Source organism: Mustela putorius, unplaced genomic scaffold (genome assembly GCF_011764305.1).
Source record: "Mustela putorius furo isolate JIRA1106 unplaced genomic scaffold, ASM1176430v1.1 tig00000224_pilon_pilon_pilon, whole genome shotgun sequence".
Lineage (NCBI taxonomy): Eukaryota > Metazoa > Chordata > Mammalia > Carnivora > Mustelidae > Mustela > Mustela putorius.
The window spans coordinates 15,773,752-16,011,504 of record NW_025421321.1 but is presented as its reverse complement, the minus strand read 5'-3'; the positions used below and the strand labels follow the sequence as shown (position 1 = coordinate 16,011,504).

The 237,753-nt window shown below is 50.0% G+C and overlaps 7 protein-coding genes across 21 annotated transcripts; 4 read left to right on the top strand and 3 right to left on the bottom strand.

Annotated features, from left to right (window-relative positions):
• Positions 1 to 6,282: 6,282 nt before the first annotated feature.
• Positions 6,283 to 8,089, bottom strand: LOC101684324 (cytochrome c oxidase subunit 5B, mitochondrial). Its single transcript, XM_004752919.3, has 4 exons — positions 7,919 to 8,089; positions 7,319 to 7,392; positions 7,055 to 7,154; positions 6,283 to 6,481 (listed from the first exon to the last, which is right to left on the bottom strand). The coding sequence occupies exons 1-4, from the start codon at positions 8,019 to 8,021 to the stop codon at positions 6,369 to 6,371; spliced, it is 390 nt and encodes a 129-aa protein (XP_004752976.1). The 5' UTR covers positions 8,022 to 8,089; the 3' UTR covers positions 6,283 to 6,368.
• Positions 8,090 to 18,663: 10,574 nt separating this feature from the next.
• Positions 18,664 to 129,322, top strand: FAM178B (family with sequence similarity 178 member B). Of its 5 annotated transcripts, XM_045077764.1 has the most exons (18): positions 18,665 to 18,795; positions 38,351 to 38,511; positions 40,138 to 40,207; positions 40,408 to 40,838; positions 42,224 to 42,285; positions 43,999 to 44,106; positions 48,491 to 48,643; positions 55,242 to 55,347; positions 59,137 to 59,221; positions 82,099 to 82,204; positions 88,438 to 88,531; positions 88,821 to 88,997; positions 89,268 to 89,365; positions 103,416 to 103,503; positions 111,644 to 111,769; positions 125,785 to 125,862; positions 126,193 to 126,345; positions 128,021 to 129,322. In XM_045077764.1, the coding sequence occupies exons 3-18, from the start codon at positions 40,162 to 40,164 to the stop codon at positions 128,048 to 128,050; spliced, it is 1,941 nt and encodes a 646-aa protein (XP_044933699.1). In that variant the 5' UTR covers positions 18,665 to 18,795; positions 38,351 to 38,511; positions 40,138 to 40,161; the 3' UTR covers positions 128,051 to 129,322. The 5 variants fall into 5 exon arrangements, with proteins under 5 accessions (XP_012911772.1, XP_044933699.1, XP_004752978.1 ...); XM_004752921.3 differs by lacking the exon at positions 38,351 to 38,511; XM_045077765.1 differs by lacking the exons at positions 38,351 to 38,511; positions 111,644 to 111,769.
• Positions 129,323 to 131,496: 2,174 nt separating this feature from the next.
• On the top strand, positions 131,497 to 143,282 carry SEMA4C (semaphorin 4C). 6 transcript variants are annotated; one of them, XM_004752932.3, is made up of 15 exons: positions 131,497 to 133,077; positions 135,611 to 135,754; positions 137,280 to 137,428; positions 137,777 to 137,839; positions 138,005 to 138,103; positions 138,204 to 138,300; positions 138,448 to 138,564; positions 138,659 to 138,810; positions 138,897 to 139,072; positions 139,402 to 139,546; positions 139,659 to 139,881; positions 140,017 to 140,129; positions 141,104 to 141,261; positions 141,349 to 141,416; positions 141,501 to 143,282. In XM_004752932.3, the coding sequence occupies exons 2-15, from the start codon at positions 135,646 to 135,648 to the stop codon at positions 142,328 to 142,330; spliced, it is 2,499 nt and encodes an 832-aa protein (XP_004752989.1). In that variant the 5' UTR covers positions 131,497 to 133,077; positions 135,611 to 135,645; the 3' UTR covers positions 142,331 to 143,282. The 6 variants fall into 6 exon arrangements, with proteins under 6 accessions (XP_004752989.1, XP_004752988.1, XP_004752994.1 ...); XM_004752931.3 differs by having other exon boundaries at positions 131,498 to 133,077; positions 135,614 to 135,754; XM_004752937.3 differs by lacking the exon at positions 131,497 to 133,077 and adding an exon at positions 133,282 to 133,568 and having other exon boundaries at positions 135,614 to 135,754.
• Positions 143,283 to 144,669: 1,387 nt separating this feature from the next.
• On the top strand, positions 144,670 to 160,014 carry ANKRD39 (ankyrin repeat domain 39). Of its 2 annotated transcripts, XR_001179476.2 has the most exons (5): positions 144,670 to 144,825; positions 150,077 to 150,180; positions 150,588 to 150,791; positions 155,895 to 156,100; positions 159,877 to 160,014. XR_001179476.2 is itself a non-coding variant. In XM_004752938.3 (4 exons), exons 1-4 carry the CDS (start codon positions 144,726 to 144,728, stop codon positions 156,036 to 156,038), a joined length of 552 nt encoding a protein of 183 aa, XP_004752995.1. In that variant the 5' UTR covers positions 144,670 to 144,725; the 3' UTR covers positions 156,039 to 156,335. The 2 variants fall into 2 exon arrangements, 1 of the variants encoding a protein (XP_004752995.1); XM_004752938.3 differs by lacking the exon at positions 159,877 to 160,014 and having other exon boundaries at positions 155,895 to 156,335.
• Positions 158,459 to 163,893, top strand: ANKRD23 (ankyrin repeat domain 23). Its single transcript, XM_004752939.3, has 9 exons — positions 158,459 to 158,594; positions 159,877 to 160,023; positions 160,209 to 160,337; positions 161,139 to 161,264; positions 161,527 to 161,625; positions 161,712 to 161,810; positions 161,904 to 162,002; positions 162,133 to 162,231; positions 162,317 to 163,893. Exons 1-9 carry the CDS (start codon positions 158,568 to 158,570, stop codon positions 162,410 to 162,412), a joined length of 921 nt encoding a protein of 306 aa, XP_004752996.1. The 5' UTR covers positions 158,459 to 158,567; the 3' UTR covers positions 162,413 to 163,893.
• A 2,619-nt stretch (positions 163,894 to 166,512) lies between these two features.
• CNNM3 (cyclin and CBS domain divalent metal cation transport mediator 3) lies at positions 166,513 to 181,303 on the bottom strand. Of its 3 annotated transcripts, XR_001179477.2 has the most exons (9): positions 179,892 to 181,302; positions 175,371 to 175,514; positions 174,233 to 174,382; positions 173,709 to 173,878; positions 173,411 to 173,507; positions 173,046 to 173,179; positions 172,460 to 172,598; positions 169,523 to 169,623; positions 166,513 to 168,953 (listed from the first exon to the last, which is right to left on the bottom strand). XR_001179477.2 is itself a non-coding variant. In XM_004753064.3 (8 exons), exons 1-8 carry the CDS (start codon positions 181,255 to 181,257, stop codon positions 168,889 to 168,891), a joined length of 2,265 nt encoding a protein of 754 aa, XP_004753121.3. In that variant the 5' UTR covers positions 181,258 to 181,301; the 3' UTR covers positions 166,513 to 168,888. The 3 variants fall into 3 exon arrangements, 2 of the variants coding, with proteins under 2 accessions (XP_004753121.3, XP_044933698.1); XM_004753064.3 differs by lacking the exon at positions 169,523 to 169,623 and having other exon boundaries at positions 179,892 to 181,301; XM_045077763.1 differs by lacking the exons at positions 166,513 to 168,953; positions 169,523 to 169,623; positions 172,460 to 172,598; positions 173,046 to 173,179 and having other exon boundaries at positions 173,445 to 173,575; positions 179,892 to 181,303.
• Positions 181,304 to 184,759: 3,456 nt separating this feature from the next.
• On the bottom strand, positions 184,760 to 222,559 carry CNNM4 (cyclin and CBS domain divalent metal cation transport mediator 4). 3 transcript variants are annotated; one of them, XR_001179478.2, is made up of 9 exons: positions 221,143 to 222,559; positions 196,533 to 196,676; positions 196,035 to 196,169; positions 194,249 to 194,418; positions 193,854 to 193,950; positions 192,153 to 192,215; positions 187,659 to 187,840; positions 186,379 to 187,367; positions 184,760 to 185,381 (listed from the first exon to the last, which is right to left on the bottom strand). XR_001179478.2 is itself a non-coding variant. In XM_013056320.2 (8 exons), exons 1-8 carry the CDS (start codon positions 222,542 to 222,544, stop codon positions 187,170 to 187,172), a joined length of 2,391 nt encoding a protein of 796 aa, XP_012911774.2. In that variant the 5' UTR covers positions 222,545 to 222,559; the 3' UTR covers positions 184,760 to 187,169. The 3 variants fall into 3 exon arrangements, 2 of the variants coding, with proteins under 2 accessions (XP_012911774.2, XP_004753122.3); XM_013056320.2 differs by having other exon boundaries at positions 184,760 to 187,367; XM_004753065.3 differs by lacking the exon at positions 192,153 to 192,215 and having other exon boundaries at positions 184,760 to 187,367.
• Between the last annotated feature and the right edge of the window lie 15,194 nt (positions 222,560 to 237,753).

Below are 237,753 nucleotides of genomic sequence, written 5' to 3'. Positions count from 1 at the left end.
CTGCATCTACCCATTCTGTTTGGGCAGCTCTGCTGGCCTGCTCAGACATGGCCGAGGCTGACAGACCCAACAGTGACAAGGGCTCAGGGCTGAGCCAGCTGGAAGGGGACTGCTGGGGGAGGTGAGAAGGCTGTGTTGATGAGCTAATAAGCTCAGAAGGAAGAAACTAAGTGGCAGGGGGTGGGAAGGTACAGACAGGCATGAGTTTGGTGACTGCCTGCCCTTTCTTTCCTTCGTCAGGAATTTGGACATCTGGAGTATGTCCAGGAAGGTATCACAAGTTCGGGGCCAGTGGTAAACAAGTCTTTGCCCCCAAAAATGTATGGGTCAGGGGAAAATGATGAACTGGCCATTTTGGTAGCACTGTGGGGCCAGGAAGAGGGGCATCTCGCCCAGCAGGTGGCAGATTGACTTGCATGGGTTCACACAGGGGTCAGTGTTCCAGGTTGAGGTGAGAGCTCAAAGGACCAGCGGGGCTTGAGTGAAGGGCATGGACCCAAGTGATGTCAGCAGGGAAGAGTAAGTGGCCGTCTCTGTTTATAATGCAAGATAAACCTTAAAGGAAGGTTGGAGCCAGCACATGGAAGGCCTTGAGAGGGTTTTTAGCTGTGTCCTCAGTGACAGGTAGCCAGCCATGGGAGGATGGTTGTCATAGCTGTGTGTTGAAGGCATCCGGAGCTGGGGCTGAAGGAGGGCCAAGAGCTGAGATCAGGTCGTAGGTAAGAGCTGACTGAGGCCTATTGTCACAGGGCATTTTATGAGGCTTTGTGGTCACAGAGTAGTTAAACTATACATGCCCTCAAGGGGAAAACAATTTACAGAGAACTTTTTTGGTTTGGGTTCATGTACCACTTTCTCCAAATTTACACAGGTTTGGAGCATTATTTCTTTGACTCCTCCCTTTTCGTTACCTTCTCTACTTTATGCCATTTACCAAGTTCTGTTGGTTCTTCTATAATGCCTTTACTACCTGCCATTCCTTTACTGTGACGGCCTCTACCATCGGTCTTAGAACGCAAGCTTCATTCTACCCCCCCACCCAGTCCATTTGCTCTTGGATCTTAAGTCCACATAGCCTTGGTTCCACCACTTCCTAATCCAAAATGTCAGGCAGTTCTCCTGTGCCTGGCAGAATAAAATGAAACTGACATGACACAGGTGAAATCCCCTTCATGAACTACATGCTGCATTAAGTGTAGGCCCATTGGGATCTGTTCCCTTCCTGTTTGGGTTCACACATCATCATGCTTCACCCACCAGCTTCTACTCTCTGCCGGGAATGACTTTCCTTCATGTCTGTCAAAATCCCATCATTTAAGGCCAAGCACAATGCAGCATCCCCCCAGTTCCCTCTTCCAATAGGGACAATACATTATAGACCACTGGTCATGCCAGGTTTCCCACTGTTGGAGAAAAACAAAACAAAAAGGTGGTAAAGCTAGAACTAACTTGGTGGTGGTGCTAGATTGGGATTGGATGTATGGACTCATGAGTGTTTTGTTTTTTTTTAAGATTTTATTTATTTATTTGACAGACAGAGATCACAAGTAGGCAGAGAGGCAGAGAGAGAGAGAGGAGGAAGCAGGCTCCCCGCTGAGCAGAGAGCCCGACGCAGGACTCAATCCCGGGACCCCGAGATCATGACCCGAGCCGAAGGCAGCGGCTTAACCCACTGAGCCACCCACGTGCCCCTGGACTCATGATTTTTAATACACATACAGATAGATGCTGAAATAAATAGGCCTCAGTGTGTGAGTGCTAGGGTTAGAATATATGTGTGGATTTCCCAGCCCTGTCTGCTCAGCAGGCCTAGGCACAGTGGCACCCCAGGTGCAAAGGCACTAAAGTGTCCAGATCGGGCTTCTAAACACCACCATTCAGGGGTGCCTGGGTGGCTCAGTGGGTTAAAGCCTCTGCCTTCGGCTCAGGTCATGATCCCAGGGTCCTGGGATCGAGCCCCACATTGGGCTCTCTGCTCAGCAGGGAGCCTGCTTCCTCCTCTCTCTGCCTGCTTCTCTGCCTGCTTGTGATCTCTGTCTGTCAAATAAATAAATAAAATATTTTAAATAAATAAATAAATAAACACCACCATTCAATAAAAGGAATCAGAGCTCCGTGGAGGAATTCCAGATCTAGAGCAGAGAAAGTAATGTGGTACCACAGAGTAAGGAAGTGCCCCAGAAAGGAGGGGGGTTTGTCTTAAGGACACAGAAACCAACATGAAGGAGCACCCAGTGATCAAATCTGTGGTGGATTATAAGCCATAGAATAAAATATTTATGAGCCCACTCTGATATAAATTGAATAGATGTATACATAGGGGCCCAGAAACAGTTCTTCCTTACATTAGTTCAGTTCCTTTAGAAGGAATAATAATGGAAATCACCACAGGCAGGGAAACACTACAGTACTAACTGATCTAGACAAAAATGGATGCAAACGTTAGTAAGCAAAAGCAAGGACATTTGCATTGTTTCAGAGTACCTCCCCACAAGGTAACTAGTAACTGCAAAAAGGAAAAATAGTAACTTTACAGCCGAGAAACCTAGTGGACAGCACCTTAAACCAATGACCAAAATGTGCATCCCCAGTCTTTAGTCACTGTCTCTTGGGGTGACGCACTAAGGGTGCTGTGCCACCTGTGCTACACCCATCACTTCAGTCTGGCCAGGAACAAACAGGCAAACCCAAACTCAGGGCATCCTACAAATTAATGGACCAGTTCTCTTATTCAAAAGTGACAGGTTATGAAGGTAAAGATAGCAACTGTCACAGTCTGAAGAAGACTGAAGAATGACAGTGAAATGCAATGATTAGTTTGTTTAGGGAGGTCTGGGACTGGACGGGGACCTTACTGGGAAAGCTGGCAAAATTAGTGAACAGCACGGTGTCAGTATGAATTTCTTAGTTTCAATCATTGTGCTGTTAACATTAGGGGAGACTGGGTGAAGGGTAAATAGGAACTCTGTGCAGTCTCTGCAATCTAAAACTACCTCAAAGTGAGGGTGTGCAGGGGTGGGGAAGAGCTCAGGCCCAAGCTAAGTGTTCTGCATTCACTGTCCTATCACCACAACTAGCTAGCTGCATAATCCTGAGCTTTCCTAGGATTCCCCATCTCTACTATGGGGGTGATGATAATACTACCTACGTCATGGGTTTATAAACAGCCTAGAAGGTTGAGCCTGGAACATTTTATGTGCTAAATTTAAAAAGTGCTCAAAGATTGATAGGTACATGTCAAAAGGCCGTAGGCACCAACCTGAAGAAGCTCCTACCAGCCAAATTTGGAACAAACTAAACATCAGAAGCTAAATACCAGTTATGAATTATAATCCACTGACTATATAAAGCATTTTAGTCCATACGGACATAAATTTATCCAAGTTCTGGTGAGCGAGTTACATCTCAGTGCTGCCCCCATAAGATACTTACTAAGGAGCAACTGCACAGTGAGGAAGTCTGGCAGACATTAATCAGGCGACCAGAGTGAACCCTATCAGCAGTGCGACAAGGCAACATCAGATGCCTAGCAAGAAGAGTGTGGAATCACCTCTGCAGTGCTCATGCCCAGGACACATAATCCTGAACCCAGTCATCGGGGAACATCAGACCAAACCGAGCTGTTGGTGTAATTTTCAGAAGTGTCAAGGTCACAGGAGTCAGGGAAAGACAGGAACTGTTCCAGAGTGGAGACAACTAAACGGACAGGACAACTAAAGGCAACATACGATTCTGAACTGGCTCTATAAAGGGCATTACAGGCACAGTTAGCAACCTTGAATAGGGTCTGAGCATTAAATGGCAGAAATGTATAAACTATAACTTCCTGATTTTGATGGTCATCTTGTAGGTATATAAAAGAATGTCTTTGTAAAACACATACACTGAAGTGTGATGGGGCATCGGATCAGCAGCTCACACTCAAACTGTTCCAGCAAACAAGTTTTTTATTCTGTACTTGCAGACTGTTTCATACCATCAGACTGAGGCTCATCTTCTTCCCTCGCTTCTACAGGCTGCATTCCTTGCCCTGCATTCCTTCGCTTATAACCCCTTCTTCCACCTTCAGAACAGCACTGCATCTCTCTGACCATTCTCCCATAGTGACATCTCCCTCAGGCTCTCCTGCTGCTGCCCTTCATTACTGAGCCCACCTGGATAATCCAGGATAATTGCCCTATGTTAAGGTCAGTTGATTTGCAACCTTGGTAACTTTTTACTACATGACCTAACATATTCACCAGTCTGGGACTAGGATATGGACATATTTGGGAGGCTCTTATCCTGCCTACCACAGTCTGGACATGTACTGAGGACTTTTCTTTCTTTAAAGAAGAACTGTATGATTTTTTCTTAAGATTTTATTTTTTAAACAATCTCAACATCCAATGTGGGGCTTGAACTTAACAACCCTGAGATCAAATCACATGTTCCACCAACTGAGCCAGCCAGGTGCCGTGAGAATTGGGTACGGTTTTAAAAAGCAGAGAAGAGGGTCTTGACATTGAGGGAGAGAAAAGACAAATCCAATTAATGACATGGAGAGTCAAAAGTTAAGTTGTGTGGAAAGGAAGACAGTGGGAAAGGAAGAGGGAATGCAGGAGACAGGCCAGACAAAAGGGCTTAGTGGCAGTACCAGAGCAATCTTCATGATAAAGTTACTGGTAAACTCTTGTCAAGAACAGCATTTGAGGCAGGAGTGTTAAGGGAAGATTTAAGAGATGACTAAGTATTCCCGTTCTGAAAGAGAAGAAGGACCCTGAATGGCAGACGAATGCTCCAGCATTTCCTAGCAACAAAAGACAATGACAGCAAAGAATGGAAGCAGCAGCTCTGACTATACCTTTAAGAGGAAGTAAGGCAAGCCTGGGGGAAAGGACTTTTCTCCCTAAAGCTCCCCACCGTCATCAGCTCAGCTCAGAGACCTAGTATGAACCAATTTTGTGGAGAAAGTAACTAAAGCCACCTCTGTGGCTAATCCCAACAATAAGGCAAAGGTCCCAATTCCATTTTACAAACAGCATTTGATAACTTCATTGTCCAGCATGTCACAAATATCAAGTAGCTGAAATGGACTTTTTAAAATTTCTTTCAGCTCTTATTTTTTTATTATTATGATAAAGTTCAAACATACACAAGAGTAGAACAATGACTCTTCCTGCACCTGGCTACAATAGATCAGTCCTACCCCAAACTCCTCTTCCTTTTCTTCCTCCGGCTTTAAAGCTAATCCCAGACAGATTTCACCCCAAGTACCTCACCAAGAATCTCTAATGCATAAAGTTAATTCCATTAACACATCTAAAAGTTAATAAATCCATATATGTCAAATATCCAGCTCAAATTGTTTTTACAGTTGCATTTCTTTAAATAAAACAAGCTCCATGCTTTGCCCTTAGTTGTTCTCTCCCTCATATCGATTTCACGTGATACGTTCGCCCCACTTCTGTTTCCTCATTGCAATTTTTAAACTTTTAACTATTTTAATTTTTTTTTAATAGGCCCCATGCCCACTGTGCAGCTTTAACTCATGACCCTGAGTTCAAGAGTAGCATAATCCACCGACTGAGCCAGTCAGGCGCCCCTCCTCATTGCAATTTATTTGAAGAAACTAGTCATCGGTTTCTGGAATTGTCTCATATTCTGGATTTTGCTGACGGTATCCCCATGAACTATGCTTCAAACCCCAAGACTTCAAAGCCCCCAAAACTCTGTCACAAGGTCACTCTATTTTATAACAATACTGCGAGCCATCCTCCAGGCTCTTTATATATGTTATTATTACTTCTAACATCTCACAAGGTCTTTCTTTTTAAGATGTAACCTACTCTCAAGAGGGCATGCTCCCAGTGACAAGCTAAATGATGGAGCCAATATTACAAGTTGAGTCAGCCTGATGCCATAGCCCATGCTTTCCCCATAGCAGATGGTCCCAATCATTGTATATGGGATTGTCAAACTCAGCATACACAAGCACATAGATGGCAAAATAATATTAATAGATAGCTATTCCCAATGTAAGAATCCATGCCCCCCAAGAAATAAAGGATAGGGGGCGCCTGGGTGGCTCAGTGGGTTAAAGCCTCTGCCTTCAGCTCAGGTCATGATCCCAGGGTCCTGGGATAGAGCCCCGCATCGGGCTCTCTCCTCAGTAGGGAGCTGGCTTCCCTTCTTCTCTCTCTCTGCCTGCCCTTCTGCCTGCTTGTGACCCCTGTCTGTCAAATAAATAAATAAAATCTTAAAAAATAATAATAATTAAGGACAGAAATAAGACCAGCCAACTATGGGAGAAGGAGCCAATGCAATGGCTTGTCTTTATTGGAAAGAGGAAACTTCACAGCACATTCTGAGTAAGTTAGTGCAAAGGCTCAGTGGGCCAGCTGGTGGGGCACCAGCTTATAATGGGTTCCACAGCTAGGGCATCGCTGGGCCTCGCCTTTGTGGAGCCAGAACCAGATGACGGTACTATTGTCCTCTTCACCTGAAAGGGAAAAGGAGTTGAAGGCCAGCCAACCTAGAAGTGGAGACTTTCAATATTAACCTCATCCTCAGACACCTCTAAGACCCAAAGTTATGACTTAACTCTTAAGAGATCAATTCAAGCTCTCTCCTTCCCCACTCTTCAGATGAAGAAATGAGGCCCCAAGTCCACTTACAAGTAAACTGAGCTCACATCAGTCACCATTAGGTTCCAACAGTTCCTCTACCTACATAGATAGAATCCCAAAGCATAGTCCATTCTGATACATATTCCTAGTGCCTAAAATAGTGTGTGGCAAAGAGGAAGTACAATAAATATTCTCTGGATGAATACTCTTTCACGCTGCATCTCCAACGAGCTGGTATTACTGATGTTCTATGCTCTTAAGGACAACCTTCTTAATGAAGGTTAATGAAGCTTGAAAGGGCCAGCGGACCCTTAGGATAACTCATTTATAGACAAATCCCTTTTACACACACACACCTCGTACACACTAAAGATCTGGATATCTTACTGAAATCCTGCACAGAACATATTAAACAATGGACAAAAAGATAGTGGTGAGGTACTTACAGATGCAGCCCACTATTCGCTTGTTGGTGATAGACGGGACTAAATTAGGGTCTTCCTTGGTGCCTGCAGCTGCCTTTGGGGCTAGCAAATTGTATGGGTCCTGAAAAAGAATTAAGCCATTATGCCAAATGATCCCTACCTTCCAAAGGCTAGTGACACTGTTCCCACAAGTCAGCTTCCCTATCTCAAATGCTCCCAGAGAGAGGGCTCTGATCCCTTCGAAGACCGTGAACTCCAGAGAAGACACAAAAAGAAGTTTCTCACCAGTCCTTTCCGTGCAGCCATCATGACCTCCCTCTCCAGCCCAGTCGCCTGGTCATCATCAGTAGGAATACCACCTAAAGAAAAAAACGTGAATTATGATGTCTTAATTAACAAGATGAAAAACTCATACACATGAACGTTTGCATACAGTTTACATGCTCCTAAAGGCTACTCATACACATTGTCTCCTAAGAACCACTGTCATAATCCCCAAAAGTGGCAACACAGGGTAATCTTTTCTTCCTTCAACCAAGGAGGCCAATATTTTACACGTTTTTTCTACAGGCAAGTCAGAGTCCTAGTGAGGTGAGCGCGGGTCTGAAGGGCGGCTTAGCCTCTCCGCATCCCAGCTGCAACCCGTTCCCCAAGGTCACCCGGAACCTCAGTTTAGGATTGTTCCGCAGCCGGGGTCAGTTCTGTGGCCGGCAGCACAAGCGGCCAGGAATGACAGGAAGACGCCTGCGGAGCGTGAAGCACTCAAGGCACCGGAGCGGTCACTGGGGCCCCGAAGAGCTGAACGGACCGCCCCGCTTAGCTGCCTTGGCACCACCCCGGGAGGGCAACGGCGCCGGTCCCTGACGCGCCGGGCGGGCCCAGTACCTCGAGATGCCATGGTGCGCACCGCGGCGACTCCATTGGGACCGCGGGCCCTGAAGGCCTGCGCGGCCAACGCTCCAGCTCCCCGAAGTAACCTTGAAGCCATCACGCCCGCTACAAACAGCAGCACTTCCGGGAGCAAGCTCCGGAAAGAGACGTGACTTCCGGGGAAGGGCTTTCCACCACCACCCGCCCCCTCAACCGAGTGTCAGACTTCCGCTTTCTTCAGGCCGCGAGCCCGCCCCACTCACGTGACTCAGGCTGCCGTCTGGAGAGTTAGCGCCTGCCTGGTTCTCCCTCCCAGCCCTGGCTGTTCAGTCCGGAAGGTTCGGGGCTGCTCTTGTTATGAAACGTAGGCTCCTGGGGCTTTGCTCTTTACTAACGCAGGGCTAGCTCGCTTTGCGCCTTTGGGACTCTGTGGCGTCGTCCATAGAATGAGGAGACCAAAGTGGAGTTCCTGTGCGTCTTTCCTGCTGGTTTTGCTCAGTCAATGAGGAAGCTTCTTGATGGAACTCGCTAAGCCCAAGTCTGTCAAGAGACTTACTGGACGCCCAAATGATTTAAATTTATTTTAGGGTTTTCCCCCCCAAATGACCTAAATTTAGGAGCGGGCTCCTGAAGGCCACTGTGCTGTTAGGCCTGTTCGCTGGGCAGTGTAAGGCATCGCAAACTTGTTGCATTGGCCCAGTCTGTAGGAACTTGGGCAGAACCCACCCGCAGTCAGTCTCCGGTTCCAGGGGTGCTGAGATGACGGAGTCGTTATGGGTGATGAAGTCCTGGCCTGATGTGGGACCGGGGAGGAGGAGGAGGATTGAGCCAGATTTAGGGCCCCTCCCAGGATCAAGACATTTGGTGATGTGGAGTGAGGGGGTAGGCTACTCCCAGAGGTTATTACCCAAGGAACAGTTTAAGGGAGGCTGTTGGGTTATGATTGTTATGTTGATTTTTTTATGATTTCAGATCCTTGTTTTGGACAGAGCTGTTTGTGGTTTGAACTTGTTTTGAAGTTGGGTATTAACACTTAATGAACTCTCGCCCCTGCCCCTGCCGTGGAAAGGACTCTAATGTCTTTAACACCATAGTAATAGCCATGGGTCATTCATGTAACAAAGGCTTTTAAAATTTTAAAAACCAAGAGGTTTGACCAACAACTCCAGAGTGTTCAGACTGGGCATGGCTACTCTTTCTTGATCTAAATAGTTCTCTGAAGATCTTGAGGCACTCTCTCCTGCCCTAGGGAGGCTGCTTTTGGTTGGAAGAGGTGTTAAACCCTTCACAGTCTTAGAGAAGGGGCATGTGGTCCAGCCTTGAGACGCCTAGGCAGTGGCGCAGTCCGGTTGGTGATCCCCCAGAAGCAGCACACCTTCCTGCCAGTACTGGTGCCCCTGCAGTGAGAAACCTAAGCTGGAAGCTGATATCCAGCTTTTAGTTGGAAGGACTGACTCTACCCAATATGGAAAGGTACACCTCAATTAAATTTGGACTCTATTTCATCTCCCCTTTGCCTGGAACAAAAGTGTAATTAAGCTATCACTGGTTTGAAGTACGTTATTTCTTTATTGGCTTATAAAGAGATGTCCTGTGCGCTACTGGCTTGTGAAGTATTACGAATTTTAATTGCCTCAATGAACCTATGTTAAATAAATTATTGGTAAAGACGGTTTCGGCCTCTGAGCATAATTTGCCCTGAAGAAAATAGGGGGAAGTTGATAATGGGAAATGGAGTCACTGAAGGTATCTGGGCCAGAGTTCTCTGGTTAAAACTGGAAACCTCTCCATAGTTACCGTTGCCCACAAGCTGAGGTGTGCAAGCTTCTTAGAAGGTGGGCATTCAAAAGTGTAAACACTGCCCCTCATTTGTCCACATTGTCAGTATAGCCCTTTCTCAGTCTGACTCCATGGAATATGTTTCCCTATCGGATGAAGATTCCCTTCATAGCAAGAATTGTGCACTATTCACCTTTGAATCCTCTAAAACTTTAGTCAATTTACTTCTTGGAGAGATTATGCAGAATGAATTTTCTAGGGCTTCTCCTGGCCCAGTGAGGTCAGTTTGAGGTACAGTGGGGAAGGTTGAAGTCCCAGGTACTTCTATCTGTCCCATGTGGGTTGTATTTTCAAAAGGACCTAGTGAAGTATTCCTTCACAGGAGCGCATTTGGTCTTCATGGGTGCTCCCTCCACCAAGCAAAGAATGTCTTAACTCTTTAAAGGTGGATGGTTTGCTTTTAATGGTTTCCAGTGGGGGCACCGGGGTGGCCCAGTGGGTTAAAGCCTCTGCCTTCGGCTCCGGTCACGATCCCAGGGTCCTGGGATCGATCCCCACATAGGGCTTTCTGCTCAGCAGGGAGCCTGCTTCTCTCTCTTTCTCTGCCTGCCTCTCTGCCTACTTGTGATCTCTGTCTGTCAAATAAAATCTTAAAAAAAAAAAAAGAATGGTTTCCGGTGTTACTCCCTTCTCTCTTACCTCCAGTGCAACCACTCCAAATTAAATAGGAAAAAAATTTTTTCCGTAAATCTTAGGAATGTTCCCCAAAAACCCAGAGTTGATTTGTACCTATGGTCAGATGTTTAATGCTAGGGAAAAAGCATTGGTCTGAAATACAGGTGTTCTGGGATGGAACCCCACCAGTTAACCAAGCCAGTCACTTTTCTTTTGGCCAACCATTTCCACATGAGTAAAACTGATTAGACTAGATTAGTATTTCCCAGAGAGAACTGCACAGAATCCTAGTCTCAGGAGATGCTTTCAGTAAAAAGGACTTGGGAAGTTCTGCATTTACTGAATTCCCTCTTGGAGATGGACATTCTAGCATATTAAAGGCTCTGATTAGGCCTGCAGCAAAGAATCCTATTTAATTCACCTGCAGTTTAAGCCAGAGTTTTTCTATCTTCATTGACCACTCTTTGCCAAGAAGCACCTAACCCAACTCTCAGCAGACCAGTGAGAAATGCAGTTGGGAGGTGTTATGATTCCTTGCTGCCTGACCATAAGATGGCTTGCTCCAGTCTATGAAATGGAAATAAGGCTTATGCCTAATCATAGGACATTTTTGCAGGTCCTTATTCAGCTCACAAAAGACCTGGGATTCTTCAGACTTTGCCGGTGAGCTCCTATGTCAGGACCAGTCTCTAAGCATCCCCACCCAGGCCCTGCTGCCTCCAGCTCCCACCACCCTCTGCTCACACCCCTGCTCTCAGTATCTCCTTGGGACAATCTCCCCCACTTTTGCTCCATCCTTGTCTTTGCCAAAATAAGAAACTTTCACTGAGTATTATATTTTACTTTTATAGGATAATTTTAAGTAGTCTAAATAACTACATTTTTTTAAAAGATTTTATTTATTTATTTGACAGAGAGATCACAAGTAGGCAGAGAGGCAGGCATAGCGAGAGGGGGAAGCAGGCTCCCCGCCGAGCAGAGAGCCCAATGCGGGGCTCGATCCCAGGGCCCTGAGATCATGATCTGAGCCAAAGGCAGAGGCTTTAACCCACTGAGCCACCCAGGTGCCCCAATAACTACATATTTTAATAAATCAAACATATATGATGAGTAAGGAAAAGGTTCAATGTTAACAGTTTTGTGTTTTTCCATATTTTTCCTTTCTCTGTGCCAGGGTTTCTCAACTTCAACACCCTTGATAATTTGGATTAGATAATTCTTTGCAGGGTAGAGTGCAGTCTTGTGTGCATTGTAGGATTTTTAGCATTTCTGCCATTAGCATTCCCCAGTGGTGACAACCAAAAATGTCTTCAGCCATTGCCATGTATCCCCTGGAGGGCAAAATCACCCTGATTGAGAATCACTGCTCCATGCTCACATAGACATATTCAAACAAATGCACACATAAGGGAAGTTTCTTAAAATATACAGATCTATAAGTGAATATCAATTATAAAAATATATATTACCATAAAACTTATTAGCAAGTTGTTTTTTAAAAAAATATTTTGTAGACATCAGATCAATACTTGTAGATCCCACTCATTTGATGTAATTGCCACTAGTGTTTCCTACTATAAATATACTGTCATCTACCCATTTCCCCCTTGATGAATATTTAGAACATTTTCCCTCTCAAACAATGCTGCAGTGCATGTCTGTGTACACCTGGCCTTCTATTTTGGAGGGTGTGTACATCAAACACCAATAAATTCTGCCAAATTGTGTTTCCCAAAAGTTTGCAACAGTTCCTGTTCCCACCAGCAGGGCATGTGAGTGCCAGAACCCCCCTCCGCATGCTGAGAGTTCCCCACCTTTTGCAAAGTTTACCCTGTGGGTGGGTAAAAAATGAGATGCTGTTGGTATTTGCATTTTCGGTTCCCTGACCTCCAGCGCAGCTGAGCATCTCTTCACATGGCCATTTGCATTTCCTCCGCTGTGAACTGCCAGGCTCAGCCACTCAGACAAGCTCCTTAATCTCTTTTTGCCTGTTTTATTTTCTTTCTGTTGGGCGTAAGACCTACCTCTGGAGCTGTTGTGAGGACCAAATGAGTTAACACTTGTAAAGCGTTCATAACTGTGCCTAACATGCTATCAGTGCTGAGTTAATGCTGGCTTTAAATGGGCCATCCCTGGAATGCCTGGGGGACTCAGTCGGTTAAGTGTCTATCTTGGGCTCAGGCCATGATCCCAGGGTCCTGGGATCAAGCCCCACCTCAGGCTCCCTTCTCAGTGGGGAGTCTGCTTCTCCCTGTCCCTCTACTCTCTCTCTCTCACTCTTTCTTTCTCCAATACTTAAGTAAAATCTTTAAAAATAAAATGGCCTATTCGCTATATTCATAGTTGCTTGGATTTACCCAGATCTCCAGAAGGATACAAAGGAAGCTAATACAAGGAGCTACCTCTGTGTATTTGTGGCGGCGAGAGAGTGGTGGTGGTTGGTGGGGGAACAGGCCACGGAGGCAGGGCGGGACTGAGACCCCCTGCAGACCTCTTAACACTATTTTGGGTTTTGTTTTAACTATGTGAATGTATTACCTATCCAGAAATGAAGAAAACATTTTTTATTTTTTTTTAAAGATTTTATTAATTTATTTGACAGAGAGAAAGATCACAAGTAGGCGGAGAGTCAGGCAGAGAGAGAGGAGGAAGCAGGCTCCCGCTGAGCAAAGAGCCCGATGCGGGGCTCGATCCCAGGACACTGAGATCATGACCTGAGCCGAAGGCAGCGGCTTAATCCACTGAGCCACCCAGGCGCCCCCCTTTTTTTTTTTTAAAGATTTTATTAATTAAGAAAACATTTTTTAATTGATTATATTCATATTCTTATTAGGGGGTTCTTTATCTTATTGACTTGCAGAGACTCTTGAATGTTAAGGAGGTTTCTTGAGTCCTTTCCATGGCTCAAGGCTGGTGCCTATTCAAAGGGAGTTAAGGGAGGCTTCTTCCTTGAACTGATCACAAGAAATTGGTAGGGGTGAGTTGTTGTTCTTGGTTTGGGCAGAGTGCTCACAAGCTTGAAAGAATGAGGTCATAAAAGAGATCTAATATGCACTTCTGTTGCTCTGGCTGGGCCACAGAGGCCCTGACCACTTACAGAGGTGTGTGTTTGGCTGATTTTTTATTATAACAAGTTAGGTGGGGGTGGGGGGAGGGATGGTAGAGAGTGTTGCTGTGTGCAGGCCTGCTGGGATCCTGCTTCAGCCAGGGTCAACCGAGACCTCAAGGGCCACCTAGGGAGGCCTAAGGAAGGTATGATAAAGTGGCTGAAACTCCAGCAGCCTGCTGGAAGCTAGGACCTTTTGTGCAGCAAAGCCAGGTCAGAACAAATCAGAAATTTTTTGCAGATGCCACAAGTCCAAAATGGGTTACCTGGACCTGCTGCTAGAATGGGGTCTGGCGGTGGCTGGGGCTCACAGAGATCAGAGGAGGATTGTGTGTGTGTGTGTGTGTGTGTGTGTGTGTGTGTAAGAAACAAAAGCACTGGTCATAGTCAACCAGTAGAGCAGCACAGGACCAATGTGAATTGTCACCCTTCCCCTCCCAGAACCATTTTCTCATCCAGTGACCCTCTTCCCCATCCCACAGAGCCCCCTTTATTCTTCCAGAGAGGAAAGTATCCTCCACCTGGGAAATCCTAATTTTCCTTTCTTTCCCCATTCCACGTCTTCCTTTCACCTCTTTCCTCCATCTCCCTCCATCCCAATCCTGCTGGGCAGGCCCCTGGGACCTGTTCTTCCTGACTCAATCAGGACACACTGACTCCCACAGCAGAGGTGAGTAAAGGACTGTTTGAAAAAGGGTAGCAGGGTTGAGGCAGCCCCAGGGGTCTTGAGGACCAGGGATGGCCACCCTGGACCCGATGGTCTTCACACCTGGAGAGTGCTGAGCAGCAGGAGGAATTGTGCCACTGCCAGAGCCTTGGCAGACAGGGCAGGGCCGGGGTGAAGAGCAAAGTGACCCTAACCAGCAACTAGAGGGCAAGGAGTCCATTGGTGCAGCCCATGGAGAACAGCCCCCCAGGCGAAGAGCAGGGGTGGAGAGGTGCCTACACCCTTCCCACCTAAGATGATGTCTGCTTAGTGGTTCAGCTGTACTGTCATTCTCGGGTCCTTGCTCCATGGTCCATGGTACCCAATGCTAAATATGCCTGACCATCTGTTTTCTGGGTTCCTTCTCCCACGTTGGCAAGCACTGCCAGAGAAAGTCATGTCCAAGAAGCTTGTGACTGTCACTCTTGGCTGAGCCCTCATGTTGGGACCTTGGCAGTTCTTTCCTTCACGGTCCTGAAGCCCCAGCTCCGCCCATCTTGTATTTCACTGAGGAGCAGACCAGAACTCACCCAGCCTCCTTTCCCTCTGTTTCCTATTTCACCCTCCTCTTCCCTTTCCTTCATCCCCTCCTGCTGGTCTTGGAGAAACTGGGTCTCTCCTCCCCAAGGTTGCTCCTTCACCTGATGGGCTCTTCCCCCTCACCCTGCATCAGGCACCTTCCCTTGACCTTCAAGGGTGCTGAGACCCAAGTCTTTCCTCAGGTCAGTGCCTCTTCCATCCAGTTCTAGAATTCTCGAAGAATGGCTCCATCCCTGTGTCTGCCTCTTCAGTGGCCACTTACAGTGCCACCCAACCTACAGTTTGACCCCATGGTGCCCTGAAATTCTGTTGCTAAGTTCACCCTTGGCCCCCTATTTGCCAGACTCTGTTTATAACCTCATTCTCTCAGATATCTTCTGGTAGTCAGCTGCCTCCTCCTTGCCTTCATTCAAACTAAGCTTCCTTTTGGCCTCTTGGCTCTTCTTCCTCCACTGGAGGCTGATCTCCACAGGGGCGATTTCTGTCATTCAGGCCTTACCGGAGCCCTCATTCCACTTCCAGCCCACCCTCCCCAGCTAAGCTGCCTACCCACTTCCCACCTCCCTCTGCTCTTTTAGTACTCGGTCAGATATCCTGCCAAGGAAACCCTTTGCATGGCCCTCAAGGTTCTCCTTAGGCGGACTATGCCCTATGAGTTCTGTCCTTCCCCACCTGGCATTCCAGGCCTCAAACACACTATTTACATCCATGCCTTCGCACATTCTAGTCTCTTTTCCTTGAAAGCTTTTCCTTCTTCTGGAAATGAGTTGCAATTCCAACTCCAACTCCAAGACAGTGGGCAAACATATCTCACCTGTGAGGTCATCAGACTTCGACCCGCAGGGCTGTTATCCCACTCATGTGGGCTCCTAGAGTACTGGGCCTGTTTCCATTAGGGGATTGATTACACCACAGGGTGATTATCTTTTTGCTTGGTTTTGGATCTAGGCGACCAATGCATGATAGCTGCTCAGTGCTGAATGACTACTGAAAGGATGAATTCATTACACAGGACAATTGTTTATGTCTTTTGCTGTACATGGACTGGTTATTAAAAATTTTCTTAATTTTGTTAGTAATGTCCTTGTATAAGATCCTATATGAGAAGTTACTTTTGTAACTGAAAATAGGAAAAAATGTATTTCCTTCTACCATAGAGATTCTGTATTATATAGAGAAGCATGTAGCCCCTTGTGTGCATCCCCCCAACACACATTTTTATCTCTTGCCCCCAAGAAGCTCAGAGATAGGCTTAATACTCATTCACATAATCACATTAGCCCATCTGGCCAAAATGTGGCTCTTTCTCCTCTTCATGGTTTTGATTTTTTTTTAATTATCTTTTCTCCAGTACCTCTTTTGAAATCAGACAGTGGAGGATAGAGTAAAAGGTATACACTGTGGAGTCAGAAACATGGATTCAGATGGTCTTGCACCTAGCAACTCTATAACTTGGGGAATTTCTCTGACCCTCCAATTTCCTGTTTGTAGTGTCATTAAAAAGATTGAATTACAATGTAGATAGTGTATGTAGCACCTGCTAGATGATCAATAAAAGACAATTACATGAAGGAGAAGCTATAAATGAATAAAATAATTGAAAGTGTCACTCCAGGGGCGCCTGGGTGGCTCGGTGGGTTAATCCTCTGCCTTCGGCTCAGGTCATGATCTCAGGTCCTGGGATCCAGCCCCACATCGGGCTCTCTGCTCAGCAGGGAGCCTGCTTCCCCTTCTCTCTGCCTGCCTCTCTGCCTATTTGTAATCTCTCTCTGTCAAATAAATACATAAAATCTTTAAAAAAGGGGGGGGGCGCCTGGGTGGCTCAGTGGGTTAAAGCCTCTGCCTTCAGCTCGGGTCATGATCCCAGGGTCCTGGGATCAAGCCCCGCATCGGGCTCTCTGCTCAGCAGAAAGCCTGCTTCCTCCTCTCTCTGTCTGTCTCTCTCTCTCTCTGCTTCTCTGCCTACTTGTGATCTCTGTCAAATAAACAACAACAAAAAAAACTTAAAATAAATAAAATAAATAAAAATAAATTTAAAAAATTTTTTAAAAGAAAGAAATTGTCATTCCAGGCTGGCCAATGGAAGAATAAACAGCTACTCCCATGTGGACCTGGGAAAGAGCAAGACCAACTGACTTAAAACCCATCTCCCCTGAGTCAATCCCAGCTCTAGGATCACTACTCAAAAGACTCTTGGGAACACAGATTTTTTTTTTTTTTTTTTTTTTTTTTTTACTAAAAACGAGAGCAAAACCCTGGGAGATGTGGGGAAAGACAGGCCAGTAGCAATGAGAGCCCTGGGCTTAAATGTGGGTTCTCATACCCCAGTGTATGGCCCTGGGCCAGGGAGGTGGCCTCCAAGCCTCAATTTCTTCCCCCTGGAAAATGAGAGTAGTCAAAGTGCCTTCCAGCCCACAGTGAAGATGAAATGAGCTAATGTTGGTGGAAGCATTTGTATCCTGAAAAAGGATTATTCTTCTGTGGGTACCTGGGTAGCTCATTCGGTTAAGCACCTGCCTTCAGCTCAAAGTCGTGATCTCAGGGTCCTGGGATCTCAGAGTCTTGGGAACTAGGCCCACGTCAGGCTCTCTGCTCATTAGGGAGTCTGTTCATCCTCTCATTCTCCCTCTATGCTCTCCCCTCTCCCTCCATCCCCCTTTCTCTCTCTCAACTAAATAAATAAAATCTTAAAAAGAGAGAGAGAGAGAGAGAGAAGAGAAGAGACAAAAGAAAAAGGATTATTCTTGTATAGGTTAGTATTTTCAACTTTGCCTGGGGCTGACTCACTAGTTCATATTAAACTTTCAAATGATGCTCATTCAAATGAATCTACCTATGTATGTTTAAAACATTTAAAATAGCAGGAGTAAAAAAAAATTAAAAATTAAAAAATTAATACCAAGCATTCTCCAAAGAACAGGAAGGAGTTCAGACGGAATCATTTTAACCTCTTCAATATCCCTTTTAACAAATGGAAATCAGAATAAATGGGCCCAAACTCCTAGAGGAGATGATCCAAGGAAGTAACGTCAAGTAGCAGTGTTGCTAGGAAGGTCTTCCAACATACCAAGGCCTCTGCCTTCTCTTGCTCCTGGCCCCAGCAGAGGGGCTTCCTCTGGGTATGGGTGAGCCAAAGTGCCTGGGGTAGCACCAGCCAGCTCAGCTCAGCTCTACCCACCTCCTGCCTGTTAAACCACACAGGAGGACGATTAATTAGCTATTCATGATGCCTAATTAAAAATCAGTGCCCCAGAAGAATAGGGTATGGGTCTTAATTGATGACAGGACGGGCTGAGAATGAATGTGTGTAAATGGCCTAGCTCGGGGGCCAGGCCCGGTGTCGGGGCTCAACCAGGGATCCTGGAGTATGATTCTGCCGGGGCCGACATCCTCCAAAGCGCGTGCACACTCACACACACTCAGATACACGTGCTCAGGACACACATATCTGTTCTCAAAGCAAAACGTGGTGAATTATAATCACGGATGGAGGCTATGAGCCGAGCGCTCTCAACACACACCACGGTGGGTGTCTTTACTTGGGAAAGACCCTCAAGTGGTCTGATGGTGGAGAGGCCGCAGTGGGCCGGGGTTCAAATGTTGGCGTAGCCCCTTCTGCCAGTGTCCTTGCCAAGTAGCCCTGTCCCTCTGGGCCCCACTGTCCTCTTCTGCCCGGAAGCCCCAGATGGCGGAGATCAAAAGCTCAGAGACGCCTCTATGTAGGGAGGGCCGCCCACCCGGAGGCTTCCGGCCCGGCTTGGCACGCACGTGGCGACGCACGTGGCGACGCACGTGGCGACGCACGTGGCGACGCACGTGGCGACGCACGTGGCGACGCACGTGGCGACGCACGTGGCGACGCACGTGGCGACGCACGTGGCGACGCACGTGGCGACGCACGTGGCGACGCACGTGGCGACGCACGTGGCGACGCACGTGGCGACGCACGTGGCGGAGGCTGGGGGGATGGGCCCGCTGGGGGCGCTGTCGGCGCGCGCTCCCGGATGCTGGACGGCTGTTGCCTGACCAGGAGCAACCCGCGGGTGCCACGTTGCAGGCGCGGGGAGGCCTCGGGCGGCTCTGGAGGTAGGAAGCCGCTCCTCTCCCCAGCGCGGTCCTCTGTCCTTCCAGCCCCACCGTCCAGGAAGCCTACCCCGGCTTCCTTTCCCCGCCGAGCCGGCCCCCTCTTCCAGGTCTGGGCCCGGGCTTCCACACCCTTCCGGGCCCCCCTTTCCCAGCCCTGCCCGCCCAGCCCAGCTGGGACTGCCGGCTGTCCCAAGCCCGCCGTGGTCAGAAGCGGCCCAGCCGCCCGCCTGCTTGTTTGAGCTCTCACGGCTTTCTCGGCTCAGCACGTGTTCTTGTGTGTTATTCTGACCCGGACGCCTTGCTGGACCCAGGGCTGGCCCTCCTCTCTGGGGTGGCACAGTCTTCAAGGCATAATTTGCTTTGTTGGGACGGAATTTCCTTCAGACTAACTTGAGAATTGGTTTATGTTTGGGTTGATTTGGTGGTTTTCTGTGTGTGTGTGTGTGTGTTTCCAGTGTTTCCTTAGGACGCAAAGAGTAGCTGCTATTTTCTTTCCAGAAAAGCTCTCTGTTCCCAGCCCATGCCCAGGTTGATGGATGTGCAGTTTATAATACTGGAGACTGTTTGACTTTATTTGTGGATAAAACTTACCTCATTTCATCTTTCAGATTGCATGCTGAGGCCTTGCTAACCAGAGCTGCTGCTCTCCCTAACATTCCTAAGCTATTAAATATTTGTTTAAAAGGACAGACATAAAGCAATGTCTTAGGAGTCAGGCATCTTGAAAAAGGCAATACTCATAAAAACAGGACTGTTGTCATAGTCTCAGTGAATCTTGGATCCTTTTTTTACATCAAGACTCCAAACATTTTGGATTCCATAATGATCTGACCTTATGGCTACAGTTTAAGACAAATTATTTTTCTTGTAGGGAGGAAAGCAAAAGAACAAAATGTGGGGCAACATGTTGAAATCACACTGTGGGCCAGTGATGGAGAGTGGGAGGGTTGTGGAGGGAGGCTGAATGGTCCAGGCTTTGGGCCTGGGTTTGCAGGATTTCAGGAGGTACTCACCCTGCAGTGGGATGAGGTGGGCAGTTGGACCCACAGTCCCTGGGCTGGATGGGAGAGGAGGGAGCATGGTGAAACCAGATGGCTTCACTCCTTAGCCTGGAAAGAATATGGGTGTGATGGAGGAGGAATAGGCCGTGGCTGGTTGGTGTTGGGGTTTGGGAGGGAAAGGACAGAAGGAGAAGTCAAGTTCAGATATTGAGTGTGTTTCCCCATTTGAATGGGATGTCTTTTTATCTCCTCCTGTGTTCCTGTCTTGGAGCATGTCAGATTATCCAGAATGATCATTTCTAACTAATTCCTGCGTGCATCTTTGTTCACAAGTCAATAGTTCTGAAGTTGGGCTGTGTCGTCCTTTGCGTCACTGTTCACTTGGCAGCTTTTTGTCTTTCTTGGTGGCATAGAAAGTCATGGTGCTTGGGGCACCTGGCTGGCTCAGTCGTTAAAGGATGCAACTCTTGATCTCAGGGTTGTAAGTTCAAGCCCTATGTTGGGTATAGAGATGACTTAAAAATAAAATCTTTGTGGAAAAAAAAAAAGAAGAAGAAGAAAGGCATGATGCTCTTAAAATTCTGGCATCCCAGAAGTATTATAGCCTGCTGTGGCCTTGGTCCAGCAATTGCAGGATTCAGAGTTGGAGACTCAGGCAGAAAAGATGACCTTTTATATGCTAATGTGTTTAAGGGACACAAAGGAAGGGGTTGATAAAAGCTGGAACAACAGGAACAGGTCTGAAAGCTGTATTACTTTATGGGTCAGAGAGAAAAGAAACAGCTGGTGGATCGCTCTCCTTTCCTGGTAATATTGGACCAGCATATAACCACTGGTAGATTGAGAGAAATGTGCTTTGTAGCAGCCAAGCTTAGCTGCCCACTGGGCAGGCAGCCCTCACCCTTCAGACTGCTCATGACCAACCAGTCTGAATACACCTCTTGGGACTGTGGATCCATGCCCCACCATCCATTGGAGTCTTGGTGACCTTGGGTCTACTGCTGGCAGAAACTTCCCATTGCTATAAGCCCCTCAAGGACAGAGGCCATGTCTTACCCACCCTTGGGTTTCCTGGACTCAGCACAATGCTTGATGCATTGTTGCATCTAAGTTGCATCTTACTGAGTAAAACTGCACTGCACAAGTTGAAGCAGGTTCTTCTTGGTGCTTGAGTCAAAGTGCTCATCAATGATCATTCTGGATAATCTGACATGCTCCCAGCCTCAGGAAAGCTAGGAAGGTGAATGAGACTCTCCTGGAAACAAAAGGGCAAAGTTCACCTTCTGCTTCATCTCCAGGGAAGACACAGGCTGAACTCCAGGGGCCCTCAGGATCTGCAGGACTTGACCCTGGTTCCCCATTCCCACCCTGGCGGACCAAGGTGCTCCTTCTAGAATGAGATGCTTTGAACATGCAAAACATCTTTTCTCAGCCTGCACCAAGATGGTCTCGGGGTGGTTTGTACAGAAGTGAGGACTTTGAGTAGAGTTCCTTTTCTGTATTCTTTGGCTGACTCTTAGGCTCCCAGGGGGTGGCTGCACTTTGCTAGAAAATGCTGCCACTGCCATCACCAGTTTGCTTTTTTTTTGGGGGGGGGGTTAATCTCTTAAGGTGACTTTGGGGGTATTTTTATGGATAAATGTCTGGTGAGCTTCTGGATTTCAGTTGGATTTGTGACAAACCCTGATTATCGCTGTAAGATTTTTTGAAAAACTTGAAGGTATTAAGAGCCAAAACTAGTTTTTATCTACTTCCATAAAAATTATTTCAGGCAAGAATCATGACTGGAATAACACTGTATGTTAACTATCCTGGAATTAAACATTTTAAAAAGAATCATCAATGGATGGTAAAACTAGGAAATGAAAGTAGGACGAGAGACAGGATATTTACATAATCTCAAAGCATTTCCCTTAAGACACTGATTAATAACAAAGGGAAAAATAGTGGTATTACAGTGGAGAAACCTGGCAGAGCCTGCCTTAACCTAGTGATTAAAATTAACAGCAGCAGTAATGGGACAAATCACGGCAGTGTGCCTTCTGATACGATGTACTGAGAAAAGCACATCTCACATCTGTGTATTCCTGCTCCAAACATATAACCTGAACCTAATCATGAGGAAATGTCACGCAAACCCAAATTTATAGAGTCTACAAAGTAACTGGCCAATACTCTTCAAAAGTGTCAAGACCAGGGGCCCCTGGGTGGCTCAGTGGGTTAAGCCTCTGCCTTCCACTCAGGTCATAATCTCAGGGTCAGTCTCTCTGCTCAGCGGGGAGCCTGCTTCCCCCTCTCTCTCTGCTTGCCTCTCTGCCTACTTGTGATCTCGATCTGTCAAATAAATAAAACCTTAAAAAAAATCTTTAAAAAAATTGTCAAGACCATACACCTACACACACACTCGCGCGCGATAATTAATGATAAACCAAATATAGTGAAATGTTGACATAGGGGAATTTTGATGCAGAGTATATGGACATTTTTTTGTGTGGTTTTTGCAATTTGGGGTATGAAATTATTTCAAAGAAGTAGAAAAGGTCTTCACTTTTTTCTTATAAGAATTATGGATGGGGGAGCAATTAAAATATGCTATACAGGGGCGCCTGAGTGGTTCAGTGGGTTAAAGCCTCTGCCTTAAACTCAGGTGATGATCCCAGGGTACTGGGATCGAGCCCACATCAAGCTCTCTGCTCAGCAGGGAGCCTGCTTCCCTTCCTCTCCCTCTGCCTGCCTCTGCCTACTTGTGATCTGTCTGTCAAATAAATAAAAATATTTTTTTTAAATATGCTATACATACTTGGCAGGGAGAACTTGACAGATCTAAATGGCTTTTGTAGTATGGTAACTTCAAAATTTTGTGTATCCTGGTAGACAGTCAACTGAAATGAGTATTTATATCCTTCAAAAGACATGCACAAGAATATTCATAGCAACTTTATTCATAATAGCCTGAAATAAGAAACAATCCACATGTCCATCAGGAGAGTGGATAAATAAGTTGTGAGGCATTCATATGATGGGATTCTCTACAGTAATGGAAATGAGCAAAGAGTTACAACATGCAGCAATGTGGATGAATCTCACTTTTGTGATGTTGAGCAAATTATAATCAGATACAAAAGAGCACCAGATATACGCTTCCATGCATATAAGGTTCAAAAACAGGCAAAACAGTTGATGGTGTTACAGGCAGGGTCTTGTTACCTTTGGGGGTTATTGACTGAAAAAGGTATGAGAGATCCCTCCAGGGTGTGAGAGATGTTCAGTATCTGCGTAGTTACACACACACACACATAGACACACACAGACACATAGACACACATATACAAGTTGACCCTTAAGCAACATAAGGGTTCAGTCATCAACTCCTTGCACAGTTGAAAATCTGCGTATATAACTTTTGACTCCCTAAAAATTTAATTACTCACAGCCTTTTGTTTACTGGAAGCCTTACCATGAACGTAGACCATCGATTAATATATATTTTGTATGTTATGTGTATCATCTACTGTTTTCTTACAAGGAAGTAAGCTGGAAAAAAGAAAATGTTAAGAAAATCACAAGAGAGGGGTGTCTGGGTGGCTCAGTGGGTTAAAGCCTCTGCCTTGGGCTCGGGTCATGATCTCAGGGTCCTGGGATCGAGCCCCACATAGGGCTCTCTGCTCGGCAGGGAGCCTGCTTCCTCCTCTCTCTCTGCCTGCCTCTCTGCCTACTTGTGATCTCTGTCTGTCAAATAAATAAATTTAAAAAATCTAAAAAAAAAAAGAAAATCACAAGAGAAAATCTATAGTGCTGTACTGTATTTACAGAAAAAATTCACGTCTAAGTGGACCCATGTAGTTCAAGCCTATGTTGTTTAAAAGTCAACTATTTATACTTTTGTATATATGTGTATAAATTCATCAAGCTAAATAGTTAAGATTTGTGCACCTTCTGAAAGTTACACATCAATAAAAATTAAAATGTGTCTTGTGAGGATTATAGATCCAAATGTGAATTATAAAATAATAAAAATTCAAAAACTTGACATGAGAATATGTCATGACTTTGGGATGGAGACAATTTCTTAAACAGGACACAGAACACATTAATCATAGAAGAAAATGTTGATAAATTAGATTACATTGAACTTAAGATTTTTTCTTTAAAGACCTACTATTAAGAGAGTAAAAAGTTAAGCCATACAACAGGAGAAAAATATTTATAACACATAAAACTGACAGGGTTCACCCTGAGAATATACAAGAATGCCCACAGGCCAAAAAATATTAAGGAACACTCAGTAGAAATTGGGCAACAGATACTTTATAAAATAAGATATGCAGGCAGACAACACCATATGAAAAAAAAATGTCCAATCCTATTAGAAGCAGGAAAATGAAAATTTATAATAAAAAATGCGATGAGAAACAAGTACCTACCTACTAGAATGGTAAACATTTCAAAGACTGGCAGTCTCAAGTGTTGGCAAGGGTAGGATGAGAAGAACTGGCAAATGGCATACAGAGTGTAAATTCATACTACCACCTTGAAACTCTGAACTTATCTACCATAAATGAGCAAAGCTATTCCTGTGACCCATCAGGTTGACACCTCAGTGCACTCCCATTAAAAATGTGTGTGATTGGGTATGTGAGTGTGTGTACAAAAGGCAAGTATAACAACATTTATAGTGCATTATTCATAATTGTGAAAAACTGGAAACAGTGAAGATGTCTTCCAACAAATGAGTTAAGCCTGTATTCATGGAACAGAATACCACACAACAATGAAGATGAACACACACAAACATAACACTGGACAAAAGAAGCCAGACCAAAAAAAAAAGAATCCATCATGTGTGATTCCATTTATGCATTATTCAAAACCCAGACAAAACAAATCTGTGGTGTTTAGTCTTGTGTAGGGGGCAGAGGGTGGCATGCTGACTGGAAGGGAACATGGAGAGGACTGTGGGGTGCTAGTATATGCCGTCTTTTTTTTTTTCTGGCCATGGTTTCCTGGGGTGTTCACTTGGTGAAAATTCATCTAGCTATATTCTTACCCTGGTATACTTTTCTGTACGCAAGTTTTCTTTAAAGTGATTAATTTGATTTACCTGTAGTGCAGTGATGCGTGGTATATTGCATGTCAGTATGGATTGAATTGTGTCTTTCCCCAAATTCATGCACTGAAGCTGTAACCCACAATATGATTGTATTTAGAGATGGTGCCTATGGGAGGTAATTAAGGTTAGAGGAGGCCTTGACAGTGGGACCCCATGATAGGATTAGTATCCTTATAAGAGGAAGAAGCCAGCACACACAATCTGTCTCTCTCTCCCACAAGCACACCAAAGAGAGGTCATGTGAACACAGCAGGTGAGTAGTCTCCCACAAACCATGAGAAATGGCTCAGAAAGAGGCCTATTTTGCCAGCACCTCCGTTTTGGACTTTCAGCCTCCAGAACTATGAGAAATAAATCTGTTGTTTAAGCCACCGAGTCCATGGTACAGGCATACTTTATTTTATTGCACATTATTGTGCTTCACAGATAATGAATTTTTTTACAAATTAAAGGTTTGTGGCAACCCTGCATTTAATAATTCTACTGGGGCCATTTTCCCAAGAGCATTTGCTCATTTTGTGCCTCTGTGTCATAGTCCGATAATTTTTATAGTATTTCATACTTTATTATTACTATATTTGTTATGGTGATCAGTGATCTTCAGTGTAACTCTTGTAATTGTTTTGGGCTCCTTGAACCTCACCCACATAAGATGGCAAACAAACAACAAATGTTACGTGTGCTCTAACTATTCCATAAACGAGTCATTCCCCCATCTCTCTCCCTCTCTCTCCTTAAGGCCTCCCTCTTCCCTGAGACAAAGAAATATTTTTTTAAGATTTTATTTATTTATTTGACAGAGATCACAAGCAGGCAGAGAGCCTGATGCAGGGCTGGATCCCAGGACCCTGGGATCATGACCTGAGCTTAAGGCAGAGGCTTTAACCCACTGAGCCATCCACGTGCCCCGAGACACAGAAATATTGAAATTAGGCCAATTAATAACCTTTTAATGGCCTCTGAGAGTTCAAGTGAAAAGAGTAGTTGCACGTCCCTCACTTTAAATCAAAGCTAGGAATGTTTAAGTCTAGTGAGGAAGGCGTGTCCAAAGCCAAGACAGGCCAAAAGCTCCAAAACAGCCAAGTGGTGAATGTGAAGGAAGGGTTCTGGAAGGAAATTTAAATTGCTGCTCCAGGAAGAAAGTGAAAGAGCCTATCAGTAATCTGGAGAAAGTCTGATCAAACCATCCACAACATTCCCTTAAACTAAAGCCTAATCCAGAGCGAGGTCGTAACTCTCTTCCATTCTGTGAAGGCTGAGAGCGGTGAGAAAGCTGCAGAAGTAAAGTCTGAAGCTGGCAGAGACTGGTTCATGAGGTTTAAGGAAAGAAGCCATCACGATGACATCCAAATGCAAGGTGAAGCAGCACATACTGATGGAGAAGCTGCAGCAAGTCATCCAGAAGATGGAGGATCGAGAAGAGAAGAGATTTTCAATGTAGACAAACAGCCTTCTACTGGAAAAAGAGTCTATCCAGGACTTTCATAGAGAGGAGAAGTCAATGCCTGGCTTCAAAGCCTCAAAGGACAGGCTGGCACTCTTGTAAGAGGCTAATGCTGCTGGTGGTTTTAAGTTGCAGCCGCTGCTCATTTACCATTCCCCCAAATCCTAGGACCCTTAAGAATTTTGCCAAATTGGGGCACCTGGGTGGCTCAGTGGGTTAAGCCTCTGCCTTCGGCTTAGGTGGTGATCTCAGGGTTCTGGGATCGGGCCCCATGTCGTGCTCTCTGCTGAGTGGGGGAGCCTGCTTCCCCCCCTTTTCTTTGCCTGCCTCTCTGCCTATGTGTGATCTCTCTCTGTCAAATAAATGAATAAAATCTTTAAAAAAATAATAATTTTGCCAAATCTACTCTGCCTGTGCTCTAGAAATGGGACAACAAAGCCTGAGTGACAGCACATTTGTTTACAACAAGGTGTACTAAACGCTTTAAACCCAGTGTGTCAACCCTTTCTGCTGCTCAGAAACAAAGATTTCTTTAAAAATATTACTGCTAAGGGGACGCCTGGGTGGCGCAGTGGGTTAAGCCTTTGCCTTCGGCTCAGGTTGTGGCCTCAGGGTCTTGGGATTGAGCCCCACGTCAGGCTCTCTGCTCAACAGAGAGCCTGCTCCCCCCTCTCTCTCTGCCTGCCTCTCTGCCTACTTGTGATCTCTCTCTGTCAAATAAATAAATAAAATCTTTAAAAAAAAAAAATTTGAAAGGATGAGAAGTTCCTTCTTAATGATGAGCAAAGGAAGTAGTTTCTTTTTATTTATTTATTTATTTATTTAACAGACAAAGATCATAAGTAAGCAGAGAGGCAGGCAGAGAGAGGGGCGGGGAAGTAGGCTCCCCGCTGAGCAGAGAGCCCGATGCGGGGCTCGATCCCTGGACCCTGAGATCATGACCTGAGCCAAAGGCAGAGGCTTTAACCCATTGAGGCACCCAGGTGTCCTGGAAGTAGTTTCTTGAGGTAGAATCTAGTCTTGGCGATAGCAATGTGAAGATTTTTGAGACATCCACAAAGGATTTGGAATATTACATTAACTTACCATCGAAGAAGCAGAAAAGAGGAATTCTTCCTTTGAGAGGAAGTATGCGAGTATCCAATTTTGAAAGAAGTTCTACTATGGGTAAAATGCTATCAAACAGCATTGCATGCTGCAGAGAAATAGTCCGTGAAAGGAAGAGTCAACTGATGAGGCTGACTTCACTGTTACCTTATGTTAAGAAATTGCCACAGCCTCCCACGCCTTCGGCAACCACCACTCTGATCAGTCAGCAGCCATCAACATTGACGCAAGACCCTCCACCAGCAAAACAACGAACTTTCTGAAAGCTCAGTTACCAGTTTTTAGCAGGAAATATCTTGTAACCAAAGTCTGGACATTGTTTTTTTTTTTTTTCAGACACTGTGCTATTGCACATTTAATAGATAGCACTATAGTGTAAACATGACTTTTTGATCCCCTGGGAAACCAGAAAAACCCATTGGATTCACTTTAATGCAATAGTCACTGTATCACAGTGGTCCAGAATAGAACCCACAATATCTCTGAGGACTGCCTGCATTTCATTACGGCAGCCCAGGCGGACTGAAGCACAGATAAATGTCAAGTAGTGTCAACCACCGTTTTCTCAGAATCTGTTCTGTGCTGGCCCCCGGTCTGGGCGCTGGGATACAGAGACAAGGCTTCATCTGTGCACTTAAGTGACTCAAGAGGAACCAAGTCATCAGCGTGATAAAAATACACGAAGTATTGTGCAGATGAAGAAGAGGGGCTGAGAAATTGTACGTTTCCTCAGGCAGCAATGACACATTTACTCCTCTTTTGTAACTTTAAAGCGCTCCTCTGTCTTGTGCTCCATCTGGAGCAGTGACCTGCTGAACTTTCGGAAACCAGAGTGGGCTGCTTTTCATGATCTGGAGGACCAGCCAAAGCTGGGATGGCAAAAGCCGTCCACTCCAGAGTGGAACAAAGACCAGGGTTGTGTTTCCACACTCAGCGGGTTCTGCATCGTCAGGAGGACATAGAATGCACTTGTGCTCAGAAAAGAAACCGCTGGAAAGGGAGAAAATATCCTTCCCTCCCACCCTCCCCAGTTCTGCAGGGATTTGGTCTCAATGCCTCAGCGGTTTCTGAGTCTTTTTATATTTTACCGTCTCTGGGGATTTCTGAACACTGCAGCATTTGCTTGGGTAGGGTGGTTTTCTTGTCTTTGGCAAATGTTCCAGACTCATCTTGGGACGCTTTAAGTTTCCCCCAAAGAAAAGGGTTTTTAAAGAGTAGACTTAACCCACCCCCCACTCCCCACCCCTACCCTGTATTCTCAGAAGGCATTATCAAGTAAAGAGAGTATCATTGGGAGATTTTAGTGATACTTTTTATACTTTGTTTTTTCTTTTCCTTCTTGCTTCTTGGTTAGCATCAACAATGGGAGCAGCTTTCAGCAGGTTTTCCAGCTTCCTGATGCTGTAGTCCTTTGTCCTCTTGGAAGGTTGGCATCAGCATGGATCTTCAGTTTTACTTACCTTGTACTTTCCTTTTTTTTTTTTTTTTTAAGATTTTATTTACTTGGGGCGCCTGGGTGGCTCAGTGGGTTAGGCCGCTGCCTTCGGCTCGGGTCATGATCCCGAGGTTCTGGGATCGAGCCCCGCATCGGGCTCTCTGCTCGGCAGGGAGCCTGCTTCCTCCTCTCTCTCTGCCTGCCTCTCTGCCTGCTTGTGATCTCTCTCTGTCAAATAAATAAATAAAATCTTTAAAAAAAAAAAAAAGATTTTATTTACTTATTTGACAGAGATCACAAGTAGGCAGAGAGGCAGCAGAGAGAGAGGAAGGGAAGCAGGCTCCCTGCTGAGCAGAGACCCCCCCCCCCAATTCGGGGCTCGATCCCAGGACCCTGGGATCATGACCTGAGCCGAAGGCAGAGGCTTTATCCCACTGAGCCACCCAGGCGCCCCTCAGACTTTCTTTTTTAAGAAAACAGCTTTACCGAGATACAACGATACAACTCACATACCATACAACTCACCCACATACCCGTGTACAATTGATAGAGCTGTGCTACCATCCCCACAGTCAATTTTAGAACACTTTCATCACCCCAGAAATAAACCCTGCGTCCCTTAGCTGTCACACACACACACACACACCAACTTTCCTCTTCTCTCCCAGCCCTAATCTGCTGGATTTGCCCGTTCTAGACATTTTCTGTAAATGGAACCACACAGGATATGGTTTTATGAATTGGGCTTCTTTCACTTAGTGTGATGTTTCCAAGTTGTGGAAACATTCCATGTTGTGACGTGAGTTGGCACTGCATTCTTTTTTTTTTTTTTAAAGATTTTATTTATTTATTCAACAGAGAGAGATCACAAGTAGGCAGAGAGGCAGGCAGAGAGAGAGAGAAGAGGAAGCAGGCTCCCTGCTGAGCACAGAGCCCGATACGGGACTCGATTCCAGGACCCTGAGATCATGACCCGAGCCGAAGGCAGCGGCTTAATCCACTGAGCCACCCAGGTGCCCCAGCACTGCATTCTTTTTTATAGCTGAGTAATACTCCATTATATGGATATGTCACATTTTGCCCATCTTCTGAACAGCCAATAGACATTTGGGTTGTTTTCCCTTTTTGGGCTATTATGAATAATGCTGCTGGATTATTCATGGATAAAATTTTATGTGGACATATATATTTTTCTAAGATTTTATTTATTTATTTGACAGGCAGAGATCACAAGCAGGCAGAGAGGCAGGCAGAGAGTGTGTGGGGGTGGGGGAAGCAGGATCCCTGCTAATTAGAGAGCCCAATGAGGGGCTCAATCCCAGGACCCTGAGGTCATGACCAGAGTCGAAGGCAGAGGCTTAACCCACTGAGACACCCAGGCACCCCTGGACATATGTTTTCATTTCTTGTGTATACCTAGGAATGGAATTGATGGGTCATATGGTACCATTGGAGGAACTGCCAGGCTATTTCCTAAAGCCCTCTTCCTTGTATGATCAATAAGCCAAGGAAATATCTTATTGCTCTTTAACATTCATAGGATTTTGCCAACTTTGCTAAGTTGGAGGAACTGCCAGGCTATTTCCTAAAGCCCTCTTCCTTGTATGATCAATAAGCCAAGGAAATATCTTATTGCTCTTTAACATTCGTAGGATTTTGCCAACTTTGCTAAGTTGGAGGAACTGCCAGGCTATTTCATAAAGCCCTCTTCCTTGTATGATCAATAAGCCAAGGAAATATCTTATTGCTCTTTAACATTCGTAGGATTTTGCCAACTTTGCTACTGACCATCTTAGCTGTGTGCTTCCATAAGAAAGCTGAAGGTGGGATCACTGTGCTAACATTCCTTCTCTCTACATGTTTCTCATCCTCCACAGGTCTGACGGAAACAAGCCTTAGTCTTCTAACACCTTCAGGAACAGAGGCATGTCCCACCACAGTCATTATTTATGGATCAAACAGCTTTTCAGATACTTCTGGTTACAAGGGCAATTTATTTTGCCAATATTTACCTGAAATCCCACTTACACATTGAGAGTGGGTAGAATGTCACACACAAGCTTTGGTTGCTTGAGCTGATGACTCTGTGATCACGCTCATGTCATGACTGTGTTGGCCACAAATTCGCATACAAATCAGAAACAAGCAAAAAGCCCTTGGACTTCCAGCATCACCCTTTTTGATACACAGAAAGGCTTTTTAATGTTTTCAGAGGCCCTCACCACCAGCCTCCACCTTCTATGGAGTACAAGGCTGTTGCCAGCAAATACACTATTATGGGATAAATTGACCCTCTAAAATTCATATGTTGAAGTCCTAACCACCTCAGAATGTGACTATATTTGGAAATAAGGCCTTTGTAGAGGTATTTAAGACTAAATGAGTTCACTGAGGATGGGTCCTAATCCAATAAGATAAATGTATGTAGTTTGAGTAACAACTGTCATGACAATGCGGAATATTTTCATCACCCTCTGAAGAACCCTACTCCACCTTTGCCTGGCTATGGCTTCCGAGCAGAGGTCGTTACACAGTTGAGTTGATATCCTAGATCTGGGAAGGTTGAATCAGAAGCAGTGTTCAGGAAGGACTGGAAGGAAAAGAGGGTATAGAAGGAAAAGAAACTGGTAATTTTTTAAGGTTAAAAAAAAAAAAACAGAAACAAATGCCACTGGTGAATGGAAAGATGGGCAGTCATGGGCAACACCTTCCTGAAGGCCCAAAGGAGGACAAGTTGTCAGAACCGGGACAGAGGATCATTTTTAGCAAATCCTTATCTCACTAGAAGCATCTGATGCCGCCCTTCAGTACTTAGATAAGCACAGAATTAGAATATTATTTTGGCCATGGTACAAAAATTACAAACCATAAATCCTTTACTTAATGTGGTTATTTCATGTACCTCTAAGTCCTTTTCTCTTTCTAATCCATGATTTCTCCCAAGATGTGTTGTCCTCTGCTTACTTGACATTAGTGCACATGTATTTTTCCCTGCATGGATAATTTATATATCTATTTATCCTTTCTTGTGGTAAAATACACATAGCATAAAATTTGCCATTTAATCACTTTAAAATGAGGGGCATTTAGTGTTGTGCAACCATCAGCACTGTCGAGTTCCAGAATGTCTTCATCATCCGAAAAGGAGACCTTGTACCCATCAAGCAGCTACTCCCTCTTACTCCCCCCCCACTTCCCCTCACACCCCAGCACCCAGCTCCTGGCAACCACTAATCTACTTTCCCTATGGATTTGCCTATTCTGGGCATTTCATATACAGAGAGTCATATGCGATATGAGACCTTTTGTGTCTGCCTTCTTTCACTAAGCACAATGATTTTAAGGTTTATACATTATTACAGCATGTATCAGTGTTTCATTCTTTTTTGTGATTTGATAATACTCCATCTTATGGCTATGGTACATTTTATGTATCTGTTCGGTAGTTGGTGGACATTTGCACGGTTTCCACCTTTGGCTGTGTGAGTAGTGCCACTATGACCAATCATGTGCAAGGATTTGTCTGAATACCTATTTTTATTTCTTTTGGGTATATACCTAGGAGTGGAATTGCTGGTCATATGGTAACTCTGTGTTTAACTTACTGGGGAATTTCCAGACTCTTCTCTACAGTGGCTGTACCATTTTACATTCTTACCAGTAGTGGGTGAGGTCTCCACTTTCTCTAGTCCTCACCAACACTAGTTATTGATTGACTGATTGATTGATCAATTGCCATTCTAGTGGGTGTGAAGTGGTGTCTCATTATAGTTTTGATTTGCACTTCCCTAGTATAGTGCCCAATGACACTGAGCATCTTTCCATGTGTTTTTGGCCATTTGTATAGATTTTTTTGAAAATGCCCATTTAAATCTCTTGCTTATGTTTTAACCGGGTTTGGGGGTGGGGTTTTTTTTTTTTTTTTTGTCTTTTTGTTGTTGAGTTGTACGTTTTTCATGTATTCTGGATACTAGGCTCTTCTCAGATTTGTATAATTTGCAAATATTTTGTTCCACCCTGTAGATTGTCTTTTCATTTTCTTCACCTAACCTTTGAAGCACAAAAGTTTTAAATTCTGATGAAATCCAGAATATCTGTTTTGTTGTTGTTGTTGCCTGTGCTCTTGATATCATATCCAGGAAACCATTGCCCAACCTGGAGTTGTGAAGATTTACTCCTGTGTTTTCTTCTCAGAGTTGTATAGTTCTAATGCTACATTTAGGGTTTTTTTTTAAAGAATTTATTTATTTATTTATTTGAGAGAGAGTGGGGGGAGGAGTTATTTGAGTGAGTTATTTGAGCGGGGGTGGAGGAGTAGAGGGGAAGGGAGGGGAGAGGAAAGGTTCAGATTCCATGCTGAGCACAGAGCCCAACGTAGGGCTTGATCCCACAACCCTGAGATCATGACCTGAGCTGAAACCAAGAGTTGGACACTCAACTGAGCCACCCTGGTGCCCCTCAGTTATCCATTTATTTTGAGTTAATTATTGTGTGTGGTGTCAGGTGAGACAAGGATCTAGTGTCTTTCTTTTGCATGTGGATGTCCAGTTCTCCTAATACCTTTTGTTGGACTCTTCTTTCTCCATCAAATGATCTTAGCATCTTTGTTGTAAATCAATTGACCATAGATGTATGTGTTTATTTCTGGAATCTCAGTTCTAGTTCACTGATATGAACTAGTTCTAGTTCATTGATATATGACCTAGATATGATGTGTCTACCCTTATGCTAATACCACACTGTTTTGATTATTATGCATTTGTAGTAGGTTTAGAAATCAGGAAGTTTGAGTCTCCCAACTTTATTTTTCCTTTTCAAAATTGTTTCAAGGTTGTCTGTGATTTTGTATGCATTTTGGGATCACTTTTTCCATTTCTTTCAAAAAAAAAAAAAAAAGCCTTTGGGATTTTGACAGGGATGCATTGGTTTTGTGGACCACTTCAGGGAGTTTTACCATCTTAGTGATGTTGAGCCTTCTAATCCACAAATGCAAACTGTTTTCTATTAATTTGTGTCTTCTTCCACAATGTTGTCATTTTTAAAGTTTAAACTTCGCTAAATTTAATCCTCAGTATATTATTTGTCCATTTCATCTAGGGTGCCTAATTTGTGTAGAGCTATTCATCATATTCTCCCTTTTAATCATTTTTATTTCTAAGGTTGATAGTAATGTCTGCGCTTTCATCTCTGATTTTAGTAATATGTGTTCCTCTCTTTCTTAGTCAGTCTAGTTTGGTTTGTCAACTTCGTTGGTCTTTTCAAAGAACCAATTTTGGCTTTATTGACTATCTCTATTGTTTTTTCTATTCTCTACTTCTTTTGTTTTCCTTCTGATCTTTATTTTTTTTTAAGATTTTATTTATTTATTTGACACAGAGAGAGAGATCACAAGTAGGCAGAGAGGCAGGCAGAGAGAAAGGGGAAAGCAGGCTCCCTGCTTAGCAGAGAGCCCAATGTGGGGCTCAATCCCAGGACACTGAGACCATGACCTGAGCCGAAGGCAGAGTCACCCAGGTGCTCCCACTGAGGGCCCACTGAGCCACCCAGGCGCACCTCCCCCCCACCTTTATTATTTCCCTCCTTCTGCAGACTTTGAGTTTGCTTTGCTTTTTCTTTTCCTTACAGTGTAAAGTTAGGTTACTGCTTTAATGTCTTTCTTAACATAGGCTCAATAATACTCCATTTTATGGCTATACCACATTTTTTTAAAGATTTTATTTATTTATTTGATGGAGAGAGACTCAGTGAGAGAGGGAACACAAGCAGGGGGAGTGGGAGCTATGCGGGGGTCGATCCCAGGACCCTGGGATCATGACCTGAGTTTAAGGCAGACACTTAACGACTGAGCCACCCAGGCGTCCCAACCACATTTTATTTATCCACTCAGTGGTTGATGGACATTTGAGAGCTATGAGTTTTTCTGGGAGAACTGCTTTCATTGTATCCTTTACATTTTGGTATGTTGTTTGTTTGCACTTACCTCTAAGTATTTTTTAATTTCTCTTATGATTTCTTCCTTGATCTATTGGTTGTTTAAGATTTTGTTGTCTTATTTCTACATATTCGTGAAATTCCCAGTTTTCTTTTTTTTTTTTAATGTCTAGTTTCTATTGTGACCAGGAAAGATACCCTTATAAGGGATATGATATGTCTACCCTTATGCTAATACCACACTGTTTTGATTACTATGCGTTTGTAGTAGGTTTAGAAATCAGGAAGTTTGAGTCTCCCAACTTTATTTTTCCTTTTCAAAATTGTTTCGAGGTTGTCTGTAATTTTGTATGCATGAGACTTGTTTGCAGCCTAACATATGATCTATCCTGAAGAAAATTCCATGTTACTCACAAAGAATGTATACACTGCTGTTACAGAGTGAAGAGTTCTGTAGATGCCTGTTATGTCTAGTTGGTTCATGGTGGTGTAGAAGTCCTTTGTTTTCTTTTGATCGTCTGTCTGTTTACATTATTGAAAGTAGGATAATGAATTCTTCAACTATCAGTTTATAACTGTTTCACCCTTCAACCCTGCCGAAGCTCTCTATTTTGTGCATGTATGTTTATAATCATTATGTCTTCTTGGTGAATGAGTCTTACATCAATATATCATGGTTTTCTTTGTCCTTTTGTAATTTCTTTTTTTTTAATATTTCATTTATTTATTTGACAGAGATCACAAGTAGGCAGAGAAGCAGGCAGAGGGGGAGGGGGAAGCAGGCCCCCTGCTGAGCAGAGAGTTGGATTTGGGGCTCAATCCCAGGACCCTGGGATCACGACCCTAGCCGAAAGCAGAGGCTTAACCCACTGAGCCACCCAGGCACCCTGTTTGTTTGTTTTTTTGGGCTACTGTACCATTTTGATTCCTTCTTCATTTCCTTTTCTGTATATTTGCTGGTTATTTTATTAGTGGTTATCCTGCAGATTATAATTTATAATTTAAATTTTACAAACTAGCTTGAATTAGCTTCAATAGTATACAAAATCTCTGCTCCTATACAATTCCATTCCCCCTTTATGTTTTTATTGTCACAAATTATATCTTTGAACATTAATTGTGTGTTCTCATTAACATAGATATATAATTTTCATTTTATGCATTTGTCTTTGAAATCACATAGGGAAAAAAATCACATTTTAAATCATATAGGGGAAAAAAGAGTTAGAAACCAAAAATATGGTAGTGCTTGCCTGTTTTATTTACCTATAAATTCTACATAGTTCACAGTCTAGTTCAGATTAATACCAATTTAATTTCAGTAAGATACAAAATTTTATACTTATATAGTGTGTGTGTGTGTATATATATATTTGTATATATATATACTATATATACTTATATAGAACTTATAGTTCTATTCCCACCCCGTCCTTTGTGCCGTTGTTGTCATATGAATTATATCTTTAGACGTTGTGCACCCATCAAGACAGACTTGTAATTATTGCTTTATCCAGTTGTCCTTTAAATCAGGAGAAAAAGAGTTATAAGTAAAAACAATATTTAGGGGCACCTGGGTGCCTCAGTGGGTTAAGCCTCTGCCTTTGACTCAAGTCATGATCTCAGGGTCCGGGGATCGAGCCCCACATGGGGCTCTCAGCTCAGCAGGGAGCCTGCTCCCCCTGCCCTGGCCTGCTTCTTTGCCTACTTGTGATCTCTCTCTGTCAAATAAATAAATAAAATATTTTAAAAAAAAAATAGCTATCCTTTAAACACACAGATACACATTTATACCATCTTTTATGTATACCCAGGTAGTTACCTTTATCACTGTTCTTTTTGCTTTGTATGGATTCAAGTTACTCTCTAATATAGTTTCACTTCAGCCTAAAGAATTTAGTTTAGTATTTCTGGCAGAGCAGATTTGTTAGAAACAAATTTTCCCAGTCTTTGTTTATCTGGGAATACCTTATCTTCCCCTTTTTGGAAGGTTAGTGTGTGTGTGTGTGTGTGTGTGTGTGTCTTAATATTTTTTTATTTATTTGACAGACAGAGATCACAAGTAGGCAGAGAGGGAGGCAGAGAGAGAGGGGGAAGCAGGCTCCCCGCTGAGCAGAGAGCCCGATGTGGGGCTCGATCCCAGGACCCCGAGACCATGACCCAAGCCAAAGGCAGAGGCTTAACCCACTGAGCCATCCAGGCGCCCCTTGGGAGGTTAGTTTTATTGGATACAGACTTCTTGGTCCGTAGTCTTTGTGCATTTTCAATATTTCACCTCCCTGTCTGCTGATTTCCATGGTTGGTGAAAAATCACTGTTGATCATATTGAGAACTCCCTTGTAGGTGATGAATCACTTCTCTTTCCCTACTTTTAAGATTCTCTCATTGGTTTTTAACAGTTGGATTGTGATGTATTTAGGTGTGAATCCCTTTAAGTTTAACCTACTTGGAGTTTTCTGAGCTTCTTGGAAGTGCAGTGTTCTTTCTGTCCCCCTCCACCCCACCATCTCTATCTCCATCTCTCAACTCCTGGAACTCCTACTATGCATATGTTGATGTGCTTAATGGTGTCCCACTTGTTTCTGAGGCTCTGTTCATCTTATTCTTTTTTCATTCTGTGCCTCAGAATTGACCATCTCAGTTAACCTCTGTAAAAGTTCACTGATTCTTCTGCTAACCTGCATCTCGTGTTGAAGACTTCTACTTAGTTTTTCATTTCAGTTTTTGTACTTTTCAAGTCCAGAAGTTCTGTCTGGCTCCTTTTTATAACTTTTTAAATCTTCATTGATAGTCTCTGTTTGGTGAGACTTCATTCTCTTCTGTTTTTTTTTTTCAGTTCTTTGTTCACCATTTGCTTTGGTTCTTAGGCATATCTGAGACAGTTGATTTAAAGTTTTTATCTAGTTTTTGTCTAGTATAATAAGTCCAATGCCTGGGCTTCCTCAGGAACAGTTTCTTTCATTCTTTTTTTGTCTATGAATGGACTTTGTTGTTTCTTTGCATGCCTTGTAATTTTTGTTGAAAATTGTTCATTTTGGATATTATAATGCAGTAGCTCTGGAAATAGGATTACCCACCCCCCCATCTGACTTTGCTGTTGCTGGTTGTTGTGAGTTATAGTTGATTGTTTAATGACATTTCTAAACTATTTTTATGAAGACATTATCATTTTGCTGGATGACATCGCTGAAATCACTGTTCCTTTAGCTTAGTGTTAACTGGTGAGTTGTTAGAAAATTCCTTAAATGTCACCACCATCAGCAGAATAAAACTCTTCTGATCTTTGCAGATTGGTTCTGTGGTGTACTCCATCAAAGCTTAGGCAGACCTTAATGCAACTCAGCCTTGGCCATCCTTGACTTCTGGTTTATGTGGATTCTAATGATCAGCCAGAGGTTAAAACTTACTGTCTTCTCAGGTCTTTTCCTAAGCATGCTTTAGCCCTGGGTGTGCATAGGACCTTTTGGACTCTAGTTTATGTGGGAGCTTTTTAAAATCTTTTTTTCTCTGTTTATCGCCTTCCTCAGCCTCTTCCTTTACAGGCCCTTCAGACTCCCTGCTGCTTGCCTCACCCGTTATCCCTTGCCCCAGGTGGTTGTGGCTGGTAGACTTGCCTTTCAATGCTTTCAACAAAGTGCCCAGGAGGCCGCTTCAGCCCTGCGAAAGTTCCAAGTGAGAGAAAACAGAGGTAAGATCCTGAGTTGACCCCCCAGGGAGTCAGGATACAGGTCAAAACATACAACCACAGTTCTCTGAGAACGAAGTTTGTGTTACCCCCTCTGGCCCCAGGAAAGCCAAACCAGGAACATAGCCTCCACAGCTGCCTCTTAACTGGGGGGTGGGGGACGTACACCGTCTAAGTTCAAAATCCAGAATACCGTTTTCCTGAAATTTAGTAACTTCTTTCTTCATTAAGCCTTTCCCTGCTTGTTTTTATTTTCTTGCTAAATTCCAGAATTCTCGAAGTGTTAATTCTGACAGGTTTTGTCAGCTTAATTATTGCTTTTGTGGAGGGACAGGTTTCTGGGATTCCCTACGCCCAGGTATGAACATTTTTGCAGTTATTTTTATACTGATAGAGTGAGAGTGCTCTCTAAAAAGAATAAGACCATTTTAGAGTACCAGCAGCAATGTATTTCCTCACAGCCTTGTCAGCATTTATTATAAATTTTTAAATTTTGAATGATTTCATTGTGATCAAAGAACATTTCATAGGCATATTGATTTGAATGTCTTCCACTTTTGTGGGGTCCAAACCCTTGTTGGGTTAGTGTTTGTGTTTTTGGTAATTCGTTGTTTCCTAATGTCATTCAGATATTAGCCTTTTGTGTACATTTCAGTTCATCTGATCCTGAGCCTGAAATGATGAGCGATGTCTGTGTGTGTCTGTGTTCCTTAGCTGTAGATGGACAGTTCCTAAGGAGAAAGCTTGTTGGGCCAGCCCTGGGTATCTTTAAATCATTCACTCGTTCAACAGAAATGCACCAAGTCCTACTGTGTGCTGTGTCTGTGCTGATTCTGGGAAAATGACAAGGACTAGAGAGCCCTGCCCTACCCCTCATGAGCAAACATTCTTTCATGGGGTGACACTGAGGAAGCAAGGCATGCAGAATGTCATCTCAATACAACTTTTCTGTTGAGCTGTGCTAGTTTGCTTTTCTAAAAGTTTTTTTTTTCCCCCGAAGATTTTATTTATTTATTTGACAGAGAGAGAGAGATCACAAGTAGGCAGAGAGAGGAGGGAAGCAGGCTCCCCGCTGAGCAGAGAGCCCGACATGGGGCTCGATCCCGGGACCCTGAGATCATGACCTGAGCCGAAGGCAGAGGCTTAACCCACTGAGCCATCCAGGCACCCCTCTAAAAGTTTTTTTTAAAAGTTCATGTCCAGGGCGCCTGGGTGGCTCAGTGGGATACACTGCCCTCGGCTCAGGTCATGATCTCAAGGTCCTGGGATCGAGCCCTGTGTCGGGCTCTCTGCTTGGCAGGGAGCCCGCTTCCCTTTCTCTCTCTCTGCCTGCTTGTGATCTCTCTCTCTCTCTGTCAAATAAATAAATAAAATCTTAAAAAAAAAAAAAAAGTTGATGTCCATACACTTGCCTATCACACCCTTGAAATGAAAGGTCACTTGGAGCCCCTTTCACCCCAGCAACTTGATCTTCATGATGCATGTGCTTGGTCCTTAGGGTAGAGCTGGAGGGGGATTTCCATCCTGGGCACCAGTGGGCCCAGGCCCTCTTCTGTAGGGAACTTAGAGCTTCCGAGCCTTTAGCTTCCTTCTGGAAGCTCACCTCACCTGACAGACAGTTCCTTCTAGGACAGGAAGTCCAGTGGTTTGCAGATGGCCAGGCCTGAGGAGACTCTGCCAGCCCTTCCTCAGGACAAAGGTAGGTGTCTCTCACATGTACAGGTAGAGCCGTTCTGAAGCTTATGGCCATGAGGGAGTGGACAACCCATGGCTGAGGGATTCTGCTTGCATTCTGCCCACATCAATCCTGAGTTGCCTCCTCTCCTCACCCAGCATGGCACAGCGGCCAGGATGGTGGTGGGTAAGTGGGGATACCACAGTACTCTATCTTATTCATAGGGGGCCAGGAAGAAGGGACGCCCATCCTGTTGCCCAGCCTGAAGGGCAGCTGCTTCGACCATCCCCTGCACCAGGGGCTCCTCCATGCCACCCGGCGCTGCAGCAGTCCTACCTCAGCTCTAACACCTAAGGTGTCAAAGAAGCCCAAGGTGCATGCAGCCAGGGACATGTTCCCCATTGACTGGAGCCCGCCACCTGTAGAGTTCCTGAACCTGAGGGTACCACCAGCAGGCAGGGGAACCCCAGGCCCGAGGTGGGTTGATGCAGTGGAGCCTCACGGCCTGAGGACATGGGCCCACCAGCTGCCTGACAAGTTAGAGCAGGAGCCCCAGGACTCGGACCCCCAGGGGAATCTGGCCTCACTGGAGGAGCCGTTCTGGAACATGGCAGGCCCAAGCCAAAAGGCTGAAGTGATGGACACCCACACCTTGGTAAGCTGGTGGACTCCCCTTGGTCTCCTCTCCTTGCCACTCCTCCTCAGTCACCCCTGCCACTCCCTTTTTGGCCATTCTTCCTTGGCCATACCCCAGCTACCTTTCATTGGCCAGCTCCCTCTAACTATCCCTCATCAACTGCATACCCTCGCAACCTCTCCCCAGCCCTTGGACCCTTGTGACTGGGGTGCATCTCTCCCCATATTTCTCCTGCTAACCTCTGCTAACAGTTGGCTTGGGGTGGTGCCAAATTTGATGGCACTTTTGTATGGCATCAAGGCTTTTGTGCCTAAGGTTGAGGATATCCCCTTTAGGAAAGGGGGATCTTGGTGCCCCGGTCTAAGCTAGACCAGGCACAAAGACTCAGGCTGACTCTGGTACAGTGGATTGGAATGTCTAAATGGAAACTTTAATGATGAATTTTAACTTGGGTGGGAATAAACAGCTCTTCCTAGGTAGACTGGGAACAATTAGGGGCCCACGGATCCAGGAAATTTATTTTAAGAATAGGACTTAATTATTTGTTTTGCTTATTTTTTTCTTTTTAAATAGAGGTTACTCCTTCTTGTAGGAAACCTTTTTTGTTTTTTTTTTTTGGAAAACTTTTTAAATAGAGGTTACTCCTTCTTGTAGGAAACCTTTTTTGTTTTTTGTTTTTTTTTGGAAAACTTTTTTTTTAAGACCTTATTTATTTGTCAGAGAGAGAGACAGAACACAAGCAGGGGGAGCAGCAGGTGGAGGGAGAAGCAGGCTCCCCATTGAGCAAGGAGCCCAACTGAATCCCAGGACCCTGGGATCATGACCTGAGCCAAAGGCAGACATTTAACCGACTGAGCCACCCAGGTGTCCCTGGTCTTAAATATTTCAAATAGCCCAAGACTGACGATAATCCAAATGCCCACCACTAGGGAATTAATACATTATGTCCTAGTCCTACATTAGAGTACCCCGAAAAAAATTTTTTTAACTTACTTCTTTAGTATTGATATGGAATGACCCTGAAGACATTCTATTAATTGAGCAGAGCAAAGGGTAGAATAGGGTTCATAGTTTACTACCATATGCTTTATGGGGAGGGGGAAATATGTGTTGTATTACTGTTTGTTTGTCTGTGGATAAAATGTCTCCAAAAGCACACAGAGGAGTGAACACCTGTGGTCACCTGTGAGAAGGGACCTGGGTGGCTGGGGATGCTGGTGACGGGAGACATCTTACCGCATGCCTTTATGCTTCTCGAATTTTTAATCATGTAAAGGTATTGCTTATTCAGACACATAAACAAGATAAATAAAGGGCTTAATTGAGATTAACTGAGATTAATTTTATTCTTCTCCCCCCTTGTCTGTCTTTCTGTCCGCTATTCTCATGTTCCACTGCTCCAGTTCACCTCTGGGGCCTCAGAGAGCTATGTCAATAGCTTAGACTACTTACTGCAGGAGAAGCGGTGAGTGTGGGAGGAGGTCCTTTGTGGGGTCTGCATTCTGTGGGGTGGGCATTGATTTCGGGGGATTGTTCTCTAAGACTCCTAGCACTTTCCCTTCAGGATCGAGCAGCCTACCCCCCTCTTGCACAGCATGTCTCCAGGAGCGCAGAGCGCCATGTGTTCTCTGATCAATAATAAGCACATGGAATGGTAGTCAGGTTGAAGGGGGTCATCCCAAAGGCATAGAACCCCAAACGAGCAGGTCGTGAACCTTGGGTTGGTGTGGAGGGGAGACAGGGAGAATCCCTTTCTCTCTCCTGCCCAATTCATGCCCATGTGGGGCCTCTTGGCTCCTGTTCAAGTGTTCCATGAGAGAGAAGGGGAAAAGGCATGTGGCTTTGACCAAGGAGTACAGCCTGAGTATCGCCACGCCGGTGATGCGGGCAGGTAAACTCATCAGGGCACCCGGAACTGGGAGATTCTTGTTCTGCTGGGTCCCACACTGGGTATTTGGAGGAGATGGTGCGGCCCCATTCACCTGGACATTTATCCTAATGTTTCTAGTATTTCCCGTGCTGTGAGTTTGCTGTGGCGGGGCCTGGAATACTGGCACCTAGTTTAACCTGGGGGTCAGAAAGGGCTCCCCACAGGGATCCTTATCTTTGAACCTGGGAGAATTAGAAGATTGGTGGGGTGGGGGGACAGCATGGGTGACGACACATGTGAAGGTGGGTAGGACAGGTGTTCTGGTGGCTGACTAGAGCTGGAATTCCCAGTGCTGGGACCTGGGGGTTGGGGGCTGACAGAGCAGGCGGTGCAGCCAAGATGCAAACCGGGGCTGGGTCACGAGAGGCCTCATGAGCACAGGGTCGAGTTGGGAGAATTTTAAGTGGGTAGTATTGTGTTTCCCACTGTGTTGCAGAGATCGCTTAGGCCACATTATGGAGAATGGATGGGAGGGAGAAGAGCAGAAGTATGGTGAATGGTGATGGGGTGGGGCCCTGGGACGAGGGCAGTGGGGCTTTGATGAGTCTGCTGACCTGGGTGGCTGGGACTCTGGAGCCTGTGTGGAAGAGAATTCAAACCTATACGTGTGGCTTCGGAGATGCCCAGGCACATTCAGCTGAAATCATTCAGTTGTCACTGGCGGGGAAGATTTCCAACTGCAGACAGTGACCTGGGCTGGAGGTGAAGTCTTTAAGAACTGAGGACTTTTTGGGCAACGCCAAGGCAGGCCCCTCGAGGGGCAGGGCAAGGGCTGGGGAGGCTCTCAGGCTGTTGAGGGGCCAAGGATCCACAAGGCACAAGGTTGGACTCTGCCTGTTCAGGGATTTGATGTGGTTAGAGCAAGAGGGAGGTGAGGGAGTCAGGATTCCAGCAAGATGATGGTTGGCATGCAGGGCTGTGGTGGGGACTGGCCTCTGAGGCTGGAGACCGAAGGGTACGGCTGGAAAGGCAGGCCATGTGTGAGGGACTCTAGGAGCCATGAGCCTGGGGGCCTCCCCAGGTCAGTGTGGCCAGACCCTGGGAGGAGGAGAAGGGGCTAGGCACAGGCCTTGTTGTGTTAAAAAGTGGGCAAATACTAAACAAGGTACACAAAGGGAGGTTTGAAGTTGTGTGGTGAAAATCCCTATTCCTAGGCCTTGCCATGTTCATGGGGTCTGCAGCTCAGTGTCCAGGTCCTTTGACTGGGGACAGCACTGACCTCTGTTGTTGGCTCTCTGCTCCCTGCAGGGACCAGGCCCTGGAGCAGGAGCAAGAGCAGCTGCTTCTGCAGGACCGTCCCCAACTCAGCTTCCTGGATCTGGATGAAGATGATGTGCCTCTCACACCTGAGCACAGGTTGGGTATGGGCACGGGAGGGGCTAGGGCCTGGCCATTTTTCGGAGCGGAGGGGACTCCCTGCCCCTGCCTCTCAAAGCAAAGGATTGAAGTGTTGACAGGCTTTCATTTTCAGACAGAGTTTCAGCCAGCAATTTGTATGTATTTGTAAGTTCTCAAGCTGCCTCCTTTTCTTAAAATGACATTCAAGAAAAGCCCTACATTCATTCTTTGATTACAGAAATATTGGATCACCTATTGTGTATCAGTGTCCAGTGTGGGCCTTTGAGGGCGCAAAGATAGGAAAACACAGCCTACTTGGCCCCAATTTTCCACCCAAATTTGTAGAACCGTGTCTCTTGGGGGAATAAATCTACAAAACCACAGTCTAAGATGAATCTGCCCTTAAAGGGGAGAATACGACTCTGTGACATTTTTCATTTTCCCCCATCTGGGGAAAAGAAGATGATGGCTTTTATCAGTGCTCTCACTGGGTGGGTGGGGAGGTATATGCCAGCCATGATCTAACTGGGCCACTGGCTCGAGGCAGGCAGTCTCATCTGCTCTGTAGTGTCTCAGAGATGCTGAGGGACCACAGCTGAATCCATCATGAGGGTCCCTGTTAGCCAATCCATGTATTCAGCTGGCCAGCCAGCTGGCCAGCCAGCAGACATCTACTGAATCCAACTTTGTACCAGACTCTGTTACAGACTCTGGGGATACGGCAAAAACAAAACCAGACAGAAAGCTCTATACTCCTGCATGAAGAGAGGTGATAAGTGTTCAGGAGAAAGGATAAAGTGGAGGGGGGATAGGAGGAGTACAGAAGGCCTATGAGACTATGCAGGAGGGTCAGGGAAGACCTTGAGAAGCAGGTGGCTGGCTTCTAGCAGGAAACTGTAAAGGAGGTGAGAAGTAGCTCTGGGACCCTATAGGGGAGCATAAGGGCAGCTGTGGAAGGGAGGGCTGGGGAGAGAAGGTCAGGGAAGCCAAGAGTGGGCTCGATGCAGGAGCTCTTCCTCCGTGTGAGCTGACTGCCACTGCTCCACAGGATCCTCTGCCGCCATGTTGAGGATAAACTGGGGAGCCTGGGGCAGGGCAGAAGAAAGGAGACAGGGGCAAATGAGCCATGGTAGTCATCCTGAGAAGTAAGAGGCTGGGAGTGAGGGTGGGTGGTGAGGAGTAGGCACAGTCTGGATATATTTTTAGGGTAGAACTGACAGGATTTGTTGATGAGCTGGATGGAAGGTATGGGAGAAAGGGGAATCAAAGAGACCCCCCAGGATTTGGGCCTGAGCAACTGGAAGGTGGGAGTTGTCTAATTAAACTAGAGAAGACTAAGGGACAAAGTCTGCACTGGAGGCACTTGTGAGGTCAAGAGTTCATTTGGGGGATCCCAGGGGCAAGACCAAATAGACTGTCTGGATCACCTCTTCTGGAGAGAGAGGCTCAGGAGTCACCACGTGACGTTTAAAGCTACGAACTGGATTAGATCACCCGGGAAGCAGGTATATAGAGAGAACAGGGGTCCAAGGAGGCAAAGTAGACATCATGGTGACCTTGACAAGAGCAGCTCTGGTGGATCACTGAGGGTGGCCCTGACTGGAACAGGCCCATAGGAGAACAGGAGGGGAGGTCGAAAGAGAAAAATGTGCAGAAGCTGAAGGGGGATTGGAGTCCTTAGATCTTTCTGTATATCTCCCTTTTCTCTCTTTTAATTGGGTCCTCTCTTGCTTCCTTCCCTCCCTCCATCAGGAACCAAGTGTGCTGGGGGTGGGGGGGGGAGGGCGGGTACTGCAGGGGATGAGGTCACCTCAGCCATGCGGCTTAGGGTAGGTTGGTCAGCTTGCCCTGAATTGTCGGCCTGTCCAAGCTTCAATGTTTTTTCCTGTCAGCTTGAGTTAGGTTATTAAACATTGGTCTAAGCAGTGACAGGTCACGTTTTCTTGCACATTCTTAAGTTAGCATTCTTCTAATGAAGGAAATGTAGAGTCACAACCTACAGACTTTGAAGCCTCCATCTTAGGACCTCCAGAGGGTTTATGTTGTTTTTGTTGCCCAGAGATGGTTGTAAACATCACCGTGGCTGGCTGTTTGCTTTTTTCCCCCAAGTTTTTCTGATAATCATCTCTGGACTCAATCAGGGATCAGCAAACTCTCTGTATTTGTAAACAATAAATATTTTAGGCTTTGAGGGCTGTCCAGTCTCTGTGGCAACAACCTCTCAGCTCTGCTGTTGTGACAGGGAAGCTCCAGTAGACAATATACAAGTGAATAAATATGCTTATGTTGCAGTATAACCTTGTTCACAGTAATGGGCAGGACTTGGCCACAGACTGTAGATTGGTGACCCCCGGCCTTGGTTAGGAGGACCCCAGCCTCCTCACTGATACTTTCCACTGTGAACCTCTGTGGGTGTTCAGATTGGAACAGCCATCCCACAGAGGATGTGGGTCGGAAAGGGTGAGGCTGCGGCTGGGGGCCAGCCACCATCTGCCAGAGCAGTTGTTCGTGACCAGGAGTCACACACCCGCTGTGGATGCCCACCGTAGAAGAGACCCCCAAGCACCCAGAGCCCAGCATCCCCTCATGCTCTAAGGATTGGCTTGCATCTTGAGTGGATGCCATCCTACGTTCTCTATTTCTTAAAGTTAAAAGACCTTATGTGTGCACTGAGGCAGGGGAGGGGGGAATTTTTCAGCCCTCACATCATCCTTTATCCTCACTTCAGGGCTGCACAGGAAGTTCCCAATTAGACATGGAAGAGTCATCTCAGAACTCTTAATAATGCATATACATTATATTTAGTGTCACAAAAGTCCCTTTGTATTATGGTGTGGGGGACCAGACTAAGACCCTCTTACAGATGAACCCAATTCCTGTAAACTTTTAATAATTTGCAATTCTTCCTTAGTATAAGAGCAACAGAAGCCATAGAACCCCAAAAGCCGAAATGGCAAAGAGAGGAACAAAACAGAAAACTGTTCTCCTATTTGTGTGGTGGTTCACACAAGTTGCTTGCAAAAGTCTACAGGAGCAGAAGTCCCCTGTGTTTTCATGGCGTTTCCACACCCTGTGCCATTTAACCCTCCAAATAAGCTGGTGATGTGAGCCAGTGATGAACATTGGCCTCTTTCCTCAGGTTGGGGGCCAGAGGGAGGCAGATTTCAACCAGCCAGTGGTAGGCCGCCAGCTACACAGCTCAGCCTGCAGAGCCCGCTGCTTATGTCCGAGACCCCAACAGAAGCCCTGAGCATAGTTCCCCATCCGAGTCCTACATCCCAGGGCCCAGGCTGGGAACAGGAGGGGATGGCATACTTGTGGCTTGTTTCATTTGGCTGTCAAAGGTGTGTTCTGTTTCTATTGAATCAAGCAGAACACAGTTGTATGAAGTAAGCAGGAAAAGTCTCCTTGCTGCTGCCCCCAAATCCTATTCCCTAGGGATGACTCAAGCTCATAGCTGGCCATGTCAGTTATGTGGCGGGTGTTGCCCGTGTCTAAGAATGTGTATGTGCCTATGTCTGTGTGTATAACTACACCACACACACGCAAACACACGTACACACTCCCTATTCTGAAACTTGCTATTTTTACCCACCAGGGCACTGTGGCCAGTCCTTCATGAAGCAGAGATTTGCTGTGTTCGTAGGAACTGTATTAAATGCCTCCCTTTTCCCCACTCCCTCCTAACAATTTTTACCCCTCCCAATAGAGTTGGAATGTATCCCTTCTTCTCTCTGTTCCTTTCCTGTCTGTGGGACCCAGCTCTGATCTACTGATCAGATACACAAGGCAGGGCAAAGCCTGGGCATCCGGAGATCCCTGGGGAGTCCTCGTGATCACAAGAGCTCACAGACTGGTGCCCCAGTAGAAGCATCCCCGCTCCTTCCTTGTGTGGATGCCCTCCCTGACCCGGGCCACACCCGAAGCTTCTCTCCTCCGCCCCTGGCCGTGCCTGTGTAGGCAGTTTTGTGGTCAGCCCACTTGCCGAAGGTTATTGTGGTGATTTGTTTACCCTTCCCCTAGGCATGCGATGGCTGCCCACGCCTGACTCATCCTTCAGCACCTGGCACCCACATATCGTGGGTGCCCAGTGAAAGTTTGAGCTGAACAAAGGGAATGGGCAGCACTGGGTCTGGGAGCAGGACTTCTGGCTCCTGGGCTAAAAAAGCCCAGAGTAAGGGGCTGGGATGCAGGACCAAGAGTGGGATGGGGAAGAGCTCCTGAGTCAGCATCTTGCAGGCTCCTCCTTTACCAGCAGGTGGCGCTGTCCTCCCCAGTCTTCTCCCCACCAGGCAACGGTCACTAAAGCAGGAGGCACCATCTGGCTTTCCCTGGCCTCCTTCTGGGCTGCAGACCAGGTGCAGGTGTTGACTCTCGCCTTTCCGGCTCCTTGCTTTGCCAGGATGCTGGTGGAGAAGTTCTCCGTGTCACCGCAGGTCATCCCGCTGGTGCACCCTGGGGAGATGGTGTTTCTACCCAGGCATCAGCCCCTGCCCTGCATCCTGGACCATTCACAGCTCAAGCCACGGAGCCACCTGGAAGAACGGTTCCTCAGGTAAATGTCAGCATGGGATGGCCAGGCCCTGTCCCTTCTGGAGCCCAAGGATAAAGGCTGGCCCCAGTGAGGAAACTCAAGGCTGTGCTTGAGTCAGGTGGGACATGTCAGTTTTCAGGATTATAGATGAAATAGTCTCACATGTCGACTTACCATATTTAATTTACTGATTTAGATGCACTTACTTTAAAAAAAAAGCCCTACATTGCAGCAAATATCAGGTCGCTTGTGTATTTATGTATTCATAGCGCCTTTTCCTCCCCCACACCCTGGGAGCATAGAACTCTAGTCAGACTCACCATACATGCCTCTGGGGTGATGTCTCTGCCGACACTGGAGCCACTTTCTGGGTCATCCAGCAGTTTTCCAGCACACATCATCGTCATTTCCATCTGCTCATTGGAGACAACACCCTTCCATCGATGTGTGATGCTAGCAGTGAAAAGTCCGTCCCCAGCCCCAAGTGCACACTGTAACATTAGGACAGCTGCCCTGTCACACTTCTCCATGGAAGGAAATTTACGTTCGTTATCACACAGCCATGGGTTCTGTTGCTTTTTAAGGGGATTTTAAAAGCTTGACCACAGCCACATCCAATACTTGCAGTTGGGAGTTCATCTATCTAAGAACAAGAGAGAAAGCCCACAGGACTCAGGGCAGCTATCCACTCGTGCTCCTGAGGCCGAACCCTGCTGGGCATTGGTGGCCAAAAGGGATGGGGAGGAGGCCACTGGGCCCACACCAGACGGTAGGGAGCCCAGAAGCTGAGCTGTCCCTGGTCTCTTGAAAGCAGGAGTCTTGTCTTTTCCAGCTCTTCAGGGTTTCCTTATGTCTGTTTCACTAATTCTAAAGCCATCTGCTTGTCACGGGAAGTTTCAAGTATACATAGAATAGTGTAATGATTCCCCATGTAGTCATCACTCAGCTTCGGCAATCAACTCTAAGGCAATCCTGTTCCATCTCTACCTCTGCCCACTAACATTATCCCCTCAGGATTATTTTTAAGCAAATCCCAGGCACATATAATTGAATCAGTAAGTACTTCACTGTGTGTCTCTAAAAGATAGGGCTCTATCTTTAGATAGAACTTAAATGCCATTATTACACCTAAAAAATCCAAATCCTTCAGAGCACTGATATCAGTCGGTGTTCAGCTTTCCTCAGCCATCTTCTAAATGTGTCTTATATGTTGTGCAATGAAGAGCTCAACAAGGCCCTAACGTCGCCATTGGTCATGACGTGAATGCTGAGAGAATATTGCCTAGCATGAGGCCTCAACACCTTTAGCCATTCTCCTCAGCATATATGTTACTTCTGACCTTCCTCCTTTATAAACGTAGTGGTAGAGAACAACTTCATACCCAGAGCTTTGTCTGGAGCGTAGCCCCGGAAGCAATACGAGGTGACTGGACCTGAGCATCTGCATATCAGTAAAGGCCAACGTCACCACGCTGAGAAGGTGTCTCATAAAGGGACGATGAAAGGGGGGAAAAGAAGCAAGAAGGGTTGAAGGGAAAAGAAGGATAGCCACGCTAAAGAGAGAGGAGGGGCAGGGAAGGAACAGGAGAGAGGAGAGGAGAGAGGAAGGCATCTTGCAGTCTTGCAGTGCTGCTTCGCTGCCTTGGCCAGCCATGGTCTGTGTGACAGCAGGTTTCCTGTCCCAGACTGGACAGGCAGCAGGAAGTATTTGACAGACAAGAGGGCCCATGTGGCAGTGACTGGGGGACTGAGCAGCCCTGCCAAATGGGGCCAGGTGGCCGGCCAGCTTCCCCAGAGTGAGGAAATCAGACCCTCCTCCCTCAAGTATGCTAATGAGGCACTGGAGAGGTGGCCTGGCCAGCCCTGGGAGCCCAAGGCCTTTCTGGAGGAATGCCCACTGCCTTCCACATGGTCCGGTCAGAGGGCCCCTGCTATGCAGTGGGTAAGGGCCACTTCCTGAAGGTCACCACTTAGCCTTGGGGTCACTCTTATTTCCTGTTTATGCCAAGGACCACAAACCCAGACACAAGAGAGGAAAATTACCCCGTTGTGTTCAGCCGGAAGCATGAAAATGAAGGGAAAATAAAAAGTTACTTGATCTCTCAAGAGGCAGTATGGTTCAGTGTTTTGCTGTGCAAAAAGTTAACACTTGGAGGTTACAGGTAACTTTTACTTTCCTTATTATATTCTGTATTTTATGAACACATCTCATTTTTACCATTAGAAGTTTTAGGGGGGAAAAGTGAATGCGAGTTTTAAAAACCACCTCTTGAAAGAGATCCATGCCTCCTTACCCATCTGTGAAGAGGGGTATCAGTACAAAGTGGGCACTCTTGGCACGGCGGGGCACAGGGCAGCTGCAGGAGTCCTTGTCCTCACCAGGCAGCACCTACCTAGGTTTCCATGCAAGAACGCATCTCCTGGAGCCCGGAGCCCCAGGATCGGAGATGGCCTGGCCGGTCTGCTCACATTCATCACCCAGCTGGATGTGTGACCTCAGATCAGTTCCCTGGAACCAAAGTCATGTGCCTTTACAACAGAAGTTGGTATCAGGGGCTGAACTTTTTCCTCCCTTGACAGCTGTTCAAAAGGAAATCCGATTCCCCTGAGTGAAGTGTTGGGACCTATGCCCACATGCAGCTCTGAGGCCAGAGCCGTCTCCCCAGGAAGGGTGGACATTGCCCGCTGAATGATTCATGATCTTCCCTGGGCCCCCACAGAGCACGCTGGAAGGGGGTGGGGGGCTGTCCACCTCACTGTTCCAGTGAGGTGCTCATTGTGTATGCTCAGGGAGCCCTTCCTCCAGGAAACGTCTTGGCAGGAGGAGGCGGGTGGCACTGAGCTGTGTGTGTGTCTGTGTGCTTGTACACTGGGTCTCCCTGAGGCCAGCTCCCAGCTTCTGTTTTGCCAGGACCTCTTCCTCTTCCTGGTGTTGCTGGCAGGCAGGTCTGAGGACCTGGGGGGTGGGGGGAGTGGGGGGTTCCCGTGGGGCCAATTAAACGGTCTCTGCCTTCATGCAGGACGGGAATCAAACATGAGCTAGCAGAAGGCAAAAGCAGAATTTGGTGAAGATGTGTAGAGAGAGACACAGAGCGTCCGGACAAGTGGGAAAGGAAAAGAGCAGGAGCCTCGTCTTTGTTTGGGGGTCTGAGGTTTTTACTGAGGATAGTGGTCTGATGTGTATGTCCCCTCAGATATCCAAAGATGAGAGCCCCGGGGGTTACTCCTTGGAATCAGGGGGTCTTGGCATCCAGATGTCTCGTCAATGGTCTGATATATGCATGTGATGGCTTCCTCTCATCCCTCTCACCTGGTCCTTCCTTAGGGGTTATTCTAGAGAATCATTGATTCCTTGTCCCTTACAAAGAAGATGTAACCTATTGACATTACCAGGAATGTGTAAAGTGAGGTGAGGGGTGCAGGTTCTAGCAAGAACAGAAACAGGATAAGAAGCAAAAAAAAATAGCTTTTTTTTTCTCCTTTTTTTCTTCTTTTTTTTTTTTTTCTTCTTTTTTTCTGGGGTCCCTTCTGTTTCTCTGTCTCACTGGCACAACGGGGTTGAAGCCCCAGGTGAAATAAATCCATCAGTTACAGAGTGTGGATGGACCAGAGTGCCCAGCTGGTCCAACTGTCCCCCAAAAATAAAGAGCCAACAGAAGCACCCTGCTGGGGCGTTGCTGGGATCCCTGGACTTCTGACCCAAAGGGTGCTCACTCATTTTTAAACAAAAGAAAGAAAAAGAGGAGGAATGGGGATGGAAACTCTGACCATTATTCCGTTCTATTCTCCTTTGGCATTTTACTTAAACTTGCTCTTGAGGAACTTGGCAAAGATGCAGAAACTGATACTGTATAAATAACTACACTTGGTGCTTATCCCTCTGCCATCACTTGGGATTCCCAAGGCATTTGGATCCTTTGCCCTCCAGGACTGCTGCCCAGAAAATACATGAAGATAGAGAGCCTAGAGGAATGTTGACTTGGGCATTATCAGGAACATACGGTCCAGGTAGAAGGTGCCAGCTCGGCCCAGGAGCCCAACCTGCTGACCCAAGCTGACCTGTGTTTTGTTCGATTCCCCTTTGGGACTAATCCCCCTCTCAATTTCCACCATCCCCCTCTTATTTCCTTCAGCTCCTGCAGCCTTCTGTCTTTGCCACGGGGTCTGAGGGTTAGCAGTATTCTTGACTGTGGCTGTGTCTCATCCCAGATGGGAACCTCTTTTACTGGGATCCTCAGGGCTGACAGCTGGGACTTCTCATCCAGCCAGGCCTGCATGGCATCTGCTGCCCAGGAGGCCCCATCCCTCCCCTTCTCACTCCGGGGTCTTCTGACATTCTCAGGATGACTTCGGACTTAGCATTGGCTTTGCAAAAGGCAGAGTCACCCATTTGGACCCGGTGTCCACATTCTTGGTTTGTGGACATGCCATGGGTTTTTGCAAACTTAACAAGTGATTCTGTAACCCAAGGGTTTTGAGTTTTCAGTACACACTCCTACTTTGCCAACCCTTTTCCTCCAGGCTTCCCTTCCTGCCGCAGATCAGGACAGTAGCTGCAGTCAGCCTTGCCCCTTGCACTGAAGGGGAGAAGGCTCGTGGTTCCACTGAGATGAAGCAGCATTCCCCTCCTGGAGCATGCACACTGGGCTTGGGGTCCAGCAGCCTGCAGAGATTCCTTGCATCTCATGGAGCTCTAAGCTCAGAATTCCTTGAAAGCCATTCGCTTCAAGGCACAGCTGGGCTGCCCTTCTGCCTATCTCTTGCTCCTTGCCTTACCGGCTAACCCTCACTGGGCAGCAGAGAACTTGAAGGCAGACTGATCTTTTCTCTGGCAGAAACTGTGCTGCGAGACTGGCATAGCCCAAAGGAGACATTGTAAACCGAAGGGTATTTCTCCCTCAGAGCAGCATTTGGAAATGTGTTGATCCGAGCCAACAGGGGTTTGTACAATCAGTTCTCCTACTGAGAAACTAGAGAGGTGCCCCCCTGAGCAGAATGCCAGAGCCAGAGTCTCCTTAGAGTCCCTGGGGCACCAGCCTCCTTGCCACATGGCCTCCAGCCAAGGCCTGCCAATCTGTGAGGTCTTCTAGGCATTGTCTGCTGGGGTATTGTCTGCACTCAGGGTGCAGGGCTCGAACTGCACATGCATTGCAGGGTCGGGCCCTGAAAGTGTCCGGGTGACAGAGCACGTGAATTAGAGCAGAGTGTGCCAGCAGCCCTGGGGTGCACACGTGTTCGTATGTACAAATAAAGGTCTGTTTGAGAGTGGTCAGCTTCACAGACCTAGGAACAAAGCCGCTTTCTCCTCTGAACTTAAATAATTTGGAAAAAAAATATATACAATTTGTAAATTGCCTGGACATACTCAAGGAGACAGCAACTTGGCTCAGAGGAGAATCTTTGTTTTGGAGCATTCTGTTCCTGGCAGATTAAAATGTGTCCTTTTTAAAAAGGAGAAGAAGAGGCTGGGCCAACCGAAGAAATTTCTATCTAGAGTCATGACTTTAAATGCTGTCTGAAATATTCTTTGCGTGGATTTGGCCATGAAAAAAAGGAGGACGGACCTGAAATTCCTTTTTTCATTTCCTAGAATCCTATTCATTGCCTTAGGAGCATCATGTAGAACAAGAGAGCAGAGGAGAAGCAGCCTGCCCCAAACCCAGCCTCTCTGGGGGTCACCAGGAAGGGTGACACAGTCCAGCCAGCCCTTCTGAAGTGACTTCTGAAACACCTTGCACCAAAGGCCCTATGACCACATGAAATACTTCAACTCCTTTTACAGGGCTGTGGGATCCTGTCTGCCCAGACAGTCTGTGGGGTGGCAAGAGTACTCAAAGCTAGGCTCCTCTCCACACTGGCCCTTTGAGTCTGGGAGCTCCCGGTAGCAAGGAGAGGCCCACTAGGGTCCTGCGGTAAGGGAAAGCGCAGGGTAGGAGCACAGGTGGGAGGCGAGTCTCAGTGCCACCATCTCCTCTTGACTCGGCCCCTCCGGTGGTTTCTGAAGAACCCTCCATGGCACCCTTGTTTGTTCTTTCCTTCCCCGAATGGCTCTGTCTTGGGCCCCTTTCTGTTATTTTCCCATCTTCTCAGGTGTCCTTTGTTTCGGAAAAACACAAGATGGGGCAGAAATGCTCTGTGTAACCAGAGCTCAGACGCCGGCCCCACGTGGGCCCCGCTGGTAATTCTGCCTGCCTGGGAGCCGCCCAGGGCCCTGGGCTAAAGGCCGTGACTCCTGGGTTCCCTCCTCACCTCCACAGGGGTCCTTTCTACAACCTCGGTAAATACCTTCCTTTCCCCCTCCCCCACAGGAAAAAGGACAAAAAACGTCCCTTCCCCTCTTGTGCTTCGAACACTGAGCCACGTTCAGGAAGGTCAAATGACTCCAGTGATGGCATGGGTGTGGGTGGTTTTTCCTTCTGACAGCTCCTGGCATCGGAGCTCGAAGCGTTTGTGTCCCTAACAGTTGCTGCCGTGATTCTGGGGTCAGGTGAGGATGCAATATGGGATCCCCACACCCCCCGCCCCCCGTGGCTTCCTCAGGCGTATTGAGGAAAGGCTGCCAGGCCGCCTGCATGGAGGGCCTCCCACCTACCCTGACCTCAATCCTCTGCCTCCGCAGCTGCCCGCCCGCCCAGCAGCTCTCCTTCCTGCGCATGGGCCTCCTGAGCAACCTCTACTTGCACACCCCCGACTGCCCAGTGGCCCTGCTCCGGTGGCTCTTCCAGGTGAGGAGCACAGACCTGCCACTAGGTGGCGGGAGCACGCTGGCCGAAGAGCCTGGGCAGGAGTGGGTGGGGTGGGGGGATGGGCATGTCCCTCTTCTGGCCTTGGGTGCTGCCGGGTGTGTCCCAGCGGGGGCAAGAGGTTCGAGGGAGGCAGCCTAGGATGCCCCCCATCATCACAGAGTCCCGGGACCAGCCTGTGGTCTCCATCCACTCACCACCAGAGCCTGGGCCTCACCAGGTATCGCCTGTAACCCACAGAGCCCTCTGTGACTCCTGGTTACTCAACAGGAGCTTCCATTGTGTCCACGCTGCTCCTCGCCCCTCCCAAGTCCCAGGTCCGGGCCCTGCAGCACCCTTAGAAGGGTGAGGGCCCTTGTGCGTTCACAGCTGGGTGTGTGCCCAGGTGTTTGAGCATTTCCCCCTCTCGGTGGAGTTGTAGGATGCCTGGAAAAGTCTAGAACAGCTACTCTGTGTCTACCCCTTTCTCCTCCTCTGGCTGCTGAAATGTTTTGCCTTGAGGTAACGTGCCCAAGGCTTAAAACCTCCACCCTGAGAAAGACAGAAGCCGGCAGGAATAGCCCAGGGACAGGACCACCTGCTGTCATCTGAATGCAATGTGTGAGGATGCTGGCCTTGGCCCCTACCCAGAGCCATCACTGCCTGGGGACGGGCAGGTCACAAGCTCCAGCTGGTCTCTTCCTGCCAGTTGGGGCCTGGACCCCAGCTGTAAATTAGAGCCACCATGCAGGGTGGGTTGTTTAGGAACTCCCCAGCCTGGGTGGACTGGCTGGCTGCCTTCCAGAAAAGGCCCCCCTACTCTCTCCTCTCCCTTCTGGGATCCTTCCCAGCATGCCCCTCCCTGCCTCAGAGGAAAAAGACACCCTCAGCTCCTGGGGCCCAAGAGTGTGGCTGCTGCCCTCCCCCAGGCCCAATGGGACAGTTAGAAGGGAATAGGGAACAGTGCTGCCATTCTTCTCTGCCCCTAGTCAGTGCAGTTTCTCTCTGTTCCTTGCACAGTATATGGCCAAATGCACAATCAGGCATTGGGAGGCACAAAGAGCCCATCTGAGATGTGGCCCACAGAGGGTCCTTGTGTGACCCTGACCTAGATGAAGTGCCTTCCCTGTCAGTCCACCCGGGGAGGAGCGGGTGAGCCCTGCCCAGCTCTTCTCCCAACTCGGTGACCTCTGCAGGGGGCCATAGAACAGAGAACCTAGCCCCAAGGCCAGATAGACACTAGCTGTGAGTTCCAGCTCTGCCCTGTTCTACTCTGTGACCCTGGATGAGTTATTTAATGTCCCCTCTTTGACTCAGTTTCTTACTCTGTAAACTGGGACTCACAGTCCCAGGTGACAACTAAGTGAGAAATTCCTGTGACCTGCCTTGTCCTTATGGGTCCCACCACAGCTCTGCCCAGGGCCTGGACGTCATTAGGAAGGGATGATGTTAGTGCAATGGCTCTGGTTCTCCATCTTCAGGAAGGAGAAACAAAAGCTCTCCCTAACCCAATGGCTGAAGCCAGATAAGTGAAAAGGGTGCTCTTGGCCTTGAGAGCCTTCTGGGCAAGACTCTGCCCAACAGCTTCATCTCCAGAAGGGGAGGGATGAGCACTGCAGCTGAGGTCTTACAGGCCTTAGCAGGATGGACTCTGCTATTTCACTTTGGAGGTTTTGCCTGTTAGAACAGATATTCCTATAGAAACAGTAGCATTCATTCATTCATTCTCAGACTCGGGTTGAGTTCCTGCTACTTAGTAAGCTCTATGGATAGAAAGATCTTGGAAATGGTGTCCCAGGTAAATGTACAGAATATGGCCATGGTGCTCAGCCTTCTTCAGAACCTCACATTGTGACTGAGGAGTAGGGCTAGGAGAAGGCAGAAATCCTCGGGGGCTCCCTGAAGCCGTTGGTGGGATTCTCCTAAAGATGCAGGGGTGGTTCCTGGAATCCAGGGGTAGGGGTATGGCTGGGCTTCAGGAAAAGCTGGAACCACAATGGGGAAGGTTTAGGGTCCCAAGATGGGCTTCAGTTTCTCTCTACTCGCCAGGCTCCATGACCAAGTTAATTCGCAGGAAGGAGTCTTGTTGATCCAGTAAAGGTTTAGTGACAACTCCCTTCCCCAGTCCAAGCAAACGCAGCTAGGTGTGTAGGGTCATGGGGCTGCTGGGGGCTCATATATGTGCCTGGGGTTGATTTGAGAGCTAGGGGATGGGTGAGCTAAGCAGATTTCTCCAACCCCACTCATTCAACTGTTTTTTTGGAAAAGGACATCCTGTGTTCCCATGGAGACTAAATCCTGCTCCCCACCACCCTCCCTCCTAGTGGAGTGTGTGGTGGCCACTGGGTGAATAGCTTTGGCCTTAATGCTCACGAATTCCTAAGCTGGTCACTGAAACCCTAGTGTATAATTGGAGGAAGGTGAGGCTTGCTGGGGAAGGTGAACAGAAGCAGGTAGCATATGCTGTCAGTGAATGTATATTCTTGTTGGAAATGGTAGGTATGTAGAAGTTACAAGAAGCTATGAGAAGAAGAGGAAAGCAGAGTTCTGGCTATCATAGGCCCAGATCCTTGAGACAATGACTCTGAGATGTGGTTTCCCTGAGGTTCCCTGGGGAGGGTTCCCATAAGCCACACTTCCTGCAGAGTGAGAGTTGCTGGGAGAAGGGGAAGCCAAATGGCAGGGCAGATTCAACAGGCTACAGCCAGTTCTGCAGATGCTCTGGAAATGGGGTGACTTTAGAGTTGCTCCATTTGAGGCAAGGGGTCCAGGCCTTTGGATTCCAGTACCAATGGGGCCAGATAGCAGACTAAGGCTGCACTTGGAAAGGGAGTGTGACCTCAAGTGAGGCTCCCTTACTGCAAGGCCATTGCCCAGAGAGGGACTTGGCTCAGGGCTCTCATCAAGCAACAACCCCAGCCCCTGGAGATGAGAGCTTCAGGCCTGAAGAGGGGATGTGCCCAGAGAGTCCCCCACAGCAGGCTTTGCTCTGCACTCTCAGAAGGATGGTATAATATGCAGCATGACTGACCATGGCAGGAAGAGGGCCGCCAAGGCACTGCCCCATCTCTAAGGCCTGGCCTCATTGGTGTGTCCCCAGGCTGGATGGACTTTTGGGGGTGGGGTGCTGTCCCATTGTTCATCTCCACATCATGTTCTCTCCACATTCCAAATCCTCACTTGATGACCCTCAGACTCAAGGAGCATTCAGGTAAAGATCCCAGTGAGTCAGATTGGTGACCTGCCCCCCGACACCAGGTTATTTGAGGGTTGGTACTCAGTACCAACTTCTTCCCAGAGCATGGCCTAAGATGATTGTAAGTTAAGGCAATGACCTGGAAATGATGTAAGGATCATGGACAGTAGCTGGCTTGTCATTGTCCAGCTGAGTGTACTTTCTGCTTTCGAGCTGTGTCTCTTCCTCACACTAGTAACTGCCCTGGAGGGGCATGGCTGTGGCCACAGGGCATGAGGGGTAGAAAGACGAAAACTCTCACACAAGGATGTGGACAGAGTAGGAGATTTCAAGTCACAGAGGCCTGGGATTGAATCCTGGCTTTGCTCCTTACTGGCTATATGTCCCTAGGAAGCTGCTTGAGCCCTCTGAGTGTGATTTCCTCACCTGTAATATGTCAGTAATGGCAAGATCCTTCTACCACGTGGACTTGTGAGGGTTAAATGGGATTTATTTAATACAGAGTAGTAAAGGTTTACTACCTTTATACCATACTGCTATTATACCAGCTAACCTAAATGGCATTTTTTTTGTTTTTGTTTTTGTTTTTCTTCTAGCTGTTGACGTGGCCTCCAGAAACTTCTTCGGGAGCCTTCAGTCTCCTTTGGGATCTCAGCGTGGATGGGCTCTTCCATCTGTCTGGTCAGTACTAGGGAGCAGGGTGGAGACTTGAGCCCTGAGTAACCCAAGCCCGAGAGCCTGCGTAGTACACAGCTCTCAGCAGCCGTGGAGCCCAGCATGCAGGAGAGGTGCTGATGGGGACTTTGCGTCACCACGGCACGGAGACATCAGGCCATCTTTGGCTCTGCCTCCAGCATTAGTAAAAAGCTGAGCCAACAGGCTCCTTGGCACCTTGATCTGGCTTCAGATCCATGTCACTGTGGCCAAGTCCAGGCTGACCTCACAGACTCTTGGGATCCCAGAACAGTCTGGAAGTTGTGTTTTCTGGATTTAAGGGGACAGCTTGCCTCTGAGTTCTTCCTGAGAGTCCCAGTTTGCTTGCAGCTGGGGGGTGCGGTGGAGGGGTATTTCAGGAACATCTGCATCAACTCAGGGAAGCTCCTCAAGCTGGAGTCACAAAGGGGAAGAGCCTTGACACTATGCCCCCACTGGCAGTCCCCCTTGGCTCCTAGGACATCAGAGGAGCCCCTTAAGTTTGGTCTGGGCAAAAATGGAAGCCTTGAGTCTATACCTTGGTCCTGGCATCGAAGGGGTGATTTAAGTCATCTTTATACTTGAGGATGTTCAGAGCTCCACAGAGCAATCAATTTTCCCTTTAGTGGCGGCACCTTCCCAGGCTGTCCTCATTTGGTATCTGAACCTAGACACTTTGGCACCAAAAAATATCACGTAGCCAGCAGAAAGGTGCTTACAGCAGACTGGGAGAGGGATTCACAGGCATCTAGACCCCACCTTTGCCCACAGCTTCAGTCTGCCCACACTCCCACTAAAACGCAAAAGCACGTATGTAGCTCAGAAGGCCAGAGTTAGAGACCTACAATGCACCCTCAAGCTCCCCCCCAACCCCGCCCCAACCAGCCCTTCAGACTTCTGCTTTTGTGCCTCTTGTACTTCAGGAGTTGGCTGAGCGGAGGCCCATCTGTCAAATGAGAGTATTCCAGACTCCTCCTGCTCCCCCCTCCCATACCCTTTACCCCTGATCTGTATGCCGGGACCCTTGCAACTGAAGTCTGAATAGCACCAGTCCCGGCATCCCCATCCTTTTCGTAACCTCTGCCCCTGCAGCCTGGGCTGCCCTTTCTTGAGCGTCTAGGGCCTCCTCTGCGGCATGCCTGCCCTTTGGGGGAACAGAGGCCTTCCTTGTCTTGCTCTTCTCCTCTGTGCAGTGGTATGTGTCTCCTCCCGCAGGGGCAGAGGGGACATCCCACTCTTCTTTACTTCTTGCCACATTGTCCCTTATTTGCCTTCTGTCGGGAGGGGCAGGAACCTGCTCTGGAGTTCCCAGCCGGTTCAGCTCTGGCTCGCATCACCTGCAAGCCCAGCCTAGGCTTCTCTTTCTCTCCCACTGGAATAGAGACTGGCCTAGAGAATTCCATCCCCAAGGTCAGGATCTTGACTGATTTGGGGAAAGTCAAAGGCCAGGTCTGCAAACGAACCGAAAGAAGGGACTTAAACATATTTGTACACCCACATTCGAAGTAGCATTAGTCATGATAGCCAAAAGTTGGAAGTAACCCAAATGTCACTGAAAGATGAGTGAATAAACAAAACATGATATACACATGCAGTGGGATATTGTTTAGTGTTAAAAAGAAGGGAAATTCTTAAAAAAAAAAAAAAAGGAAATTCTGACACATGTTACAATGTGGATAACCTTTGAGGACCTTACAGTAAATGAACAAGCCAGGCACAAAAGGACAAACACTTTCCACTTATCAGAAATACCTACGGGCATCAAATTCATAGAGGCAGAAGGGTAGAATGGATGGAGAGTTCATGTTTAATGGGTGCAGAGGATGAGATAGTTCTGGAGATGGACGGCGGAGATAGCCGCCCAACAGTGGGAGTGTACTTAACACAACTGAGCTGTACACTTCCAAATGATTAAGATGGAAAACTTTATGTTACTTGTTTTTTGTTTTTGTTTTACCAAAATTAAAAACAAGTTTAGAGACAAGAACTAGGTACCATGAGAGAGTCTAGCAAAAGCTGTAACTAAAAATCAGCCACCAGTTCAAGAAGCATTTGCAAGGTGAAGTTAGAGCCAGGATTGATATAAAAGGAAGTCCTGCTACTCAGGATTTGTTAGCAACTTGAGGTGCTCCGCAGGACCCCATCCTCTGTGGGACACAGCCCCCCGGGGCCAGAGCCTTGAGCTGCCTTCCCTCCCATTGGGACTATGATCACTGTAATGTGTTTTCAGGTTGCCTGGCCTTTCGGAGATTCGCATGTGTATACATTTCCATCCTTTCCTAAATGGGGAAGGTTTTAGAATATTACCTGTATCCCAACATGCCTCCCAAGTAAAGGGATTGCCGAGGCAGGCTGAGGCTTCAGAGTGGACTTTTACAGGTGTACTCCGGGTCACCAGGGCTGAGGGCTGAACAGAGTTCAGGTCCATGGGTCACTGAAGTTTTGGGGTAAGGTGGATACTATTGTCCTAGTTTGAGAAGAAGCACAAGTCACTGGTTAAAAGCTCCTTGGTGAGCTTGGAGAATGGGATATTTCAGAACACTGACATTTTTCACTGCAGGGACTTTTCTTATTTAGAAAAGATGCATTGAGTGTGTCCTGTATTCAGTACTTTGCTAGACGGCAGAGGGAGATTCAGGGATGAATAGGGTGTGGTTCCCGCCCTCAGAAGGATGACGGCCAAGTGAGAGGGGACGGAATGCACAATTATGACAGGAGATGGACACAGCCACAAAACTATGGGAATTCCAAGGAGAGGAAGATTACTTCTAGCCAGGTGGGGTTGAGGGTGCAGGGAGGCTGGAGACAGGGAGGGCTTTGTAGGAGAGAAGACAATTGATTCATCTCTCCAGAGATGTATAAAGCAGGGATTGTAAACTCATTGGCCTGTGGGGACCTAGCAAGTCTATGACTAGAAAGGTCTTACCCTAAGAGGCTAGTAAGTCTGGTCTTGCCAGATCTCTGTTTTCAAGAGAAGCTGTGTTTTAGTTAAGATGTACTTTTACTGTAAACAACAATTAAGAGAATTAAATACCCAATTAAGAGAAGTTTATTATCTCACATGACAAGAAATCCAGAGGTGAGGGGTTCTATGGTATATTAGCAGATCTGCAGTATCAGGGCTCTGGCTTAGCTTCTGTGTCTCCCTTCTCACTACTACTCCTCAAGGTTGCAAAATGGCTGCCATAGCTCCAAGTATCATCATGTTCTCCTGACACAGCAGTTCAAGGCAGAAAGAAGGGTAGAGGAGATGAGGTCACTCCTTTTCTCTTTTTACCAGGACACTCCATTTTGTCTCATTAGGCAGAACTGGGTCACAGACTTTAGAGCTAGACACTTGCCATGTTTTCTGACTGTGTGGTGCCCTTGAACACCCTGCTATGTTTGAAGAATTTTTAGCCTCATGATCCTACACCCCTCCAGGGTAGAGTCCTGGAGACTTACTCTTCCAGCCTCCTTTCAAATATTTGAATTTTTGGTTTTGGAATTTCCAGTTAGTTCTGTATAATTTTTATTTTATTTTATTTTTTTACAGTTTCTATTTCTCTACTGGGATTTCTCATTTGTTCATTCAATATAAGCATCTTTTCATTTATCACTTTGAGCATAGCTATAATAGCTGCTCTAAAATCCTGGTCTGTAATTATAACATCTGGATCATCCAGTTCATTAACATGGAAAATTAATTATGAAAATGAACATTTGTTTAGAATGAGTAGAGAAATCATACTAAATACTTACCTTGGAAAGTTCAGGTCCCATTCTCCTGGATATCTTTAAGGTATTTTCCAGAAATGTTCACATAGAAATGCCCACTGATTGTAGCTTGGCTTCCCTTTCTAACCTAGAACATTCACAGGGGGCCGTGCAAGGGAGGGCTCCAGCACTTAAGCTACATTAACTTGATGGTCAGCTGGCTTCCGACACATAATAAACCGTTTTCTGTTCAAACAGCTAGAGCTTTCCTCTGTTGCCTGTGGCTCAGAGCTCTGACTGCTCAAATAGCCACCCCAGATCAGTCCCTGCAGAGGTAAGTGGGATAACATGGTTCATCCACTGAGGTGGACTGGGTTCCCTTAACAGGGAGGAAGAGGAGCATGGCCATTGAATCAGCAGCCAGCAGAGTCCACCTTAGCCAGAATACCAACATTCATGTAAAATCTCCTCTTGGTAACTAATTCAGTTAGAAGATCAAACACCCAAACCCCCACTGTGAACCCATCTGCAGGCTAGATTCAACTGGAGATGGAATACAGCTCCACTGGTTTGCAGCCCTGGGGGTAGGATTCAGGTGTGGAGAGATGCAAGGGAAGCAGGACTCAGTGGGAACAAAGACGAGGAGGGGAGAGTAGAACTTCCTTAAAGGGGGCAGAGTTGGGGATAAAACTGGACGTTTGGGGCCAGATCTTGGAGGACAGTGGGGGACATTGTAGGCACAGTGAAGCTTTATTAATATTTATTAAGACTGGTACAGAATTGGAGTTGTTTAGACGTAATTCACACGCCGTGTAATTCACCCTTCTAAAGCAGATGATTCAATATGATTCATAGAGTTGCTTAACCATCCCCACTATCTAATAATTCCCGAACATTTTCATCACCCTAGGAAAAAACCTCATACCCATCAGTGGCCGCTCCCCACCCCCAATCCTCCTAGCCCCTGGCAACCCCTAATCTACGTTCACTATGAACTTGCTTATTCTGGACATTTCACATAAATGGAATTATATAATATCTGACCTTTGCGGGGTTTTTTCCTTAAGATTTTATTTATTTGAGAGAGAGAGAGAGAGAGAACAAGCAGGGAGTGGTAGTGCAGGGGGGCAGGGAGAAAGGGAGAAGTAGACTCCTCTCTGAGCAGGGAGCCTGATGTGGGACTCAGTCCCAGCACCCTGGTATCATGACCTAAGCCAAAGGCAGACGCCCAACAGACTGATCCACCCAGGTGTCTCAGTATGCAAACTTCTGTGTCTGGCTTCCTTCACTAGCGTAATGTTGCAAGGTTCATGAACCTTGTAGCATGTATTAGTACTTCATTTGTTTTCATGGCCGAGTAGTATTCTATTGTGTGGATATACCATATTTATCCATTCATCCATTGAAAGACACTTGGGTTGTGTCCACTTTTTGGCCATTGCAGATAATGCTACTATAAACATTTGCAGCCAAGAGTTCATGGGGACATATGTTTTCAGTTCTCTTGGGTGTACACTTAAGAGTGAAATTGCTGGATTGTATGGTGACTGTATGGTTAATTTTTTTTTTTTAATGTATTTATTTGACAGAGAGAAACCACAAGTAGATGGAGAGGCAGGCAGAGAGAGAGAGAGGGAAGCAGGCTCCCCACTGAGCAGAGAGCCCAATGCGGGACTCGATCCCAGGACCCTGAGACCATGACCCGAGCCGAAGGCAGCGGCTTAACCCACTGAGCCACCCAGGCGCCCCTGTGTGGTTAATTTTTTGAAGGACTGCCAAATTATTTTCTGAAGTGGCTGCATCCCTTTACATTCTTACCAGCAATGTATAAGGCTTCCAGATTCTTCACACCCCTGTCAGCATTTGTTATTGTCCATCTTTTAATAGCCAAGCTGGTGGGTGTTAAATGGTATCTTGTGGTTTGGGTTTACATTTCTTGAATGACTAAGGATGTTCAGCATTTCTTCATGTACTTAGTGGTCATTTGTATATCTTCTGTGGTGAAACATCCATTCAAGTGCTTTGCCCATTTTTTGATTAGGTTGTTGGGTTCTTTCTTTGCTGAGTTGTAAGAATTCTTCATAGACTCTGGATACTAGACCCTTACCAGATATGTGATTTGCAAATATTTTCTCCCATTCTCTGGATTCTCTTTTCACTGTCTTGATGGTGAACTTGGATGCACAAGGGGTTTTTTTGTTTGTCTTGCTGTTTCACTTTTAAATAGGCCCCACACTGGGTGCCCCTAAAGCACAAGTTTTAATTTTGATAAAGCCTAATTTATCTATTTTTTTCCTGTTGTTGCTTGTGCTTTTGGTGTCAAACAAAGCATCATTTCCTAGTCCAAGGTCATGAATATTTTTCCCTTATGTTTCCTTCTGAAAGTTTTAAAGTTTTAGCTCTTGCATTTAGTTTTTTTACCTATTTTGAGTTTGTTTTTTTGTTTTTTTTTTAATATGGTGTGAGATAGGGGTCCAGCTTCATTCTTTTGCACATGGCTATCCACTTGCTGAAAAGCACTATTTGTTGAGAAGACTATTCTTTCTCTATTGAGTGGGCATTCATGTTGAAAATCAATTGACCATAGATGTATGAGTTTATTTCTGGATTCTCCATTCCATTCCACTAGTTTTTTTTAAAAATATTATTTATTTATTTATTTGAGAAAGAGAGAGAGTGTGTACGAGATGGGGTGAGGGGGCAGAGGGAGCGGGAAATAGAATCTTTTTTTTTTTCTGTTTAGAATGCAACTTTCTTTTTTGCTGTTGTTCAAATTCAGTTAGCCAACGTAAAGTACATCATTAGTTTTTGATGTAGTGTACAATGATTCATTAGTTGCATATAACACCCAGTGCTCATCACATCACATGTGCCCCTTAATGCCCATCACCCAATTACTCTATCCCCCATCCAGGGAGAGAGAATCTTAAGCAGGCTCCACATTCAGTATGGGGCCCACTGTGGAGCTCTATCTCACTACCCTAAGATCATGACCTGAGCCAAATTCAGATCAGGCACTTAACAGACAGCCACCCAAGTGCCCACTACGCCAAATTCTTGTTCACTGCAGCTTGCAGTATTGAAATTGGAAGTGTGAGTCTTCCAGCTTTCCTCTTTTCAAAATTATTTTGGCTATTCTGGGTCTCTTGTGTTTCCATATTGATTTTAGGATGGTTTATCAACCTCTGCAAAAATGACAGCTGGGGTTTTAATAGTGATTATGTTGAATCTGTAGATAACTTTGAGTATTATTGCCATCTTAATTATATTGAGTCTACTAATCCATGAATATGGGATATCTTTCCATTTATTTAGATCTTCTTTCTTTTTTTTTTTTAAAGATTTTATTTATTTATTTGACAGAGAGAGATCACAAGTAGATGGAGAGGCAGGTAGAGAGAGAGAGAGAGGGAAGCAGGCTCCCTGCTGAGCAGAGAGCCCGATGCGGGACTCGATCCCAGGACCCTGAGATCATGACCTGAGCCGAAGGCAGCGGCTCAACCCACTGAGCCACCCAGGCGCCCCTAGATCTTCTTTCATTTCTTCCAAAACTGTTTTGTGGTTTTCAAAATAAGTCTTATACTTATTTTGTTACATTTATTCCTAAGTATTGTATTATTTTTTTAAAAGATTATTTATTTATTTATTTGAGAAATAGCATAAGCAAAGGGGAGGAGCAGAGGGAGAGGGAGAAGCAGACTCCCCACTGAGCAAGGAGCCCAATACAGGGCTCATTCCTAGGACCTCAAGATCATGACCTCAGCCAAAGGCAGATCCTTAACCAACTGAGCCACCCAGGCACCCCTTCTTATTTTTGATGCTCTTGTAAATTGAATTATTTTCTTAATTTTTGTTTCAGATTGATCCTTGCTGGTGTGTAGAAAGAGAACAGATTTTTGTATACAGCCCTTGTATTTTGCAACCTTGCTGAACTCATTTATTAGCTCTAATCATTTTTTTAATGACAGAATTTGGTTTTGAAAGCAAACATGTTCTTGTGCAACTAATTGCTTGAAAGAAATGACCTCATGTTTCTTTAACAAACATGCTTTGGCCGTGCCAATGTAGGACTGGCCAGTCAGTCTGCTAAGCACACTGAATAGGCAGCAGTGCCTGGAGAAAGGGAGCTCCATCAATGAGATCAAAACACTTTAGAGAGGGAGTAAAACATGCGTAGGTTCTGTCCCATCAGCTTCCAAGACAGTGTTGTTCATTTAACCTACCCATTCCATTCCCTACCAGCTTCTACAATATTTGTGTGGGAGGGGAAGAATATAACAAAATAAAATTACCCTGGCCAGTACATTCTTTGGATATTTTTTAAGTGGGTGAGAAATTTAGTTCTCAAAACAAATCAGTTTCATTTTCATGAACAGTATCTTTGGACACTTTGTTCTTCCTCACGTGATCACCATGCTTTCTCCTCTTTGTTCCTGGGGTTTCAGCATTATAGACATTGGCGCCTCGGGGCTCCCTGGGACAGGCCCCTGTTCTGTGGGTCACTTTCTTTTCTTGCTTGTATTCTGTCTCCCTCCTTCTCTACCCTCCTCTCTATTCCCTTTCAGATAATAATTATAAGATTGCTGCTTGTAAAAAGAGTTAAAACAAAACCAAGACCAATAACCTCACTAGCTAGGTAACTAACCCCTGTTGTTATCTTAAAGTATTCTATGTATCAGGTGCAGAAAATTCAAATGTTAGAGACAGGTACAAAATGAAAAGTGAAAACCTCCCTGCACACTCACTCCCTGTGGCACTTTCTCTCCCCAGAGAGTTATTATTAAGAATCATTTCTTGGGGCGCCTGGGTGGCTCAGTGGGTTAAGCCTCTGCCTTCGGCTCAGGTCATGATCTCAGGGTCCTGGGATCGAGTCCCGCATCGGGCTCTCTGCTCAGCAGGGAGCCTGCTTCCTCCTCTCTCTCTCTGCCCGCCTCTCTGCCTACTTGTGATCTCTGTCAAATAAATAAATAAAATCTTTAAAAAAAAAAGAATCATTTCTTGCGATGATTTTCAGGAGCAAAAGCCACATAATACACACACTCCACAATCCACATAACCTATGTTTTTGTATTTATGGATTTACTTACACCGTATTTCTTCCGACGCTTTGGTATTCATCTGAAGTTACCTCCAGCCAAGGGTTAATCTAGGACTTTCCCAGCTCTCTCCCCTGGATGTCAGGAGAGATCACAGCCTACATACAGGATTTTCTAGACCAGAGTCTCCAGGGTGGAGGACCTTTGAGGTGGGATGAACCACCAGATGCAGGAAGAAGCATTAACACCTCTATTTACATTTTAGCCCATCTTTTTTTTTTTTCCAAGTTTTATTGAGGTGTGTAATTGACATACATTAACCCATACACATTTAAAGCATGCAATTTATACACTTGACATATGTATATATCCATAAAACTGTCATCAGCATCCAGATAATGATGTCCGTCGCCTTTGTTGTTTTCTTGTGCCTCTTTGTAATTAATTTCTCTCTCGTTCCCCCTTTGTCTGTAGGAAACCGCTAATCTACTTTCTGTCTCTGCAGATCAGTTTGCATTCTCTAGAATTTTATATAAAAGAAATCACACAGCAGGTACTCTTTTTGGGGGGGGGGGTCTGGCTTCTTTAACTCAGGATAAAAATTATTTTGAAATCCATCAATGTTGTTGTGTACCAATACTTTATTCCTTTTCGTAGCTGAGTCCTATTTCACTGTATGGATATCCTATCCCTAATGACAGTTTGGGTTTGTTTTGTTTTCAGTTCGGGGACTATTAAAATCTGCTATAAACAGTCTTGTGCAGGTCTTTGTGTATACATCTGCTTTCTTTCCCCTTGGGATAAATAACTATGAATGGATAGGCTGAGTCATAGGGTAAATGTTTAAATTTTTTTTAAAGCTTACTTATTTTTGCTTTAGGAATCTCTGCACCCAAGTGGGGCTTGAACATGTGACCCCCAAGATCAAAATTTGCCTGCTCTTATCACTGAGCCAGTCAGGTGCCCCACTGATACTTTATAGTGGGTGCTTTTAGTGCCATATTTAAGAAGTATTTGTGAAGTGTCGCCTCGGTGGCTCAGTGGGTTAAGTGTCTGCCTTTGGCTCAGGTCATGATCCCAAAGTCCTGGGATGGAGTCCTGTGTCAGCAGGGAGCGTGCTTCTCCCTCTGCTTGCATCTCCACTTGCTTATGTGTACTCTCTCTCTGACAAATAAATAAACTCTTTTTAAAAATGAATCATTTTCTTAATTTCATTTTCAAATTGTTCATTGATAGTGGACTGAGGTATACTTGATATTTGCATACTGATCTTGTATGCTATAACCTTGATAAACCCCTACTTCATTGAGAACTTTTATCAGGGATGGATGTTAGATTTTGAAATGCTTGTATGGTTTTTCTTCTTCTTCAGTCCCTTAATTTGGTGAATTACATTGACTGATTTTTGAATGTTTGTTTAATCATCCTTGCATTCTGGACTAAATCCTACTTGGTATTAATTTTGTATGTATTGTTGGATTCAATCTGGTAACTTTTTATTGAGAACTCTTAATGTTTATGTTCATGAAGGATATTAGTCTATAGTTTTCTCTTTCTGTTTTGGTGTCAGAGGAATACCGGCTTCATAGAATGTGTTAGGAAGTATTTCTTCTTCTTCAATATTCTGGAAGAGTTTGTTTAGAACTGGTATTATTTCTTCCTTAAGTGTTTGGTAAAAATTAGCCAGTAAAACCATCTGGGCGTTGAGTTTTCTTTATGGGAAGATTTTAATTTACAAATCTAGTTGTTAAAAATAGATATATGGCTATTTATATTATCTGCTTCTTCTTGAGTGAGCTTGTTTAAAAAAAAAAAAAGATTTTATTTATGTGACAGAGATCACAAGCGGGCAGAGAGAGAGGAAGAAGCAGGCTCCCCACTGAGCAGAGAGCCCCATGCGGGGCTCAGTCCCAGAACTCTGAGATCATGACCTGAGCCGAAGGCAGTGGCTTAACCCACTGAGCCACCCAGGCGCCCCTTGAGTGAGCTTTTAGTTTGTGTCCATTTCACCTGAGTAGTCAAATTTATCAGCATAGATTTGTTCATAATATTCCCTTACTATCTTTTTAACGTCTGTTGGATCAGTGATGATGATCTCTTTCTCATTCTGATACTGGTAATAATGTGTGTTTCTTTCTTCTTCAGTCAGATCAGTTGGGTTTCAGGTTTATCAACTTTATTAATCCCAGAGAACCAGCTTTTGGTTTCATCGAGTTTTTCTGTTTTCTGTTTTACTGATTTGTGCTCTTATCTTTATTTCCTTTCAAATTCTGCTTATTTGGGTTTTTTTTTTTAAAGATTTTATTTATTTACTTGAGAAAGAGACAGTGAGAGAGAGCATGAACGAGGAGAAGGTCAGAGGGAGAAGCAGACTCCCCATGGAGCTGGGAGCCCGACGCGGGACTCGATCCCCGGACTCCAGGATCATGACCTGAGCCAAAGGCAGTCGTCCAACCAACTGAGCCACCCAGGCATCCCATTTTTGGGGGTTTGATGTGCTCAATTTTCCCCCAGTATTTTAAGGTGGAAATCATAGTAGCTCATCCTTTTTTAATTTTTTACTTTTCTTTTTTTTTAATTTTATTTATTATTTGACAGAGAGAGAGACACAGGGAGAGTGGGAATACAAGCAGGGGCAGAGGGAGAGGGAAAAGCAGGTTTCCCGCTGAGCAGGGAGCCCAATGCAGGGCTCGATCTCAGGACCCTGGGATTATGACCTAAGCAGATCAGCACCCAGGTGCCCCTCATCCTTTTTTTATTTGTGTGTCAAAAGTAGCTCATCCTCTCCTTTTTTTTTAAGATTTTATTTTAAAGTAATCTCCACACCCAGCATAGGGCTCCAACTCATAGCCATGAGATCAAGAGTTATGTGCTCCACCGATTGAGCCAGCCAGGCGCCCCATAGCTCATCTTTTTTAAATTTACTTTTTAAGGGGCACCTGGGTGGCTCAGTGGGTTAAGCCTCTGCCTTTGGCTCAGGTCATGATCTCAAGGTCCTGGGATCGAGCCCCAAATCGGGCTCTCTATTCAGCAGGTAGCCTGCTTCTTCCTCTCTCTCTGCCTGCCTCTCTGTCTACTTGTGATCTCTGTCTGTCAAATAAATAAATAAAATCTTTTAAAAAAAATTCGCTTTTTAACATGTTATATCACAAACATGGCATATTAGCATCAAGGTACATTTGTAGAGCTTATAAATGTGCATTTTAGAGGTATACATTTTTAAAAATTTAATGATGGATATGCACCATCAAAAAGTTTTGGAGGGGGCGCCTGTGAGGCTCAGTGGGTTAAGCCGCTGCCTTCGGCTCGGGTCATGATCTCAGGGTCCTGGGATCGAGTCCCACATCGGGCTCTCTGCTTAGCGGGGAGCCTGCTTCCCTCTCTCTCTCTCTCTGCCTGCCTCTCCATCTGCTTGTGATTTCTCTCTGTCAAATAAATAAATAAACCTTAAAAAAAAAAAAAAAGTTTTGGAGGGGCACCTGGGTAGCTCAGTAGTTTGAGTCTCTGCCCTTGGCTCAGGTCATGATCTCAGAGTCCTGGGATTGAGTCCTGTTTTGGGCTCTCTGCTCAGCAGGGAGCCTGCTTCCCCTACCCCTCTGCCTGCTTCTTGGCCTCCTTATGATCTCTCTCCCACTCTGTCAAATAAATAAATAAAATCTTAAAAAAAAAATTTGGAGAGCAGCAGAAGCATTCATTGATTGGAGCTGCAGGCTGATGCCTTCCTGGGAATTTTGACATAATGTGGGAACCTGGGGATGCACGATGGGTGACAGAGCATAGGATGGGGTGGATGGAGTGGATACAGGATGTCTGACAGTCACTCCCTTGGGAAGACCCCTACAGCAGCATGCAGCAGCATCAGGACACGGAAGGAACTTGGCTATTCGACTGACCGAGTCCTCCTCCAAGTGGCCAGCACTGAGCACTCAGGATTTCAGAGTTTTCAGGGTCGGCAGCAAGAACAGAGGTGGAGCACTGGGTGTAGAATGGATACTCGAAATATGATAGCTATTAGCAGGGCAAAAACGTATTTCTACATGACTCAGAGATGGCTAGATAAACCAAAGGAGCCAAGTAGCACAAATACTCTGATCCCTCTTCTTTTTTTTTTTTTTAATAAAGACTTTATTTATTTATCTGACAGAGAGACACACAGCAAGAGAGGGAACACATGCAGGGGGAGTGGGAGAGGGACAAGCAGGCTTCCATGGAGCAGGGAGCCTGACGTGAAGCTCGATCCCAGGACGCTGGGATCATTACCAGAGCAGAAAGCAGACACTTAATGACTGAGCCACCCAGGCACTGGCTCTTCCCTCGTCTTAGATCCTCTAGTTCTGTTTTGGCTGTTCCTATCTCACTCTATTCTCAGAAGATTGGTTTTTGTTTTTCTTTCCTCAGGTGGTTTCTAAGCAGTCAAAAATCCCTTAATCTATCTATTCGGTTGACACTTTGCACCCTTCACTGTCTCATTAGAGGTTGTCCTCACTTACCCTGACCTACCTCTCATGGTGCAGGGAGAGTTTCCCTCTGGGGTGGTTGGAGCAACCCATCCAGAGCATCCAGCAGCCTCCCAGGATAGAGGCCCTGCCGAGAACAGCTGCCCCTTGGGCTCCACACAGCCTGGGATCCCATGTCCCGTGGTAGCAGTGGTGGCCATCCACATGCAAGGAGCACTCCTGTACGGGGCCCAGAGCCCAAGCCCTCTGTTCACGTGAGGGTGACCTTCACTTCTAACTTCACAGAGCAGGTGCCTCTCTCCCTGGGCCAAGGAGGCAAGCTGGGATCCAGCTGTACTCTTAATCCCCACACTGGTACTTCGAGAACATGGTGCAGACCCAAAGGAGGGCAAACCCTGTGAGGACCACCTTGGAGAGCCCAGCCCCCTCACAGCTGTCATTTGCTGGGCCCAGCCCCTTCAAAGTCTCCAGTTGGAACGTGACAATAACAGTAATTCAACTTCAGAATTTATCCTCATTTTAAAAACATATTATTGTCTATAATGAGCACTATAGCTCACGTTTCTAGAGAGCTTGTGCCAGACCCTGAGTGCTGGGCCCAGCCTATCTCATTTAATCACAATGGCAAAAGTCTCCAAGTAGATACTGTGATTTTCCCTTTTCCTAACCAGGGGGCTGGAAAGCCCAAGCTTCACACAATTTTCATGACCCACAGCCTCCTGGGGGACGTGGACCCCCAGTTCTAGCTCATTTATCACTTTATCTTCTTTTCTGTTTTGCCGTCTGTGCTCTAGAGTGCAGGGCCTGTGGCTTTGCTTGCCTTCGTTTTACCTTCTCTTGAGTTCCTGGTGGCTCCAGCAGCCGGGATGCAATAGACTCGGGCTGTATTCTTTGGATGTGCAGTTGAGTGTCGGGAATGTGTGCCTTGTCCGCAGCAAGACATCAACATCTTTCCCACCAGCCCCTCTGATCCCGTGCTATCACGCGACTTTGAAGCTGTGTGCGTGGGCCAGACTCCAGACGTGCTGTCCAGCTGTCCAAGGTCAGAAAGCGGGATCCGCTGGCCCTGTGAGGAACAGGCGTGTGTGTGATACCCCAGCCCAGCCAGCATCTCCCTCGTGTCCCTGCCAGAGTCATGTGCTGCCCCCCAGGTGGATCAGCACCTCTAACACGGTGACGACAGTGCCTGGCATGAACTTTTAAAGCTCCCAGGTGGTTCTCATGTGCAGTCAGGCAGAGAGAGCGCCAGGTTATGAGGCTTTAGCCAAGTGCATAAACCTCACGCAGTAATATGGTGAGCACTTCTTCATGTTAGTCTCTCAGACCCTGATCAAAAAATCTCCATGGCTCCCCTAGGACACAGCCTCTAGCCCCAGTTTTCAACTATGTCTAAGCTTTAAAAAGGACCAAGGCTGGGGTCCTGCCCTCAGAGACTGGCCTGGAGTACAGCCCGGGCAGGGGCATTTTAAAACCTCCCCCAGATGATTCCAGTAAACAGTGGGGCTGAGGACCTCTGAGTTCCTGCACCTTGAGAGCAAGGCTGAAAGCTGGGGGTATGCGGGGAGCTGGGGCTGCCTTCTGTGGGCTCCTCCCCACACCCATCCCATCCCAATCATCCCCCCAGAGCATGTGTGGCTGGGTGCCTGTGTGCCGTTCTGGAGTGAGGGCCACAGCTCTCATTAGCTCGGTGGTTTCCCAATGTAGCTGCATTTCAGAATCCCTCGGGATTTCTTTTTTAATTCTAGAGCCCAAGCCAGGCTAATTAAACCACAGTAGTGGGGCACTGTGGGGGACAGCTGACAATAGCTTGTGAAGCTGCTCCCTAAGAGATTCCAGAATGTGTGCACAAGTCTGAGAACCACTGCATTCGGTTCTCAGCTGGGTCCTTGATCCAGAATGCAGCGAACCCCAGATCCCTTAGAAGGCGGGGAGGGGCCGCCCACCCTGCTGTAGTGGGAGGGAGACCTTTTCCACTGTTCCCTTTTCTCAAGAGTTCCTTATTTTTATTGTTGTTGTTTAAAGATTTATTTATTTAGGAGAAAGTGAGCATGTGCTGGAGGTGCAGAAGGAGAGGGAGAATCCCAAGCGAACTCCAGGCTGAGTGCAGAGCCCAACACGTGGTGTGATCCCACAACCCAGATATCAGACCCAAGCTGAAACCATGAGTCAGATGCTCAACACACTGTTGCCCCAGTTGCTGTTGTTTTAGAACAGTTTTAGGCTTACAGAATATTTGATCAGAAAGCAGTTCCCTTATGACTCCCTCGGCCTACCAGCACCGCCCCCAGCGCACACTAGTTTCTTCTATTGACATCTTGGATTTGTACGGTATATGTGTTAGGATTGATGAGGCACTATTGATACATTATCATTAACTGAAGGCTATTGTTGAAATTAGGGTTTACTCTGGAGCGCTTCAGTGGCTCCAGCAGTCAAGCGTTCAACTTTTGATTTCGGCTCAGGTCATGATCTCAAGGTCCTGAGATCAAGTCCCACATGTGTTGGGCTCCATGCTCAGCAGAGAGCCTGCTTGTCCCTCTGCCCCTTCCCCTGCTCTCTCTCTTTCTCTCTGTCTCATATAAATAAATCTAAAAAATATTAGTGTTCACTCTGTGTGTGTACATTCTGTGGGTTTTGGTAAATGTATGACATGTGTCCATCATTCCTGTATCATACAGAGTAGTCTCGCTGCTCTGAACATCCTCTGTGCTCCCCCTGTTCATTCCTTCCCCTCTCTGTCCAAACCCTGGTAGCCCTGGATCTCTTGGTTGTCTCTAGAGTTTTCCTTTTCCAGAACGTCATCTAGCTGGAATCTTGCAGTATGTGGACTTTTGGGACAGGCTCCTTTCCCTTAGCAGTATGTATTGGAGGTTTCTCCGTGCCTCTTCGTGGCTTCCAAGCTTATTTCTTCTTGCTACTCGGTAGTAATCCACGGCCTGAATGTACCACAGTTTGCTTAGCCATTCACCTCCTGAAGGATATTTTGTAGTTTCCAGTTTTTGACAACTACGAGTAAAGCTGCTGTAAACATTCCTGTGCGGCCTTCTGTGTGGGCATACATTTTCAGTTCATTTGGGTAAATACCAAGGAGCACAATTGCAGGATTGTGTGGCAAGAGTGTTTTTAGTTTTGTAAGAAACCACCAGACGGTCTTCCAAAAGGGCTCTTTCGCATTCCCACCAGCAAAAAATGAGAGTTCCTGTTGCTCCACAGCCTTGTCAGCATTTGGTATCTTTTGTTTCATTTTAGGTAGACATCAGGAATATTCCAGAAATTTCAGGTTCAGAAATCCAAAGTGAGAGAAATCCTGAAGGGCCATGCATTCAGGGACATTACTGGGAAGCTCTTGATCGACTCTAAATCTGTCTCAGATTCTTGCTTTTTAAATGTGAGAGGGTGGTTTGCTCCTGCCTTCCTGAGTCATACTGAGGGGGCCTTGCATCATTAAAAATAACCCAATAGTGCATCCTGAGGTAGGAAAGTGAGGAAGTGGTTGCCTAGAGTAGAGACACGACAGCTGGGCCTCTGGCAGCCATCCTGGACCATGAGGCGATCTTAAGGAGAGGCACATGCTGAGAAGGGCAGAGCAGAAGGGCACTCAAGATCCTACAGATTGGTCAGGTCCCTGCACTAGTGTGGGCCACCTGCTTCTAGACTTTCTCATCAGAGATAAATAAAATTATAGCTTATCTAAGCCCAGGTAGGTTTTTTGTTTTGTTTTCAGTCTTTTTGTTATTTTTCAGCAGAACCTAGTTCTAGCAGCTCTGGCGGTTTGGTGGTTTGGCACAATGCAAGTCTGTCCTACACAGAGGGGCCAGCAATGCTCCATGGTGTTAGGTGACAGTGGTGTCAGTTACAGAAGGCAGGAGAGAGGAGAGGTGGCCTGGGGACGGCCTCACCTACCCTATATACACCCTCACGCCATGAACAAAAGGACCAGGGGCTGACACGGACTCTGTGTCAGGGTGGGGTGGGGGTGTGGTTAAGCTGGATGGGTGCTCTGTGTGTGTGTGGATTGGCACTGTATATCTGGTGTGTATGTCTGGTGTGTGTCATGATATGTGCAGTGTGTGTACAGATGGGGGCGTGTGCATAGTATGGGTGTGGTATAGGTATGCACAAGTGTGTGTGTAGGTGGGTGTTGTGTGTGTCTGTGGCATATGGTGTGCATGTATAGGGGTGTGGGGGGGTTGTGTGGGTTTATATGACTGTGTGTAATGGGTGTCTATGGGAAAGTGTGCATGGTGGGTGGATTTGGGGGTGCATATGTATGTGTGAGGATGTGTGTGTGGTGGGTGGGTGGATTTGGGGGTGCATATGTATGTGTGAGGATGTGTGTGTGGTGGGTGGGTGGATTTGGGGGTGCATGTGTGTGTGTGAGGGTGCGGGGGTGGGGAGTGTCAGCTGGATTACAACAAGGCAGGCATGGTGTTGTAGGGGCACCAGCAAGAGGTCCTTAGCTCAGGGTGAGCAGGTAGGAAAGGGAAAGCGAAGGGGTCATTGGGATGGGTTGCATGGCAGGGAAAGAACAAAAGGAAGACTGGAAAGAATGTGGGTATAGCCATCTGGAGAAGGAGCCAGTGGGGATGGGAGGCTAGAAGATCTACCGGGTCGGAAGCTTATCCGGCCCCGAACATTCTTCTGTCCCTGGTGAGAGGCAGCGCCAAGCCCGGGACAAAGCCAGGCTCCTTCCCCTGCTCACATTGTAGTTGGGCCAATGAGATGCACATGTTTTTAAAATACAGACTTGATGGAATTTTGTGTATTTACCACATACAGGGATTCCTTTGATCACATCGCTGCATCCTCCTGAGACCACTTGCTTCCTGGCCCCAGTAGGCAGAGTGGGTGTGGTGCAGGAAGGCGGGGCCCGAGGACCCAGAGGGGCACCCACAGGGCCAGTCAAGAAAGTTGTTGGCTTCGAACAGGATAGAAATCAAAGTGAGCCAGGAGGAAGTGAGAGCAGAGTTGATCCAATAGCATTAGTGATAGAGTATACCAGATGGGTTGTGCGAGGGGCTCAGAAGGGAGAGGAGAGTGAGTCTTTCCTTTGCGTGGGCTCTGGGCTTTTCATTGATGATGGTGCCCATGTACTCTCAGGGACCCAGGAACTGGTGAGAACAAGGACAAGGGTCCAAGTGTCCTCCACAAGTCACTTATGCCCAGGAGCCATGGGATCTTAGTGTCGAGATGTCTAAGGTCGTTGAGTCTGGAATAGGTACCTGAGGACCCCACCCAGTCCCTCCTTGGATGTTATCGACTATGCCGGAAAACTCCAAAGAAATCATGCACACCTTGACCTTTACAGTTAGGACCTATGTTATTTGTACTCTAAGGTGTGTGCAAGGTGGGGCTGCGGGTCCTAGCAAGAACAGAAACAGGGAGAGGAGCAAAATGGTCTTTCCCTGTCTCACGTGGGGTCTGCCTCTCGCTTTCTGTCCTTAGCCTTTCACCCCTGGGCATCGCACCCCTCCAGCACCCTGGGTTCCTGGCTGGGCCCAAAAAACAAGGAATGGCAGCCTGGCCTCAGGGTGCACCCAGGGCTCCTCCTCCTGTCTCTAGCTCCCCCTGCCTCCACCCCCACAGCACCCCAACTGCCTTTCATTTCCAGCCATTTATAACACCTGGCTTCACTTGGTGTGTTTATTCTTCATGTGTTTTGTCTGTTTCCCTGCTCAACCATCAGCTCCATGAGACCAGGACTTTGTCTCTTTTGTTCACTGCTGGGCCCCCAGCGTTTAGAAGAATGCCTGGTGTCCAGTTACTGTTTACTGAGCAGTGAAAAGTTTAAATGACAGGCTGAAGCTAATTGCCTAAAGCCAGTGATATTGAGACACGTGTAAATTTAAATACAGAAGGTCAGAGGGAAGTTAAGTAATCACAATCAGGAGGACAAGAAATGGTGAGAGGGGCACCTGGGTGGCTCAGTTGGTTAAGCGTCTTAACGGGTTTTGCTCAGGTCCTGATCTCATGGCTCATGGGATGGAGTCCTGGCTCCATGCTCAGGGCGGAGTCTGCTTCGATATTCTTTCCCTCTGCCCTCCCCCACTCCAGCATGTGCACTTACTCCCATTCTCTCTCTCAAATAAACAAATACATCTTTTTTTTAAAAATGTAAGATTTGTTAAAAAGAAAACCACAGACCCAGTATGGCGTCACTTAGGCCAAGTCACCAAACTGGGGCTTAAAACCTAACCTAACTACAGTTTCTGCCTCCCTCCCCACCCCCTTAAGTCGGTCAGGCATTTTCTGATAGACGTCAATGAGGTAATCTATCTGTATAATAAGACCCCCCTGCCCTTTCTCCTAAGGGAAGGTTACCTTGCAAGGAACAATCCTTTCTTTTCTTTCACTAATAACATTCTTGCCCCACCCTCCTCCCTATAAAAACCCTTCCGTTTTGTTCAACTCTTTGGAGCGCCCGGCTCCCTGCTTGGGGGGGTGGCCTGCATTATGGCAGAATGGCTTAATAAAGCCAATTGGGTCCTCTTAACTGGGTTCGATTATGTTCAACAGATAGTAAGCTTCCCCTCAAAGTTGTGAGGCCACTCCAGTTGGGATCTGGGCTCAAGTCTGATGAGGTGATTGCTTACTTTTCCTGAGGAATAAGCACCTCCCTATCACGGCTGGTGGGGACACCCCTCCTGGAGAATTGTGGGGTCTCTAAGATGGCGTCAAGAATCAGGACCCAGGCAGATGGTTGGCCCTCCTCAGGCAGCTACCCTGAACATTCATTAACCATTCGATTTGGGGTTCCGGGGAGGGGGAGAAAGAGACCAGAGTCAGGCAGACCCTGTGCCCTGCCATCAACCCGCTAAGGCCCAGAATGGGATCTGCTGTGTGGGAAGGGGTGATGGAGGCCTGTGGAGGGGAGCTGCTGGGCCAGCACGTCAAGCCGAGGGAGGTTCTTGGGATGTGTGTGTGGTTTTCCCATTCCCTGACAGTGGTGCCAGGAGAGCGGAGGCGGTGGTGTTACGTGAAGTAACGCTTCTTCTGAGGCACAGATGGAAAAGTCACTTTTATTTTAGGCCCCGTGCTTTTCCTCCCCTGCCTTCCCCCAGAGCATGGGTTCCATCCCAGGAAAACCACCCAGAGGGCCGCTTCCAGACTCTCAGCCTCGAAGCAGAGCCTGGGAGCTCAGGGCTGCCAGCACTGGCATTTAAAAAGGCACAGGGCCTCTGCTGCTCCCCTGGGGAATGGCCTCCAGGGACTGTGGTGTGGGTGTGGAGGAGCAGAGGGAGGGAGCTAGAGCTGGCAGCCTGGCTGAGTTCTGGTCTGTGTCAGCTCTCCGGAAACCGCCCCCCCCTTCCAGACACTCCGTGCTTAGGAGAAGCTGAGCGCATGGCCTAGTTAGAGGCAGTGTTAATTAGGCGCTCTCGGGCGCCCGTCGTCATCCTCGTCATCGTCATCCTCGTTGTCCTCGTCACTTAACCAATTTCCAGTGCTGTTGATGGGGCCTGATACATCCCGAGGCAGCCCAGGCCCCTTGCTCTGAAACCTCTCCTGACCTGTCAGCCGGGGTCAAGCAGTGATGCAGAGCCATTCCCAGGTGGGGGCAGGGAAGGGGACAGTGCGCGGCTCCAGGTTTGGAGCTAGTGGCACCCCGCACCCGCAGCCGCTGCTCCCAAGGGACTTTAAACAAGCAGCGGATGCACCTGCACGGGCTGAGGAGGAGGGTTGAGGGCAGCTGTGCACAGCACCCTTTGGGGTCCTACACTGCTGGCAGGCTGTTCCCCCCCCACCCCCACCCCAGCTGGGCCTCCAGGGCCTCACCCTAGGCCAATTCTCTTTGCACACACATCCTCCCTCCCTGGAAAGTCCGTCAGCCCGCCCACACGTGCGTGTGCGAACGTGCACAACCCCCAAGGGGCCTAGTAAACAGCGCTCGCTCGCGCTCGCACGCTCTCTCTCTCTCTCTCTCTCTAGTGAAATCTCATTGTGTTTTGCAGACTTCATTCTTCTCAGCTCGTTTGTGAAGCGGGCAAGGGGTATCATTACTCTTGCTTGTTAAGTTGCCTGAGAGGAAAAAAAACAAACAAGAAAGTTTTTCCTCCTCCCAGAGTCTAATTACTTGTTGGGTGAGCCCCGACCCATATACATTTCTAAAGAGAGAGACACCGGATGCCAGCGGAAGAGAGGGCCTTGGACAGGGTTCAGAGACCCTCTGACAGCCATACCAGACTGTTGCCACAACTTCTCAAGGTGCTGAGGATGCTTTGTTTCTCACCTTGAGCTGCCATGCTCTTCCATGCTTCTCTGCCATGGTCATTTCTGTCCTTTGCTGTCTACCTGCTTCCTTTCCTGTGACCTGTGCCATGTTCCTTCCCACCCACACCCTCACCTCCGCCCCACCCCTCACCCCCAACCTCCAGTGAACTGGAGTAGGCTCTCTGAGTAGGCTCTTCACCTTTCCCCTGCTTTGCTTTTGAATACACTCTCCTATATTTATTTCTCTACCTGACTCCCCTCTCTACTAGACTGTGAGCTCCCTGAGGTCAAGGTCTTCCCCACCTAAACCCTGCCACCTTTTTATCCTGGGCGCCTGGAATGGTTCCAGCACACGGGAGGACCCACTGAAGTGGGCCTTTCAGAGGGAACTCTTAGCCCCAGAATGGTTAGGGCCAGCCACCTGCTGCTAACAGCCTATTCGCCCCATTTCCAAGCTCTTGATTCCGCCTCATCTGTCAAAGTCGACATCAGTCAACATCCCTGACATGGCCAGCTTATCTTACCGCTGGTCTTCAGTTTCCCTCCCCACCCTCCAGGCACTCCGTGTGCCCAGGGGGCCCTGCCCTCATGGAATTTACATTCTAATGGGGAGACGTAGAAGAGAGGCCCGTGTATCAATCAGTAAGATGCTGTAGAGGAAGGACCAGTGTAGAGACGTGGACTCCGCCTTTCGGTGGGGTATGGAGAGGTCAGAAGCCTGTGGGAGGCAGACAGGTTTGCAGCCATCTTTGGGAAATAGGATCCTCCACACTGGTTTTTGTTTTTCTAGTTTCCTGGTTCTGAAAAATGTCCTAAAGTAGTCTGACAGAAGAAAGCCCCGAGTCCGGAAGGTTTTCCCTCACTGTTGGTGAGATCAGATTACGGGTCATGTTTTGTCAGACTAGTCAAGAGACAGTGCTACCTTGAGCTCAGGCTGGCTGCAGAGACACATCCTAGGCTGCGGGGAGGGCCCTGGGCTGGAATCCTGGACCTGACAACACCCCACTGTTGCTGCAAGGACAGCGCCGAGTCAGCACGAGGCCCAGAGCCGGCCTCAGCCCTTAGCGGCGAAGGGCCAGGGGCTGCTGAGACTTGTGTCCTCCGCATCTCACAGTTCTGAGGCCTGTAGTTTAAGTCTCTTCATCGGGCTCCGCTCTGGGCAGCTCAGCACCCTGACGGCTGCCTGATGGAGCAGGTCAGGGCACCGTCATCCTTGGGCCCTTGCACTTCAAGGTGGCCAAAGCTTAAAGACAGGAGAATGAACGAACAGGTTCCCAAAGCTCCAATGCATGTCTCAAAACCCCTAGTTGTTGGATTCCTCCAGAAAATACCTGCGGTGCCCGACAAGGCAGGAACAGGTCCCCTTGGGCTAAGCGGTCCAGGGGCTGTCACACCCTGCCCTCCCATGGGAGTAGTATGCTGTATCCCATCCGCTGTCCCTGACCCTCTGCCCTCCTTGGCCTGACAGATGGAGACAAGCGATGGTGGTGCCCCTCGCTGCAAGAGGTCATGGAAACATTCCACAGCTTGGGAGCCCGCAGCCCTGCGCTGGACCCCAGTCAGCCTGGTGAGAGGTGAGTATTTCCCCTTCCTCACTGTCCTTTCCCATTCCTTCAACACTGTGTATCTCCCCTCCAGCCCCTCCACTTGTCCATCTTAGATACATACAGGTTTTTCCCTATCAGTTACACCTCCGTCAAAATGGTAAAACAAAACAAAACGAAACATTAGCCGAGAAAGAAAGATGCATTCTTCTCAACGTGTATTCATGCTAAAAAATATTCAAGTATTTCCTATTCTAGAAAGGTAATACAGCATAATGGGCCATTTGTTGTACAAAACTATCCATCTTATTATTGTTTGTGGTCTGTATCCTCAACTCCATAAGCATTGTGAGTTAGAAAAATGGAAGATTCTCTCTGATTAGTATTTGAAATTGTGTGCATTTGGGGGGAGTAAAAAAAATTTCCCAGACTTGGGCTCTTAGCGCCCATGCTGAAGCCGTCTGAGGGATTCTAGAACAACCACACACGAGTACCTGTGGATATGGGCATCACACCACAAATGGCAAACGTTCCGGTAATTGACCCTGCTCCCAGCTTCGGGAGACGGAAGAACAAGGCAGGGGTGGGTCCTGCTGCTTGGGCTGACATCTTTTCCTGCCCCTCAGTGACTCAGAGCCCTCCCTGCTCCTCCTCTTCCAGGACATGTCCCAATCTCTCTGGTCTACCTCCAAGCCTCAATTTTGGCCCATTACCTAATAACAACTCATGGCCAGCAAGGCACAATCTTGCATGTAATTTCCACAATGGCACATTTGTTTTGTGGGTGCCCCCTTTGTGCACTGGGCTGGGTTGGGGGATGGGTACTAATTTGCATGCCCATTGTCCCTGCCCTCTAGGAACAGAGCCATACAATATGTAAATGACTGTTGTTGGGTGGACAGTGATTAGGTCTAGGTTATAAAAGTGTTACATATTGTAAACTTGTTCTACAAATTATATTACATTCAAACTCTCTCTTGATGATTCTTTGAGAAGATTTAACAGAGTGTTTAGAGCCCTGGACAGGATGTTACATGGGAGCACAGCACCCCCGTCCTGGTGACAAATCTTTGGGCCCCAGGAGGTGCAGGGACCCTTTTCCTTGCTGTGGTGGACAGGCGGGTGTTCCTGAACAGGGAAGGCCAACACTTTCATAAGAACCTGTTCCACGACTGTGTTTAGTAATAGTCTGCCAAACCAAACCAGACCAAACCACACTTGCTCAGCTATAAATACCCCACGCATGTGCCAGCCTGCCTCGCTCCTGCCTTGCTCCTGCCCCTCTCCCTTCCCGCAGAGCTCCACATCTGGTGTAATAAGCCACTTGCCTCTTCCCCAACACAGAGCTTAAATCACACCGCCTTCTAGAAGGAGTCAGGGAAGAATTACACTTAGAAAAACAAATGCAGGTGGGAGGGGGGCTGAGGAGCCTGTGGGGTTTGGAAGAGCTATTTCTAACTGTCCTGATGAGCACTTGGTGTCCACCTGGAAAGTGAGAGGTGCCACCGCAGACAGAGGCTTATAACCACCCAATTTACTCCACACCCTGCAAAGCGCCACTTTCTCCCCCGCCCTTCTCCCTTCCCCCAGGATTCCATGGCTTCCTGCTCCTTGTGCGTCGTCCGGGACAAATCCATCCTCTCTGGAGGCCATGGTGGGGGTTGGGGGTGCACAGGTGGGCATCAGAACAATGGCTGTGTAAATCTGCCACCTCAGATTCTTGGGAACACAAAGCCTGGCATGCAAACTTCCAGCTCAGCCAGGCAGTTTGCCCTGTGTGAGAGGAAGGCAAACCCACGTGGTCCCAGAGTGTCGTCAGAGCTGCGTGGTCAGTCACATCACCAGACGTGCCGTTTGGACACCCTTCCTCTTCCCTTGGGCCTCATGTTGTTGGCCGCGATTCCCCGGAGAGGCCTCAGAACCAGCCCAGAGGACCTGGTCGATGGCTTCAGGGCTGACTTGCTTATTGTGACCCTGTGGAGGTCTTTCTGCCTGAACACAGCCTCTTTTTTTTTTTTTAAGATTTTATTTATTTATTTGACAGAGATCACAGGTAGGTAGAGAGGCTGGCAAACAAAGAGAGAGAGAGAGAGAGAGAAGCAGGCTCCCTGCCGAGCAGAGAGCCCGATGTGGGACTCGATCCCAGTATCTTGAGATCATGACCTGAGCCCAAGGCAGTGGCTTAACCCACTGAGCCACCCAGGCGCCCCCTGAACACAGCCTCTTTTTGAAACACAAAGACATCCTGGAGACCCTTCCAGTGCCCTCCCCGAGATGTGAGGTAGCAGAGATGCCTGGGTGAGTTACCCGGGCTACTCGCTGGCCTCTGCAGTTGGGGAGGCTCTGGAAGTCATAGGGTTGGAAGAGAACTCTTCTAACTGCTCAGGAAGATCTGGGAACATTCTGGCATCTCCTCCACCGGGGAAATGGAATCCTTCATAGACACATGGACCACAAAAGGAACATCAGAGCAGGCTGCCTTCTCCCCACTGTCTTCCTCATCCTGTTCCTGACCAAGCTCAAGTTCATCCCATGCCAGCTGGCTCCATGTCACTCACCACTCTGCAGACTTCCGGGGATGTCCTGATCTAAGGATCCTTGAAGAACAGGTGCTCTGGGGCCCCTTCAGGGCACCCACAGAGCCCTCACATTGACCAAGGTTAGAAATGAGGGGTAGAGATATCGCTGCACGTGGCCCCACAGCTGGGCTGTCTTTTTAATGACTGTGGGAAAGACTGTCTTTCTTTCACCATTTGTTCTTAATCTCAGATTTCCTTGAAACCCATCACCATCTCATCGAATGCTTCAAGGTCTCCTTTCAAACGATGCAGTCTTTCTCCCGCTGGACCATGCGATGTCCACCTCATTGCAAACACAGTAGCCCTCTGCCCAGTGACGAGACTGGGGAGGGAGGAATCAGGAGGGTCTCTGGGGGCAAAAGGGCAAAAGAGGGACCAGAGCCGAACACCCGACCAGGAAGCAGAGGGGAGAGCTTGAGGGGGTTGTGCTGCACGGCTGCGCAGACAGTCTCCATCACCGGCTCCCATCTCACCTTGGAAGATGGGGAAGGCCCTTGGTCACCAACAGCTGGTCTTCAAAGGCTGCTCCCAGCTTACAAAAGCCCAGCTGAAAGTCCAAATCAGATACACGGGACTGGCCCACCAAACTGCCATAGGCAGGTGCTGGGAACCTCCATCCACTCTGTTCTCTGAAAGGGCAGTCTGGTGCAGAGGCCAAAGGGGTAACTCCATGACAGTTAATCCATTGAAAGGGTATCCTATCCAGTGTGGGGGAGGCTGGTCAGTGGCCATCTCAGGACACTGTAATCTGACCCAGGTAAAATGTACTTCTTTCCCTTGCCATTAGCTCAGCATCGATTCGCCTTCGCAGCATTGACCTTGGCTCGTAGGGCCTGGACGGGTCCAGTCTGGTTCAGCAGTACAAGCCCAGGGGAGAGCATTGCCTGCAGGGTGGGGGCCTGACCCCTGGGTGCCTTGAGGATGGCTCACGGTTACAGAGGTGCTGTGATCATCCGCCTGTCTTACCATCCCCCTGCTGAGAATGTCAGTGTACCCTACAGACTGTAACTTAGTACGGTTTTCAACCCTTGGGGAAAACGAATCTAGAAACGGGGGTAGAGGTCAGTGACATACCCCTTTTAAGATTACTTGTGAGTGTAGAACAGTGTCATCATAACCCAACCTCCAGCTCCCGGGCTGTTGGCCACAGGCTGAACCCAAACCCAGCCAGCTATAGGTCGGGGCTGAGGGGCAGGGCTGGGACAGAAAAAGTGCTTTGTCAATGGAGTCCAGTGGTGGGACCGTCTCCTTGTTCTTAACCTGCGAAGTCCAGGAGGGGCACGGGGTGGCTAGGCTGTGAAGGCCTGTGCTCTGGGGCCTCCCGCTCAGAGTGTGGAGATAGAGGCCTGGGCATCAGTGGATGCCACATCCCAGAATAGCAGTCACAGATGCAGCTGGTCCGATGAAGTAGTTCCTCAGAGCCTCGGAAAGGGAAGGGACAGAGGACCCCATTACATTGCCTGCTGTGCCCAAGGAGAGGCGGCACTGGAAATGCTGGAGCACGCACTGGGAGTCTGTCGGGCCTCTCCACTTGCCACAGACACACTTCCCTCCCAGCTCACGTTTTCCACACTCCTGCTGCCTCTGGCAGCGCCAGCCTGTCAGAAAGCCCATTCCTCTTTAGCAGAGTCACAGTCAGTTCTGTGCCCGCCCCCACCCTTGGGGAAGTCTGAATGTGTTCCCACTCGAGCTTCTGGCCCCTACGCCTGCTCACAGGCTGGAGCAGACCAGAACACCCCTCCTGCACAGACACGGACCCAGCAGGTGCCCTTACCCATTCCCTGGCCCTAATAAAGGCTGAACTCTGGAAGAATGGCCGAGCCCAGTCCTAACCACTGCCCCTGCCCTGACTTCCGTGCGTGGTCACCAATTCCCCTAGTGCCTGGAGATGGATTTCTCCTCCTTCCCCTCTGAGAAGCAGCACCAGTGTTAAGTAAAGAAGACCAGAGAGTCTTCCTGGAGCCTGCTGGAACGGAGGGCTGCCCCTTTGTCAGCAGTCAGGTGGCTACCCTCAAGGCTGCCCTGGTCAGCAGGGTTGCTGTACTCCATACCTTCGTTTGCGGAGAGCCCGCTGTTCTCGGGAGCTCCAGACCAGTTGGTAAGAGTGGAGAAGTGGATGAGACGGCACACAGAGCCTTGTCGTAAGCTCACCTCAACAGTGTCCAACAATCAGCAGTGTACACTGGACCAGAGAGAGAATCATTTAGTGAGACGGATGCTACTGTCTTCTGTCCAGCGAGTGGACATCTGGGAAGTTTGTGCAAGTGTGGTGCAGCTCTGCTATCCCCTGATGGCCCTCCCACCAGAAGGCCCTTTAAAGAGGGGCCTTTAAAGAGTCTTTAAAGAGGTGTTGTTGTTGTTTTCCTATGACTCTAAGCTCTAGCTTCCTCTGAGCTCAACCAGATTTGTCTTGCACTGGGCAAAACTAGCCGTGTCGCTAGACAGCATGTTAGTGTGAGACCTGTGGAGGGGTTCTCAAAGATCATTTCTACTCCAAATTTCCCCATATTACTGGCTGACATTGGAAACTGGTCCCCCCATAAGCTACCACGTGGCATACTTTTCTACACATGCAAAGAGTCACTATACTGCTATGGACAAAGGCTATTCTTTTTTTCTTTTTTTTTTAAGATTTTATTTATTTGACGCAGAGAGAGTGAGGGAGAGAGAGAGAGAGACAGAGAGCAAGCACAAGTAGGGAGAACAGCAGGCAGAGGCAGAAGCACGCTCCCTGCCGAGCAGGGAGCGGATGTGGGGCTCAATCCCAGGACCCTGGGATCATGACCTGACCTGGGATCATTCACTTCATTGACTTCAGGCCCTCACTTCACCGACTGAGCCACGCAGGCGCCCAACAAAGAAATTTCTTGAGGAAGACTCTTTCGGGGCAATGGAGTAGGATTTTCTAGTCTTTGAGTTCCTGAGAAGAAAATCCAGGGGCCTGGCTGGAATGGCAGCAGTGGGGAGCCAGCCCCCAGGGTTCCCCACCTTCTGGCATTCCTCCCCCGTGTGGCTCTCACTCCCACACGGAGTCTGGATGGCCTGTGCAGACCGTAGAGTCTGGCATTCCTCCCCCGTGTGGCTCTCACTCCCACACGGAGTCTGGATGGCCTGTGCAGACCGTAGAGATCAGCAGAAGTGATGGGGATGTCACCTCCAAGACCAGCTTATAAAGGCTGTGGCTTCTGTCTCTCATTCTCCCCTCTCTCAGATCACTCACTTTGGCAGAAGCTGGCCGTGGGGTTGAGGAAGCCTGTGGAGAGCCCCCCAACCCCTGACTCCCTGTGTAAGGACCTGGAAGCCTGCTGGCAGGCACATGAGTGAGCTTGGAAGCAGTGACTCCAGCCCATTCCGTCCTGACATGATAGCAGACCCACCCCCAACATTTTGGAGGCAATGTCCCAAGAAACCCTGAGCCCTGGCCTCCCAGCTAAGCCGCTCCCAGATTCCTGACTCTCAGAAGCTGCATGACATAATAAATACTTGTTGTTTTTAAGCCTCTGTGTGTTGGGGTGATTTGTTATGCTGCAGTAGAGGACCTGTGCACACAGGGCATGAGTGTCCCAGGCTGCATGGGCCATCCACAGGCTCCCTGCTCTTGCGCAGCCCCCCACCCCCCACCTCAGTTCTCCCCTTGCATCCACCTCCTCTCATGTCCTTCCTTTTGTTTTTGTCTTACCTTAGAGTGCTTAAAAATGACATCAACCTGAGCTGGAGTCAGCAGCAGGACAACCCCCCAGAGACTGCCTTGGACTTTAGCCTGAGCTACATCTGTAAGGTTAGTCAGACACACACTTCTGTTCACTTTCCAGACCTGCTGGGCAGGTGCACGTGGTCAGTACCACTGAGCACATGGCGGGTGCCAGGACTGATGCAATCGAAAGCCCACAGTCCCCACGACTGGGCCTGCCACCTGAGTACCCCATGGGGGGCTTGACTCTGGGCTTCGCTGCTTGTTTTTCTCAGCCACTGCACAGCCCAGACACGGGGCTCACAGAGCCATCCCCTCCTGCCCTGCTGGGCCCCCAAGGGAGGCCCTCCCTGTCCTAGCTCTCTCTCCGCTCCAGTTCCTGGCACTGTGTGCCCTAGCCCAGCCAACGGCCTACACTGATGGGGAGCTCTTGGGCCTGATTGAGCTCCTGTGCCGAGCTGGCCTAGATGTGGGGCTCCGCCTGCTACCCAAGACCGATCTTCAGCAGCTTCTGCTTCTGCTCCTGGAGAACATCCATGAGTGGCCCGGGCAGGTACCATGAACCCCCAAGCCAAAGCCCAAGCCCTAGCCTCCTCTTTAATGTCCTGAGCCTCCTCCCACAACCTCGTCTCTAGGGACTGAAGTCGCACATGGGAATAGCAGGCTTGGAGGTCACCAGGAGGCCAGGGAACATTCTCACCAGTCCCTGGCCTCTGTGACCGCCACCCCCCTTGCCCCTTAGTCTCTGGCTTCCACCCTAAGAGGGCAAAGGGTGGAAGGCGTGCCCTCCTGCAGCCCACCTTGCTTCCTGCCGTCCCCACAGCTCCAGCCACTGTGCTGTACCCTGAGCAAGGTGTCAGATCACCACCACAACCTGCTGGCCCTCGTGCAGTTCTTCATGGACGTGACCTCTCGGAGCAGGTGGGTGCTGCTCCACCCCTGCCTCCTCCCTCTGAAGCTCATCCCTTCCCCTGGGACACGGTGGGGTGTGGGGGTCCATAATCCTCCCCATCAGTCCCAACAAACCTCCCCCTCCTGCCTGATCTCTAACACCCAGGAGAAGGAACTAAAAATACAACTCACTAATGAGTTCATTACGAAAGGAAAAAAGCCTAATTTTCTTAACATGGTCTTATTAGCAAAACAATTGCCTTATACAATTAGCTTCTGACTGCAGCAACGCCCCCCCCTTCCTTCCCACTGCCTGCTGCTTGCCAGCCCTTGGTAGAGGGTTCCTTCTTGTCCCTCAGACCTCAGTTGCATTGTGTCCCCTAATCCCTCCTCCCCCACCCCTCTCCCAAACCCTCAACTCATCATTCTGCTTTGTTTTCTGCACAGCCTGGCTTGCTGCCAGAAATTTATCTTACTGTTTGTTCCTTGTTTTTGGTGCCTTTCCTCCATGTTACCTCCAGGAGAGCAGGTCCCTTAGTGGAGTCACTGCCATATCTCCCAGCATCTAGAATAGTACCTGACGGGCTCTTGGCAGTCTGTTCATCCTTTTCAAATGAATGAACGAGGTGAATGAACTCAGCGCTCTGCTCCCCCAAGGGTGAGACCCAGTCACTGGACCTGGCTCCACCCAGTCTCTCCTCCCCTCCTTCCTTCCCCCATTTTATAGGCTACAGCCAAAGTGAATTCCTTGCCCTTCCCAGAGCAGACCATTCCTCATCAATCCTCTCTTTTCACTTAGAATGATGGCCCTCCTCACCCTTGCAACCGGGCCCATCCTAGGACCTTTCAGGAAGACCCCCAGCCTCCCAGGCTTCACAGCCACCTCCTCGGTAACCCTATCCACGGGGACCATTCCCCTGCACCTCCCTCCCCAGAGGCAGCTTCTGGAAGCAGGCTGGGCACTCCATTCAGACCTATATCCCAGGACCCAGTGGGTGCAGTCATGCTGAGCTTCAGTCCTGATTCAGTCTCTTGTCTGTGAATAAAGAGAGGAGGCCTCTCCACAGTCCTGAAAGGGAGTTGTTGCTCTTTATTTGAAAGAACTGGGCTTCCAGAAACTCTGTCTGAGGCCTTTAGGTGTGAACACTAAAGCAGTGCCTCAGTGGGTGCCATCTGCATTAAGCCCAGACATGTGGGAAGTCTTGCCATAGGATCGGAAGAAGCTGACCTCTGCCTCCAGGCTCCCTGCTCAGCCCCAAACAGCTAGTCCGCTGTGTTGCAGAGTCAGAAATTGTAGGTTCAGAGGTCTCTCCCATCCCCAGTCCGTTATGCCCGTTCATCCTAAATCCTGTCCATTCTGAGTTCCAAATCCCAAATCCTGTTTGTGGTTGCCTGTCCATGTTAGCTCAGTGAAAACAGATCCCTGTCTGGGTCTCAGCCACCTCTGTCCCACCTGCTCCTGCTTTCATGACCCGTCTCTCACCTGGATGGATGTTGGCAGTGGCATTCTGTCTCCCCCCTCGAAGTCTGTCTGCTCTATGGATATATGGGATTATCGTGTGTCTGCCTTACTTCAGGCCAAGTCCAAACCTCCAGGGCCCATGTTGTCCCACCCCAATTTCCAACGTGCTCCCGACAGGCCACATTATTGGTACTTGCTTATCTTCCTTTCTTCCTTTCTTTTTCTTTTAAAGTAGGCTCCATGCCCAACATGGTGCTTGAGCTCACCACCCTGAGATCAAGAGTTGCTTGCTCTACCGAATGAGCCTGGAGCCCCTGTCAGTCTCACTTTCATGTATTTATATATACATGTATGTGTATGTCTACATACATATATGTATGTGTATGATGAACCTCATTAATTTTCATAGCCGTGTAGTGTTCCTAGGTATACATACAACCAGGGTACACGCTTTGTACATCTATGTAAATATTTCTATAGGATAAACTCTTTGAAGTGAAATTGCAGTCCTAAGGTATATACATTTAAAATTTGGCCTCTAACAAAAGCTGTATTAATTCATAATACCGCCAATGGACATGAAAATGTCTGATTCTCCACCGTGCATTCTCAGTTTTGTTCTTAAGTTTTAGTCAATCTGGTAAGTGAAAAATGTGATCCTGTGGTTCTGATTTTTATTTCTCGGACTCCCAGTGAAGTTGAGAGTCTTTTTATATGTTCATTGGCCTTTTGTGTTTCTCTTATTGTAAATTATATCTTGATACTTCTTGCCCATTTTTCTGTGGGGCGTTAATCTTATTAACATATTGGTAGTTGCTTATTCTATATGTTTCAGCACTGTATTTTCTTCTAAGTGTATATACCTTTTTTTTTTTGCACATCCTTTTTAAACCGTGTGTGATATCTTTCGTTGAACTGAGGTTTTGGGTTTTTCTAAGTTTTATTTTAGAATAGATGTTGCTTTACAGAAGAGTTATGTGGATGGTATAGAGAATTGATTCTCACTGAAGCTGTGTTGAAAAGAAAAGCCTTCCCCATCCCAAGATCACAAAAATACTATGTTCACTTTCTCTCAGTGCTTACGTTAACTTTGTTACTATTGGTCCTTAATCCCATCTGGAATCTATTCTTTGAAGATAAGAGATGAGGATGTAACTTTATTTTTTCCACCTCTGAAGAGCCAGCGAGGTCAACACCAACCTTTTTTTTTTTTTCTCTCTCTCTTCATAATCCACCTTTCCTAGCAGATTTGAGACTCCCTTCAACATATCCTAAATTCCCCGCACCTGGGTGGCTCAGTGGGTTAAGCCACTGCCTTCGGCTCAGGTCATGATCTTGGGGTCCTGGGATCGAGTCCCGCATCGGGCTCTCTGCTCAGCGGGGAGCCTGCTCCCCCCCCCTCTCTCTGCCTGCCTCTCCAACTACTTGTGATTTCTCTCTGTCAAATAAATAAATAAAATCTTAAAAAAAAAAAAAAAAAAAAAACATATCCTAAATTTATGATGCCGTTCATCTGTTAATCGAGTACAGTTGATTCCAAGGATCCATTCTTTCCAGGGTGTCTTTGTAACTCCAGCATCCCGACTAAATGTTCCTTAAATGCCAGGCGTGAATATAATGGAACACTCTGGTCTCACTTTTTTTTTTTTTTTTAACGATTTTATTTATCTGAAAGAGAGTGAGAGGGATCACAGAGGGAGAAGGAAAGGGAGATTCAGACTCACCGTTGAGCAGAAAGGCTGACACAGGGCCCGATCTCAGGACCCTGAATCATGAGCAGAGCCCAAAGCAGATGCTTAACTGACTGAGGCCCCCAGTCAGTTTCAAACAGTCACTTCAACTAGGGTGATAATTCCTGCCACACACCTCAATTTCATACAGACACATCACCTCACTTTCAAATAGACACATCCACTAGGGTGATAATTCCTGCCACACTCCTTGCTAAGAAAGAGGGATGGGTATTATTTATTTATTTCTCTATCTGTCTAGAAACTTTATCTTACTTTTCTAAATAGATAAAACATTCAAATAGAACAAAATTCAAAACACACCAGGAGTACTTACTGGAAATGTGCCCCTCCCCCTACCAGCCACCTAGCTTGCCTCCATTTCCCCTCCGGGCTTCTTGTGCCTGTTCTCCTCGCCCTTCTTTTCATTTCAAGGTATGTTTTGGCAGTCGTTCCAAATGGGGTCAGAAAGCGCTTCTAATTCTTTTTTACAGTCTCGCTGTGGTCCTTTACCAGCCAACCCCCACTCCCCAGCCCATGCTCCCTGTGGTGGCCATGTTGGAGGAGCTTGTTGGCGGCCTGTTCTGCCCTGGTTGGTGGCTGCCCCACTGGGCTCAGTGCCCAGACTGACCCCAGGAAGGAGGGCGTACTGTTGTACATTCTGTCACATTCTTCATCTACTGACTGGCTAAGCACAAAGCAAGAACTTCCACCAGCATTTGTGTGAAGCACCTCCCCCCCCACCCCCACCCCGACCTTGGTGACCGAGATTTCAGGGAGGCACTGTAAATTGAAGGCACACTTGAGCTCGACCGAGAGAAATGAAAGTAAATACAAGAGCAGACTGTTTGAAATGAGGCCAGTGGGAAGACTTTCCCTTGGAAGAGAGTCTCTCTGGGGACTCTGGCCCCTCTGGGGTAGCTCCAGGGAGCTGGGGGAGGGGGGACAGGCAGGCGTTGGGGGGGCTTGCCCTTCCAGCCTCTGTGCAGGGTCTCCAGTGTATGTTCTGAGTGAAGCCCTGCAGCCACTTCCAGGAGCCCCTTTAGCGGGAGGACAGAAGCTGAGGGCTCTCACTCCACCAAAAGCTGATGTGCGCAGGCTCTAGGACCGCCTCCTTCACCACCTGCGAATGTTTATTATATATCCCGGGGATGCTGTTTAAACTGCAGCCTCCAAAGTAGAGGGGAAGATGAAACCAGCTTGAGCAGGCTGCCGGATCAGCCAGATTCTGGCCAGCAAGGAGCAGCTGACTCCCCAAGTCCAAGTGCAAGAGTCCAGGGGAGAAGGTGGACTTCAGAGGCTTCAGATCTTTGCACCCTGGGAATAAGGGCCATGGCACGTGCAGGCACCCCATAGTATTCCCCAAGTCCTTCTCATTTTCCTTTGTGTTCCAAGCTGCTGGGGTGGGGCTGCTCACTCCCCTCTGGGCAGGACCAAGGGCTACACCTTAGCGGGGAGTCATGCCCCCAACGCCTATTGATGCATCTTTTGGTGCGGGCCCTAAACAACCAGTTCATTGTCTCCCAATCCATCTGCCTCTGCTGCCTTCATGTCCTGGCTCCTTGCACCACCACAGTTCCTTTGCTATGTGCCACCACATGTGGCCTGTCCCTACGTGGTCCCCTGATCCCTTCTGGCTGACCAGGACCGACTGAATGGCTGGCCAGCCTCCTGTGGCCCTCAGTGGATTCTGGATGTCACCCTGTTTCCCACTGCTGAAATCTCTACCTCAGCAAACGGCTCTGCCCCTTCTTTCTCTACTGTCTGAGTGCCAGCCACCCATACACCAAGTGAACCCACAACTCACCTCCTTGCTTTTCTCCTGGCCCCACCTCCCATACTCAGGACCCCAGCAGTCCTGCCCCTTCCAAACCTTCTGCAGACGCCCCTTATTCCTATCCCTTTCACTTTTTAGTCGCTGGTGTCTCTTCCTCTGCAAATACATGCACTCGTGTGTCTCCCACCTTAGGATAGCCGTTCTGCTGCTGACCCCCTCCTCCAGCCCCTCCTGCCCCTCTAAGCTTCCCTTCCCTGGTCTCCCTTTACTCCATTCATCCAAAACAGGCACCCCGAACCCTGCCCACCCTGGACACATGGTGGATTCTTCAGAGCTCAGAGTGTTGGACAGAGTTCTCACCTGAGAAAACAGACATCTCAGGCTCTGGGGGTGGGCAAGGCCAGAACATTCTAGAAGGAGGCAGCCATGGTTCAAAAACCATCCAAATTTTAGAAGGTCTCAAAATCCAGAGGGACAAGAGGCAAGACGAAGATTAGGTCCAGGGGTCGAGAGGCCATGCTGGAGCTGAGAGGACAACAGAGAAAAAGTGGGTCCTGATGAGGCCAGGAGAGTGAGGGGTTATAGCTGAAGAGGATCTGCCTTGCCTTTATGAGTGGGTACGCATGTAAGGGGTGGTAGGAGTGACCTAAAGAGCTAGGAGTAGAGGAGACGCACCTCATCTGGCACTCTAGCCAAACAGCGTTATCACCCCTGACCTACTGGACTTTCCCCAGGAATAATCTTATCATTTTCTTCCTTGGCTACACAGTATCATTCTCCTGCCCGACTCCCCTCCCCTTCTTTGGCCCATCCTTCTCAGTTGCCATCACCCAGTTCCTTTCTCCATAGCTCCTCAAGCCTCAGTTTGCCCAGGAATTCTGCCCCAGTGCCTCCCCTGTGGTCCCTCTGCGCAGTCTGGGGAGCTTTCCAGGCTGGGCACTGCGGTGCTCTGTCCATATGGTCCCGCTTCAGGATCTGGTGCCTCCTCCCCGGCTATGGAGTGTCACCCTGCCAGCCTACCCCAGGAATTCCCTTTGCTGAACACCATCCCCTTATCTGACGTTAGGTGCCTTCCTTAGGAACAGCCCAGTGCTGGGGGCAGAAAGGCCTGGGATGTCTCGATCTGGGATGTCTCTGAAGGACTTTGCCAGCCCCAGAGGTCCTTGCAGGGTCAGCCAAAGCGCTTTGCTGTGACTGCGTTTCAGCCAGGCTTTTCCCTTTGGCACATACCTGCTTCCTTCTTCCCTGTAGGAGGTCATCCCAAGAACACCTGTCTCCCCTTCTCCCAGCATGCTCCCCTCTGCTTCAGAGTCCACCTCTTGGGAAACTCGACCTGGGAGACACTATCTCTTCCTATCCATGGCTGCAGCTCCAGGCACATGCCAGGGGCTCCCAAGTCAATACCTTTGGCCAGATTTTTCTGCTAAGCGCCAGATCTGCATAGACAAGTATTTCTGGTTTTAGCATGTGCGGAATAGAAGTCACCACCTTCCAAGGAGGACCACCTTCTCCTAGTATCTCCAGGTATCAGCACCTGCCTACTGCCTGAAGCCTGGGAGTCTGGGGTCACCTCCTGTCCCCCTCCAACTCCTCCTCCCCAACAATAGCCACCTCTCCCATTACCCTCCCACAGTTCCAGCTCTGGCATCTACGTAAATCTACCCCCTGGACTGCCACCTCCTCCAGGCTGTCCTCCATCTGACCCATGCTTGCAGTGTCCAGCAGTTATCACCTCCCTTAAGATGCACAGCTGGCCAAGTCCTTCTTTTTCTCTATTAAAATCCCTCAGGCTTTGGTCCTCAGGATGAAATTCAAACAGTGGCATACTAGGCCTCTGTGCCTTCTTTTCCAATCCTACCTTATCCTCCTGCCCAGCGTCCTTGGCAGGCTCCCCTGCTCCAGCCACCCTAACTCAGGATTTGTCTCAGAGCCTCTCAGCATCAGTTCTATCTTCCCTTATCCCTCTCCTCCTCTTTGCCTGGATTTCCTCGCCCTCAAGATGAGGCTCAGACCAAGGCAACTCTCCTGAGAAACCTCTTGATACAGGCATTGATTGTCAGTACCCTTGGCTCACCCCTTGGGCTGTGAGCTTCGTGAGGGAGGAGCTGTGACTTTGTTCCCGGGGGGCCTTGGAGCCTGGCACTGAGGAGGGACTCTTGCACGTGCTCGTGAAGCAATTGCTTCTGGACAGCAAATCTCAAAGAGCATAGAGTTGGGTTTTTAGTAGCCAATTTCAAACAGAAAGATGGCTCAGGCAGGCTCAGAGATGGGGTGTGGTCACACTTTGAATGCAGATTGCAGATGAACCCAGTAAGGCAAAAGGGGGAAGTATCTGAAGGTCACAGGGACTGCAGCCAGAGTTCAAGCATGATCTCGGATTTTGAAAGATGCAGAAGATGGAAAGTAGGACGCAGAAACAAGGCAGATGGACAAACGGCACAGACCAGTGTTAGACCCAGTGGGGAACACGGAGGCCCAGAGGAGGGACTTTCGCATAGTTGTTTATGAAGCAAGGAATGCTGTTTAAGGCTGGCAGTGAAATATTGACCCTGATGAAGAGAGAACAACACTACATAATTTCTATTTTGCTTCTCTTCTCTTTGTCGAGGGGCATAATCTTTCATCAGGACTCCACTATTGATCAAAGGGAATTGAAGCCTAAGACAGCACAGGAGGAGACAGCAGGGGCGGTCTCCTGCTGTGCTGAAGGGGGTGCGGAGGGTTAAGTCCCCTGTGGTACAAGGGTGTCCCCTGTCAGTCCTGGGAGAGGAGCAGACAGGGTCCCTCGAGTTCACAGAGACCTCCAGAAGTGGGGAGGGAGGGTGCAGAAGGAGCACGGCGGGCTTGAGGTGCCCCCCAACTCATTCCCCAGGGATGGTTTGCCAGCACATACACAGCAAAGGAAGCTCTGCTTTCTAGGATTCCTAAGAATAAATCATACCAGACTAGCCTCATTTATGTTTTGACAGGCCAGCCAGAATAGTACTCTGGAGAGGGCTGTCTGGTTTTTTATAAGGCGCTTGTTACAGACTACCATCCAATCCTGAGGACAAGGTGAGAAGTGTGGGCTGGGTGATTGATACTGAAGTAGCTGGGCTCCTCGTGGTCAGGTGCGGCTGGCCAGCAGAGTCCAGGCACCCAGAGTCTTGTCTTAACTGACAGGTTGGTCAGGGAAGACCCAGTGTCTCCACCGAGGCCATTAATGGAACAATAGTCAGACTCACACATGACCTGAATACAGCTGACAGAGAACGGAAGATCCCAGAAGATCTCAACAAACCATAATGACAGTCTGAGAGGAAACGAGAGACCCAGCTGCACAACTAACAAGAGGATCTGGGAAATGGGATTTGACAGCAAGACGTGTGAGAGAGACTTTGGGCTCAGTCTGTGAACTGCGTCACATGGCGGGGGCAGCCAGGAAAAGGAGCCTCAGGGCCAGCTTGGAGCACCTCAATGACGAGAATGTTGACAGGCCCCAGGACCTTCAGAGGACCCAACCCACAGTGGCAAAAAGATTCTGAGAGAGAGAAAAGTATGGGTGCCGCATACATAGAGAAGAGATAGTTGTGGGAAATGACGGCTACCTCCCTCAAGTATGTGACAGGATGGATTAGACGGACAAATCTGCGGTCATGAGATGGTGTGACTTTTTTTTTAAAGTAAGCTCTACCCCCACCATGGGGCTTGAACTCATGACTTACAACCCTGAAATCAAGAGTCACATGCTCTACCAACTGAGCCAGTCAGGCGCCGCCTAGATGGGGTGACTTTGAAAATGTGTTCTAAGCCTGAGGTACTACGGATTTCCTCATCATACGGAAAAGAAAGAAAGAGGGAAGCAGGATGGTAAAGAGGATAGGCGTTGGCTTGTAATCATCTGTCTGAACTTTATTTACTGAACAGCAGTAATCTCTTTATTTGTATAATATACTTGCGGGAAAGGTTGCATCAGAGGGGGCTACTCAGTGCTCTCTGTGAAGGAGACCATCTGTGTAACTACTGCTGTATGTCAGGGCAGACCATCACCTGCTCCCCAGAAACTCCCTCGAGCCCATCACAGGCATTCTCTCTACAACGAAAACCCCGTCCCTGACTCCCATCCCATAGCTTCGTTTTGCCTGTTTTTAAACCCCGGGCGTAAATGCGGCCGTGTACAGTGTTCTTTCTCGTATCTGGGTTCCTCGGCATAGCGGCGACACTTTGTGGCTTCATCCACAGAGAAGTGAGCTGCTGTGGACGGATCCTTCACGTTGCCATGTGGTGGTCCCCCGTAAGGATCTGTGGCTGTGTCTTCCTGAATGCACTGTGCATGCCCACACTTAAAAGGGTCCCAACATGTATGTGGATGACGGGGCGGACTCCCAAGGGGATTGCCCTGAGCTCCGAGCCCGGGACCCTGGCTCTCCCTGCCTGGGCACTATATGCTCAGGTGTGGGTAGGCTTCAAGTGAAGGACTGGGGGCATGGGGGATGTGGAAGTCAGCTTCATGATGGGGGGCCGTGATGCCTGAGAGGCAGCGTGGACAGTCCCTGGGAGGGACACGGGCAGATGTCCTAAGGCAGGCTGTTGGGCAGCCCTTCCACAGCGAAACAGGCCACTGTTGTTGCTTCCTGAACTGCCCTAGAGACATGGAAAAGGCAGTTCACGCCTTTGGCCAGATGCCTGATGGCCTTTTAGGGTAGTTCAGCTCCGGCAGGGCCTGGTTCCCTTCTGAACAAGTGAAGGCAAGGGGCACCAGAGGGGGCCACGCTGACCGGTAGATGTCCCAAGGCCCTAGCGGCCCACACTGGTTAGTGCCTTTGCCCTCCTCTGAGTTCTCGTGGGGTGCCCGGCGCCTGGCTGGGCTGCCCCTTGCAGGAGCTAGAGGGAAGGCTGGAGGCTGGGAAGCAGAGGGCCTGTGTTCCACTTCCCAGCTTTGCTGTGGATTTGGAAAAGTCATTTCCAGGTTTCGAAGTGCCTTAGGCTCCTCTGAGCGCTAATCCAGTGTCCTGATCTTACAGAGGCCCATGGGAGGAGGGGGGCTGGAGAAGTGGGGAGGGTGGCAGGGCTAAAGCGGAGGCCTGGCCTGGTGTGAGCTTACAGAGCTGGAGTTCGTTTCCTTATATGACAGTGGCTGGGATGGCTCCAGTCCCTTCTGCATCATCCTTTGTCCGTCTGGTTTGAGTTCCGGGGAGGCCTTGCTGGGTGGGGTCAGGCAGCTTCTAGGAGAGGAAGAGCCCCTGGCCAACCTCAGCTGGGCCCTCAGGACCCCTTTGCTTGCCCACTGAACAGTTTGGGTGTTATTTGGGGTGAGTCTTTGCGTTTTTCTCCTCCGTAGAGTAAGATCCCCTTCAAAATTAAAAAGCAATCCTGTCCCCAGTCCCTGTGTCCCAGTGTGAACTGAGAGCGCAGGAGCCTGTGTTTTAAAGACAGGGGGGCTGTCATAATGAAAGGCAGTGGGCAGGCGGGGACAGCGATGGGGAGCATGCCACCCTCAGATGTGGGTTCCTTTTCATCCATTCACCCGGTGCTTTTTCTGGTGCTTTTCTTCTTTTCTGGACTGCAGCCCTGTCCCGACCCACCCAGCCTGCCTCTTCCCTTCTGGAACCACCCCAGCTCTGCTCCACTGGCCTGCCAGCACCCCCACCCTCAGGTTGGGCCCCTCCCCACCCTGTGCAGGGTAAAGGAGCTCCCACACAGGCCTGGGTTTCAGATTAATGAAGCCCAGATGCAGAACTTCTGACTCTGACTACAAGTTAGTTTTGGAGCAACAGCACAGAGGGGCCGCTTACCTCCCACTGTGCTCTGGGGCCAGCTGCTGCTGGGGCTCCCGGGGAACAGCTGGAGAGCAGGTCCTGGCTGCCAATGAGATGGAAGCCATGCGGGGTGTGCCCGTGTGCCGTGTGGCCAGGGCTCAGGTACAAAAGGGAAGGTGGGGCTCCCCCTGAGGGGCGAGGGTCTGGCCACGCTCGCAGGGGTCTGGTGTGGGGGATGATGAGGGACTCCTGTTTTCTACGCCATGCCGCTAAAGGAGGCTGTCTCTCGGCAGCTCTCAGAAGGTCAGGTGGGGATGCTGAGGTGCTCCGCAGAAAGGGATCAAGGCTAAAGGGAGACAGGGTCCTGGCGGGCCCCGTGCTGGTTAATGTCAGGTCTTCCTGATCAAAAATGGATCAGGGATGGTTGGCCCCTCCCTGGGTTGCCAGATAAAATACAAACATTGCATGGGGTGTGGTTGCGGGGTAGGGGGGGTCAGACATATGGTAAGAAAATGACTCTTTTTTTTTCCGTAAGAAATCACATTTAACTGGGCATTCTATATTTTTCCTGGCTAAATCTGGCAATCCTGTCTCCCCCTCCACCTGAATTTCTTCTCTGCATAATAGTTTTATTGAACTACAGCCTACAAGCAAAACAGAACCCAGCTCATAGGCACGTGGCTCAGCGGATGGCCACAAGGGGAACACGTGTGAAACCAGCACTTAGAGCAAGAAAGGCAACAGGAGCAGAACCTGCTGGTCACCCCCAGCCATTACTACTACCCAGGCTGCCAACAGCTGCTCTTTGGCCATTTTTGTACTTCATAGGAATTGAATCGTGGACATGTATTCTTTTGAATCAGGCTTCTTTGGCGTGACACTGTGAAGATCATCTGGGACTTTGGGTGTCATTTTAGCTCCCTGTCATTACGAGGAGGATTGAATTGTATCAATAGCGCCCAACCAGGATATGCCTTCTAACGGTGTATTTAAAGTGCACTTCTGTCTTATGTGTGCATGAAGACATGTGCATGCGTAGGTACCGAGGAGGAGGATTGCTAGGTCATGGGGTGAGCACAAGTTCATCTTTTGTTGATCTTGCCAAGCAGTGTCTCGAAGTGGATATACAGTTCGAATTCCCACCGGCTGGATGTGAGCGTCTCTGCGGCCCACACCACCCCCAGTGCATTGCCCCCTTTCTCATGTTCTCCTTTCTGATGTATGGTGGTACTGCCTGCTGGTGCTTTTTTTTCTCTTTTTCATCTGTTGCTTTGCTGATTTTCTTGACAAAGTGCTGAGAACATCAGTAAGGCCTCTGGTTGCGGTACTAGCCTGTCCAGCCCCACAGCGACATCGAGGAGCCCTTCCTACCCCAGTTCCTACCCCAGTTCCCCATTCCTACCCTAGTTGCCTCCGTCATGTGAGGCCTGGGCAGCAGCAGGCCCTGCTCTGGGGAAGTTGCCGTGGAGACTGGACCACCAAGCCTGGAAGTGGCCAGACTGGATCCTGCCTCCCCAAAGTACTTGCTTAGCATTTCCCAGTGCTGCCTGTAGCAGGCTGTTCCCAATGTCCGGTCTTTCAGTTCCTTGTGCCGTCATTCCAGGAACATGGGGGAGAGCGGCTGTATCGTCTCAGCAGTGCTGTGACCTGAGGGCATGTCTCCTCTGAGGAGCTGGTTCCAGCCCAAGTGTCTTCCTTCAGGTTCCTTCTGTTTCCTCTGGCTTCGGGATCTCTCCTTTGCTTCTGCTGATGGCGGCTCTGATTTCTGATGCAGAAACCAGGGACTGTGACCACATCAAGGTCCATGCCAGGGGCTGACGTCTTCTGCCCGTGGGGAACCACTGTGTATGGAGATGCAAGAGAGACATGACCTTCTTGGTAGAGATGAGCTATGGCACGGAGCTTGGGCAAAGGAGAGGCCCTCAACCTTTCTTCCCATCACCCAGCCTCCTCAATCACTGCCGCCCCAGTGTCATCCTCTGGTCTCCATCCCCCTCCTCTTTTCTCTTTCTGCTCACTCTAGTCCTCAAGGACCTGTGGAAATCAGAGCCCTGAACATGAGCATCTGAAATCCCCATCAGAGGTCTTGAGTCCCAAAGAGAAGAGATACTAGCCCCATGAGTGAATCAGTTAAGACTAGTGCTAGGGGCACCTTCCTTTGGCTCAGGTCATGATCCCAGGGTCCTGGGATTGAGCCCCGCATCTGGCTCTCTGCTCAGTGGGGAGCCTGCTCTCTTTCTCTGCCTGCCTTTCTGCCTACTTGTGATCTCTGTCAAATAAATAAATAAAATCTTAAAAAAAAAAAAAAGCTGGTGCTAGACTCAGAAGCCCAGCCCAAACTGACTGAAGCCAAAGGCACTTTATTGGCCCACATGGCCAAATGACCTACTGAATGGTCCAGGGGCTGGGGGCTTCAGGTACAGCAGGCTCTAGGCTCTAGGTATTGTCAGAGCTCTGTCCCTGTCCTCAGTCTCTATTTGCTTCATCCTCCAGGCTCTCCCACAGGGAGGCAGGATGGTCACCAGCAGGTGTAGGATTGCTTCCTGTCAGATAAGTGGCCCTGCTGGACAGGTACACGCTCTGATGATAATTACAACCAGGGCACCTCTAAGTGGCTCAGTCACTCCGACTCTGATGGGCCATGCCTGACTCCTGGGCCCACCCTGGCTGAGCAGCTTCTCTAAAGGAAAGTTGATGCTGGGTGGAAAAAAAAAAAGACAAAGTTTAGCCCCACTTTCCACTACCCTACCCTAGGTACCTTTTCAGCCTACCCTACGTGGGCTGAAAGATTCTAATGCTGCAAAGGACAGAAAAGGCCAAGATCTTGCAAAAGTAATTGAATGTTCCTTATTTCTGTGTATCCTCAGATAAGCATAGATACTCAGAAAGACCAACTCAGAAGAAAAACACTGCTGAGCCAGCCTCTGGAATTACCAGTGACTTTAATTTTTTTTTTTTTCCTTTTGCTCATTTTTCAATTCTACTGTCATTTTTATTGCTTCTAAAATACATGATAGGAGCGCCTGGGTGGCTCAATGGGTTAAGCCGCTGCCTTCAGCTCAGGTCATGATCTCAGGGTCCTGAGATCGAGGCCCGCATCGGGCTCTCTGCTCAGCAGGGAGCCTGCTTCCTCTTCTCTCTCTGCCTGCCTCTCTGCCTGCTTGTGATCTCTCTCTGTCAAATAAATAAATAAAATCTTTAAAAAATAATAATAATAAAATAAAATAAAATACATGATAAATACTATAAACCAGAAGAACAGGGCAAAGTCCTCCAGACAGCACGCCTCTCCCATGAGGCCCCTGTGTGCGCCTCCAGCCCACTCACTCGCAGAGGGTCCCACCCTTCGTCCTTCTCGCTCCTTCCCTCACAGGCAGCTTCGAAGCCAGCTCAGCCTCCTGGTCATTGCCCAGATGCTGGACCAGCAAGAGACGTTTCCTCTCTGGCAAGAGAAGGCCCAGGTGAGTCTTGGCTTCCGCTGCGCAGCATCCCCTCAGCCCAGGAAGTCTGTGGATGAGCAGAGGGCTCCTGCCAAGGCCTGCCTGCTCTTGTGGTTTTTCTCAAAGGTTGGGAGCCTCAGGCCAAGAGAGCCAAGTTGAGGGTGATTTTTTTACTCATTCAGCAATTACTGATTTGTATGCCTACTGTGTGCTAGGCGCTGAGGCTGGAGCAGTGAGGGGTTAGCATGTGTTGCTTGTTTTTGCTTTTTTTTTTTAGTTGTGGTAAAATATGCATAACAGAACATTTACCGTTTTAACATTTTTTGCTGTTTTTTTTTTAACCATCATGACAATTTTAAGTGCAAAGTTCAACCATTCGAAGTGTCCAGTTCAGTGGCTCTGAGTCCATTCACAATGCTGTGTAGCCATCAACACCACCATATTTTTTTTCACCCTCTCAAGTAAAAACTCCATACCCATTCAGTGCTAATTCCCATTCTCTCCTTCCCCGTCCCTGCTTATATTACTTCTTATAGGTGGGGAAAAAAAACAGTGCAAGTGAAAACAAACCCTATGCCCTTAAAATTACTCACTCCTAGTGCCTCTCCTTTTCCAGTGTTAGACATTCTTGGGGCAGCAAGAAAAGTAGAGCTTTGTCTTCTTTCCCCACCCCCCTTCTCTCCAGAAAGCTCTGACCACAGCCTTTGCAGCTTGGGGCCCTGGGGGCAGCGTGGGTCCCAGCCAGCCAAGGGTAGATGATGGGGAGGCTGAGCATGCTGTCACCCTCTCCCCCTAGAAGCTTCCTGGGATCCCAGAATAGTTGCTGGGTACCACCAATCCCTCCAACTCAGCAGCACAAGGGGGACAAGGCAGTCCCTGTGAAGGGCTGTGTGTCTCTGCTTGTAGAAGTGTACTTGGGAAACCTGCGTCACCCCTTGCCCAGAGCGCTGAGAGATCGTTCTGGCACATCCTGGGGCAGGCTGGACAATATTGCTGAGTTTGCAGTGCTGGGATTGCAGAGCGGGAGCTCAGAAAGCTGACTGGTTGTGTTGGCTTTTCCTAGTGGGCTTGGCCTGGCTTTTGCCCCCGCTGCCCTCTTTGCCGTAAATACTTTCTCGAAGGACTTAGCCCAGCTGGAGCTTCTTGTCATTCCCGTTCCTGCTGAAATGTCACCTCCATTCAGAGGCCTTTCCTAACCACCCAAGCCAAAGTCCCTGGCACATCACCCTGTATTAAATGGTTTATCTCCTGACATTTTCTTATTTATTGGGTCAGGGTCTGTATACACACACACACACACACACACACCGGCTGCAGCTCCTTGAGTGCAAGGACAAAATCCTTCCTATTCATCACTGCCCGTCTGCACCTAGCATAGTGCCTGACATACAGGGACTCCAGGTGTGCTTGTGGAGTGAACGAGCCTGAGGTTGAGCCCTTGGAGTGTGCAAGAGGAAGTTCCCTCTTCCCTGGGGAGAGGTGGGGGAGGGAGACATAGCAGACAGACAAGACCGCCTGGTCCCAGAGGGCTCTGGGGGTCAGTGAGCCCCAAGGAGAACAGAGCACGGGGTCAGAGCGAGGGGAAAGGCCAGAGCGTCGCTATCAGGAAAGGCAGGGCCAGCTGCAGGTGGAGGGTCGGGACGGCTGCCCCGCTGCAGTGTTTGGCGGCCACCAGAGAGGGGCTCAAGCATCAGGGCCTGGGAGCTCCCAGCTTCTGGGGCCCAGCCCTGCCTAGCTCCAGGGCTCTCCAGCCATACTAGTCACCCGCATGCCCACCGCACCCATCTATTCAGGAGAGCCCAACTAAGCATTGCTTGTGTGCCCGGCTCAATGCCAGGCTCTGCATCCAGGACCAGGCCTCCGAAGACAGGGTGTGAGCAAGGTGGGCTGAGGTTGCAGTGACTAACACTGCTCAAGGGCAGTGAAGTGGCTTCCAGAGAAGGTGTCCTGAGCCAGGTCTAGGAGGCTGAGTCAGAGCCTGTGTTGCCCAGAGGAGAGTCTGCTGGGGGCCGGTGCATGCCGTGCATGGCTGCAGCAGCCTCCTGGGGCTCTGGGAGAAGAAGGACCAGCCGGGGCCTGCCTGCGACCCTCCCTGTGTGCTTCCCCCATCTCCACTGCGGGCTTGGGGCTGCTGCCAGCACCTCCCAGGTCTCTGGGCTGTAGGGAGTCCCCTTTCCAGTCTGGCCTGTCAGATGGATATTCGCCTTCTGAGGGCCACCACTGTGGCCCCAATAGCCACCCACGTGAAAGCCTACAACGCCCCCTCTCCCAGCTTCTCTATGCGGCCTGCCCTGCCCACGCCACTGCTCTTCCCAGTCCTTGTTGTGGGCCAGCCCTGCTCTCCCTGCGCACAGCTCTGTGCCCTGACCTCCCTGTTTGTATCACATTCCAACCGAAGTGGTGGGAGCTAACATTCTGCCTAGCATGGGCTGTGTGCCGGGGCTGTTCTCAGAGCTTACCTCTCATAGCAGTCCCCAGCAGTGAGGACTGTTACCATCAGACATTTTTCACAGATGGGGAAACTGAGGCAGGCGCTGTTAGGAAACTTCTCAGGGTCATACGGCAGGAAAGCCGTGGAGCTAGGATTCAACTGCAGGGTCCTTGGGCGTCTCTGCAACTTCAGCCCCTTCCTCTGCTCTCACTATGATGAGCCCAGACCATGCCGGCCACTTCCTGCTGAAGGTGCCCTGCTAGTCCCTTGAGCTTTATTCCAAAGTGGCAGCTAGAAGGACAGGGGCTGCGGTTTCTACTTCCTTCATTGATGTGTAAATACTTGATAAACCTTATCAATTGATTGACTATGAAGGGGACCCCAGGGATTGAGAATTGACTCGTCTAGGAGAGGTTCTGGGGTGAGTGCCTGGGCAGAGGCCTCTCAGGACACACCGCTGGGCAGGAGGAGTCCCTGACCCTTGGATGGCTTGGCTCTGTCTCAGGCTGAAGTCAGAGGCCCTACCAGCAAGAGCTAAAGAACTAGAATTTAAGGAATGAGACTTCTGTAGGTGGTCAGGATATAAGCCCCTCCCCACAAGGCCCGCATTTTCCAGGAAAGCCTTGGGTCAGGCCGCTTGCTGTTGTCCTTGGGAATCCTGGCAATATCCCAGAAACAGTAGGGTTTTAGCTTCATGCACCAATGTGCTCTAGACCCTACTCAGAGCACTGAAGATACAGTTCTGAACAGAAATTAGTCCCTGCCTTGTGAAATTCAGTCTAGGGGCAAACGGACAGACACAGGCGCCAAGAAAAAAGTAAATGTTTGCCATACCAGATGATGATAAGGGCTCTGGAGCAAAATAAAGCCAGATAAAGAGGAGAGGGAATGTTGGGAGATGGAGACATTTGTGCACAGAACTAAAAAAGTCAGGCAGGTTTCTCAGGAGAATAGCAAGTGGGCAGATAGAGTTCTTTTAGGTTGGAGGAAAAACAGAAGCCACTGTGGCTGGCAGAAGACTGAGGATGGAGTAGTAGAAGTTGAGGTCAGACAAGTAAGTGGGGACTCAATCCACCAGCATCTCTGGGCCATGATAGTGGCTTTGTGTTCATGCCAAAGTGGAGAGCCACTGGGAAGTTTTGATAAGAGAAACAAAATCTAATTTATAGAATTATTATTATTATTTTTTAAGATTTTATTTATTTATTTGACAGAGATCACAAGTAAGCCGAGAGGCAGGCAGAGAGAGAGGAGAGAAGCAGGCTCCCTGCTGAGCAGAGAGCCTGATTCCGGACTCGATCCCAGGACCCTGAGATCATGACCTGAGCCGAAGGCAGAGGCTTAACCCACTGAGCCACCCAGGCACCCTAATTTATAAAATTTTTTTAAAAGATTTTATTTGGAGCGCCTGGGTGGCTCAGTGGGTTAAAGCCTCTGCCTTTTCCGCTTGGGTCATGATCCCAGGATCCTGGGATCGAGCCCCATATCGGGCTCTCTGCTCCGCAGGGAGCCTGCTTCCACCCCTCTCTCTCTCTGCCTGCCTCTCTGCCTACTTGTGATTTCTCTCCCTCTGTCAAACAAATAAAATCTTTTGAAAAAAAATATATATTTTATTTATTTGGGGTGTCTGGGTGGCTGAGTCATTAAGCGTCTGCCTTTGGCTCAGGTCATGATCCCAGGGTCCTGGGATTGAGCCCCAGGGCTCCCTGTTTCTCCCTCTCCCACTTCCCCTGCTTGTGTCACCTCTCTGGCAGTCTCTCTCTCTGTGTCAAATAATCTTAAAAAAAAAATTTTAGGGGCGCCTGGGTGGCTCAGTGTGTTAAAGTCTCTGCCTTCAGCTCAGGTCATGATTTCAAGGTCCTGGGATCAAGCCCCGCGCCGGGCTTCTGCTCAGCAGGGAGCCTGCTTCCTTCTCTCTCTCTGCCTGTTTCTCTGCCTACTTGTGATCTCTGTCAAATGAATTAAAAAAAAAATTATTTGTTTATTTGACAGAGAGAAAGGGAGTACAAGCAGGCAGAGCAGCAGGTAAAGGGGGACGGAGAGCCAGGCTCCCTACTGACCAGGGCGCCTACGCAAGACTCCACCCTAGGACCCTGTGATCATGACCTGGGCCAAAGGCAGACGCTTAATCAACTGAGCCACCAAGGTGCCTCTAATTTATAGAGTGTTTTTAAATTACTCTGGTGACATGTTGGGCTTAGGCGATTGCAATAATTCTGGTAAGAGATGACAATTGTTTGGCCTGGGGAGATAGTGGAGAAGGTGGTGAGAAGTGGTTGGACTCTAGGTGTGTTTCCCAAGCAGCCAGTGGGACAGGAGATGTGAGAGGAGGGAGACCAGGAGGGCTCTAGGACCAATGCAGCTTGGCAGGATGGAGAAGCCCTTTACCAAGATCAGCAGGACACAGGTGGATCAGGTTTGGAGACCAGCTGGGAGTTTGTTGCTTATCCCAGGCCACCTCTTGCAACATAGCAAACCTCCTTTGTCAAGCCATGGCTTCCAGTTTGGAGTTGGGAAGACATGGGCTTTAAATGGCCGAAGTGCAGGGGAAGAGGGTGTGCATCTCCTAGGGAGAGGCAGTCTTGCCCTGCCCTGCATTCATTCACGGAACAAAGGCTTATGAAACATACACCATGTGCCGGGGGCTGGGTTTGACCCCCCCAGGACTGCAGGGGAACAAAACTGCCCTCTTGGGCCTTACGTTCTAGGGAGGGAATGGGGACAGTAAGAAACATAGTAAACAAGTAAATTACAGAACGCCTCAGGAAGTGGTAAATGTGGTGGACGCAGAAGTCCAAAAGGGGGCAAGGGGATTAGCAGGTGTGGGTGGCATGGGCAGCAGTGTAGACCTGGGGGCCTGGGGCTGGTCGGTGGACAGGGGCAGCTACGTGCATCTGGTCAGAAGGCCCGGTCGGGGTGTGGGCTCCAGGGGACAGTGGGGCTGCCTGAGCCTCACAGACACTTAAGATCCTGGCCTTCTGGGACACCTGGGTAGCTCAGTTGGTTAGGTGTCTGCCTTTCAGCTCAGGTTGTAATCCCAGGTTCCTGGGTTCGAGTCCCAAATTGGGCTCCTTGCTCAGCAAGGAGCCTCCTTCTCCCTCTGCTTGCTGCTCTCCCTGCTTGCACATTCGCTCTCTCTCTGACAGAAAAAAATCTTAAAAAAAAAAAAAAAGGAAGAAGAAGAAATCCTGCCCTTCTCCACTAGGCAGATAGAAGCACTACTGGGGCCTGAGCACAGGAGTGACCAGCCATGTGGCCAGCCGCCTGGCTGGAACTCTCTGGCCTTCTCCTGCCTGCCGGGCAGACAGAACCAGTGGAGGCCTGCCTTCTTGAGTGATCCTTCGCCTCTTGCCTGGAGGTGTCTGTCCTAATGGGCTGAGTGTTTGCAGAGACAGCTCCCAGCGGTGGGGGGGGAGGGGGGGAGGTGCGATGTCAGGCCCTGGCCCTCCCTGCTGGGATGTACACAGTCCAAATAAGCCCTGGTCCGGTGGCGGGGGGCGTGGCTGCCAGAACTGGAAACAAAGGAGAGTGAGCGATCAAGGCGGCAGCTTGCTGCGCAGGGCCCGCTGAAGCTGTTTTCATGGAGAGGAAAAACAGGGGAGCTAGCCGAGCCAGCCAGCGAGCTGCTGTTGCAGCCCCGCCCAGGGCTCCCGTAGCAGGGAGGGTCTAACTGAGGCGAGGCTGCCTGCCTGAGGACAGCTACTGGGGGCGTGGGCTGCACAGCTGTGATCCCCAAGCAGGCAGGGCCCTTTTGGAAACCATCCTCAGCGTTGCAAGGCCTGAGCGAGATGGCACAGCTCTGGTCTGGGGGAAGCTCCAGATGGTGCCTGTCTTCGCCTGGAACCTTCTCTCTTTCCCTGCCTCCTCCTCTCCCTTACTAAAGGGATCAGACACGAGGCCAAGAAGCCCTGGCACCCTTCCAGGAGCCGAGGCCCTAGGCCTGACTCCTAGACCTCAGCCCAGCTGCTCTTGTGGGCTGTCTAAGTCTGTGGCCGGCTGAGATGCTGAGCAGGTGTCTTCTGGTGAGTCAGGGAGAGGAAGCCAGGTGTGCCGGGCAAGGCTGGGCTAGAGCAGGGAGCTGGGCTCCGGGGTTGGGCCTAAACCCTTTGGGCCAGCCTACACCTGTTCCATCTAAAAAGATGGTGCGTCTGTGAACTCCGATGTCTCTGCTCCTTCATCTGCATCCCCCACTCTCCCAGGGTGGCAGGTGGGCCCAGAGGCACCAAGGGCCCACATAGTGCCTGCCTCTGTCCTGACCACAAGTTAGCTCCAGGGCAGCTGAAGGGTCCTTGTTGGGGCTGAACCCAGGCTGCACAAACCAGGTGCAGGGGCTGGGCCAGAAGGAGTGGCTTCCTGCAGACAGCGGGACTCCCTTGGGCCCTGTTCCTGGGAGGGGTGGGGGCACTCCCATTTGTTCAGAGAAGGTCAGCAGCTTACATGGGGGGTGGGGGCGGGACAGCTAGCAGATCAAGGAACAACCACACGCAGTGTGCGGCCCTGGTGGGCAGTCCCCATTCCAACAACACAACAAGTAAGGACACTTTTGAGACAATCAGAGAAACCTGAACGTGGTGTTAGAGCATATAAGGAGTTCTTGGTAATTTTGCTGGGCAGGAGAATGATAATGTGACCATGCTGGGGAAAGAAATCCTTATCCCTTTAGGTGAAAAGCTCTTTATGGGTAAAATGATACAGTGTTTGGATTTCCTTTAAAATCCCCTGGAAGGAAAAGGGCGGGGGCGGAGAAATGGGGGCAGACAGAGTGATGGGGAGCAAGCGCAGCCGGCAGGAGAGGGGGCTGGTGGTTCAGAGCCTCTGCTCTTCTGTATGTCTCTCCAAGCCCACAGCAAGTTCAGGGGAGCTCGGGGCAGGAAGTGTCTGGCCCTCTCTGGGTGCCTTGATTCTTCCAGGCCTGTGGGCTCCCTCCAGGGAAGTGGATCAAATCCCCAGCCTACAGAGCTCTTCTTGGTTCACTCCTTTAAAGGAAGGCTCAGCCTGTGCCAGGCCACATGTGCAAGCGTGACTCTCCTGTCCTGGGAAGAGGCTGTGCTGTTGTCTCTGTAAGGTTTTTCCGACGAGATAAACACAACACCAGGCAAAGTGAGTGTAAGGCAAGGTTTATTAAAGGTTCTCTCCGGTGAAGTTTCAGGGCCCAGGTGAAGGGGAGCCGAGAAAGTTACACCGGGAGGAGGTGGGCACCCTCGGGCGAGGTTCCGCAACTCTGGAAAGCAGAGTGGGGGAAGTCGCGCCCAAGGCAGGGAGGAGGGGGCTTTTAAGGGGTCTTGGGGAAAGCTCAGGGGTCTTTTGGCAAGTTTCCCTTATTTGGATATCCCTCCTGCTCATCGGGATCCCATTGGTCCACAGGAGCCCAGGGCGGGGGTCTCAGGTTCCTGCTTGGGCCTTTGTTCTCCTGTCCGAGCTCAGGTGGTGTGGCGGGAACTTTCGCCATCTTGGTCCTTTGTTCTCCTGTCCGAGTTCAGGTCTTGTGGCGTGATCTTGTGGCGTGAATTTTCGCCATCTTTGGTAGCCCTTCCTGCCAGCCCAACAGTCTCCATTTTGCAGATAGGACCCTAAGGCTCCAAGAGGCCACACAACATACTGGTGAGGGGGGATCCAGGCCATGGTAGCTGGTGGTCTGGCTCCAGAGCCCATGCTCTGACCTACTGGTGCCGGCCAGGTCCCCCAGTATCCCAGCCACCCCTGTATGACAGCATCTCTTCTCCTTCCCAGCTGTTTTTGCTCAGCCAGCTCCTGAGTCTCATGAGGCCATCATCTCTCAGGCAGCATCTGGGCTCTGTGACCTTGCCACCCGGCCAGGAGCAACAGCCAAAGGCCAGTGCTGAGCTAGACCACAAGGTGAGCACCCAGCACCTGCCCGCGTCGGCCAGGCTCGAGGGAAGGCAGGGCCGGCCACACTGCCCGGCCTGCAGGGCCTTCATGCTGCCAGTCCTCCTAAAACCCCAGGGCCTTAAAATTCCAGCAAGCTGTCTCCCTCTGGTGAGAGGAGGTGCTCACCATCCCTGCAGAGCCTGTAATTAGTGCCCTTCATGGAGGCATAGTGGGGCACTGTGTGCTTGGGCATGCACAGCCCCCTGGCCCTGCTCCGGGGTTGTGCTGCATCCTTTATGGTCTGTTAGGGATGTGTTAGCGTGGGGTGCTCTGTGAGCCACACAGCACAATTTAGAGAGATGCAGGAGGTAAATGCTGCTGAGGGAAGTGGAGCTGGGCGCCTTCTCCCTGTTCCTTGTGGTTGCCACTGAGGCTGAGTCCTTGCCCTTGACCTTTTCCCCCAGTTGTTCCTTTTTTTTTTTTTTTTAAGGTTTATTTATTTACTTGAGAGAGAGAGCACAAGGGGGGGCAGAGGGGAGGAGCAGAGAAAGAGGGAGAAGCAGGTTCCCTCTGAGCAGAGATCCCAACATGGGGCTGGGGTTTGATCCCAGAACCCTGGGATCTTGACCTGAGCTGACATCAGCCACTTAACTGACAGAGCCACCCAGGCACCTATCCTCCAGCCCTCTTAACTGACTTTCCAGACATTGCCCATTTCTCCTGTAAGCCCAGCTCTGGCGAGAGTCAGGGACAAAGAGGTACCCCCGAGCCTGCAGGTCGTGTGGTTTGGAATGGGGAAGACTGTAGACCCTGGCGGTGAAGGTCAAGCAGGGGCAGTGGTGTAGGATGTAGGGGCTTCAAAGTGGGAGCCCCAAGCTTGGCTCTGGGAGGTGAGGAGGGCAGGGGGAGAGGTGTGGATCTCAGTGGGCTCCCCTCTCCCTGGGGCCTTGAGGATGAGAAATGGAGATAGAGATCTTTCTAATTTAGGAAAGTAGTTATTCCAAAAGCTCACTTGGAGGTTGGATGTTGACAATCTAGAAGTCCACCCTTTGGGCATTGCTCTGCAAATCAGATAAATGAATTAATTTACTTAATGAACACAAATGAACCATTAAGAAGATATGATAATCCCAGGTGTATGTGCCTCTTTTGGAAAGTGTAGGTAAGGTTATCTTTGAGTTGTGCCTAATGTTAGTGCATTTACGAGACAGCCGCCTGCCTCCCAGGAGAGCCCGAGCCATGTGCATGAACCCATTCTTGTCTCCCAACGACTTCCTGAGAAATGAGCTGGTGCAGAGGCTGCGTTTGGATATTCCAGGGCCTCTAGAAAAGAGATGGGCTTGGTCCATGGGCGGGAAGGGTCTCTGAGCAGAATGCAGTGGGCAGGCCCCAGGCTGGACTGAGGGGAGGAAAAAGGAGAGAAAGAAGGGAACAAGGCTTGTAGCTGATCTGCCCAGTGAAGATTGTGCACTTTAAATACTTTGGAGGCTACTCCTGTGACCACACCCAGCAGAGCTGTGACCACCAGGGCACAGACCTCCACTTGGCTCCTTGCTTTTAGGAGCCCATCTGGTAGCAAATGTCTGTTCCACACCCGGGGAAGAGGATTAAGTGGTCTGAGGATGTCCTTTATTCTGAGCACTGTTCTCAGGCATGTAAAGGAAGCTGTGTCCCCCGGTCAGCTACCATATTGGAAATGACCTCTGTGGCCTGGAAACATGGAGGGTTCAGGGTGGCTTGACAGGGTGTCCCAGAAGCCGAGAATGGGGGCCCCCACCCAAGGCGGTGAAGGAGGCACATGAGGCCAAGGCAGTTCTCTAAGGCCTTTGCTACCTCTCCCGCCCATCTAGGATTGGTTCTGGCCTGACAGGGAGGTAGCCAGGAGCAGAGGAGGGCAAGGGCACTGGCCCGGAGAAGGGGAGAAAGAGGGGCTGGTGCAGGCATGGGGGTCTGCACAGCAGTGGGAAGCGTTCTGCCCCCCTGGGCGGGTGGTGACCAGGCGGGGCCAGGTGGGGCAGATGCTGGGCTCCCACAGCCCAACCCTGCTCCCACCTTGGCCAACTGACTCCTCATTAGGCCAGAGAACGTTTCATCTTCAAAGGAAATCAGGCTACTCACCAGCCAAAAAGAGCAGCGGCGTCACCCGCCCTGTTTTACAGGGAGTGGTGGTCTGCGCTGGGACTGAGCCTTTCATCCCTAGGGCTCAAAGTCTTTGCCTTCCTTCTCTCCAGGGGCAGTGGGGAAACTAAGGCCAGAATGAGCTTGGCCCGAGGCAACCCAGCCTGGAGTAAATTAGGGCTTTCCCAGCCCTTGGGGCGGCTGTGCTGAGCTCCATCCGCCAGGCCCTGCTTACCCCTGTCTGGGAGATTTCCTGTGAGAGGCTGGGTGACAGCCCTCCTCCAGCCCTGCAGATAAACACTTCTGCCAGGCCCCCCTCCCCCTCTGCTCTCCCTACCTCTTCCTTTGCCCCAGGGTGGGGTGGGGTGGGGGGGCTTGGCTCAGTCTCCTCCCTTCCTCCCCTCCCTGGCCTGCCCTCCCTGGGGGCTGGGCGAGCTGCTCTCCCTTGCCCAGAGGTTGACTCTCTCCCCACTGATCCTGTGGCTTTGCAGTTGACCCTTTACTGATGGGTCTTCCCAGCTAGACCGTGGGCACAACAGGGGGGCCTCCCACGGCCCCAGTATATTGGGCACCGGATAAGTGAATGAATGAACACACAGATAAGCACAGTTTGAGTTCCTCTCTCCCTCTCTGAAGTCTCTCCTTCCACTCCATTAGGGCCATCCACTCTCCTTACCCTGTTTCCAGAACCCTCTCCCTCTGCATGCCCTCCAACCAGCCTCTCCGTGTCAGCCCCCTTATCTCTGGAAGTCCTTGTTTTCATGATGGCCATGAGGGTGTATAGTGGAAGCATCTTGTGTTGGAGCATCTTGTGTTGACTTCAGAAGCCTTACCTGCTCACTAGAGAACCAGTTGCAGCTCATTGTTTGCGATTACAGCTAGTGAGATTCCTGCCTGGGAAAGTTCACCACCAAGAACAACAAAATCAGCGAGCTGGTCTGGCTGCGGGATCGCAGGGGGGCCGGGGGGTGGGGGGAGGCTGTGGCGGGGTTGGGGGGTTGCCTGGACTAGCTGGCTGTCCCAGCCTGGTCAGAGCACCAAGTGTCCTAGCAAATCACGGCCGCACTTGTGTAGAATCTAATCTAATCTAATCTAATCTTCCTGGCGAGATGAGAAAAACACTTTGGGCATTTTCAAGTGCTTTTGGTAAAGAAATGGTTGCTCAGCCCTTTGGTGGTTGCTGGGGGCCTTGTGCTCGCCTGGTTTGAGCAGGGCTGTCCTGGGGGAGAATAAACGTCTAAGTCAGAGTGAGACGGACCCTTGAGAGTTCAGCTGAGAGAGGTGGAGAGGATGTGTTAATGCGGGAGGCAACTGCAGAGTGGGCGTCCCAGGGCTTCCCTTGGGTCCTTGGATCCTGTTCTGTAAGAGACCAGTGCGACCCTGGGCACCAGGTGGGAGCCTGTCCTTTTGTCGGCCCTGCAGACAAATGTGTTACTGGACATACTTTGCTACCGTCTCCTCAAAGTGCCCCTCTCAGCCTCCCAACCCAGAAACCAGAAGTTGTGGCTTGCATGAACTGTCTTGGGCCAGATTTTGTCCAGTTGCATTCTGCCCAATCTCAGAGTCTCAGCCTATTCACTTTTATTGCTATTCTTGATGTTTTGGTCTTATTGGACTCACCATTGTATATTCTATTCACCACACTTTCCTGTTGTTACTTGCTTTTCCTCAGGCCGTTTGCTATAATGAAGGAACTTTTTTTGTCCCATGTTTCCCCCCCTGGGGATTCGGAAGGTCTACAGACCCAGGATCTTTACAGTGGGATGGAAGTTTTCCCCCCAGTTTGGTGAAATCTGGGACGTTTGAGGAAGTTAAGCGTCATCTGGGAAGAAAACGGAGGTCCCAAAAGGGGCATACCCAGAGTTGGGGCTGCACTGAGGCACCAGGAGCTGGGTTCCTGTCTCCCTGTCTTCTGGGGCATGTACCCCACATAACCTGCTGAGTGTCCTCATGGGACCCACAGTGTGGGGCCCACTGGGGACTCTGTATCTGTGATGGTCTGTCCCCGCCTCCAGGGGGCCAGTGGTGGGACTGAGCCTGGGGACCTCAGGTGGCTCCCATCAACTTCCTCACCGTTCACACCGAGTGCTCTCTGGCTCTGTGCTTCCAAGGCTTGGGATGGCTTGTGTGTTGGAGAAGTGCGTGTGTAAGGAGTTGGTTTTTATACGGGGGTGGGTGAGTACGCCACGCTTGAGTGATGCTCTGGGGTAAACAGACTGTCCTGCTGCATGAACTCCTTTGCACCTCACCCCTGAGTCTCTGCACATCTTCTACAGAGGCTGTGGGCTTGCCACGCATGTATACACACACATGTGTGTGCACATGTGTGAGCACACGTGCATGTGTGTCTGGATGCGAGCATGTAGGTCTGTGTACATATGTGTTGTGTGTATCTCCGTATATCTTTGTGGTCTGCCCTTGTGTTAATAGAGCTGACAAACACGTCTGACTGCTTTTGCTCCTGCTGGCCTGCCTCTGCGTCTGGTGACCCTGCCAAGAGCCACTGGAGCGACTGGGGTGTGGTTTGGGAGGTTGTGGGGAGTGGGCAGGGAGGGTGCCCTGAGGCCCTGGCAGCTCTGTGCCTGGCTCTGCCTCTCCCGCAGACACTCAGCACCAGCAAGGGGACATAGTCCCTCAGGCTTGGCTGGAGTTCAGGCCCCTTGCCCTGTGTTAGCCAGAAGCCCAGGGGGAGCAGGGGCCTTTCCCTCTCCCCGTACCCTCTGCTGTCTCACCTACAAGTGTCTGTCCTCATTTCTTGCCCCTTTCCCCGTGGTGTCAGGAGAATCATGCCCACAGGACTGGAGACCTTGGTCAGGGCATGATTAGGTGAGTTGGGAAGAAAGGAACTGGCTTGAAGAAACAGAAAATAGATATTCAGGAATCCTGAGTTCCTCCTCGCCTGTGTTGGGTTCCTCCTTCCTTCCTCCAAATTGAGTAATATCAAACATCTTTTGAAATAAACCTCGAAGAGATGGCCTCTGGGAAGCTGACCCCGAGGGGAGATCCACGCACCAGCCCGGGTCACACCCACCTCGGAGGTCCCCAAGCCTCTTCGGGATGGGTACTTGTGAGCAGCTGAAGGCCACTTACGGCCCAGGCCCAGACCCACTTTGTTTGGGTCCCAGGAACTCTGACTTCTTTGCAAATGTGCAAGAGGGCTTGAAGTGACAGAGTGAAGTTGAGGAGGGCAGGCTTGGGTTCGTTAGGCAGCTTCTGAGCCTGTTCTCAGCCGCAGGCCCAGTGGTCCTGGGATTCTTGGGGTACCTCCCCCAGGCACAGCCCTTGCTCCACGCAGGGTGACTCACCTAGCACTGACACTGGCTGGCCTGACAGTCCATCTCTTCCACCTTTGAGTCCTTCTAGACAACCCTGTGATTATCTTCTTCCCAGTCTTACTTAGGGAAAGGCAATCCTAAGGGTCCGTCTCATCACAACCATCACAATAATCACATTCAGCCCCTCTGTCCGTGGGACCTACTTCATCCCCACTGCTTTTCTCCCACACGTCAAACCACACTACTTGATTCCAGGCAGCAGCCATCTTCCCCAGACATCTTTGCTCCTGCTGTTCCTTCTTCCTGGCAATGCCTGGCCTCTCTCCCCTGTCCTTGGATTTCCGTAGTCATTACAGTCTGTTCACCTGACCCATGGCCTGTCCATATGCTGCTTTATGCACCTAAACAGTCGCCTTTGAGGATCGGGTCCAGAGTCTAGCTCAGCAACATCCCACTGCTCCCGCTAAATGGGCGCCCTTGCAGGTACAGCCTTTGGGAGGGACACTTGCCATCTCCCCTGCACCCAGCCCTGCCCAACTTGTCTCTTCTCCCAGGCTATACCTTCTCAGGGACAGCACCTTCTAAGTGCTGCATCTAAGCAGCCTGGGCTCAGCTCCTACCACACACTTAAGGAGGACCAGGAAAGGTGTGTGAAGTCCCTTACTTATTTCCGCAGTTGGAGGAGCAGTTGCCAGGCAAGTTATGGCCTTCTCAACTACTCTTCTGTTCACTGCCTTTTTGGTCCCTTCTCCCCTGTCTTTGCCAGGACTTTGTAGTAACAGAAGCACAGACACACATCTTGGAAGGTTCTAGAATAGCCCATCAGCCTCAGCTGGACCAGGAACTGAGCATCTCCCAGCTCTCTGCATCTCTTGGCTCTGCCTTTTGGTATATTCCCAGGCAGGCTTTCCCTGCTGGTCCTGAGAAACTCCAGGTTTATGTCCTTCCCTTAACAGCCCTAGCCAGGGGGAAAGAAAGAACTTCTATCCGACAGTCCTAAACAGAATCCCAGAGTTGAGTCTCATTGGCTTGGCTCATCTGTAAGCCAGTCAAATCGGCAGGCATACAGTGGCTGGCCCAGGTCACATGTCTTTCCCCAGGATCAGGATTGAAGTCATTGCCTTGGATGGAGTATAGGGAATTGGAGGCTGCGACACTCTGACAAAGGAGGGGCCAGGATCCTGGGCACCCAAAAACCATGGTTGCCCATAGCCTGGTCTGCAGTCATGGGCAACAGTCCGACTTTCCCATGTCCATGGAAGTATAAGGACTGAGTGCTTTCCAGGGTCTTCCCATGCCAGCACACCAGGAGACAGTTCAGGGAGTGAAAAAGATACAAAAGAGAAGAAGCTACTGCTTTTGAGGAAATGGCCTTTGAGAAAGCCATGACTCTCCACGGGCTCTCCAGACTCTGGCAGATGCCCGTGTCCTGTGCCCTGGCTGGTTTCAGTGGTTCCATCCAGCACTGGCACCCACATACTGATGTGCTCGTGCGTAGCCCGTCCTAAATTCTCAAACATTTGCACTGAGAATCTGGTTCTTCTCTGGGTGATCAGCAAAGCTGAGCTTCCGGTCCAGATCTCCCTGGGGTCAGGGTCTCTAGTGCCAGCTGGAGGAGCAGGAAGAGCCAGCTAGTCCCTGCTTGTCATCTCCCCTACCCCCCGCCCAGGTCAGCAGGAAGCCAGAAAGGAAGGGTGGGCTGGGTGGAAGCCCTCTAGCCAAGGTTTGCCTACAGCCCCTTGTTCCTCCCCCCAGAAGACAGGAATGGGTCAGAAGCCCTGAGATAACCTCCCTGCAGCAGGTCCACAGAACTAAAACCCCTCAGCCTTACTGCCTTTGTCCCAGACCCCTCTCATTCCCACCCCTGCCCCGCTGTGCCAGGGCCTCCTCGTTCCCTCCTCATCCTCAGTACCAAGGGCAGGGACTGGTCCCAAAGCTTAGAAGAGAATGTCTTTGTCTGTCTGGAGTTCAGGGTCTGGAGTGTCTGCACTCATCGTCTGGGGATCTGGAAGCATCGGAGCAGGCGGGCTGGGCCTCCAAGGTCCTGCAGCAGGCCCTGTAGACGCTACCCGCCTGGCTGCCCAGCGGGGACCCCAGAGCCAGCTTTCCAGGCAGCAGCTGAGCCAGAAGTCCCGTTTCTGGGCAGACTCTGCCAGCCTGTCTCCCATCACCGTCAGCTGGCCTCATCCGTGCTCCATGTTGAGGGCCCCCTCCATCCCCGTGCCCAAATAGGCACTTCCACTTACAGAATTAAGTGTCTGGCCTTGTAAGCCAGAGGGTAAGTGTGACAGGCCCTCCCTGCCTGTGACATCTTCTCTCCTGCCTCTGTGCTCTGTGCCTTCAGGGACCCTGGGCTAAGGAGAGATGTCGTGTCACCCTCTCATTTCCTAATTATCGGTCATGCATCCTTGTCATCTCCTTCTTATAAGCTCTCACTACCGATGACCTGTCCTGGTCCGAGTCTCTTCCGAACTCCACTTTCTTTGGGCCACAGCCCTCTGCTTGCAGCTTTCATACTGGCCCAAGCCAAGGTCAGGGAGTAACCTTGGAGCAGGAGCAGCTTGAGCAAGGGGAGTAGGTCAGGCAGTTTGCCTATGGGCACAGGGAAGAAATAGCATCCTAGAGATGATGGTAGGTGCCACACTCCAGGACCCGTCTAGACGGGGTTCACCTAGAAAAATGCATCCCCTCTCATCTTGTGTTCTATGACCATACCAGCTGGACAAGGTTTGGCTCTTTCCACCAGACTGAGGCTCTTGGCCTGGGGCCTCTAAGTAGCCCTACCTCAGGATTACTCATTACTCATTATTGTTGTTGTTTGCCCATCCTGTGGTAGAGTACTGAGACCATGCCCTTGGGGCTCAGGCTTGGGGCCCCACTCCCCGTCCTAGGGGCGCAGCCTCATCCTCTCTCTGTCCTGTGGCTAACAGGCCCTTGAGCCTCTGCTGTGCAGTGCAGAAGGACTTGTTCCTTCTGAAAGAGGGTGTCTCCCGTTAAATCCCCTTTATGGGAAATACACACATACATACACACGCAAACGCATGCACACACACACGGAACTTGTCAGCCTTAGGGAGAGAGTACAGACATCTGCTTCAGACCTAACCCTTATTGGAGATGGTCATGTAGTCAGGGGATCTCTCCAAGCTCAGCTTCCACATCTGCTCAAAATGAGAATCATTAGGCCTCTCTGGGAGCCCTGCTGGGTCTGGGCCCTGTGAAGTGGTGTAGATTTAAATTTGATTTAAAAAAAAAAAAAAAGAAAAGAAAAAGAATTTGTGGAGGCCTAGTTCTACCCTTGGGTCTGAAATCTGCCTGGGTAGACAGACTGGGGCTGCTCCAGGCTCTCCCAGAACCAGATTGGTTCTAGAGTTGACCCTCAGCATGTGTGTGTACATCTGTATCCAACAGAAACAAAAACCCACATGAGGCAGGGATGGGATCTATGCAGAATTCTCCCCCTGGGGCCCAGCGTCGGGCGCTCTGGACAGGGCTGAGAGCAGCCCAGCCAGACTGCGATTGAATGTAGGTTCCCCCGCACCCCCAACCCCAGCAGCCACGCAGTCACACCCCCCCCCAACCCAGGGCTTGTGAGCATGGACAGATGAAAGCAAAGGAGGCTGCTTTGGGGTCCCTGCATCCCAAGCAGAGGGCTGGCACCCCTAGGCTCTTCAGGGCCAGCATTCTGAGCAGAAGCCCCTTGGCCCCAACAGCCAGGCTGGGAAGGCCAAGTTTTTCTGGGTGAGTCTCAGTTTTCCCCAGCAGGTGTTCCTGAGTCAGCCTTTGTGTCCCCCTTCCAATCCCCCTCCCAGCAGCTGTCCCAGAGCCTGGCTGAACCTGCTCCCACGGGATGCCCACCCAGCTTGGCAGCTTCCAGGGAAAGGGCTTGGTTTGGACACTTGCCTGGGGCAAGCCTAGATTCTTGGTCATGACCTGAGGTGGGAGAAACCATCGTGTTCCCGCCAGAGGGCCAGAGCGAGTGACTTCCTGGGAGAGCCTCTGCCTCCTCCTTTCTGCCCTATTTTTGTGTAAATAACCCAGGCCACAGCCTGCTCCCTTGGCATTAGCTAGAGGGGAATTTTCTAAAGGGTGAAGTGTCTGGGAAACGTTCACCCTTTTTTCCTTCTGTCTTATGACAAAAGTGCTGCAAATGGAGCCTTGGCTGGTGGTTCCTGGGGTGAGAACTAGCGGGGCCAGGAAAAGGAGACTCTGACCTTCCCCTCCTCCTTCCTGCCTCAGAGGGTGACAAGGTCTATCTCTCATCCTTGTCATCCTTCCTCAAGGGGAGGGCAGGGCTTTTTAAGGCTCTAGACCCAGGAAGAAGGCATCATGCATAGAACTTCCCAGAAAAGTTGGCCTGTTGCACTGTGGGGAGAGACCCAGAAAATGAAAGCTACAGGCCTCGCTGGCGGGGGATCGTCTCATCTTGTCAGCATTGGGTCTAGGCACGTCCCACTTCTCACCCTTACCCTTGGACTCTGCCATTCCCTGAGTTGCTGACTGAGGTTTCCCTGGCTCTCTTTTCCATGGGGACTTCCCAAGCCTCCACTGACCCCCAGTGGGGGAAGAGCTGGGCAGCCTGCACTGCTGGGGGCCCATTTCTCAGACAAGATTCTGAATGCCTGAGAAGCATAGCACCCCCCTCCCCAACCCCAAGGAGTGTCTCTGCACTACCCTTTAACCCTGAACCCACACTGACTACTACATCCCCTCCAACACATGATCCTAGGACTTGGAAGTTGCCTCAGGTGAGGAAAGGGCCACCTTGTTCTTCCAGCTGTGGAGGCAATGGAAGCCGGCAGAGGGAGAGGTCTTGGGCCTCCTCGTCTACCAGCCCAGCTGCTGCATGGCCTCCACCCAGCTTCCCTTCCCCATCTTAAAAGGAAAGACAGAGCCCTGTGTCTCTGTGGTGCCAGCCAGGGCAGGAATGGGCTTGCTAAGTTCAGGAGCCGGCCACAGCGTGACTGGAACAGGAAACCCAGCTCCCACAACCTGGCTGTTTACTTTGTGTCCCCAGGAATGGCCACTCTCCCCACTGCTGCTGGTGCTCTAGGCCTTCCTCTCTGAGGAAAGAGGCTCAGGCACAGCCCACTTCTTGCCAGAGCCCCAGGTTCTGCTGATGTCTGCTTCTCGGACCTTCACAAAACAGGGCCGGGGGTGGGGTTCAGAAGAAGCTTTGCGTGCACCCAGTGCCACCATCTATCCGGCTGTCTGGATGAGAGCAGATGCTCTCTGACCTCAACACTGGGGCTGTGGGTCTAGGGGAAGGTGGAGGACCGTATGGGCTGGGCACTACCCATGCCATGTGAAATCTTTTTTCCCCCCAAAATACTACCGTAAAGACTGCTGCCTTTGTAGGGAATCCTGGGCACAGGTAGAACTCTATCCCCCAAGTTGGATCAAAGTCTTGCTTAAAGGGCCTCCCCTCACTTAGGCCCAACTCCAGGGGGTCACCCTTGAGGGCAAGGAAATAAAATGCCCTCAGCCTTCCTTGCAGGTAGTGGGCAAGGTTTTCTTCCCCCTTGGGGAAATACAGCTGATAACTTACGCTCCACAGGGATTAGTTTCAAAGCCACCATTTCCTTCTTGCTATTCCCGCCCTCTCTCCCCAAAAACACACATTCAGAATAGTTTCCCTGGGATTTTCCCCCTGGATTCAATGATGGGAATCAGCATTAAGAATGAAGTTGTGAAACCCGTCCTGTCCTTGTGGACTCAAGTAGTCCCTAGTTCTGCTGGTTTTTTTCTCAGTAAATCCCCACTGCACGAATTTTCCTCCAGGGCGTTCCTCAGATCCTGGACCCATCTCCACCTCGCCTCCCACTTAGGAAGATAGATTCTGCCCTGGGCTGGGGGTGGAGGGGGAGGCAGGGGGGTGGGGAAAAGGGGTGCCTAAGACCATCCCCCACCCCCACCCCAACACAGAGACTGGCCTCTGTACCAGTCCCAAGGTGGCTCCGATGTCCCTTTTAGCCCCAGCACTGGGGCCTCTGGAATGCAAAGATCTCTCAGGCCCTCTCTGCCTCTCCCGGCCTTCCTCTGACAGAGATTGGCTCTGTGGCCCCTGGATATTTTCCTTGGTGTCTCCCGCCACCACCACCACACCTCTCCTCTCACAAGCAGCTTGCTCAGTACCTTCTCAAGCAGGGGCCTGGGTCCTGAGAGTGCAGCTCCTTCTCAGGGTCACATGTCTGTCTCCCTTGCCCCACACCCACCCCAAACCCAAGAGACTCGGGCAATTGTAACTGGTATTGTCTCATTTTAAATTAACTTTAATTGTATTCAGATTATAGGAGTAAAGCACACACACTGTAGGAAAATAAGCTTAGGAAAGAAATGATGAAGGCTGTCCTACAGTCCTTTCTGTCAGAGACAGCCACATTTTCTTGCTGGTGGTCTTCCATCTCAACTGATTCTGTTGCCTCCTGTCTGGGGGGGGGGCAGTCTGTCCCCCACAGAGCAGCTTCCCTGCTCAAGACCCTTGAACGACCTCCACTGCCCACTGCCCCCGCCCTCCGGGGCCAGCCTGGTCCTCAGGGGGCCCCCTCCTTCCGCCCTGCTCCAGCTCAGCTACCTGGTGGCCGGTCCCCCAACGAGCCCTGCCTCTGTTTCTTGCATCAGCCCTAGGATCTGTCTGGTGTTGCAATCTCTGCCCTGCCCCCACCCGCACAGGGCCATCTTCACCTCCAATCCTACTGTTCCTTTGAGGCCTGGGCTAGGCTTAGTCACTTCCTTCCTGAAGCCTTCTGAGCTGCATCCCACCCCCTCCCCGACCAGAAAAATAGAAAAAATATCCTAGAAGGACCCTTTCTCTTTTTGGTCCATGAGGAAGCGGAGTGTCAGTATTTGTTGACCAAACGACTGCCTTCCTGAAGTATCTTTTTCTAACATCTAAGTGTTTGTGGCTCTGTCTTAGTCAAGGAACAGTGTCTGGCACACAGGCCTGTGCCTGCTTTATGGGGGCGGCGGGGGCGGTGGGAGCCTTTTGCCAGGGCTGCAGACTGAGAAGGAGTTCTGAATGCTGTGGACCTCCTCAAGGCGAGGCCAGCCTGGAGAAGGGGAGCCTGAGGGGAAGCAGCAGCTTGCCAGCCCAGATGGGGGATGCAGGCCTAGGTAGCTGCAGGACCCCGCAGGGGCAGCTGGCTCGGAACCTGGGTCTCGCCCCACATGGGGTGGCCTTGCTTGGAGACTCGCTGAAGGTCCCCAGGGCTTTGCACACTGCGTCTTCTCCCAGCCTACAGTGTGTGTGGTGTTGTCCAACCTGGCCCAGGGGTCAGGCCCCCCCATGAGCCTCAGCTGTGGTGCTGAAGAACAGTTTGGGTCCTGGGCAAGACAGGTGCTGCCGGGGTGGAGGTGGGGTGGGGTCTCTTCTCAGGATTTTTGCATTGTGGTATTTTGAGTTCAAGAAAATAGTACTCCAGGGACAGCTGGGTGGCTTGGTGGGTTAAGGGTCTGCCTTCCGATCAGGTCCTGGGATCCAGGTGGTTGGGCTCCCTGCTCAGCGGGGAGTCTGCTTCTCCCTCTCCCTCTGCCACTCACCCTGCTTGTGCTCTCTCTTTGTCAAATAAGTAGATGGAATCTTTAAAACAAACAAACAAACAAGATAGTCCTCCAGAGTACCATCTGATGCCCTCAAAAATGGTTCTGGCTTCTGCCTTCATGAGGTCTGTGCAGAGTGGTGCTGCTGTTTCTGGATGAGACGGGCAGGGGAGATAGGGGCACAGGGGAATCTTGGGCTGGTTCCGAACTCCAGCCTTGTTACCAGGCCCTGCCGGCCTTCTCCGGAGCTTGCCTTTCCCATCCCGGCTCAGCCTCAGAGCTAGTTATCTGCAATGGGCGCAACAGTGAGGGTGTTTCCTGGCCCCCTCTCTGCCTTAGATGTAGGAGTCTAAAGGGGACCAGGCGACAGGCACTTTTGAGTGGAGGAGTTCAGACTGCCAGGAGCATGGCAGAAGCCACGCCTGTCTTTGAGGGTGCTCCCCTCCCTGTGCCTGTCTTTGTCTGGATGGCCCCAGAAGAGAGTGGGTACCGACGGAGTCCAGGAGCACCCTGGGATCCAATCATTCCCTGAGCCAGTGGAATTGGCCTTTGTCCTGTCTGTACCTCTCAGAATGTCGAGGGGGCAAGAGCAAGGGTATGAGCCAGAGGGTAAGTGTACAGATGCTGAACCGAAGCCATCTCCCATCTGCCTCTCCCCTCTTCGCTGGCCTCCTTGGGTCAACACGGTCTGACTGTCCACACAAGGGGTGTCCTGCCGACCCAGGAGGCCATGTCCCCTCCTTAGAGAATAGTGGCACCTGCTATAGGTGCCTCAGGGAACAGAGCAGGACCACAGACCCTGTGCAGAGGGGAGAGTGGACAGGCCCCGCTCCCCAGCAGGCTTTCTCTTTGGGCCTCTGGGACAGGCCTGAGGAACAGGATGGGTTTCTGGATGGCAGAGATTTCTTCTTCTGAATGAAGGAAGGACAATCATCCATTGGAGGGAGGGTTCTGATCTAGGGGGTCCACAGCCCTCCATTAGGATACCTCCCTAGAGACTGTGCCTGGAAGCCCCAGCCAGCAGTGGGCTGAGTCCCCACCACAGGCCTGCAAGCATGGAGTCTGGAGGTGACGGACTGAGGAGAGCCTGTCTCTCTGTGCTCTTTCCAGGCCTGCTACCTATGCCACAGCCTGCTGATGCTGGCCGGGGTGGTGGTCAGCTGCCAGGACATTACTCCAGACCAGTGGGTGAGTCTCCCAAGAGGCCGAGATGGAGGCCAGCCCACTGTTGGGAGTTGCAAAGAGTGGGAGGCTCTGAAAGAGTGGGAGGCTCTGAAAGAAGTGGGCCTAGGGGAGCCAGGCTCCCTCCTCCTCCCAGGGTCCTGCAGGGCATTCCCAGGGGATCCTGACCTGACCTCCCAGTGGCTGTCCTGTTCCTCTCCTCCCTTTCCCGCCCTACTTCTGAGCAGTCATTCAAATGCATCCCTCTTTCTCTGATTTCTTGCCCCCTCCTCCCGTTCTGTGGAGGGGCCTGGCCTATGTAACACCTTCCTCCATGCACTCCCCCCACCCCTACAGGGGGAGCTGCAGCTGCTGTGCATGCAACTGGACCGTCACATCAGCACCCATATCCGGGAGAGCCCCCAGGCCATGCACCGGACCAGACTCAAGGACCTGGCAGCCCAGACCTATATTCGCTGGCAGGAGCTGCTGGCCCACTGCCAGCCCCAGGTGGCACCCCCTCTGGGCCCTAGACTTGGGAGGGGAGGGAAGTGGTCAGGCAGGCTGACCAGAGCTGGCAGCCTATCCACCCCCATGGCAGCTTCTGACTGGCAGGTGGGTAGAGATGCCTCAGAGGACCTTCACCATGGTCACGGAGAAGCCAAGCCCCTGGCCAAATGCAAAGAAAATCTTCGCCCTGGAGAGGAGGAGCAGTAAGCAGCGCCAGGAAGGGGCACCTTAGGCACCAGCTTTTCCCCCTCTGAGCGCTTGCCTTGGGGCCTGAGGCTGGCCTCCTGCTCCTACTCCTACTCTCAGCCTGCCCTGGCTGAGGTGGCAATTTCAATTCAATTCAATTCAATTCCCAATTTCAGGAGCAACAAGCTCCATGCCCCTGATTTTTTTTTTTTTAAAGATTTTATTTATTTATTTGACAGACAGAAATCACAAGTAGGCATAGAGGCAGGCAGAGAGAGAGGAAGGGAAGCAGGCTCCCTGCTGAGCAGAGAGCCCGATGCGGGACTCGATCCCAGGACCCTGAGATCATGACCTGAGCCAAAGGCAGGGGCCTAACCCACTGAGCCACCCAGGTGCCCCCATGCCCCTGATTTTTGTCAGGCTCTCTTAGGGAATAATATTCATAGTTCATACATACTGAACAAAGATGCACTTTCTCCACAAAGCGAGATAACCCCCGTGAGACAGGTACTGTTACCATCCCATTTTACAGATGAGCAAGCTAACCAGAGTCATTGAGAGGTTAAATAGCTTGCCCCATCCCAAAGGCAGTGTGTAAATGTCAGAACCAGGACAGAAATCCAGTCTGACTCCCAAGCCTGCAGACTTTCTTTTTTTTTTCTTAAGATTTTATTTATTTGAGAGAGAGAGAGCATGAGCAGGTAGGGGGAGAGGGAGAAGCAGGCTCTTCGCCAAGCAGAGAGCCCAACATGGGGCTAGATCTCAGGACCATGGGATCATGACCTGAGCTGAAGGCAGCCGCTTAACCGACTGAGCCACCAGGTGCCCCTCAAGCCTGCAGACTTAAGCACAGTCCAAGCCCCGCTCAGATAACATCTCTTCTGGCCTGTGTCCCTCTGACAAGCAGTATCAGCTGCCTTGGGGGCTCTTCTCTACCCTAGGCCCCAACCCTGATGGAGACAGGCTGGGTCTGGTGAGCATCTCTCCTCCCCTCCTCCCTCAGCTCCCAATATCTCTATCCTCTGACTTCTCTGCTCATCCTTCCTCCTGTAACCTCTGACTTGGGGCTGACACATTGGCCACAGGCTGTGGCTTGGGTCTCAGATTTCGCAAGTCTCTGAGAAAGCTGGAGAGCAGACCTCACCCTCAATCCCTGAGGAACTAGATCACACTAGTCTCTGGTGGGAAACAGCATGTTTGTCATGAAAAAAAAGGGAAAAGTGCTTTGTGGCCTGGCCATGTCAGGGGGCAGGCCCCACCTTCCTGTCACACTGCTCTGGGCCTTCAGGCCATGAGTAGAGGGCACCCAGACAGAGCACCCATGTGCTGTGCTCAAGTGGCCTGTTGACCCGCCATGCCCTCTCCTGGATGGGGAGCCGCAGGACTTTTGTAGCTCAGCTACAAGGGCACAAGGAGGCCTGTAGTGGGTGTTGACGCTGGACAGTCACCAGGCCCCAGGGCCATCGCATTGTTTTCCTCCTTGCCACAGGCCCAGTACTTCAGCCCCTGGAAAGATTAAAAGAGCAGGGCACAGCTGGTCCCCAGCTTTTGGCTCTGGCTGGAAGTGAATGGGGCTCAAGCAACAGGAGGAAGTGAAGAACAGAGGCCAGAGGAGGGCCAGTATGATGAAGTGAGAACCTGCTTCCACACTGGCCCTGACCCCCACCAGGCAATGGATATGTCTCCCTCCCTGCTCCTCAGCCCTCCTTCCCTCCCAGCTTTCTCCTCTGCCCCAAGCCCTTTGTCTCCAACTCTCCGGTTTCCCAGGGCCTCCTGGGCCCTCCCCACCGTCCTTCCTCTCTCTGTCACTAATGTGAGCTTTCTTTGTACACACTAAAGTCTTATTTCAGCATCGGTGGTTTAGAAAATTTCCTTCAACCCCTGTCCTGAGGGCTCTTGCCCAGGGTCCAGTTTCCTGACATCTCTCTACTGGGACTGTGCTGAGACAGTCATGTGACGTGGTCCTCTTAGGCTCCTCCCCCTGTCCCAGAAGGCTGTTTGTAAATCCTGAGGGAAGTTATTCCTGTCAGAAACACAGGCAGGAGGGCTAGGGAGGATGGGTTTGGACCTGATCTGGGACCATACCCCCCCACCCCTTACTCACTGCCCTCTCCGGGGACAGTCCACAGACTGAGCTGGCGGGTCAGGAGTGTAACTACACTTAATTCAGTTTATTGTTGAGTTCTGAAATCAACTCCACAGACTTAGAAGTGGGGGATGGATGGTAGGGGCCAAAAGACAGTTCTGGATACTGCTACTGCTTTCCCTCAGCCTTACCCTTGCTCTGATTATTAAGGAAGTGCTGGATGTCTTTGACCCACCCCCCCTTGAGAAGCAAATGGGCCCTGAGCAAGCCAGCGAGATCCTTGGGTATGCCCATTCTCTGTCTACTCCTCCAACCCCAAGAATCCATTTTAGCACGCTCCTCCCAACTCTGGGTTGGGAGAGGGTTTTGCAGGGTCCATAAGACATGGAAATAGCAGAGGATCACCCCTGCACCCCTGGCCCATGCCCATTCATCAGCTCAAGCCAAGCGTGTGCCGACAGCTTCGCCATGGCTGGTGCTTACGACTTTCTCTGTTTATGTGCCCCTTTCCCTTGTACTTTTATGCCACAGGGGCAGGACAGGCTAAATAGGAGAAAGACTCCCCCTATATAAAGGACCTTCAGGGCAAGTGGCTCAATTTGCAGACCTGCAGGGTAGCCCATCACTTCCTGGGCCTGTCTTATTTATTTGTTTGCTTGTTTTGTTTTACTTAAGTAGGCTCCACACCCAGCGTGGAGCCCAACTCAGGGCTTGAACTCATGACCTTGAGATCAAGACCTGAGCCAAGATCAAGAGTTGGATGCTTAACCTACTGAGCCACCCAGGTGCCCCCCGGGGCTGTTTTAGACACAGCTGCCTCCCTCCCCCAGAAGGCTGGGACCTGGGACATCTATAATTCAGAGGGCCTGAGCACACAGCCGAGCGCTGGGTGCCATACCGGTCGTCGCCCTGCCATGCTCCCTTTGCCAAGTGACAGGTGGAAGAAGTCCTTGGCCAGGGTGACTTGGATGCCCAGATGACTTGACTGAGAGTTCTGGTTTCTGTTCCTGGCCACATCACAGGGCCCCCTGGCCAGGGCACCATGGAGGCCCCAGCGGCATCAGGTAGGCCTGAGATGGTCTGATAAAAGTGAAGGCTCTGATGAGGCAGCCTCCTTCATGTCCCTCTAGGCTGCCCCGACTTCTGACACTGTACATCCTGACAGCTAATCCTCAGCTCTTCGGTATGCTCTGGAAACCTGGAAATCACCTTTGAAATTTCCCCCCTTTGTTCTCACTGCCAAGGGCAGAGAGGGAAAGGTCTAAGAGGCTGAACTGGGGAGTTTCCAATTCTTGAAGCTGTCCCTACCTGGCTCCGAGAAAGAGATCATTCTGTCTATCAGCACAGATACCCGGGGCCTTTCTCCCCAGTCCTGGTCCTTGAGCACTGAGCCCTCCTCCCCTGTTCCCCAAACACACTTGTCCCCAAGGGGGAAACAGATACCAAGGAGAAAGAAGGTGTTGGTGACTACTCAGTCCCTCCAGAGATCTAGCGGTAACCTGAGCAGAGGGGTGTGCTTCAAGGTCACCCAAGGGCGTCCCATATCCCCTGGGACATGTAATGGGCCCTCACTGGAACTGGCTGGAGGCTGACCAGATATTCTAAAACCGGTCTGGGACCAGTTAGAGACTCAGTCTCCTCTAGGCCAAGAATTCCACAGTGCTGCTGGCGACTTCACCACTTGCTCTTTCCAGATCCTTAAGCCCCTGGGAAAAGGCTGAGGGATATCCTGATTGAAGGCCCTGGAAACGCAGCATCCGGGGCTGTGATGACGGATGTTTTCCGGCTTCCTTTTGGTGATGGTGGCAGGGAGGGGCTGGGAAGGGAAAGGCTTCCCAGGTGGACAACTTTGATAACTCTCTTCTAGGAGGAAGTAGAGGAAGTCCTTTTCCTATGTCCCCACTCACCTCAGTCCCCAGCCCTCCAAAAGATCCCTGAAGGGTGGCTGACCCAGGCTTTCTCATTTCCCCCTCTGTGAGCTAACAACAGCTCTCGGATCCTTTGGAAGTTGGCCAGGAAGTGCTCACTGGAGAACCCCAGTGTGAACCCTGGGCTCCACTCTGGTCTGAAAGCTGCCTTGCAAGAGCTAGTGGTAAGGAGCTCAAGTGAGGGACACCATGGCACATGACCAGTGTGTGGGGGAGAGACTGGGAGGTTGACTTTCAGGCAAGACCCCTGGACCCATCTGTAGGGACTGAGCTGAGTCTGAGCTGAGCTGCCAGTGGATCCTTGGAGAAACTCGGAAAGCATTTAGCATATGTGGGCTTTCCTTGACTTGGCCACAAGCAGATGAGCAAGAGGGTCTATCAGGGCCTAAGGCTTGAAGCATGGGTACTTTAAATAGAATATGCCAGATAGGCCCTAGGGAGACATGACAGGTACAAGAGACTTTCCACCTTCTCCTTCTTCTTCCTCCTCCTCCTATTCCCCTCCTCCTTCTTCTTCTTTCTTCTTCTTTTCTTAATTTAAAACCCAGGAATGTTCATTTTTGACCGGTTGTACTTTTTTTTTTTTTTTAAGATTTTATTTATTTATTTGACAGGCAGAGAGAGAGGGGGAAGCAGGCTTCCCACTGAGCAGAGAGCCCGATGTGGGGCTCGATCCCAGGACCCTGGGATCATGACCCTAGCCGAAGGCAGAGGCTTTAACCCGCTGAGCCATCCAGGCGCCCCCGGTTGTACTTTTATTAAAAAGTATGAATCATGAGCAAGTAGTCATGCAGGAAACTTTATCCTCTGCCCACCCACCCATGGAAAAGGCCAGTGCTGGAAATTAACAGCAGGAAATGAGTGAAGGTAGAAAAGGGGAGTGGGGTGGAGAGCTGCAGCATCTTTGAGGAGCATTTGGGAGGGAAGGGCTCCCTGAGTCTGTTAGCAGGAACAGAGAAGCCTGCCATAACATACAGAAGACTGTCCCTGCCAGTGAAACCAAACCACCTTTTGAAACTTTCCACTGGGGCTGTCTTGCAGGTGGAGCTCTGCCTGGTGGGGGTTGGAGCAGAGGTGAGGGAAAACAGCAGGAGATGAGTTGTTTAGGGCTTAAAGGTTGTCCAGATGCACTCTGACTTGATGGAAAGACAGGACTGGGAGTCCCAAGACCTGATTTAACATCCTGACCTTGCTAATTATCTACGTTACTTTGAGCAGGTTGCTTCATCCTTCTGAGACTCATTTTTATCTGCAAAATCAGAGACAAAGATACCTGCCGTTTGAACGGTGGTCAGGGTGGATGATGTGAGGAAATGAATGTGAAGGCAGGTGGCAAAGTGTAAAGCACAGAACAGATATGAGTGCTATCTGCATATCAGTTCACCTCCACTCAAAAAGACACAGGGTCTAACCTGGAGGAGGCGTCACCCCCAACTCCCTCCCAGCCATCAGAGGCAGAGCCTTCCCTGCCCACCCATGCTAACTGTTAAGGCTTGCCCTCTATCTCCAGAATCTCCAAGACCATGGCTTTTTTTTTTTTTTTGCCTAGTGGAAAGGAGCTGGGAAATAAGGCTTTGGCCAGTTCAGGAGAAGGGCCCTTTATGTGTACCAGCAAAGACCCAATTGTTACTGAATCCAAACTGGGCTGCTTTTCCCAATTATCTCCACTACTCTTCTGGTCTCCATTTTTAGATGCCAAGTTTTAACTCAGAACAAAAGCTCCTGTCGGGACTGATTTATAATGCAGATTTGCTGACGGGGCCCTCCAGTGTTCCTCTCCTCCAGGACTGCGGCCGCTTAAAGTCCCCACCAAAGCCTTGGGGCTCCAGTCTCTTTACCTCTGTCCTTTGCCCCTAGCCAAGAGGAGGCATCTGTGTCTGGGTGCCGATGGGGCGGCTTCCCTGGGGTTTGTCCACTTGCCCAGCTCTGAGGACCAGCTGGCAAGGTCCACGCCAGCACCACTCCAGCGGAGCGGGCCAGAGCTACAAGTGACTTCTAGGAGCTGCTGTGGGCGGAGGCAGGCGGTTCTAAAAGGTGGTAGCTCTCCAGCGCGCCTTCCCCTCAGCTGCTTTCATCTGAACTTTAGGACTCGTGTCACTTGTTACTCAGCCTTCTGGCATCAGAAGGACTCATTTCTTGGGGGCAGGCTCTGTGCAACAGGAGTCTCCCGGAGGGCTGTCTTCCGGGGGAGCTAGTTGGGCAAGGGCGCTGCTGTCCCTCTGTGTGGAGCATGAAAAACAAGGAGCAGACTCTCCGGAGATTACTGGGTCTAACTGGTTGGTAAGACCGGTTCCAGTCTGATTGCGGGGGCCAGCTGGTGTTGGGGCCAAGAAACGAAGCAGAATTTCGGGCCAAAAGACCTATTCTGGTCTGCCCCCAAAAGGAGCCTCGATTTCCCCGGCACCCCTCCCCCGGATACTCGCCCCGAAGGGGCTTGCCCGCGTTGGTTCCAGTAACTGCAGAGTGGGGAGCTCCTCGGCCCCATTCCCGAGCCCAGCTGCCCAGCCTTGGGGGACACTTCGGAAAGACCGGGTGAGTCCGATCCCCTCAAGGCAATGCCCGGAGTCCCTCCCTCGCCCCACCTCCCCGCGCTTGTGGCGTAGACCGCGACTCCGAGGCGCAGGGCGGCAGGGCGCGGGGAGGGGCAGGGGTCCGAGTCCGCCGGCGGGGAGCCAGTGGGGGGGGGCGGGCGGGTCGCGGCGGGTCGCAGCCCCCTCCTGGGCCGGACCTCGCGTCCCGCCCCCGGCCTCCGCTCGACACCCCCCACCCCGCCTGACGTCAGGGGGGGAGGGGGCGGAGAGCGGCGGCAGCGCTGGTGAAAGACCCGGCGCCCGGCGCGGTGGCGCGGGGAGCCCGAGCCCAGGGGCGCCGAGGAGAGCCGGGACCGAGGGGCGGTGGCAGAGGGGACAGCGGAGGAGGGCGGGCGGGCGCGCGCAGGCGGGCGGCGGCGCGCGGGTAGGGGCGGACCGTGATCCGAGCCGAACGCGAGGGCGGCGCCCAGGGATTCAAGCCGCGAAGAAGAGGTGAGTGAGGCCAGGGTTGCGCGGGGCGGGAGCACCAGGGCTACGGGGCCGCCGCTTTGTCCCCCGACTCGCGCAGGAGCCGCCGCATGCGCGAGGGACAGGGTCTGGGGGCGCACGGAGGGCTAGCGGCGGAGACAGCAGTCGGTCCGAGATCCTTCCTGCGCCCCCCGCGGGCTGGCCGGCGGGGGCTCGGGAGCCGGGCAAGCCGTGCCCGCAGCCATCGCGTCCCGAGGCGCGCACTGGTCTAGGAGAGCGGGGCTACGCGGAGCGGGGGTCCCCTGTGCTGTCGGGTCGGCGGCCAGGATCCTCTCTCCCAGGCCTCCGAACTGCCCCCGGCTCCCCCACCCCCGACGGAAAGTTTGGGGCGGGCTTGGACTGAGGCCGATGTTGTGGGATCGGATTTCCCTGCCGCGGCCCCCCGCCCGCCCGACCGCTCCGCTGGGGAGGCGGGTTGTCCTGGAAAGCCAAGCTCCTGACCCGAGCCTGGCCGCCCAGCCCCTGACGGGAGCGCCCGCCCTACAGCCGCGGAAGCGCCGTTCGCGCCCGGCTGCTCGCGGTGGGCTAGGGTAGGGGGGCGCACCGCCTGGGCCCCGCGCTCCTCCTGCCCCCACCCCACCGGCTGCTCCTGCTTCCGCGCCCTGAGAGAAGCTGGGGGTGGGGGCATCGCCGTGCTGGCCGATTCTCGGAGCGCGCCGTGGGGTCCGGCCCGAGCCTTGGGTAAGGGGCAGAGGGAGGGCTGGGGGTGTGTTGGGGGAACGGAGGAGGGAGGGGTGAACGTGTGCCTAGCCCCCCGCCCTTCCAGTGCTGGATACTGGGCCGACAGGGGGCGTCCGCCGGCCAGGCTCGCCACGCTCCCTGCGCCGCCGCTTTGTTTGCATTCAAATCCCGGGAGCTGGGGGAGGGGAGAATCTGGGGTGAGTGGGTGACCAAGGAGGAGGTCTTGGCGGGGACCCTTTGTTTTGGGGTGAGCAGGTCCCCAGCTTTTGTGTCTCTGTGCCCGGCACTGGAGGGCTGGGGCACTGGCAATTAATGTAGATGGCTTGCCCAGGCCGGGGTCCCAGGGCGCAATCCCTGAGTTGGGAAGGTTCGTCAGACCCGGCGGGGGGAGCGCAGCAGGCGCCGGCCCTGCACCGGGCGTCCCCGGCGGTCGGAGCGCGCTCCCCACCCATCCCTCTACTCCCCCCACCCCCGCCTGAGAGCTTCGCCGGGAGATCCCTGATTAGACCCGAGCCGGCTCTGTTGTCCCGCCGCCCCAAAGCGTGAGGGCTAGTGTCTCCTAGGAGGCTGTGTAAGGAACAGGATGAGGCCCTGGTCATTTCCACGCCCATCCCACCCACTTCCTGCCTCCCGTCTTGGGCAACAAAGGGGCCTCGGGAAGCTGGGCCCCTTAGGCTCCCGGCCCCACTTCGGCCCTGATGATTTGGATTAAGGGTTTGGGGCTCTGCCTGGCTATTGTCTGGGGGTAGGGGAGAGGCTGGGGCCGGGACCCCCGCAGGGCCGGCTCCATCAGGTGGGGGGGAGCAGGGGAGGGGTGGGGGGAGGGGGTCTTCTGCAACCGCCCACCCACTGTATGCCCCTTTACCCAGCCGAGGGGTGCCAAAAGATCTTGGGACTGGCTGGAGCCCGAGTGGGGGAAGGTCCTGCTTCCAGAGGTTATTTTAAGAAATCCTCAAATCTGTCAGGCTTGAATGTGGGGGAAGGGGTCCCCTTTTAATTTCTTAAACAACTTCCTGTTGGGAGGGAGTGGGTGAGGGCCTGGAGGCCAGAGAAGGTTTCTTGGAGTGTCCAACCCTCCAGCTGACTCAGCTCCTCCCCTCCCCTCTGGGATTCCCACCTCTTTTGGAATCTGTGGGGGCTGAGGCCAGGTGTTTGGGGGGAACCAAGTCTCTGCTTCAAGGATTGGGTAAGGAGGGAACCCAGGAGGCTCCTGGGGAGGCTGATCAGGTCATATGTCCTGTCAGTTTCTCCTGGCATGGGCTTGTGTGGGCCCCCTTCTGGTTTGTTTTCTCTGGCTGTGATTCTGACCCTTTCTTTTCCCCCAGCAGGGCAGCTGGCCTGGAGCTTAGAGGCATTTGCCATGGCCCCACACTGGGCTGTCTGGCTGCTGGCAGTGGAGCTGTGTGGCCTGGGCATTCGGGCTGAGATGTGGTGGAACCTGGTGCCCCGGAAGACCGTATCTTCTGGGGGTGAGTGACTAAAGTCCTGAGGAGGAAGACCAGTGTGGGGAGGAGAGGCCAAGAGGGACTGCAGCGGGGAGAGGAGCAATTGCCCCTCGATATGCCAGCTTTATTCTGCTCTCGGGCTCAAAGTCTACAGGTGACACAGCTGTCCAAGAAATGGGAGTGAGTGGCCCCAGGGACCCAGAACTGGTAGTCCTGGGATATCCCTTCTTCAGATGATTAGGACTTGGCTGCCCCTGTTATGCAAGGAAGAGAGACCCTTCTCTTCTGTATCATTCTCCCCATGCCTTACTTGTGGAACTAGCACTTGCACTGAGAGCCCACTGAGAGAAAACAGAGCCCGGATGGGCATAAGGCAGAGTGTCATCACCCCCCTCCCCAAAGTCCTCCTAGCTTTTTGCCCCCAGGAGCCCCCTTATTAACCATAATACACCCCCTCTGCTACCTTGACACTTGTGCCCTCTGGTGGCTCTGGATGTGTTTACGCACGTGCTCCTGGTGGGGGGACAGCAGACCTGACAGTCCTTTGATAGTCTTTTTGCACACGCACACACCTGTATTAAGAGGTGATGTCAGGTTGTTTGTATCATCAGTGCACTCTGGGGACCTGGGATGAGCTCACCTCCCACAGGCTCCACTCTGGTGCTAATGAAGCCCTCCCTTGCTAGCCTGTGTCTGGCTCCAAAGGCTCAGGCTGATTTAGGGGGACCCTGAGGACAGGTGGGCAGCTATTTGGGGGCTGATGTAGGAATTCTCTGTCGTAGTGTCGTAGTGTCATAGTGTCTTGCATGGTGAATAGTAACAGGGCTTCAGTGCCTTCTCTGGTCCCAGGCCTCTGGTTCCCCCAACCACCCTGGCCTGGCCTCCCAGCCCAATTCAGTCTCCCTCATTCCCACCTGTCCCAGTGGCCAGCCGTGTTTGGATCTCTGGCAGCCTGGATTTGGGCCCCGCTGGACTGAAGAGTGTCCCCAGGCAAGCAGTGCCTATAACTTCAACTTCAGAACCCTCTGCTGTGCCAAATCCCAGGCTGGGGCCTGGCCAGAGCCTGGTGTGCGCAGCGGGTAGCAGGCAGCAAAGAAGGAAGCAGTAGCAGAGGAAGCGGGGAGGGGGAAGAGCCCAGTTCTGCAGCCAGAGGTGCTGTTGACCCTGAGAGTGAGGGCCATCAGTCTGATGGCTTCCTCTGGCCGGAAGCTGTGGCTGAGATATCCTTCCTTCCTCCTCACCAGCCCAGATTTGCTGCCTCCCAGGCTGGGAAAGGCCAGGGAGGCTTGGAGGGAGCTGTCAGAGCCAAAAGGCTATTAGAGAAGGCTCTTTATTGCCGGTCAGGGTGCTTAGCTGGCATCCGCTTGTGGGGTGCTAGCTGTAATGTGAGGCAGCAGGGGTGATTAGGCCCAGGAGACCACCATACAGAGGAAGGCTGATTCTGTGGGGAAAAGGATGCCTGGAGCCCCGGGAAGGCCTCTGCCCATTTCACCACCCTGCTCACTCCCTCTCTTGTCTCCCCGCCCACCCCCGCTTCTTGGCCATGCAGAGTTGGCTGCAGTAGTCCGGCGGTTCTCCCAAACGGGCATCCAGGACTTCCTGACGTTGACCCTGACTGAGCAGACAGGGCTTCTGTACGTCGGGGCCCGGGAGGCCCTGTTTGCCTTCAGCGTGGAGGCTCTGGAGCTGCAAGGAGCGGTGAGAGGTGGGGGAGCGGGAGGCACACAGGTGTGGGGAGAGTGGCAGGACCCAAAGGGGCGTAGCCTGATGAAGCTGGCCCCTCAGCCCTGTTCTTCCCTGTGGAAATCTTTGCCCAGTTTCCATTCCCACCCTTCTAGCAGAGCAGACACGCTGCTTTCCCTCCTCTGCAGCTTTGCAGCAGTCTGGGGCTTCTGTTCTCTGTTACACTCCCGGGCAGTGGGGACTGTGTACGCTCCCTTCTGGTGTATCCATGTAGCTGCCACGAGCCATGCCTGTGGCACATACTCAGGGCACGTGTTCAGTGGCTACTTGGGATGTTGATGTCTCCCCCCACCCCCTTCCCAGATCTCATGGGAGGCACCTGCTGAGAAGAAGGCCGAGTGCATCCAGAAAGGGAAGAGTAACCAGGTGGGTGCTCAGGATATGGCCAGGAGAGCCAGAACCACCTCCCCACAATTCTGTTGGCCAGGCCTGCAGTTGTCCCCCACCTCCACCCTCTCCCAAGGGAGAGGTCCCTGTGTCAACCATGTCCCATGTTCTCATAACTTTAAGTGAACCCCTTTCTCTCCCCAGACGGAATGTTTCAACTTCATCCGCTTCCTGCAGCCCTACAACACATCCCACCTGTACGTCTGCGGGACCTACGCCTTCCAGCCCAAGTGCACCTACATTGTGAGTGCTGCTTTCTCCCCTCAGCCCCCATCCTCGCCCTACTCTGCCCACCCCCGCACCCGCCACGGGCGCTTCCGCATTGTCTCTTCCCTGCCCCTAGGACATGCTCACCTTCACTTTGGAGCGTGGAGAATTTGAGGATGGGAAGGGGAAGTGTCCCTATGACCCAGCTAAGGGCCACACCGGCCTCCTTGTGGGTGAGTGGCTGTCCCCACGGCAGGCTGGGGGAGTATCCTACCCCCACTCCAGCCCCACCCCTCTGCCTGCCATCTCATTGTGGATCTGCGTGGCCTGAACAAAGTTTCATGTCACTTCTGGCCTGCCTGATCCGCTGTCTTCCATAGACGGCGAGCTGTACTCGGCCACACTCAACAACTTCCTGGGTACAGAGCCAGTTATCCTGCGCAACATGGGGCCTCACCACTCCATGAAGACAGAGTACCTGGCCTTCTGGCTCAATGGTGAGCCCTGAGGAGCTTGCGTGGGGCCCAGGGGGAGCCATGGGTGAGAGGCCCTGCAGCACCCGCCCTGCTAACCCTCCTCCCCTTCCCGTAGAACCTCATTTTGTAGGCTCTGCCTACATCCCAGAGAGCGTGGGCAGCTTCACAGGGGACGATGACAAGGTCTACTTCTTCTTCAGCGAGCGGGCAGTGGAGTATGACTGCTATGCAGAGCAGGTGGTGGCTCGGGTGGCCCGTGTCTGCAAGGTACAGAATCCTGTGGTGAGTGGGGAGCCCCAGGAGGCCTGGTGGCTCAGCGGGCCTGCCCAGCAGTGCCCCCTTCTATCTGCCAGGGGGACATGGGGGGCGCGCGGACCTTGCAGAGGAAGTGGACCACATTCCTGAAGGCAAGGCTGGTGTGCTCAGCCCCGGACTGGCAGCTCTACTTCAATCAGCTGCAGGCTCTGCACACCCTGCGGGATGCCTCTTGGCACAATACCACCTTCTTTGGGGTTTTTCGGGCACGATGGTGAGTTGTCTGGGAACCTTGGGGGCTGGAGGGGAGGGGGGTTGCTCAGGAGGGATGGTTGGGGTTGCAGGCCACTGGGTAAAGGCTTAAGTGGTTCGCTGATCGGAAGGCAAGGAGGATGTTGGGCATCTGCCCCTCTCTGAGTCCCCCCTCCCCCAGGGGAGGTGTGCAGTGCCCTTGCCCCTGCAGTAGGTTAAAGTCAACATGACATCACACATGGCCATGACTGCTTTGTGTGTGGGGAGGGGGCTACCTTCCTGGTCCATGACATGAGCTGGGGTAAAGTGGACACCACACCTCACCCTTTGGTTCCCTCCTTGCTATGACAGGGGCGATGTGGACTTGTCAGCGGTCTGCGAGTACCAGCTGGAAGAGATCCAGAGGGTATTCGAGGGTCCCTACAAGGAGTACCGTGAGCAAGCCCAGAAGTGGGGCCGCTATACCGACCCCATCCCCAGCCCACGGCCTGGCTCGGTGAGTCCTTCAGGATGGGGATAGGCTCCTGCCCTCAGCTGCAGTAGCTCTCCACCATGCTGACAGCTCTCCCCTCCTCCCCCCTGCCCACGCCCCGCCCCCCACTCCCCAGTGCATCAACAACTGGCACCGACGCCACGGTTACACCAGTTCTCTGGAGCTGCCGGACAACACCCTCAACTTCATCAAGAAGCACCCACTGATGGAGGAGCAGGTACGGCCCCGGTGGGGCCGGCCCCTGCTCGTGAAGAAGGACACCAACTTCACCCATCTGGTGGCTGACCGGGTCACAGGGCTTGACGCAGCCACCTATACAGTGCTGTTCATTGGCACAGGTAGGCACCTGGGGAGGTGGGTGTGGCTGCTGGAAACTGGGTAAAGGCCTGTGTGTGTCGGGGCAGGGAGATCTAGAGATCCTCCAGGGGCCCCATGCCCTCTCGTTCTTGCCTGTCCTCCCCAACCACCCACAGGAGATGGCTGGCTGCTCAAGGCCGTGAGCCTGGGCCCCTGGGTCCACCTGATCGAGGAGCTGCAGATGTTTGACCAGGAGCCTGTGGAAAGCTTGGTCCTATCCCAGAGCAAGGTAGTAATCAGGCCCTGTCCACCACTGTCCCTACACCTTCCCCCGTCTTTGTCTTGGCCAGGACAGGGCTGGGGAGGCACTAGAACACACCTCGCTTAGCTTGGGGCGAATTCCAGGAAACGAGCGTGCTAACGGAATCTGTGCTCAGCGGCTGGCAGGCATTATATATAGCGAGGTCCCCGTGGGGGCAGTGTTCCCAGAATTGGGCCTTGGCAGCGGCTTGCCACACTTCCGTCAGACCCCTTGAGGCTGTGCTGTGCCTCTGTAACCTACAGCCTCTTCTCTATGGTGCTGCGGTGGTCGGGGTCCCTGGGGCTCACGCTGCCCTCATGCTGCTGGCTGTCTTTGTGCCCCCATCCCCCCCAAGTCTGGCCCTCCACTCCCTTTGCTGTTTGCCTGAAGTGCTGCTTGCACCTACCCTTCCCTTCCTTCTGGCTAGTTTGTGACTCCTGTGAACTTTCGTGTACTCGCCCTTGACCAACTGTCGTGGCTCAGATTGTTCCCCAGAACGTGGAATAATGGCAGAAAGAAAGTCCGTGGTTGAAGAAACACGGATTGGCAGTGAGCATTCAGAGGAAAACACCTTAATGCTGTGCCCATGCTATTATGAGGACTGATGGGCCTAGCGGAAAACAGGCTTCCTGCACTATTTATACTGCACTGAAGCGTGTGTGTGTGTGTGTGTGTGTGTGTGAGAGAGAGAGAGAGAGAGAGAGAGAGATTATATTCCTCAGCCTCGCACTTCCACTGTTCGGCCTAAGAAGGTCATGTCTCTAAGGTGCTTAGGATTGTGTCTGGCTTGTAGTAAGCCCTGGGTGCGTTCTTCAGTCCTTCGATTTCCCTCCTCAGAGTTTAGCACTGCGTCCTTCGTCCTTGGGCCCCTTTGCCCTCGTGCTCCCACGCAACCATCAGAGCTGCCCCCCCAGGCCATGTCCCGCCCTGGCTGAACCTCCCGCACCCCGCTTCTCTTGCAGAAACTGCTCTTTGCAGGCTCCCGCTCTCAGCTGGTCCAGCTGCCCCTGGCCGACTGCGCAAAATACCGCTCCTGTGCCGACTGTGTCCTCGCTCGGGATCCCTACTGTGCCTGGAGCGTCAACACCAGCCGCTGCGTGGCCGTGGGTGGCCCCTCGGGGTGAGTGGGGCTCGGCACGTGCTGGGACCGGGGTGGGAGCAGGGTGGTTGGAGCCCCAGTGCCCATGGACCCTGTTTCCCCAACCAGGTCTTTGCTGATCCAGCACGTGACGGTGTTGGACACCTCAAGCATTTGTAACCGTGGCAATAAAAAAGGTGAGTTGCCTTTTTTCTCCCTCTCCCCAGTAGGATGGGCCCTGGGTTTCCTGTGCTAACTCTGCTCACTCTCTACTATTGCAGTCAGGCTCACACCCAAAAACATCACCGTGGTGGCAGGCACAGACCTGGTGCTGCCCTGCCGCCTCTCTTCCAACTTGGCCCACGCCCGCTGGACCTTTGGGGGCCGGGACCTTCCCGCAGAACAGCCTGGCTCCTTCCTCTATGACGCCCGCCTACAAGCCCTGGTCGTGATGGCTGCCCAGCCCCGCCACGCCGGCGCCTACCACTGCTTTTCGGAGGAGCAGGGGGCACGGCTGGCTGCCGAAGGCTACCTGGTGGCCGTGGTGGCCGGCCCATCGGTGACCCTGGAAGCTCGGGCGCCCTTGGAAAACCTGGGGCTGGTGTGGCTGGCTGTGGTGGCCCTGGGGGCCGTGTGTCTGGTCCTGCTGCTGCTTGTTCTGTCGCTGCGCCGGCGGCTGCGGGAGGAGCTGGAGAAGGGTGCCAAGGCGGCGGAGAGGACCCTGGTGTACCCCCTGGAGCTGCCCAAGGAGCCCACCAGTCCCCCCTTCAGGCCTGGCCCAGAGACTGACGAGAAGCTCTGGGATCCCGTCGGCTACTACTACTCGGACGGCTCGCTCAAGATTGTGCCTGGACATGCGCGGTGCCAGCCCGGGGGCGGGCCCCCCTCTCCACCTCCTGGCATCCCCGGCCAGCCCCTGCCTTCTCCAACCCGGCTTCACCTGGGGGGTGGGCGGAACTCAAATGCCAATGGCTACGTGCGCTTACAGCTAGGAGGGGAGGACCGCAGTGGGCTGGGGCACCCACTGCCCGAGCTGGCCGACGAACTGAGGCGCAAGCTACAGCAGCGTCAGCCACTGCCGGACTCCAATCCCGAGGAGTCCTCCGTATGAGGGGCCCCACCGCCTCGCAGGGGCAGCGTGGGACGCGTGGCTCCTCCGTTTTTGCACAGGCACCAGCTACCTCAGGGACATGGCGCGGGCACCGGCTCGGACTGGGGCGGACCCTGCCCCGCACCCGCCCGGCCATGAGGACCTGCTCTGCTCAGCACGGGCACTGCCACTTGGTGTGGCTCACCAGGGCACCGCCTCCCAGAAGGCATCTTCCTCCTCTCTGTGAGGGGCTGTGAATCACGGACACATGGGACCCCAGCCGCCAAAACGTTTCAAGGCAGAAGTTGGAGATGTGGGTGTGTTTTTATCTAGGTGTATGTATGTGTATGTGGGTGTGTGCATGTGTGTGTGACCTAGTCTTGTTTCTCTGTGTGCGTGTGTGTGTGTATGTGTGTGCGTGTGAGGTAGTCTTCCTTTTTCTGTCCAGTCTTCCCTTGGCCTGGGGTCCTCCTGGTGAGTCATTGGAGCTATGAAGGGGAAGGGGTCGTATCACTTTGCCTCTCCTACCCCCCCTCTGTCCCCCGTGGGGGTCAGTGATGTACATAATGGGGGTGGGCTGGGCAGGGTGCTGTGCCCCTTTTGGGAAGTCCAGGGCTCTGGGGTGGGCCTGGTCCTGCTCCTAGGGCTGTGAATGTTTTCAGGGTGGGGGGTGGGAGATGGATTCTCCTGTGTGTTTTGGGGCAAGGGTGGGAGGGGCCTCCCACTTGGCCCTGGGGTTCAGTGGTATTTTATACTTGTCCTCCCTTATTGGGCTGGGAAAGGTTGTGTGGGGGGAGGGGGAGGGAGAAGGAAGGGAGAGGAGAGAGGGTGGGCATGCTGTGGATATTGCATATCCTCTCCCAGCCCTAGGAGGAGGGCTCCTAACAGTGTAACTTATTGTGTCCCCGCGTATTTATTTGTTGTAAATATTTGAGTATTTTTATATTGACAAATAAAATCAAGAAAACAGTAAGCGTTATGTGATAAGGGTAAGGCATATGGACTAAAACCTTCTGGGCAGGTCTAGCCTCACCTCCCCATAGCTCTAGTGCAGCTGTCCCTAATGTCCCTGCCTGCTTGTGCCAGAGGGAGGATAGTCCAGGCTCCAGTGTTTTCCCACAGTGGTAGCTCTGGGGCTGGGAACCAGACCAGGGCCCCAGCCTCCTGGGAGCCAGCTTTGGCTTCTGGTCAGAGGGAGAAGTTAGGGCATTGGGACAAGGCGGGAGAGGAGGGGCCTGGCTTCCCAGAACTATGGGGAGAGGGAAGTGGGAGTGAGGGGCTAAAGGAGGGGGACTTCCTAGAAAGAGCTTAAGGTTGTATAGACTAGTTTATGTGAGGATGGGGCTCCCAATTAGCCTAGGGGAAGAAAGGTAGTTACTTCCAGAAGACTTGCAGCCTTCTTCCTACCCTCCAGGAATTTAGTCTTGAATGCTCCGGCTATATGGAACATGGAACTTTCCCCGCCGCCCCCCCAAGTGTGCACCAAGCCACTAACCTATGCAAGGAATGGGTACAGGGAGGGCCCAGATACTTGTAAGGAAGGGAAGACCTACCCTGGATTCTGTAATTCGTGCCCACAGCTGGAGGCAGTCGTGAAATGGACTTCCTTCATTTGACTGGTCTGGAGGGCCTGCAGTGGCTGAAAGGGGCTGCTGCCCTGTGTCCTTAGCTTTAGGAAGGGGCTGTGATGGCCGACTTCTGGGTATGCTAAGCTTTCAGCTTGGTCATTAACCTCAGCCCCCAGGATGTTTTGATATATGAAGATCGATACAGTAAACTCCGCTCCCACTGGGGCTGGGTGGTTTGGCACAACCTAAGGCTCTGTTCTTGCCTTTGGGGCGTATGTGCTCCTAGTGGCAAAGGTGGTGGCCACCTGCCTCCCACGGGTTTTCAGGAAATGGTCAGGAGGCGCGAGAGCAGGGAAGGGGAAGCGAGGTCACTGGGCCTGGGGTGGTGCCGAGAAATGGGGCGGACCTTGGGGCGCGCCCGGCGACTCCCCGCCCTAGGAAAACCAGTGGGACTCAGGGAACCGTGGAGGGCTGGGCTCTGGCGGGCGGCCGATCCGCCCACTGCGTCCCCACAGCCTACAAGGCTGGCGGCCCGCGGGCGGCTCGCCTGCAGTCCAGATCTGGTGATGCAGCGCAGCACCCTCGGCACTCCGCTTAGCCTAGGGCGCCCTCGCGCGGCGGTCTGGGAGCACCGTGCAGCACCACAAGCCTCGCCCCGCCGCCTCGATTGGTTCCCGAACCAAAGCCCCCGGGGTTGGCCTCCGTGGACTGGCGCCGCCGCCGTGCGGACTGATCCCAGGCCCTGGCTCTAGAGCTGCCGCGTCGGCCCCGCCCTCCCCCCCAACGCCGGCCACGCCGCGGCCGCGCGTGCGCACAACAGCCGGGGCGGAGCCAGCTGCGGGGTCAACATGGCGGCGCCGCATCCTTGTGCCGACGGCCCGTGCTGCTCCTGGCCGGGTGCAGCGTCTGGCGTGCAGCAGACGCTGGACGAGATGGACTTCGACAGGGGTGAGACTCCCGGCTCTCTCCAGGTCGCTGGACAAGGAGATGGGAGAGAAGCGGGGCCCTGAGGGCCGCAGTGGGCGTGATGGGCGTGTGGGCGGACGGTGGGCTCACAGCCCCCGCATCACTGAGAACCCGCCAGGGACCTGGCACGAGCCCGGCCACTAGAAACTTGGTCTCGGGTCTAGGTTGGGAAGCCGAGAGCCTGGTTTCAGTAACTTTTCCAAGTGGTGGGGCGGGGCCCGGCCCCTCAGCTGGTGCGCCCCGGGGAGGCTCGGGCCCGCGCGGGCGGTTGGGCGTGGGTGTGTGGGGGTGTATAGGGGGAGTGTCAGAAAGCAGAATCTGCAGCCGGGGTACTGCAGCCACCCCGAGGGCATGGAGCTTCAGAGGGGGTGCTGCGCTGCCAAGGGAACTAACGTGCTGACTGATGTGAGCCGTGATGTGGCAGGCCATGTATGCTTTAGATATGGCCGAGCTGGCCCTCCACGCCGGTGGTGATATCTCTTAGCTTTGGGGCCCGGAGAGGTAACTCCTTTACCCCACACTCTAAGGAGATTATATCGCCTATAAGGAAAAGAGTAGAGCTGAAAAACAAGTCCGCTCTTCCTCGGAGGCTGTGTACTGTGTGTCAGTGCAGAGGCAACTTATGCAGTAATAACATTTTCATCAGCCCTGGGTGGATGCTACGGTTTTTTTTTTTTTTTAAAGATTTTAGTTATTTTTATTTGACAGAGAGAGATCACAAGTAGGCAGAGAGGCAGGCAGAGAGAGAGGAGGAAGCAGGCTCCCTGCTGAGCAGAGAGCCCCACGCGAGGCTTGATCCCAGGACCCTGGGATCATGACCCGAGCCGAAGGCAGAGGCTTTATCCCACTGAGCCACCCAGGCGCCCCGATGCTACGGTTTTATATGCGTTCTGATCTAACTTACTCTTAAGGGGCTCGTGCGCCAGTTCACCTCCCTCCGCGTCGCCAAGCTCTGGGCTCCTGAAGCAATTCGCTCCTGGGCCTTCCTCCTCCCACTGCTGCCCTCCTCCAAAGTTTTTTGCTTCACACAGAAGCCAGAGTAACCTTTTGAAGATATTAAATCAGATTATTTCATTGTTCTCAGAATAAGTTCAGATTCCCTTCACGGCTCACACAACTGTGTGATGTTCTTGCTGCCTATTCTACTTCTCTGCCCCCACTTTATTTCTCAGTCTTTTCTTTCCCCACTCACTATGCTTCGGCCACACTGGGCTTATTTTGATTTCTGAGATATGCAGGATCTCTCTCACTTAAAGCCATGGTACTTGCTGTCCCAGCTCCTTGGAATGAACTTCCTGCAGCATTAGGCTAGCTAATGCTTTTCCTTCTGGTCTTGGTTTAAATGTCACCTCCTCGGAGAGAGGGACCCTGGACACCGAATTATGGTAGTTCTCAACTTAGGAGATGGGCAACAACACCCCATTCTAGTAGTTCTCAGTTTGGGGGGGGAGGGTGCAGTTCTGACCCTTAAGGGTCTTTGGCAATGACTAGAAACAATTTCAGGTGTTAAAACTGGGAGGGTGCTACGATCATATAGTAGATAGAGGCCAGGGATGCTGATCTGCAGCCTACAATGCACGGGACAGTTCCTTGTAACAAAGAATTAACTGGCCTGGGCTGTCAGTTTTGCATCTGTTGAGAAAGAAACCTTGCCCTGTTCAAAGTAGGGCCCCTTCCTCTCCAGGTTTCTGTATCACCTTGCTTTCATCAAAGCAGTTTTTATAACTGCTACTATTGTTTGCTTACTCATTATTTATTTCCCACACGAGGGAAAGATCCTTATCACGTGGGCTTTTTTTTTTTCTTCTTCTTCATATCTTGTCTCTGGGTTCATTTTCCCTTTCCCTAAAATATATCCTTTGAAAGTTTTTTCAGTGAGTATGATTCTCCATCTCTCTCTCTCTCTTTCTCTTTCAACTGGTAGCTTACTTAGTCAGGTATAAAATTCTAGACTGACAATGTATTTCCCCCCCACTCAGACCTTTGGAAATGTTATTTATCTTCTTTATCTTCTACTGCTGTTAAGAATTTCGCTGGGAGCACTCAGTTGGAAGAGTGAGTGATTCTTGATCTCAGAGTCATTGTGGAGATTACTAAAAAAAAAACTTAAAAAAATCCTGATAATCTCATTATAATTCTTCAGTGACTGGGGCACCTGGATGGCTCAGTGGGTTAAAGCCTCTGCCTTTGGCTCAGGTCATGATCCCGGTGTCATGGGATTGAGCCCCACATCGGGCTCTCTGCTCTTTGGGGAGCCTGCTTCCTCCTCTCCGCCTGCCTCTGCCTACTTGTGATCTCTGTCTGTCAAATAAATAAATAAAGTTTTTAAAATTTTTAAAAATAATAATTCTTCAGTGACTAATGAGCTTTTCTTTTTGGTAACTCAGATGTTCTCTCAATGCTTGATGTTTGGTCATTTTACCATAGTAGATAGTTTGTTTAATTCTCCTTGGGATTTAATGTGGTTTTCATCTGAGAACCCATGGTTGTCTTCACTTGAGAATAATTCTCAGACGTTATCTCAAGACATTTCCTCTCTCCCATTCTGTCCAATTTCTCTCTTTTCTGTTGTTTGAAACTCTTGTTAGACATATGTTGGTACATTCTGTCTTTGATGTTTCCTTACCTCTCTTTAATATTTTTCTCTTTACCATTCTGCATTCTTGGTGATTTCCAAGTCACTCATTCCCTCCCCAGTGGGTCTGCAGTACTGCCCAACCATCTGTTATTGTTTTATTTCAGTGATTCTATTCTTTTAATTTACTGACTTTAAAAGTAATCTCTACACCCAGCCTGGGGCTCAAACTCATGACTCGGAGATCAAGGGTCACATGCTCTGCTGGCTGAGCCAGCCAGGTGCCTCTGCTTTTATTTTAGATCTCCCTGTCCTTTTTTTTCCTCCCTCATGGTTCTGTTGATTTGTGGATTGTATTCCTTTTTCTTTGTGAACACATTAAAAATTGTTTTGAAGTCTTTTAGATTGTGCTCTTATGGCTCATTTTGAAGTATGCATTTTTCCATTTGTTGTATTTGCTGACTATCTCATGTGGCGGTGGATTACTTCTTGTTTTGCAGCTTTTAATTTTTGAGCTGGTGGAGTTGCGGGGGGTGTCTTCTCTTGTTAGAGATTATCTGCAACAGAGCCACACCTGTGTTGGCCTGTGGAGGTATCCTCATAGACATTTTTTGTGTTTTTTTTTTTTAAAGATATTTATTTATTTATTAGAGATAGAGAGAGAATGCTCACAAGTAGGCAGAGAGGCAGGCAGAAAGGGAGGAAGGGAAGAAGGGAAGCAGGCTCCCTGCTGAGCAGAGAACCCCGATGCAGGAGCCCAGGATGACGACCTGAGCCTAAGGCAGAGGCTTGAAACCACTGAGCCACCCAGGTGCCCCCATAGGACATTTTTAAAAAATTGCTTCTGTGCATTTCGTATAGCATCCACTTGACCTATTTTTATGACAGAGCCTTAGCTTGTGGGTCTTGCTCCCTAAGGCTGTGAATAGATATAAGTCTCCTTGTACAGTGATGTATGTCAACTCTTTCTCCATAAACCTGGAAAAAATATGCAGTTAATAAAATTTACATGATGGGAAAAATGCAAAAACAAATAAATATAAATATATATCCCACATCTCCAAGTTGAGTAGGTCATGGTATCTGATTTTTTAGGTTTCTTCTGCCTTTGCTGTCTTCTCACACCTATTGAAATGGTGCCTTTCTCATTTCCTTTAAGTTTCTCTTCAGATGTCATCAGAGATGCCATCCCTGACCACTGCTTGTATCCCTTCTCTGTTTTATTTTTCTTCATAGCACTTAGCACCACCTGACTTATTTCATTTTTTTTTTCTTTATCTGTTTCCTTAGTTAGAAAGTAAACTCCAGGGCACCGGGGTGGCTCAGTGTTCACCTCAGGTCATGATCCCAGGGTCCTGGGATCGAGCCCCGCATTCGGCTCTCTGCTCAGCGGGGAGCCTGCTTCCTCCTATCTCTGCTTGCCTCTCTGCCTACTTGTGATCTTTGTTTGTCAAATAAATAAAATCTTTAGAACAAAAAAAGAGAGAGAAAGAAAATAACGTCCAGGGTGCCTGGGTGGCTCAATTGATTAAGCCACTGCCTTTGGCTCAGGTCATAATCCCGGAGTCCGGGGATGGAGTCCGGCATCAGGCTCCCTGCTCCATGGGGAGTCTGCTTCTCCCTCTGACCTTCCCACCTCTCATGCTCTATCTCGCTCACTCTCTCTCAAATAAATAAATTAATTTAAAAAAAAAGAAAGTAACCAAAGTAACCTCCATGAGACCAGAATTTTGGGGGCAGCCCTGGGAATTGGGGACCTTTAATTCTTGGCTGACCCCTAATTCCCAGAACAGTGCCAGATGCATGATAAGTATGCAGTAAATACTTGCTGAGTGAGTAAAGTGCCTGGGCCTGGCAGCTCGCTTTCTGCTGCTATTCAGAACAGGAAAGTAGAAATTTTTCCAGGCCCCGTTCATGCGTGAGGTGGTACTTCTGCCTCCCAGCTTTGTGTACAGAACTTTGTTGTGTCTCTTCCTGGCCATGCATGTGACCTGCAGCCTTTGCTCCAGACCCTGCCTAGCTGTTCAAGCCAAAGCCTCTAAGGTGTGTGTCCATTTACACAGACTTCCAGGATTCTGCAGGTGGACGCCCTGCTCACCACTTTGGCTATGGTTTTCACCTTCTTCTGGCAACTGGCAGTGTCCTTTTTTTGCTTTTGAGTTTGCTTCTATATTCAGACATTTTAAACATTACTTTATTTAATATTTATGTGTTTAAAGTGGGAAGAAGGGATTTATGTCTGCACAACCATACTGTCCTGATTCGACAAAGCTCCTGTCTGTCTTGTTCACAACTGTAGCGCCAGCTGCTCGGACAGTCCTTAGCACAGAGATCTCAGTTAAATTTTTTTAAGATTTTATTTTTTTATTGATGGATGGATGGATGGATGGATGGGAGGGACCGAGGGAGAGAGAGAATCTCAAGCTGAGTGCTGAGCCTGACTCTAGGCTCGATCCCAGGACCCTAAGATTGTGACTTCAACCCAAACCAAGAGTCAGGAGCTCAACTAATTGAGCCACCCAGGTGCCCTTCAGCTAATATTTGTTGAATGAATAAATCCCCATTGTATAATGAGAAAATAGAGGTGATGAGGTAAAGGAAGCACTAAAAGTCTCTAGTCACTTGGCATTATTCAGTACTTCAGTTGTCTTTCCACAGGAATCTGGGCGGCAGCCCTGAATGGAGACCTAGGCCGAGTCAAATATTTCATCCAGAAGGCAACAGACCCTAGCCAGCCCGACTCGGCTGGCTACACGGCTCTGGTGAGTTGGGGAGGGAAACCTGCACTCGGGATACCTGCTCCCCGTGCGGAAGGGGTCATGTTGCCTTTAGTTTGCCCTTTCTTCTCTCCCAGCAGGTTTTCAGTTTTAAGCACTGTGTGAACCTTGTTCTTGGTTTGTTTGTTTCTTCCTTAAGTATTAAGTGCTTTATATCCTTTATTTAATTTCATTTACCTAACAATCCTTTGAGGTAGGAATGATCATTATCCCCATTTTCCTGTTGAAGAAACTGATGCTAGAAATGAAGAAGCTTGGCTAGGTCCCATGGCTAACGGAGGTAGCCCCTGAGGTCATTGACATCCTTTTGCTCCAGAGCCCATGCTCTCACCTGCCCACTGCCCTTGTCTGCCTGGGCTCTGCCATCTGACCTTGGTCTCTCTTCCCTGCAGCACTATGCCAGCCGCAACGGGCACTATGCCGTATGCCAGTTCCTGCTGGAAAGCGGGGCTAAGTGTAATGCCCAAACCCATGGGGGCGCCACAGCTCTGCACCGGGCCAGCTACTGTGGGCACACCGAAATCGCTCGGCTCCTGCTGTCTCACGGGTCCAACCCTAGGTTGGTGGATGACGATGGCATGACAAGTCTGCATAAGGTATGCTGCCCTCCCCAACTTCACGAACTTGGTTGTTGTCATTATAAACATGATAACATGTTTACTGTAGAGAACATGGGGAAAGCAGAAAAGCACTTGTGATGTCATTGCTTACCAATCATCACCTGAGGGTTAATGTGTAACAGGCCAGCATTTCCCCTGTGCATATAAATTCGAATTACATGTACAGCATCATTTTTTTTCTTTGCTTTCATAATCTGTTATGAATGCTCTTCCATGAAGTTAGTTTTCTGAAGCTCACACCTACTCACGCCTACCCCTGCAGCCCACTTTCCGTATGGTAGCCAGGGTGATCACTTTAACTTTCTTCTGACCAGAAATTCCTACACGTTGTGAGGAGTTTGAGGATACAGAACAGTGCAGCATGAAAACATTTCCCTTCCACCCTGATCCATGGTACCTCAGTCTTCCAAGACACCCTGCTCAAGGCAGGTTATTGCTTATATATTTTGCATATTTTTGGCATATATCTGTAAATGCATTCTTTTGTGAATTTTAAGAAAAAATTTTAAGTAGTTGACTGCATGATGTACCAGAAGAACCTGTGGCAGACACTTTTTGCAGTCCACTGAAAATTTCTGCCCACTCTGTCCTTTTAGAGACCTGGCTCTCAGACAGTGCTCTATAATCACACACTACATTCTACTCCCTCTAGCATCTCACATGGCCAGTTCTCAGCCACTAGAAGACAAGACACACCAGTGAGCTTTTTTCCAGGAGGAGAGCGATTAGGAGCCGGTGTTCCTACTCCACACATTCTCCTTGGTCACCTCAGGCAGGACAGACACCTAAAGGTTGGCAGATCCCTGTCAATCAACTTGGACTCCAGAAACACGTTAGCCCAGAAAGGTTGCTTGCTCAGTGACAGCAGCCTTGAAATGTTACCCCCAGAAAGATAGAGTTCTTATTTTTATTTATTTTGTACTTCTGACTATTGAATAATACATACTATTTTTTTTTTTAAGTATGATGGGAATAGGGTTAACACTTTGGTAGAAACACTAGTAGAGATATTTAAGAAATATAGGAAGACTGGATGGCTCAGTCGGTTAAGCATCTGCCTCACGCAGGGTCCAGGATGTCAGGGTCCTGGAATTGAGCCCCACGTCAGACTCCCTGCTCAGCAGGAAGCCTGCTTCTCCCTCTGCCTCTGTTCCCCCTGCTTGTGCGCTCGCTCGCTCGCTCTCTCTCCCCTATTCCCTCTGACCCCAAAAAAAAAAAATTTTTTTTTTTCCCAACAGGTTTTGTTTTGGTTTTTATATGTCATGATGCCTCTTATGTGAGGCACAGGCACACCTCAGAGATAGGCCGACCACCATAATAAAGCAAGTTGGAGGAGTTTTTTGTTTCCCAGTGCACATAAAAGTTTTATTTATCCTATACTGTAGTCTATTTAGTGTACACTAGCATTATGTTAAAAAAAAAAATCATTGTTGTGTGTACCTTTTTGAAAATACTTTCTTGCTAAAAAATGCTAACCATCATCAGAACTTACAGCAAGTTATAATCTTTTAACTGGTAGAGGGCCTTAGCTTGATGGGGATACCTGCATATAGGGTATCAGGGAGGTCAGGGTAGTAGTTGCTGAAGGTTTAAGAAATTGCTGGGGAGGGGCGCCTGGGTGGCTCAGTGGGTTAAGCCGCTGCCTTCGGCTCGGGTCATGATCTCGGGGTCCTGGGATCGAGTCCCGCGTCGGGCTCCTTGCTCAGCAGGGAGCCTGCTTCTCTCTCTCTCCCTCTGCCTGCCTCTCTGCCTATTTGTGATCTCTCTGTCAAATAAATAAATAAATAAATAAATCTTAAAAAAAAAAAAGAAAAAGAAATTGCTGGGGCACATTTGATTGATTCTTACATTAAGATAGCACATTTGATTGATTCTTACATTAAGATAGCAATGAACTTCGCCACATTGATTGACTCTTCCTTTCTACTTGAGCACTGAAAGGCCATTGTCGGGTTATTAATTGACTTACTTTCAATGTCGAGTTTCTGGGAATAGGGAGCCACGGGGAAGAAAGACTGGGGAACAGGTGCCAGAGCAGCAGTCAGGACACAAGTTTATAAATGAAGTTCGCTGTCTAATATTGGTGCAGCTCCTGGCATCCCAAAATAATTACAGTAGTAGCATCAGTGACCACAGATGACAGATATAATGATGATGATGAAAAAGTTTGAAATAGTTAAGGAGTTCATGAAAACGTGTCCAGATATGAAGTGAGCAAACGCAGTTGGGAAAATGGCACCTACAGACCTGCCCGGTGTGGGCTCGCCACAAACCTTCAGTGTGTAAAAACACAGTGTCTGCACAATGCATTAAAGCAGAGGGCAATAAAATGGGGTGTCCCTGTGTGGAAAATAGTCCTGACACAGGAGCAGAGTGGGACGGTGGTGGCTGGGGTGGTCTGGAGGTGCTGTTGAGCTGGCGCATTGTCCCTGAGGTAAGTAGATGAAGCGCAGCAGATGACACTTGTGTCTGTGGGTGACCGCGCTGGGTGGTTTGTTAGGAAGGGCGCCAGCCCGGCTGGATCAGTCAGTAGAGTATGGGGCTTGTGATCTCAGGGTTATAAGTTCAAGCCCACATTGAGTGTGGAAGGCAGGGGGTGACTATCATTAAACAAAAAGAACAATTACCAAAAAATTTTAAGTAGGTTGATTGATTTGTTAAGAGGTCAGATTTCATCTGAAGTGTTCTTATCACAGTAAGAAGTTGGGTGGGAGGGTATTTCAAGGACCAAATTAATTTTTAGGAAGCCAGATGTGACTATTTCACAGACCGAGGATTTGTAGATATATTACACTTGTGTGCATTCATGGGAAGATCTCAGCGTTTCCCTCCTCCAGTTTCCTTCTTTCTTTCTTTCTTTTTTTTTTTTAAGTTAAGCCATCTCTGTGTCCAGCGTGAGGCTCAAACTCACCCCTCCGAGATCAGGACTTCATGTTCTTCCAACTGAACAGCCACATGTCCCTATCTTCATCCCCTTGTCTTTTATCCTAAGGCCAGTTTCTTGACGCATCACGGTGACACTCCAGAGCCTTACATGTCACACTATCTCTGTCCAGATGCCTCTCCCCTCCTAGTTTTCACCTGGCTTGTTGCTGTCCTTTCTGGATCTCAGCTTCTGTATCACACCCGCAGAGGGCCTCCCTGTTCTCAGGCATGGGTGGCTTCCCCAACAGCACAAAAGCACCCTGCTCTTGACTTCTTAGAGCTTTTCTCTCTCTTGAGATTCTGTATGAGCTCTTTCTTCCGAGAGATAGCGAAGACTTGATCTTGTTCACTGCGGTGGCTCCAGCTCTCAGCACAGGTGCCCAGTGAATAGTCACTGAGTGAACAACTAGATGTCATTTTATTTTCTTTTAAGATCCTTGCTAGCTGGGGCGCCTGGGTGGCTCAGTGGGTTAAAGCCTATGCCTTCGGCTCAGGTCATGATCCCAGGGTCCTGGGATCGAGCCCCATGTCGGGCTCTCTGCTCAGCAGGGAGCCTGCTTCCTCCTCTCTCTCTCTGCCTGCCTTTCTGCCTACTTGTGATCTCTGTCAAATAAATAAAATCTTAAAAAAAAAAGATCTTGCTAGCTGAAGAGGCAGATTGCTGCTTTCTCAATGGTCCACACTGGTGTTGCTGGGATGGTATAAGTCCCCTGGAGGGTGTGTACCAGCAGGACACTGCGCACCTGGTGCTGGCAGGTCTTACAACCTGAGGCCTTCTTGCAGTCTCCAACCCTTTCGTTCAGGGGATGCAGATGTGGGAGGAGTTACGAATTCTTTCTTTTTTAAAAAAATAAGCTACTTTGGAACGTTGGTACCTTTTATTGTACAAAATTCTTTGGACTGCATCTTGCGTCTCCCCAGAATGCACCCCAGAACTGCTCACAACATACCACTGCCTGAATTGAGGCGACAAAACTGGGAACCTTATGTCTGTACTCATTAAGAGGACTGGCTAAATATCTGGATTCAAATTTGAGGTGGTATTTGCTACTAATACTAATTTTGACACCTCTTAGAAACTCCCGTGGTGCATCAGTCTGACTGTTGAGAGGGAATAGAGTGGTGTAACACAGTTGTTAAGAGTCGAGACGTGGCAGTCAGACAGACCTGGTTTAGGATCCCCAGGCTGCCACACAAACTCTGTGACATTGGCCAAGTCACTTACCGTGTATGAACTTCAGTTTCTTCATCTGTAAAATGGGAATGATGGTAGTTCCTACCTCTCATGGTTATTATGGAAGTTATATAAGCTAATCTGTGTAAATCACCTTAATCTTTTCTGGAGAAGGTAGGTTAAAAATTGACATCCAAGTTGGGATAGTGTATTTCAAAGGAAGAGGAGAAAGCCAAGTACCTGAACCCATTTTTCTGTGCTCATCTGCACACTCCTGGAGAGCAGAGGCTGTGTCTGGTATATCTTGTGCCTACAGTACCCAGCTAATAGAGGACTGAACATTTATAAAAGATATTTAGAGATCCAAGTTTCTATATTTGTTTTTGTTTGTTTAAAGATTTTATTTTCAAGTTATCTCTGCACCCAGCATGGGGCTCAAACTCACAATCCCAAGACCAAGAGTCACATGCTCCATCAACTGAGCTGGCCAGACGCCTGTCTATATTTATTTTTAATGTGCAAACCTGGACAGAGAAGAATGGCTGCGGAGCAGTGAACACAAGAAAGAAAAACTCAAGCTAACTGCCAGGAAAAGCACTAGATAATTCCACCAATCTTTATGCAAGTTGTTGGACTTTGGTAGGAATTAGGGGAAATCTATTTATTTTTTATTTTTTTAATATTTTATTTATTTAGTATTTTATTATTTTGAGAGAGAGAACACAAGCAGGGGGAGAGGCGGAGGGAGAAGGAGACTCCCCATCAAGCCAGGACCCGGAGATCATGACCCGAGCCGAAGGCAGACACTCAGCCATCTGAGCCACCCAGGTGCCCCGGAATTAGGGGAAATCTACTTAGATAGCCAGTGTCTTCCATTTCCACAAGACCTGTTTTAGGACCAAGAGATTCCCCGAAGTGGAGCAAGAAAGGGCAGGGCCCAGTGGGATTATGGCTTTTGAATCTGGCATCTTTCTCCACAGGCTGCTGAGAAGGGTCATATGGACATTTGCTCCCTGCTCTTGGAACACAGCCCAACCCTGAAGGCTGTCCGGGATCGGAAGGCGCGCCTAGCATGTGACCTGCTGCCCTGCGACAGTGACCTGTGGGACCTGCTGGCCACCTGAACCGTCACCTTTCTGTCTTGGGCTGCCATTCAAGAGGACTAGCACTCCTACCCCCTGTCTTGGTGTGCATCCGTGCTGCAGGGTGGGACGTTGAGGCCCGAAGAGCCCCATTCTGGCCGCTGTGGGAGCGAGGGAGTAGTTGTGGGGCTGCAGGTGCTTAAGCCTGGACAGATGATCATACTCTAAATTAGCTCATGTGGAAACATCTATCTGTTTGGAAAAATAAAACTGTATCCTTACCTCATCCCATGCACAAAAATAAACTTCAAGTAGATTAAAGACCTAAATATAAAAACAGAACTATCTAAGTATTAGAAGAAACTGGGGGACATCCGACAAAAGCTGCTTTCTAGCTGAGTGCCCTTGGGAAAGGTCACTTTGCCCATCTGCCCCTGGTTCCTCATCTGTGGTGAGGATGGTTGTAACAGGGACTGCCCCAGAGGCCTTGTGGAGGTTAGATGAGCAAGTAGATAGAGGGCCCCAGACTATGTCAGAGCACCCAATTCTACTTTCTTCGATTTTAACAACCTGATAGAATGAGTGCTTTTGCTTTGTTGTGCGTTGCTAGTGGCCACCTACCTTCTCTGAACTTTCTGTCCATACATGTGGCCTGTTTAAAGATTTTCTTCTTTTTATTGATTCATAGGGATTATATATTCTGGATATTAATATTTATATATGTGTATATGAATATATTTTTGTGTGTGTGTGTTTATATATATGTTTTTCTTTCTTACCATCACTTTGTTGGTGTCTCTTCATGGAAATTGGTACACCCACCATAGACAGGAGTTTGGCAATTTCTCTTAAAATTTAGGTGAGTAGGGCCAATAATTTGATTTCTCTGTAGCTACCTAGAGAAATGTCCACATGTACAAAGATAGTTATTTACAGAGACATCTACGGAGTTGTGCATTAGAGCATGTGCTGTAATGTAAGGAAGAAAGGAGGTAAGCTAAGTGCTCCCAGCTAGGGAAATGATTAAATTCTGGTACAGGAGTCATTGGAGTACTGTGTAGACTAACACGGAAAGGGTCCTGAGTTGCAGTCACAGTATGATGCCTCTTAAAACAGGTCTATGGAAACCTGCATGTACATGCACACGATTACAGGGAACAAGTCAGGAAGGTGTGTTACGCCGGTACCTGTGGTGGCCCTGGGTCTGCTGTGGTGAGAGGGGTTTGTCAGGAGCCTCTTGAGCTTTATTTGTTACATTTGGGTTTTTTACAAGGAGTGATTTTTTTGTTAAGAATTAATACCAGTCAATTTCCTGTGGAAGAAACTAGTTTTCTGGTAAGAATTTCAGATGAACCCTGTTGGTACAAAATGCCCTTGGCCTTGAATGTTGAAGAAGAGGAGTTGTAGTTGGCAGACTGGGGAGTCCAGAGCTGTCTTTTTTTTCTTATTTACCCTCACTCTAGTCTAGGTAACTTTCCCTCTTCATGACCACATAACCAATGGTAAGAAAGCATCTTTGACCAAAAACCCCTAACACATAAGGACTGAATTTCTTTTAAAAGCTCTGGATTCCCTAAGTCTCAAAACTTGGATGTATTTACTGAGAAGCCAGCTGTGGGTGGAACCATTCCCAGCCCTTCAGGGCCTGGGCTGGCCTTGACCTGTAGTTCTCTCCCTCCCTCTCCTTCTGGTCATCCCTGGTCATGCAGCTCCAGGTCTGGAGTCTTACTATCAGGTTTCCTTTCAAAGGTCAGGACAGAATTCAGGGCATAGCTGGGTGAAGGGCATGCTGGGCATCTTAAATGAGGAAGTTGGGTGGCTTGCGACAGCTTGTTTTGTGACTAGATTAACATTCCGTACTTGGACCCAGAGCCAATCTCAGTCCAGCTTCTCTGTGGGATGGCATGTTCCCTGCCCAGGAGAGCACCGGGAAGGGGACCTGCATGTGTGGGGCATGGAAGGCTTTTCAAGGGGCGGGAGGTACTGATGACAGGCTGGACTTGGCGCCTGGCCAGGGTGTAGTTTAATACACTGGCTCTCGGAGTGGTGCAGGAGAAGCGAGGGGCGCCAGGGGACGGAATTCGGCAGGAGTATGGAGGGCAGCCTTGAAGCTGTCTGGGAGCGGGGAAGCTGCTTGAAGCCTGATTTCCTCCGGTAGGTGCCATGCAGATTCCTCACGCAGAGGTCAGCCTCTTGGCCTTTCCTTCCCAAGGTCTTTCAGAGTCTCAGGCGCTGAGACCTGTGGCAACATGGACGCTCACACTCGACATCTTTCTAGTGGCCCAGGCACCCCCCGGTTACATTTGTTGGTCGAACTAATGAGCAGGTGTAGAGGATAGCACAGGTGCAGGAGAGTGGGTGTCCGAGGGTGCACCTGACTCAGCCCAGGGCGGCTCCTGCCTTCAGCGGGCTGCAGGCCCACACTGGTATTTTGGTCTGTGTTACAGAACCACTGAGCTATCTGGCCCAGACACGAGCCCCTAGTTGGCCCTGCCCCCAGGAGACTGCTCTCTATAAAAGGGCTGAGCAGCTCAGCACCTCTCACTGGGGGCGTGAAGAACAGGGGGGACCATGGATATCATCAGCATCCAGCAGTTGGTAAGGACATGCAGCAGGCGGTGGGAGGCAGGTCATGGTCTAGACGTCCCCAGGCCAGCCCAGCAGAATGAGGAGGTCCTGTGGGAGGCAGGCAGGTGGCTGCGTCCTGGGGTCAGAGCATAGGGTCAAGAGCGGAAACATGCAGTTGTTTTTTGCTGTGTCTGTCCAGTTCTGCGAGGCAGTGAGAGATGGAAGCAACGGGAAGATACCAGGTGATGGTTGTGGACATGACGACCCTCGAGTTGACTCTTGCCCTGGATTGGGCGGTGGGGAGGAGGGGGATGGAACAGGAAATCACAGGCTACTTCAGAAGACAGGAGCGTGGCCGCAGAGTGGGTTTAGCTCTGCTGCTGTGATAGCTGTTGCTCTGGAAATGGTCCAGAGGTTCTGGCTACTTTGGTCGGGGAGGAAGAAGGGTGCTCTTGAGTTCCCCGGGAGTGAGAGAAACGGTCACATTGGTGACACTTTGGGGTGTCTGCTTTGGTGACGTGGGGCCCAGGAGTCACACTGGCCTGCAAGCCCCACCATGGTGGGCCAGGGTCTCAGCTAACCCTGCCTGGTACAGCTGCTCCTGAGAGGCAGGTTGCCAGCATGTACTATAGAAAAGAACGTAGTTTGTTTTCTGTGGCTGGAAGCCCTAGGGTCTGCTATCCTATCATTTCTAGCCTTTTCCCTCTCCTCTAGCGTGCTTGTTCCTCAGTGCTCCCCAGCTCCTGAACCCCTGGTAGGGGCAGGAAGGAAGAACAGGTTCTGCCCCGGTTTCCTCCTCCCAGCCCTTTGAGCAAGGTGCTAGTTTTACCCCATTGACCTGACGAAGAGACAGAGATTTGAACCCAGGAATTCAGCATTTTACCCAGGAGGCATCTCTGTCCCGCTGAGCTCAGGGTCAGGTGGCAGTATGGCGTGATCTGGTAGGAATGTAAGGACAACAGCCCAGGAGGGAGGCTGAGGTGTCACCTATACTGAGCGTACCTGGACACAAGCCCAGCAGTATAAATAGATGTGGTGTCATGCCCCCGACCCTGTGTCCTGCTGACAGGACAAGGTAGGCGGTAGTTATCCTCCTGGGCCCTGGGCAGCACTACGGTGGGTGAGAGCCAAGAGCCACAGGCATCAGGGGGCATGCCAGCAGAGCGCCAGGAAGCTTTGCAAAGGCTCAGGCCACTCTGACATCCACAACACTAATCTCTGGGTCAGCTCTTGTCAGGACCCCTGTACTGCACAGCTGTGTTTTAAAGCTTCCTCATTTTTCTGAGTCTTTATCCTTATCCTGCTCCTACAGGTATGTGGAGACAGGGTTGGAAGTAAAGTGTTGGGATGTGGACATGGAGTTCCTGATCCTGGAGGCGGGCCTGGGGCCTGGAGGCCCAGAGCCCAAGAGGCCGTGGCCCGGGAGCAGTGGAAACTGGACGAAGAGAAGAAGAAGAAAGTGAGCAGTGGTGGGGATGGGAGGCGGTGGATGCCGACCCTGGGCAGACAGGCTCTGAGCAGTGAGGACCTCAGGTGGCTGGGTCCTCTTGTAGGTGGGAGAGACAAGGGCCGGACCCACCAGGAGCCTGCCCCCGAGGCTTTGGTGCCCCCGTGGCTGACCGCTGGCCTGCTCTTATGCCCCAGCTTGAGAGATTTAACAGCTCCAGACTCAATCTGGAGACTCTGACTGACTTGGAAAACTTGGTTCAAAGACGAAGAGAAAAGCGACTGAAACGCAGAGTCCCCCCCAGGGCACCTGAGTCCATGGTTAAGGTGAGTGACAAGTCAGGGCCACATGGAGGGGTCAACACCTGGGGCTTGAGTTTGTGAGGAAATCTGCTTTGTGTCCCCACGGGAGGGCTTGGGGAAGAGTGGATGCTGTCAGGGCCTGCTCAGCTGGAGGCTCTGTTCTGGAGGCCCCACAGCCCTTGTGACTGCTTGCTGGGGACCACACACACACAGTGGCTTAGACAACAGAAATTTATTCTCCCAGTTCTGGAGACTGGAACTCTGAGATCAAAGTGATGGCAGGGTCAGTTCCTTCTGAGGACTCTGGGGGAGAATCTGTCCCCACCAGTCTTCTAGCTTTAGGTGCTTGGTGGCGGGCTTCAGTGTTCTTCAGCTTGTGGGTGCATTGCCCCGATCTCTATTTGAGCTCATATGGCACTGTCACTGTGCATGCTGTGTCCACTTGTCTGCTTTCATTAAGGACACCAGTCATACTGGATTAGGGTTCCCTTTACTCCAGTGTGACTTCATTTTAATTACAGCCATGATGACCTTATTTCCAAATAAGCCCACATTCTGAGGTCCTGGGGTTGGGACTTCAACAAACTGGGGGCGGGGGAGGTGGGGTGGAGAACGGCAACCCATGATGGGGATAATAGATGCCGCGCCAGCCCGAATCGGCCGGGGGGGGGGGGGGTGGTTAAGAATTATGGTTTGTACCAGCCGCAGACCAAATGTAGTCCTCGGCTGGCTCTCAGGAGCTGCTTGGCTCGAGTGGTGAGGTGACGGTGCCCCAGAGCCTGCGGTTTGAGAAAGGGATTTGGTCTTGTCCTCGAACGTACCCAGCCGCAGCCGCAGGCCCAGCCGGAGTCTGTGGACCTGGAGATGTTCCTGAAGGCAGCTGCAGAGAACCAGGAGGCCTTGATTGACAAGTACCTGACAGATGGAGGGGACCCCAATGCCCATGACAAGGTAGTAAGTGGGGGGGAACTCGGACTGCAGTGTCTGAGCTGCAGGGGTGCCACCGTTTGCATGTTCATCTCGGCCTGGGAAACAGCTGGGCTTTCCTATTCTGCAGCCCTAACCTGCGGTGCCTCCTGAGTTGGGAATGGTGGGGCCCTGGGTGCGAGCAGGGAGGGGGCAGATGCGTGTTCGGGGAACATAGTGCTGGGAATAGGACCCAGGAAGGGTCTGCAGGGGGCAGCCGTGCTCTCTTGCCCATCTCCCCCCACAGCTGCACCGCACAGCCTTGCACTGGGCCTGTCTGAAGGGTCACGGCCAGCTGGTGAACAAGCTGCTGGAGGCAGGTGCCGCTGTGGACGCTCGAGACTTGGTGAGAAGCAGGGAGGGCCCATCCTTACAGCAGGGGCCCTGTCCCTCACCCTAGCACGCCCGTGCATGGATACTTTGATCTTGTAGCTGGACAGGACACCCGTGTTCTGGGCCTGCCGTGGAGGACACCTGGATGTCCTCAAACAGCTGCTTAACCAGGGAGCCCAGGTCAACGCCCGGGACAAGGTGAGGGGTATGCGGCTGGGGGTTGGCCTCATCCTGGGAAAGAGAGCGCGTGGTCCCTCCACCCCAGGGGTGACACGGATTCTCACCCCCCAGATTTGGAGCACCCCCCTGCACGTGGCCGTGCGCACGCGACACTGTGACTGCCTGGAGCATCTCATTGCGTGTGGCGCCCACATCGATGCCCAGGACAAGGCAGGCACTTGCTGTTTGGTTTGGGTCTGCTCCACCAGGAGGCCTGAGCTCCGGGGTGCTCCCGTGGACTGTACTGTGCAGGGGGTGAGGGTGGGGGTGTCAGGAGGATGACCCCGCCCTTTTCTGGCAGGAAGGGGACACAGGTCTGCACGAGGCAGTGCGGCTTGGCCACTACAAGGCCATGAAGGTGCTGCTGCTCTATGGAGCCCAGCTGGGTGTGCGGAACGCGGTAGGAGCCTGAACCCGGCCCCTTGGTCTGCAAAGGGTGGGGCCTCTGAAGAAAGGGCTGACTGACCCAGGGTCCTTGTTCCCAGGCTTCAGTGACCCCAGCGGAGCTGGCACGAGACTGGCAGCGGGGCATCCGGGAAGCACTGCAGGCCCATGCGGGCCACCCTCGCACTCGGTCATAGCCAAGTGCAGCCTCCAGGGTCATTTCTCAGCCACCATTCCACCTCACCCTCCCCTCCCCTCCTCATGCCCTCACTGTGATCCGCACCCCTCTGGGGTCGTCCCCTCAGCCCTCAGGCCAGCAGTGCCCAGCAGGGGACAAGGCTGGCCTCCCTGGTTCTCCACCAGGCTGCACACAAAACGGCTGAGGCAGGGGACCCCAGAGAAGCAGGACACAGCGCAGGTCCAGTTGAGGAACAGTGCAGGAGAGTGGCGGTCCAGGTTGGAGCAAAACTGGAGTCCTGAGCCTTGAGCTGCCCAGGGTCAGGCACTCGGTGTCCTCCGATCCTCTCTCCACAAGAGCTGGTTTCCCACCCGGTGGGGCTTCAGGACGCAGCTGCCATCCAGGCCACACCGCTATGGCATGCTTCCACAGCTGACCAAGGCCCTCCTGGCAGGGGTTTCTCAGGGACTCCATTCCTGTCAGCAGCAACCCTGACAGCAGGTGGAGTGGCTCTAGCCTGCTCTGGCTGTAGGGCTTCTGGAGTTGGGTCTGGCCATCAGGAGCAGGTGCCCAACAGGGTTAGGCCCCCCTGCAGGCCCCATCTGCTACCAGCCCGGTTGCCTCAGAAGCCCTACAGCTGAGCAGCTAGAGCTCATGTTTGTTTTAGGGAAACCTCGTGCCTATGGTCTGAAGGCCTTGGTCAGCCTGCCTGCTGCCCTCTAGTTGGCCCGCTGACAGCACTCCTTGTAGAGGTGAAATGCCTGGGAGCTGGGGATTGCTTGTGGCCCACCCAACTCTTGGGGTGGTGGCCCGTAACCCTACTTTGCCTTGGGCATCACCTAGCACTAGAACTTGAGCTCTGGCCTGGACAGCAGTGACACCTGCTTAGCTTGCCCCCACCGCTGGGACAGGACACTGAGGCGCTAGTGGCTCAGCCCCAGAGGGGAAGCAGAGGAGAGCAAGGGGCACACCTGCTTCCCCCCCTCTGCTGAGTGATGGCAGATTTAGGACCCAGACTCACCCCAGTTCTCCTCAAGGTTCTTTCCTTACTACCTTTTCTGTTTCACTCACACTGGTGTAGACCCATACCGCTGGCGGGGCTGGGTCCCGAAGTGGCAGAAAGTGAATCTTAAGGAACTCTGCCCTAAATGGAGAACCGCAGGCTGAGGGACCGGCTTTAGATGCAAGGTCAGCCTCCTTCCCATATGTAAAGTACCCATATGGACATCCATTTTGCAGCAGTTCCTTCCAATCTAACACTGGCGGCCTTCTTGGGCCAAGCACAAGGCTATTCTGACTATGTGAAAAAGCGACTACAGCTCCGACCCTGCACAGAACTGTGGTGACAGTTCCCCCGGCTGCTGGAGCCATAAGAGAAACAGGTTCAAGTTCCTAGAGAAGACATCGCCCCATCTAGAAGATGGGAACCCTTACATGACAGACAAAAACACCTTTTTATATACTTCAGTATTTTTTGTTCATTAAACTGTTGACTATCCATCACAGCCTAGTTGTCTGTTTGGGGGAGGGGATGGGGGCAGCAGGTCATTAGGCCCAGGGCCTGGTCTTCCCCAGGAGCAAAGCTCAACCTGTGAACCACACTGGCCTGACAGCAAGATAGGCCCGCAAATGCCTAGTGGGGAGTGCAGGCACTTGGCTCTGTGCTCAAGACATCTCTCCACTCAGTGATGGGCTAGTTCAAAGAGCAGCGGTTCTCAGCCTTGGCTGCTCCTCACAATCACAAGGGAAGGTGTTTAAAGCCCTAATGTGCAAGCTAATTCAGTCAGTCTCTAGGGGTGGGACCCAGGTATAATTATCATGCAGAGGACATACTTAGGAAATCCTTGGGAATGTAAAAAAACACCTAGAATAATGGAATTTGGCAAGATCTCAGGATAGAAGAGAAACCTACAAAGACCTATTTCTATGTATTAGCAATGACTACATGAACACAAAAGAGCACAATACACTTAAAGTGGCCTTTAAAAACACTTAAGGACTTGTATGTTGAAAACTACAACACACTGATAAATGAAGTCAATGAAGACTTAAATAAATGAGACCTTGTTTGTGGATTGGAAGATGAGATCTAGTAAAGCGGTCTATTCTTTGTCAAATTGATGCACAGGTTTAATGCAGCTCCAACCAAATAACCCAGCAAGATTGTTTTGTAAATTTAAAAACTCATAGCTACGGGGTGCCTGGGTAGCTCAGCTGGTTAAGCATCCAACTCTTGAATTTGGCTCAGGTCATGATCTCAAGGGTCCTGGGATCAAGCCCCACATCAGGCTCTCTGCTCAGTGGGGAGCCTGCTTCTGCCTTTCCCTCTCCCTCTGCCCCGCCCTGTGCTTTCTCACTCTAACTCAAATAAATAAAATTAAAAAAAATAAAAACTCATAGCTAAAACAATTTTGAAAAATAAAGTGGTAGGAGCCAGTCTACCCAATTTCAAGACTTACTATAAGAGCTCCAGCAATTGGGGCACCTGGATGGCTCGGTGGGTTAAATGTCTGCCTTTGGATCAGGTCCTGATCCTGGAGTCTGGGGACTGAGCCCCACACTGGGCTCCCTGCTCAGTGGGCAGTCTGCTTCTCCCTCTCCCTCTCTGCTCCTTCCCCTGCTCAGTCACTCTCTCAAATTTTTTTTAAAAGATTATTTATTCGAGAGAGGATATGTGCACAAGCAGGGGAAGGGCAGAAGAAGAGGGAGAAGCAGGCTCCTTGCTGAGCAGGGAGCCCGATGCAGGGCTCCACCCCAGGACCCTGAGATCAAGACCCAAGCTGAAGGCAAATGCCCAACCAACTGAGCCATCCAGGTGGCCTCAAATAAGTAAAATCTTAAAAAAAAAAAAAAAGAAAGAAAGAAAGCTACAGTAATCAAGACAACGTGATATTGATGGACAGACACAGATCAATGGAACAAAACAGACAACCCAGAAACGGACACAAATATGCCAACTGATTTTTGACAAAGGTGTCAAATTCAATAGTGGAAAGCCTTTGCAACAAATGGTGCTGGAGCAACCAGATGTCCATAGGCTTAGAAAAAAAAAAAGACAAAAAACCTTGACCTAAATCTTATACAAAAATTAAAAAACCCTCAAAAATTAGCACAAAGAGGGACACCTGGGTGGCTCTGTTGGTTAAGCGGCTGCCTTCGGCTCAGGTCATGATCCCAGCGTCCTGGGATCGAGTCCCACATCAGGCTCCTTGCTCAGCAGGGAGCCTGCTTCTCCCTCTGCCTCTGCCTGTGCTCACTCTCTCTGACAAATAAATAAATAAAATCTTTTTAAAAAAATTAGCAAAGATAAAGCATAAAACTATACAAATTTGGGGAGAAAAAAACCTAGGAGACAATCTTTGGGACCTAGAGGAGGTAAAGAATTCTTAGACATGATACCAAAAGCATAATCGGTAAAAGAAAACTGGTAAACTGGACTTCATCAAAATTAACAACTTTTGGGAGACCTGGGTGGCTCAGCTGGTTAAGCAACTGCCTTTGGCTCAGGTCATGATCCCAGAGTCCTGGAATTGAGTCCCATACCGGGCTCCCTACTCAGCGGGGAGTCTGGTTCTCCCTCTAACTCTACCCACTCCCATGTTCTCTCACTCTCAAATAAATAAAATCTTTTTTAAAAATTAACAACTTTGGCTATATAAAAGATCCTGTTATAGGATGAAAAAGAAAGAAAAGCTATAGACTGAGAGAAAATATTTGCAAGCCAAAAACCCAACAAAGGACTATATAAAGAACTCTCAAAACAACAGTAAAAGACCATACAATCCAACCAGAAATGGGTGAAAAACAATAGTTATTTCACACAAGCAGCATATGAAAAGATCTCCATCAGCCCTTATGTTAATACAACTGGAAACCACAATGAGATCTCACTATACACCTACCAGAATGGCTAAAAATAAACGATGACAACATCAAATGCTGGTGAGGATTTTGAGGAACTGGCTCACTCACACGTCACTGGTGGGAATACAAAATCGTATAGCTAAAGGCAAGTGTGGTGGTCTCTTTAAAAAAAATCAACCATGCAATGACCACACAACCTTGTAACTGTATTACTGGACATTTTCCTCAGAAAGCCAACGTTAACACGAAAACCTGTAAGGAATGTTCATAGCAGCTTTATTTGGAATAGCCACCCAGATGTCCTTCAACGGGACAGTGAGCATACCAAGGAATACTACGCAGCAATCAAAGGGAACGAACTACTGACACACACAACAACCTGGAACCATCTCTGGAATATTCTGCAGAGTGAAAAAAAGCCAATCCCGAACTGGTGACTGGTGGGTCACACACTGTATACAATGTTGTTGAAATGACAAAATCTTAGATTAGTGGTTGCCAGGGATTGGGGATGGAGGCCGAGCGGGTGGCTGGGGCTATTAACGGGGAGCTCCGAGAGACCGTTGTGGTGGTGGGACAACTCTACTGAGAGTGCAGTGGCAACTACACAAATCTACCCAGGAGGACAGAGAATGATACCTCACACTTGGCCGTGTCAGCTTCGTGGTGTTGATACTGTGTTCTAACTGTGCAAGAATAAGCATGGAGGAAAACTGGGTGAAGGGTCCCTCCTGCTTGCAACTTCTTACAAATCTGTAATTGTTTCAAAACAAGTCAGAAAAGAGTAAGCAGTAACTCTAAATGCAACTTGGTATCCTAGATTGGATCCTGCAAGGAAAAAAGGACATTACTAGAGAAACTGGTAAGATCCAATGAACTCTGTAATTCAGTTCACAGGTTTGTACCGATGTTAATTTTTTTTAGTTCTGATAGATGTACCAGGTTATGTAAGATGTTAACATTTAGGGAAGCTGAGTGAAGGGTAGATGGAACTCTTCACTCTTATGTATAATAAAATTGTTTCAGGAGTGCCTGGCCAGCTCAGTCAGTAGAGCACACCACTCTTGATCTCAGAGTTGGGAGTTCAAGCCCCATACTGGGTGTGCAGGTGACTTAAGAGAAAGAAAAAAAAAAGTATAGTTGTTTTTTTGTTTTAATTAAAATTGTTTGAAAAAATAAAATCCTGATCCTCGGATTAACCAAATCAGGCTCCCTCAAAGAGGGAGCCCCAGCTATCAGGTATCAGTATTTTTCAATTTGCCAGGTGATTCTAACATGCAGCTAAAGTTAAGAACCACTGTTATGGAGAGAGATGATCGTAAAACATGTTTCCCACCTGGGTTTGCTCTTAGAATTCCTTGAGAAGTTTCTAAGTGAGCATGCCATTGCTCTTTGGCCTTCATTCCCACTGGTCCCAGATAAGGGACCCGAATTCCTCTGAGAAGCCTCTAGAAGTCCTCCTCCCTCCCTATCCAATCTGCAACGCTATGTCTCTGTGACGCCCCACTTTCTACACAGTTGAAGAACTGCAGGAGGTAAAAATGGGTAAGCCAGAAAGAAAACATAAATGCCTTCTTGTTCCCAATCCTCTAAAACCCTGTAGTTAAGAACAGCAAAAAAAAGCAAAGAGCTGAAATGTTACAGATACAAGAAAAACCGATGGGGTTTTTTTGTTTTTAAAGGGGATGAGGCTCTACGTGCTCCACAACCAACCCTTCCCCTCCTTGCTGCTCTCCAAGCAGATGGCAGCCACCCAGCTCTCCATGGAGGCCTAGGAAGGAGGTACAAAGTAGGCCTAACGGTTGGCTATACTCCCCGGGATCCAGCAACTGAGAGAGGGTTAGGAGCAGCACACCCCGTCCTCCCACGTGTGACCTCTCTTCTTCAAACACAGAAAGTGACAATACTGTTAGTGGCAACTAAGTAAGACAGGCAGAGAAGCAGAAGGAGCAGGCCTCCTCAGTGCCACTGGGGGCCAGCTTGCTCGCTTGGGGCTCTTGAGCGCAGAGCTCAGAGAAGCAACCTCCACAGGAGGGAGCAAGGCAGTGGGACATACTGGTGGGTCACTGAGCTTCGAGGTTTGGCACATGGGACAGGCTGGGGCACGTGCTTGGAAACATGGCATTGTAAGGGAAGCCAAATAGTTCACTGTGGCCAAGGATGTGAACCCCCAGCCCAAACTAGTGCCCCTGGTTTGCTCAGAAAGTGCTGCCGGCAGCAGAAGGCTGGCAAATTAAAGGCGAAGTGAGTACAGGTCACAGCCACATCAAGGCAGTAATCGTGCACTCACATCATGGCTTGGCCCAAAGAGGTATAAATACACTGCACTGTCACGGGGAGAAGGCTGGGTCCTGGGGACCAGAGAGGATGGTGTCCTTTTCATTCCCATTCAGAAGCAGGCCTGGAGGGCTGTGCCCCAACTGACCCCCATTTCCTAAAGAAGGGCAGGACTGCTGAAGGCTCCCGGCACTTAAGTCTGGTTCTGAGGACAGCCCAGGACCCACATCTATAAGGGCCATCTAAAACGTGGCCTGGAGGGGATGGGGACAGGCTGACAGGAAGCTACTCCTCGGCTCTCCAGTTCCCCACGTGCTTGTCCATTCCCCAGACCTGGGGCTGCCTGGCAAGCAGTTAAACCCCTGGGTTCCGCCCAGGGCTCTCCTCCGCTGGAAGGCCGGGTCTGCTGTGGTGCGGCCCTAGGGGAGAGAGGAAAAGGAGAATCAATATCAAAACCAGTGAAGGGAGCAGGTCCCATCCAAACCAAGTATCAAAATTCTCTTCAGGACAGGAAGGGGCTGGCAAGGCGGAGGAGCCACAGGACACCTCAGTACCAAGGCAGAGCTGGGAGTGAGCAGGCAGGAAAGTGGGCAGGCTAACTCCACCCCCCAAGAGAAAACCACTGGGAGGAGGAGGGCTACATCGGCGAGAGAGGTGGGAAAGCAGGCCGGGGGTTTCTGCTCACAGCAGGCCATAAGGCTGGGTGAAAGAAGCCTGCCAGGGACACGAAAGGCCCTGCCCCAAAGGAAGCTGGGAAAAGCCCTGCCCCGAAGGAAGCTGTAGTTTCCACCACTGAGCAGGTTCTTTCATGACCCCGCCTGTCTTTTAGCAAATGAGAAGGAAAGCAGCAATGAAGGACAGGAAGGGCCCTCACCACCCACCCCGGGAGAAACACCTCCTGTCTGGGGGCAGCAGTGCCCAGGGCCCCTCCCGGCAGCTACAGGGATGGGGAAGGAAAGCAAAGGAAAGGGAAAGGGAAGATATTTACCTTGGGTGTTTTCTGAAAACAAAAAAATGCTCACTAGTCCACAGTCAATTATCAACTGCAGTTTCCAAATGTGCCAAAGAGGGAAAGGTCTACGGGGAAGGCTAGAGAGAGCAGAGGGGAGAGAGACAAGAGGAGACCAGCTGTGCAGCTGCGCCGGCAGGGCAGCTCGGCTTGGGCAACCCCGCAGGCTGCTGGAGAGGGGCAGGCGGGGGCCGGACAGGTGTGTCCCCTGTGGCCCGAGGCTCGGAACCAGAGGAAGCAGGTAGCGCAGCATCTGGAGTGGACTCTCCCTTGGAAATCAGCTCTGGGAATGGTCATTGTGCAGGAGCTATGCTGAGTCTGACATGATGGGCCAGGGGTCCAGGAACCTTCTGCAAAGGGCCTACATTTTTAGGTTTTGTAGGTCTCCATCCCTGTGGCAACAAGTCCGCTCCACAGCTGCAGCCAAAGGCAGCTATACAGAATCCATAAACAACTAGTCAGTATGCCCATCCCCGCTGTAGGAGTTAAAAATTTCCCAAGCATCTCAATAAAGGCATTTCTCTGCCAGCAAATCTGGTGCCCAAGTCAATCAGGGGTGGTTCCGACCCACAGCGTTCCTGGCGATATCACAAGGGCAGCGGCATGAAGCCCTCCTGGGGGCAGCAGGGGCCACCAACCACAGATGAGCCACTGACATGAAGACCCTCTCAGCGGCGACCACCGAGCACAGATGAGCCGCAGCAGGGTCTCAGAGGGCTGAGGCGGGGAGGGGAAGGACGGCAGGCCAGCCACGTGGGGAACAAATATCCGGTCTCGAATGGGGGAAAACCAACATCCTGACAAAAGAATGAGATGGCAGTGCACTACGCTCAGCATAATGGCCTCGGATAAACATCACTGGCGAGGACACCACCGCCCCCATGCAAAGCGGGTAAGCCGTTGCAAAGAGGCAAAGGACCTACAGGGCCACTGCAGGTCACGCGTCTCCCCCCGCCTCCAGACAGCAGAGCGCTCCCATGAAATCCTGTGCAAGCCAGCACAGCATAAAGCAAAGAAACTGAGCATTTCATAAAGCAAAACTCCTCTTTGGAGTTCTTTCAGTTAGTGAAAATGGGCACAAACCTAAGTCTTTTGTAAAAGCAAAGTGGTGTAAAGAGAGCTTTAGGGGACACCTGTGTTTCCTCAGAGAACTGCCCAATGAACAGCTGAAGCCCAAAAAGAACCTTAAAAAACTGCGTGTATAATAAAGGACGAAATGAAGGAAAAAACCATCATTCTTAGATTTTAAGTGTACACCTTGAATAGAACACATACAGTCTGAATAAGCAGATGAAGGCAGAAAAGATTCACATTGGAAAAAAACAAAACCGGGGCGCCAGGGTGGCTTAGTGGGTTAAAGCCTCTGCCTTCGGCTCAGGTCATGATTCCAGGGTCCTGGGATGGAGCCCTGCATCGGGCTCTCTGCTCAGCAAGGAGCCTGCTTCTTCCTCTCTCTGCCTGCCTCTCTGCCTACTTGTGATCTCGGTCTGTCAAATAAATAAATAAAATCTTAAAAAAAAGAAAGAAAGAAAAAAACAAAACCAAACACTCACATTTTGAAAAAACAAAAATATACTGACTTTTGAGACCCAAGTCTAAAGTGATGGTGTAAGTGGCATCTCACAACAAAACATCACAGCAGGTAAATACAAACCCGTGATCAGTCCTAAAACACAGAACACCCCTTCTTAGTACACACTCACTGAGAAGGCCCAGATCCAAGCTGGAGCAGCGTGCCTCAAGCTGGGACCCCCTTTCGCCAGCGCACAGAGATGGAGCGCTCAGGAGCTGAGCCACTCACGGGCCTGCAGCAGGGTTCCTGTCCCTCGCACCCGCGTATCTCCTCTCAGAAAGCAGGCATCACAAAAACACGTTCGTGTTCTCAAGGGTGGGTCTAAGTAACCAAACCCGATGTCTGTGTCCCTGTGACACACCAATGCCCAGAGGCCAAGGGCATGCACAGGATCCAAGCCAGGGTGCCCAGGTCTCTCTCTGCTCCTTATTCTTCATCTGTAAAATGGGTCTAACAACTACCACCTCTGAAAATGGAGAAGTTGTCTTAGACGAGTGAGGACGAGCAAAGCTCCTAGCGTGTTGCCAGGGAGAGCTAGTGTTCAAGAGAGCTCGGTGTCCCCACTTCAGAGTGCCCAGGGCAGCTGGCAGCCTGCAGCTCCTTCCACAGCCTCTCTGGAAGCCCTAGCCACTCCCCCAGGACCACCCAGCCTTCAAGTGAATCTCTGACCCCAACTTAGAAGCTCACTCAGAATACAAGTACCTTCCTGAGTAACAAGGCAACCTGAACTTTTTAGCACTCCTAGCCAAAGCCCACTCTCCACAGGCTCCTTTTTATTTTCCCTCCTTATAATCTATAAGGCAGGGTTTGCTAGTCCATGCCTCACCCCACATTACAAAGTCTATTTCTTCCAAAGTGGTATCTGGCTCACAGTGGAGCCCGAGATGTGAGGGACAGGCCTTATGTGTTAGCTTGACCTGACCAAACACCTCAGCTGCTGCCCTTCTCAGCTCCTGGGATGGTGTCCACCAGCCAGTCACCTTCAGAGCCGGGCCCACTGGTGACCTACCCCCAAACCTAACTGACCAAGAGTGTCTGAACTTGATCTTATTCCTATTCAGTACCTGTTCCCTAACTAAGGCAACCCATCCTAACAGTTCTCCAGAGAAAATGCTGACTGAACATACTTTAAATGCCAGCTGGTCTGTGGTGCAGTGTCACCGAAGCTACTAAGAACAATGAAAAGAGAAAAAGGAAAGGATGGGCAGAAAAGGGGACAAGGAAAGAGAAACACAAGGCAGAGTGGGGGCAGAGTGAGTGTGTGTGGGAGCGGCAAGGAGCGGCAAAGGACATGCCTGCCCTCTGGGCTGCCATACTGAGGGATGTGGCCTTGCGGGGCTCACCTGCTGCTGTGGCTGTCTTGTCCCCAAGGAGCCTGGTCTGGCTTCCTGGGATGACCTGGAGGTCTGTGTTCTCCGGGGACTGTGGCAGGCTCTGGGCTCGGGTAGCCAGGAGTGCATTGAGGTACTGCAGCCGCGTGACCTGGAGAACAGAAAGCATTCCCAGGCAGGTGCAACTCGCGAAGCCAGGCGGAGAAAGTGAGGTCCAGGAAGGTCACATGTCTCCCTCCTGCCCATAAGCACCAGAACTAGGTGGGAGCATCACATTCGGCAGGATCAAGAAAAAAAGAAGAGCTTCAAGCCAGCTAAGGGCAGAGATGAGCAATCAAGCAGTGTCTTCAAGATCTCAAAAGGAAACTGGGTGCACAGTCCTGGCGATGGGACTAGACTGCCAGAAGTCAGAGGGACTTCCTGGAGCCAAGGACGTCTGTCCTTCAGGGCAAGTAACAAGGTCTTGCTCTGGCAAGTCTCAGAAAGACTCAAGCAGAATTTACTCTTAATCCATACAAACTTGTAGCTGGTTGGTTTAGCCCCTTAGGGACACAAAGCTGGCTAACAGCCAGCACCAATGAGCAGCCCAGACAGTCACCTTAATGAGCTGCAGGTCAGAGAGGGCCCTCACGGTGTAGTCAGGACAGTACGCAGACAAGCAGGCACCATCGGCTGGCTCGGGCGGCAGGTCGTGGCGGAGGGACTGGAGCGAGGACACCGGGGACTGGTGAACTAGCAGAAAGAACAATCAGTGACGTCTCTGGTGGGGACAACTGCACCGTCTCCAAGATCCACTCCACAGATCCCTCTGGGAGGAAACACGGCTACAAGCACAGAAAAGGAGGGCAAGCAACAGAGACAGCCCCAAAACAAACACTGCCCCCTCCCTCGATACAGCCCAGACAGGAGAAAAGCCAGCCCAGAGTCCTGGGCCCTGGGAAGCCAGGAAGGGCTGCAGCTTACCCGAGGATGGTGATGTCAGGGCAGACACTCCATAGTAGGTGAAGGCCCCATTCTCAAACTTCAGGCCCTCTTTCCCGATCTCCACCTCAACCCTGCCCTGGGAGGTGTAGGGAGAGGGAGGAAGGAGGGGCAGGGAGAGAAACAGATGTGGACAGATTACCTTGCCTGCCAGAAGAGAGCACAAGGAGAAAGCACCAACCCCAGTTATCCAGGGGGTGTGGATGGAGATGATCCCCCCTCTCAGACCCTTCCCTACTTTCTGAGCAAGTGGGGGGCTCCCACATGGGCTGGCAGTTACCTGCAGGATGAGAATGAAGTAGTCCACTGGCTGGCTGCGCTGGTACAGGTAATGGTGAGCAGCTAAACGGTTGCTCTCATCAAACCTCACTTCCTGGTTGACGCTGGGATGCTTCAGCAGGTGCAGCAGGACCTTCTCGGAGATCCGCAAGGGGCTGAACACATCCACCTCTGCCCCACGGTGGAAAAAAGGGACAGTGTCCATTGGGCCCAGAGTGGCCTGCATGACTACACCCGACTCCTGCTGCCCCAAGCCAAGTCACCTCTCCAATACAAGAGTACTGGGCAGGCCACACTCCCTCAGGCCAAGGCTAGCTCCTGCTAGCCTAGCTCCTGCTCTCAGCCCTGTCATGAGGAGCTGCCCCCTCAGATGTCTGGAGACGCTGGCGGGGCTAGACAGAAGCAAAGAAGTTCTCCAGGATACTCTCCTCCTTATTGGGAATGAGGGCCCTCGGTGTCTGCCCTCGGGGCCTCCTGACCCACTGGACGTGAGCAAGAAAGCAAAGGCTAACCCTTCACCCTCACCTTGGGACAGGAATTGCTGGGTGGCCAAGAGCAGCTGAGGTGAGATCTTCACTTTATATTCATCATCAGACACCTTGAACAGGGAGAAGTCCTCTTTCCGCCTGAGAGGGGCACTCAGAGGAGCAGGCTTCTTCCTCACGGCAGCTTCTCCTAGGATGGTGAAAAGGCCCACTGAGGCACAGCATCCCTCCAATCAGCATGACCAAATGAAGGCATGGTGCCAAGGCCTGGGGGTTCTCAGTAGGGGAGGCGACAGCATCAGAGCCCAGGGATACAGCCTCGGCATGCTGCCTTGCTGGGGCCCGGCTGCCACTCCCAGCACGGAACAAACCTGGCATTCATGACAGAGGGCACAGGCCTTTACTCTAGCTATAGCCTGAGGAAGTACGGGAAGGGACTGCTCCTCTCCTCGGAGCTGGGAAGGTAAACTCTGACAAGACAGCAGGGCTGCTTTAGAAAGAGCCACAGTTGGTCACGAGAAACCAAGTCTTTGCAGATTATAGGGGCTACACAGCAGCAGGTAACCTGATGTCCCCATGCCTATGGCAGTCTGAGGAGCCACACTCAAGAGGCTGCATTTTGGGGACAGACTCTGGGCAAAGCAATTACTTGACAGTAAACAGAGGTGGGGGGGGGGGTTCTGTTCCAAGAGTGCACGTAAGGCCTGGGCCATCAAGCACGGGCTCTGTGTCTGCCCTGCAGACCTTAGCCATCTTCCTAAGAGGCAGGTACCTCTAAGGCACAATCACAGGCCCCAGGATGTTCGGTTTTGTTAAGACCATCTCAGCAGTAAAGAATGGAATTCTTTGAGGAGAGGCTTCTGCAATGTAGGAAAGAACATGAGAAAGCCAAAAGGCCAAGGAAGACGAGAGCCTGGGAAAGGCCCATAAAGGGCAGAGGCCCTACCCACCAGGCCACTGCGGCTCCGCCTCCAGGCACAGGTGGGGGGGGGTGCCCTCCAGTAAGGAGGCCATGCTGGCCCCCTCCCTCGAATGACTGGCTAGGTAACAGCTCAGACTGGAGATCCAGCCTTGTTTCAACAACACGGAGACCTCCTGTCCTCTGAGGTTGATGAACACCACACATCTCAGCCTGACAGACCAGTTGAAATGGAACAACGCCAGGAGTCAAGACTCACGGTAGTCCTCAGACTCGTCCAGGATCTCAGACTTGATGATCTCCTCAATGACGTCCTCCAGGGTGACCAGGCCCAGCACCTCGTAGAAGGGGTCACCTTCACCCTCGTTGTTCACCTTCTGCACGATGGCCAGGTGGGACTTCCCTGGGGGAGAAGACACTCAGATTACAGCTGGCCGGGGGGGCCTCCCATTTTGCTTAGTCCTGCCTGGTATGAGCTCATCAGAATGACAGAAGCTGATGTCTGTGTTCCCACAAGGTCCCACAAGGTACCAGGCACTAGTGAGATTCTCCCTAAGTTCTTACCTAAGACTCTCAACACACTCATGAGGATGAGCTTCCCTTTACACACAAGGATCCTCCATCTCAGGCACTGTGGTCAGCTGCACAAGGCCACCCAGGCAAGGACAGCGCCACGTCAGCCTGGGTCCACAGGAATGCGATTTAGATAAGGATGGTCTGACCAACCAGACGAGGGAGGGCTGCACGCACAAGGGCACTGACTCCAGAAGCATGGGCTCCCCTGGGACGGCCTAAATTGGGTGCAGGGGCAGAGGGGCCACCCAGTGACTCTTCTGGGAAAGTTTCCCCAGTTCTGAAAGCTGTCCTTTATTTCCAGAAGCCTAGGTCTATGCAAGTCATCCAGGGGAAGATGACAAATGGTGAGCGACCAGTAAGAGCCCAGATGGTGTGGGAGGAAGAGCTGCAGCCTGGAGCTGTTCACTTTCCCCTCCTTCAGGTGAGCCTCCTGTTTGTTTCCTTGTCTGATAAAGAAATAAACGTCTGAACAAAAGCCCAAGCTTCAGAGTGCTGGGGAATGTTGTGAAAACTTCAAGAACTGACTTTGCTTCTCATCTATAAAACTTTATACCCGCCCAAAAGAAACAGAATGGAAACCACATACGCAATTTTAAATTTCTGAGTAGCCACATTAAAAAAAAAAAAAAAGACACAAGTGAAATTAACAACATACTATAATTAACTCCGTATAGCCCTCAATATCACTATAACATGCAATCGATATAAAAATATTAGAACAGGGGCTCCTGGGTGGCTCAGTTAAGCATCCAATTCTTGATTGATTTCAGCAGCTCTGTTCATTATCTTAGAGTTGCAAGATCAAGCCCCACATCAGGTTCCACACTCAGTATGGGGTCTGCTTGAGATTCTCTTGCCTCTTCCCCTCCCCCTCCACTCTCTCTCTCCCCCTCTCTCAAATAAATAAAATCTAAAAACATTAAAAATATTAAAACAGGGCGCCTGGGTGGCTCAGTGGGTTAAGCCGCTGCCTTCGGCTCAGGTCATGGTCTCAGGGTCCTGGGATCAAGTCCCGCATTGGGCTCTCTGCTCAGCAGGGAGCCTGCTTCCCTTCCTCTCTCTCTCTGCCTGCCTCTCTGCCTACTTGTGATCTCTGTCTCTCTCTCTGTCAAATAAATAAATAAATCTTTAAAAAAAAAAAATATTAAAACAGGGGCAGCTGCCTGGCTCAGTTGGTAGAGCATGCAACTCTTGATCTTGGAGTTGTAAGTTCAAGCCCCATATTGGATATAGAGATTACTTACAAATAAAATCTTTAAAAAATTAATTTAAAAAATTTTTAAATTTTGGGGCGCATGGGTGGCTCAGTTGGTTAAGCAACTGCCTTCAGCTCAGGTCATGATCCTGGAGTCCCGGGATGGAGTCCCACATCGGGCTCCCAGTTCCACGGGGAGTCTGCTTCTCCCTCTGACCTTCTCCTCGCTCATGCTCTCTCTCGCTGTCTCTCTCTCTCAAATAAATAAATAAAAATAAAATATTAGGAGCGCCTGGATGGTTCAGTGGTTTAAAGCCTCTGCCTTCGGCTCAGGTCATGGTCCCAGAGTCCTGGGATCAAGCTCCGCATCGGGCTGTCTGCTCAGCAGGGAGCCTGCTTTCCTTCCTCTCTCTGCCTGCCTCTCTGCCTGCTTGTGATCTCTGTCAAATAAATAAATAAATAAATAGATAAATAGATAAAATAAAATAAAAAAACCTTAAATTTAAACATATATTCCTTTTTTGTACTGTCTTTGAAGTCTGGTGTGTGTTAGGCACTGCTAGCACATCTCAGTTCAGCCCAGCTACCTTTTAACCCCATGTGGGCAGTGGCTGCTCAAAGGAGTTGTGCAGGTCTAGGATATGAACTCTGAGAAACTCATCTCAGCCATGCCCCTCAAAGATCCCCCGACACAGTGGCCATGTGATTTCATCTCAAGACAGAATGTCTGAGGGGTCGAGACGGCAACCATGAAAAAGCAGAAGGGCTACACAAAGAACAGGCAGCTGGAGGGATTAAAATTTATTTCTCATCTGATGGGATACAATGCTCTGAAAACACACAGGCCCCTGGCTGGCTGACTGGAAACACCACAGGCCCCAGGACAGGTGCCTACAGCTCTCCCGGAGCACAGAGCCTCAGGTTAAGGGGCAGATGGTGCATCTTAACAGCATCAACCAGAAAGCCCTGAAAAAGCTCTACAGAGCTTTAATTCTAGTTAGCAGGCTCAAATGTACTCCCAAATTACACAGATGCTATAGAACTCTTCCACAATGCCTAATTTCTAGGATATTTGTAAAAATGCAGATGGAGTTTAAATTCCTCTGCCTTTCTTTCATTAATTTATTTATTTGAGGGACAGTGAGAGAGAGAAAGCACAAGCAGGGGGAAGGAGGGAGGGAGAAGCAGACTCCCCACTGAGCAGGGAGCCTGATACAGGACTCGATCCCAGGCCCCCAAGATCATGTCCTGAGCCAAAGGCAGATGCTTCGCCTACTGAGCCACCCAGGTGCCCCCCATGTCCTTTAATTTTTTTTTTTTTTTTTTTTTTTTTGAAGATTTGACAGAGACATAGCGGGAGAGGGAACACAATAAAGAAACTGTCAGAACACATCCCGGGAGAAAAGTGCTAGGTTAACATTCCTCACAGCAGGTCTGACTCTTTTCAGAATAGCAGGGATCCTTTGGTTTCTGACAATTAATCTGATCTCAGGTGGTTTAAAGCAGAGATTCTGAAAGCAGAATGCATCCTAATTCCTCCTTTGGTTGACTGTCCTTAAATATTCTCATAGTGGGCTGACAAAGACAGCAGGATTAACAGCTTTAAAGAAAACACACTTTATTTACTGTAGCTCCAGAGTACGCACTCTTCCTGATAATGTTTGCCCCAAATATTCCATATCATCTCAGGCCTGCACACTAAGAGGCGCCTCACCAGAGAAGGGGCCTTTCCCAGACTACAGAGTTCTAAAACAGACAGTACTCTGAAGGGATGAAAGGCACAGGCCCTGGAATGATAGCTGCCAAGATGCCAAGACTCCAGCTTCAGGAAACTTAGAGGGCACCACCAACTCACACACTTGGCAGAGAGATGGGAAGGGAATAGATTTCTCAAACCTCAGGCGCCATAAAGGCTGCAATATCCCCTTTGTTCATAAGCAGAATGAAGAAAGGGGTTAGGCTAAAAAGGACTTTAATGAGGAAAAACTGGTACCTGCCAAAGGAGTGCACTGCAAAGAGAAGCAGAGAAAGGCTCCAGGATGTCAGAGGAAAGACAAAGCCAATCTGCCCCTGAAAATGACCCTCACTTGTCAGAGGGGGAGAAAGGTGAAAACTGACAAGCTCCTCATTCAACCCCGGGGGGTTCCCCAGAGCTGCTCCAAGGGCACCCACCATCCCAGAACAAAAGGAGCCTAGAGGGTGGGCCTTCTCTCCCAACTGGCTCCAACTTGCCCATCTTAAACCGAAGAGCAAAGTGCCCCCTTCCAGCTGACCTCTCTCATGTTCTCTCTCTCAAATTTAAAAACAAAAACAAAAACAAAAAACACTTAAAAAAAAAAAAAAGAGAGAGAGAAAGAGGCCCTGACAGACCTTCCTCATAGTCAGAAAAGGGAAGTTTAAAAAAAAAACCCAAAAAACAAAACAGAAACAAAAAAACCCACAAAAGACAAAGCAGAGACTAAATCAGCATCCATAAAGTTGTTTCTGATTAAATCAAAGTGAAAGTGTCTTCCACAGTTGCAGAAAATCAGGTATCATTCCTTCTTCTGTTATCAGCAAGGCAGCAGCCCACAAAAGACCTTAATAATGATCCTTGAAACGTCACAGGCCCAGCTAATTTGATGTTATGTGTGCAGGTGAAAGCGACCAGGTGTCTACAGACCATCCTTTTTTCTGTTCTTTTAGTTTCTACTTACGAATTTAGACCTCTTACAAAGCCAAAGCCCACAAAAATGACTTTGAAGGAAAAAAACCGGTGGGTTAGGGTCAAGTGGACCTAGCTCTCCAAGTTAGGCCTACCAGGGAAAGCGGAATTTTGCTTTCCACGGCGCTCTGAACGACAGCGTTTGAATATTTCAAAAGGGTCACTGAGAGATGTGAGGCCAGCATCTAAGTACTCAGAGGGACCTCGGTAAGGATAAGACCCTTTCCTCAAAGTTTCCATATGCCCCTCCCTTTTTTCCAGCGGAGAACGCTGGCATTCGTGTCCCCTCCCCGATGTCCTGTTACCTCGTTTGAACTCCTCCAGGACAGCGTCCAGCTTGGTGTCGTTGAAGACGAAGTGGAGTGGATGGTTGTAGAAGCGGGTGATGGTGCTGAGCGGCGTGCAGTCTTCGGGATCCACGAAGGCCAAGTCCTTGAGGTAGAGCATGTCCACGATGTTGGAGCGCTCCTCCTCATACACTGGGATGCGCGTGTGGCCGCTCTGCATGATGCTGGCCAGGACGCCGAAGTCCAGCACGGCGCTGGCATCCAGCATGAAGCAGTCCTCGAGCGGCGTGAGCACGTCCTCCACCGTCCGGCAGCGCAGCACGCCCTTGCTGAGATCGCTGTAGGGGTCGCCGCCCCCGCGGGCCAGCTCCAGCACGCGCTCCCGCAGCCGCCCGGGCCGCGCAGCCAGCTCCAGCAATTGGCCCACGGGCAGCGCCACGGGCAGCGTCAGCAGCACCGCGAGGCGGCTGAGGAGCAGCGCGCGCGGCGCCAGCGCCAACGTCCAGCGCCCGCTCACGGCAGCCGGCACCACCTCGCCCACCAGGAACACGAGCCCTGCGCTGCCCAGCACGGCGGGCACGGCGCGCTGGCCGGCCGCGCGGTACAGCAGCACCGCCAGCGCCGCCTGCGCCAGACTGGCCAGTAGCAACAGCGCGCCCAGGGCGCAGCCGGCCCAGCGCCGCGCGGGCTCTAGGCGCCGCGCCGCCGCACGCTCAGCCTCGGAGCCGCTCTCGCGCAGCACCTGCACCTCGGCCGGCGCCAGCGCCAGCGCGCTCAGCTGCAGGCCCCGCGCCAGCGCCGCCAGCGCCAGCAGCCCCGCCGCCCCCAGGCCCAATGCCCAGGGCGGCGCCGCCTCCTCGGCTGCCGCGCCGCCTGGCTCCACGCGCACCGCCAGCAGCGCGGAATGCGGGCGCACGGCCTCGGCGCGCAGGCGCAGCAGCGCGCTCCACTCGCCCGCAGGGGCCACCGCCTCCTCGGCCGCCGACGCGTCCGGCTCCCCGCGCACCGCCAGCAGCGCCGAGTGCGAGCGCACGGCCTCGGCGCGCAGGCGCAGCAGTGCACGCCACTCGCCCGTGGGGGCCACCGCCTTCTCGGACGCCGCGGCCGGCCCGCCCTCGGGGCAGCCCGCCCCCTCGGGGGCCACCCAAGACCAGGAGCTGTTGGCCAAGCCGGAGCCGAAGAGGCGTAGGCGGAAGGTGGCCTCCCGTGCAGTCCGCACCTCTTCGCCGCGCTCCCACCCCACGTCCGCGGCTCCGTCCTCCTCCAGACAGACGCCCAACACTCGCGGGCCCGACGCCGCCTTTACGGCGGCGTTGCCCAGGCACAGCGCGGCGAGCAACCAGCCTAAAGGACCCGCCGCCGCCGCCGCCGCCGCCGCCGCCATCGCCTGCTGCCCCCTCTCGGCCTCCCGCGCAGCCTACCCTCCGCCTACCCCGAACCAATCGTCGCTAGCCCTGGCGCCTCCTCCGCCAATAGGCGGCGGACGGGGGCGGGCCCCAGGGTCGGACTAGGCTGCGCCGGGGAGTAAACAAGCCGCGGCGCGATCCTGGGGCGGGCCGGGGGCGTGGGGCTCTCGGCCCGGGGGGTCTCAGCTGTGATTCCCAGGCGAGAGGGGGCCAGAGCCCGGACGCGCGGAGCGTAGAGTTGGGCGTCCAGTTCCCACAGGCCGTGCCGGCGAGCCTGGAGGCCGCACTTGTCCCTGAACCGGGGCGCGGAGCGGAGTGTTCCAGGCAGTGTTCAAGTGTGTGTCATGGACCGTTTCCGAGGAAAGGGCCCCGTGAGCCACTGGCATAGGCGCAAGGAGAGCTGAAACAACCGATGACCGGACGTTGGGAAGGTCAAGTTTCCTGAAGATTGTGCCCGACTGTGTCTGGGGACGTGAGACACAGCCCTTTGCCTTCATGGAACTTGCATTCCTGCCAGGGAGAACGATGGTAATGATGTAAACACGGGAAATCACTACCTCATTGGACCCTCATAGCTCCTTTTACAGGAAAAAAGCGAAGCATGACTTAGCACGGATGCAGGATTCCAACACGACCTGCCTGGTCACTATCTCAGCCACGTTAGCAGAGGGCAGCTCTGTCAGAAATTACTGTTACCGGGTCACTCCACTTCCAGCAGATAATCCTTGGGAAAATATTTCCTCGGGAACAACAAGAACTATTCAAGAGGATCCTTACTGGAGAGTTATTTTAGAAGACAATGTGGTTCATTGACAGGCTGAAATGTTTTTCACCCATCGCATATGATCTCTGTAAGATTGGAAGTAAATAGAAAAACCGAACAAGGCTTTTCTACAAGGATCCAGATTGTTGTTGTGTTTTCTTTACATTTTTATGTATTTTCAAATCTCCTTACAAAAATAGACTTTTGATAAGGGTGCTCATATACAGGTCATTTAAGCTTTTCCTATGGAGTCTACGGAAATACATTTGCTAGGTCATGAAAAGAATAAGAAAAAATAAAGGCACTGTGGCCACAGTTAAGTAAAATCTGTAGAAGGCAATGTGCCCAAATGAGCAAATCCATGGCAAATGACCAAAAACAAACAAAAATCTCTGTGGAAAAACTCTTCAAAGGATGCTAAGAATGTCTCTTCAACGTCATAAATTCAGTGCTGTGATTCAATCACATCTCCATGTTTTCAACTTTTATTATCTAGAGGGTGCTACACCTCACTGGCAGATTACAGAATAAGCCACCAGGAGAAGCAATAATGACACTACTCAGTCTTTACACTGAATCAGCATGACTCCTTTGAAGGAAAAAAAAACTATGGATTCAGCCCCTTTGGTTCACATGTCTCCAAGTCCAGATAAAATGCTGACACTGAAATAGAATGGATGATATACTTGAAAGTTAAGTGCCTGGAAAGTTATTGATTAGCAAAGAACAGTTCCAGAGCAAAGACAGGAAAAATTCCCTACGGATCTGGTCTCAGGCACCCTTGGAGAACAACTGGTTATTCATTTTTTTGGAGAAAATCTTTGGGTAGGACAACTGGATCGCACTTGGAAACACAAATGGTCATTTAAACTGTGATACCCAAAGTCAGAAAGAATCCAATAGGGCAAAGGTGCTCAAGGAGCAATTTTCTGTTAACAATAGAGGCCTCAACAGTACTTCTCTAGCTTCTTTCTTCATTGGCTCTGCACCATTCTTTATCCTCCATCATGGGTAGTAATTGGATCAATGGGTGGTCATTGCATCAATGGAGACACATACCACTTGACCTTCAGTCCCTCATTGACCCACCCTGGGCCATTTTCCTTACTGTTCATTTGGTTCAAGACCTTTCCATATTTCATCTCAATACAATTCTTGAGTTTTAAACTCGTTTTAACTACTGTGACTTCACTGGCTAATTCCTGCTTATTTCTCAAGTCTGCAAGTGTCACTTACTCCAGCAGGTCTTCCTCAACCATCTTGACTAGGTTGGGTCATAGTTATGGGAGCTATGTGCTCTTCCTTAATAGCATCCAGTACTTACCTTTTTCTAAGACCCATTCACTCATTCATTCAACAAGTGTTTCCTGCAATGTACCGCATAACATTCTCATGCTGGGAGTATGCGGGAACGAGAAAGCCCCCTGCCCTGCCAGAGCTTTTGTTCTAGCCTGGGAACGACAATATACAAATCCTTATTTTAATATCCAATAATAAGCGCTATGGAGAAAAACAAAGCAAGATAAGGAAGAGGACAGAGGGAATGGGGCCATGCTGTTTTAAATGTGCTGATCAAGGAAGTCTTCTCCAAGGAGGTGACATTTGAACAGAAGCTTAGGTGAAACGAGGGAGTGAGCCTCACAAAGACTTGGGAATAGAGTGTTCCATGTGGAAGAGACAGGAAATCAAAAGGTCTAGTGTGACTGTCTCCCTCGGGGACTCTTCCTCACTATACTCTGTGGGGGTTGGTGGCACCTGGCATGTAGCAGGGGCTTACCCATGTGTGAAATATATGGTCAGATGAAATTTATTCTTGTGTCCACCTGCTTTTGCATCTGTTATTTTATCTGCAGTTTTCATTTTTCTCCCTAAGTGCATCCCTTTCATTAAACATTAGCCTCAGTTTGTCCACTCTGGTAAGCCTGGCTTACTTGGCCCCTGCCCCCAGCACACTCCATCACACACCGTAGGCACAGTACCTATGGGCACCGTGAAAGCGCACACAGCAGAAACCTCAAGAGTCGACACTGTGCAGTGACTCTCAGGTGTCCTCTTTAGGGGTTGAACTGTCTAACTTTGAGACTACCACGGGCTCATGAGCAAGGATGAGAAGGCAGCTGGATGTTATGAAACAACATGAAACTGTGGGATCAAGCTCCTTTCTCCTTCAGCCCCCGGGGGGAAAGAAGGGGCTGTCTTCCCCCTCTAACTGCCCCCACCAGTACCTGCAGGCAGAAGACTAGGGTTATCCATTTTTACAAATTCCTAATTGCGGCAGCAGAGCACACTTATCCATCTTACAGCAACTGCCACTCTCTAACTCCTGGGACAACAGCCTTGATAATATGTATTTTGTAAATTTCATTTCTGCTTCCTGTTAAACAGTCCCAGAATACTTGCCCCTTGCCCTATCACAGGTTGACAGCCAACCACAGCCACCATCTCTCTTTTTTTTTTTTTTAAAGATTTTATATTTATTTACTTGAGAGAGAGAACAGTGAGAGAGAGCATGAACGAGGAGAAGGTTAGAGAGAGAAGCAGACTCCCCATGGAGCTGGGAGCCTGATGTGGGACTCGATCCCGGGATTCCAGGATCATGACCTGAGCCGAAGGCAGTCGTCCAACCAACTGAGCCACCCAGGCGTCCCAACCATCTCGATGATAGATACCGAATACCGACCGAACTCAAAACAGGCAAACTGTAGACTAACCAAGACTTCATATTTCATTTTTTATTACCAATCAAAAATAAATTCCATATATTGTTTAGCAAATATTATCACTGTCTTGTGACAAAAGACACAAGAGTCATAACAACAAAACTCCCCGAGAGTCAAACTCATAACAATGCCAAAATAAATCACAAAAATATACAAATTAAAATCTTATGCAAAATAAATATGAGTTATTCGCTATGGTGGCTGTGACTTGCCTACCCACTTGGAGGCCATCTGCGAAGGTCTCCCTCACGTGGGAAGACACGCAGGGGTGGGCCAGCTCCAGGGTACGGCTCGACCCAGGAACCAGAGGTTGGAATAGGAAGTGAAAAATTGCACTGGGAGAAGGAAGTCATGGGACCAGTAATATTTGGAAATAATTATGACCCTCTGCAAAAAGTGATTGTAAGTGGGGAAAGGGAGGGATTGAGGGCCCATGTGTTGGTAGTAACTGTGTGTGCAAAGAGGTAGCTGTGGAAGTGTGTGCACCTGCTCCTTTCACTTCGCACACTCACTTGGTTCAGGCCAATGCGCTCTGCTCCACCTGGCACTCAGGTCTCTCAGGAACACAGCTTTGCAAGCTCCCATGTGGACTCAGAAAGCAAGCTGCTCCTGTAGAAAACTGAGGGGTTTCCCCCCACAGGGAATAAAGGTCTGTTTTGTTTTTCTTTTTCTCATGACTGAGAACCCATGTCACTACCTTCTCTCCAGACTTTGAGGAATAAATTCTGTGACTAGGGGAGACTATAGAACTGGCCAGGGGCAAGCATACTTGTTGCAGACACTTCCTGGTCCCAAGAGTTAACATTTTCCAGGCGCCTGAAGAACAGAGTACTTGGGGTGACAGAAGTCACTATGAGAAAAGGGTCAATAAATACTACTTAGATGGAAGGTGTGCAGTCTCCCTCGCCTGATCTTGGGCCCCCAGCAACTGTTCCACCCGACAAAAGGGCCAGCATGGACCTTAGCCCCACAGGCTCCCCAACAGCGGCAAGCCTGGAACTATGCAGCAGGGCCTCATTCGCCCCAGGGAAAAGGAACTGGGGCAGAATTTCAAGTGGGGGCGGAGCTATAGCAAAGGCCAGGATGACAACTCAGGCTAGGATTACTAAGATGGGGGAAACAGGGCTGCCAGCTGTGTGCCTTTTAGGTGGAAACCTCCTTTCCTGGGTTTTTAAGTGTGTGAACAAGGTTGGGTAAGCCTCAGCCACAGAGGAAAGGGCATGAAGAATTTGTTTAGGTTGTCTTCCTATGTGTCCTGTTGTCCTCAATCCAAGAGGCAATGGGGTTTCAGGATGAGAAGTAGGGAGTCTGGAAAGAAGGACTTTATAGCTCAGTGACTGACACCTCACTTTCACTGTGGGGTGGGAAAGAGGATAGTCTTAACTGCTAACAACACAGATGCCCATGACCAGATTCCCTCCTGGAACTGAAAGGAATTATTTCAGACAAGTCACCCGTAATGTAGATGTTCTCCCACCTAGGGGGAAACCTTTGGTAAAAGTAAGGGCAGGGCCTGGGGAGCAGGGGTAAGCAATCTTAAAGGTGTAAGACCCTGCTTAACACTGAGTCAAATCAGTAGAGACAGGGGTGAGAGTCCTCAGCCTAGCCCAACTCACCAGGAGAGCCCATCAGCCGAGTTCTAGGAAATTCCAGGATCCAGCAGTTGACAGGAGTAGGTGTGCTCCTCTCTGTAGCTGGGAGTACCATGTCCCTCATCAGAGTTACCCAGAATCCCTCGGCCTCAGTGACGTCAGACAAGCCTCAGTGCACGCATCCAGCCAGTTGTTCTCAGCGCTATTTGGTTCTTTGCTTCCTGGAAGGAACTGTCTTCCTCCCAAGAAAAAAACCTTCCTCCAGCAGGCCTCTGGGATACCATCTTTGGAGGAGGAAGAGGAGGAGGAGGAGGAAGAGGAAGGGGAAGAGGAGGAAAAGTAGGCTCCCTGAGACCGGGACGTAAGCCAGAAGGTCATGGTTGGGAGCAGATTATGGCTATTGCTTCCCAGGGTGAGAAACCCTACCCCTTTTAATTAAAGTTTTTGTGGAAAAAAAAATTTTTTTTTGTTTTAAATAAAGTTCCTTAACCCTGTCTTCCCCTTCCCCATTCCTTTCCCCAAACAATATTTAAAAAGAGGAGCAATGAGCCTAGTTCAGAAATTCTCTCAGTAAAAAACAGCCTTGCTCGTGGTAGCTGGGCCACTGCCCTGCCAGTCCTGGGCTGGACAGCCGCTACTGCAGAGCTACTCAGAGGTCCCTGTCAGAGGCCAGAATTCCCCACATTCTGGGGGCCATGTGGCTGCTCCATTAGACAGGCTATCTGCACCCCTTCTGGCCTACAAGGCTCCCTATCTTCATGTGGGCCCACTGGGGAGACCCCCGCGGGGATGGCGGGAGGCCCCGGGCCCTCCTGTCAGATGGAGCTCTCATGGGAGGCTTTGTGCAGTAAAGAGTTGCGCTCATTGAGAAGAGTTGTGGTCTCATCTACCACAGGCAGCTCGGGCTTCCCAGCTAAGTTCTCTGTGCAAATGGTGCAGCCATCCAGAGGAAACTGAGGGCAGTTCTCCATGCGTGAGGCCAGCAGCCCATTCTGGTACTGTTGCCGGGTGATCTGCAGGAAGAAGGGGTGAGGTTCACAGAAAGCGGGAATGGAGGCAAGCCTTATGAGACCAGGGAAACGAGGCTGGCCAGGGCTGGGGCTGGGGGTCTGGAAGAGAGGATGTGCCCAGCTGGAGACTGTGAGGAACAAGAATAAGGAAGACACACGTCTCAGGTCTGGGCCTTCTGTGCCCTGTGTGGGGGGTGAAAGAAAGGAGCTGCTGATGCCCGAGGGTTAGTGATCCAAATGGCCGGGACGGGGAAGACCGTGCTGCCCAGAGGGAGAGACATAGGAAGCACTCACCTTAATGTATTGGAGGTCCATGAGCGCCCGGACACTGAAGTCGGAGATGTACTGGCCCAGGACAGAGCTGCCGAACTGGTTGGCGCTGGCTGCCAGGGTGGCCGCGCTCGAGAGATCCGTGCGGTCCGGGTAACTGAGGGAGGCTGAGCGGCTGAGGGTGCTGGGGTGGGCCGGGGAGTGGTCTGTGGGGAGAGACACATGGTAAGGCCAGGGGGTTCCAGGGCCCCTCACAGGGGCCCCTCTTGTGGCCCAGTCACGCAGGTGTGGGGCCCCCACCAGAACGGAGCAGTTCTGAAGGACAGACAAGCTCCAACTGCAGAAGGTCTGGCCTCCTTAAAGCAAGTGAGTTAGTTTGTTTAGAGGGGTTGTGCAGTTAAGTATTAAAAAGCTTACCAAAGCAGAAAACCAAAACCAAAGACACAAAATCTATGTCTCCAGATCCCCTCATTTCCCCCGACAACTCATCAGTCAAGGGTGACACCATGATTATCCCTCACAGTGGACCAGACACTGTCCTTGTTCCTAAAGCAGCTTGTATCAAGGGACATATACTATACACTTTTACATTAAAAAGAACATAGTTTGTACCCTATGACGCATCCACACACACCTCTCAACATGATACCCTAGTCACATCTTAACATGCTTGTCTCAGGTCAGAAGTGTGCTCTGCAGGTGACCCACTCTGTATGGACCAGTCCTGCCCACTTGTGTCTGCCGGGCCCCCTGTCAGTCTGACAAGGGGGACAGGGCAGCAGGTTCCTCTCACAGGAGCCTAGAGCCCCAGGAGTGCCAGGCCTCCCACACCAGCCCGCGGTTCCCTCAAGTCCGATCCACATCCCCCTGCCCGGAGGCAAAGCCTGGGGGAGTGGGGGAGGTGCCTCTTCCCCCAGGGACAACAGGGCCTCCGTGCAGCGCACTGTAAGGAACGGGACGACGCAACCACAAATGAGGAAGAGCAGCCTCCTTATTTTCAGAAAGGAATGGTACACAGACTGCATATCATTAGCTCTTATTTTTGAGAACACTTAGAAAACAGTGAAATGCACAAAGAAGTTAATCGTGAAGGCATGATCGTGAAGGCATGCTGGCTTCTTTTAAACAAACAGGAAGTGGACTAGGCTTATTTACTTAGTTGAGCACTAAGTTACTATCTACTAAGTTAGCTACTCCCACAAACAGTGAAGAGAGATGAACAAATGGTGAAGAGAGCAAACATCACGAGGCCAGGTGACTGAATGACCAATACAGCTTTAACTGAGTGAGACTGAACTGAGTAATACTCTGTCTTTGGGCTTCATTCCTAGAACTAGGAAAACATAGTCTGGATATCCTATGACTGGGCAGTATACGATCACTAGAAGATCACAAGTGTGTCACTTACCCCAACTTAAGTAATACCTCTGATTAAGTTCTAGAAAAGGAACACAAATACTATGAATATTACCTAATACGTCATATTCATCATTTGGATGATGATGGACTGCTTTTAACTAATACTTATGAACACTCCAGAATCTGAATTTAAAAATAACGTAAGTCGGGCGCCTGGGTGGCTCAGTGGGTTAAGCCGCTGCCTTTGGCTCAGGTCATGATCTCAGGGTCCTGGGATCGAGTCCCGCATCAGGCTCTCTGCTCAGCAGGGAGCCTGCTTCCTCCTCTCTCTCTCTGCCTGCCTCTCTGCCTACTTGTAATCTCTCTCTGTCAAATAAATAAATAAAATCTTAAAAAAAAAAAAAAACGTAAGTTAGTGACATGGCCTTTTAAAAACAGACACCCTAAAAAGACATACACCCAAATACGAAACCTTTGTTTCTGAACAATAGTATTATGATACCCCTTCATTTTCTTTCCTAAGATTTTATTTATTTTAGATAGAGAGAAACTATGCTAGCAGGAGGGGCAGAGAGAGAGAGAATCTCAAGCAGACTCCACGCTGAGCATAGAGCCCAACAAGGACCTTGATCCCAGGACTCTGAGATCATGACCTGACCTGAAACCAGGTGCCAATCACTTAACCAACTCTGCAAACCTGGTACCCCAATACTGCTTAATTTTCTTAATTTTTTCCCTTTCCTCAATTTTCTAAATAAGCTATATTGCTGTTATGACTGAAACTGAACTATAAGGTGTGCCTGGCTGGCTTAGGCTGTGGAGCGTGTGACCCTTCATCTCCAGGTTGTGAGTTTGAGCCCATTAGGTGTAGATATTACTTGAAAACGAAAATCCAAAGCGCCCTGGTGGCTTAGTTGGTTAAGATTCTGACTCTTGATTTTGGTTCAGATCATGATCTCAGGGTCATGCGATCAAGCCCCATGTCAGGCTCCATGCTGGGTATGGAGCCTGCTCAAGATTCTCTCTCTCCCTCTCCCAATGCTCCTCCCCTGCACTTGCTCATTTGCTCTCTCAAGAAAATAAAAGTTAACTGGGGCACCTGGGTGGCTCAGTCGTTAGGTATCTGCCTTTGGCTCAGCTCATGATCTCAGAGTCCTGAGATCAAGCCCCGCATCAGGCTCCCTGCTTGGCAGGAAGCCTGCTTCTCCCTCTTCCATTCCACCTGCTTGTGTTCCTCTTTCGCTGTGTCTCTATCAAATAAATAAATAAAACCTTAAAAAAAAAACAAAAATAGGGGCTCTTCTCTTGGGTGGCTCAGTGGGTTCAAGCCTCTGCCTTTGGCTGGGGTCATGATCTCAGGGTCCTGGGATCGAGCCCCGCATCAGGATCTCTGCTCGGTGGGGAGCCTGCTTCCCATCCTCTCCCTGCCTGCCTCTCTGCCTACTTGTGATCTCTGTCTTTCAAATAAATAAATAAAATTTAAAAAATAAAAAATAAAAAGATAATAAAAATATAAATTAATTAAACCTTAAAAAATAAAATTAAACAGAGTAATAAATGTGTAAAAAAGATAAGGGTTTTTTAACTTGGTAATTCCATTTCTGAAAGCATATCCTAAGGATATAATCTTAAACACAGAGAAAGTTTTTTCATAAAGAGGTTTACATCATGGTGTTATATAGAACACACACCACAAGGACTGTCCATAAGGGGAGATAACCAATGAAGGCACGTGTGCCTGGGGGAACACTTGGCTCCAACAAGAAAGTTGGATTTCTGCTCTTGTATTAGGTAAAAACAGCAGGACCCAACCCATGGATACATGAACCCCTCCCTGGTCAGTATGAAACAAGAGCAAGTGTGGAAGAGAGAAGGAGGCTGAGGTGTTGGCCAAGGAAAACCAACACGGTCCACCAACATCACCCACTCAAGTGCCGTTAGCAGCTTCCCACTGCCTCCCACTACCAGAAGCTGGCTGTCTGAAAGGGACAAGTGACTTCTAATTCACCTTTTTACTTTTTTTTTTTTTTTTAAAGAGAATCAAGAGAAAATTGTGCTTTGGTACAGTTGAGAGGGAGAAAAAAGCCAGCTGTACAAATATAAAATGGGAAATAACAGACTCTGGGGATAGGTTTTTAGGACTGTCAAAGGCCTCAGGAACTTCTTTAAGTTACACACTGAGACTAGAGCCCAAAGGCACTTGGCAATGCTCTTAACCTCCTCAGGGCTCAGCAGGCCAGCGTTCTGATGGGGAGACCAGCACTTTCTGCCACCCTCTGCTGCCTCCATATCAGTGCGACCGAGTCAACCAACACAGCTGCCAGCAATCCTGGGATAAGGCTCAGGAGTGTGATGTATCAAAGGCCAGAAACAGCATGTGGCATTGGGCCTTTTCCTCGATACTTTCCAACTGGAATGTCACATTTTAGTTGTAACCAAGAAAAAACAGAAATAAAAACTTAGCTCTAACCGAACATTCCCTACCTATTCTCTCATTGCCCTGACAAGTCTAAGAAGGGACCACGCGTATTATTCCCATTACACAAGGGGGAACAAAAGACTGAGAGGAAGTCAGCTCCTGGAATCCTGTTAACTAGCAAGTGCAGGGACAGCACTCAGGCAGTCTGCCCGGGCCACACTTCTGATGCCTGGCGGTTGCCTCCCCTGACAGGCAGACACCCCAGCAACAGAATGAAGAGCAAAGTCTGGGAAGAAAGGAGGCAAGTTTTTTAAAGAAAGCTGATGGGATGACAAGGCATCCTGATGTCTGTGAGTGGCCTTGATCACAGGGGTGTGCAAAGGCTGGGGCTCACTTGGCCCAGCCAGAAGTAGTAACACTCCCTTCCCACTCCAGCTGTGTGTCTGTGTGTGCGTGCGCGCGCGCGTTGTGTATGCATGTGTGTTCCCAAGGACTGAGGGATGTCTGGGGAAGCGCTTCCAGGACCAGGGCAAAGCACTCAGGGCCCGCTGCCAAGCAGAGCCGGTGCAAATCAGGCTAACCCACAAGAGTGAACAGGTGGAATGGCCCAAAATGCGGGTGGGGAGGCCCAAAATCCGGGTGGGGAGCCCCAGCGGCTGCTGGGAGAGGTTAACAGAGCTGTGGTATGTGGGCTCAGGCAACAGGTGGCAGCACAAACTTCTCCAGCCATGCTGTGTTACCTGAGAGCCAGGACAGCAGGGAGTTCCGCTTGCCAGGCGGACACCCGACCTGGGTTGAAGGCACTGGAGCAAAAGAGGAGAAGGTCAGCGATGGGTAGGGTGAGGAGGCAGAACATGGACACACAGGAACAAGATGGTGAAGCAGATCTGTTGGGGGCTGGTATCCCTGGGAGGGGCATAGTGGACTCTTGACAGGGAGGGAGCTTAGGGCAGACCAATGAGCGCTGCTCAAAGAGGGGCAGAGGATCCCACAGTGAAGCCAGAGTGGCCCTCCCCACCCCTGGCTGAAGTCATCTCCTCTCCCTTTTGGCCAATCCAAGTGGAACCTGAGCTCCTCTAGCTCAAAGGATGGAGCTAAGGACCCAGACCCAACCTCTGAGGCATCACTGCAGAGAGAAAGTGCCTGGAAGAAATGTCCCACGACCATGTGCCCTCCTGGACAAGACTTTCCCCAGCTGGCTGGCAAGAGGTGCTCTTGGGAGGGGCTGAAAACTTCTCCCTAGGCCAGAGACATCCAGGCAGGGGTCCCCTGCTCCAAAACCCAGCTCTGGAGTCTTGTTTTCCCACTGCTTCCTCCTGGAGCCTGCTCATGCTGGGAGAGGGGCAGAGCTGCATCACACCAGCCAATAAGCTGAGCTATATCAATATACAGGGGGCCCTGGCCCCCTGCGCTCAGGGTCCTCTTTGTCAAAGGACAGCAACAGGCGTAACACAGAGGATCTCCACAAGCCACACACACCTCAGTGTGTGGCCTGTCCCCCAGCCACAAAGTGGATTACCACTTTCTGGCCTGCAGCAACCTGGGGCCCCACTCAAGGCTCAGAAGGGCCAGGCAACTAGCAAGGAGCTGATCTTCTAAGACTTGGGTCTTGCCTGCAGAATGCCCACTCTAGCCATAAGGCCCCTCTGGCAAAGAGAGCCTGAGCGACCCAAGACTAGAGAAGCAGAAAGCACTAGGGTGGCCAGAGTGGCCCTTCCCTGGACTTCCCACAACTCTCTTGCAGGGTGTGTCCAGTCCCCTCTTTGCCCCAAATCCCTTTATGCCATCAGAACCAGCCCTTAACCAAAAGGCAGTGGCTAAGCCCCCTGAAAAGCCAAGCCCATCCACACCCTACCTGACAAACGGGCCCTGCCCTGACTCCCTGGATGAAGGCTCCCTGGATGCCCTCACTCCCCACCTCTATTCCCCTGCCCCAGTCTCTGTGAGCAAGACCCTGTAGCCTCCATCACCTGCCGTCTCTCACTCTTCCCGCTGCTGTGACTACTTGCCCCAATGACCCAGTTGCTATGGTACATCCCGCTGCTCCAAGGCCATTCACGGCTTCTTGCTTCCTATCGCAACCAAATGCCAGCCACTTTCTGGGGCTCCCCAACATGTCCTTACTCCCCATGGTCCACCCCCTCCCATCCCTGGAGGCTCTGGTAGGCTAGTCTCACATCTCAGAACACGCTCTCAGCTCCCTACAGGCTTTGGCTCAGATTCCCCTTCCCATCTCTTCTTCCCCACTCTTGGAATCCTGTCCGAAGGGACCAGGCCCTGCTCTTCCAGACCGCCTCCACTAGGCCCTGGCAGCTCTGGCCCTCATTGGCCTCCCTCTCCTCTGAGCCACCTGGATGGCCCTAGACTCTGGGGTACCAGTCCAAGTCTCCCCCCAATTCAGATATGATGGAGAGCAGCATGGAGGCAGCCCAGCTACTCACCAGAGGTGGGCGAGGACAGGGCCATGGTCCCGTAGTAGGAGAAGGCACCTGTCTCAAACTTCATGTTCTCCTTCCCGGCCTCCACCTCCACCTTCCCCTGGAAGAACACAGGGTCAGGGTGACAAACAGCCTGAGAAGGAAAGCCCAACTGAGGGGAAAAAAGGACAAGGCAAAGGGAGAAGGGAGGGTGAGGAAGAGTCGGTTCCAGAGCCCTGAAGCACTCAGGTGCCCTGACCCAGAGGTTCAAGGGTGGCCTCTCGGAAGGAGGACAGGCAAAGGGGGAGCAGAGGCTCGGGGGCAGGCCGCACAGGAGAAAGCCCCGAATCCCCCAGCCAACTCAGCAGGTGAGGAGGTAGAGCGGGCACAGGAGGGCGGGTAGGGAGCAGGCCGGCCACCTGCAAGATGAGGATGAAGTAGTCCGCCGGCTTATTCCGGGTGTACAGGTAGTGGCGGATGTAGTATTTGTTGTGCTCATCAAACTTGAGTTCCTGAATGACATCTGGGTACTTGAGCAGCCGCAGCAGGATCTTCTCTGATATCAGAGAGGGGCTGAACTGGGGAACCTCTGTTGGAAGAAAGACGACAATGACTTCACAGGGGGCCTGGCTGGACAGCACCGGGAACACGGTCACTGTGCTTGCTTGCTGCCCAGGCCCTCCTTCCCCTCGGTTCCGCACCTCTGTGGGAAAGCAGCACCCCTTGGATCCAGACATGTCAGACTCGAGTCTGCCTGCCTAGGCTGGAATAGTGGCTCCCACACTGGGCACGTATGACCTTGGGCAAATTACCTAACCTGTGTCTCAGTATCCTCATCTGTAAAATGGGGATTAAAAACTTCTTAGGGGCGCCTGGGTGGCTCAGTGGGTTAAGCCACTGCCTTCGGCTCGGGTCATGATCTCAGGGTCCTGGGATCGAGTCCCACATCGGGCTCTCTGCTCAGCAGGGAGCCTGCTTCCTCCTCTCTCTCTGCCTGCCTCTCTGCCTGCTGGTCATCTCTCTCTGTCAAATAAATAAAAAAAAAAAAATCTTAAAAAAAAAAATTAAATTAAATTTAAAAAAAAAAAAAAACTTCTTAGGGTTGGGGACCTGGGTGGCTCAATCAGTTGAGTGTCTGACTCTTGGTTTTGGCTCATGTCACAATCTCAGGGTGGTAAGATCAAGCCTGCATCAGGCTCCACAGCCCACTTGAGAGTCTTTTCCTCCCACTCTTCACCCTCTGCCCCTCCCCCGCTTACACTCTCTCCCTTTCTCAAATAAATAAAACTAAAAAAAAAAATTCATAGGGTTGGGGCACCCGGCTGAGAGCATACAACTGGCAAGAGCATAGGACCCTTGATCTCAGGGTCGCAAGTTAGAGCCCACACTGGGTATAGAAACTCCTTAGAACAAAACAAAACCAAACAACAAAAAACAAAACACCTGGTAGGGTCATGGTGAGGTTAAATGGTAATACATGTAAAGCACTTAGACACATGCTTGACATATGGAAAGCGCTTATAAATGTTACCATCATTATTATCATTAGCACCATCATCAATGCCCTGGCAAGAAAAACAAAGAATTAACACCCTTTAGCAAGTGAGGGTTGGGAAGAGAGTCAGATTTGGAGGGAGGGAGGAACAGGCAGGAGCTTTTCAAAATCAATCACCCAGGTCCCCAAAGGGGTTTTGAATCAGGGGTGAGAGGAGAGGAATGTCACTGATCTAGAGGTCAAGTCCTGCTGGCCTCAGCACATGCAGGCAGAGGGGAGCGGGGAGTGATGAGAACAGAGCTGGGTTCAGGCTATGAGTACATGAGCCAAACAAGTGCTGTGGGCCCACAACATATGCAAGGGCTTCCTTCGCCCTCCTTCTCCCCAGCATCCAGGGGTCTGGGGAACCCCAGTGCCCACCTCGGGTACTCCTAATGGTTCTTTTTTTTATCTCGCCCTCCCCACTCGCGCGGTAGTTATTTTCAGAACCCTATTTTCAGAACCCGAATGCTTCCTAGAATTTTGCAGTGACAACCCATCAACAGAGAAAACAAATCACCACAGGGAGCGCCCCAGGGATGGAGGGAAGCCACCTTGTCCCCTTTCAGAGGCAGCCACTTTCCCCTGCACCTTTCAAATAGCCAGAGGCCAAGAACTCCCCTCCATGACTGTATCCCACCAACACCTGAGGGCCCTCCTCTTGCTCTTACCCGTGGCCAGGAAGCGATGAGCAGCCAGAAGTAGCTGAGGTGAAATTTTCACCTTGAGTTCATTGTCAGCATCTTTGAAGGCTGAGAAGTCGCGTTTATTTTTCTCAGATACTCGTTTCCGGCTTCGATTGTCGGCTGTAAGAGAAAGAATCTAGAACTGAGAATTCGGTTCCCAGTGACTCAGGAACACACTAGAACCTGCACGCCAGCTCCCGGCTCTGCAGTCCCCTCTTCCACACACAAGCAGCACTGTCTGATTCAAGGCAGGCTCCCTGGCTCGATGCTGAGGCACGAAGGCCAGGGGGAGCAAAGATACTCTGCTCTCACCGATCTGAGCAACGTGCCCAACGCTCACCCTGGCCAGTGTGAGGCACCCAGTTCCTGGGCCTCAGGGCGCCGGGCCTCCCACATCCCTGCATTGTGTGGCCTTCCCACCTAAGGACACCTAGGCTGTGAGCAGGAAAAGGGTTCCAGGCCAATGGGAAGAATGGAACTCACTGTACATATCCGACTCGTCCAGGATCTCAGACTTGATTATCTCCTCAATGACGTCCTCCAGGGTGACCAGGCCCAGCACCTCGTAGAAGGGGTCACCTTCACCCTCGTTGTTCACCTTCTGCACGATGGCCAGGTGGGACTTCCCTTGGGGGATGATGCAATGAGTCAGAAAAAAGCAAAGGGCCCAGTCATGAGATGCCTCCACCAAAATATTAACACACTTAGGGTCATGAGTCACTGGGGTGGGGTCATGGGTGGTTTTTTCCCTTTTCTCTATTTCCTAAAGTTTCTGCTACAAACAGATGTTGCTTTTATGAAAAGGAAAACCAAAAGTACATTTTTAAATTTTAAGGCATTTCATCAAAGAGCTTTTGTTTCATGAGAATGAAAATGGCAAAGTCTTGGCGGCGCCTGAGTGGCTCAGTGGGCTAAGCCACTGACTTCGGCTCAGGTCATGATCTCAGGGTCCTGGGATTGAGCCCCGCATCGGGCTCTTTGCTCAGCAGGGAGCCTGCTTCCTCCTCTCTCTCTGCCTGCCTCTCTGCCTGCTTGTCATCTCTCTCTGTCAAATAAATAAATAAAATCTTTAAAAAAAAAAAAAAGAAAGAAAGAAAATGGCAAAGTCTCGCCTGGGTCTCCTGAAAGTCCTGGAGGAGGGAAAGACACACACTGACAAGCTGTGGACTATGGAGCGGTCGGTTGGAGACATGTGGGTGCCAACTGGACATGGGTTCCTCTGATGGCCCACGCTGCCCATGGGGCCTCCAGGGCCACTCACATTCCTTCACCCTGCTCTCCTTGGTAAATGCCCCAGCATGTATCCAGGGCCATGATACTGCCCAAGGCAAAGGCTCTCAGTTCCCAAAAACCATTAACAAATTAGCCCAGGCTGTAATTAGGCCAGGCAAGTACTAAAATTAGAGAAGGGCCACCTCTTCAACCTAAAGAAGAGAAAGTCAGAAGGCAGAGGGAGGGGAGGAGGGACCCTCCATAGAAGTTTGTTGGGGGGGGGGGGCACGGCAGGGCTTTCCAGGCCCTTGTTTTGGGTTTCTACCCTGTTCCTATGCCCATCGTCCCAGTGGGTGACAGGAGGGAGACAGCCAAGGCTTGGCCTGCACTGTAGTTCGGATGGGCTGTGTAGCCCACACAGGGACCCAGATTTGGAGCAGCCAAAGGGAGAAAGTCCTGGGCGAGCTGAGAAGGTCAAGCCAGGGTCTCCTGGGCAGCTTCCCCTTCACAACCCAGTCTGAGGGCCTCACTCAAAGGACTTCTCTGGAGAGGGCGTTTTCCAAGTCTCCAAGGCCACTCCAAATCCCCCAACCCCAGGATGTGCCCCTCAGAACTCCAGAGAGCTGCCAGTTCTCAGGACCAGCATTTAAAAAAATAAAATAACAAAGATATCAGAGTACGCCACATGTGATGGCGGATGGGGGGGACTGTTTTGTGCAACTTTCACCATCACGTGTCAGTCACTGTGGTACACTCATCTCCAGCTCTGAGTTATGGTCAAAAAACTTTCAGCATTTTGCTCGAACTATGTACCCAGACCAGACCTAGACAGAACCGTGTCTAGACTCAAAGACTTCCTAGCGTCTTCTAGACAGGGGCTGATGAGAGCAAGTGTTATGTCAAGGTCTTCCAGCAGGCCGCAGCCCCTCAGAGCCAGGACCCTGGGGGTCTGGCCCCCCAGGCCTCTCTGCCTGCTGGAGGCTGCCCACCCAGGAGTACCTTCTGGAAAGAGAAATGATGCTCAGTCAGGAAGGAACCAGAGTTAAAACAAAGTCGCATTTACCACCTTCCAGACTGGCATGCTCTAAGACCAGTAACACCCGATGCTGGGGGAAGCAAGGGAAACAAGCATGCCCTCAGGTCCTCGGGTTGGTGGGCAGGTAAATGGACGAACTTCAGGAGGCCAATTATGCAGCATGACTCAAAACCAAAGGTCCCTAACCTTGGACTCAGATATTCCACAGGTAGGAAGCTGGATATAATCGTCTCCAAAGCAGAAAAGGCACAGAAGCAAAGAGGTTTGGCAGAACCTTGTTTTTAACCACCTCAAACCAGAAACTACCCACATCAATAGCAACGGAGCAGGAGTCCTGCCACTGCTCCGGGGAGAAAGCAGCAGGGAACAGACAGACAGAATGTGGAATGAAGCCCAACACAGGCTGCTGGTGGAAGGGCGAGCAGGGGGACAGACTTCATGGTGTCTGCTGGACTGAGGGCTGGCAGGGTGGTGAACTGCCCTGAAATGCAGGGAAGAGAAACAGTGGTCACCTCCCAGGTTAAGCAGAGTTTGGGGGAGGGGCCCTTGTACCCTGTACGCTGTCCTCTCCTAATTCTGTTCTGTTTGATAGGCTCTATAATTTTTTTAATTGAGAAAAAATCAGGGAAAAAACATAATTAAGGGGAACAAAGGGAGATTAGTGAGTGTCCAGGGTGAGCAAGGACCCTCTGTGCCTAAACCAGCATAGACCAAGTCCCAGGAAACAGGGTGCATCGGAACGTGGCTCAGATAGCCAGTGGCTAGCTCAGAGCCTGGAAGTCAGAGTCCCCACATAGAAGGGACATAGCTTCAATAACCTGAGAAAAATGTCCTCCTCCCCACTGAACCTCCAACCAACCAAGGCTTACAACAAATCCCGACACAGTCACGGGTCACACTGGACCACACCAGGAAAGGCTGGTGGCTTCTCTAAAGGACAGAAACATCCGTCCTACAAAGGAAACACGTGGACTCCTTGACCCCAATCTTGGGGCTGCTCTCAGCCCTGGGGCCCTCTTTCTGAGGCTCCTTTGTGTGTGGTGTGAGGGGGGCAGGCGGGCGCCCTCCAGAGACAGGTAACTTGCAGGTGTACAGACCTGGAGCACCGCCCACAGTCACCCTAGCTCTGTGTGCTAAGGGCCCCGTGTGTGTGTGTGTGTGTGTGTGTGTGTGTGTGCGCGCGCGCGCGCCCACTGGTACTGACTGTGGCAGAGTCTCCTTCCTCCCAGAGAACCTTTCTTGCCAAGGTCAGCAGTGACCTCCAGTGGTGGGGTCTCAAGCTCGGGCTGCAGATTCTGACCAGGGGTCACTCTCTCCTGCTTCCTGGAAACGCTCCCTTCTCCCTGGCTTCTAGCACACAGCTCTCCTGCTGCTCCACTGCCCTCTGAGGCTGCTGTTCCTCCCTGACCTCTATGTCAGAGGGTACCAGGGCTCAGTTCTTGGACCTGTCCCTTGCCTCGTGACTTTAAACACAAACTGAATGTCAAGGTGTCTCAAACACTTGCGGCCCAGCCCTCTCCCGCACCCTCCAAACTCTGTACCCAACTGCCAGCTGACAGCTAGCTAGCTCCTCCCAGAAGCCCAACACCTTGAACTCCACATGGCCGAAATCAAGTTCCTGCCCTTCTTCCCCCCAGCCTTCCCCATCTCTGTCTGTTGGGTAGATAAGGCCATGGGGGAGTCAACTGTCCCTCCTCTCTTTCTCTATCCTCCTCCATCCAACCTTTCCATCAGATCCCCTCAGCTCTGCCCGCACCCGACAACCAGACTCCAGCTCTTCCAGGGGCCTCCACTGCTAGTCACATTCTGGGCCACATGCACCTCCTTCTCACCCAGACGGCTAAACTAGTCATCTCCCTGCTTTATCTTGGGCCCAGGTCAGCTCTCAACACAGCAGTAAGACGGGTGACGTCAGGTCACCTCATGTCTCACCAAGTCCCTCCAGTGGTTCCTGTCTCACCCCACGTAAAAGCCTCCTGCCCGAGTGGCCCGGCTGTCCAGAGCCCTTGGTGCTGACCATGTCCTATCTGTACTCCTCTCTCCAGTGCTCAAGTCAGCCACAAGGCCTCCTTGTTGTTCCTCATACCTGAGGCTGCTCCTTTTGCAGGGATCCCCCGGAGGGGGCCCCCTCGGTGAGGTCTACCCTGAGGGCCTCCGTGAAAAATGCGATCCTTCCTCCAGCGCCCTAACCCTGATCATGAACTCACCTAAAATATATGACATAATATGTTTATTCGTTGTATTTATTGTTTCTGACCCATCTTCTGCTAGATTTTGAGCGCATTACAGGAGGGGCTTTAGTCTGTGTCCTCAAAACTCAGAATGGTGGGCGGCACACACCAAGTGTTTAACAGGTATCTGTGGAATAAAGGACTCCATTCACACAGATGTTTCCTTAGGAGAAATGTAATCAATGCGAAGGGGGAAAGGGATGAAGACGAGAGAAGAATTCCTTTTAATTTTAGTAATTAAGAAGTTTCTGGGGGCGCCTGGGTGGCTCAGTGGGTTAAGCCGCTGCCTTCGGCTCAGGTCATGATCTCAGGGTCCTGGGATCGAGTCCCACATCGGGCTCTCTGCTCAGCAGGGAGCCTGCTTCCTCCTCTCTCTCTCTCTCTGCCTGCCTCTCTGCCTACTTGTGATCTCTCTCTCTGTCAAATAAATAAATAAAAATATTTAAAAAAAAAAAAAAAAAAAAAGAAGTTTCTGTAATTTAAAAATGATCTTGGGGGCACCTGAGTGGCTCAATGGGTTTAAGCCTCTGCCTTCGGCTTGGTCGTGATCTTGGGGTCCTGGAATGGAGCCCCGCATTGGGCTCTTTGCTCAGTGGGGAGCCTGCTTCCCTCTCTCTCTTTGCCTGCCTCTCTGCCTACTTTGCTCTAATAAGTAAATAAAATCTTTTTTTTTTTTTAATTTACCTTTTAAAATAAAAGGGCCAACTGGGGACCTCTATTTATGATCCTCATTGTATGAAATTTAAGTCTACTACAGAATGTTTATTTTAATGAGTTCCCTCATTTTATTACCAGCGTCCATTCAACTGGATAATTGGATTTTGGGGGTGGCTGGGTGAGAAATGGAACATGAAAATGTAAATAATACATCTACCCCAAAAGCTAAGAAGCCCCCATTTTTCAAAGTAGTCCTTATTCAAAGAAAAAAGACTGAGGAAATAACAGCAAAATGCTTGTATGTGGCTCCTCCATGTGAAATTGTTCATATTTGACTATTTTTGACCAGCCAAAATGATACTTTCATATGATTAAACCTGAAAGTATGGAGGGGTTCAGGATATGGTTTGTTTCTTTTTTATACTTTTCTGAAGAGAGAGTATTAATTTTATAATCAGAAAGAAACACATCTATTGGGGTGTCTGGGTGACTCAGTTGTTGGGCGTCTGCCTTTGGCTCAGGTCATGATCCCAGCGTCCTGGGATCGAGCCCCACATTGGGTTCCCTGCTCTGTGGAAAGCCTGCTTCTCCCTCTCCCATTCCCCCTGCTTGTGTTCCCTCTCTCGCTGTGTCTCCCTCTGTCAAATAAATAAATAAAATCTTTTAAAAAAAGAAAGAAAAGAAACATATCCATTAGAAGTAGCTCTGAAAAACACTCTCCTACTGCTTTCCCCAGGGACTCAGGGCTTCTGGAGCCTTTTACACTCATGCGCTGCTCGTACAGGGCAAACTGGCTGTGGGAAAGGAGGCACCATGAGGTCGCCCTCGGTCTGCTCTGGGCCACACCTGGCTGGCAAGCTTGCCCACTCTGCCTTTGTCGACCTTTGTTCCGCCAGGTCTCCTCTCAGTCAGAGAACCACAGGGAGGCCTCTTTCACTGCCCTCTCCCATCTGGAATGGGGCAGAGTAAGAGGCCCCAGAACCTGACTGAGTCCCTGTGCACCCTTGGCTCCGCCCTGAGGGGCTCAACCTTGGGGTCTGTTAGCACTCCCTGCCCAGCCTGGCCCCAGCTCTCCCTCCGCCCTTCACCAGCACTGGTATGGCTGCCTTTGCTGCCGGCCGGTGTCCAGCTCGGCCAGGCCCACACTGTGACTTCACTGCTCTCCATGCTATACCCCAGCCCCGCCTACCTCATGCCTGGAACACAGCAGACCCCCAGACTCTGCTGGATCCCTACAAGCTGGTCTCCTGGGGCCCCAGGGAGCCCAGTCCTCCGCCTTCCACAGTGCGTATCTTAGCAGACTGCTGTGTCCTTTCCCCCCATAAAAAAAACTTTATAATCTCGTAAAGACTGTAAGAAAGACACCTTAGAAGGTGCTGGGTTTCAAAGTCCACAAGGTCCCTGAGAGGCCCCACTTACCAGCTCCAGCTGCCTTTTCTCATGTGGAACATCCAGAGGTCCCAGATCAGACATGGGATTGGCCACTACCCGAGGTGGTGTCCTGGGCATCTTCCCCTGCTGGTCCCCCAGCAAATTCCAGCCACTGACCTCCCAAGCTCCCAGCACAGGCCCAGAGCTCTCACACACCTCCCTTGGGGAGAGGTGCTGGCCTCTGGGTGCCAGAAGACGGGATCTCAGGCCATGGGTCTGCACTTGCCGGCAACAGGGCACCTAATTTCCTGGGAATCCTCCCCCCCCACCACCCTAGCAAAGGGGAAAGATTAAGCTGACTATTAATAGTGCTGATCTCAACCAGTAGGAGGGGCAGCCCAGCCCAGCCCAGCAAGATGACACAGGTGGGGCATGCGTAGGCGTAGGCGTAGGCAGGCATAGGCAGGGAAGCAGAGGAGCACAGCCACAGGAGATACAGCCCTGCACAGCCCTCCACCCCAGGGACCCCTCCACAGGCAGGTGGGAGAGCTACACACAAGATCAAGTTTCCCTAAGTATCCCTAAGCAGGAAGCCCAGGCTGGGGAGGAGCAGGGAGTGAGCCATTTAATCAATAAGCAACTTAAGAGAACACTGGGGAGATGTTTAATTTTAATATAAATTAAAATATACTATTAGACCACAGAGACTAAAACAGTGCAGTACTGGAGAGAACAATGACACTTTTTTTCTTCAGGATTTGGCAGCACGTGTCAAAACAAAAAATGTGCAAGACCTTGGCCTCAGCCATTTCTTCCACACTAGGATAGACCTTGATACAAAGGGAAAACCCAGGCTGGTGTGCAAGCTGTGGCCAGGAGGGTCCATCTAGTGTGGTTTATGACACAGTATTGCAGCCTAAAAATTAGGCTGATGCAGACAGAATTTATTTAAAGAGACAGTGGTTCACCACCTGCATAAAGCAAAAAGTTACAAAGTAAGAAAATTAAGGATGCCTGTTTCTTCTGCTTTTGCTTTAATGCACTTTATTTTATTTTTAAAGATTTTATTTATTTATTTGACAGACAGAGATCACACGTATGCAGAGAGGCAGGCAGAGAGAAAGTGGTAAGCAGGCTCCCTGCTGAGCAGAGAGCCCTGGGATCATGACCTGAGCTGAAGGCAGAGGCTTTAACCCACTGAGCTACCCAGGCTCCCCACTTAATGCATTTTAAAATCAGCATGTATTACCTTCTTATTTTTATATTTATAATCAGAAAGGATAAGAATGATGTCTCATACTGAGGGATAGGAGAAAGCATTATAGTTGGTCCACTGCTTACCAGAAGCTGGTTCATTGCTACTTACTAGAAGAAAACACACCAAAATACTCACATTCTGAGTGGTGGGATAGGGGGCCCTTCATTTCCTAATCATTTTCCTCCTTTCTGAAAGTTTCTACAATAAATACATTACTTTATTTTTATATTTTATTAAGGAAGCCATCAATAAATACAGCCACTATTAGCTGGTCAGATTTTTAAAAGGAAAAGGAAGGGGACGCCTGGGTGGCTCAGTGGGTTAAGCCTCTGCCTTCAGCTCAGGTCATGATCTCAGGGTCCTGGGATCCAGCCCCACATCAGGCTCTCTGCTCAGTGGGGAGTCTGCTTCCCCACTGCCACCCCACCCCCGGCCTGCCTCTCTGCCTACTTGTGATCTCTGTCAAATAAATAAGTGAAATCTTAAAAAATAAATAAATAAGATAAAATAAAAGGAAAAGGAAAATGGAAAGCAAGACAAAAAGGAAAAAAACTGAGTGAAGCAGGAAAAATAAAAAGAGGAAGTGACAGGAGGATAGTCGTAGGGAAAAGAGAAATGGAAAGGCAGACACTGCAGCCCACTTGCCAAAACAGAAAATCATTTCTAGAGACTTACCAGGAGACTTGCCCAGCCATTCTGAGCAAGACAACAAGACCGCCTGACACTACACGTACAAACAGCCCATCTGGAACCTTCCAGAACACGGTCTCCAAAAGGGGTATTCATTCCAGGCTCCATTCACATTTATTTGTATTTCAAAATAAATAAGCGACTTTAGCTTTTGTTTATACACAGACTGACAGTGGGATCTGAGCAGCCAGTCCCTAGGGGAAGGGGCTCCTGCCCTCACTCAATCGGTCTCCAGCCAAGTGAGAGGAGCTACAGACCCCTCATCCTTATGTCTTTAAAAAAAGTTTTTGTGGGAGCACCTGGGTGGCTCAGTGGGTTGAGCCTCTGCCTTTGGCTCGCATCATGATCTCAGGGTCCTGGTGATTGAGCCCCGCATTGGGCTCTCTGTTCAGTGGGGAACCTGCTCCCCCCCGCCCCCCGCCTGCCTCTCTGCCTACTTGTGATCTCTCTGTGTCAAATAAATAAAATCTTTTTTTTTTTAAGTTTTTGTGTTTGTTTTATAACATACGTGTTAGTAAAACAAACAGTACATGTATACAATTTTTGAATGGCCAGACCTTCTTTGTCCCCTCTCAAAGGAGCTACACCGATGTGCCCCCCAGGGCCCACCTCCTCCCCTCAGCTATGAAACAGTGGGGGTAAGCATGTTCTGGGGCAGGGAGCCCAGGCACTATCCCTCTCACATCTACTACTCACAGGAGGAAACTGATTCTCAGGGAAGTCCTGTCCAGGATCATCACACTGTGAGGGGGAGAAGAAGCTGGGATTCAGAAAAGGGGCTTCCTAAGTAATACTCACCTTTCTTTTTGTTTTGTTTTGTTTTAATAAAGATTTTATTTATTTATTTACAGAGAGAGAGATCACAACTAAGCAGAGAGGCAAACGGAGATAGAGGGGGAAGCTGGCTCTCTGCCAAAGAGAACCTGATGCTGGATTCCATCCCAGGACCCTGCCACCTGAGCTAAAGGCAGAGGTTTAACCGACTGAGCCACCCAGGTACCCCTAATACTCTCCTTTTAAACCAAACACCCCGGGGGTGCAGCTATTGACAAGCAGAAGTTAGGAGACCCTAAGACTGGTCTCTCACCCAGGGACAGGGCTTCATGGCTTTCATTTTTCATTTAGCCAGCAGTCTCTAATTTTTTAACCTTTTATGATGGAAAATATCAAGCATCTACAAAAGTACAGGAAATAATATAATTACACCCTCAGGGCCCTTCACTGAACTTAAACAATTAACAACTCCAACTCCTGCGGCCAATCTTGTTTCCTCTTCCCTCCTACCCACTTCACTGGCTTATTTTGAAGCAAATCTCAGATTTTATCTGTAAACATCTATAAATTTTACAGGCTCTTGGGGTCAGTATCTCTAAAAGATAAGGACTCTTACCTGGCAGACCACAATAGAACACAATACCACATCTAATATGTAATTCCTTAAGATCATTAATATCAAGCGTCTAACTTCCCTGATTTTTCTTCAATGAGTTTTACATCTAATTTGTATATATATGCATATATCTTTTTCTGATATTGGTAACAAAAGTACAAAGGACATTAAGATCACTTATAATCCTGCCTTCCAAAGACAACTTCCAAAGATTAACTTTTTATTAAATACTTTTAAAATTAAATAATTTGTAAATACTTCGCATTGTTTTTCCATGTCATAAAAATATTTTTAAAAAATAAAAGTCCTCATAATACCTCATTGGACACATGTGTAAATAATTCTTAACCTCACTGGGCTCTTAAATTACGGCCCACCCTTTTTGTGCCATTATGGAAATCTCTGTAATGAATGTATTTGGATATATCTCTGTGTCCTTCAGATACATTTCTAAAAGGAAAATCACTGGGTCAAAAGACAGGTTTGGGGGGCGCCTGGGTGGCTCAGTGGGTTGAGCCACTGCCTTCAGCTCGGGTCATGATCTCGGGATCCTGGGATCAAGTCCCGCATGGGGCTCTCTGCTCAGCAGGGGGCCTGCTTCCCTTCATCTCTCTCTGCCTGCCTCTCTGCCTGCCTGTGATCTCTCTCTGTCAAATAAATAAATGAAATCTTTAAAAAAAAAAAAAAAAAGACAGGTTTGGGGTTTTAAGTTTCTTAGGTTATCTAAGGAGTGAGGTCAGATGGAATGCTGATGTCTTTGTCTTCAGGGATGTGGAAACTTCTGGAAGATACAGCCAGGGACACAGTTCAGAAGGCTGGGAGGAACAAACTAGAGGTATTTTGCACAGCAAAAGAAAATGAAGTGGAGAGAAGATGCTGGTCTGGCTGACAATGCCTCCCTGAGCATGAGAAGGGCAAGGGCAAGCAACCCATCAGGAGATGCCAAGGGGGTCCCCAGCCTTAGCCTCCTTTCAGCTCTGGACCCTTACAACAAACTGCTTCCTCCTTTCCACCAGTCCTCTCTGCTCAGGAGCACCTCTGAGTATCTATCATCCCGGCTCCTGTCCATCTAGCCTCCCACCCCAACCCTCCAGCACCCCCAGCCAGGAGGAGCCCCATTCTTAACATACCTCCCGGCTCAACTGCTTACAGACTCAAAGCTCCCTTACTGCCCTGTGAGGCACCTGTTCTTTGGCTCTGTGCAACCAGCTGGTAACCAACAGGAGACTCAATATAAAAGACGGACCATTATTAATGAGGCCACATGTCCCATGTTCGTTTGTCAAGAAGATGTAACAGGAAATTCTGCTAAATGCTTAGCTGACTGACATCAGGATACATTAAGTCTGGGGGTAGGGGGCTAGCCTTCTACTTAACTAACCCTAGTAATCACATCCGCATCATAAAAAAAAGAAAAGAAAAGAACATTTGTTTTTTCTTTTTACCTTGGTGAACACCCATTGGTAATTGTTAATCACATACTGTGCCCAAATGTTTACAAACTATAAAAATCATCCTAGACCTCACATCCAAACATGAGAGAGAAAAACTGCAGCACCATTTGGTGTGGGGCTGAGGCTGTTACAAGTAGAAGGAGGGGAGGAGGTGGAAAAGGGCAAGAATATTGCTTGGTATGTTCCAACTTCCTCACCCCAACTGGGCCATTAGTAGAAGAGAGAAAAGGGACTTAACTACCAAACAATTATTTTTCCTGCCATAAAACAAAACCCAAAACCCTAACAGAGATATCCTGTACTGTCTTCCTCCGTGGTTGGTTGGTTAATGGCTGGAAAAAACAGTTGTAGACCTCTCTCTCATGAACACAGATGCCAAAATTCTAAATAAAGAAATTGGTAAATCAAATCCAATGATGCATGGCAAGAATCATACCTGATGACTAAGTCAGGTTTATTCCAGTTATGCAATAAATGTTTACGGGTGAACATTTAAAAATCAATCGGTATAATTCAAAATAAAGGAGGTAAATCATTCAAACATCTCAACATTAACAGTTACTTAAAAAGCATTTGGTAAAATTCAAAATCATACCTACTGACAAATTTGGAAAGCCTACCCTGAAACCTAGACTGAGGCACCACCTAGCCAATGAAATTAAGCAAGAACAAGACATAAAATGTGTAAGGTGTAGCAATAAGTAAATAAAACTGCCATTGTTCACAGGCAACATAATTACGTGTGTAAACAATCCAAAAGAATCTAAAATAAACTATTAGAATTAATGAGTAAATTTAACAAGGATTAAATGAGTAAATTTAACAATGGATTAAAGCTCACTATACAAAAATTATCCATACTTGTGCTGTATTATAAAGAATACATCTGGGGCACCTGGGTGGCTGAGTTGGTTAAGCGTCTGCCTTTGGCTCAAGCCATAAACCTAGGGTCCTGGGGTGGAGTCCCTTATTGGGCTCCCTGTTCACTGGGGAGCCTGCTTCTCCCTCTCTCTTTGCTACACCCCTTGCTAGTGTGTGCTCTCTCTTTCTCTCTCACTCTCTCAAATAAATAAATAAAATCTTAAAAAAAAAAATTGGGTCCTGGACCCTGGCTCCCCAAATCCCTTGGAATTTCCTGAGTAAACAGAAGCAGCTTTTGTTATCCTAATGAACAACTCCAGGTGGGCCCCTAGAGAGCTTCAGGGCAGGGTTGGTCACCAGCAAAGCCAAGCATTAGAGGGTCAGACCTTTCAGGTGTCCTACATCCAGGGAAGGCAGCAAGCCAGGCACGGAGTCCAATCACATAGCCAATAACTTAATCATTTGTGCCCAGACACTGAAATTCTGATAAAAGCTCTGGACTGCACCTGAGGAGGTTGGGGAAGAAAAAAAAAATGACCCTCTGCACCTCCAGAGCTCAGCGGAACTTCTCACTGTAAACACACTGACTTGCCCAGAGACAGACACACCCCAACCCCAGGGATAGAGGGCATTGCTGACTGTTCCAGACCTCATCCCATGTGTATCCTTTAAGATAAAACTGGAGCCCTCAGTGTAGCAGCACTTCTCTGAATTCTAGGGGTCATTCTAGTGAATCATTAAACCTGAGAGGTGTCGTGGGAACACTAAATCTACAGCCAGCTGTTGGGGGGGGGGACTTGTGACTGGTATGTGAAGTGAGGGGAGCATGTGGAAGGACTCCATGCTCCCCTCGCTAACTCTGGGTGGTGAGCATCAGAACAGCACTGCAGTACACCTGGATCAGAACAATGTGCAACCCACATTCTCGAAAACGAAATTTTAAAGACACCTCTCAAAAATCATCAAATACCTTGAATACATGCAAGAAAAGATGTGTAAGACTTCTGTACAGAAACTGACAAAACATTGTTGAAAGAAATTAAGAGGATATCAACAAATGAGGGGTAACCATGTCTACGGAAGGGAAGACTCATCACTATAAAAATGTCAGATCTTGAGGCACCTGGGTGGCTCAGTGTTTAAAGCCTTTGTCTTCCACTCAGGCCATGATCCCAGAGCCCTGCATCAGGCTCTCTGCTCAGCGGGGAGCCTGCTTCCTCCTCTCTGCCTACTTGTGATCTCTGTCTGTCAAATAAATAAGTAAAATCTTAAAAAAAAGAAAGGTCTTCAAATGGATCTCTAGGTTCAATGCAATCCCATTAAATTTTCAGGAAAAAAGATAAAGGATAGTCAAGATAATCTTGAAGAACAAAGAACAGAATCATTATTACCAAAGAACAAAACCTACTAGAAAACTACAGCAAGTATGTCAATGTAGTACTGGCACAAGGACAGACAAACAGACCAATGGAATATGAGAGTCCAGAGGGACCCACACATACACAGCTCAACCCAGAAAGACAGTCTGCAATAAGCAGCACTGGACCAGACAGATAACGTGTATGTATTTAAAAGAAGAATCAGACTGTAACACCTCAGAAACAAAGATAAATTCCAGAAGGATTACAGATCTAAATGTGAAAGGCAAACAATATAGCTTCTAGAAAATAACACAGGATAACAGCTTCCTAACTTGTGTATAGGCCAAGAATCTTAAACAGGATCTAAAAAGCACTAACCCATAATGGACACTAAGCATTAGTCACTAGGGAGGGCGCCTGGGTGGCTCAGTTGGTTGAGTGACTGCCTTGAGCTCAGGTCATGATCCTGGAGTCCCAGGATGGAGTCCCTCAGGGAGCTTCCTGCTCAGCAGGGGGTCTGCTGCTACCTCTGACATTCCCCCTTTCAGGCTCACTCTCATTCTCTCCCTCAAATAAATAAAATCTTTCAAAAAAAAAAAAAGTCATTAGGAAAAAAAAATTAGTCATTAGGAAAATGTATAATCAAATGACTGGCTAAAATGAAACAAACAAAGAGTTGACAATACCAGAGTTGTAAAGACAGGAGTATAACCAGGTAAGAGCAAAGAGCATTCTGGAAAACTGCCTCATCTGTGTCTATACTATAGGATATTCCCAAAGGAAAGGCCTACATAACATCACCAAAAGTCATGCAGGAGAGCACTTGCAGTGGCCTTATTTAAACAACTACAAATTGGAAACAACTGAAATGTCATCAACTTCCCAGTTTATTCCTACCATGAATAAAATCTAGCAACAAAAAGGAATGAACTCCAGCTACATACAACAATGGATGAAACACATAACCTTTGTGTCAAGCAGAAGGCATCAGACACAAAAGACACATACTGATGATTCACTTGTAAAAGTTCAGAAACGGAAAAAATTGACCCATGATGATTGGGGGTACAGGGTTAGTGACTGGGAGGGTTCCCTAAACAGTACACACCCTTCTACAATGTTGGTAATGTTCTATTTCCTGAGCTCAGTGACAGTTACACAGGGGTGTTCCTCTGTGAAAAACTATCAAATCGTACACTTATGATTTACCTACTTGCTTCAAAAGAAAGTTACCTCTAAAACAAATCCAGGTGGTTGCCAGAGGCAGGAGGTAAAACGGGGGAAGGTGGTCAGAAGGTACAAATTTCCAGTTATAATAAGATCAAGTAGTTCTGGATATGTAATGCCCAACATGGTGACTACAGTTGATAATATTATGTCCTATATATGAAAACTGCGGGGGAAGAAAAATAGATCTTAGAAGCGCCTGGCTGGGGCTCAGTTGGTTAAAGCAGCAGCCTTCAGCTCAGGTCATGATCCCAGAGTCCTGGGATCTACCTAGGCTCCTTGCTCAACAGGGAGTCTGCTTCTCTCCCTCCCCCTGCTGCGCCCCCTGCTTGGTTTTTCCCCTCTCTGTCAAATTAAATTAAATTTAATTAATTAATTAATTAATAACTTCCTTCTCATCACAGGAAAAAGAAACCTTGTATCTCTGTGTCGTGAGTGACGGATATAGTTAACTAGACTTACTGTGGCAAACATCTATGAAAATACAGAATCATTAAGCTGTACACCTTAAACAAGTTTCATGTTCTATGTCAACTATACCTCAACTTAAAAAAAAATATATCTAGAACTGACAATAAATCTTCCAGCCTGGAATTACTGGAATTTCCCAATCTTCTCATCTCATTTCTTTTTTTTTTTTTTTTTTTTTTTTTTTTTAAAGATTTTTTTTTTATTTATTTGTCAGAGACAGAGGGAGAGAGAGCGAGCGAGCACAGGCAGACAGAGAGGCAGGCAGAGGCAGAGGGAGAAGCAGGCTCTCTGCCGAGCAAGGAGCCTGATATGGGACTCGATCCCAGGACCCTGGGATCATGACCTGAGCCGAAGGCAGCTGCTTAACCAACTGAGCCACCCAGGTGTCCCTTCTCATCTCATTTCTTAATATCCACGTTCTTACTGAAAAGCGACACAGAGCAGGGTTAAGAGCTTGGCCTCTGGAGGAGAACAGCTGTGGCGGCCACTTAAGTCATCACACCTCTAGAAAAGATTCTTAGCCTCTTGAGCATCGGTTCCTATCTATAGCATTTGGCGGATTAATTAAGTATTCAATAAAGGTTAACCATTAATGAAGGCACTTCTTCCTTCATCTGCTCTCTGCTCTTACTCAGCCTTTTCCAGAGCTCTGGGTCTGGGGCATTTCTCGGGACACTGGGTCTCCTGGGGAATTTCTGCTCCCTTGGATTCCCCCTCTACCCTCTGCTGCTCTTCCATCTTAACCTCTTCTCTCCCTAACAGGGACACCGGGCGGGAGCAAAGAGGGAGTCCTGATATGAAACCACCCAAGGAGAAGTGCAAATGTGGCTCTACCCCTTGCCCTGCCTTCCCTGACCCTCTGATTCTGCTCCCCACTGTGAGAATGCAGATGTGTGGCCAATCAGGATGGCAGGCTTGTTTCTCGGATTTGCAGGAAACAAACAATTCAGGAAATGAGGGGAATCTCCTCAGTTTTAAGTTTCTCTGCCATACATTTTTTTGCTTCAGCTCTGGCTTCTGTTACCCTTAACATACACACTGGGACCCAGATAAGATGGTATCTGAATTGACAGGTAATTATCTAGTGGGCTCTTTTGACCTCAATGTCTTCATAATTCCCAGAAAGGAACCACACCTGGACAACGGGGCAGCCTGCTCCCGGAGCTGGTACATGAGAACCACTGCAGGCCACAGTGGTATCAGCGCCAACTGGGGCACGTATGGATACTAATAACAATAATTTTTTAAAAGGCTAACATTAAAAATAAAAAATTTAACATTTAAAAAAAATTTTAATTTAATTAAAAAAAAATGGCTAACATTTATTGTATGAGGACAATGGTGGTGCCAGGCACTGAGCTAAGCACTCTACATTGGCTTACCTCATGTAGTCCTCACCACAGCCCCCTGAGCTGGACAGTGTCATTAATGTGACTAGCCAAATCACCAACCAAAGAGAAATTTTTCAGAGACTTCGAGTCAGCAACTATTTTGAGCCTTTCGTGAAATAAACCCACTTGCATAAGCATTAGTCCAGTTTTTAAACTTACTCTTAGGGAAGCATGAAGAGAGCTGGACTAATTTTTAAGATTTTATGTATCTGTTTTAGAGAGAAAGAACACAAGCAGGACGGATAGGGGGAGAGAGTGAGAGAGAGAATCCCAAGCTGACTCCCCGCTAAGCAGACCCCAACCTGGGGCTCAATCCCACGGACCCTGAGATCATGACCGGAGCCAAAACCAAGAGTCCGACCCTAAGCCAAAGGCACCACCCAAGCAACCCCAGACTCATTTTAAAGCAGGAGTCCAGGGGACTGTGTGGGTGTGCGTACGTGTATATGGGTATGTATGCGAGGGCCTGCTTGCAGGGGTAGTGTGTGTGAATCTGCCCACCTGTGTGTGGGGGTGAAGTGTGTGTTTAAGCATGCCTGTGTGGGGGCGGGTGTGTATGCGTGTATGTGTGAGCCTGTCCTTGTGTGTATTTGGTGGGGGAAGGCATGAGTGTGTGTGGGAGTAAGCCTGCCTGAGCTGGGGGGAGCCTCCTTCCAACCAAAGCTCCTGGCTGCCTGCTGGCCAGAGACCAGGCGTTCCAGGGAGCCCAGGGAAACCAGTCTTTCAAGAACCCTGCCCAGGTCACAGTAAATCAGCCCTGCAGCATGGAAGCGACTCAGACTGTAACCTCTGGGGAATGCTCTAGCAACACCAAGTTTAACCCCCAGCAAAACAGGCCAGCGGCTAAAAATGAAACAAAACAAAATGAAACAAACAAACAAAAAACACCCAACAACAAAAAAACCAGGCTGGCGGCAGCACACCCCAACCCTCTGGGCTCGCCTTTTTATCAGCCACACAGTGCTACCCAGCCCTCCTCCTGGGGACACCCCAGAAGCCCAGGGATAGAAAGGGATTCTCATCTTATTCTGAAAGAACCAATCTAAACTGGGTTCCAAAAAGCAGGGCAGTGAAGACAATGGTTTCAATGTGAAAATACATATGAACAGCTACTTGGAAACTACACAGCTGTGAAATGAAAATGGTTTTGAGGGGCGCCTGGGTGGCTTAGTGGGTTAAAGCCTCTGCCTTCGGCTCAGGTCATGGTCTCAGGGTTCTGGGATCGAGCCCCGCATCGGGCTCTCTGCTCATCGGGGAGCCTGCTTCCCCCTCTCTCTCTGACTGCCTCTCTGCCTACCTGTGATCTCTGTCTGTCAAATAAATAAATAAAATCTTTAAAAAAAAAAAAAGAAAGAAAGAAAATGGTTTTGATCCTGCTATTTGTGACACAACTTTAAGAATCAATTTCTAAAAAAGTTACTGCAATAAATCAAAACATTAAAAATAGTTCTCTCCAGGGACGCCTGGGTGGCTCAGTTGGTTGGACGACTGCCTCCGGCTCAGGTCATGATCCCGGAGTCCCGGGATCGAGTCCCGCATCGGGCTCCCAGCTGCATGGGGAGTCTGCTTCTCCCTCTGACCTTCTCCTCGCTCATGCTCTCTCTCACTGTCTCTCTCTCAAATAAATAAATAAAATCTTTAAAAAAAAAAAAAAAATAGTTCTCTCCAGGTGACAGATTCATGGGTTGTTTTTGTTGTTGTTGTTTTTTTAAAGATTTTATTTATATATTTGACAGAGAGAGAGATCACAAGTAGGCAGAGAGGCAGGCAGAGAGAGAGGAGGAAGCAGGCTCCCTTCAGAGCAGAGAGCCCGATGCGGGGCTCGATCCCATGACCCTGAGATCATGACCTGAGCCGAAAGCAGAGGCTTTAACCCCTGAGCCACCCAGGCGCCCCTCATGGGTTGTTTTGTTTAGATTTGTGTGTTTTCTTAAAGGCCTGACGACGAGATATATCTCTTTCAAAATAACCACTAGTAAAAACAAAATCATGTAACAAATGGAAAAAGAATTGACTCAGGAGTCCAAACTCCAGTCTATGGAATGAACCAGGAGTCCTTTTGCAGCCACAAAGCCTTTTATGACAGGATGTCTTGAGACACACAAGCGTGACAAGGGGGTAACCTGAGGGACAGGACGGGCCAGCACCTTGTTGCAGGGCTGTGCCTGACAGCAGACAGAGGGGCTCAGAGGAGGAGAGGACAGGGCTGGATCAAATGCCAACTAGCTGTGCCCCCATCTACTTAGCCCAGGGCCATCTCAGGCACCCCTGGCGAATTCCGTTACTCTCACACCCACAGAAGCAGTCACACATGAGGAAGCAATTTTACCCAAAGCTGGTACCAACAACCATGAAGCTCATTTCTTATCCTGTGGTCTTGTCCAAGTTCTCCCATAAAAAGAGACACAGAAGTGGAAAAACTTCATGTCTACTCGCCCTTGAAGATCCAGCTGGAATGCCACCTCCTTTGGAGTGTCTTCCCTGACTTCTACTGACCAGAAAGGTGTCTGCTTTCCTGGAAGGCCCTGCCCCTTACCCACTTTTCCTGTGGGAAACAATCCTGTGTTTTTGTGTTTCTGTGCACTCAAGTATTTTCAAGGTTAACCATCTGTTCAGTACCTCCTATCCTGACCGGAGGTGTTTGGGAAAACTCTGGAGCTGGGCTTTCTAATTTCTAATTTCTAAAATACAAGACTTTTGAAAACTAGACACTAGTGTGATCTCGGTATGATCTAAGGTCTTCTATGGCCTTAGACACACGGCAGCAACTTCCGGGGTCACAAGGAAGAGTTTTTGGACGAGCTCTGTCAATAGAAGGCTGAGGAAACTGCTCTCGGTCCTAGCTCCTCTATGGAAGCTGGTCCACCACTGGCTGAGCTAGGGGGGGAAGAGGTGCATCATCCTATCCACGGTGGCCATGCTCCACGGCCATGAGCCCCTCACAAAGAGAAAGTTCCGAGGAGCCTGTCCAGCCTTCCGTCAGCTGCCCGGCTGGCACCCCTGCCTGAGCAGGCAGCTCCTGTCACTCACTCAGATACACTTGCCCCAGGGCCAGCTTCTCCAGCTCAGATCACCAGCTCAGCTGGAGCCTGTTTCCAGGTGGAGCTGTGGGAGGTCAGGTGTGAGGATGCCTTCACTCTCCACTCAAGGCTGCTGTGCTCTCCCAGCACCTTGGGACTTAACTGTCCCATCCCCACAGTCTGTGCTTGGCCCTCATCCTATCTGGCTTCCCCAGGAGGCTCCCCAAACCACGCCTGCTTGGGTCTTTTTCACCTCCCCGAGGAGCCCCTTTAACGGGGCTTCTACAACTCTTTGCTGGTGCTGCCAGCTTTCAAACCTTTAACCCTGCTCCTGGACTTACTCCCAAGCCCCTCATGGGGCTTTCGCCTGCACGGCTGCCTGGATGGACCACACCCTGGTGCTGCTCTGTGTGGTCCAGAAGGTGACACCCTAGACCCACTGAGTTCACCTCTGCGTTTTAAGAAAACATCTAGGCAATTCGGTTGTACGTTTAAATGGGAAACACTCTGATGAGCACAGAGGAGTCCAATCAAGGGTCACATCGCTATAATATACCACCATGATCCACGCCCCAACCCCCCAAACTGTCTCTGCTTCCTCCTCTCCCTGCTTCTGTTAAATGACATCATCAACCTGAATCCCTAGCTAGAAAGCTCAGATGTTCACAACTGCTTCCTGGCCCCAACTCTAGCATCTCCAAAATGAACACCGAGTCCTGACTTCAGAAGCATCTCATGGGTCTAGGCCTTCCTTGGCCCCACTGCACCTACCTGAATCAGGAACAATAAGCTTTGTTTACAAGGTCTGTCTCTCTGCTAGACTGCCAGTTCCTTCCACAGGGCTGTTCTAGTCCTCTCTGACTCCCAACAGTGAGCACGGTGTCTGACACACGGGCCTCAAAAAATTAGATGTCTGTTGCAACAAATGAATGAATAAGTAAACAGAGAAAAATAAGATACTTTAAGTGTGTCAGACAGTAGGAACCAAAAGTGAATGCAAAAATTATGCACTATTTTTTCTTGACTTGATAAAGTTGTTTCAGGAAGAAAGAAGAACGTGGGAGAAGTGTGATGTGGCACAGATGGAAATAAGGGAGGAGTTTTCAACGAAAATATTTCTAGCTTTTTCCTCTTAGATACATAAACACACTAACTTTCTACGAGGCCAGTAATAGGTCCAGTCACCTCATGGATCGGAGACCAAGCTGGGTGGAGTTTGAACCCAAGTCTTCACAGGGGGCTAGATGGTTATAAAGTAGGTGGGGAAAGATAAGATGACTACAGATGAGCTGAGGGCCTGAGAGGGGCAGGAATGTCATGGAGGGAGGTACAGCAGAAATCTGGAAGGTGGGCTTCATTGTGGGACTGGAGCTTCTGACTTCTACTTGGTTGAGTTTATTCTTTACTCTGCCTCCAGGGTCTGGGAGGGCATCTTTGGTAAAGGAAAAATGCAATTAGGCCCCGAGTAGCCCAGGGAGCCTCTGTTCTAAAATTTCAAGCTGTAGACAAGCCAACTACAAACACCCAGTGCTGCAAACAATTCTAGAAGTGTTAAGTCAAGGACCAAGGTCAAATGGTATGAGCCTCTCAGTGAGTGGCTTTACAGCTCCAGCCAACCAGATGGTCTAACTCCTAGGTCCTGTGGGGCCTAGCTCCGTGTCTTGCACAGAGAGTATGTATCCATAAATTCATGATAAATGCCTTGAGCTGGGAGACAAAGCAGCTAGGAAGCTGTAACCCTGCCTTTGTCTCCCAGGAACGGCTCAGGCCCATGCGGGCATGGACTCCCAGAGCCTGTCTCTAACTGTGTATGCAGTAGCAGCTTCATGACTCACTCAGGAGGGAAGCTCTGTATACGCCTGATGGTTAAAAACCACTTATTCACAGAAAATGAGGCACAAGAAAGGGGAACCATGCATCACACTCAAGACTCTAGACTCGGCTTCTCAGGAGCCATTAATACACATGTCGCTGTAGGAGCCCCTCCTGTCTTCCTGGGTGCAACTGGAAAGAGCAAGTCCCCTGAGTATCAGCTCCTCAAAATTCTAACACTATGGAATGGGGATAATTCTGTCCCAAACCTAACAGATCCCATGTTCATTCAGTGACCTTTTATTTGAGATTTCATCTTCCTATGGGCCAAGAACCATTCTAGGGGCCAGGGATACACCAGTAAACAATACAAGGAGCTCTGCTCTTTGGAACTTAATATTCCAACAGGCGGAGACAGACAATAAACAGCACAGCAAATCTGTAAATTATGGAGTTGTCAGAAAGTGAATTGTGGGGCGCCTGGATAGCTTGGTGGTTAGGCCTCTGCCTTCTACTCGGGTAATGATCCTGGGTTCTAGGATTTAGCCCCACATCAGGCTCTCTGCTTAGCAGGGAGCATGCTTCCTGCCCCACCCCCGCCTGCATCTCTGCCTACTTGTGATCTCTGTCAAATAAATAAATAAGATCTTTAAAAAAGAAAGAAAGAAAGAAAGAAAGTGATCTGTGCTATGAGAAAAAGAAAAATTAGCACAGGGTAGAGGAGACGAGGAAGGTCGGTGAGGATGGGAGGTTATAGTTTTAAATAGGGCACTGAGAAGGTGAGGCTGAAGCAGGCACAAGGGCGGGGAGAGGGTGAGGCTGACAACATCTGGGGAAAAACATTCCAGCCTTAAGGAACAGCCAGGGCAAAGGCCCTCAGGTGGGAGCGTCCCAGTTGTGTTCAAGAAACAGCAAGAAGGCCAGCAGAGCTCGCCAGGCATTCATTAGTTGTTCAACTTTCATTCATTCATTCATTCATTCATTCATTTAACACTCACTAAAGATCCACCTCTTTGCCAGGCCCTGAGTGGTGAAAACACTAATAGGTATGATCCCTACCCACGGCGGGCGGGTGGGGGGGGGGCTCGTCAAAGCGGAGGCGCAAGGAGATAAAATGACCTTAAAAGAAGATTACACCCTGAGCTGAAAGACTGGCAGAAGTCAGGGACCTTCCCCAACTTGCACAGTCCACTGAAGCATAGAAAGGACCCTCAGGGAGATGCTCAGCGACACCTGGCAAGCCCCCAGCTCTTGTTTCAACGCTACTGGCAATGCTAGCCCTGTTAACCTTACTCACTTCTTCTTCTTAGCTATGAAAAAAGCCTTCCAAACACCAGATCTGTAAAGAGAATCTTTTAAGATGCAGACATAAAGTGTCTGCCACTTCCAAGAGGGCCTCAGACTAAAATGGTAAATGCCAGATGGAAAGATCTGAGAGAACCATGCTGGGGGCAGCCCAGGGTGGCAATGAGTTAGGATGGAACCATAATGCCCCAGGGTGTGTCCATTAGGGGTGACCATCATATCACTCACATCTCAGCAGCTTCATGCTACACTGGGTAGGCTATGACTGCGTTTCCATGGAATTAGCAGCACCCCTCCAGGGCCAGGGTTAAGGCTCAAACCACCAGCCTCTGTTAAGGAGACTCCAGTGAACTAAAATTTACATCTGGAGAATTCCATTCATCAGAGCTCTGGCCTGAAAGATGCTAGCTCTGTTTTCCCAGCTTCCTGACGTGGTACTTCTTTTTACAAGATGAGTCCAAAGATGGCCCTGCCAAGATCCAGGAAGCTCCCACCTGAAAAGGGCTCAGCCCTACTGATTAGGGGCTAGGAAGCCTAGCCGAGCTAATCCATACTGGTTGGCTCCAGATCCAAGCTGAAAGATGCAAACGTGCTTGTTGGGTGTGTCACCAGCAACAGTCCCAAAGACTACAGAGGTGGTGAGCAGGAAGCTGCCCTGTTGAGTCCTAACCAGGTTCCTGACCCAGCAACAAGGGAGAAGTCCTCAGGGCCAAGAGGCTGCAGGGTGGGGATGGGGCACAGATCCTCACTGCTCTGCTCCAACAACTGCTACCTGGGAGAAACACATTCCTGGGCCTGCACCTGCAATGCTACCACCAGCATGGTGCCATCACCACCAGATGTCCATGGCCCTTCAGTCTGTCTGCAATGAGACCACCTTACCAGGCTATCTCCCACTTGGACTTCTGTTACTCGAGTCCTTCTTGGTTCTGATGCTCAGATTCACTCTGTCACTCTGAAAAAGGGAGGGTGCAAGTATCCCACTCCAGCCCTGACCTGAGCATCTTTTCAGTGCAAACCTGGCAAGGCCTGCTCCTACCTATCCCAGCCCAACCCATCACCACTGACCCATCCAGTTCCAGGCTCCCCCCTCCTGTCGTGAAATAATCGATTGACAAGCACCTGAAGCGTGCTCCCTGCTGGAATGCAGAAGTCGCTCCCAGCCCTGGGCTGGCAGGCTGCCTTAGCCGGCAGGAGCTCTCCCCATGAAGAAGGGAAGCAAAGGCCTGGATTTAAGATGTGCTCCCTTCACCCAACCCCCATTCCTTTATAAAGAGCTTCCCTTTCTGCCTCCTCACTCCTTTTGGCCTAGGAGGGTTTTACCCCATAATTGGCTTGTTTACTGCCACTGAGAACTTCTGAGTAGCAAAGGTGGGAGGAAAGTTTTGCTGGAAGTAAAGGAAAGGGGTGTGTGCCCTGAGCTTTGGGGCTGATGAGTAAAACTCCGAGTGCCTCTCTAACTACATGAGAACTAGCCAAGAACCCATGTGAGAAAAAAACACAAGGCACAGCAAGGCCAGCTGAGGATTTCCAGCCAACCACAGGAGGGAAGCTGATGTTTGGCGCCTGGGAAAAGACAGAGCAATAACCAAAACTTGATCTGCTTGCTTCTGCTGAATAGTCGAAAGCATTACTTGGCACTGTTCTGAGTGGGGAGCCAAACAGAGACCTCTCAACTCAGCTTCTGTGGGTTAGGAGATCCAGAAACATCACTCTTGCTCAAAACTTCCAATAGCTTCCAAGCAAATGCACCGCCCTGACTTCAGGCTCTTCCCCAAGGCCCCAGATGACTCAGCCTCTCCCCACTGACCACCGGGCAGCTCAACCAAGCTCCAATCCAGCTCAACAGGACCACCTGCTAGGCCCAAAGCACATCCTTTGCTCCTTGTGGGGATGCCCCTGCCTCGGGTACCAGGTGTCCCCACATCTTCAGGCTCTCCTTCAATGCTCCCTCCCCTGTGACGGTTTTCCCAGGGCCCCAGCCCCTTCCCCACGGTACCCCAATCAGATGTGCGGTCCCACACTCTAATCTCTGTGGCCTCTTTGAAGGCATTGGCCTTACTCCATGCTGCTTCAGTAGTTCCCTGAGGCCTTGCTCTATCCCTCCAAGTGCACAAGCCTGTCTCAGCTCTGATTCACCTGGCGCACACAGCACAGTACCTGGCAAGGCGGCAGATGCTTACGAACTGATCCCACTGCCCCAAATACCATCCACCTCAGAGGCACAGGAAGTGATGGGCAAAGGGACAGTCACACCAAAAACGTAAGGCCAGCTGACACAAAACAGGCAAGTAAATGACAGGCGTCCCAAAGCCAGCTAACGGGGAGAGCTCCATCCGGCCTTACCCTTCTTGAACTCCTCCAGCATGGCATCCAACTTGGTGTCGTGGAAGACAAAATGTACTGGGTGGTTATAGAAGCGGGTGATGGTCTTGAGGGGGGTGCAGTCATCGGGGTCCACGAAGGCCAAGTCTTTAACATAGAGGATATCGACGATATTGGATTGCTCGTCTTCAAACACAGGGATGCGGGTGTAGCCGCTCTCCATGATCTCCGACATGGTATTGAAGTCCAGGATGGCATCGCTGCGGATCATGAAGCAGTCTTGGAGCTGGGTCATGATATCCTCCACGGTTTTGGTCCGTAGCTCCAGGGCACCCTGGATCATGTTTAGCTCCTCTTTCACCAGATCATTATAGGGTTCCGTTACCTTCAACATCTCCATCAGCTTCTCCCGGTTGTAAACGGTGCGAATCTCCTGGCCCAAAACAAAATCCAGGAGCTTGCTGATGGGGAAACTGAGGGGGAAGGTGAGTAGCATAAAGAATTTGGTGAGGATGATAGTGTTGGCACCCACAGCCAGGCCATGGCGGGAGCACAAGGCCTGAGGAACGATCTCCCCAAAGATGACAATGCCAATGGTGGAGGAGGCCACCGCCATGAGCCCAGACCCAATGAGGTTGTCTAGAAGGATGGTGAGGGAGGTGTTGACCAGCACGTTTCCCAGAAGCAGAGAGCAGAGTAAGTAGTTGCCCTTGCGCCGGATGGGCTCGATCTTGCGGGCATAGCGCCTCTCCTTCTCGGTGCCACAGTTCTGCACGATACGCAGCTCCATGGGGTCCAGGGCCATAAGCCCCAGGTTGAGGCCAGAAAACATGCCCGACAGCACCAGCAGCACCGTAATGAGGAGGATGTGCAGCCAGAGGGGTAGGAACCTCCCAGCCTCCTCCACCATGAAGAGCAGCGAATCCTTATCGGTCCACCTCTGCCAGGGCCCATTGACCCCGGCCCGGGTACACAATGCATACAACTTCATGTTCTCGCTCCTCCGGAGAAACTTAGTGAGCACCACCAGCATCCCGGACGTGTTCCCGCGGCTCACGTTGACCAGCTGCTGAACGACCAGGTCCTTGGTGAGCTCGGGACAGTTGGTGGAGTTCTGGATCGCCTCGAGGTTGTCCACCTCGGTGAAGGAGATCAGGTTGCTGGAGAGGGAGCCCAGCCTCTGGCCGTACAGCCTCAGGTTCACCGTGCTGCCCTCGGACACGAAGATGATGCCCTCCGGGTTCATCCCACACGATTTGTTGCAGCTCGCCAGTCTCATGCCCAGGATAGCGCCCCACTGGGGGTCGCCCTGGCCCCGGGCCCCCCGCGCCCACATCAGCACCAGCAGCAGCAGCGCGGCCAGGAGGAGGCGCCCTCGGGCCGGCCCGCCGCCCGGGCGCCCGCCCCCGCCCACCGGCGCCATGTTGCTCCGGCTCCGCCGCCGCCGCTCCCCCGCGCCCCGCCGCGCGGCCGGGCTCCCGCCGCCGCTCCTGCCGCCTCGCCGCCGCCGAGCCAACTGCCCGGGCCGCCGGCCTGACGTCAGGTCAGCGCCCCTCCCGCTCCGCCCCGTCGACCCACGCCCCTCATTTGCATGGAAGACCCCGCCCCCGGGCGCGCGCCTCCAGTGCCCGCCCTTAAGGGGGTCCCGATCTTAAGGTGGAGCGGCGCCCGAACGGGGGAGCCGAGAGGGCGGACGTTCGCCCCGCCCTTCTCCTCGCACGCCCTTTCCCGCCGGCCTTTCCGCCCGCTGGGCGTCGGTTCGGCCCACTCTTCTCTGCCTGGCTTGCTTCCCCGGCCTTGCCGCTCCTCTGCTGCAGTCCTGCCGGGCTCCTTCCCCAAAAGATTGCTGCTCGGGGCAGGGTGGCCCTTCTCTGTAGGCACCTCGGAAGCAGAACCGCGTTGTGCCTGGGGGTGAGGGAGGAGGACATGCTTTTCCTGATACAAAAAAGAAAAGGGGAACCTGAGGGCGGAGGCCTTCTTCAGGTTCACCGGCATTGCAGACTGTCCCGTGGAGATTTTTCTGGCCTGGGAGTTTGCTGATCTGAGGTCCCAAGACCAGAAGTAGGTACCCCCCAGACCCCCTTGGCCACGGGCTGCCTGGCTGGAGGAATCTGGGGAACTAAGGATATAGAAAGTCCTCGCAGAGGGAAGCGCCAGGGTCTGGCCTAGGCTCTTCTCAAGTCATTTCTGTTTAGGAAACAAATATTGAGCACCTACTATGTGCCGGGCAGACACTTGTTCCAGGCTCTGACGATATAGCAGTGAATAAGCCAAAGTCCCTGCCGCCTTTTTATAGTCCAGAGCAGAAAACAAACCATCAGCAAGCATCCTTTGAACAACCCTAAGAGGTAGTGTTATTTGTCCCTATAACAGATAAAGAAATTGAACCTAGGTACAAATTGGGTCCCTCCACATTGCTATTTTAAGAAAAGAAATGTGTGACTGGGAGTGACACATGGAAGTGTCAGGCCCCATTTTCTGTCTATAAGAAGGGGGTAAGAGCATCAAAAAGGCTCCACCTCTCCAAGCTTATGGGAACAAGTGGCCTAGGCACTGAACAGGACAGGACAACCCTGAATGTTCTAGGTAGCTGGTTTGTTAGCTCCTCGACCGGACCAAACCCTTAACCCCAAATTGTGGTGGTGACTGGCCAGCCAGGGCAGATGCCTGTGAAAATGAGCTGAGAGGTGTGGCGCCAGGCCTAGCCCTGAAATGACTGCTTCCTGGAAGGCCCCCATGTTGGTGTCAGTTAGCAACTATGAATTGAGCCCCAAGCACTCAGGAGGTGTGGGGAAGACCGCAGCTGCCTTGCCGCAGTCAGGAGGAAGGAGACAGACAGACAAGACAAACGTCCTTACAATAATTGCAGGGGTGCCCTGAGGGGAGAATCAGGTACCTGGTTGACCACTGGGTCTCAGAGCAAGTTTTCTGATAGCACTGGAGACACAGAATCCATTTTACTCTCCCAGCACAAGCACTTGTGCTTTATTTTTATCATGGTGTGTTGTTTGCCAATAAAAGCAACGATCAATACAGCCAGAAAGAGCCTAAGCAGAGAGGAACAATTTCGTACAGTGTCTTTGGGGGAGACGCAAAGGTAGAAAGGCCTGGTTTAGCTGAGCACTGTTTGCAGGGGTGGGAGGTTCTGCCTACTAGGCCAGACTGAAGCAACCCCTTGCAGGTAGGTGCCTCACTTCCTCTTCCACAGTAGTATCTAGCAGGCCAGTTTGGTAAGGAATGGGAGCCTTAGGATGGGCACTGGCTAAGACAGAATTGACAGAAAAGTAGAAAGCAGAACCTTTGACTGGCTGTTCCCTCCCATCCCCCACCAGGAGCAGCCTCCTGCATCACCTCCAAGCTCTCAGAGAGGTTTCTCCCCACCCCATGTCATCTCTTCCCAGCCAGCTTTAAGACTAATGCCCTCCCCCGTGGTACTTAGAGACTTTACCGTTCTATTATGGATCAATCGGCTATTCTTATTTTGCTCTTTTCAGACTGTCCGTGCTCAGACTGAGTCCAGTGACAGAAACCAACAAAGGGGAGGAAGAAGCTTTTGAGATACTTGGATAAAGTGGGAGGGGTGGTGAGGGTCTGGTAGGAAGAATTAGTCTCTGCTAAAGTTCATTTAATTCCACCCACCCACCATTGCATTCACATCCACACTTGGGGAATAGAACAGATTCAAGGGGAGTGCCTGGCTGGCTCAGTAAGTTAAGCATCTGCATTCAGCTCAGGTCATGATCCCAGGGTCCTGGGGTCCAGCCTCACATTGGCCTCCCTGCTCAGGGGGGAACCTGCTTTTCCCTCTCCCTCTGCTCCTCCCCTCTGCTTGTGCTGTCTCTCTCTGTCAAATAAATAAAATCTTATTTAAAAAAAAAAAAAAAGAAAGAAAGGGGCACCTGGGTGGCTCAGTGGGTTAAAGCCTCTGCCTTCAACTCAGGTCATGATCCCAGGGTCCTGGGATGGAGACCCGCATCGGGCTCTCTGCTCAGTAGGAAGACTGCTTCCTCCTCTCTCTCCACCTGCCTCTCTGCCTACTTGTGATCGCTGTCAAATAAATAAAATATTAAAGAAAAAAAAAAGAAATAAAGAAGGGAAGAAAGAAAGAGGGAGAACAGACTGAACGAAGTAAAGAAATGCAATCCTTTATTGCCCACCCAGAACCTTTAATCCAGAAGAGGGGACAAGAATCTTTCCACCAAAGTTAAAAGCACTGTAACTTGGAGAATGTCTGAGGAGTTATTTGAGGTCCAGACTAGTGTTCAGGTTCTTTCTCTGCTGGGTTTTTATCCCTGAGGAGGGCATTTAACCTTTCCTCATCTGCAGAGTTGAAAAACCCTTTTCCAAACGTGGAGATGGAGGTCTATGTGTGTGAAGAGCCAGGAAGCCTGAGCAAGTGTGTGGCTTCCTTGAAACAGGCGATGAGAACAGTAGAAAGTGATGTGCAAATGAGAAGTCTGTCTCGTTTGGGGGTCAGACCTGTTTCTCTGCCTCTGGATGGAAGCTGTTTACTAACCTGAGTTGGCTCTATTTGCAAGGAAGGACTTTGGTGAAGGTCATTCTCAGAGGCATCTGATACCTGACTCCTGAGAAGCTAAAAACACTCCTTTTATGACTTTGGGACCTGACAGTTTCTTCCTGGGAGCAGCCTATACACCCCATAAGGTTGAGCCCACTCCTTTCGGGTCCTGTGCAGGGAGACAGCCTTAAAAGTCTGTTGCCCCTTCTTTTGCACCTGGCATGGTGTGATGCGGAGATTCCCATGGTGCATGAAGTCCTGAATTAGTAACCTGGGATTTCCAGCGCTGTCCCCAGACTGTGATCCTCCCAGGCTGCTTTCTTAGTCCTCTTCAATCTCTGGGTGTCCAAGAGGGGGAGCTGCTGCTGGAGAGGTTGTCCTTCTGTTCTTCGTGGAGCTTGGAGCCTGTGGCCACCATGGCTCCACAAGTCTTTCAGAGGCTGCCCAGGTCCTGGGGTTCAAGAGCCTGGTTGGGAGCAATGCAGTGGCCTATTCCCCAGCTGTAACACTGCAGTAACACTGAACATTTGCAGGTTATATCTGTGCTATTATGTTGTCTTGGGAGAGGAGGGGCCATCATCCCTCCACAGAGGGACAGCACTTTTAAGCATGGGATTAGCTGAGATGGTACCTTGGCTCAAATCCAACCCAGGTCACCCCCAACAGGTGGGGCATGAAGACCTGGTGTCATTTTCTACAAGAGACAGGGGAGACACTTCTTTAGAGAGTGTCATCAGATCAGGGGATCCAAGACCACCCAAGGATGTGCCTGTGACAGGAAGTGGAATGCCAGAGTAGGAAAGGGGAGGAAGCATTTGTATTAACTGGATAGGCTCTATCAATTGGGAAGGCTCCATGGCCAGAGGACAAATTGTTCTCCTTTGGAACAGGATCATAGGAGGCAGGATGCTCCACTGCAGGGGTTCCGGCACAGCCAGGGAGGCTCCCTGTGCGCCAGCTTGGCCAAGGATTGCCTGTATGACCTGTGATGTGGGATGCTGGGACGTTCTGGAATGCTAAATGAGATGATGCCTGGCCCATGGTGAGAGCACAATCAACATGATCAGTAACCATGATAGTGATGGACATGACAGGGCTCAGATTTTTAGAGGACACTCAGATTTCTTTAGTTCTACTGTGTCTCCATCCAGCTTGAGCCACTGTCTTCTTGTTCTTTCCCTTTCCTTGGCTGCAGAGAGACAAAATCTGTAGAGGATGGTAGGGAAGGAGAGACCAAACAAGACCACATCCTGGACCCTTTGGGCTTCTGTGCTGAGGGAAGCAAGAATGTACAGGTAGAACCGCTGGAAGTAAGACAGGGGTTGCCACAGTGCCCGCGGGCTCTGGGGGCTCAGGCTGCAAAGGCTGGAGTTGGAGAGAGAGAAGCTGGCTCGGATCTAAAAGACCTGATGGGGCGCCTGGGTGGCTCAGTGGGTTAAGCTGCTGCTTTCGGCTCAGGTCATGATCTCAGAGTCCTGGGATCGAGTCCCGCATCAGGCTCTCAGCAGGGAGCCTGCTTCCCTCTCTCTCTCTCTCTCTGCCTGCCTCTCCATCTACTTGTGATTTCTCTCTGTCAAATAAATAAATAAAATCTTAAAAAAAAAAATAAATTAAAAAAAAATAAAAGACCTGATGACCCACGAGGCAAGGGCTGCTGGGAAATCCCCACTTTGCAGCAGGGTCCCTGTTGAGGAGGGCCAGGCAGCTCTGGCACTATGCTGGGAGATACCCCGTGGGCCCAGGACTCTGCCTGCCTGCTTCTCTTTCTGCTTCCCCCCACCTCTCTTGCACCAGAGCCCCCCCACACACACACGCCTTTGACCACCCTCCCCCTTTCCCAGGACTGACTACTCCAGCAAGCTTTTCCTTCACCTCCCAAAATACAAAGACCCTTTTTTATGTTAAGAGATGAACTGTTAACCACCCAAGAAAAAATAAGGAAGAACAAGATAACAGACAATGAGTATTTACAAAAGCTTAAGAATAAAGTTCTTGGGAGTCATTGTCCCTCCTTTCTGACCCTTTTTCTTAGTTGGCATATGGAAACAGACTGTAGTAGAAATGCCCCCAGCTCTGTCCCTTACCAGCTGGTGAATGGGGGCAAAGTGCTTTACCTCTTAGGATATCAATATCTCCCATTTTTAAGATGGGGATCAAGGGGGCGCCTGGGTGGCTCAGTGGGTTAAGCTGCTGCCTTCGGCTCAGGTCATTATCTCAGGGTCCTGGGTTCGAGGCCCTGGGATCGAGACCCTGGGATCGAGGCCCGCATCCAGCTCTCTGCTCAGCAGGGAGCCTGCTTCCCTCTCTCTCTCTCTCTCTGCCTGCCTGCCTGTCTACTTGTGATCTCTCTCTGTCAAATAAATAAATAAAATCTTAAAAAAAAAAAGATGGGGATCAAGGAACCTTGCTGTCGTACTAAAAGGACAAAATGAGCCCAAGTTTGGTGGCACTGCTCCTAAATTCCTTCGGCCAGGACTTTCACATTACATTTCATTCATTTATTCATTACTGTATCTTTATCTTTTTTTTTTTTTTAAGATTTTATTTATTTGACGGAGAGAGAGAGATCACAAGTAGGCAGAGAGGCGGGCAGAGAGGGGGAAGGAAGTTCCCTGCTGAGTAGAGAGCCCAATAGATCCCAGGACCCTGAGATCATGACCTGAGCTGAAGGCAGAGGCTTACCCCACTGAGCCACCCAGGCGCCCCTGTATCTTTATCTTTTAACTGGGCTTTTAAAATGGCCAACACGATACATGTTCATTGCAACAAATTCAAAATATAGAATAGAAAACTCAAGTTCCCCCTCTCCCCCTATGCCACTGCCCAGAGATTGTTTTTTGTAATCTGTCACCCTCTGCCTCTTCATTTTCTCCTTGTCTCCACTCTGCCCTGGAGGCCATTTCCCACTGGGTTGAGAGTCCCTCAAGGACAAAAACTGTGTCATAGTCTTCTCTGTATCCGGCATGCTTGGCATTCCATATGCGTTTGTGGAATGAATTGGATTTCCCTTAAAAAGGGGGTAGGAATAATACTGTTTGGGGCCTGGTATGGGAAGCGGGGAGGAAACATTGAGCCAGTAGCTTTATATATAAAATTGCAACTGAGTAAACTGTCTCATGAAATTACATTTACCCCATTCTAGCCTATGTCTTAAAAAAAAAAAAAAGTCTGCTTTTCACCCAACTGAACTGATTTCTTGACTGATCTTCAATTTGAAAAAAGACTCTCAGGCACAGCTCACGGGCATCCACTGGAATTCTCTTTGGAGGAACCTTAGGAGGGCTGCAGGGAGTTAGAATGTTCTCTGGGTAAATATCCCCCACGCCCATAGTGCCTGGCATAATCCTCAAGAGGCAATAAATCTCCCCAGGCAGATCAGTGAGGCAAGTTCCTGATTACTGAATCTTATTGTCTTCCAGCCCTAACCAGAAAGGGGGAGAGCCTCTGAGATTTTTATTTCCAGGTGTCCAAATTTCTGCGGGTTTGTCCAAAACAATTGCCGAAACACCAAATACCTGTAGAGCCTTTAGCAACTGGTTCATGCCCACTGGGCCTTTATCTCCAACATGAGGAAACTAGGTTATGTTCTCTGATGTATTAATTTTCCTAGGCAACCAAGAGAGGAAGGTAAAGGTGAAATCAACAAGATCAGTTGTAGGGGGCATCTGTTGCTCTGAGCTGTCCAGCTTCCTTTCCCCTTTCAGGGAATAGTACCTCCCTATTCTCTGGACACCTGTCCCACCTCCATTCGTATGGGTTTTAGTGGAGATGGACAGTGGACCAGGCCTGGACAAAAGTACCTCAGGCCATAACAATTGACTGGGGGTGGACAGGACACCAAGAAGGACCAATCAGGTGTCAGGTGTGAGCTTTTATATGGGGAGAGGGACCCTAACGAGATCACAGAGGCTCGAGCAGTCTGCTGCTAACTGCTCCTCTCCCTGTTAACTGCAGTTTTTCTTAGCTTCACCATATAGCCCTGTGAGAGGGGGTACCATTGCTCTTCTTTAGAGATCAGGAAAGAGAGATTTGGATGCTTAAGAAACCTGTTCAGGATCACACAAAATGGATTTTGATACTGCTCAAGCCTCTCTTGATTCCAAACCTTCTTAACCCATGCATTGTGCTGCCCCTCTAAGAACTTGGGTTAGAGGAATAGAATTGTAGTTGGTTGAATGAGGAATCTCCACTCAGCGGGCCCTTAACATGACAATCTTTTTTTTTTTTTTTAAGATTTTTTATTTATTTATTTGACAGAGAGAGATCACAAGTAGGCATAGAGGCAGGCAGAGAGAGAGAGAGGAGGAAGCAGGCTCCCCGCTGAGCAGAGAGCCCGATGCGGGACTCGATCCCAGGACCCCGAGATCATGACCTGAGCCGAAGGCAGCGGCTTAAGCCACTGAGCCACCCAGGTGCCCTTAACATGACAATCTTATAACCAACTTCTATCAGATTACCCTTTTCCCTTCCATCTTAAGATCCTAGATGAATCCCACAGCTTTAGTGTGACTTTTCGTATTAGAAGTCCACTCAGGGGGCACCTGGGTGTCTCAGTGGGTTGAGCCTCTGCCTTTGGCTCAGGTCATCTCAGGGTCCTGGGATCAAGCCCCATATGGGGTTCTCTGCTCAGCAAGGAGCCTGCTTCCCCGCACCCCCCACTCTGCCTGCCTACTTGTGATCTCTCTCTCTCTGTGTCAAATGAATAAATAAAATCTTTACAAAAATAAAAGAAGAAGAAGAAGTCCACTCAGACCCATTAAGAACTCCCATCTCATTTCTGGTTTACATCACTTACACTCCTTTCCTATCATCCAGGCTTAGGATCCAGTTGCTGCTCTGGGGATTGGGAGGGGGGAAGGGCCTTGAACAGCCTTCAATCCTCCAATCACTGCAGACAGTTTCAGGGTGGGGAGGTGTTTGTATGTGTGTGGATGTGTCTGGTGTCCAGGGAAGGGAGTCATGTGTTGGTTCTAGGAGACTTCCCTCTTCCTTTTCAAGGTCAAACTTCTCTAATATTGGGGCCTGGTAGGGCAAGAGGGGAAGAAGGATAATTGGTCTTTACTGAATATCCTATGGTTTGAACCCCTCTTTGTCTTTGTTGACACTTGACTGAGTGTGGTTTGTGTCCAGTTACTGGTTTCTGATAGTAGGAAGTTCAGCTCAGCCCTTTTTAGAACTCCTTGCCTCCAGCTGTTGGGGTACACTTTGCCTGTCAGGCAGCCCCTCCTGAAAAAGTCTTCCCAATGGTTGCAGTATAGACTGCCCATGGCAGAACAGTGAGACTACTTACTGCCTGAGCAGAGGTCAATTGTGGAATAAGACACCTGTCTCTCTTCTCTCAGGGCCCTCCAAATTTTCTTAGAGCATCTGCTTCACTTGACTTTGAGAAGTATGTTAGTTACTTACTGCTGCATAACAAATTACCCTAGAACTTAGTGGCTTAAAATAATAACCTTTATTATGTCATGGTTTCTGTGGGTCAGGAATTAGGAAGCAGTTTAGCTGGGTGGTTCTGGTTTAGAGTTTCTTACAAACAGAAGTCAAGATGTTGGCTGGGGCTGAAGTCATCTGAAGGTCTGGTTGGGGCTAGAAGACCCACTTCCAACCTCACTCACGTGGATATTTGCAGAAGGACTCAGTTCTTTGTCCCATGGACCTTTCATGGGGCTACTTATGACATGGTAGCTTGCTTTGCCTGTAATAAGTGATCCAAGATGGAAACCACAATGTCTTTTATGACCTAGTCTTAGAGATGATATACCACCACGTCTTCCATATTCTGTTGGTCATATGGACCAAAACTGATGCACTGTGGGAGGGGACTATTCCGGAGCCCATGATAGAGGTCAATGCGAGCCATTTTGAGTCTGGCTATCATAGTAGCTAAGGGAAAATCCTCTCTACTGAACACTACTCAATTGATAAACTTCCTCCAACCCTGACCCCCATCTGCTTTTCTTATATATTGGGAATTTGGTCTTACTGGGATGCTGGTAGGGGTAATACGGTCTGTTCTCTGCTTAGATGTCCGATAGACACATAAACCTGGTATCACTAAAACTAAAATATTTTTTTTAAAGATTTTATTTATTTATTTGACAGAGAGAGATCACAAGTAGGCAGAGAGGCAGGCAGAGAGAGAGAGAGGAGGAAGCAGGCTCCCCGCTGAGCAGAGAGCCCGATGCGGGACTCGATCCCAGGACCCTGAGATCATGACCCGAGCCGAAGGCAGCGGCTTAACCCACTGAGCCACCCAGGCGCCCCACTAAAACTAAAATATTGATCTTTCCTCCAAAACATATATCTCCCACGGTTTCACTTCTATCAGTATATGGCAACTCCATCTTTCCAGTTACTGTGGCCAGAAAATCTTTTTTTTTTTTAAATATTTTATTTATTTATCTGACACAGAGAGAGATCACAAATAGGCGAGAGGCAGGCAGAGAGAGAGAGGGAAGCAGGCTCCTCGATGAGCAGAGCCCGATGTGGGGCTCGATCCCAGGACCCTGAGACCATGACCCGAGCAGAAAGCATAGGCTCAACCCACTGAGCCACCCAGGCGCCCCTATGGCCAGAAAATCTTGGAGTCCTCCTTTATTCCTCTGTTTCTCTTATACCTCTGTCAGATCCATCAGCAAATCCTGTTAATTGCACCTTGAAAATATATGTAAATTCCAGCTGCCTCTCCCTACTTCTACTACCACCACCCAGGCCCCAGGCACCTTCCTTTATTACTTGGGTTACCAATATGCTTGGTCTCCTTCTTCTACACTTTCTTCCCTCCAGTTTTTTTTTTTTTTTAAGATTTTATTTATTTATTTGAGAGAGGATGAGAGAGAGTGCATGAGATGGGGGAGGGTCAGAGCGAAAAGCAGATTCCCTGCTGAGCAGGGAGCCCTGTTATGGGACTCATTCCCGGGACTCCAGAATCATGACCTGAGTCCAAGGCAGCCACTTAACTGACAGAGCCACTCTTGCGCCCCAGTCTAGTTGTTTAAAGAAATACCAAGTGCAATATGATTTAAAGAAAAACAATCAGGGGCACTTGGGTAGCTCATTGGGTTAAAGCCTCTGCCTTTGTGCTCAGGTCATGATCTCAGGGTCCTGGGATCGAGCCTCCCATCAGGCTTCCCCACCCCCCACCCCACCCCACCCCACACCTCCCTCTCTGCCTACTTGTGATCTCTGTCTGTCAAATAAAAAAATAAAATCTTAAAAAAAGAAAAAAAAAGAAAAACAATCATATTTTTACAATTGGGCTCCTTATGCATTAATCTTCAGTTTTTATTCATCAGCATTTAGCCTAATCTCGACTTCTTGGCTTCCCCACCAGAGCCAATAACCTTCAGTCGGACTTTTGGAAGTGCCCATGATCAGGTTGGCTCAGGACTTCAGACCAGGTTAACTGCCAAAGCTACGGGATGACTTCCCTCATCCCCATGGCCTCTGATCGAACAGAAGAGCCTGACATTTCTTAGACCCTGCTGCACAGCATGGGAATTTCCAGCCTCATTCACCCTCTCCCTTGGCTTCTATCATAACTATAGCTCAGCTGTCCATATGCACTTCTTCCCTCATCCAGCATCTGGAGAGCTTGGGGCTCCTCCATCTATTCATCCTCCATAAGCAGGAGGTGAATGAGGAATATTATACCCACGAAGCCTTTTTTTTAAGTTGTTTGACCTTCCAAGATAGGGATGGCTTATCCTATTTCTTTTCTTTTTTTTTTTTTTTTAAAGATTTTATTTATTTATTTGACAGAGAGAGATCACAGGTAGGCAGAGAGGCAGGCAGAGAGAGAGAGAGAGAAAGAGAGGGAAGCAGGCTCCCTGCCAAGCAGAGAGCCCGATGTGGGACTCGATCCCAGGACCCTGAGATCATGACCCGAGCAGAAGGCAATGGCTTAACCCACTGAGCCACCCAGGTGCCCGGCTTATCCTATTTCTAATTATAAACCTCAGTGATAGGATTTGCACATTCTACACTTCTACTCTGCACCCCAGGTCCCCTGAGCAATATTCTCAAATCAGTCAGTGGTTTCTATTCCATTTATGAACCAACTTCCAACACATGTACTTTCTCCTAAAGGGACCAAATCACCTTCCCAGAATACATTTCAGAACACAAGAAGACAAACCATAACAAAGTTTTATAAACAATGGTAATTTGGGTACTTACAGAACTCTTGAGCCTACAATGTGCCTAAGGATCGTTTATACATTCTTTTGTTTAATGCTGTCAATAATTCAGTGTGGTAGGTTTCATTACCCTACAGATGGAGAATTTGAGGCTCAGAGAGGTTACTTAATTTGCCCCAGGTCATGAGGTAGAGGTGGATCTCAAAAGAGCCCATGTTCTCATTCCAACTCCAAATGCCAGAGTGCTCCTCCCTCCTTCCCAACTTCATCCTGCAATTCTTAGTGAACCTTATGTCTGACCCAATTTCCCTATGATAAGCAGGCCTCTGGAGGTTTAGAGGCAGGCCCTAATTTCTTGGTCTCTTCACAGAACCATCACAGTTCTGAGAGCTGGTCCTCAGGGTACTGATTTTTATCAATTCACTGATGGATAAACACATTGAGAAGCATACGTCACAAAGTAATGAAGTGATAAAGCCAAATACTAATTTCTTCATTAACATACAAATACACTCATACTAGCAATATGATAGTATACTAATACCTCAATATACTCAGAAATTAAGTATGAATACACTGAGAATTTTTTTAAGATTTCATTTATTTTTATTTTTTTAATTTTATTTATTTATTTGACAGAGATCACAAGTAGGCATAGAGGCAGGCAGAGAGAGGGGGAAGCAGGTTCTCCGCTGAGCAGAGAGCGCGATGCAGGGCTCGATCCCAGGACCCTGAGATCATGACCTGAGTTGAAGGCAGAGGCTTTAACGCACTGAGCCACCCATTTGCCTCTCATTTATTTTTTTGACAAGAGATCACAATTAGGCAGAGAGGCCCGGAGAGAGAGAGGGGGAAGCAGGCTCCCTGCTGAGGAGAGAGGCTAATGTGGGCCTGGATCCTAGGACCTGGAGATCATGACCTGAGTCAAAGACAGAGGCTTAACCCACTGAGCCACCCAGGAGGCCCTGCACTGAGAAATTCTAAGAGAGCTAGGATGTTAAGTGGGAAGTCATAATGAATATGTTAGGAGAGTAGGCTTGACTTGAATAACCAACACAGGATACTTAGAAATACTGTCTTGGGTGCCTGGGTGGCTCAGTCCTTAAGTGTCTGCCTTTGGTTCAGGTCATGATCCCAGAGTTCTGGGATCGATTCCCAGATCAGGCTCCCTGCTCAGGGGGAAGCCTGCTTCTCCCTCTCCTAATTCCCCTGCTTGTGTTCTCTCTCTCGCGGTGTCTCACTCTATCAAATAAATAAAATCTTACAAATAAAAGAAAGAAAGAAATATTGTCTCTCTGGACAGAATTGATACACTCGGACATATTTTCTTTCTTTCTTTTTTTTTTTAAATTTATTTATTTATTTAAGAGAGAGAGCATAGGGGGAGGGGAGAGACAGAAGGAGAAGCAGACTCCCCCTGAGCACGGAACCAGATGTGGGGCTCAATCCCAAGACCCTGAGATCATGACCTGAGCCAGAGGCAGATGCTTAACCAAGTAAACCACCCAGGCGCCCCAACTTGGAAGTATTTTCATCCGTTGACTGTTCTTGTTCTAGACTGCAGACTCCTCTCTTTTTAGTTATGACTTTATATTGGATGGGTCACAATGAACTTTACAGATTACAGTTAATTACAGTTTTCGTTCCCTGGAGGAAATTTAGAAAACACCACAAATGCATACCCGGCACATTTCGTAACCATCTCCAAGGGAGATTTTAAAAAAGTTTTTTATTATGGCAACTCTCAAACACATAAACCTAGAGGGAATCCCTATATCCCCATAATCCAGCTTCATCATTTTATAAAGGTCTTGCTGCCTTTCTTTCTTTTTTTTTTTTTCCATTTATCCTACTTTCTCCCTAACACACATAATTTTCCTCCTTAGCATTCTTCCCTCTCTCTTTTTAAGGAATCCCTAAGGCCAACATGGGGCTCATACTCACATCACAGAAGTCAAGAGTCACAGGTTCTACCAGCTGAGCCAGCCAGAACCCCTCCTCCAGAGTATTTTAAAACAAATCTCAAAATCCTACCTCAAAATTCAGGTGCTATACCCTGTTTGAAATTTACTCTATGAACTGAATACAGATGTCCTAATGTTCAATTGTGGTAATGCCTCCCCTGCCCACCACACTGGGTCTGTGTGAGGTCAAAATAAGATGCTGGATATGAAAGCATGTGGTTCTGGAAGTTGGCTGCATATCCTATTCTCTGGGGAGAGATTTTCATAACCAAATCCCTGGGCCCTACCCCAGACTTATGAATCAAGTGTTTGCACATGGGAGCCAGGCATCTGTGGGCCCCAAGCCCTCCAGACTATTCAACTGCAGCTCATTGGGAGGCCAGAATCTGTAAGTTTCCACTGGAAGGTAGTTGGCTAGTTAGTGTTAGAGCTCCCGTCCCCTTCTGTGCTCTAGGGTCTGCTTGGAGAACTGGGGATGCAGGGGAGTCGGGGTGGGGAGTGTGTTGGGAAGGCATGGGACAGGGGCTAGGGTGGGGCTGGCTTAGCTGCCACTCCAAGGCTGGTGATGGACTAATCCCAAGTCCTAACCCAGACCTCTGAGGAGGGACAAATGGTCTACTTGGCTTTAGCAGGGCTGATGTTAGGCTCTGCTTTGGGGTGGTTTTAAATGGAATGGCAAGTTTTAATAGAGAAGGGCGGGAGAGAGAGGAAAGGATGGGGCCAAGAGGCTGATCTGGAGCTTCTGGCATGGGGTGGGGTAGAGGCATCAGGCTTCAAATTGCTCCTCGGTGGAGGCACCTGCTTGGCTTTCAAGATAAGAACCAAAGGAATCATTTGGAACTGCTGGAATGCACAACTCACATTGTCTATCCATCCTCCCACCCTGGGGGTGTATAGCCATAGATCATGGGAGATGATTCTCTGGAGAAAAAGAGAATATTAAGCAGCTGAAAGATGGTGGGTCAAGCCCTGCCCCAACTATCAGAAGATGCTTCTTTTTTTTTTTTAATTTTATTTATTTATTTGACAGACAGAGATCACAAGTAGGCAGAGAGGCAGGCATAGAGAGAGGAGGAAGCAGGCTCCCTGCTGAGCAGAGAGCCCAATGTGGGGCTCCATCCCAGGACCCTGAGATCATGACCTGAGCTGAAGGCAGTGGCTTTAACCCACTGAGCCACCCAGGTGCCCCTCAGAAGATGCTTCTATGTGTGTGTAGGGTGGTGTGGGAGGAGGACATGGCTCCTTTTTCTCTTACCTTGAACACCCTCAAGACCTAACTGTGTTGAACTTTATATGAACCCTGTACTTCTGGAAAGCAGCTACAGTCAAGAAATCCCCTCACCATTTTGTGTCCCCTCTCACCCCATTTTGAGTTCAGAGAAATGGCTAACTTCAAAGGGCTATCCTGCTGTAGAATATTGCGAGATAAGACCCACTTTAGCCCTTCCTCAGTGACTCAGATAAAACCATCTCCATCCTTCTTCATGATGACTCCCTTATTTACCTGTCTATGTAACTAACACCGGGCCCCCTTCCTTTTCTTTTTTCTTTTTATTTAAAAAATTTTTTAAAAAGATATTTATTTATTTATTTATTTATTTGATAGACAGAGAGAGATCACAAGTAGGCAGAAGGCAGGCAGAGAGAGAGGGGGAAGCAGGCTCCCCGCTGAGCAGAGAGCCCGATGTGGGGCTTGATCCCAGGACCCTGGGATCATGACCTGAGCTTAAGGCAGAGGTTTAAACCACTGAGCTACCCAGGTAGCCCTTCTTCTCTTTTTTATTTTTTTTATTTTTTTTTTTTTTTTTTAGATTTTATTTATTTATTTGACAGAGAGAAATCACAAGTAGATGGAGAGGCAGGCAGAGAGAGAGAGGGAAGCAGGCTCTCTGCTGAGCAGAGAGCCCGATGCGGGACTCGATCCCAGGACTCTGAGATCATGACCTGAGCCGAAGGCAGCGGCTTAACCCACTGAGCCACCCAGGCGCCCCATTAAATTTAAGATTTTATT

Excerpts from the sequence above, each read along its gene's own strand:
- LOC101684324 (XM_004752919.3), bottom strand. The coding sequence starts at position 8,021 with ATGGCTTCAAGGTTACTTCGGGGAGCTGGAGCGTTGGCCGCGCAGGCC. Across the intron at positions 7,393-7,918 it reads GCGCACCATGGCATCTCGAG|GTGGTATTCCTACTGATGAT; the intron begins GTACTGGGCCCG and ends TTTTTTCTTTAG. Across the intron at positions 7,155-7,318 it reads TGGCTGCACGGAAAGGACTG|GACCCATACAATTTGCTAGC; the intron begins GTGAGAAACTTC and ends ATTCTTTTTCAG.
- FAM178B (XM_004752921.3), top strand. The coding sequence starts at position 40,162 with ATGGCCAGGCCTGAGGAGACTCTGCCAGCCCTTCCTCAGGACAAAG. Across the intron at positions 40,208-40,407 it reads AGCCCTTCCTCAGGACAAAG|GGGGCCAGGAAGAAGGGACG; the intron begins GTAGGTGTCTCT and ends TCTTATTCATAG. Across the intron at positions 126,346-128,020 it reads TGGCCCACTGCCAGCCCCAG|GCCCAGTACTTCAGCCCCTG; the intron begins GTGGCACCCCCT and ends TCCTTGCCACAG.
- SEMA4C (XM_004752932.3), top strand. The coding sequence starts at position 135,646 with ATGGCCCCACACTGGGCTGTCTGGCTGCTGGCAGTGGAGCTGTGTGGC. Across the intron at positions 137,429-137,776 it reads CTCTGGAGCTGCAAGGAGCG|ATCTCATGGGAGGCACCTGC; the intron begins GTGAGAGGTGGG and ends CCCCCTTCCCAG. Across the intron at positions 138,104-138,203 it reads AGCCCAAGTGCACCTACATT|GACATGCTCACCTTCACTTT; the intron begins GTGAGTGCTGCT and ends CCCTGCCCCTAG.
- ANKRD39 (XM_004752938.3), top strand. The coding sequence starts at position 144,726 with ATGGCGGCGCCGCATCCTTGTGCCGACGGCCCGTGCTGCTCCTGGCCG. Across the intron at positions 150,181-150,587 it reads CGGCTGGCTACACGGCTCTG|CACTATGCCAGCCGCAACGG; the intron begins GTGAGTTGGGGA and ends TCTTCCCTGCAG. Across the intron at positions 150,792-155,894 it reads GCATGACAAGTCTGCATAAG|GCTGCTGAGAAGGGTCATAT; the intron begins GTATGCTGCCCT and ends CTTTCTCCACAG.
- ANKRD23 (XM_004752939.3), top strand. The coding sequence starts at position 158,568 with ATGGATATCATCAGCATCCAGCAGTTG. Across the intron at positions 161,265-161,526 it reads ACCCCAATGCCCATGACAAG|CTGCACCGCACAGCCTTGCA; the intron begins GTAGTAAGTGGG and ends CTCCCCCCACAG. Across the intron at positions 162,232-162,316 it reads AGCTGGGTGTGCGGAACGCG|GCTTCAGTGACCCCAGCGGA; the intron begins GTAGGAGCCTGA and ends CCTTGTTCCCAG.
- CNNM3 (XM_004753064.3), bottom strand. The coding sequence starts at position 181,257 with ATGGCGGCGGCGGCGGCGGCGGCGGCGGCGGGTCCTTTAGGCTGGTTG. Across the intron at positions 175,515-179,891 it reads CCTGGAGGAGTTCAAACGAG|GGAAGTCCCACCTGGCCATC; the intron begins GTAACAGGACAT and ends CTTCTCCCCCAG. Across the intron at positions 173,879-174,232 it reads CCAGCAATTCCTGTCCCAAG|AGGTGGATGTGTTCAGCCCC; the intron begins GTGAGGGTGAAG and ends ACCGTGGGGCAG.
- CNNM4 (XM_013056320.2), bottom strand. The coding sequence starts at position 222,544 with ATGGCGCCGGTGGGCGGGGGCGGGCGCCCGGGCGGCGGGCCGGCCCGA. Across the intron at positions 194,419-196,034 it reads TCATCGCTTCCTGGCCACGG|AGGTTCCCCAGTTCAGCCCC; the intron begins GTAAGAGCAAGA and ends TTCTTCCAACAG. Across the intron at positions 187,368-187,658 it reads TGGACCTCCAATACATTAAG|ATCACCCGGCAACAGTACCA; the intron begins GTGAGTGCTTCC and ends TTCTTCCTGCAG.